This window comes from Nicotiana sylvestris, chromosome 7 (assembly GCF_000393655.2).
Source record: "Nicotiana sylvestris chromosome 7, ASM39365v2, whole genome shotgun sequence".
Lineage (NCBI taxonomy): Eukaryota > Viridiplantae > Streptophyta > Magnoliopsida > Solanales > Solanaceae > Nicotiana > Nicotiana sylvestris.
In genome coordinates this window covers 137,513,730-137,802,087 of record NC_091063.1, presented here as the reverse complement: position 1 = coordinate 137,802,087, position 288,358 = coordinate 137,513,730, and the positions used below count along the sequence as shown (strand labels likewise).

Here is a 288,358-nt window from a genome sequence, read left to right as displayed (position 1 = left end):
GTCAAGACGTCACAAGAGCAATGAGACTGGTTGGCCAAAGAAAATGAGTACCGACCCACCATAGTAGGCTGGAAAAGCAAGTCATGGACCTTCAGTTTGAGAATGGGTTGCAAGCCGCCACAGATGAAGGTGAGAAGAAGAAGTTAATTCAGGAAAATGAAGCCCTCAAAGTTCAAATTCAGAAAATGAGAATAGCTGCTAGAAACCCGGAAATAATCCAAGCGGATGAAAGGCTTATAAGTAGTCTGAAAATGAAAGCCCTTGAGTGTTAAGATGACCTGGAAAAGTTTGAGGCCAACCTAGCAAAAGTCCGGGCACGATGGGCAAAGAAGGCGGAAGAGCGAGCATAGTTTGTGCAACAAATGAAAAGAAAGTATGAAAGGACAATCGCCAACCTGAAGAGAAAAATGATTACCCTCGAGAATGAGGCAGCCAAGCAGGCCAAGGACTTTAAAGCTGACAGGTAACACTGTTATGATTTGATGGCTCAGATGGAGGAAGAAATACAATAACTGCAAAATCAACGTGTCCACGACACTCAGGTGTTGGAAGCCCGGAATCAGCAGGTCGGGCGTCTGCTTCATGAAAAGGGTAGAATCCGAGAGAGGATCAGAACCATCGTCGACTATATTGTTGTGAAATGCCAAGCATGTGAGGATATGAGTCACACCACCTTCTTTGCGGCAGTGATGACATTTGTCCGACAGATAATGAGTGACTTGGAAAGGCTTCAAAGGGATCTTGCATATAGGCCCGTGGTGAGACCGAATGATGTCCCACGGGCCCCAGGAGCATTTGAGGCATTAATGTATTCATGATTTTCATTGGAGTCTGTTAGTCTGTTTGCGAGTCTGTACTTTCTTTTATTGGAGTCTGTTAGTTGGTTTTCGAGTCTGTTGTTTTCACCTTTCTGTCAGAGTCTGTCGGTCTTGTTTTGAGTCAAGGTCTGTCAATTTCCCTTATCGAGTCTATTAGTTTTTAGGATGAGTCGTTGTAATCAAAACTGTTTTATTTTATGGAAAAATTTGAAAATCCCAAAATGTGTTTATCATTTACTTTTACACTTATCCCCCAGAACTACGCTCGATTTGATTCATGCGGGGTTATGATACGTAGACAATCTCCATAGGATTCGATCATAACCAAAAGAAAGAAAAAGAGTGATAAAAAATAGAGAGAGGAAAAATAAGAGAGAAAAGAAAAAGAAAAGAGAGAGAAAATAAGAAACTGTGGGAAAAGAGCAATGGCAAAACAAGAGAGAGAAGTATGAGAGAATAAAAACAAAGAAAGAGCAAAGGCGAGAATGAAAAGATTAAAAAAAATAGAAAAAGGGAAGTTGCAAATAGAAATAAGAAAAAGCCGGGATGACGCAGGCAACCGATCAAAGGCATAATAGAAACGGTTAACTGCTTAGGTGCATTTATTTCCCAAATGTGCGGTTGCCTATCTGTTAAACTCTGATCGCTCACAAGTTTGCTATTGTCGTAATAGGTAGGTGGTTAGTTTGTGTGGCATTCTGGAAACTCACCCATACAACACCCGTTCCAAAAATAAATTGACCATGGCCAATCAGGAACTTGAGGCAAGTATTGTCGATCCATCAAAAGAGGTGGAAGAATCGGAGGTTAATTTGAAAGATGAGTTGTATATGTGAGCACGTGATTTTTGCCTTACGAAAAACTACTCCAAAATAAATCAAAAGATAAAATAAATTTCTTTTACTGTGTAATTTTGTGAATTTACGTGGTGTTAAATACTTGTATTATGTTCATAAATGTTTACTTCGTCATAATGAAATGAAAATTAAAGTAAAATACATGTTGCATGCATATAGGATTTAATTATGCATTTGAAAGATAATTTAAATAAAATCACAAAATAATATGCATTCGTTCTATTTTTAAATGTGTTAATGTTTTATCTACGTGTTAATGGTTATTAAAAGATAATTAGTATTATTGTAATAATAATTTTGTTTTTATAATTTTTGATTAGGATTTTATTAATTAATAATAAAATAAAATTATAAGTTAGAATATGAAAATCGGACCTGGATTAAAATCCAGGCCCAAACGAAATGAATCCCACAGCCCAATCCAACATCCCCCTGTCCGGTCCAATTCGAACAAGCCTAAACGACGTCGCATGAGGTACCTCAAATCTGAGCCGTTGATTCATTGCAATCAAACGGTCCAGTTCAGCCCTTGCATAAATAAAACGACGACGTTTAGGGCAACTAGATCTGAACCGTTCATCCATTTTGATCCCACGGTCTTAAAAAACTCACTCAAACCCGATCCATTTCAACCCCGGGTTGACCCTTTCCCCAACTTAAATCAAACGATGTCGTTTTGATAAGTGGATTGATCCTGGCCCTTCATCTTACTTACTTGATCGGACGGACAATATCAATCCACCCCACCCCTATATAAGTCCCAAGCCCTTACCCCGGCCCCTAACTGAACACCCCCCTCCTACACTGTTCATCATCGTCCCCAAACCCCCACTCCTAACCCTAGCCGCCCTAGGATCCCACCACCTGAAACCCGGCGGCATCAACGCCGCCGGTCACCAAAATAACACTCTAGAACCCCCTGAACATCCTCTACACGAATCTGACCTTAGTTTCCTTCGAATCAGGCCCCAACTCTTCGAATCTTAAATCGAAGGTTGGCCTGAAAACCTGATCTTCTCCGATGGCTTCCAAAATAACACCACAACTTCCCCTAGATACCCTCATCACGGATCTGTTAGTTGCATGGTTCGAATCATACTGGAACTACTCGAATCTTCATTTGAAGATTCGAGTACAACCTGACCTTATCCCAACCTACTTCAAACTCACACCAGTTACCCCCCTGACCTCCCTCGTGCCTAGAACATCTTTGGTTTCCCTCGAATCTAACCAGAAATGAGTAAATCCCAAATCGAACTTTCAAGAACCCTAAAAATACCAGACTTTTGGATTCTGTCCAGATTGAATAAAGATTGAGGTTTAATCGACCTTAGTCGAAGTATTTTCAGTGGAAAATACTTCGACTAAGGTCTGTTTGATTTCAAACAAATCCGAAGCCAAGTTGAGTTCGAGTCTGATTAAAATTCAGAGGTACTTTTCTATTTCTGTTTGTGTATTCTGTATGTATTTTCGTTTGTTTAAAAACTTGTTAATTTTTCATATTTTGTTTTGATTAATTCTGTCATTTCTGTCTCCTACCTATCTACTTGATCCGAATGTGAATTGTTTCTGTTGGTTGTGACTAATTACAATGTGTGTAATCGACTCGATTAAGTTCGTCGATTAGTTATATTACGAATTTTCATTTCTGAAAATGCTGACTGAAACAGTCTGGCTTCTATTGTTTTAGACTGATTATGGACAAATGTTGTAAATAGTCAACTGATTAATACTCGTCAATTAAATCATGTTTGTTTGTGAATCAGTGAATTCAAATGTATGCTGTATATGTTGTTTTCTGAACATTAAGTTCAGGACATTGTCAATATATTGACAATGCTCCTGTTTGTTTGATCTTAGTTCAAAAGCTGAGTTCAGTTGAATTATTAGGCTGAATTCAGTATAATGTTGTTATGATGTTAGTTCTGAATTCAAGTTCACAAAGGTTGGGTAAATACAATTGTATTAAGAGGTTAATCATTAGGAATTGGTTGATAGCTGCTAGACAAGTTTTAATTCAGATAACTTGTTAAAATCTAAGACAGTAATACCAGTAGAAAACAGTAGGCCAGGGACATTTCTGGGATAGAACAATGAGGATAACATGATAGCATAATGGGCTGAAAGTGAAAAGTTAGTGGCTATTATTTAAAGTGATAATGGGAAACAAAGGGTAATGGGGCTGCTTAAAATCAGGTTAGGATCATATAAAGTATTCAAAAGTAGTTTTAATGGAATTTTTCTGATTTTTAAAAAAAAGAGAAAGGGTCCAGGCAGCACTAAAAGAAAGGGGCATACCTGTATAAATACAGGGACAAATTTAAAAGGAAGGGGTGAGTTTCAAAAAAAGGGAGTTTGGAGAGATTTTGAAAAACAAAATCTGAGTTTTCAGGGAGAGAGAAGACAGAATTTAAGAGTTCTTTTTTTCAGAGAGGGAATTGAGACTGATTTAGGGCAGAAAAGAAGAAAAAATCTGTTTTCAGAGAAAGATAGTTTAGAGAGACTTCATAACAGATTTTGAAAGAGAATTTAAGAAAAATACACCTAGAGTGAGATAAAAGAGAAAAACCCAGCAGAAAAATCAGATTCTTCTTGGAATCTGAAGAGGAAGAGGAAAGAGAAAAAACAGAAACAGATATAGAAACAGAAAAGAAAATCAGAAACATACTTTTCTTTGGATCTGTCCAGGTCTATTTGTTTGATATTACTTGGATTAAATCTGAAAGTTTTTTCCAAAAATCCTGTTACTCTGCATCTGGGCTCCTCGGATCCTATTCTTGTTCAGACTTGCTGTGTTATCGGTACATTCTACTGATTTTGTTATTGCTACTACTGCTGAAATTTACTCCTTCTACCTTCATTTTCAGGTACATGTCTTTTAAATTTTAAGTTGGAAAGAGATTCAACATGACTCATCAATGAAGCTTGAATTGAAATTCTGTTTTCCATTTGTCCAAGTTCATCAGTTTAAATTTCATTTTTTGTTTCATGTTAGTTAATTAGTAGTGAATTCAATTTGATAGCTATGAGCTAATTGTCTTACTTTGAAAGTTCGTATAAAGCTTTGTAATAATGTTAGCGCTTCATCTCATTAGTTTAATCATATTTGAACTGTCAAGGTAGGAAACATGACATAAAGATTGGCCATTAACTAGGCCTTGTGGCGTTGTTAGAATAGAGTGAAAATATCAAAACCATATTGCTAGTTTATTCTTATACTTGATTTAGTTATGGATGGAATGATATAAGTTGTACGTTCTTATGTGGTATGATAACAGGTATTTATAGAACCATTAGTGTATGGTGAGTTGAGTTGTTATAGCTCATTATGATGTTAAAATGCTATGAATGTTTCAAGACATACAAATACGTTGCATGTAAGGCAATGTTGTCAATCAATTTGTATAATAATTCTTTTCTTATCAACTTGATGCCTATTCACCCTCATAAATAAATTAACCAAACAATTAGGCCAATTAGATCAAAAGCAAGTATATGAGAATAAAATGAGGTGTACAAGCATAAATTGCAATACTTATATCAATGGTAAGTAGAAATAGAATTTGCACTAAATAAGAAATAAATAAAAATTGTTCAAAAATACTTCTTCCCTTTATAAATCATTTTTAGTTTCATATACAATTCATTATTGGGCATATAGATACATATGTTGTATTTGTGAAGAATAGTATTAATCATGTTCTTATTCTTTATTTTGAATTTGAATAGTCTTGGATGAACATGTTATATGTGGAAATTATAATCAACGGGCAACATTCAATAAATTGTGAATTCTTTTTCAAGAATTAAAGGGTATCTTAAATGAAGATTTCTCATAATATAATAAACAATTTGTGGAAAAATCCCTAATATCATTACAAATATTTTGCGCAATTAGGGATACGTTCGCGTACCCTGATTATATTTTTAAAAGCAAAAATTCGGATTATGCGTACGCGCAATTTCGAGCGAATATTTAATAAAAGGATTTTTCCAAAGGCGTTAAATCAATTTCATAAAAACCCGAGATGTACGGTTCACTATTTAAGAAAAACAAATATTCTTGATTCGACACAATTTCGAAAAAATGATTGTTTAATAAATATATTACCAAAAGTTATCGTGTACACGTACGCGTGACACAATTCCGCATTTTTAAATTTATAACACGAATATACGTACGCGTAATTCGATTCAAAGAAGGGTCCTCAATCACAATAAGTATAAGCGGTAGTAAAATCATGTAACATCAATATATTTAATAAAATCAAGATAATTAAGCCAATAATAAAAACAGTTAAGCGACCGTGCTAGAACCACGGAATTCGGAAATGCCTAACACCTTCTTCCGGATTAACAGAATTCCTTACTCAGGATTTCTGGTTCGCAGAATAATAAACAGAGTCATATTCTCCTCGATTCAGGGATTGAAATTGGTGACTTGGGACGCCTTAAAATTCCCAGGTGGCGACTCTTAAATAATTAAATAAATCCCGTTTCGACTGTCCTTTAATTGGAGAAAACTCCCCACGCGCCCCGCGGGCGCGGTAAAAAGGAGGTGCGACAGCTCTGGCGACTCTGCTGGGGATTTAAGTGTTATTGTAACCCAGAACCATTGGTTCAGGGTTTAAAGAATTCGAGCTTAAAATATCTGTGTTAATTGGCTTTATTTACTATATGATTTTCAACTGTTTATATGCTAATATGCTAAATGTTTTTTTTACCGCTTTAATATTATTTGAATTGTGAATATATACAACTGCTACGAAACCCCCTTCTTTCTGAGTCTTCTGAATTTATGGTGTACACGTGCGCGTGACCCACCTTTCTGTTAAAGTCATACCAAATAAGACGGAGTTGGGACAAGTAACTAGGCCGGGCAGACTTTCGTGCTCCCGGTACGTTGCCCCCGCTTCGGCTCAAACTGTCCGTTTGGGTAAGCCAGGTTTAGAACAATCAACCTAAGGTTTTACACTTAGAATAACTCAGCCATGTACCGGATCCCTAGTAGGAACGAATATTTGCATCATATGCATTTGGCCTTGGAGACTCAACACAGGGGTTGGGTCTGTCTAGGACAGGTGAACCCAAAATAAAAAGACCATCATGATGCATCCTACTTGGTACTTGTGCATTCATTTGCCTCGAACATGCTTGTTGACCAGCTTAAATAAAATCATGGTGAGAAGAAAGGAATAAAATAGGTTGTTTTAAAAAAAAAATTCGAAAAAAAATAGTTTTAAATTTTGAAATAAAGGTATTTAATAAATAATTTTTTTTTTCGAAAATGATTTTTTTTTAGTATAAATTTTCAAAATGAATTTTGACTTTATCAAAATTAAATTTCAGATACAAAATGAGCACCACACAAAGCCCCTCATCCACAAGTACGGAAGAATTTCTATGTCAGCTTCAAATGTGGTGGTATGATTTAGGCGAAGACGGTCAAAAATGGGTCGTCAAGCATTTGGGAAATCTCACGGACATTATGAAAGTTAAACCCCGTGATGATCTGATTGCGGCGTTAGTAACTTTCTGGGATCCTGTTCACAATGTTTTTCGTTTCTCTGACTTCGAGCTTACTCCTACATTAGAGGAGATAGCTGGCTATGTTGGTTTTGACGGAAGTTTAAGAAATCAAAGCTTGATATTCACAAAGGCTCCTTCGGTACATCGATTCTTCGGTCTTCTGAACATCAGCAGTCAAATCAGGAAAAGCAATGTCATCAATGGATGTTGTTCCTTCAACTTTTTGTATTCAAGGTTCGGAAAATCAGATGGGTTCGAAATTCATGAGAAAGGCCTTACTAATAAGCAAAACAAAGACACTTGGCAGATGCACCGTCGATTTGCTTTCATGGTGGCTTTTCTAGGAGTCATGGTCTTCCCAAATAAAGAGCGAACAATTGATATTCGCACCGCAAAAGTTGTGCAAATCCTCACCACTAAAGAAAATCACACCCTTGTCCCCATCATTCTATCAGATATTTATCGGGCTTTGACTTTATGCAAATCAGGAGCAAAAGTCTTCGAAGGATGCAAAATTTTATTGCAAATGTGGGTGATTGAACATCTCCAACAACAGCCCAAGATCATACAGTATGGGTCAAACAATGATAATTGCATCGAAAGCTATGAGGAAAGAACAAAAAATTATCAGGTTCCAGAAGGGATAGAAGCATGGGTATCTCATCTAAAGGCTTTAACAGCAAATCAAATTGAATGGACCCTAGGATGGCTCCCGATGAGGGAAGTAATACATATGTCAACCTCAAATAGTTATCTACTACTATTGGGATTAAGAAGCATTCAGCCATATGCACCACTAAGAGTCCTAAGGCAACTAGGGAGATATCAAATAGTTCCTGATGAAGAAGATTTGAGTATGCAAGTAATCGAATTACACCCAGAAGCCACTATTCCCGAAGCTCTACTTCAGCAGATGTGGAATGGGTGCCGATACTTGAAAAGTGATACTCAAGTCCTAGACGCTACAAAGGGTGAGATAAATCCTGGATATGCAAGGTGGTTCGAAAAACGGTCTCGCGTGGATGATGTACCAGAACCTGAGCTAAAAAGGCCAACAAAAAGACCCCATGTTCAAAACTTCAATGATAAAATCCAAGAGCGGTTGATCTGGGGAGAAAAAGAAAAAGGGTACAAAGCAACTATCCATGCCCTAAAAGAAAATCTAAGAAGCCTCAGTTTGGAGAAAGATTTGCAAGCACAAGAAGCCGAAGGCGAGAAAAAGAGTCTAGCTTGTGAGAATGAAAATCTTCATGCTCGATTCCAAAAAATGAAAAGAGTTTCTGAAACGCCAAAGAGGAGCTGGAAGGATCAAAAAACCATCGCCAATCTCTTTGAAAGAATGCAAGATTATGATTCCATTCTTGCGGAAAACGAAAGGGCATTGAGCAAAGCAAAAGAAAGGATCCAACAATTAAACGAAGAAGCCAGATCTAACAAGGAACGCCAAGATAGGCAATCCGAAAAAGACAAGGCACAATTCAAGAAGGAAAAAGACTATTGGATGCGATCAGAAGACCAGCTTCGTGCACAACTAGAAGAGGCAAGAAGATGCAACAGAGAACATCAACAAGCAGACCTCGACAGGGAAAGATCGCAAGCAAGATTAGAGCAGGCCAGACTCCGAGCTCTGTTAGAATCAGCTCTAGATCGTGAAAACCGTGTCAGAGATATAGCCACCACTCGTCAGCAGCAATTGCAAGACCAAGACCAACGTCTCCAAGGTTTCAGGGCACAAATCCACGACCTGGCAGTCTTCACATCTCAAAGTTATGTAAACTGCCAAGGAATGGATTATGAAAGATTTACTGAGCATGCGCCCACTTTTGCTCGTCATCTAGCAATGGAGTTGGAAAGGATGTATCGTACGCTGGGAGGCCATCCAGGTCAAGCCCCACATTGAGCAGATAATCCAATATTTGACAACAAAAGTGGAAAGTGGGGCACGTTGTGAGATGTTAAGAATTGTATCTTTTATTTTGATTTAAGTGTGTGTGTTTTCAAGCCATTTTCTTAAAAGTTTTCAAATGTAATTCCATCTTTGTGTAATGAATAAAAGTGATTGCCTTTGGTTCGAACTACGCAAAGTCTGATTCATGTGAGGCATGATACGTAGGCAATCTCTAAGATTCGACCACCACGATAAAAGATATATAATAAATAAAAGTGTATAACAATAAAAATTTCAAGAAAGCTGGGACGACACAAGCAGCCGAGCAAATGCATAATAGAAAGGGATTATTTGTCTAGGAGCATTGCATCTCAACGTGTGATTATATATGTGTTAAACTCTCAAAACTAACAAATTTGTTCATTTTCAGAATTCAACCAGTTAGTTTCTCTAAAGAGTATACTGGCATATTATCACTATCACACAAGATCAAAAGGACCAATACCCGAAAGTATGTCTATCCCAGATGTTGACACAGGTATGGAAATAGAGGAGATGGATGTCGGGAAAATGAAAGAAGAGATGTTTAAGCTCAAGCAGCAAATGGCTGAGATGTACCAAGCTTGGTCTACAGGACAGTTACCCCCATCTTACCCAAATAACCCTGCTCCATCAATGACTCAAACTCAGGATAATATCACCACTGAATTATCCCCAAACTTCCCCATTTACCAGCACTACCGAGGCACCACCTCTCAGACACCACAGTCTCCACCTCCGAAACCCGTTCCATATTTTCCTCCACCTATGACTCCTGTTTTCGTAGCACCTCCCCCTGCTACATTCCACAAATCTCCTAGTGAGCCTATATTCCAGGCCCAAGACAACCAATATTACCCCCGGAGCCCACCCTCAAAGCCTCCGAAATTCATTCAACCACTCCTCGTTTTGATCTCCCAACCGAAATTGACAAGCCAGCCAAAAATGCTGAGCAAGAAGAGATGTTCAGGAAGGTCAAGAGTCTAGAACAATCGTTCAGAGACATGCGAGGATTAGGTGGGCAAGTCAGTGTAGCCTACAAAGATTTGTGCTTGTTCCCAAACGTACAATTACCAGTTGGCTTCAAGATGCCCAAATTTGACTTATACAACGGGCACGGTGACCCAGTAGCCCACTTAAGGGGTTTCTGTAGCAAGATGCGAGGAGCTGGGGGAAAAGATGAATTATTAATGGCTTACTTCAGTCAAAGTCTAAGCGGATCAGCTTTGGAGTGGTATACACGCCAGGACCATGGGAGATGGTACACCTGGGATGACCTGGCACAGGCATTCGCATACCATTTCCAATACAATCTGGAAATCATCCCAGATAGATTATCTTTGACAAAATTTGAGAAGAAACATAATGAAAGTTTCAGAGAGTATGGTTTTCGGTGGAGAGAACAGGCAGCAAGAGTGGATCCTCCTATGAAGGAGAGTGAAATGGTAGACTACTTCCTCCAAGCCTTGGAACCAACTTACTATGCCCATTTGGTTTCAGCGGTAGGGAAATCATTCAACGAAGTAGTAAAGATGGGAGGTATGGTGGAATAAGGCCTCAAGACAAATAAAATCATGAGCTATTCAGCAATTAAGACAACTACTCAAGCTATTCAAGGTGGGGTAGGAGGAATCGGAAGAAAGAAGAGGGAGGAAGCAGCAGTAGTTGATTCAGGAATTTGGCCGGGACCCAGAGGTTCACCGCTTTACTATAATCAGCAACGACCTCGCCAATCAGCTTACCACCATGATTCATCCCAACACTACTATCACCCTTCAGAGCCTCATTTTTCCATTAACCATGCTCAAGCATACAATCAGCCACCTGTTCACACCAATTGGCGTGCTCCTGTCACACCAAATACTTACCCACGAGCCTATCCCGGACCAGGTTTCAGGCCTAGGCCAGCATTCAGGGGAGAAAGGGAACAGAAAAAGAAAACTTACACTCCATTGGGAGAGTCTTACACTAGTCTGTTCCACAGGCTGAGACAGCTAGACATGCTGAGACCAATACAATCCAAGCTACCCAATCCTCCTCCAAAGAATTTGGATTACACCATTAGCTGTGAATATTGCTCCGGTGCACCAGGCCATGATACGGAGAAATGTTGGCATTTGAAAAATGCAATACAAGAACTGATTGATACTAATAAAATCGAGGTTCAAAACCCCGAAGCCCCAAATATCAATAGAAATCCAATGCCAGCCCATCAAGAGGCTAATATGATAGAAATCATACAAGCTGATGGGGAGACAAAGAAGCCGTCACAAACTGTCATGATGATCAAATCTCATGAAACCAAGCCAGATAAGCAGTTAACAGAGGAGAAGCCGGTATCCAAGCAGAACAAAAATGGTAATGGACCATCTATGATAATCGAGGAGGAATCATCGAGAAAAGTTGCCGCAAAACAAGAAAAGCCGAAAGTGATAGTACCAGGGGTTGCTAACAAACCCATTATATTCGTGGAAGGGGCCCGTACAGATCGGGTTATTATTGCACCTGTAATTCAGCTGCCAGTCATCAACAACAAAGCCATCCCATGGAACTATGAACGGGTGACTGTAATGTACAAGGGCAAAGAAATCAAGGAAGAAGTGTGTGAGGTGCAAGGCTTGACACGTTCGGGAAGATGTTTTACTCCCGAAGAGTTGAGAAAAACTAAAAACAATCCAATGCCAACAAAGAGAGCTGTGACGGAAGAAGAGGCGGAGGAGTTTTTAAGAAAAATGAAACTCCATGATTATTCTGTTGTGGATCAATTAAAGAAGACCCCCGCTCAAATTTCATTGTTGTCATTACTGATCCATTCAGAGGAGCACCGTCTGGCTTTGATGAAAATCCTGAATGAGGCTCATGTTCCTGAAAAGATCTCTGTAAATCATTTGGGAAAAATAGCCAACAGAATCTTTGAGACAAACAGAATTACATTTGCTGATGATGAATTACCTGTGGAAGGTACCGAGCACAACAGAGCTCTTTACCTCACCGTGAAATGTGAAAACTCCGTAGTAACCCGGGTATTGGTTGACAATGGGTCCAGTGCAAACATATGCCCTCTCTCCACTTTAAACAAATTAAAAATTAAAGAGGAGAGGATCCAGAAGAATAGTATCTGCGTACGAGGATTTGACGGTGGAAGCAGAGATTCATTTGGCGACATAGTGTTGGAACTAACTATAGGGCCAGTTGAATTCACAATGGAATTCCAAGTGTTGGACATGACTGTTTCTTACAACTTGTTGTTGGGTCGACCATGGATCCATGCTGCTAAAGCAGTCCCGTCAACACTACATCAGGCTGTCAAGTTTGAATGGGATCATCAAGAAATAGTCGTGCAAGGAGAAGAAAGTTTAAATGCTCACAACAGTACCATTGTACCGGTCGAGGGAATAGAAATTGACCAAGGACCATGGGTATACCAAGTGTCCGACACGGTGTCAATAGAGAAATTTCCAGAAGGGAAATACCTTCCGAATCCAAAGATATCCTCTGCATCAGTCATGGTAGCTTATGAAATGTTAAAGAATGGCTTTATACCCGGCAAAGGTCTGGGCTTATCTCTGCAAGGAATTGTACAACCAGTATCTCTCCCCGAGAACTGGGGAACATTCGGTTTGGGGTTCATACCCACTGCCAATGACGTGATAAGGGCTAGGAAGCTGAAACACCAAGCATGGGTTCTTCAAAAACCAGTCCCACATCTGTCAAAGTCTTTTGTCAAGACCGGTGCTAAAAATCGCCCGATAACAACAATTCCTAAATCCCGGGTCAATCCTGAGAAGGAATTAATTGAAAGGTTCGAGAAATTGTTTAGTGATGTGAATATGTTGGAAAGCGGAGAAGGGTGTAGCAACGCAGAAGTTCAATTCGTTGGGCCAGAAACAAAGCTCAATAATTGGAAAGCCACTCCTCTCCCAATTCGAAAGGAGTCTTGGTAGTTTATTTTGATTTTCTTTCAGTTTGTTTGGGTTACTTCAGGGTTGTAATCCCAAAGCTTATCTTACAGTTTGTTTGAAGTGTGCAAACCTTGTTATCTTTCATCATCCAATAAAAAGCAGTTTCCTTTTTATTATCATTCCTAATAGCTTTCTTTTCTTTTTCTTCTTTCCTGTACAGTTCCTTTTACGCTGGCTCTAGTGATATGGCATGCATGAGGAATCCTCAGCCCAGTCTTAAAAATCAATCTGGTTCCGAAATATTAATTCAAGAAATATATTGTGATTATGAATCAGAATATGATGAAGATGAGGTTTTTGAAGAGATTAGTAAAGAGTTAATTCACTTTGAGGAAAAAATCAAACCTAACTTGAGTGATACCGAGGACATCAATATAGGGGACACGAGTAATATCCGAGAAACTAAAATAAGTGTCCATCTGGAACCAAAGATCCGAGAGGAGTTAATTAAAGCACTCATAGAATTCAAAGATGTTTTTGCATGGTCGTATGACGACATGCCGGGCCTGAGCACTGATTTAGTGGTTCACAAATTGCCCACCGATCCAACGGTGCCTCCTGTCAAGCAGAGGCTGAGAAAATTCAAGCCTGACATGAGTGTGAGAATTAAGGAAGAAATCACCAAACAATTGGAAGCAAAGGTCATTCGAGTCACTCGATATCCTGTTTGGTTGGCTAATATCGTTCCTGTACCAAAGAAAGACGGCAAAATTAGAGTATGCGTCGACTATCGCAATCTCAACAAAGCAAGTCCAAAGGATAATTTCCCATTACCCAATATCCATATTTTGATCGACAATTGTGCCAAGCATGATATAGGGTCTTTCGTGGATTGTTATGCCGGGTATCATCAAATTCTAATGGATGAAGAAGATGCAGAAAAGACGGCATTCATCACACCATGGGGAACTTATTGCTACCGGGTAATGCCATTCGGTTTAAAGAACGCCGGAGCAACCTATATGAGAGCAATGACCACAGTGTTTCATGATATGATACACAAGGAGATTGAGGTATACGTGGACGATGTGATCATAAAATCAAAGCATCAGGCCGACCACGTTGGGGATTTGAGGAAGTTCTTCTTAAGACTTCGCAGGTACAACCTCAAGCTTAACCCTGCCAAGTGCGCATTTGGAGTTCCGTCTGGAAAATTGTTGGGATTCATAGTCAGTCGACGAGGCATCGAGCTAGACCCATCAAAGATCAAAGCCATCCAAGAACTGCCACCTCCAAGAAACAAAACTGAAGTAATGAGTTTGTTGGGAAGGTTAAATTACATCAGCAGGTTTATTGCTCAGCTCACAACAACCTGTGAGCCCATTTTCAAATTGTTAAAAAAGGATGCTACGGTTAAATGGACCGATGAGTGTCAAGAAGCGTTCAATAAGATAAAAGGGTACTTGTCGAACCCACCCGTGTTGGTCCCGCCAGAGCCAGGAAGACCTTTGATTCTTTACTTGACGGTTTTGGAAAATTCATTTGGTTGTGTATTGGGGCAACATGACCTCACTGGCAGAAAAGAACAGGCCATCTACTACCTTAGCAAGAAGTTCACAGCTTATGAGGTTAAGTATACTCATCTGGAAAAGACATGTTGCGCCCTAACATGGGTAGCTCAAAAATTGAAACACTATTTGTCATCCTACACTACTTACCTCATTTCTCGGTTGGATCCATTGAAATACATTTTTCAAAAGCCTATGCCAACGGGAAGACTGGCAAAGTGGCAGATATTACTCACAGAATTCGACATCATCTATGTGACTCGAACTGCAATGAAGGCTCAAGCACTGGCCGATCATTTAGCCGAAAACCCGGTCGATGAGGAATATGAGCCGTTGAAAACTTATTTTCCTGATGAAGAAACAATGCATATCGACGAGGTGAAGCAAATTGAAAAGCCTGGCTGGAAACTTTTCTTTGATGGAGCCGCCAACATGAAAGGAGTCGGAATAGGAGCTGTAATCATTTCTGAAACAGGGCATCACTATCCTGTTACGGCTCAATTACGATTTTATTGCACCAATAATATGGCTGAATATGAAGCTTGCATTTTGGGGTTAAGGCTAGCCGCCGACATGGGTATCCGAGAAATCTTAGTCATGGGAGATTCAGATCTTTTGGTACATCAAATTCAAGGAGAATGGGAAACCCGAGACTTGAAGCTCATACCATACCGACAATGTCTACATGATCTTTGTCAGCGGTTTCAATCAGTGGAATTCCAACATATTCCAAGAATCCATAATGAGGTTGCTGATGCATTGGCTACCCTGGCATCAATGTTGCACCATCCGGACAAAGCTTATGTAGATCCAATACATATTCAAGTCCACAATCAGCACGCTTATTGCAATATAGTTGAAGAAGAATTTGATGGTGAACCATGGTTCCACGACATCAAGGAGTATATCAGGATGGGGATATATCCCGCACAAGCCACAGGAGATCAAAAGAGGACCATTAGGCGATTGGCAAATGGATTCTTCTTAAGCGGAGGAGTTTTGTATAAAAGAACACCAGATCTTGGATTATTAAGATGCATAGATGCCAGACAAGCTGCAGCTGTCATGTCTGAAGTATATTCAGGAGTCTGCGGACCCCACATGAGTGGATATGTATTGGCAAAGAAAATCCTCCGAGCCGGTTACTATTGGCTTACCATGGAGCGAGATTGTATCAGTTTTGTGCGCAAGTGTCATCAATGCCAAATACACGGAGATTTGATTCATTCTCCACCATCCGAGTTGCACACAATGTCGGCACCATGGCCCTTCGTTGCCTGGGGCATGGATGTGATTGGACCAATTGAGCCGGCAGCATCCAATGGGCACAGGTTCATTCTGGTAGCTATTGATTATTTTACCAAATGGGTTGAGGCCAAGACATTCAAATCAGTGACCAAGAAAGCTGTGGTCGATTTTGTCCACTCAAATATCATATGTCGATTCGGAATCCCGAAGGTGATCATCACAGATAACGGTGCTAATCTTAACAGCAACTTAATGAAGGAAGTATGTCAACAGTTTAAGATTACACATCGTAACTCTACCCCATATCGGCCCAAGGCGAATGGAGCAGTAGAAGCAGCCAACAAAAACATAAAGAAGATACTTCGGAAAATGGTAGAAGGTTCAAAACAATGGCATGAAAAATTACCATTTGCATTATTGGGATACCGCACTACTGTTCGCACTTCAGTAGGAGCAACTCCTTATTTGTTGGTATATGGCACTGAAGCAGTAATTCCTGCAGAAGTTGAGATTCCTTCCCTTCGGATCATCGCCGAAGCAAAGATTGATGATGATGAATGGGTCAAAACCCGTCTAGAACAGTTAAACTTGATTGATGAAAAACGATTGACCGCAGTATGCCATGGTCAATTATATCAAAGAAGAATAGAAAGAGCATACAACAAAAAGGTGCGTCCTCGAAAGTTTGAAGTAGGTCAGCATGTGTTGAAACGTATTTTTCCACATCAGGTTGAAGCAAAGGGCAAATTTGCCCCGAATTGGCAAGGACCATTCATTGTGACCAGAGTATTATCGAATGGTGCACTATGCTTAACAGACATTGAAGGCAAATGCATAGATATGGCGATCAATTCTGACGCGGTAAAGAGATATTATGCATAACTTTTTGAGTGTTTGTATTTAGCATTATTTCGAAGATTGGAATGACAAAGGCAATTTATTCTGCTATCCAAACACTATACCATTTGCTTCCCCTTTGAGCCATACTTGTTTCTTTCCTACCCTCTCTTGGAATCAATAAAAAAATCAAGTATGAAATAATTAAAAAAAAAAACATCACTATTATTTAGTGAACTACGTTTGACCTGATTCCTCAAAGAAGGATACGTAGGCGCCTCACGGCTCGGTCATAGGGTGCACAATATACATAATGTGCACAAAAAGTTATGTCAAGCAACCCCAATCAAAAACTGGGGCATAGAAACTGTATTGCAAATAAGAGAAAGATTCCAAGAGTTGTAATTTTTAACCCATAACAAAGCTATTTAACTTTTAATACCTTTTCCATTTCTAACCCCATACCAAAAAGACCTTTCGATCAATCTTAGAAAAATGCTGAGTCAAGCAAATGAAGATGGCTCATAACACTCGGGTACAAACAAGAAAAGAAAGTAAAAATGAGAGAGTCTTATAGGTGAAAACCCACACGGGCACCATAAGGCGACGGAAGTTGAGAGAAAAGTAAAATGAGAGAGTCTTATTGGTGAAAACCTTCGTGGGCACCATAAGGCGAAAAGGAAGTGAGAAGTGAACAAATGAGGAAAGTTTATCAGTGAAAACTCTTTAAGACGTTACAAGTCCAACAGGTCTGTGAAATGAAAAATGAAGTTGGGTTATGGAAATTTTGGCAAAAACAAAAATGAGACAATTGAAAGGAGATTGATTAAAAGACTGGGTTGATTAATCCGAAATGCATACCCTGATCATTGGTGCCAGTAACTCCAATCAGATAAGTTTTTATTCTTTCTCCAACAGTCATCCAAAATTGGATTTTTCTTTTCATTCTATAATTGTCGAAATCAACGTGTTTCGTCACTAATAATCTTACTTTTCTAAAAGCTTTGAGATAAGTTTTATTCCAAACAAATAAGAAGGAATGTCAAGGTATACTACCGAGATTCAAGGTTACAAAATACAGCCACGAAAGGTGGGAGATAAAAGATATGGGTGTAAGAAAGGTGAAATTAAAAAATGGATCAGCAAAGTCAGAAGGGACATATGATTACAGTTAAAAGGGTTTGAAGGAAAACATACAGAGGGGAATCCTATAGTCAAGGATCAATTACAAGGACAAAACAGTCTTTTCAACCATTCCAAGGCAACAAAGAGAAACGAAGAGAAGCATCACCATCAGCAAGAATACCCCAGTCAACCACCATGCTTTAAACTAACGAAGTTTTCTTTGATTTAAAACAGGGGCAAATACAATATTTGTGTTAGGAAATACCTGGATGAAGAAAAGAAGAAGTCAGGCGTCCACCTGGAGAATGAGGATGAAGAATTAAAGAAATCAGGCGTCCACCTGGAGAATGAGGATGAAGAATTAGAAGAAGTCAGACGTCCACCTGGATAATGAGGATGAGAAAAGAAGAAGTCAGACGTCCACCTGGAGAATGAGGATGAGAATTAAAGAAGTCAGGCGTCCACCTGGAGAATGAGGATGAAGAATTAAAGAAGTCAGGCGTCCACCTGGAGAATGAGGATGAGAATTGAAGAAGTCAGGCGTCCACCTGGAGAATGAGGACAAAGAAAAGAAGAAGTCAGGCGTCCACCTGGAGAATGAGGATGAGAATTAAAGAAGTCAGGCGTCCACCTGGAGAATGAGGATAAAGAATTAAAGAAGTCAGGCGTCCACCTGGAGAATGAGGATGAGAATTGAAGAAGTCAGGCGTCCACCTGGAGAATGAGGACAAAGAAAAGAAGAAGTCAGGCGTCCACCTGGAGAATGAGGATGGAGAAAAAGAAGTCAGGCGTCCACCTGAAGAATGAGGATGAAGAAAAGAAGAAATCAGGCGTCCACCTGGAGAATGAGGATGAAGAATTAAAGAAGTCAGGCGTCCACCTGGAGAATGAGGATGAAGAATTAAAGAAGTCAGACGTCCACCTGAAGAATGAGGATGAAGAAAAGAAGAAATCAGGCGTCCACCTGGAGAATGAGGATGAGAATTAAAGAAGTCAGGCGTCCACCTGGAGAATGAGGATGAAGAATTAAAGAAGTCAGGCGTCCACCTGGAGAATGAGGATGAGAATTGAAGAAGTCAGGCGTCCACCTGGAGAATGAGGACAAAGAAAAGAAGAAGTCAGGCATCCACCTGGAGAATGAGGATGAGAATTAAAGAAGTCAGGCGTCCACCTGGAGAATGAGGATGAAGAATTAAAGAAGTCAGGCGTCCACCTGGAGAATGAGGATGAGAATTGAAGAAGTCAGGCGTCCACCTGGAGAATGAGGATGAAGAATTAAAGAAGTCAGGCGTCCACCTGGAGAATGAGGATGAGAATTAAAGAAGTCAGGCGTCCACCTGGAGAATGAGGATGAGAATTAAAGAAGTCAGGCATCCACCTGGAGAATGAGGATGAAGAATTAAAGAAGTCAGGCGTCCACCTGGAGAATGAGGATGAGAATTGAAGAAGTCAGGCGTCCACCTGGAGAATGAGGACAAAGAAAAGAAGAAGTCAAGCGTCCACCTGGAGAATGGGGATGAAGAATTAAAGAAGTCAGGCGTCCACCTGGAGAATGAGGATGAGAATTGAAGAAGTCAGGCATCCACCTGGAGAATGAGGATGAGAATTAAAGAAGTCAGGCGTCCACCTGGAGAATGAGGATGAAGAATTAAAGAAGTCAGGCGTCCACCTGGAGAATGAGGATGAGAATTGAAGAAGTCAGGCGTCCACCTGGAGAATGAGGACAAAGAAAAGAAGAAGTCAGGCGTCCACCTGGAGAATGAGGATGAAGAAAAAGAAGTCAGGCGTCCACCTGAAGAATGAGGATAAAGAAAAGAAGAAATCAGGCGTCCACCTGGAGAATGAGGATGAAGAATTAAAGAAGTCAGGCGTCCACCTGGAGAATGAGGATGAAGAATTAAAGAAGTCAGGCGTCCACCTGAAGAATGAGGATGAAGAAAAGAAGAAATCAGGCGTCCACCTGGAGAATGAGGATGAAGAATTAAAGAAGTCAGGCGTCCACCTGGAGAATGAGGATGAAGAATTAAAGAAGTCAGGCGTCCACCTGGAGAATGAGGATGAGAATTAAAAGAAGTCAGGCGTCCACCTGGAGAATGAGGATGAGAAAAGAAGAAGTCAGGCGTCCACCTGGAGAATGAGGATGAGAATTGAAGAAGTCAGGCGTCCACCTGGATAATGAGGATGAGAAAAAAAGAAGTCAGGCGTCCACCTGGAGAATGAGGATGAGAAAAAGAAGTCAGGCGTCCACCTGGAGAATGAGGATGAAGAATTAAAGAAGTCAGGCGTCCACCTGGAGAATGAAGATGAAGAAATAAAAGAAGTCAGGCGTCCACCTGGAGAATGAGGATGAAGAAAGAAAAGAAGCAGTCAAGGCACCCACCTGAAGAACGAGGGAATGAAATTGAAGTGTTGAAATCAAAAGCCCGCTCATATGAAAAAGGAGCACACTTAGAATCAATAAAGCAGAGGAGTCCAACAGAATCCCCAGCAAGAAACAACAAGAGTTCCAAAAGAAAATACGGGACACAATGAAAAGGAATACGGAATAAGCCAAATGCCCAAGAGTCACCAAGATATTAAGACAACAAGAAACGCAAGGGCATGATCTAGATAAGATTTTTATAATTCCTGTACCATAATCTAGTTTAGTTTTTTGTATTACCTTTGAAGTAAGGTGTAATAAGGAGGTGAGCAAGCAGTAAAAACAGCACAAAGCAACAGTAACATCACAGTCCCACGGTAGTCCCCGCTACCCAAAATTCCCGAACTACATTGACCTGATTCCTTTATAACCAAGGATATGTAGGAAACCTTTGAAGCAGAGGTTTGGTCAAATCTTTCTAAAAAAAATGCTTCCCACGGAGTATTCGAACGGGCAAAAAATCGCTCATATCCGCTCACTTTATCTTTGCACGAAAACTCTTCGAGTTTCCGCACAAAGAGGGGCAGCTGTGAGCACGTGATTTTTGCCTTACGAAAAACTACTCCAAAATAAATCAAAAGATAAAATAAATTTCTTTTACTGTGTAATTTTGTGAATTTACGTGGTGTTAAATACTTGTATTATGTTCATAAATGTTTACTTCGTCATAATGAAATGAAAATTAAAGTAAAATACATGTTGCATGCATATAGGATTTAATTATGCATTTGAAAGATAATTTAAATAAAATCACAAAAAAATATGCATTCGTTCTATTTTTAAATGTGTTAATGTTTTATCTACGTGTTAATGGTTATTAAAAGATAATTAGTATTATTGTAATGATAATTTTGTTTTTATAATTTTTGATTAGGATTTTATTAATTAATAATAAAATAAAAATATAAGTTAGAATATGAAAATCGGACCTGGATTAAAATCCAGGCCCAAACGAAATGAATCCCACAGCCCAATCCAACATCCCCCTGTCCGGTCCAATTCGAACAAGCCTAAACGACGTCGCATGAGGTACCTCAAATCTGAGCCGTTGATTCATTGCAATCAAACGGTCCAGTTCAGCCCTTGCATAAATAAAACGACGACGTTTAGGGCAACTAGATCTGAACCGTTCATCCATTTTGATCCCACGGTCTTAAAAAACTCACTCAAACCCGATCCATTTCAACCCCGGGTTGACCCTTTCCCCAACTTAAATCAAACGATGTCGTTTTGATAAGTGGATTGATCCTGGCCCTTCATCTTACTTGATCGGACGGACAATATCAATCCACCCCACCCCTATATAAGTCTCAAGCCCTTACCCCAGCCCCTAACTGAACACCCCCCCTCCTACACTGTTCATCATCGTCCCCAAACCCCCACTCCTAACCCTAGCCGCCCTAGGATCCCACCACCTGAAACCCGGCGGCATCAACGCCGCCGGTCACCAAAATAACACTCTAGAACCCCCTGAACATCCTCTACACGAATCTGACCTTAGTTTCCTTCGAATCAGGCCCCAACTCTTCGAATCTTAAATCGAAGGTTGGCCTGAAAACTTGATCTTCTCCGATGGCTTCCAAAATAACACCACAACTTCCCCTAGATACCCTCATCACGGATCTGTTAGTTGCATGGTTCGAATCATACTGGAACTACTCGAATCTTCATTTGAAGATTCGAGTACAACCTGACCTTATCCCAACCTACTTCAAACTCACACCAGTTACCCCCCTGACCTCCCTCGTGCCTAGAACATCTTTGGTTTCCCTCGAATCTAACCAGAAATGAGTAAATCCCAAATCGAACTTTCAAGAACCCTAAAAATACCAGACTTTTGGATTCTGTCCAGATTGAATAAAGATTGAGGTTTAATCGACCTTAGTCGAAGTATTTTCAGTGGAAAATACTTCGACTAAGGTCTGTTTGATTTCAAACAAATCCGAAGCCAAGTTGAGTTCGAGTCTGATTAAAATTCAGAGGTACTTTTCTATTTCTGTTTGTGTATTCTGTATGTATTTTCGTTTGTTTTAATAACTTGTTAATTTTTCATATTTTGTTTTGATTAATTCTGTCATTTCTGTCTCCTACCTATCTACTTGATCCGAATGTGAATTGTTTCTGTTGGTTGTGACTAATTACAATGTGTGTAATCGACTCGATTAAGTTCGTCGATTAGTTATATTACGAATTTTCATTTCTGAAAATGCTGACTGAAACAGTCTGGCTTCTATTGTTTTAGACTGATTATGGACAAATGTTGTAAATAGTCAACTGATTAATACTCGTCAATTAAATCATGTTTGTTTGTGAATCAGTGAATTCAAATGTATGCTGTATATGTTGTTTTCTGAACATTAAGTTCAGGACATTGTCAATATATTGACAATGCTCCTGTTTGTTTGATCTTAGTTCAAAAGCTGAGTTCAGTTGAATTATTAGGCTGAATTCAGTATAATGTTGTTATGATGTTAGTTCTGAATTCAAGTTCACAAAGGTTGGGTAAATATAATTGTATTAAGAGGTTAATCATCAGGAATTGGTTGATAGCTGCTAGACAAGTTTTAATTCAGATAACTTGTTAAAATCTAAGACAGTAATACCAGTAGAAAACAGTAGGTCAGGGACATTTCTGGGATAGAACAATGAGGATAACATGATAGCATAATGGGCTGAAAGTGAAAAGTTAGTGGCTATTATTTAAAGTGATAATGCGAAACAAAGGGTAATGGGGCTGCTTAAAATCAGGTTAGGATCATATAAAGTATTCAAAAGTAGTTTTAATGGAATTTTTCTGATTTAAAAAAAAAAAGAGAAAGGGTCCAGGCAGCACTAAAAGAAAGGGGGCATACCTGTATAAATACAGGGACAAATTTAAAAGGAAGGGGTGAGTTTCAAAAAAAGGGAGTTTGGAGAGATTTTGAAAAAAAAAAATCTGAGTTTTCAGGGAGAGAGAAAACATAATTTAAGATTTCTTTTTTTCAGAGAGGGAATTGAGACTGATTTAGGGCAGAAAAGAAGAAAAAATCTGTTTTCAGAGAAAGATAGTTTAGAGAGACTTCATAACAGATTTTGAAAGAGAATTTAAGAAAAATACACCTAGAGTGATATAAAAGAGAAAAACCCAACAGAAAAATCAGATTCTTCTTGGAATCTGAAGAGGAAGAGGAAAAAGAAAAAACAGAAACAGATATAGAAACAGAAAAGAAAATCAGAAACATACTTTTCTTTGGATCTGTCCGGGTCTATTTGTTTGATATTACTTGGATTAAATCTGAAAGTTTTTCCCAAAAATCCTGTTACTCTACATCTGGGCTCCTTGGATCCTATTCTTGTTCAGACTTGCTGTGTTATCGGTACATTCTACTGATTTTGTTATTGCTACTACTGCTGAAATTTACTCCTTCTACCTTCATTTTCAGGTACATGTCTTTTAAATTTTAAGTTGGAAAGAGATTCAACATGACTCATCAATGAAGCTTGAATTGAAATTCTGTTTTCCATTTGTCCAAGTTCATCAGTTTAAATTTCATTTTTTGTTTCATGTTAGTTAATTAGTAGTGAATTCAATTTGATAGCTATGAGCTAATTGTCTTACTTTGAAAGTTCGTATAAAGCTTTGTAATAATGTTAGCGCTTCATCTCATTAGTTTAATCATATTTGAACTGTCAAGGTAGGAAACATGACATAAAGATTGGCCATTAACTAGGCCTTGTGGCGTTGTTAGAATAGAGTGAAAATATCAAAACCATATTGCTAGTTTATTCTTATACTTGATTTAGTTATGGATGGAATGATATAAGTTGTACGTTCTTATGTGGTATGATAACAGGTATTTATAGAACCATTAGTGTATGGTGAGTTGAGTTGTTATAGCTCATTATGATGTTAAAATGCTATGAATGTTTCAAGACATACAAATACGTTGCATGTAAGGCAATGTTGTCAATCAATTTGTATAATAATTCTTTTCTTATCAACTTGATGCCTATTCACCCTCATAAATAAATTAACCAAACAATTAGGCCAATTAGATCAAAAGCAAGTATATGAGAATAAAATGAGGTGTACAAATTGCAACACTTTTTTATCAACGACAATTAGAAATAGGACTTGCACTAAATAGAAATAATAAAAGTTCTTGAAAAAAAATATTCTTCCCTTTATAAATCATTTTTAGTTTCATATACAATTCATTATTGGGCATATAGATATATATGTTGTATTTGTGAAGAATAGTATTAATCATGTTCTTATTCTTTATTTTGAATTTGAATAGTCTTGGATGAACATGTTATATGTGGAAATTATAATCAACGGGCAACATTCAATAAATTGTGAATTCTTTTTCAAGAATTAAAGGGTATCTTAAATGAAGATTTCTCATAATATAATAAACAATTTGTGGAAAAATCCCTAATATCATTACAAATATTTTGCGCAATTAGGGATACGTTCGCGTACCCTGATTATATTTTTAAAAGCAAAAATTCGGATTATGCGTACGCGCAATTTCGAGCGAATATTTAATAAAAGGATTTTTCCAAAGGCGTTAAATCAATTTCATAAAAACCCGAGATGTACGGTTCACTATTTAAGAAAAACAAATATTCTTGATTCGACACAATTTCGAAAAAATGATTGTTTAATAAATATATTACCAAAAGTTATCGTGTACACGTACGCGTGACACAATTCCGCATTTTTAAATTTATAACACGAATATACGTACGCGTAATTCGATTCAAAGAAGGGTCCTCAATCACAATAAGTATAAGCGGTAGTAAAATCATGTAACATCAATATATTTAATAAAATCAAGATAATTAAGCCAATAATAAAAACAGTTAAGCGACCGTGCTAGAACCACGGAATTCGGAAATGCCTAACACCTTCTTCCGGATTAACAGAATTCCTTACTCAGGATTTCTGGTTCGCAGAATAATAAACAGAGTCATATTCTCCTCGATTCAGGGATTGAAATTGGTGACTTGGGACGCCTTAAAATTCCCAGGTGGCGACTCTTAAATAATTAAATAAATCCCGTTTCGACTGTCCTTTAATTGGAGAAAACTCCCCACGCGCCCCCGCGGGCGCGGTAAAAAGGAGGTGCGACAGTATAAACTGAAGTAGCAGATGGCTGAAATGTACCAAGCATGGGCAAAAGGGCACCCACCGCTAGTTTACCCCGCCAACTCTGCTTTTATCCCGCCATTGGCTCAGCCCCAGGAACCTCCCACTGTGAACTCATCTCCGGCCTTTCCTCTCTACCAACAATTCCACGGCACCACTTCCCATATATCACAAGCTCCACCACCCAAAAAAGTCCCGTACCCTCCTCCACCAGTCACTCCTATTTTTGTGGCACCCCCACCTGCTGCATTACACCGATCCTCCAGTGAGACTCTACTCCAGACTTACGACAACTAGTATTACCCCCGGAGCCCACTTTCAAGGTTCCTGAACCCTATTCCTACACTCCTCATTTTGACCTCCCTGCGGAAATCGAAAAACCATCTAAAAATCCTGAACAGGAGGAGATGATCAGGAAAGTTAAAAGCCTGGAACAGTCATTCAGAGACATGCGAGGATTGGGAGGTCAAGTAAGTGTGGCCTACAAAGACCTATGTCTGTTTCTAGATGTGCAATTGCTGGCAGGGTTTAAGATGCCCAAGTTTGATTTGTATGATGGGCACGGTGATCCAGTGGCGCATTTGAGAGGTTTTTGTAGCAAAATGAGGGAGCTGGCGGGAAAGACGAGTTGCTAATGGCGTATTTCAGTCAGATTTTGAGTGGACAGTGCTGGAATGGTATACTCGGTAGGGTCACGGAAGATGGTACACATGGAATGATCTAGCCCAGACATTTGCTTGTTACTTCCAGTACAATCTCGAAATTATTCCGGATCGTTTGTCTTTGACGAAACTTGAGAAAAAGAACAATGAAAGTTTCAGGGAGTATGGTTTTAGGTGGAGAGAGCAGGCAGCAAGGGTTGACCCTCTAATGAAAGAAAGTGAAATGGTGGATTATTTTCTGCAGGCCTTAGAACCTACTTATTACGGTCGTCTAGTATCAGCTATAGGGAAGTCCTTCAATGAAGTGGTAAAGTTGGGAGGTATGGTAGAAGAAGGGCTCAAGACAAACAAAATCATGAGCTATTCGGCTATTAAGGCAACCACCCAGGCCATTCAAAGCAGAACTGGGATGGTAATTGGAAAGAAGAAGAAAGAGTATGTAGCAACGATTGATTCAGGAGCTTGGTTCGGACCCAGGGGTTCACTCACCACTATCATTAGCCTCGGCCCTACCACTAAACCTACCCTCATACCCTATATAGCCCACCACAACATTACTACCCACCACCATACCTTCATTTTTCTGTCCTCCATGCCCAAACATACAACCAACCTTCGGCCCACGCACAATGGCATGCGCCAGTCCCACAAAATACATACTCGACCCCACAAAATGTCTATCCACCCCAAAGAGCCTACCGAAACCCTCCTAGATCAGGTTTCCGGCCCAACCAAGCATTTAAGAATGAGAGGTTGCAGAAGAAGAAAACCTTCACTCTATTGGGAGAATCCTATACCAGTTTGTTCCACAGGTTGCAAAAATTGGGTATGCTGAGTCCGATCGAGCCAAAACTGCCAAATCCTCCCCCGAGGAATCTTGATCACTCTGTGAGTTGCGAATATTGTTCTGGTGCTCCGGGGCACGATACAAAGAAATGCTAGCAATTGAAAATAGCTATTCAAGAGCTCATTGATACTAATCGAATTGAGGTCCAAGCTCCGGAGGCGCCCAATATCAACCAGAATCCGTTGTCGGCCCATCATGAGACAAATATGATCGAGATAGTGCATAGGGGAGGGGAGACTAAGAAGCCTTCACAGACCATCATGATGATTCGGTCCAGTGAAGTCAGGCCGGTTGAAATGCCAACAAGTGATAAATCAGTGATCAGGTTGAGCAGGGCAAACAATGAACCATCTGCGGTAGTCAAGAAAGGGTTTCAAATGGTGTTGCAGTGAAACAAGAAAAAGCAAAAGTGGTGGTGACAGGGGTAGCGAACAAGCCTGTCATAATTGTGGAGGGTGCTCGCATAGATCCTGTAATTATCAAACCTGTCACCCAATTACCAATATTCAATAGTAAGGCTGTCCCGTGGAATTATGAATGAGTGATAGTGACTTACAAGGGGAAAGAGGTTAAACAAGAAGTTTGTGATACCCATGGTTTGACTCGATCGGGGAGATGCTTTGCCCCCGAAGAGTTGAGAAAAGCTAAGATATCCAAAGATAACCCGGTGCTAGTGAAGAAAACTGTGACCGAGGAAGAAGCAGAAGAATTCTTGAGAAAGATGAAAGTGCTGGACTATTCCATTGTGGAGCAGTTGAGGAAGACACCGGCTCAGATTTCACTATTGTCATTATTGATCCATTCAGACGAGCACCGTCGGGCTTTGATGAAGATCCTGAATGAGGCTCACGTTCCTGACAAAATCTCAGTAAACCACTTAGAAAAAATAGCTAACAAGATATTTGAGGTAAACATAGTCATTTTTTTTGATGATGAGTTGCTCGTGGAGGGTACTGAGCACAATAGAGCCCTCTATCTTACGGTGAAATGCGAAGATTCCGTGGTTACTCGGGTACTGGTCGACAATGGTTCTAATGCGAACATTTGCCCTCTCTCCATGCTGAACAAGTTGAAGGTGGATGATGAAAGAATTCACAAGAATAGTATATGCGTTCGGGGATTCGACGGTGGAGGGAAAGATTCAGTCGGGGACATAGTGTTTGAGCTTACAATAGGGCCAGTTGAATTTACCATGGAGTTCCAGGTGCTCGATGTGGTTGTTTCTTACAATCTGCTGTTAGGTCGACCCTGGATTCATGCTACCAAAGCAGTCCCGTCTACTCTGCATTAAATGGTCAAGTTTGAATGGGATAAACAGGAAATTGTTGTGTACGGCGAAGATAATTTGTGTGTTCCTAGTGACGCCATTGTTCTGTTCATAGAGTTTGAAGACGACAAGGGGCCATGGGTTTATTAGGTTTTTGACACGGTATTGATAGAGAAAATTCCAAAAGGGAAGTGCGTTCCAACTCCTTGGGCAGTTGCTGCAACAGTCATGGTAGCCGTTGAAATGTTGAAAAATGGTTTTGTACCGGTCAAGGGTTTGGGTGCATCTCTGCAAGGTATCGTACAACTGGTGTCTCTTCCCAAAAACTTGGATACATTTGGTTAGGGGTTCAAGCCCACAATTGCGGACGTGGAAAGAGCCAAAAAGTCGAAACAGAGGGCCTGGGTCCTCCCAAAGCTTATCCCACGGCTCTCCCGATCATTTGTCAGACCTGGCACCAAGAAACGCCCTGTAACAACAGTTCCCAGTTCTGTGGTTGGTCCTGATAAAGAGTTGATTGAAAGGTTCGAGAAGTTATTTGATGATGTGAACATGGTGGAAGTTGGAGAGGGTTCTAGCAAGGCGGATGTGCAATTTGTTGGGCCCAGTGCAAATATTAACAATTGGGAAGCTACTCATCTCCCCACTAGGAAGGAGTTTTGGTAGTTTGCTTTGATTTTCTTTCAGTTTATCTGGATTATTCCAGGGTTGTAATTCAGATTCTATGTTCCGTCTATTTGGATGTATAAACCTTGTCATCTTCTAATTTTAATGAAATGTAATTTCCCTTTTTCTTCATTCCTGACAGTTTTATTTTTGTTTTCTTTTCTTCCTTATACAGTTCTTTTTATGCTGGTTTCAATAACATGACATGCATGAGGAATCTTCGGCCCAGTATTAAAAGCCAATCTAATTCTGAAATAGTAATTCAAGAAATAGAGTGTGATGATAAATCGGAATATGATGAGGATGATGCCTTTGAAGGGATTAGTAAAGAATTAAGCCATTTTGAAGAAAAACCCAAGCCTAACCTGAGTGATACAAAAGCAATCAATTTAGGGGACCCAGATAATATTAGAGAAACTAAGATAAGTGTCCATATTGAACCTCAACTCAGGAAGGAGATAATTAAAGCGTTACTTGAGTACAAGGATGTCTTTGCAGGGTCATATAACGACATGCCAGGTTTAAGCACTGACTTGGTGGTTCACAAATTGCCCATTGGCCCAGCATTCCCTCCTGTCAAGAAGAAGCTGAGGAAATTTAAAACAATTATGAGTGTGAAGATCAAAGAAGAGGTCACCAAGCAGTTCGATGCAAAAGTCATTCGGGTCACTCGGTATCCCACTTGGTTAGCCAATGTAGTAATTGTGCCAAAATAAGATGGCAAGACCAGTGTGTGTGTTGATTACCGTGATCTTAACAAGGCGAGTCCCGAGGACAACTTCCCACTGCCAAATATACACATTCTGATTGACAATTGTGCCAAACATGAGCTTAGGTCTTTTGTGGACTGCTATGCGAGCTATCATCAGATCTTAATGGATGAGGAAGATGCAGAAAAGATGACATTCATCACGCCATGGGGAACATACTGCTACAGGGTCATGTCTTTCGATTTGAAAAATGCTGGGGCAACTTACATGAGGGCAATGATAACCATATTCCACGACATGATACACAAGGAGATCGAGGTTTACGTGGATGATGTAATTATAAAGTCTATAAAGCAGTCTGATCATGTCAGAGATTTGAGAAAATTCTTCCAAAGGCTTCGCAGGTACAATCTTAAGCTCAATCCTACAAAATGTGCATTTGGTGTGCCATCTGGAAAATTGTTAGGATTCATAGTCAGCCGTCGAGGTATTGAATTGGACCCATCAAAGATCAAAGCTATCCAAGAGTTGCCACCCCGAGGAACAAAACTGATTACGACAACTTGTGTTCCTATCTTCAAACTGTTGAAGAAGGATGTTACGGTCAAATGGACAGATGAGTGTCAAGAAACATTTGATAAGATAAAGGGGTACTTGTCAAACCCACTTGTGTTGGTCCCACCAGAACCAGGGAGACCTTTGATTTTGTATTTGACGAGTTTGGACAATTCATTTGGTTGTGTGCTGGGTCAGCATGACATCACCGATAGGGAATAGCAGGCCATCTATTATCTTAGCAAGAAGTTCACATCTTACGAGGTTAAGTACACTCACCTAGAAAGGACATGTTGTGCCCTAACTTGGGTGGCACAAAAGTTGAAGCATTATTTGTCATCTTACACTACTTACCTCATCTCTCGTTTGGATCCATTAAAGTATATCTTTCAGAAGCCTATGCCCACAGGAAGGCTCGCAAAGTGGCAGATTTTGCTCCCAGAATTCGACATTGTCTATGTGACCCGGACTGCAATGAAAGCCCAGGCATTGGCCGACCATTTGGCCGAGAATCCAGTGGATGAAGAATATGAGCCATTGAAGACCTAATTCCCTGATGAAGAGGTGATGCACATTGATGAGTTAGAACCAGTTGGAGAGCCAGGTTGAAAACTTTTCTTTGATGGAGCTGCTAACATGAAAGGCTTTGGGATAAGGGCTATACTCATTTCTGAAACAGGGTATCACTACCCTGTTACGGCTCAGCTTCGTTTCTATTGCACTAACAACATGGCTGAGTACGAGGCATGTATTTTGGGTTTGAGGTTGGCTGCAGACATGGGTGTCCAAGAAGTCTTTGTCTTAGGGGACTTAGACCTTCTGGTGCACCAAATTCAAAGGGAATAGGAAACACGAGATTTGAAACTTATACCGTACCAGCAATGTTTGCATGATCTTTGTCAATGGTTTTGATCAGTATAGTTCAGGCATATTCCAAGGATCCATAATGAGGTTGCTGATGCTTTGGCTACCTTGGCATCAATGTTACATCAACCGGATAAGGCTTATGTTGACCCGTTGCATATTCAGGTCCATGATCAGCATGCTTACTATAATGTGGTGGAAGAAGAACTTGATGGTGAGCCTTGGTTTCATGATATCAAGGAATATATCAGGATGAGGGTGTATCTGGTACAAGCCACATGTGATCAAAAGAGAACAATTCATCGGTTGGCAAGCGGATTTTTCTTCAGTGGAGGGGTTTTGTACAAAAGGACCCCGGATCTTGGATTATTGAGATGCATAGATGCTAGACAGTCCACAACTATCATGACCAAGGTACATTCTGGAGTCTGTGGACCGCATATGAGTGAGTACGTGCTAGCAAATAAGATTCTCCGAGCAGGTTATTATTGGCTCACTATGGAGCGAGATTGTATTAATTTTGTGCGCAAGTGTCATCAGTGCTAAGTGCACGGAGATTTGATTCATTCTCCACCATCTGAATTGCACACAATGTCTTCACCATGACCTTTTGTTGTGTAGGGCATGGATGTTATTGGGCCAATTGAGCCATCAACATCAAATGGGCACATGTTCATTCTAGTGGCCATCGACTATTTCACCAAGTGGGTAGAGGCTAAAACATTCAAGTTTGTAACCAAGAAAGCGGTGGTTGATTTTGTGCACTCAAATATCATTTGTCAGTTTGGGATACCAAAGGTGATCATTACAGACAATGGGGCTAATCTCAATAGTCATCTGATGAAAGAGGTGTGTCAGCAGTTCAAGATTACACATCGTAATTCCACCCCTTACCGCCCCAAGGCAAACGGAGTAGTTGAAGTGGCCAACAAGAATATAAAGAAGATACTTCGGAAAATGGTAAGGTTCTAGACAGTGGCATAAAAAGCTGCCTTTTGCATTGTTGGGTTATCGTACTACTATTTGTACTTTAGTAGGGGCGACTCCTTATTTACTGGTGTACGACACCGAAGCAGTGATACCCGCAGAAGTGGAAATCCCATCCCTTCAAATTGTCGTGGAGGCAGAAATCGATGATGATGAGTGGGTCAAAACCCGCCTGGAACAATTGAGTTTGATCGATGAGAAGATATTGGCAGCTATGTGTCACAACCAATTGTATCAACAGAGAACGGCAAGAGCATATAATAAGAAGGTGCGTCCACGGAAGTTTGAAGTGGGTCAGCAAGTGTTGAGATGTATCCTTCCACATCAGGCTAAGGCCAAAGGCAAGTTCGCTCCAAACTGGCAGGGGTCGTTCATCGTAACTAGAGTGTTGTCAAATGATGCTTTGTATTTAACAGATATAGAAGGCAAGTGTGTAGAGATGGCCATCAATTCCGGTGCGGTCAAGAGATACTATGTATGATTTTCTTTGGTTAAGTTGTATTTGTTTGTACTTGGCATATTTTGAAGATTGGAATGACGAAGGCATTTTGTTCTGCTATCTAAACATTTTATCCTTTGTTATCCCCTTTGAGCCTTATTTATTTTCTTTCATATCCCTCTTTCGGAATCAGTAGCAGAGATCAAAAGCACAAGCGTGAAAGATAAGTAAAAGAAAAAAAGAAAAGAAAAAAAAAGAAGAAAAGGAAAAGAGAAAAAGAGAAAAAGACCAACAAAACAACAAAAAGAAAAAAGAAAGAAAAAAGAGAAAGAAAAGAAAGAGATAACAGAAAATCACAACAACAAAGCAATTTCTATGACATGAACTACGTTCGACTTGATTCCTTTTAAGGATACATAGGCAGCCTCACTGTTCGGTCCCATCAAAATAAAAATCCAAAAGTCCCCAAGCAAGAAACTGGGGCAGAAGTTGTGGTTGTTGTAAGAAATCTGATTCCGAAAGTTATAATTTTGAACCCATATGAATTGTTTTGAGCCTTTGATATCCTTTCTTTCTAACCCTATCCAGAAGCCCACATTACGGTCCAAAGAAAGATCTTCCGATCAGTCTTCGAGAAATGCCAAGTCAAGCAAGGAGAGGTAATTCATATCAGGGGCAACACTCTGGTCCAAGCAAAAAAATGTTGAAAATGACAGAGTCTTATTGGTGAAAACCCTCACGGGCACCATAAGGCGACGGGAGCTGAGAGAAATAAAAATGAGAGAGTCTTATTGGTGAAAGCCCTCACGGGCACCGTAAGGCGAAAGTGAGTTGAGAGATGAAAAAATGAGAGAGGCTTGTTGGTGAAAACCCTTTAGGGCACCGCAGGCCGAACAAGGTCAAGTTTTTGGCGAAGAAGTCAGGTTATGGAAACTTCGGGGCAACAAAGTATGGCAACTGAAAGTTGATTGGTTGGACAGATTGGGCCGATTAATCCGAAATGCATGTCATGATCATTGGTACCAGCTGTTCCACTCAGATAAGTCCCTTTCCTTTTTCCTTTTTAGCAAGTCATCCAGTTTTGGATTTTCTTTATCCTTAACTCTCAGTGCCATTGCATTTCAGTTCTTTTGGGTTTCATTTCTCTAAGATTTTTCAATGTCAGTCTTGGTCAAGCAAATAAGAAAGGATTTCAAAGCTCACTACCAACTTCAAAAATTACAAAGCAAAATGTGGCCAAAACATACCAAAGATAGCATGATGTAAAGTGGGATATAAAGTGCCAGCAAAAGTTCCATCGGCGGAATGATTTAGTAATTTCATGGGAGATGCAGAGGTTCAGTTAAAGGGGTCAGAGGCGTAAAATAACGGTTTGGGTATAGAACACTCGAGTCATCCGAGATCATGTGGGTTGAAATTCAGTCAGAAAGCCAAACGGTTTAGGGTCAGTTCGGGGAAGCCAGTCAAAACAAAACACGGCAGCGGAGAGACCTTCCGCAAGAATGCCATTAACTAACCACCACATTTTAAACTGACGAGATTTTTCTTGATTGAAACAGGAGCAAAAAATTTTGTTTGTTTCGAAGAAACCCTCCGTAGGGGAAGAGCAAGCACCAGACAGGTTGACCGTAAATTTTCAGGACCCTCCTGGAAAATGGGACCTAGTTTAGAAATCAGAACAATCATGAGTAGCAAAACCTAGCATAAATGTACCCCAGAGGAACATAAGTTTGTTTCAAAGTTTGCATGTTTAAGATAGGATTCAATTAGAAGTCTTCAGGACCCTCATGAATAATGGGATTTAACTTTAAGACTTCCATTAGACAACAAGATTTAGCGTAAGCTCTGTTGTAGGTTAGTGTAATTCAGCCATAAAAATTGTCACTCTTAAGATAATACTTGATTTTTGATTTTCAGGACCCTCATAGATAATGAGGTGTAGTTTTAAGACCCTCTTAGATAACAAGATTTAGCGAAAGTCACACCTTTAGAAGATATAACTTAGATTTAAAACCATCATTTTATTAAGAGTTATCTGGACCCTCCTGGATAACGGGATCTGCTTTCAAATTCTTAGTAATATTTGGTAATATGATTCAGTTTAACACTCACATATGTGCCCAGCTACCAAACTGGGGCAGAAAATTTTCGTTGTTTTGTCTATTTTTGTTGAAATCAGGTACCCACTTTGAGAGCACGGGAATACAATTCAAGTTCAGTAATCAGGCGCCCACCTAGAGAGCACGGGAATACAGTTAAAGTTTTGGCAATCAGGCACCCACCTGGAGAGCACGGGAATACAGTTCAAGTTCAGCAATTAAGCGCCCACCTGAAGAGCATGGGAATACAGTTCAAGTTTTAGCAATCAGGCGCCCACCTGGAGAGCACGGGAATACAGTTAAAGTTTTGGCAATCAGACACCCACATGGAGAGCATAGGAATATAGTTCAAGTTAAGCAGTCAGACGCCCACCTGGAGAGCACGGAAATACAATTCAAGTTCAGCCGTCAGGCGCCCACCTGGAGAGCACGAGAATACAATCCAAGTTCAACAATTAGGCGCCCACCTGGAGAGCACGGGAATACAATTCAAGTTCAGCAATTAGGCGCCCACCTAGAGAGCACGGGAATACAATTCAAGTTCAGCAGTCAGGCGCCCACCTGGAGAGCACGGGAATACAATTCAAGTTTAGCAGTCATGCACCCACTTGGAAAGCACGGGAATACATTTCAAGTTCAGCAATCAGGCGCCCACCTAGAGAGCACGGGAATACAGTTAAAGTTTTGGCAATTAGGCACCCACCTGGAGAGCACGAGAATACAATTCAAGTTTAGCAATCAGGCGCCTATCTGGAGAGCACGGGAATACAGTTCAAGTTTTGGCAATCAGGCGCCCCCTGGAGAGCATGGGAATATAGTTCAAGTTCAGCAGTCAGGCGCCCACCTAGAGTGCATGGGAATACAATCCAAGTTCAGCAATCAGGCGCTCACCTAGAGAGCACGGGAATACAATTCAAGTTCAGCAGTCAGGCACCCACTTGAAGAGCACGAGAATACAATTCAAGTTCAGCAATCAGGCGCCCACCTGGAGAGCACGAGAATAAATTTCATGTTCAGCAATCAGGCACCCACCTGGAGAGCACGAGAATACATTTCAAGTTCAGCAATCAGACGCCCACCTGGAGAGCACAGGAATACAATTCAAGTTCAGCAGTCAGGCGCCCACCTGGAGAGCACGGGAATATAATTCAAGTTCAGCAGTCAGGCATCCACCTAGAGAAAGGGAAAGATCTCAAAGTACAATTCGAGTTCAACAATCAAGCGTCCACCTGAAGAAAGGGAAAACATCTCAGATTAAATTCAAGTCGGCAACAAAGGAATTTTACCGGGAGAATACAAGTCAACAAGGCAACAAGAACCACAAGAGCAAGTTTGAAGATATAGATAGGATTTCTTGTAATTTATAGATCATAGTTTCGTCTAGCTTCTTTTGTTTTGTCATGGTGTAATAAGAGGTTCAGTAAACAGTAGCAGCAGCAGCAACAACAGTGAAATCATAGCTTCATGGTAGTCCCAGCTACCAAAACTTCCCGAACTATACTAACCTAATTCCTTTTTAACCAAGGATATGTAGGCAACCTCGGAAGTAGGGTGCGGTCAAATGTTTCAAAAATGCTTCCCACGGAGTATTCAAACGGGCAAAAATCGCTCGTATCCGCTCACTTTATCTTTGCACGAAAACTCTTCGTGTTTCCGAGACAAGAGGGGCAGCTGTGAGCACGTGATTTTTGCCCTATATGAATTACTCCCATAAATTCAAAACAAAATAATTTTTTCGATTGTTTGCAATTTTGTGGATTTTTGTAGAATTTTTTGTTATTTTTTGCATTTGTCTGTGCATGTTTGTTTATTTAATTAATGAAAAATACAAAATGTGTGGCATTTGCATTTAGGATTTAAGTTTATATTTTAAGATTAATTAACAATATAGTTGTTTTATAAAAATGGTAAAAATCACAAAATAGGTTATTTTGCACCTTTTATTTTTAATTTTGATTTTTGTGTAGTTTTTCTTTTAATTTATTTTTTTATTAATGGTGATAATTATTATTTAGGTTTAATTAGTATTTTTAATAGGTTAATTAGGTTTTAGGAATTAATTTAGGTTTTTAATTTAATTTTGAAAAAGGAAAAGAGAAGAAATAGAATTTTGAAGAAAAGAATTGAAAGGGAAGGAGATAAGTGGAGGAAACCCGTTTGGGCTGCTTCAGTTAATCTCCACAGGCCCAATCTCCCCCTCACCCATTGAATCCCAGCCAGTTCCGCCCCAAATACCCGGTCCAAGCCCCAACCTTTGAGACCCCTGAAACGACGTAGCATGGGGGAATACTACGTCGTTTAGAGTTCGTTAGCATTGAGTCAATCTTGGCCCTCTATTTCATCTCATGTGACGGCTATAGATACTTCCCCCATCTTGCATATAATTGTCCAAATGCCCAGATTAAACATATGTCCAAACAAGTCCCTCATCTCCCTCTTTCATCTTCCTTATCAGATATGAACCCTAACGCCGCCATACCCACGCGCCGCCGCCGCCGCCTCAAAACAGCCTCAAAACCAACCCTAGAATCCTCCTCACCCCCTCAGCCCAAATCCTAAACTGGTTGCCTTCGAATCATAGTCGAGCTCTTCAAATCTCATGTCGAAGACCGGAATGCCTCAAGCTCTAATTCCTTCAAACATCTTCAGAACGATCGCACATAACCACTCTCGCTATTTATTACTAAAGCCGTTATTAATCCCCGAAATAACACTTGCAAACCCCTTGAATCTCGAATAAGAAAACCCTAGTTTTGTAGTTCAAGACTCTCTAACTCCCGGAGTTCAAATACGAATCAAGATTCGTGTGAACCAAGTTTTATTTGGAAGCTTTGGCTAATTCGAATTTTGGCTCGATTTTGAGAGACTTAGCTGTTTTGGCCGGCTCCTGCTCTCTCACCTTTTGGGCCATTCGTTTAGATTCCAGTGTTTCCAAGCTTCGTTCCGGTTAGTTGTCATCCTTTCTTTTCTTTCTTTCTTTGATTTTCCTTTGTTTGTTTATTTGCTCCTGATGATTCGTCTCTTTCCTTTAGTTAGTAGTTGGTTTGTTGCATGATTCAGATTTAGGTCATTAGTAATTGTCAGCATAATTAGGATAATTAATATCTTTTTCAGTATTTTTAAATTTCATGCCTGCTTTTGCATCAATGGCCTTTCTTCTTTTGTTTTACTGTTAGTTCTCTTGTAATGCCGGAATGGCAGACTTCTGGGCATTATCCATTTGTTGCCAGTGGTCTGTTGAACCACAATATGAGCTTCAAAGGTTCAGGAAGCCCAAGGGCTGTTGGAACCTGCTGATGTAGTAGCCCAAAGGCCTTGGGTCAGGCATAACCCGTTTGGGTTTTGAAGTAATTAATATGCATTTGAATGGTAGTTTGGGGAAACGAAATAGGGGGAATCTTCCTAACCGCCTGGGAAATTTCCAGGAAGGTGGGACTAGGGGGCAAATTAACAAAACAGGTTTTTTACTAGGGGCCTGAATGGAGTTGATAGAAAATGGGGAAGGGTCAAATGATAAAATCTGAAACCTTACTGCTGCCCTAAACTCCCTTGTATAAAATGCCCATTAGCTGAATTTTGAAAGGGGGATCAGACTGGATAGAAATGGAAAACGGCTGGAAATACTGAAAATATCACTATTTCATGAATTTTCTTCTGCATTTCTTGGTTACAATTCAGTCTCTGAAGTAATTTCTAAATCTCATCACTAAACAGAATCCCGAAGAGCCTAGATTCTGCATTTTGGTTGAAAATTGATCGAAATTGAATTGGTTTTGCTGGAATTCTGGTCTTCCCCTTAGCTAAAACCTTTGAAAGTCACAAATTCTAAGATTCGAGCAAAAATGATCTGAGTTTTCTATTGGGGTTTCAAGTCCTATTTGGAAGCTGTGTGAATTTACTGTTCCATTGTTGAAGTTTAGAGTTAACTACTACTGCTGCTTCTTGCTACTCACTCATCCTCTAATTTTGCTTTTCTTGTGAATTCCAGGTACATTTTCTTAGTTCTTTCATGATGTAAGTTTCATATTGAAGATGAAAATAAGAGCTGAAAGCATGGCAGTAAATTTAGTTGTGCTTCACTTACATTTCTTCGTGTTGTTTTGTGCTTTTGGTCATATGAAGTGTCGTGTGTTCTAGTTAATTTTTATCTGAGTAATTGAATTCATATAGTTATATTTGACTTGAGACTATTGAAATGTTGTTTTGGGAGGACTCAATCAACTTAGATACGTCCTCAACTCGCTTTGGCTTTAGATGAGTCAAACGATAATGTACTGATACCAATCTCACATTTAAATTGCTCTTAAAGTCGCTAAGAGCAGAAATGATGTTGTTTAAGGTGCTGTTGAAGGGTATGTGATTGAATTTAACTTAGAATTGTTTTAAAAATTGGAATGCTTCGTCAATCGATTTGATTATGAACATTTAAAAGGAGAAGCATGACTATGGGGTTGTAACTAACGAGTGTTCTGATCTTTGCTAAAGGATTAATTACTTTATTATTTGTTAATTAAATTAAAGAATTTAATTAGTCAAATAATTTAGTTATTAGTTCATATGAAATATTATTATGTTCTTTGCTAGCACAGATAATATAATTAATATTGTGAACAAATTGAAGTTTTCTATTTAGAATAGAAAATTAAATTATATCTCTTGGTTGAAATATATATGTGATATATATAATATAAAATAATATTAATTTATATAAAAGTTATGTATATAATATTAGTTTATTCTTCAATTTGGAATTTGAATCGTAAAGTACACAAGGACGTGAAAGTTCAATGTTGAATTGGACGAACAAGCGTGAAAGTCCAATTGGACTTAGCATAAAATACCTTCAGCCACGTTACCCTTGGGAACGTGATTCAATTTCTTCCGTTAAGTTTATTTTTGAATTAAACTTTTTACCCTAAGTAAATCATTACCTCAACCAAATAGGAAAATGGTTTATAGATGATACTATATAAAGGGTGATGGAAGAAAATTTGCTAATTAATTCTTGAGAAGAAAACTACTTTGTGAAAGTGAGAGTGCAACACAAGCCAATAGAGAAAATACAATTACAGGAAAAATGTTTCTTGTTTTTCTAACATTGAGTTGAGATTTTTGAGAAAAATTTCAGCACAAGTTTTTCAATAAATTTGTTCGCGGGTTTCATTAATCAAAGAGTTGATAGCAAGGATTAGTCCCGGTGTAGATACGCATAGAGTCTTCGCACTATCGAAGAATTTGAAACGAGACTTTCTTCACCAGGTACGTCTTAGATCCGATCTATTGACATGTAAATAAATTTTAAACACGAAAAGATCTGCCTAGGATTGTTATTGTCTTTCGCTGCGTATTACGAACTCCTATATGCAATCCTTCACTTAACAATCTAACTTTTTATGAACGATTAAGTATATTTATTTATTACTATATAATTTGAACTTTTAATATATAAAAGTTAAATTCTTCTGTAGTTAATGCACTAGAAAGGTCACAACCTTGTGGTCACCGGTTCAAGGTTGCCCATATATCTTGATTTGCCAAAATATTTTTGATTTGACCATTTGGCAAGCTATTAAGATTTAGGCCAACCTCTTTCTTTAGTGAAGCATCAAGTATATGTATCTTTATCAGTTAATCAATAATTAACAATTAATCAATTATGAAAATGTAGATTATAGTCATGTATCGTAATTCTTCGTACAATTTTTTGAAGAAAAATGAATCTATCTATATCAGTTAACATATCTCATCACTAGTCAAATGATAAATCGACCACCAGATTTTGAGATATGACATAATTTTTCTCTCTTCCAATCTCGACGACCTTTCATTTTGAATCGTGCTAACTACAATGAAATCGTTTGAATTTTGCAGAACTTGAGATGAAATATTCGCATGTGGATTGATTTTGGATTATGTTATTTGAAAAAGGAAATGTAATTGACATCTACACGTTATGTATTTTCCTTGTGTAGAGGATCATAGTAGTACAACCATTACCTAACCATTGCGTAGTTAACTTAAGTTAGTTGGAACCATAGTTTAGTGAGTCAGTCAGTATAGTTAGTTAGGTAATTATTTGTATAAATGTTTCCTTTCGTTGACTTGTACAACACAACTGTCATTTCTAACAAAATTCATTTTCCTGCATCTCTGTCTTCATTCTGTTCTTCTCTATAATGGGCGTCGTGACTTTGTCTCAAGCTCACTGAATTGGATAAAATTTACATGGTATCAGAGCTTCTAGTGTCACGACCCAAACCGATAGGTCGCAACGGGCATCCGATACCTTACTCAACCCAGCACCTACGTAACGTATCTTTCGTATCATACTATCATAGGTAAATGAGCCAGAGAGGCTGTCGTGAGATAAGTATAATAAAACATGGAGAAATACTCGTCATTGGACGATCCAACATGTAATCCAAACTTATACATATGACGTACGGGCCCATAAGGCCAACATGACCCTTTATATACTCAAAACATAGGCCAACAAATCCATACAAGTATTCATATACATGATATCTGTCTAAAAGCCTCTAAGAATACGTAATATCATAAAGATGGGGACAGAGTCCCGCTATAACAAACAATACACGTCTAAATCATTGTGATGACCCGGCTAGTCGTCTCATGAGTTGCCGCTCCATTTTCCCTATTTCTGCATCGTTATGCTTTATTTATCCGTGTTATGTGGTATCGGGTTGGTCGGATCGAGTTCGGAAAGGATTTGGTAAGGTTTGAGAGGCTTAGTCTCTTTAGAGTGAGTTTAAGTTGGAAAAGTTAACCGGATGTTGACTTATGTGTTAAAGGGCTCGGATGTGAGTTCCGATGGTTCGGTTAGCTTCGGGAGGTGATTTGTGGCTTAGGAGTGCGATCAGAATGAATTTTGGAGGTCCGTAGTAGATTTAGGCTTGAATTGCCGAAGTTTATATTTTGGCAATTTTCGGTTGGCAGGCGAGATTTTGATATAGGGGTCGGAATGGAATTCGGAGAGTTGTAGTAGTCCCGTTGTGTCATTTGGGATGTGTGTGCAAAATTTCAGGTCATTCGGACGTGGTTTGGTTGGGTTTTTAATCGAAAGCGTAATTTGGAAGATTTTAGAAAGTTTGGCTTGAATCCGATGTGTTTTGGGTGATTTAATGTTGTTTGAGGTGTTTTGGTGATTGGAACAAGTTTGAATAAGGTATTAAAATATGTTTGTGCTTTTGATTGAGGTTCCGGGGGCCTCGAGGTGATTTCGGGTGGTTATCGGAGAAGTTGAGATGTTATTGCAGCTGCTGAAATTGCTGCTTCTGGTGTTTTCGCACCTGCGGTTTGGGGAGCGCAGGTGCGGCACCGCATGTGCGAGAGAGTGGCCGCAGAAGCGGATTATGGGGATTTGTTAGGGTCCGCAGAAGCGGCTAAGAGGACCGCATCTGCGGAGTCGCAGATGCGGACGAATGATCGTAGATGCGGATGTGGCCGGTTAAATGATTTCCGCAGAAGCGGAATAATGACCGCAAATGCGGTACCGCAGATGCGGAAAGGCCTGGGCAGAACATATAAGTCATTTCATTCGCGATTTTGAGTTATTTCACCATTTTTTACTTCGGCTTGGGAGCTTTTTGGGCGATTTGAGAGAGGGATTTCAAGAGAACTTCATTGAGGTAAGGAATTCGGACCTAAAACTCGTCCCTATGCTATTATTTCATGGATTAGAGCTAAAAATTATGGAAATCAAAGGTTAAAATTGGGGAAACTAGGGCTTGGAAACTTAGGCCTTTAATGGTGGATTTGAAGGACCATTTGGGGTCGGATTTGAGAACTTTTGATATGTATGAACTCGTGGGGAGATAAGGAACCTATTGATGTAAAATTATCGAATTTCGAGACGTGGGCCCAGAGGTCGGGTATTGGTAATTTCGGGATTTGTGCCCTTTATTGATTGTTTTTGCTGGGGCTTCGTTCCCTTAGCATAGTTTGACGTCCTCGTTCTGTTTTTGGATAGATTTGACGTGAATGGAGGCCGATTCGAGGGGCAAAGGTGTCGCGAGCTAGAGATTTAACCGGTTCGAGGTGAGTAATGATTATAAATGATGTTCTGAGGGTTTGAAACCCCGGATTGCACATCTTAGTGCTATACTGAGGTGAGGCACACGCTGGATGACGAGCGTGGGGTCGTGCACTGTTGGGGATCGTGACATAGTCCGTCCCAAATGACTATTTTACCGCGTATTTGACCGAAATCTATTTGCTATCATCTTGATTTCGGTTGAATGCCATATTTGGGCTTCGTGCTAACTATTTGAACCCTTCGGGGATTTATATTAATATTTCCTCACTATTTTTACTATATACTTGAACTCAGTCACGTTATTCTCTACTGTTTTTGTACTCAGCCATTGTTACTCAGTTTTAGTACTTAAATGATATTTTTAAATGATGTTTTGGGCTGAGAAACACTGATTTACTATAGCCTGAGTGGCTTGTGAGATTTTTGACTAAGTAAGGCTGAGGGCCTATGTTGTGAGGAAACATTTGATACTGATTATGAGGCCGAGGCCTTGAAATATGTACGCCACGAGGTGGCTTGATTGATATGAGGCTGAGGGCCGAGTGATGATGCCACGAGGTGGCTTGATATTGCGCTTGGACGGTAAGGGGCCCCTCCAGGAGTCTGTACACGCCCAGGGAGCGCGGGTACCCATTGTGATGTGAGATTGAGCCCGAGGGGCTGGTATTGTCCTATGTAATTGCCTGAGGGGCTAGTATTGTTCTGAGATGTTGCTCGAGGGGCGGATTTGTTAATACTGTGCCCGAGGGGAGAACCTTTATGTGTTTATTTTCATAATTGACTGTCAATTTCCTGCGTAATTGTTGAAAAAGGCTTTTCAAGAAGTAAATTTTGAGTTAAAGGATTTTACCTATCTTTCACTGGTTTACTGTTTAAAATGGTTTCGCTGCTTCATTATAGCATGCTTTCGTGCCTTACACGATTTCCTGCTTTTAGTTGTTATTTATGATTATTACTCACTGAGTTGGAGTACTTACTTTACTCCCTGCACCCTGTGTGCAGATTCAAGCGTATCTGGTCCCGCTCCCGAGTGCTAATCATTGCAGCTTAGGCGGATCTGAGGAGTTTCTAGGTAGCTATTGGCGTTCGCAGCCCGGAGCTCTTCCCTATCTTATTCCTTTTTGTTCTTAGTTTCTGTATTAAACTCTGTAGTTATATACATTTGGAGTATTCCATTTGGTTAGATGCTCATGACTAGTGATACCCCGGTATCGGGCTGTGTTGGGTTATTTTTCCACGAATTATGCTATTATCTGTTAATTTTAGATATCTTATCATACTTTAGATTTATTTCTTATGGTTTAACTGCTAATAATTAGATATGGGAAGTGTCGGCTGGCCTTGTCTTCACGAAAAGCGCCATCACGACCGGGTCTGAGTTTAGGGTCGTGACAAGTTTGTATCAGAGCCTAGTTTATATAGGTCTCACGAGTCATGAGCATGTTTGGTAGAGTCTCGCGAATCGGTACGGAGACGTCTATATTTATCCTCGAGAGGCTGCAGAATGATAAGTGCATTTTACCAAATGTTAACCACATAAATTCTCTCATAAAAACATATAAATTATCATGTTTCCTCCATATTCTTAACTTTATTTTGCAGGAATAATTATAGCAGAATTATTGTACGCAACATGAAAAAAGAAAAATAAATATTCAAGAAAAATATAACAAAGAAGTGTAAGATCGAGCTATGATTCATTACTGCCGTGACAATGCACCAAGTCTCGATTTGCCATGATGAAATCGATGAAATCTAAACTTAGAATTGCAGAATTCTCATCTCTGCAATTTCAAAATCTAGATTTGCCATTGAAATCTAGCACCAAATCGAGAATTCAAATTCTCATATCTGCAAATGCAAAATCTAGATTTGCCATGATGAAATCGACGAAATCTAAACTTAGAATGACGAATTCTCATATTTGCAAATGCAAAATCTAGATTTGCCATGGAAATCTAGCACCAAATCGAGAAGTCATCATGAAACTTTCTTATATAAGAGATATTGCCCGATCAGAGGAGAGGATGGCAGTAGAGAGAAACCTTAGAGCTAGAAGTCTAAATCCAAATTCTTAATAAGCTTCTCTACTTTATTTCTTTCACTAGTATCAAGTTATCTTTTCTTTTAAATCACAATAGTGGTTTAGTTGTTGTTTCTAAATAAATTTCAGTGTAGGAAATTACTCTAGTTCCTGCTTTTAATTAAATAGGGGGAATTATTCTTCTTGAATATTTCTTTCTATTTTCTTATTTAATGGACAAGAATATTTTCATTGTTAGTACTAGTTCCAGTATGGAGTAACTTTTCTTATGTTGGGAGAAAAACGGATCTTAATATTTCTATATAATAGTAGATATTATTCCTCAAATTCACATGCTTGAGCTAGAATTTATTTAACTTTTATCTGCTTTTACAGTTAGACATTATTTAATTTATTAACATCTATCTATCGTGTACTACATATTAACTGTTTATTAATTCTGTAATCGAGAGAGGCGGAAGAAATAATATAGTTAAATGTAGTATTGATAAATGTTAATATTTATTCAGTAACATCTATCTCTTTTATGTTATAATTAATTTTACACTTATTTGTAACCGAGAGAGGCGAATGGTGTAATAACCAGTTATAACAAGTAGGGTAACCGAAAGGGACTTGCTATCAAGAGCATGTTTTAATTCAATCATATATTTCTGGTTCTTTAGTATTACTATTTTGAAGATTAATTTGTATAACCGAGAGGAGTGCAATTAATTATTCAACTTAAGTAATAATATATATATTTGCAATCGTGAGAGGCATTTATACATTTTTGAGAAATAGAAATTGAAGAATAATAATTCTACTATTATATTTGTGAAAACAAAATATTTTCTAGTGCTCTATTCATGCATTTTTAGTTAGTTAATTTACAATTCAACTCTTTTTGATTTTCCCAAATAGTACTTAAAATAAGAAATATCTGGAGAATAGATAAACCAATCTCTGTGGGTTCGACATCTTTCTATACTATAATTTGACAGAGTACGAGTTTAATTTATACACACGCCAGACACTCGTCACAGAACCTTTAGGAAAAGCTTCATATTCTTGAAATTCTTATCGTGCATCCTTGATTCTGCTTGAAATGTAACTCTTTGAATTCCTTCCACGCGTTCGTATGCGCACATGAGCGCTCAGTATTAGATGTTGCATCGATGGCTTGTGATTCCCTGATCGAGGGGCGAGATGTGATTTTCTGTGCGTTGAGGTTGGGCCAGTCTAGAGGACTTGAGGCTGGATTTTTGCCTATAGCTCGAGCCTTGAACTGTTGATTTCATGAGCGCGTGCTTCTGGAGCTTTATGTTCTGTTGTGTCCCAATTAAGGGGAGTAATGGCTGGATAGCTACGTGATGAGTATGTATGACTGCGAGGTGTATTCATATGATTTGGAAACGACTAGAAGGGTGTGCTGGAGGATAGAAGAACTATTAGGTACTTTATTTTCATCTTGATTTGAGGTATAGCCCCGAGTTATGGGTGTGTGAAGAATCTTTCCATGTTTTCTAGTTGGGAGTGGAGTAAATTTCATGTTGCGGTCTGAGTTCAGACTCAGGAAGTTTAAATGACTGCGTAATGTTTACGACGGTGGAAGGTATACGGAAATGTTAGTTTGAGGCAAAGCAGGTGGGGTTATCTCCTGCGGATTGTTCTGAAGTTTGCATAATCCCTTGTGTCATTTATTGGAAGATCTCTGTTACCAGGGAAATAAATGTTTCACAATTTGAATTTGGGTTGCTTAAGAGAGTAGGCTTGACTACTACGAGAGTGAATGCGAGATTTGCATAAGAGTTAAAGTACCAGATGGTCTGTGTTTCAAGAACTTACGAAGGATCGAGTTTAATCTCACTATGGTACTATGGCAGCAATATAGTATATGTGTTATGAGTTATTGAGTGTATTTTGATCTATGGCTTCGAGCCAAGTGGGGGAGTCTTCTATGGATTAGTTGACTGCACAGCTATGCGCTATGTTAGTTCCAGTTTGAGGCATACGCGAGGTCGATTAGGTGGCGGTCAGGCCCGTTTCTATGCACTTCCAGCTAGACCTGATGCTATTACTTCAAATGCTGTTATTACAGGTATTGTTTCAATCTGCCACAGAGATGCCTCTGTATTATTTGATTCCGGTTCCACCTTTTCTTATGTGTCATCATACTTTGCTCGTTATTTGGGTACGCACCCTGAGTTTCTTGCTTTACCTGTTCATGTATCTACCCCGGTGGGCGATACTGTTGTGGTAGACCGTGTGTACCCGTCTGGAGACCCGAGTGGATCTTTTATTATTGTGTATGGTGGATTTCGATGTCATTTTGGGCATGGATTGGCTATCGCCATGTCGTGCTATTCTGGACTGTCATGCTAAGACAGTCACAGTGGCTTTACCGGGTGTGCCACAGATTGAGTGTCGAGGTGTGACTGATTATGTTCCCAGTAGAGTGATCTCATTCTTAAAAGCCCAACGTATGGTTGGGAAGGGTTGTCTTTCGTATCTAGCCTTTGTGAGGGATGTCGGTGTTGAGACTCCCATTATTGATTCTATTCCAGTTGTGAGGGATTTTCCCGATGTGTTTCCTGCAGACTTGTCGGGCATGCCACCAGACAGGGATACTGATTTTGGTATTGACCTAGTGCCGGGCACTCAACCCATTTCTATTCCGCCGTATCGTATGGCACCAGCGGAGTTGAAGGAATTAAAGGAGCAGCTTCAGGAACTCCTTAATAAGGGGTTTACTCGGCCTAGTGTGTCACTTGGGGTGCGCCGGTTCTATTTGTAAAGAAAAAGGATGGCACTATGAGGATGTACATTGATTATAGGCAATTGAACAAGGTAACAATTAAGAACAAGTATCCTTTGCCTCGCATTGATGATTTTATTCGACCAACTTCAGGGAGAAAGAGTGTTCTCCAAGATTGATCTTCGTTCAGGTTATCACTAGTTGAAGATTAGGGACTCAGATATTCTTAAGACAGCTTTCAGGACCCAATACAGTCATTATGAGTTCTTGGTGATGTCTTTTGGGCTGACTAATGCCCCAACAGAGTTCATGCATTTGATGAACAATGTGTTCCGGCCTTATCTTCACTCGTTTGTCATAGGCCTCATTGATGATATTCTAGTATATTCGCGTAGTCAGGAGGAGCACGCGGAGCATTTGAGAGTTGTGGTGCAGAGATTGAGAGAGGAGAAGCTTTATGCAAAAATCTCCAAGTGTGAGTTTTTGCTCAGTTCAATGGCTTTCTTGGGGCACGTGGTGTCCAGCGAGGGGATTCAGGTTGATCCGAAGAAGATAGAGGCAGTTCAGAGTTGGCCTAGACCGTCCTTAGCCACAGAGATTCGCAGCTTTCTTGGTTTGGCGGGTTATTATCGCCGTTTTGTTCGGGATTCTCATATATCGCATCGCCCTTGACCAAGTTGACTCAGAAGGGTGTTTCATTTGTATGGTCGGATGAGTGTGAGGAGAGCTTTCAAAAACTCAAGACAGCTTTGACCATAGCTTCAGTGTTAGTTTTGCCATCAACTTCAGGTTCATATACCGTGTATTGTGATGCTTCGAGAGTTGGTATTGGTTGTGTATTGATGTAGGAGGGTAGGGTTATTGCTTATGCTTCTCGTCAGTTGAAGCCCATAAGAAAAACTACCACGTTCATGATTTGGAGTTGGCTGCCATAGTTCAAGCATTGAAATTTTGGAGGCATTACTTGTATGGTGTGTTTTGTGAGGTGTTTACTGATCATCGTAGCCTCCAACACTTGTTCAAGCAAAAGGATCTCAATTTGAGGTGGCGGAGGTGGTTGGAGTTGCTTAAGGATTATGATATCACTATATTGTACCATCCGGGAAAGGCCAATATGGTGGCCGATGCTTTGAGCCGAAAGGCAGTGAGTATGGGGAGTTTGGCATATGTCCCAGTTGGGGAGAGACCTCTTGCAGTTGATGTTCAGTTCTTGGCCAATCAGTTCGTGAGGTTAGATATTTTGGAGCCCAGTAAGGTATTGGCTTGTGTGGTGTCTCGGTCTTCCTTATATGATCGCATCAGAGAGCGCCAGTATGATGATTCGCACTTGCTTGTCCTTAGGGACAGAGTTCAGCATGATGATGCTAGAGATGTGACCATTGGAGATGATGGGGTGTTGAGGATGTAGGGTCGGATTTGTGTGCCCAATGTGGATGGGATTCAGGAGTTGATTTTGGAGGAGACCCATAGCGTGCGGTATTCCATTCATCCGGCTGCTGCGAAGATGTATCAAGATCTGAAACAACATTATTGGTGGAGAAGAATGAAGAAAGACATTGTGGAATTTGTAGCTCGGTGTCTCAATTGTCACAGGTGAAATATGAGCATCAGAGACCGGGTGGCTTGCTTCAGCAGATGGATATTCTCGAGTGGAAGTGGGAGAGGATCACTATGGACTTTGTTGTTGGACTTCCACGGACTTTGAGAAAGTTTGATGCTATTTGGGTGATTGTGGATCGGCTGACCAAGTTCGCGAACTTCATTCCTGTGTGTACTACCTATTCTTCAGAGCGGTTAGCAGAGATCTATATCTGGGAGATTGTTCGTTTGCATGGTGTCCCAGTTTCCATCATTTCAGATAGGGGCACTCAGTTTACTTCATAGTTTTGGAGGTCTATGTAGCGAGAGTTGGGTACTCAAGTTGAGTTGAGCACAACGTTTCACCCTCAGACGGACGGGCAGTCCGAGCGCACTATTCAGATATTGGAGGACATGTTGCGTGCTTATGTCATTAATTTTGGAGGGTCATGGGATCAGTTTCTACCGCTTGCAGAGTTTGCTCATAACAACATCTACAAGTCGAGTATTCAGATGGCTCCATATGAGGCTTTGTATGGGAGGGTGTAGATCTCTAGTTGGTTGGTTCGAGCCCGGTGAGGCTAGACTATTGGGGACAGACTTGGTGCAGGATTCTTTAGAAAAGGTTAAGGTGATTCAGGAGAGGCTTCGTACAGCGCAATGAGGCAAAAGAGTTATGCTGATAGGAAGGTTCGGGATGTGTCCTACATGGTTGGTGAAAAGGTTCTGTTGAAAGTTTCGCCCATGAAGGGTGTTATGAGATTTGGGAAGAAAGGGGAATTGAGTCCTCAATTCATTGGGTCTTTTGAGGTGCTTCAGAGGATTGAGGAGGTGGCTTATGAGCTTGCTTTGCAACCCAGCTTGTCGAGTGTGCATCCAGTATTTCATGTTTCTATGCTCCGGAAGTATATTAGGGATCTGTCTCATGTTCTATATTTCAGCACAGTTTAGTTGGATGATGATCTGACCTGTGATGTAGAGCCAGTAGCTATTTTGGGTCATCAGGTTCGAAAGTTGAGGTCAAAAGATATAGCTTCAGTGAAAGTGCAGTGGAGAGGTCGGCCCGTGGAGGAGGCTACCTGGGAGACCGAGCGGGAGATGCGGAGCAGATATCCTCACCTGTTTAAGACCTCAGGTACGTTTCTTGATTCGCTCGCGGACGAACATTTGTTTAAGTTGGGGAGGATGTGATGACCCGGCCAGTCGTCTCATGAGTTACCGCTCCGTTTTCCCTATTTCTACTTTGTTATGCTTTATTTATCCGTGTTATGTGGTATCGGGTTGGTCGGATCGAGTTCGGAAGGATTTGGTAAGGTTTGAGACACTTAGTCTCTTTAGAGTGAGTTTAAGTTGGAAAAGTCAACCATATGTTGACTTATGTGTTAGAGGGTTTGGATGTGAGTTCCGATGGTTCGGTTAGCTTTAGGAGGTGATTTGTGGCTTAGGCGTGCGATCGGAATGAATGAGGTCCATAGTAGATTTAGGCTTGAATTGGCGAAGTTGATATTTTGGCGATTTCCGGTTAGTAGGCGAGATTTTGATATAGGGTCGAAATGGAATTTCGAGAGTTGCAGTAGTCCTATTGTATCATTTGGGATGTGTGTGCAAAATTTCAGGTCATTCGGACGTGGTTTGATTGGGTTTTTGATCGAAAGCGTAATTTGGAAGATTTTAGAAAGTTTGGCTTGAATCTGATGTGTTTTAGGTGATTTAATGTTGTTTGAGGTGTTTTGGTGATTGGACCATGTTTGAATAAGGTATTGGAATATGTTTGTGCTTTTGATTGAGATCCCGGGGGCCTCGGGGTGATTTTGTGTGGTTAACGGAGAAGTTGAGATGTTATTGCAGCTGCTGAAATTGCTGCTTCTGGTGTTTTCATACCTGCGGTTTGGGGACCGCAGGTGCGGCGCCGCATGTGCGAGAGAGTGGACGCAGAAGCGGATTATGGGGATTTGTCAGGGACCGCAGAAGCGGCTAAGAGGACCGTATCTGTGGAATCGCAGATGCAGACGGATGATCGCAGATGCGGATGTGGCCGGTTAAGTGATTTCCGCAGAAGCGGAATAATGACCGCAAATGCGGTACCGCAGATGCGGAAAGGCCTGGGTAGAACATTTAAGTCATTTTATTCGCGATTTTGCATTATTTGAGAGAGGGATTTCAAGAGAACTTCATTGAGGTAAGGAATTCGGACCTAAAACTCGTCCCTATGCTATTATTTCATGGATAAGAGCTAGAAATTATGGAAATCAAAGGTTAAATTTGGGGAAACTAGGGCTTGGAAACATAGGCCTTTAATTGTGGATTTGAAGGACCATTTGGGATCGGATTTGAGAAATTTTGATATGTATGAACTCGTGGGGAGGTAAGGAACCTATTGATATAAAATTATCGAATTCCGAGACATGGGCCCGGGGGTCGGGTTTTGGTAATTTTTGGATTTGTGCCCTTTATTGATTGTTTTCGCTGGGGCTTCATTCCTTTAGCATATTTTGACCCTCGTTCTTTTTTTGGATAGATTCGACGCGAGTGGAGGCCGATTCGAGGGGGAAAGACATCGCAAACTAGAGATTTAGCTGGTTCGAGGTGAGTAATGATTGTAAATGATGTTTGAGGGTTTGAAACCCCGGATTGCACATCATAGTGCTATATTTAGGTGAGGCACACACTGGATGATGAGCGTGGGGTCGTGCACTGTTGGGGATTGTGATTTAGTTTGTCCCGAATGACTATTTTACTGCGTATTTGACTGAAATCTATTTGTTATCATCATGATTTGGGTTGAATGCCATATTTGGGCTTCGTGCCAATTATTTAAACCCTTCGGGGATTTTTATTGATATCTCCTCACTGTTTTGACTATATACTTTAACTCAGTCACGTTATTCTCCACTATTTTCGTACTCAGCCATGTTTACTCAGTTTTAATACTTAAATGATATTTTAAAATGATGTTTTGGGCTGAGAAACACTGTTTTACCCTAGCCCGAGTGGCTTGTGAGATTTTTGACTGAGTAAGGCCGAGGGCCTATGTTGTGAGGAAATATTTGATACTGATTATGAGGCCGAGAGCCTAAGATATATACGCCACGAGGTGGATTAATTGATATGAGGCCGAGGGCCTAGTGATGATGCCACGAGGTGTGATGATAGGCTATAATAACGTATTTTAGTCGCTTATTACACTCTAATTTACTGTACTTTAATTGAGTTTGAGCTTTAATCGCTAGTGTCTTGCGCTAACTATGTGTTTTTTGCCTTGTAGGAGTGATTCCAAGCTATATTGATGTTATGGAATGAATACAAGTGATTTGGAGCTTTGAGGTCTGAGTAAAAGTCCAAGGAATTAAGCCGGAATCGTGTCAGTGGTCAACTTTGATAGTTAAGAACAAACGAAGACTCGAGTAGGCATATTGCACACTGTCTAGTACAATGCGCATAATGTTTTTCTCAAAACTTCATCTGGGCTCCACAATATATGGTTGGAAAGCTAACTCAAACGGCTACAACTTTCATGTTTTACATTTTTCTAAATTCCAAAGGAAACAGGGTGAAAAGTGCACGTCAATAGCGCGGCCGCGCTCGTCAGGCAGAATATTGGGCAATATACGCGGCCACTAGCGCGGCCGCGCTAGTCAAACCCGGGAAAAGTATCTTTTTTCACATTGGAGAAGGTATAATTGTTTGGGCCCAACCGTACTTGGTATATATACATGAAAAAACGGTATTTGAGGGAGGAGATCAATTTTTGACACAAATTCGACCTAAGGAGGCAGAGACACAATAGGAGCAAGGCGGAGAATTCTTCTACGAGATTTTCCTTCCTCTTCCTATTTTTCATTGTTGGTTATGACTTTTAGTATTGCAGTTTTACATACTATTATGAATAACTAATTTGTTATCTAGAGTTTTGATAGAACCTTTTGTAGGATAAATTCTTGTTATGTTTTTATATAATTGAGCCGTAACTTTTCTCTATTTGTTCAACTAGGTTTATATTGTGGTTGGTTGAACAACTCTCAATTAGATGTGCCTATTTAGTATGTATTACTCTAGAGAGAGTGCATATTTAGGTAGTTGTTGAACAACATCACTCCCGACGTATGTGAGGAATCAATAACCAAGGATTTAAAGGTGGGATTAGGGATAACGAAACCTTGGGTGCAATCTAAGTGCGCTGTAATTAAAGGCAGCTAGCGTAACTCAGGAGAGTATGTCTAGTAAATTGTAGTAATTACTCGGGAGAGAATTACAACACGCATAGCGCTCATGATCGGTAGAGAATACTTAGGCGAAATTATAGAAGACATAGCGGGAAGGATTCCGACAATTCGGAAAATCATAACTCTAGACCTCCATAATCTTGTCTCTAACTCTTAGCATCTGTAGTTGTTAATTTACTATTTTAATTTGTTAGTTAATTAGTTAAACACAAGAATATTAATATCTACAAATTTGGAACTGTTCAAGCTTGTCTTCTTGGTGATAGTGAACAACTGTAGCTAGGCTTTAGTTCTCTGTGGGATTCGACTCCGGACTTATAAACCGGATTATATTTGCAACGATCGCTTAGTCCTTTTTATAAGGCATAGTTGGGAATGATCAAATTTTGGCACCGTTGCCGGGGAACTAACTGTGTAGTTGTAGGTGTACATATTGCTAGGTTTCAGGTTTGAACTTTTATTTTATTATTTGAATTTTTTATTTTAGTTTTATTTGTTTATTTGAGAAACATGGCATCATGGAATTATGAGAATTTTGATGTTGGTAATTCTACTTTTAATCCTCCTTATGCATATTGTGAAGGAAACCACCCAGGGAAAAATTATCAAAATATTCCCAAGAGCGAGTTTTGTGCACCAACTCAATCTTATGTGTGGAATGTGTGTGATATATGTGGTGGTCAAGATGGTCACTTTCATGGTTGTGCTTATAGTTCTTATCTTTCCCCAACCCTTTACTTTGATGGTTCTTCTTTTTCTTGTGAAGTTAATAGGAACAAAGAACCCAGGTATGAGGACCTGAAAGAGATCGAGGATATGTTAAAGTGTCTTACGGAACAATATGATGAGATACAACTGCGGGTACAAAGGCAAGGGGCAATTATTCACAACTTAGAGGCTCAAGCGAATAAATTAATTGAACCTTGTAAAGCGCAACAAGTTGACATTGTGGATAGTAGCCAATATGAGCATGAATTGGCTGTAGAAATTGCCATTTTACTATAGGATTTAAAAAAATACGAGGATGAGCTAGAAGAGGAGGCTAGAGTAGAACACCAACGATCAATCGCACTAGATTTTGAGGATGTCGATGTTGTAGAAGAGATACTAGAGTCAACCAAGGATATTGAGGATACATATTTAGTTGACTCTATTGTCATTAGTGTTGAGAATGTAGACAGTCCCAATATTCATGTAGTTGAGCGCATTGGTCCTCACTCCAAGCATTTGTTCACATTGTGTTTAGATGATGATATGAAAATAGAGTCGTCCGAGCCATTTGAGGAGTCAAGGAATGAGGAAGAAAGTGCTTACATTCTGGAATTTTTCTTGCCAGAAAGTCGGGATTACACACCTTATCTAAAGACCAAGAAGTGCAGAATACTACATTATTTTATTGGGCCAGTCAGATTCGTTACACCACCCCAGGAGTATGATCATAGAGTAGAATCAAAACTTGGGGTCCAATTCATAAGTTCAAAGTGGAGGCAAAAAGTGATTCACGTCGCGCCGCGATGTTAAATCCAGCACTTGTTGGGAGGCAACCCAGCTTTATTGCTTTCTTTTATTTATTATTTTTTTAATTGCATTATTTTTGTAGTGTCAATTTTTTATTTTCTAAGAGAATGGAAAGCAAAGCTATTGGAAGGATGCAACAACAAACCAAATGGTTGGATCTAAGTGTGAGGTACCCGCACGAAGGACCAAGCTTGGGAGACGTTTGAGTACCCCATGAGCTGCTAGTGCTTCGGCCTTTGGCCTACCAGGGAGTTTCTTTTACCCTCTTGTATGTATGGGTGTGCATTGGGGACAATGCACAATTTTAAGTGTGGGGTCAGGAGATTGTCTGGGTGACTTTCTATGCTATTTTATTATGTTAGTTTAGTTGAATATTATTTTTAAATAGAAAAGATTAGACTTTTCCCGAAGATGGATCTATTAGACAATTTTCTTGAGGGATTTAAGTCTAATGAAAAAATAAAATAAAAAAGAGTTTCTTTTGTTAGGTAGTGTAGCAATTCCCCCTTGGTTTTTCTTTGTGCCGCGGTTCTTTTCCAAGGGTTTTATTTGAACCGGGTGTAGTTAGTTTTTTAGGAATATGAGCCATTGTATTGTGTTTTGAAATGAAGCAATATCTCTTGACTTTGTTATGCCTTTAGAATAGTGAGTACTTTGGTTGTGACGCTTAGGCTCAGTTTTTGACTCTTGTAGAAGTACCTTAAATTGTATGATCTTAACTTTGCTTAACTTCTTTGACTAGAGTGTCTATGAAACCAATCCTAAGTGAGTTATGTACCATGTGTGTCTAAGGATTTGTTATATTCTGTGCATTGCATTTGATGCCTAGAACTTGCCTTGTGTGTTTGCAAAGCGAAATAGTAGTTTTGTTTGGTCTTGGAAGTAATATAGGCGTTTCCTTGTTGAGCCAGATATGTATATTTTACCCACCTAATTGTTATGTATCGTAGTTAACCCCTTTGAGCCTGTAATCTTGTTTCTTTGGCAACCACATTACAAGCCTTACCCATTTGTTTGAATTAACCATCTATTGAACCATTGTAACCTCTCATGAGCACTTGAATTATTATGAACTGTGTAAAAGTTAAAGTGTGGGGTGGTTGGTTTGGCTTTTGAGTGGAACTAATAAAATAAGGAGAAAGGTGCACTGTTTTGAAAAAAGTAAGAGCCACTTGAATTGGAAAAAAAAAGAAAAAAAAGAAAAAAAGAAAAAAAAATAGTTGGATTGTTGTGGAAAAAATAATTCCTTGATAAGTTATGACTCTTGATGTAAGTGTGCTTAAAGAAGAATGGGATAATATACATTGATGTGAAGGTGGAGTTTTGGTTTGAAATAAGTATGGGTTTGAATGTTAAAGTATATGTATTAAAGTGCTTAGGGAGGTGTAGTCACTCTTATATCTAAATGTATCCTACCCGTCTCGTAGCCTACATTACAACCAAATAAAGTCCTAATTGATCCTAGATTGAATGAGCTCGATTAGTGGAGTAGTACACTACGGGAAAGCTTATGGTGCATCTTTTATGGCATATGAATGTTATTTCTAAGAGTGAGTGAATTCTTTCTATCTTGAGTTCCTAAGTGTTCTTAAATTTTATTGTGTGGAACTACTCTCTTTAGTCTTGTGAGGGCACTTGATTCATGAAGGAAAGGTAATGTCAGTGACCTCTATGTTAGAGTAAGTGGGTGAGTTGTGAATAATGCGTGGTACTTGTGAGTCAAATCTTGAGGTGAAGATATTACGCTTTTGTGCTTAGGCTATTTTAAATACTCTTGGTGTGATGAGTTAGGAGAATTGTTTAAAAAGGTTGTGTCTATAAAAAGTATAGTTTGATTGCTCGAGGACGAGCAATGATTTAAGTATGGGGTGTTAATGATAGGTTATAACTACGTATTTTAGTCGCTTATTACACTCTAATTTACTGCACGTTAATTGAGTTTGAGCTTTAATCGCTAGTGTCTTGCACTAACTGTGTGTTTTATACCTTGTAGGAGTGATTCTGAGCTATATAGATGTTATGGAATAAATTCAAGTGGATTGGAGCTTTGAAGTCTGAGTAAAAGTCCAAGGAATCAAGCCGGGATCGTGTCAGGGGTCAATTTTGATAGTTAAGAACAAACGAAGACTCGAGTAGGCATATTGCGCACTGTCTAGTACAATGCACATAACGTTTTGCTCAAAACTTCATTTGGGCTCCACAATATATGGTTGGAAAGCTAACTCAAACGGCTACAACTTTCATGTTTTACATTTTTCAAATTCCAAATAAAACAGGGTGAAAAGTTCACGTCAATAGCGGGGCCGCGCTCATCAGGCAGAATACTGGGCAATATGCGCGGTCACAAGCGCGGCCGCGCTAGTCAAACCCGGGAAAAGTATCCTTTTTCACATTAGAGAAGGCATAATTGTATGGGCCCAACCCTACTTGGTATATATACATGAAAAATGGTATTTTGAGGGAGGAGACCAATTTTTGACACAGATTCGACCTAAGGAGGCAGAGACACAATAGGAGCAAGGCGGAGAATTCTTCTACGAGTTTTTCCTTTATCTTCCTATTTTTCATTGTTGGATATGACTTTTAGTATTGGAGTTTTACATACTATTATGAATAGCTAATTTGTTATCTAGAGTTTTGATAGAACCTTTTGTAGGATAAATTCTTGTTATGTTTTTATATAATTGAGCCGTAGCTTTTCTCTATTTGTTCAACTACGTTTATATTGTGGTTGGTTGAAGAGCTCTCAATTAGTTGTGCCTATTTAGTATGTATTATTCGGGAGAGAGTGCATATTTAGGTAGTTATTGAATAACATCACTCCCGACGTATGTGTGGAATCAATAACCAAGGGTTTAAAGGTGAGATTAGGGATAACGAAACCTTGGGTGCGATCTAAGTGAGATGTAATTAAAGCCAGCTAGCGTAACTCGGGAGAGTATGTCTAGTAAATTGTAGTGATTACTCGGGAGAGAATTACAACACGCATAGCGCTCATGATCGGTAGAGAATACTTAGGCGAAATTATAGAAGACATAGCGGGAAGGATTCCGACGATTAGGAAAATCATAACTCTAGACCTCCATAATCTTGTCTCTAACTCTTAGCATCTGTAGTTGTTAATTTACTATTTTAATTTGTTAGTTAATTAGTTAAATACAAGAATATTAATATCTACAAATTTGGAACTGTTCAAGCTTGTCTTCTTGGTGATAGTGAACAACTGTAGCTAGGCCTTAGTTCTCTGTGGGATTCGACTCCAGACTTATAAACCGGATTATATTTGCAACGACCGCTTGGTCCTTTTTATAAGGCATAGTTGGGCGTGATCAAGGTGGCTTGATATTGTGCTTGGGCCGTAAGGGGCCCCTCTAGGAGTCTGTACACCCCCAGTGATCGTGAGTACCCATTGTGATGTGAGATTGAGCCCGAGGGGCCGGTATTGTCCTATGTGATTGCCCGAGGGGCTGGTATTGTTCTGAGATGTTGTCCGAGGAGCGGATTTGTTGATACTGTGCCCGAGGGGCGAACCTTTATGTGTTTATTTTCATAATTGACTATCAATTTCCTGTGTAATTGTTGAAAAAGGCTTTTCAAGTAGTAAATTTTGAGTTAAAGGATTTTACCTATCTTTCACTTGTTTACTGTTTAAAATGGTTTTATTGCTTCATTATAGCATGCTTTTGTGCCTTACGTGATTCCTTCTTTTAGTCATTATTTATGATTATTACTCACTGAGTTGGAGTACTCACTTTACTCCCTGCACCCTGTGTGCAGATTCAGGCGTATTTGGTCCCACTCTCGAGTGTTGATCATTCCGACTCAGGCAGATCCGAGGAGTCTCTAGGTAGTTATTGGCGTTCGCAGCCCGGAGCTCTTCCCAATCTTATTCCTTTCTGTTTTTGTTTCTGTATTAAACTCTGTAGTTATATACATTTGAAGTATTCCGTTTGGTTAGATGCTCATGACTAGTGACATCTCGGTATCGGGCTGTGTTGGGTTATTTTTCCGCGAATTATGCTATTATTTGTTAATTTTGGATATCTTATCATACATTAGATTTATTTCTTATGGTTTAACTGCTAATAATTGGATATGGGAAGTGTCGGCTGGTGTCACGACCCCGGTTCGCCCTTCGTGAACCATCGTGACGGCACCTAGTCTCTATGACTAGGTAAGCCAAAATTGCGGAAGATAACCAAAACATGCGGAAGTAAACAATTGAAAAATAGAAAGTGACGAGGGAGGTCAGGGCCCTACTGAGATTAAATAAATATAAAGATGGCAGGATAAGATAAGCAGTACAATTGAAAATCTACAGTAAGAATATACTTAGGATAATAAGAGTACAATAACGGAAACAGGGATGAAGCCAACCACAAGGAAGTACCACTCATAACAAGGATGACAACCGGGGATCTCTTGGTATCCTGAGGATCTCTTGGTAACCTCAATATATGCTAGGGATCTCTCAGTATCCCGAGGATCTCTTGGTATCCTCAATATATGCTAGAGATCTCCCGGTATCCTGAGGATCTCTTGGTATCCTCAATATATGCTAGGGATCTTTTGGTATCTCGAGGATCTCTTGGTATCCTCAATATATGCTAGGGATCTCCCGGTATCCCAAGGATCTCTTGGTATCCTTAATATACGTGTCAGGGATCTCTTGGTATCCCACACCTCAGTTCGGATCATAAGTACGTACAGGAGATCTCCCGGGATGCCCTCCCGTAGTCCCAAAGTAAAAACACACAGCAGTAACACAAGAATACCCAATTAAGCTAAATTTCGTACCAAGTAAACAATTAATTCTAGCCTAACATGCTTCACGTAATGCAATTAAGGTAGTTTAAGCAAATAGGAAATTAAGTTAACTAAACATGCTTTTCTAAACTAGCAATAGGCTAAATTCACAAGTAGAATAAAACAGGAAAAAGAACTCAATTGAAATACTTAAGGAAAAACCGGATTTTTCACTAATTAGCTCAAGTACGCAATCGTCACCTCACGTGCAATACATTTCAATTATCAAATATATCATATCCTAAGGGGAAGGTCCCCCACACAAGGTTAGACAAGCCACTTACCTCTAACCGGCTCAAAATCAACCTGAAACCCTGCTTTTGCCACGAGTACTCGACTCCAAATGGTCCAAATCTATTCAATTCGATTGCATAATGTAAATAACACTTCGAGTAACTAATTCTACAATTAAAGTCTAAGCTAATATGCGAAATTATGTAAAATAACCAAAATTCCCCTCGGGCCCACATCTCGGAATTGGGTGAAATTTATATTTTCGGAGACCTCGTATTCTCATGAGTCTATACATAACAAGAACACTAAAATCAGAGTCCAAATGACCCCTCAAATCCTCATTTAAAGGCCTCTTAAACTCAAGCCCTAATTAACCATTTTTTCCCAATTTCTCACCACTAATTAGGTCTTTAATCACATAAAAACGAGTTATCAAGTCAAGAATGTTACCTCCAAGCGATTCCCCTTTGTTTTCCACAAAAATCTCTCTCAAAAGCTTCAAACCCGGATGGAAATGGTGAAGGAATAGCTCAAATTCACGAAGGCAACTATTTATATGTTCTGCGCAGCGATTTTCGCATTTGCAACCCGTGGACCGCATCTGCGGTCCCGCTTCTATGGAAACTTCGTCGCATCTGCGACTTTCATTTAAATACCAGAAACCGCATCTGCGATTACATTTTCGCAGATGCGACACCGCTTCTGCGGTTTCCCTTCCGCATCTGCGAAACATGAAGGAAAGGCGAAAATCCGCATCTCCGGTCCATTAGCCTCTTCTGCGGTGCCGCTTCTGCGGTGCCGCATCTGCGGTCCCCAAAGTGCAAATGCAAAAATACCAGAAGTAGCAAAAATACAGCAACTGCAACATTTTCTAAATTTCTCGTTAACCATCCGAAATGACCTCGAGGCCCCCGGGACCTCAACCAAAGGCACCAACATCATCTAATACATTATTCAAACTTGTACCAATCCTTAAAACACCTAAAACAACATCGAAACCTCGAATTAACCAAGGATTTAAGCCTAAGAACTCCATATTTTCCTCAAAACACGCTTTCGATCAAAAAGTCTATCACAACGCGTCCGAATGACCTAAAATTTTGCATACACATCACATTCAACACTACGTAGCTACTCCAACCTCCGGAATTCCATTCCGACCCTCGGATCAAAATCTCACTATTAGACCGGAAACTTCAAAAATTCAACTTTCAGCATTTCAAGCCTAAATTAGCCACGGACCTCCAAAACACAATCCGAACACGCTCCTAACCCCGATATCACCCAACGGAGCTAATGGAAGCATCAGATTTCCATTCCGAGGCCGTCTTCACAATGTTCCGACTACAGTCTATTTTCCAACACTTAAGCTCTAATTTAGCGAATAATTGTCCCAAAACTCTCCGGAACTCTAAACCGAACATCCCGGCAAATCGAAATAGCATAAATTAACTTAGGGAAAGCAATTAATAGGGGATCGGGGCGTTAATTCTTAAGACGACCGGCCTGGTCGTCACATCCTGCTACACTTAAACATTTGTTCGTCCTCGAACGAGCATAGAGATATACCTAAAGTAGTGAAAAGATGCGGGTAATGGCTGCGCATATCCTGCTCAATCTCCCAGGTTGCCTCCTCGACCGACTGACCCCGCCACTAAACCTTTACTGATGCAATATTCTTTGACCTCAACTTTCTAACCTGCCTGTCCAATATCGCCACCGGCTCTTCAACATAGGATAGATCCTTGTCCAACTTGACTGAACTAAAATCCAACACGTGCGACGGATCACCGTGATACCTCCGGATTATCGAAATATGAAATACCGGATGAACTCCTGCCAAGCTGGGAGGTAAGGCAAGCTCATAAGCAACCTCCCCAACACGCCTCAAAATCTCAAAAGGGCCAATAAACCTCGCACTCAACTTCCCTTTCTTCCCAAATCTCATAATGCCCTTCATAGGCAAAATCCGAAGCAGAACCCGCTCTCCAACTATATAGGAAACATCACGAACCTTTCGGTCCGCGTAACTCTTCTATCTGGACTGGGCTGTACGGAGTCTATCCTAAATCACCTTAACCTTCTCTAAAGCATCCTGTACCAAGTCTGTGCCCAATAGTCTAGGCTCACCCAGCTCAAACCAACCCACCGAGGATCTACACCGTCTCCTATATAAAGCCTCATACGGTGCCATCTGAATGCTAGACTGTTAGCTGTTGTTATAAGCAAACTTCGCCAATGGCAAGAACTGATCCAAAGACCCTCTAAACTCAATCACACACGCATAGAGCATATCCTCAAGAATTTGAATAGTGCACTCGGACTATCCATCCGTCTGAGGGTGAAATGTTGTACTCAACTCTACCCGAGTACCTAACTCATGTTGAACGACCCTCCAGAACCGTGATGTGAGCTGAGTACCTCTATCTGAAATGATGGAAACCAGAATACCATGCAGACAAATAATCTCCCGAATATAGATCTCCGCCAACCGCTCCAAGGAATAAGTAGTACGCACAGGAATAAAGTGAGCGGACTTGGTCAGCCGATCCACAATCACCCAAATAGCATCGAACTTTCTCAAAGTCCGTGGGAGCCCAACTACAAAGTTCATGGTGATCCTCTCCCACTTCCACTCCGGAATCTCTATCTGCTGAAGCAATCCACCCTATCTCTGGTGCTCATATTTCACCTGCTGACAGTTGAGGCACCGAGCTACAAATCCAACTATTTCCTTCTTCATCCGCCTCCACCAATAGTGTTGTCTCAATTCCTGATACATCTTTGCGGCACCTGGATGGATGGAATACCGCGAACTATGGGCCTCCTCTAGAATCAACTCTCGAAGCCTATCAACATTGGGTACACAAATCCGACCCTATATCCTCAATACCCCATCATCACTAATAGTCACATCTCTGGCATCACCGTGCTAAACCTTGTCCTTGAGGACAAGCAAATGAGGGTCATCGTACTGCCGCTCCCTGATACGATCAAATAAGGAAGACCGAGAAACCATGCAAGCTAGAACCCGACTAGGCTCCGAAAGATCCAATCTCACAAACTGGCTGGCTAAGGCATGAACATCCATCGCCATAGGCCTCTCGGATGCTGGTAAATAAGCCAAACTCCCCAAACTCTCTGCCCAGCGACTCAAGGCATCAGCCACTACATTGGCCTTGCCCGGGTGATATAAAATAGTGATATCATAGTCCTTCAACAACTCTAACCACCTCCTCTGGCGCAAATTTAGATCCTTTTGCTTGAATAAATGCTGCAAGCTCCGATGGTCAGTATAAATCTCACAGAGAACACCATATAAGTAATGACGTCGAATCTTCAAGGTGTGAACAATGGCAGCTAACTCAAGGTCGTGAACATGGTAGTTCTTCTCATGTATCTTCAATTGTCTGGACGCGTAGGCAATCACCCTACCGTCCTGTATCAACACTGCTCCAAGGACAATCCTCGAGGCATCACAATAGACCGTATAAGACCCCGAACCTATAGGCAATATCAAAACTGGGGTTGTGGTCAAAGCTATCTTGAGCTTCTGGAAGCTCACCTCACACTCCTCCGTCCACTGAAATGGAGCACTCTTGGGTCAACCTGGTCATAGGGGCTGCAATCGATGAAAACCCCTCCACAAAACGACGGTAGTAGCCCGCCAAACCAAGGAAACTGCGAATCTCTATAGCTAAGGATGGTCTAAGCCAACTCTGCACGACCTCTATCTTCTTCGGATCCACCTGAATACCCTCACTCGATACCACGTGGCCTAGGAATGCCACCGAATCCAACCAAAACTCACATTTCGAGAATTTAGCATATAACTTCTTCTCTCTCAGGGTCTGAAGCAAATTCCTCAGGTGCTGCTCATAATCTTCCCAACTCCGGGAATACACTAGAATATCATCAATAAAGACAATGACGAACGAGTCAAGATATGGTCGGAATACACTGTGCATCAAATGCATAAAAGCTACTAGGGCATTTGTCAGCCCAAATAACATAACAAGGAGCTCGTAATGACCATACTAAGTCCTGAAAGTAGTCTACGGGATATCTGGCTCCCGAATCTTCAACTAATGGTAACCTGAGCACAAGTCAATCTTAGAAAACACTCGCGCCCTGAAGGTGGTCAAACAGATCATTAATACGAGGCAAAGGATAATGATTCTTCACTGTAACCTTGTTCAACTGGTGATAATCAATACACATACGCATAGAACCATCATTTTTCTTCACAAACAAGATAGAAGCACCCCAAGGTGATACACTAGGCCGAATAAAACCCTTATCAAGCAATTCCTGTAACTGATCCTTCAACTCCTTCAACTTAGGAGGAGCCATACGATACGGAGGAATAGAAATGGGCTGAGTGCCCGGTAATAGATCAATGCCAATATTAATATCTCTATCAGGCAACATGCATGGAAGATCAGCTGGAAACACATCGGGAAAATCCCGTACCACTGGGACTAAATCAACTAAAGGGGTATCAATACTGACATCTCTCACATAAGCTAAATACGCGTCACACCCCTTCACAACCATACGCTGAGTTTTAAGAAAAGAAATAACTCTACTAGGAGTATGATCTAAAGTACCCTCCACTCAATACGTGGTATACCTGGCATAGCCAGTGTCATGGTTTTGGCGTGACAATCAAGAATAACATAATGGGGTGACAACCAGTCCATGCCCAAGATAATATCGAAGTCAACCATACTGAGTAACAATAAATTGGTTATGTTCTCAAAACCACTAAAAGCAACCAAACATGACCGATAAACGCGGTCCATAACAAGAGAATCTCCCAAAGGAGTAGAAACATAAACATGGGAACTCAAAGAATCCTGAGATACACCCAAATGCGAAGCACAATAAGAAGACACATAAGAGTAAGTAGAGCCTAGATCGAATACAACCGATGCATCTCTGTGGAAAACCAATATATTACCTATGATGACAGAATCGGAGGCAACAACCTCGGTACGGGCATAATATCTGGCTTGGCCTCCTCCTCGAGGGTGACCTCTACCACCCCAACCAACGCTTCTAGCTGGCTGAGCAGGTGGGGTAGCAACTGGAGCTGTAATCATAGCCTGAGAACTTTGTGGGGCACGCTGCGGCTGAGAAGTCTATGGAGGTGCACTCTTCCCAAGTCTAGGGCAGTCCCTCACCACGTGGCGTGTGTTACCACATTTAAAACAAGCTCTGGGAGGACGTGGTGGATGCGTCTGGCTAGGGCTAGGTCTGCTGGACTGACCTCTGAAAGCACCCCGTGCAGGAGGCGCGCTAGAAACTGGAGGTGCATAATAAGACTCCTGACTATTGGCTGCTGGAAGAGCTGAATGAATAGGGCGATTCGTATAACCCCTACCATGACAACCTGCATCTGGGGTACGGGCACCAGAATAATGGCCCAACTCTCGATACCTCTTAGCCTCCCTCTCCTCTCTCTCCCTAGCATGCATACCCTCAATCCTCCTAGCAATGCTCACCACCTGCTGATAAGAAATATCCATCTCCAACTCACGAGCCATGCTAGATCTGATGCTGGGAATAAGGCCCTCAATAAACCGGCAAACCCTCTCGCGAACAGTAGAAACCAAGGCTGGTGCATGCCTAGCCAAACTGGTGTAACTGACAGCATATTCTGAAATAGTCATAGCACCCTGGCGCAAATGCTCAAACTCTGTACGCCATGCATCCCTGAGGCTCTGAGGAATATACTCCCTCATGAACAGATCTGAAAACTGAGCCCAAGTCAGTGAAGCAGCCTCATTTGGACTGTCTAACTCATAGGTGCGCTACCACTCATAGGCGGCTCCTCGAAGCTGGAAGGTAGTAAAAGAAACCCCGCTAGATCCTGAGATACCCATGGTACGGAGAATGCGGTAAAACTCATCAAGAAGTCCCAGAACATCTTCCAATGCTAGACCACTAAATATAGGGGGCTTGTACTTCTTGAACCTCTCAAGCCTCAACTGCTCATCCTCAAAAGCCGTTGCCCTGTCCTCGGGCTGAACTGGCACTACAGGCGGCACAGGAATAATCTTAAGGACCTTCTCAATATGCACTCGCTGCTCGGGAGTGCGGGCGGCGGGAGTCTATTCTCCTCCCCTGGCCTGAGACGTAGCTGCAGCAAGGGGAAGCAACCCTGCCTGAGCCAAGGTGGTGTACATGCTCATGAACTGTGCCAAAGTCTCCTAAAGAGCTGGAGTAGTAGTAGCAGTAGGCGTGTCAGGTGCCTGGACTGCGGCTGGATCCGCTGGTGGTACCTTAGCAGTAGCTCGCACAGGTGCCCTGGCTGCACCATATGCGCGTCCTCGGCCTTTACCACGGCCCCGGCCTTTACCACGGCCCCGGCCTCTGACGGTTGCAGTAGGGGGCGCGAGTGCCTGATCATCTCGGGTAGCACATGTCCTCACCATCTGTGAGAGAATGGAAGATAGAAGTTTAGAATTGTGATGTCAAAATACCGCATGACAAGGAAATCAAATGAAGTGGAAATTCCTAACGGTTACATAGCCTCTCGTAGATAAGTACAGACGTCTCTGTACCGATTAGTGAGACTCTAATGAATCGGCTTATGATCCATGACTCCTATGAACTTAGAGCTCTGATACCAACTTGTCACGACCTCGGTTCGCCCTCCGTGAACCATCGTGACGGCACCTAGTCTCTACGACTAGGTAAGCCTAAATTGCGGAAGATAACCAAAACTTATGGAAGTAAACAATTTAAAAACAGAAATAAGGCAATAACAGTGTTTAAATATGCCGCTCGGCATACACCATATATAAATCTCAAAACCAATATCCAAATCCATGAACCGAAAACCCACAAATCACAAACTAAGAAAAGAAAATAATAGCTCTAACTCCAGAATTTGTCTAATAAGAACAGAAAGTACAGAAGGGATAAATACTAAAAGGCAGGAATAGAAAAGGACTCCTCGGTCTGTGGACGCGGCAGATGTACCTCGAAGTCTCTAAGTAGTCGGCTCCCTCAAGGATGGTAGGCTTGAGTAGAAGTACCTAGATCTGCACATGAAAAAAATGCTCAGAAGAGGCATGAGTACCACAACGGTACTCAGTAAGTGCCAAGCCTAACCTCAGTTGGGTAGTGACGAGGGAGCTCAGGGCCTTACTGAGATTAAATAAATATAAAGATGACAAGATAAGATAAGCAGTACAATTGAAAATCTACAGTAAGAATATACACAAGATAATAAGAGTACAATAACGGAAACAGGGATGAAGCAAACCACAAGGAAGTACCACTCATAACAAGGATGATAACTGGGGATCTCTTGGTATCCTTAATATATGCTAGGGATCTCTTGGTATCCCCGAGGATCTCTTGGTATCCTCAATATATGCTAGGGATCTTTCGGTATCCTGAGGATCTCTTGGTATGCTCAATATATGCTAGGAATCTCTTGGTATCCTCAATATACGTGCCAGGGATCTCTTGGTATCCCGCACCTCAGTTTGGATCATAAATACATACAGGGGATCTCCGGGATGCCATCCCGTAGTCCCAAAGTAAAAACACATAGCAGCAACACAAAAATACCCAATTAACCTAAATTTCGTACCAAAGTAAACAGTTAATTCTAGCCTAACATGCTTCACGCAATGCAATTAAGGCAGTTTAAGCAAATAGACAATTAAGTCAACTAAACATGCTTTTCTAAACTAGCAACATGCTAAATTCACAAGTAGAATAAAACAGGAAAAAGAACTCAATTGAAATACTTAAGGAAAAACCGTATTTTTCAACAATTAGCTCAAGTACGCGCTCGTCACCTCACGTACATGGCATTTCAATTATTAAATATATCATATCCTAAGGGGAGGTTAGACAAGCCACTTACCTCGAACCGACTCAAAATCAATCCGAAACCACGATTTTGCCACGAGTACTCGACTCCAAATGGCCCAAATTTATTCAATTCAATTGCATAATGTAAATAACACTTCGAGTAACTGATTCTACAATTAAAGTCTAAACTAATATGCGAAATTATGTGAAATGACCAAAATGCCCCTCGGGCCCACGTCTCGGAATCGGGTGAAATTTATATTTTTGGAAACTTTGTACTCTCACGAGTCTATACATAATAAGAACACTGAAATCGGAGTCTAAATGACCTCTCAAATTCTCATTTAAAGGCCTCTTAAACTCAAGCCCTAATTACCCATTTTTTCCCAATTTCTCACCACTAATTAGGTCTTTAATCACATAAAAACGAGTTATGAAGTTAAGAATGTTACCTCCAAGCGATTTCCCTTTGTTTTCCTCAAGAAAATCTCTCAAAAGCTTCAAACTCGGATTGAAATGGTGAAGGAATAACTCAAATTCGCGAAGGCAACTATTTATATGTTCTGCCCAGCGATATTCGCATTTGCGACCTTGGGACCGCATCTACGGTCCCGCTTCTTCGGAAACTTCGTTGCATCTGCGACTTTCATTTAAATACTAGAAACTGCATCTGCAATTACATTTTTGCATATGCGACACCGCTTCTGCGGTGTCCCTTCCGCATCTGCGGAACCTGAAGGAAAGACCAAAATCCGCTTCTGCAGTCCATTAGCCGCTTCTACGGTGCCGCATCTGCGGTCCCCAAACCACAGATGCAAAAATACAAGAAGCAACAAAAATACAGCAGCTGCAACATTTTCTAAATTTCTCGTTAACCATCCGAAATCACCTCGAGGCCCCCGGGACCTCAACCAAAAGCACAAACATTTCCTAATACCTTATTCAAACTTGTACCAATCCTTAAAACACCTAAAACAACATCAAAACCTCGAATTAACCAAGGATTTAAGCCTAAGAACTCTAAATTTTCCTCAAAATACACTTTCGATCAAAAAGTCTTTCACAACGTGTCCGAATGCCCTGAAATTTTGCACACACGTCACATTCAACACTATGGAGCTACTCCAACCTCCGGAATTCCATTCCGACTCTCATATCAAAATCTCACAATCGGATCGGAAACTTCAAAAATTCAACTTTCAGCATTTCAAGCCTAAATTAGCTACGGACCTCCAAAACATAATCTGAACAAGCTCCTAACCCCCAAAATCACCCAACGGAGCTAACAGAACCATCAGATTTCCATTCCGATGTCGTTTTCACACTGTTCCGACTACGGTCAACTTTCCAACACTTAAGCTCTCATTTAAGGACTAAGTGTCCCAAAACTCTCCGAAACTCAAAACCGAACATCCCGATAAATCGATATAGTAGAAATAAACTTAGGGAAAGCAATTAATAGGGGATCGGGCCGTTAATTCTTAAGATGGCCGGCCAGGTCATCACCGTTGGCCTTGTCTTCACGAGAGGTGCCATCACGACCGGGTTCGGGTTTAGGGTCGTGACAATCATTCTAACCAAACAAGTAACTTCGAAGCAAATGGATCACACCAACATCTTCCACGGAGTTGATAGCCTACATGGAAGGCTCTCGACATGTCTATCGGGACCTGCGGGCATGAAAGCATCCCCAGGCAAAAGAGACGTTAGTACGAATATTGTGTCGAGTATGTAAGGCACATAATTAAGTACATTACAGATATGGAAGAAATATAGAGTAAATAACTCAACTTGTAAGTCTGGATAACTCTGTAAATCATGAAATAATTATAATGTCATGCATATGCGTATGAATGTCATATCGTGCATAGGGCATCCCATCATATCATCTTGGCCACTGTGGGCAAATCATCAACATATACCAGCTAATCAGGTGGTGGTGCATATATAACGCCGTAACCTTTTCCCATATCCCATAGACATATATATGCGTATATAACGCCATCTAGTCATGGGTCAATGTAAATGAATACAATGCATGAGAAGTAAAGCCAATAACATCTTTCAGAGTGTCATAAGACCATTATACCTTTGATTAATATCATGAAATAAACTTTATCAACTTACATATTTTCTAAGACCCATGAATAGATGATAGAATAATGTGACACATGGGGAATCAAGAACATAAAAATCTCTAGTATTTCTATGAATAGAGTCATTTATGGAAATCGTGCATTTGCTCATTTTGTTTGTGTTGTATAGATCATGCCAAAAGAAAGAAGGGATAGTCTTAACATACCTGAGCCAATTTTCTTGACAATCTCTCTACCACACGTCAATTGCGGCAACACGTAACGACAGATCGGAGTAGGAGAAAATTCGTATAATATTCTTGAGAAATATTGCACCGCGATTTCTTAGAATTGCAATTCTCGTTATTGAAGCGTTATAAGGGTTCATAGGACTTTCCCTTTGAGAATTCGTCCTTATGAAGTTTATATTTCCCTTAATGAATTAGGAGAATTTCCCTTTATGAATTCATCCATTAGCAAGTCCATATTTCCCTTAATGAATTAGATTTTAGCATAGGGATATAAGGTGATTACTAAGCTAAAGAGTTCTCAAGTTTTGGACACCTAAACTCATACTTATAGCCTGTTTGGCCAAGCTTCTTTTTGGCCAAAAGTGCTTTTTTTTTTGCCAAAAGCACTTTTGGCCAAAAATTGAGGTGTTTGGCCAGCCAAAAGCACTTTCGGCCAAAAATTGAGGTGTTTGGCCAAGCTTTTGGAAGGAAAAAAAATTGCTTTTTAGGAGAAGCAAAAGCAGTTTTGGAGAAGCAGAAAAAGTAGCTTCTCTCCAAAAATACTTTTTTGAGAAGCACATTTGAGAAAAATATACTTAGAAGCAGTTTTTAAAGCTTGGCCAAATACTAATTGCTGCTCAAAAGTGCTTTTCAAACTAATTAGCCAAACACAAACCGCTTCTCACCAAAAGTACTTTTGAGAAAAGCACTTTTAAAAAAAATCACTTCTCAAAATAAGTTGATTTTTGCAGCTTGGCCAAACGGGCTATTACTTAGTCAACATTAGGCTTGATTAGGATTGCATACATGCTGCCACGTTGGGGGGGGGGGTCTCCTTAATCTTATCAAAATATCATAATTAATTATTAATTAACTAAGTAATATCCCAATACCCAATAATTAACAAATTACCCACATAATTAAGAATTATTTTCACTTACTCAAAATACTACTTACTTTTCACGTACCTTATACACCTTATTATCATGGTCATGTGGTACCTTGTATGACACTAGTCCATAAATACCACGTATTTTATCCCAACATGTCAAACTTGGACGAAAATTCATTTTCTTTGACTTGTTTCCCCTCTCACCTTCATGAATTTACTCATCACTTATTTGAAATAACATAATGCTTATAATATAAAAATAATCTCATTCCAGAACTTACGTCGATTAACTTACGACGAAACTTTAATATACGAAAATGCGGGATGTAACATCTAGTAGCTGCACTGAGAGATCTATCACGAGATTTACAGTGAGGATCGAGGAATTTCAGTTTATTTTTAATTGTAGAAGATTAATTGTAAACCCTAAATTTCTGTTCAAATGGCAATTGATGAATCACCTAGCAGCACTTTGAGCGGAACAACTACTTGATTGATTTCCATGGCTCAAACTCTCGATTATATACATCCACTCTATTTGCATCCTTCAGATGCATTTGGATCTCTCTCTGTAGGAATTCAACTGATTGGGATGGAAAATTACACGTGTGGAGTTGTGCAATGAAATTTGCACTTTTAGGTAGAAATAAACTAGGTTTTGTGGATAGATCTGTTGCGAAAAAGGAGTTTGAAGGTGAATTACAAAAACTGTAGGAACGGTGCAATGCAATTGTGGTTTCGTGGTTAATTAGCAAGTGGAACACTATCGTTCTGATGCTTTTCTGGTTTGGAAGGATCTCAAGGAGAGATTCGATAAGGTAAACACTTCTCGAGCATATCATTTACATAAAGCGATTGCTACTATAATACAAGGAAATTCATTTGTGTCTATGTATTATTCTAAATTGAAAGACCTTTGGGATGAACATGATTCTATAGTCCCTCCTCCTTGTTATGAGAGTGAACAATCTAGGAACACATTGTGTATTTGGAGCGCCAGAAGTTATCTCAATTCTTAATGAGATTGAATGATGGATACAATCAAGCTAGATCACATATTTTGATGATGAATCCTAAACATAGTGTGAATCAAGCTTATGCAATGGTAATACAAGACGAAAGTCAGAAATTACTAGTTGGAGGACATAACAGACATAATTGAACCAACTACTCTCGATGGTAGTAAAGGTACAGGGCAGCAATATCCAAAGAAGTACAATTCACAATGTGAATTCTGTAATATGAAAGGGCATACCAAAGCTGAATGTTTCAAGTTGATGAAGTGTGACTACTGCCAAAAGAAGGGACACCTCAAGGAGAATTGTTACAAACTCAATGGTTTCCCACCATATTCCAAGCCAAAGAAACAAGCTAACAATGGAACTGGGAATCAGTATGGTACTGATGTTGATGGCCAGTAGCAGGTGGACACTCCACAGTTTGCACCTACACCACTCGTATTCACCTAGGATCAATACAATTAAATCTTGTGCATGCTAAACAAGTCCCAACATTACTGAACCAATTGCTCATATGGTAGGGGCAGGTAATGCAGTTGTCAATCAGACAACACTAGTTTTAAATGGATCATATGCAAAGGTGCCACTAATCATATGATTGGTGATGAAAGTTTATTACAATCTAGTGTACCAGCTGATGATGCAAGAAAAGTGCAATTGCATACAGGAGATTTTGTACAAATTTCATCGATTTAAAACTGTCAACTGATTGGAGGTGACATTATCTAGAATGTCTTATGTGTGTCGGCATTCAAGTTTAATCTTTTGTCTGGGTCTAAGGTGACAAAGGAACTGAATTGTTGTGCTATATTCTTTCCTGATTTCTGCTTATTTCAGGATCTCTCTGATGGGAAGGTGAGGGAGACTAGTAAGGAGAAAGATGGACTATATGCGATGTATTCACAAAGGAGCAGAAGTAATACAAGCATCAGAAAATCTTTAGTTGTTCAACAGAAAATAAGTGCAGATGTTTGGCACAAGAGATGGGACATGTCCCCATATCAGTATTAAGAAAAGTTTATACTTTTAGTAATGATAGTTTTACTATAAGTCATTGTGATGGGTGTCCATTATCAAAACAAACTAGGATTTCTTTCCCAATAAGTCATGGCAGAGCTAAGGATGTTTTTCAGTTGATCCACATGGATGTATGAGGTCCCTATAAATCTGTTACCTACAATGGAATGCAATATTTTCTTATTCTTGTAGATGATCATAGTAGATGGACTTGGGTTTCTTAATGAGAATCAAGTCTGATGTTGTTATATTGCTACAAAATTTCATTACAATGACACTCAATCAGTTTGATAAGAGGATTAAAGTTTTGAGGTCAGATAATGGTTCAGAATTTTTTAATTACAACTGTGGCACCCTTTTCTCATCACATGGTATTATCCATCAGAGTTCCTGTCCTTACACTCCCTAGCATAATGGAGTGGTTAAGAGGAGGTATAGACACATATTAGAAATTGCACAAGCCATTCAGTTTCATGGGGGTTTGCCTTCTAAATTCTAGGGTATATGTGTAGAAGTAGCAGCTTACATCATCAATAGGATGCCCTCTATTGTATTGCACAACAAGTATCCTTATGAGATGCTTTATCACAGAAGAGGATTATTGGTTGTATATCTATGCTAAGCCACCAGACTCCCTAAGCAAGACAAGTTTGGTGCTAGGGCAATTAAAGCTGTGATCTTCATCAGAAGGGGTACATGTTGTATGATCCGGAGAATGGTACTTTTTTTTATTAGCAGGGATGTGATCTTCTTTGAATCCATTTTTCCCTTTCAGTCTTCACAAACTTCTCCATTACCAATTTCTCCTATTTTATGCCTTCAATTTGATGACTCAGCACCCTGTTTAGTGAGTTGAAGTTTGGTGAGTCGGTTAGTATAGTTAGTTAGGTAATTAGTTGTATAAATGTTTCCTTTCACTGACTTGTACATAACATTTGTCATTTCTAACATAATTCATTTTCCTACATCTCTTGTCTTCATTCTCTTCTTCTTTGCTAGATCTTCTTCTTCTTCTACAATGGGTGTCGTGACTTTGTCTCAAGCTCACTGAATTGGACAAAGTTTACACTTTGTTATGTAGAAAGTCCGATTACAAGGTGGATACTCTATATAAATTTAAAAAAGATATTACCATTTAAGATCACTTAAAGCAAGTTAAGAGAAAAGTGAAAAACAGATTCATTTAGTTTATTCTGTCTGCTTTTTTTAATGAATGTATATGTGGTAAAGTGATGGAATGATAAGTGTTCTTTCTTCTTTAATTAGAAGTTTTGAGTTCGAGCTCTGAGTATGGAGCATCTTTGTTAGCGAGCATTTTATTATATATATATAATTTTTTGATGCAAATCCAAATTTAATCAGAGTCTCATTGCTGATATCGATCACCGAGGACTGGAAACGAAAAGAAAGCATATGTACAGCTAGAAGCAGACAACGTATATGCAACAAGACCAGCATATATATACAAATTGTTTTACCAAAAAATGAAACTTTTATTGTTCCACTATATATCTTGTAAAATAAATTATCAGAAGTTTGCATTTGTAAAAGCGCACCAATGAATGAAAAGGATACACTTGGGATATATGTTTTCTAATAAATAAGAGAACATAAAAGCTAAATTAATGTACGAGTCACGTCACCTCAAATATAATCAAGCAAGTGGAATGTTCCCAACAACTTCGTCTTTCTTTATACCTTGATGCCTTAATCCAACACAAGTAATATAATGTCATGCACAAAAGATATACTTTTTCTACTTGAATTGTTTAACTAGTTCTAGAATTTTTTAAAACTTTCTTGGACGTATTACTTACTGAATCCAAGAATCACCTTTGAAAGAGATACCATTTCAACGAAAAAAACGGTTACATTTTATAAAAAAAAATGAGTAAATGAATGAATGGAACAAGATGGAAGGCAAAAAGAAAAATATTTTTTCCCTAGATTAACAAGTGTATGGCTAAAGTAAAAGCATATACACGGATGGTTAACACTTTAATGATCAAAAAGACCTTTCTGATGTCACTAGTCAATATTGATGTTCCCATTAACGAAGAATCCTTAATTATTAATATAATAAAACATGCTACTATTTAAATTAGTACAAATGTATGTAAAGTTTATGCATAAATCAATTATTCAAAGTTACAATTTTTTTCTATTTTCTTTCAAATAGAGATGAGTTCGTGAATGGAGAAAAGAGGACAAGAATCCTTTGGAAGTAGAATTTTGAATATGTACAACTTACGAGTTACGACTATCAGGTTACACCTCAAACTTTATTCTGTTAATAATAAAAAATTGCTGAATTCAAATTAAATACATAATGAATAATAATTCAAGCAATTTATAAAAATAATTAAAAGATCCTATTTTTTTGCTAATAGTACAAGCGTCTTCTTGCCTATAAGTCTTCCAAAATATTGTTTTCTTCTTTTATTCAATTTATACAAAATATGGAGACTAATTATTACTAGTAGTAGTTAAAATAAACAACGACAAAAGAAAAGTAGAGGCACTAGTCCTTTCGTTAGCATATACAGTATTTAGATTGGATTTGTTGTGGGCTGCATCTTTTCCCTTTCTTTTTGTACTAAGAAACGCGTTATGCTGTCCCATCACACGTGTGGACGCCCACAATCGTATATCCACGTGGCGAGCATGCACGGCTTGAAAAGAATTGGCACAACGTTGTTATTTGTTCACACTTTTGACAAATTGGATCCATATCCTGACTATACCCAATAGAGTTATTTCGAAGTTTATAAGTTAATCTATTGTCGTTTTAGTGATTGAGTTCTTAAATAAGTTTTATATATATTAAATAATTTTCTAATACTAAAACAAAATTTAAGTAAAAATTATTAAATTTGCTCGGACTCGTATTTAATACTCTAGCTTTGACCCTGATACCCAAGCCGAGCAAATTGCAATAAAACACAAGAAGAAAAGATATTTTTTTCATGTACTCCAGATTTGTAAGATTTGTGAAGAAGCGGGGCCAAAATTGACATAAGTCTATCCTATCCAAAACGAAAGGACTAAACTATTGATTGGTTGATAGCTTCACAACTTTAATTTGTTAGTATGTTGGTTACGCTTCATACATCATCGTTGTGGATGGATTAATGATTATGCCAAATTTTCTATTCACAATAAGATTAAATAATATAATTCTAATGGCAGGGTACGTCTACCGTCAATTGATAGGTCGGAGGATGAAGTGTAAAATATTGTTCCTTTAAATAAGGTGAGGGGTTAAAAAATGTACAACTATCTAAAGTTCATTCGATTTGATCGATACATCTATTTTGTATCTGTTATTTTGTGCTTTAAGGGAAAAACAAAAGCAAGAAACGAATAAAAATCTTATTGACGGTTGTCGCTTTCTTCGGACGTGAAAGACCAAGATCTTTTAATGGAAGAGAATAATAAGAATATGGACAATTGATAGAATTGCTTTGTAGTTTTTTTGGACGGGAATACAAAATATAGAAAGGGAATCTATATCTATACTATATTAAAAGTACCAAGGCGCTTAGCGAAATATCGTTCACCTTTTTTACCCTTTAAAAATTACTTTCACATTTGACAAAATAGTCATTTAATAATTTCTCAAATATTTAAGATTTCGAAGTCAATTAAAATTTAATTTATCAAATGTTTTCCATATTTGAGCTATGAGGATTTAAATTCAAATATTTAGGACTTCCAAGTTAATTAACATTCTACTATTCAAAATAAGGTAAACATTCTAACGTTAGTTAGTACAAACTTTTTTTCTTTCTCTTTTTATGTTCCTCTCTCAATTTATTTCTACAACTATATGCATTTAATTCTCCTTCTACTATTTCTAAAGAAGAAAAATATGGACAAAGTCAAATATTATTTATTGGAAAACAATAAGAGTTTTTGCATTCTAGAAGATGATTTAATATTATAATTATTTTTAAGATATAGCTTTTGAAAACAAACGTTGCCAAAGATGATTCAAAATGTCACGTTTTAATTCTACCTATGCGAAAGTGATTAGTAAAACTAAAATAAATTTTATGTTAGTATCTCGATTGAGATAATTTTGAGGACGTCTATCAGACATAATTTCTTACTTTATAGTTAGCTATATAAGATCAATAATCATCTTTTTTAGGAACTTACACTTTTTTCTTCAAGTATTAATTTATAATTCATAATTTCATATAATATTTTTTGATCTTTTGAAATTGTTTACCTAGAATAATACACGCGCAACGCGTGTACTAAAAAAACTAGTTTATATAAGGGTACAATTCATAACTGCTTGCCCTATTTAATTCCTTCCCGTTACTAGTATTTATTACGTGGGTGATTTGTAACGGTTGAAACAATAATAGCCAATCGTGCATAATCAGGGATTCAGCTGATTACTATTCATATTCGTGGCTATTAATGATCTTTCCATATCTTTGGCTTTCAATGTCCTTAATTATCAGCCCCGTACATATTTTCTCTTTTCCCGCTAACAGACACGATATCTTCGTAGACGATCCCGTGAGTATTACTCAAATCTTCTCTGCATATTATTCTTTTTTATTGCTTCGACTCTCATGCCACATGTCAATATAATATTGGTTCACGTGGTAACTTTATTTTGCACCAATACAAGATTATTCCCCGTAAGCTAAAATTAGATTATGAAAGCATCTTAGAAGGCGGAATGCACGTCAGTTTCATACGATAATATCGAGTAACATTACGTTACTAAGGGATCATTTGGTACAATGGTGGGATATTCCATGGGGTGAGATATTTAATGGGATTATTTATCTCACCTTTTATGTGGGATAACTAATCTTATCATTTTAGTATAAAAATTCTCCCAAAATTAATTAATATCACAAACCAAATATGGAGTAAGAGTTAATCCCAAATTTTATCCCGAAATTATTATTCTTATTTCATGTGCGAAACGATCCCTAACTCTATTTATTGGTTTATGGAGATATTGATTCCTTCATCCAAATAAGTTGCTTCATGAATAGTAAAAGAATGACTTAGGAAAATTGTGAAACTAACCAACCTTAGCCAGTAGTAATTTTTCGCCTACTTTATTTTGTTTTAGTTCATGGGGTGTTATCTCACATGCTATAGCCAAAGACAAAGTCGAAGTGGTAGAAATAGTGGCCACTGGCCGCTTTTTGGCCATAAAATTGGAAAATGATCATTTTTACCTATAGAATTTGAAAAATCAAGTGATTACTTTTCAATTGCAGCAGTTGAAAAATAAGTGCTATTTGTATATTATGCCCCTCTACAATTTATAATTTAATAAAATATTATTTTTAAATTTTTTATATGTAAAAGACAAATCATCTCCCATGTGTAAACAAAAAGGCTAGGTCATAAAATAAAAAATAAATTTGTAAAGAGCCACAAAATTAATTGACCTGAAAAATAACTATTTGTGAATATTACCCGTGGATGTGGGGAAGGGACTTTGGACTTGAGTGGGCCGAAACCAATGGTTTCTGTTGGGCTCACTATATTTTTCTCATGCACCCACTTTTCTCGTTTCATTCTCTATTTTGATTTGTTAACCGCGTCAATTTTAGCCGTAGTTTACTCCGTCAAAAAGATTTTTTTGTTATAAAACAATAAAAGAAGAAGAGTAATGTAGAAAAAAGTAGAGAGAATTTTTTTATTGATTTGGGATGAATTATAATGAAATAGAACTCCTCTATTTATAGGGGAATGACTTAGCCACAAAATAACAAACCCTAAATTTTTTCTAAAATATAGACATTCACCTTAAATACTATTCTATATATAACACTCCCCTTTGAATATTTATTTAACAGATAATGTACCTCATTAAAACATTAATTAAAATAAAATCCAGTGAAAAAAAAATTCTAGTGAAAGAAAAAAAGTACACATATTTAACAATACGCCTTTTGGTTGCCTCGTTAAAAACCTTGCAAGGAAAACCCTGTAGGAAAAAACTTTGTAAGAGAAAAAGAGTACAACATGTATTAACTCCCCTGATGAGAGCACCAATTCGCATCCTTGAGCCTCCGCATTCTAATCTTGTACACTAGCTTCTTGAAGGTTGACATCGGTAGAGATATGGTGAATAAATGAGCTATATTATCACTTGAATGAATATGTTGCACCTTGAAATCATCATTCTTGTATATATGTAATATCTTCTATAATGTCGTGGAATAGCCTGTTCAATATCTCCATAGAGGTATTCTCGCTATCATATTATCATGCTTATAGTTATAGCAAGATACATATGTGCACAAATTACACTTAAGATGTGGTACTTCGGGGCCAAGAATTGTATATGCTTTAAGCGATTTAAATCCTTCAAGGATTGTTATAAGTCAAGTCATATAAGCCATATAAATGGACTTTAGATTTACATCAAGTTTTCATGTCATGCTAGATATATAAGATAGATAAATGTGATTGCACACACCATTGACTTTATACTTTCAAGTATTTGAACTGCACGTCCAAAACTACATGTCTTTCGTATGGAACCAATTCTACTTGAATTGTTTCTCTTCCATTTGGCTAATATTTTTATGTCTGTATTCGACAGACTTAAGATCTTCATCTATACTTAGCTCTATCATAGATGTCGTCGACAAACATTTTATATCGGTTCCAATATTTTTTCATAAAGACATAACATAGAGATCTCTCTATTCATATTTTCAGGTATCTGAACCTCTCCTGAGATTTTATGAAGTATTATGTCATGTGATCTTCTAGATCACTTGCCTCCTTATCATATATGATCATTTTGATCATTTTTTGATCTTCTTTATCAAGAGTTTTGTTTGAAATCGATTTGTCTATACGCTTTAAGAGTACCATAGACTTTGTCCTTTTAGGACTTATTCTAATAGGAGTATTTGGAGTGAGAATATAGTTACTTTCTTTGGGTCAGCAAATGCGCCTGGCATGCTTTGCAATATATTGCAAATGGATTATCTTTTTATGAATTTCAAGTTCATATTTTCTTATTCGAGGATCTAGATTTACAAATTATAATTCATTCCACGTAACATTTTCTCAACTATTTATCTGTCTCCCTCTCATGTTAGAAAAACAAACTTGCTATTTTCAACTTTGAAAATCCATCTTTGTGCCTTATGGTGTTAATCGAAATATACACCACACATCAATAATAATAATAAGATGGAATTATTTGGTTCCTAACCATGAACCACTTGTAAGTGGAGAATGTAATATACGTTCGTATATAACCTATATCAAACTAATATAGATAACTTTGTTCTCATAAGCAATTAATTTAACTATTAAGTGGAGGTACTCAATAAATTATTTTGCTAAACCAGTTGTTATGTAAACCAACTTATCAAGATAAAATATCTTAAATAGAAAATCTGAAAAGTATGCTCTAAATTAAATTATTGAGCAAGTTACCTCGCAAACACCAGGTTGTGAGTTAATAAAAATCGCACATGTAACCATCTCATAGATGCATCTTATGTGATATACATGGCAGGTGAATGAGTATATATTCACCTTTGATATATCCAATATTAATGGGATTCCCAATTTTAATTGGTCTATTAATTAATGAGAACAACATAAGAGAATTCGTACATAATTTTCTAGTTCTTTAATATTTGCCCATGTGAATTCTCTTTTATTTTTGCACATCATACTTAAAATTAACATGGCTAAACTAATTATGCCAACTGAACAAATTATCAATATTGATAAAGTTCAAGTTTATATCATGACGTGATTATCAATATATTCCAAGTTTGTTATGATATGAGTTTTCATATCAATAAACTTCTACTTTATTGTGACATTCTTTTATTTCTGTAGTACAAACTGAAGAATAAAGTGGGTAATTTTTTACATACATATTACCCCGTTACAAGTTGTAGTAATTAAATCTTTCCTTTATTTATAGTCTCAATATAGCCAACCGCTTTCGCGAATACTTTTGATACAAAATAAGTTTCTTTGAGACTTACTACAACACAATACCTTATTGATAATCAATTTTATATCTCCAAAATAGTATAATTGCTCTTCTAGAGTTCTCAATTAATTTTGTACTGCCACATATTCATCAACATACATATGGTGAATATCTCTTTCAAAAAGAAAGTCATACCATTATGGTCATGATCAGAATTCTATACAAGATCAGTTCATTGCATTATTATTGCCCGTTAATAATCACATCGCCAAAATATTTTGGCGTACAGTAAGTATGTGACCAATGACCATTCATACCATAATAATGAAATTATTTTCTTATTTCCTCTCAAACCTCCTTCAAGAGGTGAGTGTGATATATTCACTAACACTAGCATGTTCATATTCTTCCAAGAATGAATATGTATTCATAAATCACATGTTGTCACATTCACATCATGAATGTACCATAATCATCTATATGTTCTTTACAAAATCTCATGTCAAATCGATGACAGATATTACTTTCACAAAGTGAAGGATTATTTTGAGAATCCTTATTGTTCTCATTACCACAATGATGACGATTATAATTTCGTCTACTGCCACGTCCACATCCATTAATACATTCATAGTAATAGTTTTATCTTTTTTTCAGATTTATCACATATTGCTATCACATTCTCTTAAAGGAATGAGAATGAAGCAAGTTCGATGGGGCGAGTTTCCACTTCTTTGCCCACAATCATACATGAATTTGATCATGGCAAGACATAAAAATTTTACCACTTTGGATGGTTATAATTTCTTACAAGCTCCGTTAGAGTTAAAATCAAAATTTATTGTCTTTCCTTGTATTTTAAAATCAATTATAGAATGTCAAGAATTTAAAAGAGAAAAATAAAGTAAAATATTTACTTTAAATCCAAAATTTAATCATCAAGGAAGTTCATGGAACAATTGACAATCATTATGCTCAATCCCAAAGCTTCTACTCAATTGGTTAGAGTCTCATGCTGATAACGTGTTATAAAACAAAAATTGAAGAAGAAAAAGAGTATTGGAGAGAAAAGTAAAGAGAGATAGAGAGAGAGAGAGAGAGAGAGAATTCTTATTGATTTAGGATGAATTATAATATAATAGAACCAGTCATGACCCAAATCAACCATTTTGATGACGCCTATCATGGAACTAGGCCAGCCTCTACTTAACAACTCAACACAACAGAATAGCTTTGAAAATAAAGATGGAAGCAATTAGCATTAAATAAACCTTTTTAAAAACAGATAAATCCCAAAATACAATACAATCAACCCAAAATCGGGGTGTTACTAAGTACATGAGCGTCTAAATCAGGAAACTGCCCATTACAGTGTCTAGAGAAATAAACTGAAAATACAAGTATTGATAAAAAAGGAGGATCAAGGCCTGCAAATGCTGTGCAACTACCTTGATAGTCTCCGAACTCCGAAGCCTCAATCAGCAACTACCGCCGTGACCAGAAATGCCTGGATTTGCACACGAGGTGTACGGAGTAACGTGAGTACATCCAACTCAGTAAGTAACAAGTCCAAACTGTGGACTGAAGGTAGTGACGAACTCAACCGATACAAATATAATAGAAATAATTGTGTAGAAACGTAGGTATGCTTTCAAATTATATAGGCAACTCAAAACAGTAAAGTAAAACAGATCCGAACAGTATAAAGAATATAACTCTACTATCTCTACATACCAATGCACATGCTGTATGTGATGCACCATGGTGTCAGCCTCATGTGTTCACACTCTCAAATGCTCAACCACTCGATACTATATATGGCCCATACGGCCCAGGGAAGATCCATCCCGGAACATATACATCACTGACTAAGTCACCTAGTACCGAGGAAGGCCAATCCAGCCTTGTGGAGAAGATCCATCTCCAGGTATCAAGTACTTCGGACAAGATCCATTTCTAGGGAAGATCTATCCCTCAATAATATCAACCGCGCTCACTGAGGTGTGTGTATAGACTCCGAAGGGGCTCCTACAACCCAAGCGCTATCACAAATCAATATAACTGTTGTGGCGTGCATCCTGATCCCATAACTGTCACTCATAATCAGGCTCTTGGCCTCACTCAGTCATCAATCTCTCTAGTCTCATTCACGGGCTCACAATGTCATGAAAACTAGCCCGAAACAATAATATGATGTATTAACTAATAACAACTGACATTGAGATATGATATGAAATGCATGTACATGACCGAGTACGAAATATCAATGAAATCAGTGAGATAACAACAACAAACGACCACTATAGGTCCCAACAGTACCGGCATAAAACCTAAACATGATATCTAGCTTGATTAACAACTCAATTACTTAATCACATGGTGAAAACACGGATATCAACAAGATAAAGTCATTATACAGTGCCTGGAATCAACTAGGTCACAATACTCATGGTGCACGCATGCATACCCGTCACTTGGCATGTGTGTCACCTCAATACCAATCACATAACACATAATTTGGGGTTTCGAACCCCCGAAACCAAGTTTGAAAGTGTTACTTACCTTAAACAGAATAAATCTCTACTCTGAAATGCCTTTGCCTCTCAAATCAGTCTCTAAACGTCCCGAATCTAGATATAAGTAGTACAATACAATCAATATAGGCTAAAAGGATCAATTCCACAAGAAAAGTACTAAATTACAGCCAAAAATCCGAAATTGGCCTAAACCCGGCCCTCGGGCCCACATTTCGAAATCCGTCAAAAGTCATAAAACCCGAAATCCCATTTAGTCACGAGTCTAACCTTATCAAATTTACTCGAATCCGATAATAAAATCCCATTCAAAACCTCAAAATCGTAACTCTAGAGTTCTTCCTCTTTTTCCCCAATTTCTCACCCCAAATCACAAATAAAATTGTGGAATTAAAGACATAATCATGGAATTTGACCAAAATTAGATAGGAATCACTTAACCCAAACACACACGCAAGAATCTCTCAAAATATTGCCTTCTACCGAGCTCCCAATTCAATTTTGTGATATGAACTCAAAACCCTCATTTTTGAATCTTTTATTTTTCCTAGGTATGCCTCCTTCACGAATACGGAAACACCCTCGCATTCGCGAAGCACAAATTGCCTTTGACCAAAATTCCTTCTACGGGAACACGATTAACCACTCGCGAAGGCAAACTTTTAATAACCCCTCTCATCGCGAACGCGACTGCACCTCCGCGAATGCGTAGACCAAATGAATGGGGTCTCCAGTTGCCTCTTCTCTTCTTTGCGAAGGCGTCCTTTTCTTTATGAATATGAAGAGAAAATCCTCCTCATCCTCTAGGTATATTTCACGAACGCGAGACCTACCTCGCGAACGCATAAGAGGAAACAAGCAACAGCAAAAAACCAACAGTTATCAGCTATCACTCAAAGACAAAAAATGATCCGTTAACCACCCAAAAATCACCCGAGGCCCTCGGGACCTCAACCAAACATACCGACAAGTCCGAAAACATCATAAAAACTTAGTCGAATCCTCAAACCACCCCAAACAACATCAAAACACAAATTACTCACAGATTTAAGCCTAATAACCTTTGAAATTTCCAAATTCTACAAACAACATCAAAATATATCAAATCACGTCCGATTGACCTTAAATTTTTCACACAAGTCATAAATGAAACCAAACACCTAGTACAACTTCCAAAAATACAATCCGACTCTGATATTAAAAAGTCCACTACCGATCAATGTTTCCAAAACTCCAACTTTCGTCATTTCAAGCCTAATTCTACCACAGACCTCCGAAACATAATCCGGAAGCGCTCCTAAGTCCAAAATCACCTAACAGAGCTAACAGAACCATCAAAATTTAAATCCAAGATCTTTTACACATAAGACAACATCCAGTCAACTTTTCCAACTTAAGCTTTCAAATAAGAGACTAAGTGTCTCTATTAGACTATTTGCTGTTAACACTGGTTTTAGACACCAGTTTTAGAAAGGTGACATTGCCTTATAGGCATGATATATAATAGTGGCATAGTTAAACAAATGAAAATAGTTTAGGGAACCTGGCCTTGATAAGGGGATAAACCATATTAAGCGAGTGACAGTATCCTTTAGGCATGATCTCTAGTAATTGACATCGAACCTGATTTTATAATACCTTATCCCTATGAGCATGTTATATAGGAGGATCAATATGATAATGATAACCGTAGCTAATTGGTTAATTAAGGTCCTATATACATGATTTCTAGGCAAAAATCGATAGAACATAAGCCAGTAAGATCCTACATACAGGGTATCTAATGAATATGTTGTAGTTAAATGAATTGAAAGAAAGTTCAATGGCATTTATTTTCTATAGGTATGTTGTCTAGTAACACATAGTAGTAAACATAGAAATAAATGAAGCAGTTGAACTCATGCTTTAATGGTAGACGAGTGGTGTGTGTGTGAGAGAGTCTCCTAATGATATGATTTATAACAGTGTACATAGGAATTAAAAGGCATATATAGCAGGTTGGATAACAAGTAAATCATATGAATCCTACAAGCATGCTTGCTACCCTTTCATGCAATATTAAGTATACTCGTTTCCCCCATTTTTACTAATACCCCAATTGTTTATTACAAAGTTATTACATACCCAATGATAAATGTGATTACAAAATATTATACAAATAACGATAGTAGGCCCACAATAGGCCCAAAAGGAAATACCTAGCATTACATGGGCCTTCAATAACTCTTATATAGCATACCCAGATTCCCAACAAGGAACTATATTCATTAGCACAACCCAGAATCCATAGAAGAACTCAAACCAAACCAAATAGCCATAGATTGACCATATTACCCAAACATTGAATTACTTAAACCAACCAATTTACATATTTACCGGATAGTAGGAAGAAAGAATTGAGTGTCAGAGATAGCTCAGGTCTCTGTAGTAAAGACAGTAGCTAAGAGACTCCAAATCCTAGTATGTCAGAGTTCACAAGTGTCTCAAATGGACCTTGAGCAGTGTTTACACTAGGGAGGTCAATGGTGAGAGTCTTGGTGGCCTTGGCTTTCAGCCGACCAAGAATGATAGGTTCAGAATAGCACAGGTAACAAATGAGAGGGAGTGGATAATGGTTAAGGGACAAAAGTTGAGGAAATACACTTATAGCTTAGAAAGCAGACATAGCAAAGTTAAAAACACAAAATGTGTTAGTTTAAAAAGGTCAACAAGACTTATAGGCAGATGACTATTATAGGTTCAACACTTAGCAAGGAGTAACACATTGGTAGAAAGCACATTGAGAGTTAGAGGAGACTCAAGTTCCTTGAGATTACAAGATCACCCAGATTATCATACTAAGGTGCATATTATCTAACAAGTCTAAGTAGGGCATAACTTAAAAGGTTCAAAGCTTAAAGGTCCAAATTATGCTAAGGGTTCATCATAACACCAGAAAAACAGATTTACCAATCCGTTACTAGGACAAACAGTTTTAAACATTGTAAAGAAACACAAACTAAGGTAGCCACCCTAAAGGTCTTAAACAATTACTAGGGATATAGAATTAAACAAACAAAGACATATTGAATGACACAATAGCAGGGAAGCAAGTCATAGTTAATAGTGAAGGTTATAACACACTACAGATGTGAGGCATTCATTAAAGGGATTTAGAACAAAGTAGTAAAGCAAGCTTATGTCAAATAACAAATGTAGGCATCCAGGTATCAACACAGTAGACTAATATGAACTTAAGAGGGTCTAAATCATTCAGGTGAAGCATATTCAAATAACATATCTCAGAACTAGCAGCTTTAGGTAAAATTAAATACTAAAGAGGTTCAAAACAAGTGCAAAACTAACAAGGTTACATACAGAAGTAGCCTAGAACACATTAGCTAAACGAACTTAAGAGGGTCCCAAATTATTTAAATTAGTCATAGGCACGTTTCAGAACTGGAAGCATTAGGTGAACTCAAGTGCTAGGAAAGTTCAGTTTACAAAACATGTTCAAATGCTAACATATTAAATCATGAAGTTCATAGGCATGAATATGCAGGGCGTAAAGAATGAAATGGTAAATCCAAGAGACCTATCGTTTAAACAAACAACAAGAAAGAACAGATTCTGAATATCAACAATGAGCAAGAACCCCATAATCTTAATGCGTCAAAGTTCCCAAGGGCTTCGAAGGAACCCCGGGAAGTGCTTGCACCAAGAAAAGGTTGATAAATTGAATCCCGGTAGCCTTGACTTTCAGCTGACCAAGAACCAAAGTACAGAACAAGAGAATGAGAGAATAACAGAATAATAGCTTTAATTTTAGTGAAATCTCACGATTAGGTCTGTCTCAAAACGGAATGGGGAGAGGTTTATATAGTAGTTAAATACTAACGCATAAAGTAAGGAAATGCGGTAGATTAAACACAAAATAAGGAAAATATGGCATGCAAAATCAATTAGAATCAATTTTAGGGCAAATCCAAGAAACCCTAATTTAGACGAGGAACAAAAAAATGGCAAAAAATCTCACTGAATCGAAGCCATGGGGTCTGATAGTTAGTGTATCAGGTCAGAAACATGAATATGATAAAAACCGAAATCAAAAGAACACTATCCGTAAATAATCAAGTAACTAGTACTTGTAGCATTCAAAAGATAGTAAGTAACTCCGCGTACGCAAGAAAGGAAAGGAATCATGGATGATTTCCATGTAATGTCGGATTCGGGCTAGGATTTGAGTGAGGATGGCTAGGTTTTAGGTTAGAGAGATTAGAGCGTGTGCAGATACAAAGGCGGCGGGTTGGTAGAAAATGGGCTAGGGTTTTGGGTAAGGGGTAATATAAAGAACAGGTAGGTTAATTATGGGTCGTTGATCATTTGAGGTCAATGGCCAAAATCACAAGAGGAACGGGGTGAGTTATTTGAAATAGGTTATGTCTGGGTTATAATTAAAGGGGTCGATACTAAGGGTCTAAAGGTGGGATTAGGGATAACAAAACCTTGGGTGCGATCTAAGTGAGTTGTAACTAAGGCCAGCTAGCGTAATTCGAGAGAATATGTCTAGTATATTGTTGTAATTACTCGAGAGAGAGAGTTACGATAGTCAGAGTACTCATGATCGATAGAGAAGACTTAGGCAAATTTATAACAAACATAGCGGAAAGGATTCCGACAAGAGGGGAAATCAAAACCTTAGACCATTCCCATTCTTGCTTACAAACCGTTTATAGCTAGTTTTTAATTACTGCATTTTTATTACATAATAGTTAGTTAATAAACACCCAATTTGTTACTCAAATATCTCTGAAGATTGAATACGTGAATTTTTGTGAGTCCAATAACTGTGATTGATAGGTTAATTCCATGTGGAATTCTACTCCGGACTTGTTAACCGAAATATATTTGCAGCGACCGATTTGTCCTTTTTATAAGGCATAGTTGGGTATGATCAAATTTTGGCATTGTTGCCGGGGAATTAATGGTGTTATTGATTACAGTTAAAAAGAAGTGCAAAAATTCTAAGTGTAGTCAATTGTCTTCAATTTAAACTGACCATTGAAATTCTAACGTTTGAAGTCGTGGTTGTTACAGGTGCATGCCTAGAAACTCCTCAAGAACTGGTGAATTGTTTGAAGCATTATCAGATCCTGAAAAATTGTTTAAGGTATTGAATCGTGCAAACAGCAAAGGCAAATGACAACAAAACTCCACAGAACAAGTTGAACCAGACATGGAAGACGATAATCCAAACAATAAAGACAACGTGAATGACCCAAACGATCAGCGCATGGTACCTCCTGTGCCAAAAGTATCACTATATGATTGGGCACAACCCACCACTGACAACTTAGCAATTGCCATTGTAGTCCCTCAGATACAAGTAGATTCATTCCAGATCACAAATAACATGCTACATTTGTTGCAGAACAAGGGACTGTTCTCTGGGTCATACGTTGAAGATCCTCAGCAGCATCTAAAGAATTTCCTATCAATCTTTGCCACGTAGAGGCAACATAACGTGACACCAAAAGCAATACGTCTGTTGTTGTTTCCATTCTTAGTGACAGGAGCAGCTCATACTTGGCTTAATTGACTATCCATAAACTCCATCACTACTTGGGAGGAATTAGTCAAGCAATTTGTGAACAAATTTCACCCACCCAACAAGACTGCGCAGCAAATTTATGAGATATTGAGCTTCAGACAGAAACCGACAGAGACGTTACAAGAAACGTGGGAGAGATTCAAGGGTCTGCTGGTTACTTGTCCATATCATGGTATTCTGAGCAGATGTTAGGGCAGAGGTTTTACATGGGTTTGGTAGATAGCTTGAAAGCCAATGTTGATGCTTCAGCAGGTAGAGCATGTTTGAGCAAAACTTTCAAAGAAAGCAAGATCATACTTGACAAGATGGCACAAAACTTAGGATGGACGGCAAGAAATGCTCCAATCACTCTTGTGGTTCACTTAGTGGCTTTAGACCCGACTAACTCCATAGCTGGAAATATGGCCACTCTAGTGACACAAATGAGCATCCTCAGCTAAAAGGTTGATGAATCAGTCCAGAAACAGCAGGTACACATAGTTGATGGCACTAATGGGGGTTTAGGTACATCATGCAATAATCAACCATATGTTTGCTCGTGGAGTGCTAAAGTTGATAACCAATAATATCAGGAGAACATGAATTATGTAGACAACTAGGGGGGACCGAGATCAGGTGGTCAGAATTGGGGTCAGTAGGATCAATAATATAGACCAACTCAGTAATAGTACAAGAACAATAATAACCATAGGGCTATGCGACCATTGGGTCAAATAGTTCCTTACCAAAGGCAGCAAGGTTACAACCAGCAAAATCAGCATCAGGCTTATCAACAACCTCCTCAATAACAGACTGTGAGACATGAAGATGGGTTTGCTAAACTTGAGGGAATGATGCAACAAGTGATTGGTTCCACTGGAAAACTGACTGACAGAGTAGAATCACATGAGTCAGCGATAAATAATATTGAGATCCAATTAGGACAGATTTCCATGGCCCTAAATAATCGACCTCATGGTATGTTACCTGCAGACACCCAAATCAACCCAAAAGAGCAGGGCTTAAAGCAGTTGATGGCAGTGAGTCTCCGAAATGGTAGAGACTTAGATCTAGAGCAAGAAATTGCTCGTGAAAGCAGACCAACAGAGACACTGGTGCTAGTACCCGTTGAGCTAGATAATTTAGCAAGGTTAACTGAGGTGACGGTACAATAGGCGCAAGAGAACACCAATGAAGAAGAAGAAGTTGTGAAATAAACAGAGGTTACACCGGAGCCGACAATGGAAGTAGTACCTGAATAAGAGAAAAATTAGATCACAGGAAAAAAATGACCTCTAACACCATTCCCACAGAGATTCGCCAAGTATTAGAAAGATGAGCAGTACAAGAAATTCTTGGGGATGTTGAAGCAAATTCAGGTAAACATTCCATTGATTGATGCTTTAAAGGAGATGCCTGGTTATGCGAAGATGATGAAGGACTTGATGTCCCGCAAGTTCGACTTTTAAGACTTGGCCACGGTTACATTGACTCAGACTTGCAATGTTGTTGTAACAAGACCCATAGCTGAGAAGCTATCTGAACCTGGGAGTTTTACAATCCCTTGCACAATAGGCAACTTTGCATTTGCTAAGACACTGTGTGATCTGGGAGCAAGCATAAACCTTATGCCTCTGACTATCTATAAAAGGCTAGGTATTGGAAGAGCTAGACCCACACCTATGTTACTACAGTTGGCTAATCGAACAGTAAAGAGGCCCTCTGGGATTCTAGATGATGTATTGGTACAGGTTGGGAAGTTTGTGTTCCCAGCAGATTTTGTCATCTTTGACTGTCGGGTTGACGAGGAAATTCTCATAATTTTGGGAAGACCATTCTTGGCCACTAGGAGAGCCTTAATTGATTGTGAAACTGGAGAGCTAAAAATGAGATTAAATGATGAAGAGATAACATTCAACGAGCAGAAATCTATGCGGAGACCAAGTGAATTTGCTAATTGCTCTCTAATAGATGCGGTGGATGTAGTCTTGGAGGAGGAAGATGAGGCATTGAACATTAAAGATCCTCTAGCATCTTGTCTCATGAAATTAGGTGAAGCTAATGGTGAAAACTTGGCAGAGTGGGTACTGGCTCTTGAAGGCCAAGGTTTTTGGAGAAGGGAGCTTGAATTTGAGCCCTTGCACTTAGAAGAAAGAAAAACTCCTCCAGCTAAGCCATCGATAGAAGAGCCACCAAAGTTGGAACTGAAGCCACTGCCATCCCATCTTAGGTATGCATTCTTATGACCTGACTCAACTTTACCTGTTATTATCTCAGCTAGTTTGTTAGATGTGCAGGCAGAACAACTTTTGTTGGTACTGACTGAGTCCAAGACTGCAATTGGGTGGACCCCTTCAGATATTAAGGGGATCAACTGGCCTTCTGTATGCATAAGATTCTACTGTAAGATGGGCACAAACCTTCCAAAGAACATTAAAGAAGGTTGAACCCCAACATGAAAGAAGTGGTGAAAAAGGAAGTGATTAAGTGGTTAGATGCGAGAATTATATTCACCACCTCTGACAACAACTAAGTTAGCCCAGTGCAATGTGTACCAAAAAAGGAGGTATGGCGTAGTGAAAAATGAGAAGAACGAGTTGGTCTCTATACGAACAGTCACATGTTGACGAATTTGTATAGATTACAGGAAATTGAACTTGGCTACTAGGAAGGACCATTTCCCACTGCCATTCATTGATCAAATGCTAGATTGATTGACAGGGAGGTCTCACTTCTACTTTCTGGATGGGTACTCAGGGTACAATTAGATTTCTATTGCCCCGGAGGATAGAGAGAAAACGTCGTTCACCTGCCCTTATGGAATCTATGCTTTTCGGCGAATGCTATTTGGCCTATTCAACGAACCCGCCATATTCCAAAGGTGCATGATGGCCATCTTCACAAATATGGTAGAGGAGATAATGGAGGTTTTCATGGATGACTTCTTAGTGGTGGGGAACTCATTCGATGATTGCCTTGTGAATTTGAGAAGAGTTTTGAAAAGGTGTATCGAGACTAATCTGGTACTCAACTAGGAAAAGTGCCATTTCATGGTACAAAAAGGTATAGTCTTGGGGCACCTAGTGTCAAGTAAAGGTATTGAGGTGGATCGTGCAAAGGTTAATGTGATAGAAAAGCTTCCACCTCCCACCTCCGTCAAAGCAATCAGAAGTTTTCTTGGGCACGCTGGTTTCTATAGGAGATTTATAAAGGATTTTTCCAAAATTGCTAACCCTTTGTGTAAATTGCTTGAGAAAGGATCACCCTTTTGTGTTTTCTGATGACTGCAGGGTAGCTGTTGAGGAATTAATGAAGAGATTGGTAACAACACCTATCATAGTTGCGCTCGACTGGGAGCAACCATTTGAGCTGATGTGTGATACGAGCGACTATGCTGTGGGAGCAGTTCTTGGGCAGCGAAAAGATAAAATCATGCATCCAATATACTACGCAAGTAGAGTGCTGAGTGGAGCCTAACTAAATTACACTGTGACCGAGAAGGAGATGCTAGCAGTGGTGTTCGCATTTGACAAATTCAAGTCATACCTGACAGGCTCGAAGGTAATTGTTTACACTGACCATGCTGCTCTCAGGTACTTAACCGAGAAGAAGGAGTCAAAACAGCGCCTGATTCAATGGGTGTTGTTGCTACAAGAATTTGATTTGGAGATCTGTGACCGAAAGGGAACAGAGAACCAAGTAGCTGATCATTAATCTAGGCTGGAAGGAGCTGAAAAGAATGTTGAGGTAGAAGAAATTCTGGAAACTTTTCCAGATGATCAATTGCTAGCCATGAGTCTCGAGGAAGTGCCATGGTATGTAGATATTGCAAACTATCTGACGAGCGGTATTGTTACTTATGACCTTTCCTCTGTTCAAAAGAAAATGTTCTTTCGTGATTGTCGCATGTATTATTGGGATGAGCCTTATATGTTTAGGATTTGTGTTGATAACATGATCCGGATATGTATCCCCGAGATAGACCAGTAATCTATTTTGTAGGCATGTCACGCGTCACCATATGGTGGGCACTTCGGGGGAGTAAGGACAACTGCGAAAGTCTTGGAGTCGGGCTTCTACCGGCCAACATTGTTCAAAGATGCACATCTATGGATAAAGGGCTTTGATGAATGCCAACGATCCGGGAACATTTCCCGCAGACATGAGATGCCTATGAACCCAATTCAGGAGGTAGAAGTGTTTGATGTGTGGGGGATCGATTTCATGGGCCTTTTGTCAACTCATGTGGTAATAAGTACATACTTGTCGCTGTGGACTACGTGTCCAAATGGGTGGAAGCTACAACACTTCCTACAAATGATGCAAAGGGGGTAATTGGGTTTTTGAGAAAGACCATATTCACTCGATTTGGCACTCCAAGGGCAATAATCAATGACGGAGGCACTCACTTTTGTAATCGAGCCTTTGCGAAGTTGTTAGAGAAGTATGATGTACGCCACAAGGTAGCCACCCCATACCATGCACAAACAAGCGGGCAAATGGAAGTCTCGAACAGAGAAATAAAGAGTGTGTTGACTAAGACTATGAATGCTACTAGAACAGATTGGGAAAGAAAGTTAGATGATGCACTTTGGGCTTATCGTAGCACTTTCAAAACTCCAATTAGCATGTTGCCATTCAAGTTGGTGTTTTGGAAGGCGAGTCATTTACCGGTAGAGTTGGAGCATAGAGCTTGGTAGGCATTGAGACAGTTGAATCTTGATAGTGAAGCTGCAGGAACAAGTAGAGTAACCGAGTTGCATGAGCTTGATTAGTTCAGATATCACAATTTTGAGAGCACAAGATTATACAAGGAGAGAATGAAGATGATACATGATAAAAATATTATTGAGCAGAATTTTAAACCCGAAGATACGGTATTGCTATACAACTCAAGACTAAGGTTATTTCCAGGAAAATTGAAATCACGATGGTCAGGGCTTTTCGTGGTTGAAATTCACCCCACGGGTGCTGTAGAGATTGCTATGAGTAATGACTTTCGCACGTTCAGAGTCAATGGGCATAGATTAAAACATTTTGTGGGCATGGATAAAGCAAAGGTAGTGTCAGTGACCCAATTGATCGAGCCTCCGATGTTGGGCGTACTTTAAATACGCTTATCTGCATCGTGTCGCGACGTTAAATTAGGCGCTTCCTGGGAGGCAACCCATTGTTTATTGTAAATTGTCGTGCCGCGATGTTAAATCAAGAGCTTATTGGGAGGAAACCCATCAATATTTTCACTTTGATCGATCTACTACGGTGTAGGAACAAAAGCATGTGCAGCGGAAGTACTCGGGGTGAAGAAAGTATCCCAGAGATAGGAAAAAATGCAAAAAAGCAAAAAAAAAATCTTGGACGCCTAATCCACGGCCGCGGACATGGTGCCGTTCAAGTTTAAATTTTTTTTCTTTCCCCTTCCCCCCCCTTTTAATTAGTTTTTTTATTAGAACACCCCTCATCCGCATCCCCTATTCTTTTCTCCCTCCTCTCTACTCACCCACTCTTCAAGCTCTGGTCCGCACAAAATTCTCAATTAAGTACATGCTTCTACTCTCTTATTTTAGTTTCTTTTGTTTTTTTTTTTCCGATTTTTTTCATTCTTTTTTTCTTCTATTGTAGGTGTATGAAAGTAGAAATATGGGTACTCTTATCTTTGTTGTATTTGTTGGTATATTTTTTGGTATGTGAGGACATTAGGTTGGTTGGTTTGGGATAACATTGTTGAGTTGTGCAGCGTGGGAGTTTAATTGGGTCTTTGGGTACATTGGGGGCATATGTAAAGGAGGTGTTTGTTGAATTGCCATAATGAACTTTCTAGTATAAATTGTGACCAAGGGTGCGAGTGAAGTGTGAGTAACCACCCTTGGTTCACCTATTCTGCTGATTCTTGATAATGGTGGTTGTTGTGTAGGTACAATGAGATCTTCAAAGAAAAGATGCGCTATCGGTGGTTCGTCCCGGGCACGGACATCCGCCAGTTCAGGGCAGTTTGATAGCATCAGGTTTGTCTCCAGAGCTGCCTAAGACCATTTCGGTTGGAAGGATACTAGAAAGTTGGTACCAGAAAGGGGAGTTGACAAGAGTTCCCTCCAGACTGAGTGCCCCAATATGTATAGGGAGCTGATTAGGCGTAGGCTAGACATCTTCTTCGCAGAGCCGGAGGACGGTAACTTGTTGCTTGTTAGGGAATTCTATGCGAACTGTTCTGAACATGAGGGTCACATTTGCATTGTCTGACAAAAGAGGGTGAATGACTCGATTGAATCCATCAGAAGATTGTATCGCTTGCCTGCATTTACTGAGGAGGTCGATTACTATGATTCTTACAAGCGAGAATTCACAAATTGGCAATTGTTTTTCCAAGCTATATGTAAACCAGATAAGGAGGTAGTGTGGGTTGTACAGGGATCGAAGTTGCACTCCGCCTCACTCACCTTTGAAGGAAAATGTTGGTTGTACATCATCAATAGTCAACTGCTGCCTCCCATAACACCACTGAGGTCAATAGACAACGAGCTGCTTTGATTTGGTGCTTCGTGAATGGCCACGATTTTGATGTGGCCAAGGTTATTCACTTTGAGATGTTCATCCATTCAACACCGAGGAGGTATGGGTTCTTCTTCCCATCTCTGGTCACTAGATTATGTGGGGCTGTAGGGGTATCAGAGAACCCCAATGTGGACAGCAAGGTGAAGAAAGAAACAATGTTCCGGGCTTCCAAAGTGACCCTTGGGAAAGAGATGATGGCACCCAGTTTAACTTATAGTGATGATCCTGAGGCATCAGAGGTGAGGGGTGAAGCGTAGGAGGAAGTTGAGCCTTCTTCAACCCCATATGAATAGGTTGGGCTATCATCATCCCCACGGGAACAAGTAGCAGCAGTTGGAAGTTCATCTGTAGGCAGATGGAGTACGCGGCTGACAGCCTTGGAGCAGGACATGGCAGGGTTGCGCATTTCCGTCACGGATTTGGGGACGAGAATTGATGCCTTGGCCACCCAAAATGCAAAATCATAAAAGAAAATCATGGGCTGGCTACATGTGCTGGGGAGGGCGTGTCACCTCGACCCCGACACTATGTCAGAACAAGACTGATCTTCTAGGGAAGTTCCTTACCTCACATTACTTTATTTTGTATGAGATGGGGACATGCCATCTCTTTAAGTGTGGGGTGGGGGCTACTTCGTTTGCATGTTGTGTATATATAGGAATGTAGCTTGATTCTGCTTGACTTTAGTCTTTGGATAGTTTGTCTAAATGTGTGAAAAATTCAAATTTTTGACTTGTCACGACGATGGATATCACTCAAAGGGTTTCTTGAGGGTCTAAGTCAATCAAAAAAAAAATGAGAAGAAAAGATTTTTTTTGTAGGTAGTGTATCAATTCCCCCTTGGATTTTCTTTGGACCACGATTCGTTTCCAAGGGTTTTGGTTTGAACCGGGTGCAGTTAGTTTTTAAATTTTAGTTAGGTACTTGTGGGCTATGGGCTGATATGGAAAGAGTATCTCTTAACGTCGTTATGCCTTGAATACAATAGGTACTTTAGTGTGACACTTAGGCTCAATTGTTGATTCTTGTTAAAGTGCCTTAAATTGCATGCTCTTAATTTGGCTTCAGTACCCTGACTAGAGTGTTTCGATGATCCAATCTGGAGTGAGTCATGTGCCATGTGTGTGTGAGGATTGTTGTATTCTGTGCACTGCATTTGATGCCTAGAACTTACCCCGTATGATTACAAAGCGAAATAGTAGTTTTCTTCAGTCTTGGAAGTGATATAGGCGTTTCTTTGTTGAGCCATATATATATATATATATATATATATATATTACCCGCCTAATTGTTATGTATCGTAGTTAACCCCTTTGAGCCTGTAATCCTATTTCTTTGGCAACCACATTATAAGCCTTACCCATTTGTTTGAATTAATAATCTAATTGAACCTTTTAACATCTCATGAGCACTTGAATTATTATAAACTTTGTAAAAATTAAAGTGTGGGGTGGTTGGTTTGGCTTTTGAGTGGAACTAGTGAAATAAGGAGAAAGGTGCACCGGGTTGAATAAGTAAGAGCCACTTGAATTGGAAAAGAAAAAAATAGTTGTAGTGCTGTGAAAAAATAATTTATATATATATATATATATATGCCTTGATAAGTGGTGACTCTTGATGGAAATGTGCTTAAAGAAGTATGGGGCAATACACATTGATGAAAAGGTGGAGTTTGGTTTGACATAAGTAGGGTCGTAAATGTTAAAATGTATGTATTAAAGTGCTTAGGGAGGTGTAGTCACTCTTATACCTAAATGTATCCTACCCGTCCCGCAGCCTACATTACAACCAAATAAGTCCTACTTGATCCTAGACTGAATGAGCTCAATTAGTGGAGTAGTACACTACGGGAAAGCCTATGGTGAATTTTTTGTGGCATATGAATGTTCTTTCTAAGAGTTCAGTGAATTCTTTCTATTTTGAGTTCCTAATTGTTCTTAATTGTTATTGTGTGTGGAACCACTCTCGTTTGTTATGAGAGTGCACTTGATTCATGAAGGAAATATGGGTCTTAACCTCTGCGTTAAAGTAAGTGAGTAAGTTAGAAATATTGCGTGGCATGGGAGAGTCAACTCTTGAGGAGAAGATGTTACACTACTGGGCTCAATTCTTGTGAAATGTTCTTGGTGTGACGAGTTAGGGAAGTCACTCAGTGAAGTTAGGCCTCTGTAAAATGTGGTTTGATTGCTCGAGGACGAGCAAAGGTTTAAGTATAGGGTGTTGATAGTAGACGATAATCATGCAATTTAGATAATATTTACACTCTAATTTGGCCGCACTTTATCAATGTTGAATAAAAAAGATAAAAAAAATGCTCTAATTAAGAGTTTTATGCTTTGCAGGAGCCATTCCGAGCTAGGAGGAAGCTAAAAGAGTATTTTGGAATCAATATGGAGCATGGAAGGCCAATTAGAGGATAACACGGCCGAAAAGGAGAAAAAAGAGCAAGGACCAGCTCTGCGGTCAGGTCCGTGGCCGCGGACAGAAGTTTTGTCAAATCCGCGGTCTATCCGCGGTCCAATCCGCGGCCGCGGAATGGCTGATGGGAGCCAAAAATTCAGAGTTAATTGTGTAATTTCCAGGACGACTCTCCTTGACCTATAAGAAGCCCAACTCGCCCAAAAAGAGGATATTGAGGTTTTTGAAGGGATTTTGAAGGCAAGAAGCAAGGTGGAAGATTCAGCATAGAGTTTTTACCTTTCTTCCTCTTGTTTTTATCATTGATGATGAATTCTATTGTTATGATTATGGAAACGATTATGCATAGCTAAACTCCTAATCTAGAGTTTTGATGGAACCTCTTGGAGGATGAATTTCTTGTTATGTTAATATAGATTTGCCATAGTATTTTCTCTGTTTGTTCAACTATATTGTGATTGCTGCTGATTGAACAACCCTCAATCGACTGTGCCCATTTAGAATGTATTACTCGGGAGAGAGTGCATATTTAAGTAGTTATTTAATAACATCACTCCTAATATATATGAGGGATCAATACGAAGGGTTTAAAAGTGGGATTAGGGATAACGAAACCTTGGGTGCGATCTAAGTGAGCTGTAACTAAGGCCAGCTAGCGTAATTCGGGAGAATATGTCTAGTATATTGTTGTAATTACTCGAGAGAGAATTACGACATTCAGAGTGCTCACGATCGATAGGGAAGACTTAGGCAAATTTATAACAAACATAGCGAAAAGGATTCCGACAAGAGGGGAAATCAGAACATTAGACCATTCCCATTCTTACTTACAAACCGTTTATAACTAGTTCTTAATTACTACATTTTTATTACGTAATAGTTAGTTAATAAACACCCAATTTGTTACTCAAATATCTCTGAAGATTGAATACGTGAATTTCTGTGAGTCCAATAGCTGTGATTGATAGGTTAATTCCCTGTGGGATTCGACTCTGGACTTGTTAACCAGAATATATTTGCAGCGACCGCTTTTTCCTTTTTATAAGGTATAGTTGGGCGTAATCACTGACTTCTACGGTCGAACAATAATTGTATGGTCCGCATTTACTTTAGTCCTGAGATGTTAACTCTCTGAACTTCTGCTTTTGCTTAGCTTCTGCGGCCACACATTACATTGAGACTCTGATGGATTTCTTTCACATTCTGTGTTCGCAGATGGAAATCTGCGGTCCGCACTTGGGCCTTTGTGCCTAATCTTTGTCCTTGAGTTCAGATCACTCCTTTTTATATTGGATTTCATCTTTGTGGATTATTTCCTAATACTCCTGTAATTAAGCATATTTCATCAGTTTTCGAGATTACAATTAAACACTTTTGGACTAAAACAAAAGCAAAAAGTCGCTAATAAGTAGTCAGAATCGCCACTTATCACTTACCTCGTTTTCAAGTCCACTTTCTGGTCTACAAATCACTCTAAAAGCCTCACGTTGGTGCCGAACAATCCGAAACTAGCCAAAGGTTGTACAAACTAATCAATAATTGCTCAAAAGTTCATAATTTAACTATTAGAGTAGTTTCCCAATCCAATTTCGAAGGTTCCTAAAATTCACCCCCAAGCCCATGTGCCCGGATTCTGAATATTTTTGTAAATAATTGTTATCCATAACCTCCCGAACATAAATATATAATTTCTACTTAATTTTACAATTATTTTCGTGGTCTAATCCCATTTTTATCAAAACCTAGATTTTTCAACAAACTCCTAAACTTTCCATGTTTTACATGTTAAAATCTACCCATATTTATGTATTTAACTTACATTGTATAGAAATCACTTACCTTTAATAGCTAGGTGAAAATCCCTCTCCAAGAAGCTCTAAAATCGGCTAAGAAATGTGAAAATTGAACAAAATGGCCAAAGTTCTATTTTTATTAAAGTCATTGCCCAGTTGACCCTTCTTCGCGATTGCAGAAGACGCCTCGTGATTGCGAAGGCAAAGCTCCCAGGCCCAGGAAAGTCTTCTTCGCCATCGCGAGAAGACTCTTGCTAACACGATGCATTCAACCGCTGTCTCATCGCGAATGCGGGCCTCCACTTGCGAATGTGAAGGGCAACTTAGTTGCCCAAACCCAGGCCTTCTATGCGAACGCGACGAGGGAACCGCGAAAGCGAAGGCCATTAGTTCCAAGCCTCCGCAAATGCGAGAGGACCTCTGCGTTTGCGAAAAAGGAAACCAGAACCAGCATATCAGTAGTTTTGGACTTAGCTCTAAGCGGTCCGAAATGCACCTGAGCCACCCGGGATCCCGTCCAACCGCACCAACAAGTCCATAAACATAATAAGGACCTGCTCGAATCCTCAAAACATGTAAAACAACGAAACTAAGAACACACCCCAAAACCAAATTGAATCAGCTTATGAACTTCAAACTTCTCAACTAGCTTCGAATGTGCCGAATCATACTTAGACTACTCGAAATGACACTAAATTTTGCGTACAAGTCATAAATAACCATACAGAACTATTCCTAGGCTCGGAATCACAAACAGACCGTGATAACGCCAAAGTCTACTCCAAACTAAATTTATTGAACTAGAAAACCTTCAGTGAACCAACTTCCAACATTAAATGCCGAAACGCTCCTGGATCACCCGAGACTCGATCCAAACACAAGCCCAACTCTAAAATCATCATAGAACCTATTGGAACCATGAAATTCCACTTCCGAGGTCTTTTACTCAAAGTATTGAGTGAAGTCAAACTTGGCCATCTTAGGCCACTATTAAGGAACTAACTGTTCCGATTTCAACCCAAACCCTTTGAAACCCAAACCAACCATCCCTGTAAGTCATAAAATAGTAAAAACACATATATGGAGTCTTAATTAGGGTAATAGAGTTCTAGAAAGTAAAATGACCGGTTGGATCATTATATTCTCCACCTCTTAAATAAATGTTCATCCTCAAACGGGTGTAGAATCATATTCGGAGTGCTGAATAAGTGTGGATATATGCTCCTCATGTCCTCCTCGGTCTCCCAAGTTGCTTCCTCCAATGGTTGACCTCTCCACTAAACCTTTACCGTAGAAATCTTCTTGGTCCTCAACTGGCGAACCTGTTTGTCAACAATAGCAACTGGTTTCTCCTCAAAACCCAAGCTCTCTAGTTGAACCGTGTTGTAATCTAACACATGCGGCCCATCAACATGGTACTTACGGAGGATAGACACATGGAAGACCAGATGAACTCCCGATAGACTGGGAGGCAAAGAAGCTCATAAACAACCTCCCCAACTCAGCTTGCCCTTTTTCCCGAACCTCATGATACCCTTCATCGGCGAGACTTTCAAGAGAACTTTATCGCCCACCATGGGCCAATAAATCACACATCTTCTGATCCGCGTAACTCTTATGTCTGGATGGTGCAGTCGCTCCTGAATCAACTTAACCTTCTCCAAGGAATACTTCAGTAAATCAGTGCCATATAATATAGCCTCGCCGGGCTCAAACCATCCGATGGGCGAACGATATCGCCGACCATATAAATCCTTAAATGTAGCCACGTCAATGCTGGGCTGATAACTATTGTTATAAGCAAACTCGGCCAAAGGAAAGAATCGATCCCACTACCCTCCGAAGTCAATCACACATGCTTTGAGCATATCCTCCAGAATCTGAACTGTCCGCTCTGACTACCCGTCGACCTGCGCATAAAAGGTTGTGCTGAGCTCTACCTGGGTGCCCAACTCGCTCTATAATGCTCTCCAGAAATGCGAAGTAAATTGAGGGTCTCTATCTGGAATGATGAAAACAAGCACACCATGCAAACAGACAATCTCCTGAATGTAAATCTGGGCCAATCTCTTTGAACAGTACATAGTCATAACCGAAATAAAGTGTATTGACTTGGTCAGCCTGTCGATAATCACCCAAACGGAATCAAACTTCTTCAACGGCTGTGGCAACCTAACTACAAAGTCCATAGTGATCCTCTCCCATTTCCACTATGGTATAACCATTTGCTGGAGTAGGCCACCTAGTCTACGATGCTCATACATAACCTGCTGGTAATTTAAACACCTTACTACATAGTCCACTATGTCCTTCTTACTCTGCCACCACCACTAATGATCCCTCAGGTTGCGATACATCTTCGTAGCACCTGGATAAATAGAATAATGAGAGTTGTGTGCCTCCTCTAGAATCTTCTCCCTCAAGCCATCAACATTTGGGACACATACGCGACCCTGAAGTCACATAACACCATTCTTATCGATAGTAATCTCCTTAGAACCACCCCATAATACCGTTCTCTAGACTACTCAGAATGACACCAAATTTTGCGTACAAGTCATAAATCATCATACTGAACTATTCCCAGGTTCAAAATTCCAAACAGACCTCGATAACACCAAAGTCTACTCCAAACCAAATTTAAAGAACTATAAAACCTTCAATGAACCAACTTCACACATTAAGCGCTGAAACGCTCCCGGATCACCTGAAACTCTATCCAAACACACACCCAAGTTCAAAATCATCATACAAACCTATTGGAACCATCAAATTCTGGTTCCGAGGTAATTTACTCAAAATGTTGACTCAAGTCAAACTTGGCCATCTTAGGCCATCATTAAGGATCTAAGTGTTCCGAATTCAACTCGAACACTTACAAACCCAAACCGTCCATCGCCGTAAGTCATAAAACAGTAAAAGCACATACAAGGAGTCTTAATTAGGGGAACAAAGATCTAGAAAGCAAAACGACCAGTCAGGTCATTACAAGATGCATCTATGGTTCGCGCTGGTCGACCTTTGGCAATGTACACCCTATTCTGGATCGGGGCATACGAACTCGGCATAAATTGTACGTGAATTGCTCGAAGTCCGATTATACATGATATTTCTTCTTGATCTGAGACTAGAAAATTACTTATTGGTTCTTATGTGTTAAATATTTGGCCTATGATAGTTGGAGACTTTAAATTAATATTATGTTTAAGAATTATAAATTTCTGTTTTTTATCTCACTATTATTGTTGTAATTCATGCCTACTTATAATTTCTATATTTTATTTATTGACCCTTAGCAAGTGTCGTTGTCGACTTCTCGTCACTACTTCTTCGAGGTTAGACTAGATACTTACTGGATACATATTGTTTATGTACTCACGCTACACTTCTGCACTAATCGTGCAGTATCTGAGGCAAGTGCATCTGGTGGTCAGCCAGATGCGTACCCCCGCTATCCGGAGACTTAATGGTGAGCTGCTCCCTATGCTCCATTCTGCAGCACCTAGAGTCTTTTCCTTGTTGTATTTATTTTTTTGTCTATCTTACTCCAGACAGTAGTATAGAAGGTTTTGTATTTTCTACTAGTTTGCTCGTGCACTTGTGACACCAAATTTTGGGAAATTCTAGTAGATACTTCATGATTTTTGATTATTAAATTCACTATTTCACTTTTTCGTTTATTTCATGTTTTACATTATTACGGTCACCTACTAATCGTTTCCTTATTAAATAAATAAAATCAATGACTTATAAAAAATAAATAATTAAATTGATAGTTCACAATTGGCTTGCCTAGCGGTGACTATGAGCGTCATCACGGGCTATAGTGGAAATTGGGCCGTGACACTTAATAAGATCATGCTTATTGCATCAAATAAAAAGATTCGCCTTACAAAAAATATGAGAATCAAAATAAATACTCCCTCTGTTCCAGTTTATGTGAACCTATTTCCTTTTTGGTCCGTTCCAAAAAGAATGAACCCTTTCTAAATTTGGTAACAATTTAGCTTAAAGTTACAACTCTACCCTTAATGAGAAGCTTTTATAACCACACAAATACTCTAGGCCCCATTTGGACTTGTTTAGGACCATAAATTCCAAAAGTCTTCATTTTTTTCTTAAACTATGTGCCCAGTCAAACATGTTCACATAAATTAGAACGGAGGGAGTATAATATTTGTGATTATCTCTTCTTGTTGGAAACGAAGTAAAGCATACAGTAAGAGATGACTCGATTAATTGGTTACCGAGTTCTATGATGATAGTAGTGATGAAGATTGGGTAATCAAAAAATCTTTTCCAGCATTGAATGAAAATGCAAGTTGTGCAAAATATGTGACATGAAAAGCTAGCTCAGCTGCTGGCACGAATGATAACATTGACCAGCTAAAAGAAACGTTGATGGCCCAATTTCATTGTACAAGCAAATATATCTTACCTCATATAACAAATGTAACGTAATTACAAACATATTACGTGCTAATATTTTTTTTGCGACGAATGAGAGTGAAAGGGAATAACGTGCAACACACGCTTATAGAAACTAGTCTATATCTATATTTATATTTATTTAAAAGTACGAATGCCCTTACCGATATATCGTTTGACTTTTTACCCTCTAAAATAAATTTTATATTGAATAAAATAGTCATTTAACTATTTTCCTAATATTTAGGAGTTTTAAACCAACTAAATTTTAATTATTAAATCTACGTAAACTATGTAGGAAATCTAATAGATAAGATCATTTAATCTCACGAAACTAAAAACTAGCTTTCCAAATGCCCTAAGCATAATCGCCCAAGAAAGTTTATTGTTGCACGAAAAAGTCAAATATTTATAATTTGGAATCCTTAACAACATAACAAGGTTGGTGCAAAAAAAAAAAAAAAAAAAAAAAAAGGAGCGTATGAGTTTTGCATGTCCGAGAGCCCTTCTAGCTCAGGTTCTTCCAGGAGTCCACAAAAGTATTTTTGTGTTATTATATCGTCAAATCTTAATTCCTCCTAAGCTTGATATTTCAGATAGCAGTTTTCTCAATTTCTTTTCTTTTTTTAATCATTCTTTTGATTCGTAAGTATCTAGGCGTAGTTAATCGTAGAGTTTTCTTTCAAAGGTAGGTGCAATTCTCCCTTTTTATATTTTTGTATAGATAGTTATTTATTTGATAAATATGTTCAATATTTATAATTCTTTAGGATGGGAGTGTTGTTAGAGATAGGCTATATTACTATGTAAACTAATTATATTCATTTGCGTCCGATCAAAAAATGTATATTCATTAGGTTGGAACGTATCGTTTGTTTTTTTACTCTTTAAATATAGAGTTTATATTGGACAAAATTATATTCAATTAAATTTCTAATATATAGGATTTTAGAATTGGTTACATTCCTAAGTTGTAAGAATATTAACAACAAAAGGAGTAATAGAATTATTTTTCCAAGTTTAGTTCATGTGGAAGTTAGTAAAAATATCAACTATGATTCGCAGACATATATACTAAGCAAACTTTGTCAACGATAAGGAGTGCAAATTTTATACTTGAAGCTTGAAGTTATCCCTTTCTTGAACACCCGAATTATTTGCTAAATCTTTATATTGGACTTTAAAACCAATTTATATTTTATTATCTAATATAATTCTCTTATTTCAACTATATAACATTATTGTAATTCCTTTCATGGTATTATATATGAAATATAGTTGCCTATTTTAGAAGATAATTTATTTGAGTTTTTTATACATTTTTGTTGATTGACGCAAGGTACACGTACAATGCACGTACACAAAGACTAGTTATATTAAAAGCATGAAGCACTTTAGTAAGATGCCGTTCGCCTTTTCTTACCTTTTAAAATAAAGTTCACAATAGAACAAATAGTTAATTAAATATTTTTGTAATATTAAGACTTTAAAATAACTAAATTCTTATTACTAAAATCTTTTCTTATTTGAATTGTATAAAAAATTCCTAAAATTTAGGTATTTTAAATTAAGTAAGATCCCTTTGCTAAAGAAATTAAGATCTTAAATTGATAGCCACTTACTCGAAGGTTCATAAGGAAACATTTCATATGAAAACAATTTATATACTTTAAGATTTGTGTCAACTGGAAAATGATTTTACTTATGTGATGAATGTGGGAAAAGTAATATTTTTGGTTTATTCAAACTCTTAATGTTAGCCCATACCAAATTTTAAATATTTAATTCTAACTAGATTTCTATTTAATAAGAATTATTTTTTTCAAATGGTTAAAAAACCGAATGGATGGAAAACATCCATGCAAGATATGTTCCCAAAAAATGTAAATCTCAAATAATTAACAAGGACTATATACTAGAAATAACATTGAAAATTTGAATATTAGGACCCACAATTAGTTTTTTTTTTTTTTAATCGAGTAACCCACTTATATTTAACTTAATATATCATTATTCAAAAAAAGTAAAAGATTTTCATAAATTATCTTTTTTCAATCACTGATAGTTTCTGAGTTATAACTGATTTCTTCTCAACATTTTGAATACAAATAATAAATAATTTAAAATTATGAAAGAAAAACATATAATACAAAACAATATTTCTTGTCTATTTTAACTATTGTAATATAAAATGAGTAATTTCATATACAAAAATATAAAATATTAGTAAAAAGTGGATCACCTTTGTTATTATTCGATAACCCAAGTTTACCCATAAAACTGTATAATTAAATTTATAACGTGATTTATAGACACGTGAATTAATTTGATCCAAGAATATAAAATAACAAAGAGCAGAAATAAATTAATTAAAAAAACTTGAAGAAAATACAAGTCTGACTCTGAAGTGAGCTTCTCTAGAAGCAAGAACAAGAACAGAGTATAGAACATAAAGAATGTTAATAGAGTAAGAGCAAGTTTAGCCTTTTTGTGTACAGATATTTTGTGTCTACAATGAGTACTTATTCTTTTATTTATAGCTAAATTTATGGAGACAAGATCCCCAAATCAAGATCCTCAAATATGAATATAGACCCCTTTTGATGGCTGCATAATGATAGAGTATAAATGCAAAGATTCTTTGTAACGGCCGCTCCTTGAATGCTGCCTTCTTCGACCTATATCTTCCTTTCAAACTTTTATCCCCGGTTCCAGCGTCTTTGGAACTCACACAACACCAGTCACATATTCATAATTGGTGCCAACTATTTACTGACTCATATCCTACATGTATTTAGTGCCACGTGTCAACTCGACGAGTATCCACCTGTCATATATAAATCTTACCCTATACAGATTGTCCTCCTGCTTCCCGGTGACTAAACTTTATATTATCGGAAAGTAGATAAGACTCCTTTTCTTGGCGGAAAAGTTTCTGAATGATTTCCTAACACTTGAAAGGACGCATGTCTCCTTGCTTTTAATGAGCCGAACACGTGTTATCCTATGATTCGACAAATACTTTCGCCAGTTACATAGGTAATGATGTCCTTGCATTATACCGCCTATAAACTTCTCCCCTTCTTATCATTTTTAACTTTCACTTTTATAAGCCCTTCTTCTTTAAATTTCCTTATAGCTTTTCTGAAACTCTCCCTTTCTCAGTAAAAATTTTATATTCGCATTTTTCATCACCATGTCTTCTATTATCTCTCCCTCCGGTTACTCAGACACTTACCTCGGTGGTGGCCTATCTAAGAAGAATAAATCCAAGGAATCCGATGTCGACCCTGTTTCTATTACTACAATCATCCCTTCTCAACTAAATTGAGAGACGGACCTCTATGTTCAACAGGAACCACCTAACCCTGAAAATGGCAGACAGACCTGTCAGTTTCTTCCATTTGTCCTGCTAGTATACCCGCTGTGAAAGAAGATTGTGGCTGGAGTAACAATGAAGTTTTATCCCCTAATTAAGTGGAAGCGGTCACTTTCAGTAAACTAGGGTTCATGTACATTTACACATACTCTTTCACATTAAGGATGAGCCAGAAAATTGATCTCATCATCTTAGAATTTTGCCAAAACTACGGAGGTTGTTTAGCTTAGGTGGATCTATCTTTTTTTTTTTGGCAAAAATTTGCTTTTATTTCATCAAAAGCTGACATTGCATACCTAGAGTAATGCCGGCCATTCATCTCTAATTTCTATTACAAAGTATAACTATACTATGTATGTAATACTAACAAAATTCTATACTAATGCAATTTATTTACAAAGTCTAATCCTGGCCTCCATTTGATTTTCTCCTTCCTTGTATGTGTATATGCATTGCAATTTCCTTACAGACTTCGTCAATATTATATCCCCCATTGTTGAATCTCATCGAATTTCTTTCACGCCATATGCAGTACACAACCATTGTAAAGGCTGCCGTGATCATTTCTGCCTTACACTCTTTCTTCTTTGCCATGCTACTAATCCATATCAGCTTATGGTACCAGTCCCCTATCAGTCTTGTATGCTCCAGCCATTTCAATATCCTTTCCCACAGTTTTTTGGTACTATGACAATCAAAATAGAGGTGATCAAATGTTTCCTTAGCTTTTCCACAGAAAATACAATCCACTTGCACTTGAATACCAAATTTAGCAAGCCTATCCATAGTTGCTATCCTTTGGTTAATAGCCGACAATAGAAGAAACTTGAATCTAGGGTGCATCTGTGAGTGCATGTGGATACTCTTCATTTCAACTTTAATGAATTGAGGTTGCATCTGGACATACACCTTGTGTATCTAGAATTTATCTTGCTTCACAAGGCTCTCCAGAATGGTTGTAATACTATGTTGATCTGTCCTCATCTTCATAACTTCATCTTTTGCCTCTATAATCTTCCTCACCACCCATGCTGCTGCTTTGGGTGTGTGTATATCTTCAATATATCTGTTCTTTATGTAGTAGGTATGATCCCATCTAATCCACAAGGCATCTTTCTTCATATCCAGAGCCCACAAATGTTTTAACACTGCTGCTTTGTTCCATATCTTTATATTTATCATGTTCAAACCACCTGTTGCTTTAGGTTGGCATATTCTGTCTCATGCAATCAATGCTTTCCTGGAGAACTCATTTGAACCAGTCCACAGGAAAGTCCTGCATATAGTCTCTATCATCTTCATGATCTTCTTTGGAATTAAGGAAATTTGAGCCCAATATGTTTGTACACCAAATAGTACTGATTTGATAAGCTGAACTCTTCCTGAATATGAGAGCATCCTTGTTGACCAGCATCTGACTCTCTCTGTGATCTTCTCAACTAAAGGCAGACATTGATGAATATTCAGCTTCCTCGCAAATAGTGTAACTCCCAAATATTTAAAAGGCATACTACCCTTTGCATATCCAGTAAGATTGATCAGTTCTTATTTGATATGCTGTGGTACACCAGCAATATAGATTGAGCTCTTTTATGTACTTGCTTGCAATCCTGATGCATTTGAGAACTTATTGAAAGTGTCCTGCAATGCATTAACTGATTGTTTGTCACCCCTGCAAAACATTAACAAATCGCCAGCAAAACAAATGTGTGTCACTCCCAGCTTTTTGCATTTTGGATGGAATTTGAATTCCTTCTACATAGTTAATGTACTCATCTCCCTCTGTAAATACTCCATAGCAATCACAAATAGATAAGGAGACATTGGATCTCCTTGTCTAATACCTCTCTTAGTAGGGAAAGGTCTAGTGAGTCCTCCATTAAGTGCTAAAGAGTAAACTGTTGTCACATACTCCATGATCCATCCAATAAATTTCCGTGGAAATCCAAGATCTGTGAGCATATATCTTAAGAATTCCCAATCCAGTGAATCATATGCCTTATTTAAATCAACCTTGAGAATACATCTTGGTGATAAGCCTTTCCTGTTATAACCATTAAACAACTCATGGCTAAACAGAACATTATCCACAATGCTCCTCCCTTCTATGAATGCAGACTATGCTTTCCCAATTATACACTCAATTACCTTCTTAATCCTTTTAGCCAGTATTTTTATAATAACTTTGTAGACTATAGTGCAACAAGCAATAGGTCTATAGTCTTTCATAGTTGTGGGGGCTGGTCCTTTGGGAATCAATGTTATAGCTGTGCAATTCCATGCTTGCTTCATCTTACTTGTCTAGAAAAAGAACACCACATCTTCATAGACCTCTTGTCTCACTTCATTCTAGTGCATTTTAAAAAATTCTACTGGAAAACCATCAACTTCGGGGGCTTTGTCATTTGGCATGTCTTTCAGTGCTTCATCAACTTCTTCATAAGTGACTTCCTGAATTAACTCTTGTTGCTGCTGCATTGATAAGCATACACCTGCTTTGATAATTTTAGTATTAAGACATGGTTTGATCCCAGTATCAGTACCCATGAGCTGCTTAAAAAAGTGATAAATTCTCTTTCTACTTCTTTAGGTTCTGTAACTCTAACTCCCCCTGCATTATATACAAAAGTTATTGAATTCCTGCTTCTTCTCATCTTCAGCTTGCATAGAAATATTTGGAGTTTGAATCTCCATAATCTATCCAGTTAACTCTTGACTTCTGCCTCAAAATTCTTTCTTCTATTGTACTCCACTTCTTTAGTTCCTGTAGTATAAGTTTTTCCTTCTCTATCATTTCTTGGTTTAAAGGACTGATTTTCAGATTACTTTGCACATACTCTAGGTGTTGTCTGATTTGATTCAATCTTTTCTCATAACTTGCCATCTCCTTATTCAATCCCTTAGTTACATTCTTCAGTTGCTGTAGTTTCTGCCATATACTATCCATAGGGTCACTTCCCATCTTATGCCTCTATATGTCATCTACTATAGGTTTAAACTCCTTGTGCTCCAATGTTACCACATACATATTGAATGGTTTAGGATATATATTCTTTCTTCTCTATATTTGGATCATTATAGGAGAGTGATCTGATACCCCAGGTTCCAGACAAACAGCTTCCACATGTCCATATTCTTTGATCCATTCAAAGTTGCCAAAGGCCCAATCAATTCTACTGTATACTCTATCATCTGCATGCTGTTTATTGCACCAAGTATAGAAACAACCTTTTGTCTTCAAAGGGGTCAATTGTATGGAATCAATACAATCCTTGAAATCTTTCATCTCATTCATAGTAACTGGTTGTCCCAACCTATCCTCAGTGTTTAGGACATTATTGAAGTCACTACTTATGAGCCATGGGAGTTGAATTTGATTTCCCATCATTTGCAATTGACACCATAAATTTGTTCTCTCCTGTAGCTTGTTTCTAGCATACACAACTGCCAGCATAATCTGGTAACCAGTCACTGTATCACTCACTACACAATGAATGCATTGTTCATGAACCTGAACTACATTGACTGATAGATTTGTCTTCCACACCAACCAGATTCTACCATTCTCAGCTTTAGCATAATTGCAGCAATAACCCCAGTCTCTTGCTACTCTATACAATATTGTTTTTGACTTCTTTTCTTTTACTCTAGTTTCAAGACATCCTAATACATCTACCTTATTCTTTTGCAAATAGATTTTTAATTTTTTTTGCTTATAGGGCTTATTTAGCCCCCTTATGTTCCATGTACTAATGATCATGGCGGGTGTTGTATAGGATCAGGAACCAGAACCCCTCCCTGTATAGTTGTTTGTCCCAATTCACCTAGCACTTTGAATCTATTTGCATTGCTTACTTTTGCACTTCTGCCCTGCTTATCTGGTGAGGTGTTCTGTTCTTCATTGTCTAATTCATTTTGTATCATCTTTCCTCTTTGAACTGCACAACCTTCATGTGTCTCCTTGTCATCTTCTATAGGAGGCTGCAATTCATTCATTCCTTCATTCTTCTCTTTCTTTTCCTGTTGTTCTTTTGGTTTCCATTCCTGTATGATTCTTCTTCTTCTGCCTCTATTTCTTATCTTAGGTACTTGGAATTCTTCATTCTCCTCCTTATTACTTAACTTCTAGAATTCAAAGACACCATGCCCAAAATGTAAACATTCAGTACAAAACTTTGGCTTCCATTCATATACAATTTCCTGTTGTTTTACACTCGTAGGAGTTATAATTTCAATAGTATCCACCAATGATTTTGTTATATCAACTTTCACTAGGACTCTTGCATAAGAGATTTTCCTTAGTTCAACTATGTATTTGTCTATATACATTGGCATCCCTACAACACTTGCCACTTTACTCAGTGCATCTACAGTCCAATACCCAACTGATAAGCTAGGAAGTTGAATCCAAAGTAGAATAGTAGTGATACACTTAGGGTCAAAATGAAAATCTCTCTCCTAATTTTATAGTATCAGTGGCTTATTGTGATAAGTGTATGGTCCTGCTTGAATAACTGCTTCCTTATCCTTCACATTTGTAAATCGAAAGACATAATAGCCATTATGATGATATAGCATTTGAGGTTTATCAACAAAATCCCAAACTGTTTCTATATAGCTTACCATAGATTTTTCATACGGTGCATCCCCCAATACATACCCAATTAAAGCATTATCCCAGTATTCCTTTAGCTCGTTTACATCTTCTTCCTCTATTTGAATTATCACCTTACCTTCTCTATTGGGTCATCACCTGTGTTTTTATCCATTCTGTACTTCCGAGGCCTTAAAAATCTCATTTAAAATCACCTCGATTTGCGTGCACATTCCGGGCGTATAGCCGGAAAGCTTAAATATGAAATTTTGTGAAAAATGCTAAGTTTTGATGTTAAAATGAATAAGTTTGACTTTGGTCAATATTTTGGGTAAACGGACCCGGATCCGTGATTTGATAGTCCCGGAGGGTCCATAGGAAAATATAGGACGTGGGCATATGTCCAGAATCAAATTCCGAGGTCCCAAGCCAGAGAAATGAATTTTTAAGTAAAATTATTTTCTGAAAATGTTTAAGGAAATTGAAAATGAAATCTGATTAGAAAGCAATGGTATCGGGCCAGTATTTTGGTTCCGGGGCCCGGTACAGGTCTTATATATGTTTTAAATTCTTCCTGTAAAATTTGGTTGAAATTGGACGTTGTTTGACGTGTTTCGGACTCAAATTTCTAAATTGGAAACATGATGAAGTTTGAGGAAAATTCTTGATTTTGAGGTTTGATTCATTGATTTTGAGGTTATTTAGGCGATTTGATCGCACAGATAAGTTCATATGATGTTGTTGAGTTAGTGTCTGTGTTTGGTTAGGAGCCCCGAGGGCTCGGGAGCGTTTCGGAATGGTTTTTGTCTTTAGAAGTGTTACAGATTTTATGCTATTGTGCCCAGGGATTTTGTTCTTCGCGTTCGCGTGGTTTCACTCGTAAACGCATAAGGCAAAAATCCCAGGTGCCCAGTTTCTTCTTCGCGAACGCGGAGGTTGATACGCGAACGCGAAGCTTAGGGGGGAGACCCTTCGCAAACGCGTAGGGTTCAGGGGGAGGGGCCACCAGTTTGTTCTACGCGAACGCAGCCACTGGCCCGCGAACGCAAGGGCTCGAGGTGCTAAAGCATCACGAGCCCAGTGTCGGGAACGCGAAGGTCTTCAGACCTGACTCATCGCGAACCCGTTAAGCTTATCGCGAACGCGAATAACGATTTTGCCCAGTTATTTTAAAGTCCCAAAACAGAATCCATTATGGGATTTCACCAAAATTTCACAAACTCTTTCTTCTCCAAAGTTGTAGGACGACTTTTGAAGCATCATTTCACCATAAACTCTTGGGTTAGTAATTTTTAACTTATTTCCTTCCATTTTCATTAACATCTATTGAATTTCTAGGCCTAAAACATGTAATTAAAGGTAGAAATTAGGGAATTGGGTAGAGTTAGAGCTTTTTAATTAATTGTGATTTAGACCTCGTTTTAGGGTCGAATTCTGGAAATAATTATATATTCGGGCTCGTGGATGAATGGGTTATCGGATTTTGGTTCGAACCTAGTGTTTTGACCAAGCCGCCTAGGGTCGATTTTTGGGATTTTGGGGAGAATACTTGGGAAGCTATATCTAGGCATTGGATTAATTTTTTTTAGCATTTATTAATGTTATGAAGTCATTTGTATATAGATACAATCGATTTGGAGCCGAATTCGAGAGGAAAAGCGGTAATTGAGGATTGAATTAGTCGTGGAAGTTTGAGGTAAGTGTTTGGTCTAACCTTAGCTTGAGGGATTATGAGTTGAGTCCTATTTGCTATGTGATAATTATTGAGTACGACGTATAGGCATGGTGACGAGTATCTATACGTTGGTGTCTAGCATGACCGTGAGTCTTTATGTTGTGAATATCCTGATTTTGTTGTGTCTTTCATGCCTTAGTGATGATTTCTTTATGTTGTGAAAAGGTTGTGAAAGAAATTATGACCTTTGAACTTCGAGGAGCATTGGCTCGAGTTATATTACAAAGTGTGAAAGTATATGAGATGATTGAACCCTTTGGAGCATTGGCTCAAATGGTAAAGTGAGTTATGAAGTAAAAGTGAAATAAAGAGAAAGAGTTATTAAATTGTTCCCTTGCCGGGATGCTAAGATTATTGATATTGTTCCCTTGCTGGTATTTAACTGTTTAATTGTGTTCCCTTTCCGGGATTTCTATTATTATTTGTTTACTCCCTTGCCCCTTTGTTTGTGATTGTTTTTTGGGTGAGGAAGAGTGTTAAAGCACGAAGGGTGATGCCGTGCATTGTTTGCTATGATGAGGAAAGAGTGTAAAGCACGAAGGGTGATGCCGTGCCGTACGATGTATCATTCCGTACCGGTTATCATTGACTATATGGTGAGGAAAGAGAGTAAAAGCACGACGGGTGATGTCGTGCACACTTTTGTTATAAAATATTGTTTGGTGAGGACGAGAGTAAAAGCACGAAGGGTGATGCCGTGCACGTTGTTATTATATGATTGATTTGGTGAGAACGAGAGTAAGAGCACGAAGGGTGATGCCGTGCAAATTGTTGATTTCTAATTCTTGATGATATTCTAGTTATGTTGTTACTTTCCTTACCTGATGCTTTCTATTCGGAACCGTTATTTCCCCCACAGCATGTTTCCCCTTCCCACATTTACTGGTTATTTCTGCATTTTCCTTTCTGCTGTATATATTTAAATTGCACAGGTTTATTTGGTATTCTGGTCCTAGCCTCGTCACTACTTCACCGAGGTTAGGCTAGACACTTACCAACACATGGGGTCGGTTGTGCTGATACTATACTCTGCACTGTGTGTAGATCACGGAGCAGCTTACGGACAGTAGTTGGAGGGCTTCCTTCAGTCCACCTGGAGACCCAAGGTAGACCTATAGGCGTTCGCGGGCCCTAGCGTCTCCCTCTATCTCTATTCCCCGTTTTATTTTCTTTCGTTTAGAAACAGTATATTGTATTTTCTTTAGGTCTTGTTTGTAGTGACTCTTAGACAGTCTGTGACACTATGGCACCAGGTTTTAGGTATTGAATTTTTGAAAGTTATAAGAGACGTAGTCTTGAGTTATAAAAATTGTTGACTTTCGCTTATTTATTTAATTCCGTTGTTTTCATGTTATTGCTGGTAATTGAAAAAAAAGTAATTTTTTAATGAAAAAGGTAGTGAAGGGTTGGCTTGCCTAGCTCTCATTAGTAGGTTCTATCACGACTCCCGAGGGTGGGAAATTCGGGTCGTGACAAGTTGGTATCAGAGCTCTAGGTTACATAGGTCTCACAGTTCACAAACAAGCTTAGTAGAGTTTGAGGGATCAGTACGGAGACGTCCGTATTTATCCCCTAGAGGCTACAGAGTTAGGAAAAATTTCACATTTGTTCTTTCTTGTCCTGCAGATTTGTTTCTCAATGCTAATTGGATTTCTACTCTATTCTTTCGCAGATGGCGAGAACACGCGCTTCCTCATCTACCGCTCAGCAGCCCGAGCCCCCAGCAGCAGTTTTCAATAGGGGCAGAGGGCGAGGCCGAGGCCGTGCTAGGGGCTGAGATAGGGGCAGAGCTCAACCCCGAGCAGCAGCACGAGTGGAAGAGCCTTAGATTGATTTTGAGGAGGAGGTTCCGGCCCCAGCAGTTCCGGTGGGCCCAGCTCAGGTCCTAGAGGAGTTCATTGCCACCCCAGTTCTTCAGGACGCTCTGGTCCAATTGGTGGGCCTCATGGAGAGTGTGACCTGAGCAGGTTTGCTTCCTGTAGCACCAGCCACTTCTCAGGCTAGAGGAGGGGCTCAGACTCCTGCTACTCACACTACCGAGCAGGTGGCTCCCCAAATTCAGATTCCAGCGGTTCAGCCAGCTGGAGCAGTTCAGCCGGGTATAGTAGCTCAGACTGGCGATAGAGTAGCTATGTCCGCCGATGCTTTGTGGAGGCTGGATAGGTACACCAAGCTCTTCACATCTACATTCAGCGATGCATCTACTGAGGATCCCTAGGATTATCTGGATAGTTGTCACGAGGTTCTTTGGAACATGGGGATCGTTGATACCAATAGAGTTGATTTTGCTACCTTTCGTCTGTCGGGATCCGCAAAGACTTGGTGGAGGGATTATTGCTTAGCCAGGCCAGCCAAGTTGCCATCTTTGACATGGGAGTAGTTTATAGTGTTGTTTATGGAGAAGTTTCTCCCCGTTTCTCAGAGAGAGGCCTATCAGAGACAGTTTGAGCGCCTCCAGCAGGGTTCCATGACGGTCACCCTGTATGAGACCAGGTTCATCTATCTAGCTCGCCATGCTCTTGTCATACTTCCCACCGAGAGAGAGAGGGTGAGGAGATTTATTGATGGTCTTATTCAACCTATTCGTCTTCAGATGGCCAAGGAGGCCGGGAGTGAGATCACCTTTCAGGAGGCGGCCAATGTGGCCCACAGAGTTGAGATGATTCTGTCATAGGGAGGTGGCAATGGGTCGGATAAGAGGCCCCGTCATTCATGCAGATTCTGTGGTACCTCATCTAGACGTAGAGATTCATATGGTAGAGGCCATCCTCCTAGGCCCTTTCAGTCAGCTCTCTAGGTCTCACATGGTACTTCAAGTGGTCGTGTCTCTCAGACGCATTATTCAGATCAGTAGCCTTACAGTGCACCACCAGCTCTCATTAGTGCACCGCCTATTTAGAGTTTTCGATGTGGTCATTCAGGTCGACAGGGCCAGCAGTCTCAGCAGCCGAGGGATTGCTACACTTGTCATGATCCGGGTCACATTGCCAAGTTTTGCCCTCGAGCATCGGGTTTCTCTCAGCATCAGGGTTCTCATGCTATGGTACAGGAACCAGGTGTTCTACAGCCTACTTTGCCAGTTAGAGGTGGGGGTAGAGGTGATAGAGGTGGAGGTAGAGGTCCTATAGGTGGAGCTCAGGCCGCCAGAGGTGGAGGCCAACTAGCAGCAGGCCGTCCTAAAGAGGTAGTTTAGGGTGGTGGGGCCCAGCCCCGATGTTACGCCCTTCCCGCTAGGCCCAAGGCTGATGCTTCAGATGCAGTTATTACAGGTACCATTCTGGTTTGTGATAGAGATGGTTCAGTGCTATTTGATCCAGGGTCTACGTATTCGTATGTGTCATCTTATTTTGCACCGTACCTGGTCATGCCTAGTGATTCATTGAGTATTCCTGTTTATGTGTCTACACTGGTGGGTGATTCTATTGTGGTCAATCGAGTCCATTATTCTTTTATTGTGGTGATTGGGGGTTTTGAGACTCGCATGGATTTGTTACTTCTAGACATGGTCGATTTCGATGTTATATTGGGGATGGACTGGTTATCACCTTACCACGCTATTTTGGACTGTCATGCCAAGACTGTAACCTTAGCCTTATCAAATATGCCCCGTTTAGAGCGGAGAGGGACTCCTGGTCATTCTACCCCCAGTGTTATTTCATATATGAAGCTCGGCGTATGGTCGAGAAGGGGTATTTGGCCTATTTGGCATATGTTCGTGATTCTAGTGCTGAGGTCCCTTCTATTGATTCTATGACCGTTGTTCATGAGTTTCCTGATGGTTTCCCTTCAGACCTGCCAGGTATGCCACCTGACAGGGATATTGACTTTTGCATTGATTTGCCCCCAGGCACCCAGGCCATTTCTATCCCGCCATACCGTATGGCCCCGCCTGAGTTGAAAGAGTTGAAGGAGCAGTTGTAGGACATTCTTGAGAAGGGTTTCATTAGACCCAGTATTTCGCCTTGGGGTGCGCCGGTGTTGTTCGTTAAGAAAAAGGATGGTTCAATGAGAATGTGCATTGATTACCGGCAGTTGAACAAGGTTACAATCAAGAATAAGTATACACTGCCGATGATTGATGATTTGTTCGATTAGCTTCAGGGTGCCAAGGTATTTTCAAAGATTGACTTGAGATCTGGCTACCATCAGTTGAGGATTAGGGCATCCGATGTCCCTAAGACAACATTCTGCACTCGGTACGAGCATTATGAGTTCTTGGTTATGTTATTCGGGTTGACAAATGCCCCGACAACTTTTATGGATTTGATGAACCGAGTGTTCAGGCCTTATTTGGACTCGTTCGTGATAGTCTTCATTGATGATATTCTGATATATTCTCGCAGCCAGGAAGAGCACGAACAACATCTCAGAGTGGTTCTTCAGACTCTGAAGGATAGTCAGCTATATGCGAAGTTCTTGAAGTGTGAGTTCTGGTTGAGTTCAGTTGCATTCCTGGGTCATGTCGTATCAGTAGAGGGTATTCAAGTTGACCTGAAGACAATTGAGGTAGTCAAGAACTGGCCTAGACCAGCATCAACTACAGAGATTCGGAGTTTCTTGGGATTGGCAGGCTACTATCGTCGGTTCGTGGAGAGGTTCTCATCTATCGCAGCCCCGATGACCAGGTTGACCCAGAAGGGTGCCTAGTTCAGATGTTCGGACGAGTGTGAGGCGAGCTTTCAGAGGCTCAAGACAGCTCTGACTATGGCATCGGTGTTAGTTTTGCCCACAAGTTCAGGGCCTTATACCGTTTATTGTGATGCATCTCGCATTGGGCTTGGTGCATCGTTGATGTAGGATAGCAAGGTCATTGCCTATGCTTTGCAGCAGTTGAAGATTCATGAGAAGAACTATCCGGTGCATGATTTAGAATTGGCAACCATTGTTCACGCATTGAAGATTTGGAGGCATTATCTGTTTGGTGTGGCATGTGAGGTGTTCACTGATCACAAGAGTCTTCAGTATTTATTCAAGCAAAAGGAGTTGGATTTGAGGCAGAGGAGGTGGTTGGAGTTGTTGAAGGATTATGATATCACTATCTTATATCACCCGGGAAAGGCCAATGTGGTGGCCGATGCTTTGAGTAGAAAATCAGCCAGTATGGGCAGTCTTGCTTATATTCCAGTCGGTGAGAGGCTGCTTGCTCTGGATGTTCAGGCTTTGGCCAATCGATTTGTGAGGTTGGATATTTCTGAGTCTAGTCGAGTATTAGCTTGCATAGTTGCTCGTTCATCGTTATTGGAGCGTATCCGTGATCGACAGTTTGATGATCCCCATTTGTGTGTCCTTAGAGATACGGTGCAGCGTGGAAGTGACAAGTAGGTTACCTTAGATGCTGATGAACTTTTAAGATTGCAGGGTTGAGTTTGTGTGCCTAATGTGGATGGGCTTCGGGAGTTGATTTTAGAGGAGGCCCATAGTTCCTGGTACTCTATCCATCCAGGTGCCGCAAAGATGTATTAGGATTTACGACAACATTATTGGTGGCGTAGAATGAAGAAGGATATTGTTGCACATGTGGCTCGGTGTTTGAATTGTCAACAGGTTAAGTATGAGCATTAGAGGCCTGGTGGATTGTTTTAGAGGATTGAGCTTCCCGAGTGGAAGTGGGAGTGGATCACTATGGATTTCGTTACTGGACTTCCGCTAACTCGGAAGAAGTTCGACGCAGTTTGGGTCATTGTTGATAGGCTGACCAAGTCAGCGCATTTCATTTCTGTGGTAGTCTCCTATTCATCCGAGAGGTTAGCTAAGATCTATATCTGGCAGATTGTTCGCCTTCATGGTGTGCCAGTATCTATCATTTCAGACCGAGGTACGCAGTTTACTTCGCGTTTTTGGAGAGCAGTTCAGCGAGAGTTGGGCACCCAGGTTGAGTTGAGTACAATATTTCATCCTCAGACGGACGGGCAGTCCGAGCGGACTATTCATATATTGGAGGATATGCTCCGAGCTTGTGTTACTTTGGAGGTTCGTGGGATCAATTCTTGCCTTTAGCAGAGTTTGCCTACAACAACAGCTACCAGTCGAGTATCTAGATGGCTCCTTATGAGGCTTTATATGGCAGGCGGTGTCAATTTCCAGTTGGATGGTTTGAGCCGGGAGAGGCTCGGTTGTTGGGTACAAATCTGGTTCAGGAGGCCTTGGACAAAGTCAGGATCATTCAGGATAGACTTCGTACAACACAGTCTAGGCAAAAGAGCTATGCAGATTGTAAGGTTTGGGATGTGGCTTTTATGGTTGGTGAGCGGGTATTGCTCGGAGTGTCACCTATGAAGGGCGTGATGAGATTTGGGAAGAAGGGCAAGATTAGCCCTTGGTTCATTGGTCCGTTTGAGATTCTTGATCGAGTGAGAGAGGTGGCTTATAGACTTGCATTGCCGCCGAGCTTATCAGCCGTGCATCCAGTGTTCCATGTGTCCATGCTTCGGAAGTATCACGGCGATCCATCCCACGTGTTAGATTTTAGCACTCTCCAGTTGGACAAGGACTTGTCCTATGAAGAGGAGCCGGTAGCTATTCTAGACCGGCAGGTTCGTCAGTTGACATCCAAGAGTTTCCCTTACGCTCGTGTTCAGTGGAGAGGTCAGCCTCCTGAGGCATCGACCTGGGAGTCCGAGTCCGATATGCGGAGCCGTTACCCTCATCTATTCCCCGACTCAGGTACTTCTTTCTTCTATCCGTTCGAAGATGAATGATTATTTTAGAGGTGGAGAATGTGATGACCCAAAGGGGTCATCACGTGTTTTCTTATCCATTCTGTGCATCTAAGGCCTTGAAAACCTCATTTAGAGTTGCCTTGATTTGCGTGCTTAATCCGGGCGCGTAGCCGGAAAGCTTAAATATGAAATTTTGTCAAAAATGCTAAGTTTTGATGTTAAAATGAATAAGTTTGACTTTGGTCAACATTTTGGGCAAACGGACCCTGACCCATGATTTGACAATCCCGGAGGGTCTGTAGGAAATATGGGGCGTGGGCATGTGTCCGGAATCGAATTCCGAGGTCCCAAGCCTGAGAAATGAATTTTTAAGTAAAATTGTTTTCTGAAAATGTTTAAGGAAATTGGAAATGAAATCTTATTAAAAAGCAATAGTATATGGCCCGTATTTTGGTTCCGGTGCCCGGTACAGGTCTTATATATGTTTTAAGTTCTTCTTGTAAAATTTGGTTGAAATCGAACGTCGTTTGACGTGTTTCGGACTTAAATTTCTAAATTGGAAACTTGATGAAGTTTGAGGAAAAATTCTTGATTTTAAGGTTTGATTCATTGATTTTGAGGTAATTTAGGCGATTTGATCGCACGGATAAGTTCATATGATGTTGTTGAGTTAGTGCCTATGTTTGGTTAGGAGCCCCGAGGGATCGGGAGCGTTTCAGAATGGTTTTTGGCTTTAGAAGTGTTGCAGATTTTCTGCTGTTGTGCCCAGGGATTTTGTTCTTCGCGTTCGCGTGGTTTCACTCGTGAACGCATAAGGCAAAGATCCCAGGTGCCCAGTTTCTTGTTCGTGAATGCGGAGGTTAAGACGCGAACGCAAAGCTTAGGGGGGATACCCTTCACGAACGCGTCCTTCCACTCGCGAACGCGTAGGGTTCAGGGGGAGGGGCCACCAGTTTATTCTACTCGAACTCGGCCACTGGCCCGCGAATGCAAGGGCTCGAGGTGCTAAAGCATTGCGAGCCCAGTGTCGGGAACGCGAGGGTCTTCAGACCTGACTCATCGCGAACGCAAAGAAGGATTTTGCCCAGTTATTTTAAAGTCCCAAAATAGAACCCATTACGGGATTTAACAAAAATTTCACAAACTCTTTCACACCATAAACTCTTGGATTAGTAATATTTAACTTATTTCCTTCAATTTTCATCAACATCTATTGAATTTCTAGGCCTAAAACATGTAATTAAAGGTAGAAATTAGGGAATTGGGTAGAGTTAGGGCTTTTTAATTAATTGTGATTTAGACCTCATTTTGCGGTCGAATTCTGGAAATAATTATATATTCGAGCTCGTGGATGAATGGGTTATCGGATTTTGGTTCGAACCTAGTGTTTTGACCAAGCGGGTCCGGGATCGATTTTTGGGATTTTGGGAAGAATACCTGGGAAGCTATAATTAGGCATTGGATTCAAATTGTTTAGAATTTGTTGATGTTATGAAGTCATTTGTGTATATATACAATCGATTTGGAGCCGAATTCGAGAGGAAAAGCGGTAATTGAGGATTGAATTAGCCGTAAAAGTTTGAGGTAAGTGTTTGGTCTAAGCTTAGCTTGAGGGATTAGGAGTTGAGTCCTATTTGCTATGTGATAATTGTTGAGTACGGCGTATAGGCATGGTGACGAGTATCTATACATTGGTGTCTAGCATGACCGTGAGTCTTTATGTTGTGAATATCCTGATTTTGTTGTGTTTTTCATGCCTTAGTGATGATTTCTTTATGTTGTGAAAAGCTTGTGAAAGAAATCATGACCTTTGAACTTCTAGGAGCATTGACTCGAGTTATATTACAAAGTGTGAAAGTATATGAGATGATTGAACCCTTTGGAGCATTGGCTCAAATGGTAAAGTGAGTTATGAAGTAAAAGTGAAAGAAAGAGAAAGAGTTATTAAATTGTTCCCTTGCTGGGATGTTTTTGCTTTATTGATTATCTCCCTTGCCGGGATGCTAAGATTATTGATATTGTTCCCTTGCTTGTATTTAACTGTTTAATTGTGTTCCCTTTCCGGGATTTCTATTATTATTATTTGTTTACTCCCTTGCCCCTTTGTTTGTGATTGTTTTTTGGGTGAGGAAGAGTGTTAAAGCACGAAGGGTGATGTCGTGCATTGTTTGATATGATGAGGAAAGAGTGTAAAGCACGAAGGGTGATTCCATGTCGTATGATGTACCATTCCGTACCGGTTATCATTGACTATATGGTGAGGAAAGAGAGTAAAAGCACGACGGGTGATGTCGTGCACACTTTTGTTATAAAATATTATTTGGTGAGGACGAGAGTAAAAGCACGAAGGGTGATGCCGTGCACGTTGTTATTACATGATTGATTTGGTGAGAACGAGAGTAAGAGCACGAAGGGTGATGCCATGCAAATTGTTGATTTCTGATTTTTGATGATATTTTAGTTATGTTGTTACTTTCCTTACCTGATGCTTTCTATTCGGAACCGTTATTTCCCCCACAACATGTTTCCCCTTCCCACATTTACTGGTTATTTCTGCATTTTATCTGAACTATGTAATACATCAGTTTGCCTCAACCTTTTAAGTTTTAATCAGACCCTAAATAGTGCATGCAAGTCATGCTAAATTATGTGCGTTCTTTAGTTTAAAGGAGGTCTGTTTGAGCCCTTTTATTTGTTTATATGCTTTCCCAAACTTGCTATATGTGTTTTGTTTTTCGCCTTAGTATTTTACCTTTTGAAACCACAAATAAGCCCAATACCTACTCCCTTTAGGAATAGTAGTCCCAAGTGCCTCCGGGGTTGATAGGATTGGGGCGAGTAATAGCATGCAATGAATAAACGAGACTATTTCGCGCTTTAATACCTTAATTGGGTGGGAAAGGGTAGATATGGATATGATGACCACGCGATAACATCACGTGTAGCCCCTCACTGAGGAGTAATTATCGAATGTTGTGTGGGGTGATCCATATTATTAATAAACCTAGGACCCCCCCCCCCTCTTTCCCTTTGTTTTCTTTATTTCTTTTAAATCTTTTTAAACCATTTCTTTTAAGGAAATAAACTCTTTTTAGTTCCTTTTTCTTATTTTTGTTTATTTGTAACCATTACGTGAAAATCCCCTCTTATTTTAAGCCTTTATTTGCCTATGTGTTATTTGCACTTAAGTCACAACAATAGTTTGGCGGGGAACCACACTAGTGGATCCTGAGGGGTGCCCAACACCTTCCCCTTGGATAATTTAAAGCCCTTACCCAATCTATGGTTACTCAAAACAAACCCCCTTTAGTGTCCTAATGCACTTTAATCATTAGGTGGCGACTCTTCAATTCAAAACCCAATTCCCGAAAGGTAACAAGTGTCCTCCCAAATGTCATAAACCCGATTTCGCGAGAAAAAGGGGGCGCGACACTTCTCCTCTAAAATGACTTTCAATTTTTGACTGATTTCAAACCTCTTTGTGTAAGTCGGATTGATTCTTTCTTTGTTTTACTAATTTCCCTATTTCTTTGTTTGATTTGAAAACTTTCCTCAGCCTTTCTGACTTGGTTTATTCATGAACCAGTAATTTTGAATCTCTGACTCCTTGATTTACTATGTACTGATTGATTATTAACTTATTTATTTAACCGTGTATTTCAAAGATCCTTCCCTTAATTTAACTCCTATGTATTTACCCTTAATTGTCTACTTTGCACAAGATGCTTATTTGCTCTCTTTCCTTAAATGACTTTTGTTCATTACCGTTTAAGTTTGAACTCCTTAATTAAAGGAAGTTCTTCTACTGATTCATTTTAATTGGTACATAGTTATTTTCTTGCCTTATTCTCTGCCTGTTTTCAAACTATAAATACCATGCTCTTTCATTGACACAAACACACGAACATTCTTAGTTTTTTGAACTTACACTCACATTTAAAAAGCACTCTCTCTCTCTCTCTTGTTACTTGTACTGTGGCATGTTTTCTTTCAAGTACTGCTATTGCTGTATTTTGCTCCTTTGAAACTGGTATGTCCTGATTAAGGTTTTCAGCAACCACAACAATGTGTTTATTTAATACCTTCACTTGCATGTCTGCCTATTGCTTATGTTTAGTTTAGAATTTACTTTAGCATGATGTAATTTCCTTCCTATTATGAATCCCAAACCCCTTACCTAACGTGTTTGATGCTAATTGTTTGTTTGAGGCATGATAATATTAAGCATTATTGTCTATGACTCAAACTTGATTCCCCTGGAATCATAACCTCCATGTCACTATCATATGTTGTGTATTCTTGTTGATTTGTAAGCATAACAACACTTTCTATTGTTGTGCATGCCCAAAATTAGATAAATGTCTAAGCACATGGACTCTTTGCAACTTCCCTATTCCCTTGAACCCCTTTTGTGTACTTGTTTGTAGCTGTTTCCCTCTCCTTCACCCCTTTAGAACTTTGTTCCTCACTTGCACTCTCTCTTAGACTTTAAGTTCTGCCCCTTCTCCTCTTGTGAGCCTTGTCTTGGGACCCCTTGAGCTCCCTCTGAACTTAGACACTTGAGGGTTGGCCCTTCCACACTGCACTTATCCCCATTCTGATAATGCAATTTGGGTGTGAGCATTGCCCGGAGTCCTATTGAGGCTCTTAGGGAACTTTGACACACTCAGATTGGAGAAAGGCTTTGGATCAATGGTCTTTGAGTTGGGTCTATCATGCAACTCAGAGAGGAAGTCAGAATTAGGCTTCCTCTAGTTGTACCTTATTTTACTTTTCCTGATGTAATTTTATTTATTCTGGTTTGTAATAATTTGTAATAAATATTTGGGGTTGGTTATTGAAAAAGGGTGGGTAACTATGTATGCAAAGGGTAGAAATCAAGACTATAGTACCACTATATTACTGCATATTCAACCTTATATAGAAACCATGTCTATAGGATTCTGCATATTCAAACTTCACTTAGAAATCATGTCTACAGGATTCTGTATATTTAACTTCGTTTAAAAATCATGGCTATAGGATTTTGCATATTCAAACCTCATTTAGAAATCATGTCTATAGGATTCTGCATATTTAACTTCACTTAGAAATCATGTCTATAGGATTTTGCATATTGAAACTTCACTTGGAAATCATGTCTATAAGGCTTCTGCATTTCGACGCTACGTCTACAAGGTCTTAAAATCAGTAACGTCAAGAAAGCATGCCTATAGGAGTTTCTAATAAAAAATCTGATTCGCCTCACTCATTGTTAGATATAAAACCAGTAGTAATGGCTGCTATCATTTGCAGAACTTGTAATCAATTCGTTTAAATTTTTCCTATCTCTTTCAATAATCTGAGTCTCTTACTTACCAAGTTTAACAAGTATGCATTCAAACAGTTCATTTCGAGCCTTACTATTTCATTGCTTTCTGAATCCAATAGATACCATGCTTATATGATCCTTGTCCAACACATAGGCAAGCCCTAGGATAATAAATATAAACTAAATCTACTTCTGTTAATAATTACGACCAGCAGACAGGCTTGATTCAGACTTCTTATCTGAGTTATGTGATAAGCTGACACTGTCTCAACAACTTCCTCCCACTCGTCTTTAATACCTTTTAAATCAGACATAAATAGTATGTGTTCCTTCTAATTACGTGCTTTTCTGTTTAAGGAGGTATATCTGAACCTCTGCTTGTTATATGCTTTCCCTAATTTGCAATACGTGTTTTGTATGTCGCCTTAGAGTTTTTTCCTTTGAAACTATAAATAAGCCTTGTCACACCTCTTTTTTCCTACACCCTAAGGTATATAAGGGAGTTTTTCCAATTAAAGTGACATTAATCGAAATGGGATTATTTAATTATTTCAGAGTCGCCACCTAGGATAATTTATGGTGTCCCAAGTCACCGGTTAAAATCCCGGATCGAGGAAGTTGACTCTTATTTAATGGTCTACGAATACAGAAATCCGGGTAAGGAATTCTGTTAACCCGAAAGAAGGTGCTAGGCATTCCCGAGTTCCGTGGTTCTAGCACGGTCGCTTAGTGATTTATACTTGGCTAAAATTGCCTAATTACTTATTTTAAAACCTATGTGCATTTACCTTTTACCGCTTTTAATCACTTGATTTGTTTGTAATTAAAGAATTGAGTTACGCGTACGTATACTCTTTTCTTTTGGCGCGTCAAAAATCATGTCACGCAAACGTGTCCACAATTAATAACGCTTGGTTTATTTATATTAACAAAGTTTTGGTTGAAGTTGCGCGAACGCATCCCTCAAGTTACTTTTTGGAAATAAAATCGCAATTATGTTACGGGAACGTATACATAATCACAATACTAGTCTAAATCGAGCCTAAAGCAAACTACGATGTTCTTGAATTATTATTATTCCTAAATTAGATAACCACATGGACAAATCAACCAACGATATTCATGACTAATCAACCATCTATTGTGTTAATCTTCTTTTTCTTATTTTGAATGACAAACAGCAGTAGTAGTGGTATCGATTAGGTAAGTAATTAAGTATGACTATTTTCCTTTTCTTTTTCTTGAGATCATACAAATATACATCCCCACATATGAATTACTACAACATAATGAATAAGTACGGATCAACATAGTGCAGATCCTTTTGTACCAAAGTCTCAATATGAAATTAATTAACAAAGAGGCTACTAAAACAAAATATATGAGTTGAATTGTTGGGATTAAATTAAAATCTTATTCTAACACATTCTTTCATTTAGTGATCTTTCAAAATGGTCCTAACCTGAAAATGGATCATACAGACCCATAATTGGTACTAAAAGCAAAAAGCAAAAAGTAAAAAAGTAAAAAGCAAAACGCAAAAAAAAAAAAAGCAAAAAACAAAAAATACTACTAATATTTTAGCCGCTTTTAATATTTTCGAAAAAAATCAAAGTTATTTAAAACACATCGTAAACCACGCTACATAAAATGCACTCGTGGTTCACGACACATTTTATATAACATTGTAAGAAATTAGAACCGGGCCACATGAAATGTACTCCCGAATTTTAGTAGCCATGATAATTATATAATTAACGTGCCTAAAACAAACTAAAAACGTTATTTACTCTATATTACTTATATACACATATCAAGAACAACAGTAAATTAAAGAGTGATTAAATCACAAAACAAGACTGCAAAATATACTTTTTATTCTCGAGCCAACTTTGTACTACAGCTCTGTAAAAATTGCCCCTTGTAAAATGAATTATACACTTCCTTCAAAGATGATTTATTTACCACAATGGACAAAGAATTAAAACTAGAAAAAGATAATTCACTAACAATAGTACTTACTATTACTCAACCAAAAAGAAGAACTCATTTCCTAACTTAATACAAATAGTTAAATCCATTCAACGAGGAAGTCTTATAGTGTAAAAATTATTGACTAGTGCTAAAACTGTACGAAAATGAATGGCAGTCATGAGATAGTCCCTATTATGTTTGTTCAACCTAGCTAGGAGTATTTCGTCCACTCCTAAAAGCTACTATACACACAAAATAAAAGATGAAACACCCATACCAAACGAATTACATGAACAAAACCAATACAGAGAAGCAAAATATAATCAAAATCTTTCACCAAACAAGTAAAATGAATATGAGATAAAATAAACATAAGGAAGAGAACCTGTAGTATTGCAAAGCAAAGTACTTATTTGATATGATGATAACAATCCTCCACTAACCTATACAGCAAATCATTAGAACTATAACCAAACATCGTCGATCTCATCGACGGAACCTCAGACGACGGCTTGGATTTTCAAAGACCTTGGGGCTGTTTCGTGGCGTTAAAGGGTGGTTTAGGAGCTAACTTCAGGTTGAAGCAGCAATGGACGAGATATAGGAGACGACGATAGTGCGGACGAAGCTGGTGAGAGATCTGGCGGGTATGCAGCTGAAGCAGTGACGTTTCACATGGGTTTTTCGACTGTGATTACACGCTGGAATTTCATTGTATTTTAGTTGGGTTTTGGCTAGGACTTTGGGGTGTTTTATGGGGTGTTTTTCAGGTGGAAAAGATGAGCTCTCATGGCTCTTTCATGGTGGATGTTAAGCTCTAGATGTAAAATTTTTAGGAGGAAGAAGACTCTCTTTTCGTTGGCTGCCTCTGTATATCTAGTGTATATCGAGAGTATCTCTAGTGTATATAGAATGTATACTGACCGTATATCGGTTGTATACCCTCTGTTTCCGTTAAGAAGAAGCCATCCCTTTTTTTTCGTCTCTATATTTTGAACTTCTCCTCTCGTTTCTTCTTACTTGAATTATTATTTTTCTTTTTTCCCTCTCCCCTTTTACTAAGTCTTTGTTGTCCCTTTATAGAGAAGAAAATTGGTAATTTTTGTTCCTCCCATTTGGAGTGGAGAACGTGGGTTTTGAGTGGAGGAAAATGGGAATTGGCTTAGTAGAATTATGAGTGGAATAGAGTGGGGACATGGGATTGTGAGTGGAGAACAAAGTGGTGGACAAGAAGTGGGGAACAAAGGGGATGGATGTGAGGAAATAAAAGAGAGTGGGGGGGACCAGCGTAGGGGACAAGGTAAAGTGGGAAAGATGGGTGAGAAGTGAGGTATTGGAGAGATAAGTGGGAAAAAATTCAAATACGGTCAAAATTAGGTGTTCACAGCTGCCCCTCTTTGCTCGGTAACACGAAGAGTTTTCGGGCAAAGATAAAGTGAACCATGTGCCTAATTTTTGACCATATCATTATTCAAAAGTGGAATAAAATAAAAAAGAAAAGGTGCAACCGAGTCCTGGTTTTGGACAGCCTACATATCTCGAATTATAAGGGAATCAGGTCGCGTGTAGTTCAGAAGTGGATGAAGTGATGGAGTGATGAGTTCGAGAGCCGATTGAGGTGTCATCGAGATTCCGGTCACGGTTCTTGTTATTACATCAAAATCAAATGAAAAAGACTATCTAAGCCTTTCAACTACGAGTTACAAGATTCTTATCTATAAGTCTTCTGAAGCTTGATCTTGAGTCTTGAGTGGTTCTTCATGCAGACTTTAGATTTGAAACTTGGCGCTCGTTAGCTGCAGGTGCTAGCTCGGTCTTCTTCAGCTTTTCAGATCAAACTGGGCATGCAGTACTTGTGACCTCAGCCATGTCTTGAGCATCACACATCTTTCATCAACTTCTGTATTTGGATTAACTTCTTGCCTTTCTCTCTTTTTTCTTTACTGTGACTAACTTCTGTTGATTGCCTTGGACTGTTGACTCACGTTCTTGCCATGAGCTTCTTTTGTTGCTGACTTCAATTGCAATCTGAGATGCTTTCCCTTTTCAGGTGGATGCCTGATTAACAAAACTTGGATTGTATTCCCTTGCTTTACAGGCGGGCTTCTGACTGCTAAACATGAATATATTCCCATGCTCTCCAGGCCGGCTCCTGACTGCTAAACTTGAAATGTATTCTCATGCTCTCCAGGCGAGCTCTTGACTTCAAAATAGACAAAACAAAGAAAATTTTCTGCCCCAATTTGGGTATCTGGGCACATGTGTAAGTGTAAAACAAACCGCATTACCAAATATCAATAAGCATTTGAAAGCTAAAACTTGAATTGTACTCCCTTGTTCTCCAGGTGGGCTCCTGACTTCAAAATAGACAAACCAAGAATTTTAAAGCTAAAACTTAAAAATTGTACTCCCTTGTTCTCCAGGCGGGCTCCTAACTACTGCGCTTGAATGTGTTCCCATGCTCTCCAGGCGGGCTCCTGATTGCTAAACTTGAATGTATTCCCATGCTCTCTAGGCGGGCTCCCGACTTCAAAATAGACAAACCAAGAATTTGAAAGCTAAAACTTAAATTGTACTCCCTTGTTCTCCAAGCGGGCTCCTAACTGCTGTGCTTGAATGTGTTCCCGTGCTCTCCAGGTGGGCACCTGATTGCTGAACTTGAATGTATTCCCTTGCTCTCCAGGTGGGCGCCTGATTGCTAAATTTGAATGTATTTCCTTTCTCTCCAGGGGGGTGCCTGATTGCTGAACTTGAATGTATTCCTTTGCTCTCCAGGTGGGCGCCTGATTTCAACAAAATAGACAAAAACAAAGAAAAATTTCTGCCCCAATTTAGTAGCTGGGCATTTATGTGAGTGTAAACTGAATCATGTTACCAAATATCAATAAGAACTTGAAAGCTGAAACTTGAAATGTACTCCCCTGCTCTCTAGGTGGGCGTCTGATTGCTGAAACTTGAATTGTATTCCCTTGCTCTCTAGGTGGGGCCTGATTGCTGAAACTTGAATTGTATTCCCTTGCTCTCCAGGTGGGCGCCTGATTGCTGAAACTTTAATTGTATTCCCTTGCTCTCCAGGCGGGCTCCTAACTTCAAATAGACAAAACAAAAAATTTGAAAGCTAAAACTTAAATTGTAATCCCTTGTTCTCCAGGCGGGCTCCTGACTGCTACGCTTAAAAGTATTCCCTGCTCTCCAGGCGGGCTCCTGACTGCCGACTTGAAATGTATTCCCTTCTCTCCAGGCGGCTCCTGACTGCCGACTTGAAATGTATTCCCTGCTCTCCAGGCGGTCTCCTGACTGCAACATAGACAAAATAAGGAAAACAAATTTGCCCCAGTTTGGTGGCTGGGCACAGATGTAATTGTAAAACTAAATCATATTACCAAGTATTTATAAGGATTTGAAAGCTATGTCCCATTATTCAAGGGAGTCTTGACAACTCTGAACTAAACGTCAATTTAAAATCTAAGTTATATCTTCTAAAGGTGTGACTTCTGCTAAATCTTGTTATGTAAGAGGGTCTTCAAACTACTTCTCATTATCCAGGAGGGTCCTGAAAATAAAATGTCAATTTTTTATCTTAAGGGTGACAACTTTCATAGCTGAATTATACTGCCCTACAGCAGAGTTTACGCTAAATTGTTGTTATCTAATCGAAATCTTAAAGATAAGTTCCATTATACAGGAGGGTCCTGGAAACTCCTAATTGAATCCTATCTCGGACATGCAAACTTCTAAGCTAACTTATATTCTTTTGGGATACATTTATGCTAGATTATGCTATTTCTGAACATTTAAACTAGGTCCCATTTTCTAGGACGGTCCTGAAAATAAAAAATCAAACCTGTTTGGTGACTGCCTTTCTCCACGGAGGGTTTCTTCGAAACAACTGAAATTTTTTGCCCCTGTTTTAATCAAAGAAAAATTTTGTCAGTTGGAGGGCTTCCTTCAGTCCACCCGGAGACCCAAGGTAGACCTATAGGCATTCGCGGGCTCTGGAGTCTCCCTCTATCTCTATTCCCTGTTTCATTTTCTTTCATTCAGAAATAATATATTGTATTTTCTTTAGGCCTTATTTGTAGTGACTCTTAGACAGTCTGTGACACTGTGACACCAGGTTTTGGATATTGAGCTTTTGAAAGTTGTAAGAGATGTAGTCTTGAGTTATAAAAATTGTTGACTTTCGCTTATTTATTTAATTCTGTTATTTTCATGTTATCGTTGGTAATTGAAAAAAAAAGTAATTTGTTAATGAAAAAGGTAGTTAAGGGTTGGCTTGCCTAGCTCTCATTAGTAGGTACCATCACGACTCCCGAGGGTGGAAAATCTGGGTCGTGACATCTATGGCTAGATGGTACATATTCCAGCCTCATCCCCATTTGAGAATTCCTGTTCTGGCTTCTAATCTCCTTTACATCACTGTTTTATCCTTTTCCATTTCCACAGTTCCCAGATCTGGATCTGAAATTTTCTTTGAAGACCCAGCATATGAGAATTGGAGATGCTTTGGATTCGTTGGTAGCTGTTCTTTGTTTTCTGAGTTGCAATCGATGTGTTCACATAGTTACTATTCCATTGGTTTCTGTTCATCTCTTCCTTTTCAGTTAGCTCGCGTTCCTCACAAATTGGTTGAAAACCAGCTGGTAGGAAGCTTCCAAAGGTTAACGGAGTAAGGGTTTGCATCATAGAGTTCACCGGCGTAGTCACGCCGGCCACCGGCGCTGCTTGCTTGTGTCTCCTAGCCATCAATGGTGAACATTAGCCTGCCTTGGCTTATCGTGTGCCGAGAGAATTAGAGACTCTTTGCGTCTCCTAAATACATGGAACATAAGGGGGCTAAATACCCTTAGGTGGATCTATCAATATAGAGAATGGTAGCTTACACCCCAAAGAGTTTTCGTGGAGGCATGATCAAACTTAGCAAACACAATCACCATGCCATCATCACGAGCATTGATGATGATAATGACTATGGTTGGATGGAGAGGTTTGTCATTGATACCGAAGATACTCTACAGGCATCCAACCTCCTATCCCTCAATCTTGGAACTTCACTCGTAAGATTTTTGAATATCCCTCTTTCAATGCGTTAAAGAAAATTCCCTCTTTTGCTAACTTTCCCTTCTCTTATTTCAGCTGCCTATTGGTTTTGTCCAGTGGTTAAGAACCTAACCTAATGGGTACAAATTCTTTTAGACATTTCCACATCGTACTATCGTAGGTGGAAGGACATTCCCACAGATTAAACTGGAAGATAAAGAACCATGGTAAGTAAAACTTCCCTTTTTCCTTTTTGATCTTTAACTTTATGCAATATAAACTTTTTTGATTTCATTTCATAACACGTAGGCTTTCCGAAGAAGTCTTCTGCTTGCCATACTGTCGAGGTTTTCCATGACCCAAGGGTGGACCATCACCAAATTCATGAAGCCTTTGATCGGAAGAGGGCTCGTGATGAGATCTTGCTTTCGGTGAAGGCCCTTCGTCCTCGAGTCCTTATACCAAAGAGAAAAAGCAAAAAAGAAGACTTACCTCCAAGGGTGAGACTCAGGAGAAGCCTCCAATAAAAGAAACACAGTAGGACCGCCCCTAGTGGTCCTTGATGAAGAGGAAACTAAGGACGATGATGAAGTAGTTTCTCTTCATAGAAGAAGAAAATGAAGAACCTCCCCAACTCAAATGGATGTTCAATCAGAAGACATTCGAGGACTTTTTACAGAGTCAGAAATGGTTGAACACACGGAGTCCCATTTTCGGGCTCTAGTTGTTGCTTCCAATTAGAGAAGTTTCTCTTCTGATATTCCTCTACCTCATACATTAGTACCGGCTGCCGCACCACCAGTTCCTACCTCACCATCGACTCCAATTGAACAAATGGAAGATGTTTGTTCCCCTTGATCACCCGATCATGGGAATATTGAAAACACTTTCCCGGCACACATCTAAAACCCTAATGGTAAATGCAGTGTCACCTTTTTGATTTCGAATAAGATTCGAAGAAAAATAGAGGCTTTTATCTGTAGAATACCAGATTAATAATAGAATGCACTTTGCATATCATGTGTTATCTTACCCTTATCTTTTCCTCTTGCTAATCATTATCTTCAATAACTCTAATCTTTAACTTTTTGGGCTAACCTCCTTGCCTCCAAAGGCTTGCAGAAGATGATCCAAGCCAAAGAAAAAATTTCTGCCCAGCGAGATTAAATTGCTGGTGAATGGGACCAACTCGCTGAGCGCCAATCGACTTTAGAGGCAAGAGTTGGTATAATGGGCAAACTTAAATCCTGGCTGGAGCAAACTGAGTAGGAAAAGATAGTTCATAGACAAGAGGCCAATCAGTTGCATGTAGAGGTTGCTGAGTTGAAGGTCAAGTAGGCTGAGCTGTAGGATGCTGTGACTATGGCAGCGGAATGGGAGTCTACTTCCATGGAACAAATCAACAACCTGAAAGTGAACTTGCATCCCAAAACCGAGGAAGCTGCCGCAGCCGAGGAAAAGAGTGCAATAATGTAGAAAAGTCTCAAAAGGGTCGTGGATCAAAACTACAAACATGCAAGGACAAATACTGACCTTTGTCGAACCTATGACATCTTTAGGGTTGAAAATGACCGGTTGTAGTCCAAAATCAAAAATCTCCAAACCAAATTTCAGGATCAAGAAAATTCTTTCCTCCTTGAGAAAAATTATGCAATATAGCACATGACGAGGAAGACTTTAGAGGATTCCAAAGAAGGCATTTCAAATATAGACGACTGCAATGTTGACGCTCTTAAATTGGAGACAACTGCCTTCGAACATTCCTGCCCCGCCCGTTACTTCAAGCTCCTCGAGCACTTGTTCTGAGTCCTCAGAAACTAAGGATGAAGCTGAGGATAAGGACAAGGGTGACGATGCTGAACCAGACGCTGAGCAGCCTTCACCTTCAAAAGATGCAGCAGAGACTTTTCATCCTTCAGACTTTACTGATAAAATAAATTAATGTAAATATTTTTTTGTAATTATTCCGAAACATCTATTGAGTCCAACATTTAGAGAAATAAAAGACTTCTTTTTACTTAAATTTTTTGCAAAAGACATCTTTCCAGTGATAAAGTTCGGGACTTTCTTATAGCCGATAACTTTAATACAAGACATTTATACTTTCGGTTTTTACTCTTACTGTGAGGGTTTCATAAGTGAGGGCCCTTATATTTATGGTGCCTTGAAAAGGACATCTCTTATTCATTCTGGAACTAACATTTGAAGTTTAAGTAACTTTCAAATGAAAAAGACCATATTGTATCATTTGGATAAGGAATAAGATTGTGACGACCCAATAGGTCATTTTGAGTTCTAACCCTTATTTCCATATTTTGAGACCTTGATTAGCTCTATTAGTATTTCTCGATTTGCGCACACAATCTGTGTCTTTTTCCAAAAAACTTTTATGCAAAACATTTGAAGAAAACATGATTTTAGCTTTAAAAATGATCCGAGTTGACTACGGTTAACATTTTATGTAAACAACCCAGGATCGGTATCTTGATGATCCCAGTGAGTCCGTATCATGATTTTGGACTTAGGCATATGCCCAGATTAAATTCAAAAGTCCATAACTTGATTTGACTTAATTTGTTGAAACTAGTAACTTGAAGGTTTAAAGATTTCCTAGGTTTGACCGTAGGTAGATTTTATGGATAACGGGTCCAATTACTATTTAAAACTTGTCTACAAAATTTGTTGCAAAATAGAGTTGGTTTGATTAGATTCAGATGCTCGGTTGTGAATTTAGAAATTCTTGAGTTTCTTTGAAAATTCCATGCATTTTGATGCCCGATTCGTAGTTCTAGGTGTTATTTTGGTTTGTTGATCGCATGAGTGACTTTGTGTGTGCATGTTTGGTTTGGATCTCGAGGGTCTCGGGTGAGTTTTGGATACGCTAAAGACCATTTGAACTTAAGAAAAATTGTTGATTCAGCTATCTACTAATGTCTGCTGCATTGTGTTTCACGATCGCGAAAGGGAATCTGGACAAGGGCGGATTCCTTCTATGTGAACATGAGGGTGCGATCGTGAACATGAAGCAATGGGGGGATTAACCTTCATGAACGCAACCTCACCCACGTGAATGTGATGGGTTAATGAGTTTGGGGGCAGGCTGTGCTATACTCTTTGTGAACGTGAGCCTAGGCTTGCGAACACGAAGGTCAGGTGGGTGAGGCCATCGTAAACACGAATTCAATTTGAGCTGTTGTACTTCGCGATCACATCACTCTCACAAATGCAAAGAACACTTGGCACCCAGTGATTTAAAGTTTCAAAAATCGGATTTCTTCTAATTTTTCACCATTTTCAAATTTGAGCTCGGCCTAGAGGCGATTTTGAAGAGAATTTTCATCCCAGCTTCATTGGTTATTAGATTTTTAACTTGTTTTTTTACATTTCCATAAACACCCATGATTTTTAACCTTTAATCTATGCTTTTCATGGCGGAAATTAGGGATTTAGGTAGAAATTGGGAATGTTGAGAAATTGAGATTTAGACCTCAAATTGAGGTCGGATTTCAAAACTAATCACAAAACCGGGCTCGTGGATGAACAGGTAATTGAGTGTTTGTTTGAATCTCGAATTTTGACAAGGCGAGCCTGGAGTTGACTTTTATTGACATTTTCCAAAATCATTAAAGATTAAATTTTTTCAGTCGTGGTAGTTTCTGAAGCATATTTTGAATTATTTGAACTATATTTGCCAAGATTTGATTTATTTGGAGGATAAATGTGGAGGAAAATCCGCGGTTGAGCATTGATTTGGTTGCGGAGTGAGGTAAGTTGTAATGACACGGTCGGTTGTTTCATGAGTTACCGCTCTGTTTCCTCTATTTCTGCTTCTTATTGTCTTGTTCAACTGTATTATGTGATATGGGGTTGGTTGGTCTGGGTTCGGAGAGGTTTTGGAAAGGAATGAGACACTTAGTCTCTTTTGAGTAAGCTTAGGTTGGAAAAGTCAACCGGATGTTGACTTATGTGAAAAAGGGCTCGGATGTGAATTCCTATGGTTCGGATAGTTTCAGGAGGTGATTTGGGACCTAGGAGAGTGATCAAAATGTATTTTGGAGGTCTGGAGTAGATTTAGGCTTGAATTAATGAAATTGGAATTTTGGCATTTTCCGTTTGATAGGGGAAATTTTGATATAGGGGTCGGAATGGAATTTCGGAAGTTGCAATAGGTCCGTTGTGTCATATGTGATGTGTGTGTAAAATTTCAGGTCATTCAAATGAGGTTTGATAGACTTTTTGATCAAAAGCAAAATTTGAATGTTTTTGGAAACCTTAGGCTTGAATCCGATATTATTTTGTTGATTTGATGTTGTTTTAGGTGTTTCGAAATTTGGTATAAGTTTGGATGGTGGTATATGACTTGTTTGTACTTTTGGTTGAGGTCTCGGAGGCCTCGAGGTGATTTCGAATGGTTGACAGGAAGGTTGGAGTTGGAAATTTGTAGATGAAGCTGCTGAATTACTGTCTTAACCACACCTACGGATTGGCGACCACAAAAGCGGTACAATGGACGCAGATGCGAAATTGGGCGAGATGGTCTGGAGGCGCAAGTGCAGAGGTTTCAGTGCACCTTCGAGACCGCAAGTGCGGAAGGATATGAGCAGGTGCGATTCTAGGGGGTTTAAGTGAAAACCGTAGGAGCGGTTTGGTTGACCGCAGAAGTGGCTCCACAGGTGCGGAAAAAGGACCGCAGGTGCGAAAACCCTAGGATAGAAAGTATATAAACCCTCCAGTTGTTCTTCACCATTTTCATTCGGGTTTGAGCTTGAAGGAGAAATTTGAAGAGGGATTTCATGGAGGTAAGGTTCTTGGACCCTAAACTTGTTTCTATGATGTTTTTTGACTGATTAAGCTTGAAATCTATGGAAATTAGTAGCAAAATTTGGGTGTTTGGGGCTTGAAATTTGGAGACCTTAATCTAGGGATTTGAGGGGTCATTTGTGGTCGGATTTTGGTATTCTTGATATGTATGAACTCATAAGAGTATAAGCATTCTAGTTTTGTGAATTTTATCGGAATCCGAGACGTGGGCCCGGGGGTCGGGTTTGGCCAATTTTGGGATTTTTTATGTAAATTGGTTATCTTCGAGTGGGCTTTGTTCCCTTAGCATATTTTGATGGTATAAATCTATTTTTGGTTAGATTTGGAGCATTCAGAGGCTGAGTCGAGAGGCAAGAGCATCGCAGGCTAGAGTTTGGACCGGATAGAGGTAAGTAATGATTGTAAATGCTGTACTGAGGGTGTGAAACCCCGGATTTCTCATCGTTGTGTTACTTTGAGGTGACACACACGCTAGGTGACGAGCATGGGGTCATGCGCCGTTGGGGATTGTGACTTAGTCTGTTCTGTGTGACTGTTAAGTCGCGTATTTGATTGAAAACTATTTGATAGCATTGTGTTTTGGAAAATATTATAATGTTTTGGGCTGAATGCCATATCCGAGCCTCGTTCCAACTATTTTGGACCCTTAGGGGATTTTTACTACTATTCCTCACTATTTTGACTTCATATTTGTACTCAGTCATGTTGTATTCTACTGTTTTCATAACTCAGCCATATTTACTTCGTTTTGATATTTTAAAAGATATTTTGGGCTGAGCATCATGTTTTAATATTTTCCGAGTGATTTGAGAGATTTCATACTGAGTGAGGCCGAGGGCTTGTGTTGTGAGGATATTATAGGATCGGGCTGCGCGTCACAGCAGTGTTGTACTAATTCATGATTATGAGGCCAAGGGTCTAATTTGTTACACCATGAGGTGGCTTGTTATGAGGTCGAGGGCCTGTTTGATTATGCCTCGAGATGGCTGTTGATACCCAATTTTTTCCTATATATTTTTAAAAATTTATAAATACTTTTAAAATAGCATATATATGCCTATATAAGCATGCACAAGATTTTTATAATTTTTTCATAATTTTAAGGGTTTAAATTGATTTATTTTCTCCCCTTTTACTCATAAAATCCCTAATAATTATTCCCCAAATTATTGTTATGATGATGTATTTGTTTAATTTCTATACTTATACCAAAATATGGGTAAAATAATTTTTATGCGTTTTTATAATCGCATTTGGTATTTTTAAGCTAAATTGCATATAATTACAATGTTAGCCCATTTAGTGTATAATTACATTTTATGTGCGTAAAATTGGTCCCTATATTTTTAAAATAATAATTACATATTTTAAATCATTTTGGTATAGAAAATTATTTTCAAAAAATTATTTATTATTTATTCTAAATTAAGTAGTGAAAAATGGCTATTTAAATTATAGCCAGATTTGGCTTTCAATTGTAGCCCAAATTGAACTTACTCCCCTGCCCAATTTCATACCCAATTAACCCGACCTAGACCCTATATACACCTACCCAAACCCGGAACCCATCTACCCAAAAAAAAACCTGACCGTTGATCTCCCAAATGAACGGTCCATACGACCCCTTTCCTTTTTTAATTCCTAAGACCACCCTAACCCTAACCATTCTTCACAGCCCACCGCCTTTGAATCCTCTGGTCTCCTCTCTTCTCTCAACCTAACCCTAATTCCTCTTCAACCGCCGCCTCCTTCTCCGCTCCTCTCCGTTGACCACCTTTCAACACCAAGCCTCCAATAGTTCCTCCATTGCCTTGCTCATCATCTTTGAGGCCTTCAAGGGTTCTAGGCCACACCGACTTGCATCTAGGGTTACTGTTTTGGCTGTTCATGGCTTCTCCGGTGTGATTTTGTGTAAAATCACGCTACATTTGTTACGATCTTTGAAGTTTATAGCAGGTTCTTCTGTTTCTATTTGGGTTTCCTTTGAAACCCTAACTTTCATTTGTATATCGTAGATCTGTGCTATTTTAACGATTCGAATCTGTTTCTTTCTATGTTTTACACTATTCTCAAACCTCTTTTGCAAAAATCATCGATTGCGAGTTGTTTTACTTTTTTTAAAAGTTAGGGTTTTCCGAACTTTTTCTACACGTTGTTTAAATCGATTCTTCGTGTTTAAACCTCTTTCCTTTGCACATCTCGACTAATTCTGTGTTTTTTCTCCCTTTTTAACTCGTCTATGTTGAAAACCCTAGTTTTTTGTCTTAACCTTGGATTCTTAGTCTGTATTTGATGATTTGTTCATCTAATCTATATGCTTGCTTGTTTCTCATGAATCCCTGAGTCTTGTGTGATTTTTACCCTACTACGCCCATTAGGGTTTCTAATTTCTGCTTCTTTCGCCTATATTGTGTTTATTCTGTTAACTCTTCTAATCAGTGCTACGTTCTATACGAATCCCTGATTTTGTGTGATTTTTACACTACTGTGCTATTAGGGTTTCCGATTTTATCTCTTCTTGCCTATTGTGTGTTTATTCTATTTGTTCATAGAAAATTATGGTAATTTCCCCTAAATCTGCGCTATTATCCATCGAAATCATTGATTCCCTATGATTGACATCGTTCTAATCTCTTGTGATATTCTATACTGATTTTCAACCTCTCAGTCATTTTCTTACCTTATTTCATGGTCGATTATGCTGTCAACTGACTCTTATGTTATTTCCTTAATTGGAATATTATGTACCTGACCTTATTTGCATGTTCTATACTTGCACTATGCTAAAATTATTTGTTTATATGTTATATTCCATGTCTTATGTGATCTCTTTCCTTATATGTCTTTACCGTTTGAAATGAACTCCCTTAATTAAGGGAGTACTTCTACTAATTTTATACTAATTGATACCTAGTTTCATAAATACTACTTGACTTTGATTCTTATCTTATTATTCTGCCTAGTTTCAGACTATATATATGCTCTCTCATTAATACACAAAGACACGAACACTTGGGTTCAAAAACTCTTTCTCAAACTTAAACATTTCTGCTCTCTCTCTTGTGCTACTTGCTATTGCTCTAAGTTAGCCGGTTGCATGCCAAGGCTAACCATTTGTGTTCTCTTGTTCTTTCACTCTGCTTACTATCCTCTTCACTGGTATGTCCTAGTTTCAATTCAAAGTTCCAACAACAATATGATTCTCTTATTGTTTCAGTTCCTCTTATTTCTGGTTTGCTTCTATTTGTGATTCTGTTGTGAAACGTGTAGCTGAGGGTTACATTGTTAGCATGTTATCGTGTCTTCCCCTCCCCTTGAGATCAGTATATTTCCCCTTCTGTTTATTTATGAGCATGTCTACACTAATCATCTCTTACTTGTTATATGTTTACCACCATATATCTCCCAAATCCCTACCCCCTTGCATGTGGATCTTGTTCTTTATGTCTGATTCTGTGGCTGGGTCTAGCTAGCCACTTCTGGGCATGACTATGCTAATTCCTAGGTCTTTGCTTAATTATGTGTCATATGTATTCCCAAACTCCCTTGACCCCTGTGTGTGACTACTGAGTTTACTTTGTTTTGTGAATTGTCTATGTGCAAACCTATTCTAAGGTGTTTGGACTTTTGTTCATCTCTTCAACCCTTTTCTTTAAATAGTCTCTATTGCTTTACTAAACTACTTTCAAACAGGCCCTCTTTTATACAGTTTTTTTTACTAAAATCACTTTCACTTTACTCTTAGTCAATAAGTTTTGCCCCCTCCAGTATGTGTACTGCCTTGGGATCCTCTTGAGAACCCTCTGAACTCTGACATACTGAGGTTGACCCTTCAACACTACACTTGTTCATTTCTTGGTTACTAAGTCTAGGTGTAAGTGTTGCCAGGATACTTGAGATCCTTAGGGAACTTTGTTGCATCTAGACTCTGATTTGTCTTTGGAACTGAGGCATATGAGGCCATTGGAGACTTTGGGAAATCTAGACTGATTGAAGGTTCCCTATAGAATAGCTTCTTGATTTTCTATTTTTACTTATGTAATTCATTCATTGGCCTGTAATAATTTGTAAACAGATATTGGAGTATTTAGTGAAAAAGGTGGGTAGATACATGTTTTATGGGGTAATTCCGGTAGAAATCATGCTCATAGGACTTTGCTTTTAAATCTGTTTGCTCTACTAAGTAGAAATCATGATCCTAGGACTTCATGTTTAAATCTGATTATTTTCCAATCGAAATCATGCTCTTAGGACTTTCTGCTTAAATTTGAGTGCCTCATCAAGTAGAAACCATGTCTATAAGGTTTTACATTATGTCATGTTTAGAAACCATTGTGAGCACGTGATTTTTGCCCTATATATGAATTATGCCCAAAAATCAAATAAAAAAGATTTTCCTCATAATTTTGGGAATTTTGTTTCAATTGGTTGCATTTCCATTTGTGCATTTTTTTAATTTATATGAAAATACAAAAATACAATTGGCATTTGCATTTAGGATTTAACTTCATATTTTAAGATTAATTAGGGGTTTTAGAACAAAATATATGGAAAATAAAAAAAGAGTCCATTTTTGCATTTTTAATTGTTTAATCGCGAATTCGTCCTGGAGTCGTTTTTAAAATAATTTTAGGAATTAATTAGTTTAATTTTGAAATATGTTGGGAATTCATTTTAATTTTTGCCTTTTTATAAAATCAGAAAATATATATATATATATATATAGGTATATATATGAAACACAAAGTGGAAAACAAAATACAAAATGGATAAAAGAAATAAGAGTTTAAAAGGGGTGGCCCTTCAAAAGACCAATCTGGGCCATTTTGATCCAATTCCCTTAGCCCAATACCCATTTCTACCGACCAAACGACCCAGGCCCAATCCCTTACCCGGTCCTCCTCCCAGTCAATGAAACGACGTCGTTTCCCCAGCCCTCAATCACGATTGTTGGATCTCATCAATCCAACGATCCAGATCTAACTAGGATGTTTTGTATATAAATGTCCGAAACGCCTCCCCTACCCCATTTGTATCGTCTCCCTCACCCTCACAAACCCTAATCCACGCCACCCCCAAATCCCTCGCCGGCGGTGAACGTCAACTACACCAACAGTCACTCAATTAACACCATCAACTCCCCTCTTCCACCTCTTTCCAGTCCTGTATTTGCTTTTCCTCAAATCCGGCCAGAACTCGTCAAATATCGATTTTAAGTTTTCCGGCCAGTTCACAAATTTGTCCAAACCCGTCCAAAATCATACCACACAATCCCCAGACTTTCCTCAACCGAAATCCATGACTATTTTTCTTCGAATCCTGGTGAAGTAGCTCGGACTTCAAATCTGAAAATTTTCGGTCAAAACCCTAATACAAAATCTTGTGATTTTGGACCGTACTATCCTTAACCATGTGTTTATTGTGAAAACACATGGTTAGGGATGTTACGAGTCAAAAATCTAGAAAGATTCGGATGATAGCAATCGACCGGAATTTCTCGTGCTTCAGTGAGCTTTCTTGTTTCTTTTTTACTTGCATAGTTACAGTTGGTTATAAGTTTTGATTTCATAAAGGTGTTCTGTTAATTTTACGATTTTGTTTTTGTGTGTATTAGTATAGTTTAAATCTTCTTTGTTCCTTGCTCCTTGATCAGTAAAACATCTTCGCATTTGTAATTTAGATTGAGGCATGTGTCGTTTATTAGTTAATCACAATTTTAATTGTAGAATCGGCATAATTAATTAGTTTGGATTCAGTACCATTTTTTTCCCATTAATATTGACTGATCCTGTTTTTTAAGTTGTTTGGGTTTGGGTGATTGAACAATTGGGATTGGTTAGTTCAATTGGTTAATTTCTGACTTCTAATTAATTGGTCCTAGTTAGTTTTGAATTAATTCAGGGGATTGGTTATAGCTGTTGAGAATATAGGTAGAATCAGTAACTTGGAGAAGCTTTCAGGGGTAGTTTAGGCATGGAAAAGGGAAGTTTCTTTGGGAATAGTAATTTCAAAATAGGGATAAGGGTAGTATAAGTATTTTAGGGGTAAAAGAGCATCATAGGGCCTTCTAGAAGGGTATTTTAGTGTAGATTTCAGCCAACTTAGGATATTAGCTTGGGAAACAAGTCAAGAAATGAGGGACTAAACTGAAAATAGGGGAGAGACTAAAAAGAAAACCAAAAATCTGATTAACCCTCTGGGATCATCTATAAAAGGGCATGAAGTGCCTTGAGGAAGGAGGGAGAATTTTCAGCCTAAAAATTCCACTAAACATATTCTTCAGTCTCCAGATCTGAAATTCTATTAGCTGAATTACAACACTTTTCCTGGTTTAATTTCGAGTGGTTTCTAAATTCAAACAAGTCAAATTTGGAATCATTTATCTAGGATTTTTAATGGTTGGTATTCCTGAGTATGTTTTGGGTTGATTCATTGAGTTTGCTCTGCATTTCAACTCATTTCTTCTGAATTGATGGAACCTGGATGGACTGTAATACTCCTTCACTGACTGTGACTGGGTTATTACCCTAGTTTCTGAGTTGCTGCTGAGTTGTTACTGTTGCTAACTTCCCCTTCTCTATTTACATTCCAATTTCCAGGTACACTTTCAAAATCACCTTGATGTAATCACAATTTGGGATGAAATGCAATCACCTTGGTCAATCTCTGCTCGTTGGATGTATATAGCTGTAATCAGTTGACTGATAAGTGATTATACATATCTGATTCGTTTGGATTGAACTGTAATAGGGAGTGTTAATTCAAACCATTTCCAGACTGTTCAGACTGTTGCATTCCATGTTTATGTAGTTGTAGCTTTCAGTTTGTTTAAGTTTAGCAGTTTGTTAAAGTTAAATTTGCAAAGTTACAACTGACTTTGAGTTCAATACGCGTGATCGGTTTCAATTTTGGTTTTAATATGAATTCCATATTAAATAGCTTCGTACTGTGCCAGTTTTCATTTGGGCCTAGGCGTATTAACAGGCAGCCCGGGTCTATCTTGGTCAGGTAGTGATTTGAATTGGGCCTAGGTGCATTAATAGCCTGAAGCAATTAGTTAAACCAAAGGGTGCCCCAAGGGCTCGATCCCTGGGCTTTACAGATGCCTATCATTGGGTTTAAAATTTTGGCGTGCGTTAGGCCCAATGCTTGGAGCTATAGGAGTTTGAGCTCGCAGCATGCGCAATTACATGATTTGGGCCTTATGGGCTCAAGACCCATTTTCTCTGCACTTTTTCCTGGATATTTGAACTCGGATTTGACAAAGTATTGGCCTTAATTAATCAGGATTCTTAGAGACAAATTAAGTAGATAATAGTAGAATTATTTAAATGATTAGGTTTGGAAAGGTTGTTTAGTAAATTCCACCGCCTTCCCCAAAAATAATAATACGTTAGAATCTTTAGGCACAATTTAATTAAATCACTTTCTTAAATTCGGGTGCGCATTGATGCGGCCCAAATCCCAATCTCAACGAAGTTGAAGTGTGTTGACAACCACGGGCGCATTGATTGCGGTGTGGTTCGAAACACATTTTCACGACGTTGCAATTCTTTTAAAAAATAATTATAAAAGGCACATAAGCTAGCATGTATTAAGATCAAATGAAATTAAATACAACAGTTAAGCGACCGTGCTAGAACCATGGAGCTTGGGAATGCCTAACCCCTTCTACCGGGTTAACAGAATTCCTTACTCGGATTTCTGGTTCGCAAACTGTAATAGAGTCATATTTTTCCTCGGTTCGGGGTTCAACCGGTGACTTGGGACACCATTAATCTCCCAAGTGGCGACTCTGAATAATTAATAACTAAATCCCGTTCCGATTGTCCTTTAAATGGAAAAACCCCTTGACGCCCTTTGCGGGGTGTAGGTGAAAAGGAGGTGTGATAGCTCTGGCGACTCTGCTGGGGAACCGAACCCAGAATCTCTGGTTCAGGGTTCAGAATTCGAGCTTAGATAAATTATTGTATTTGATTGTATCTTATTTTCCTATATGTTTTGTGCTGAATGTGCTAAATGTTACCGCTTCGATATTATCTGAACTGTATATAAACTGTGCCGACACCCTTATCTCTTCACCTCCGGGGATGTGCTTACTGGTTGAGACTCCCTATTCTGTTAGTGTCATACCTTGAAATAAGAAAGAGGCCGGACAAGTTACAAAGCCGAATGGACTATTGGTTCCCGGTAAGTTGCCCCCTCCTCGACTTGAGTTGTCCGCTCGGGTACACAGTCTAGAACACCGACTCAGGTTTTGAACATAGAATAACATGACTTCATGCCGGATCCCTAGTAAGAACGATTATTTACATCATGTTGCATTTGACTTAGGGGACTCAACACAGGGGTTGGGTCCGTCTAGGACTAGCAACCTGAAATGAAAAGACCATCCTGATGCCTCCTATTTGCGCTGTGCATTTATTTGTTCCAAACCCGCATGTTGACCGGTTTTTGAATCTCGGGAACATTGGAAAATTGAAAAAAAAAGAAGAGGAGAAAAAGTGATAAATAAAAGTTAGGGAGTTAATTGATTATTTTTGAAAAACCCAATGCCCAAAACACTGTCGAAACGCTGCCGAAATTTTGAGAAAATAAAAAAGAAAAATGCTTTTTTTAATAGTTTGTTTTACTAAAGGCAAAAGAAAAATAGAAAAAAAGTCTTTTATTGTTAAAAAATTGTTTGTTGAAAAGAAAAGAAAAAGAGTCTTTATTTTAGTCTAGGAAAAATAGGTTGTTTATGGAAAATGAAAAAAAAAAGAGTCGTTGTTTCGTCTTGATTTCAAAAAAAAAGAAAAAAATAGAAAAGGGAAAATAGTTTGTCTTGCCATGAAAAATGAAAAAAAGGGTCTCGTTTTAAAATATAGTTAGTTAATTCGCCCGAACTACGCCGGTTTGATTCTCACAGGGTATGGGATACGTAGGCAACCCTCATCGGGTCCAACCGTTCTTTTGCAAAAACAGCCAAAAATGTCAAAATTTTTATTTTTCGTCGTAAATAAGTCAAGTAGGGCCGTCTTGTCATAAATAGTCGAATGTCCCCAAAAGGGACGCTGGAAGGCTGACTTTGCAAAACAGCCATCTTGGTCAAATTTTTGATTTTTGACTGGTTGACTTTCGCAGCCTTAAAATCTTTGTTCCCGAAGTGCTGAAAGGCCGCGTTTGAGAATCGAGTTCTTCATTTTTAAAATTTGAAAATATATAGGTAATTCTGAGTCAAAAATACAGATAGTTCTTTTTGAGTCGAATAAAAGTTTTTCTTTTGCTTAATCGCCTTAATAAATGTGCAGGATGAGCACGATGCTGAATGAACCCTTTTCAATAATGACCAAAATCCCTTTCGAGTTGCGATTATGGTGGAATGATTTAGGCAAAGAAGGGCAAGATGAAGTGAAAAAGCATTTGAAAGATCTCCCAGATTTATTAGACATTCAGCCTCGGGGGGATATTATCAGGGCATTGGTCGTGCATTGGGATTCGGCACATAACGTATTTCATTTCTCGGACTTTGAGCTCACCCCGACATTGGAAGAAATAGCAGGATACATCGGAAGTGATCGAGCTCCATTATGGTTCAAATACTTAATTGCTCCCAGGGCCATTACCGTACACCGGTTTTTGGATTCTTTGAAAATACCCCGAACAGTTCATCATCCAGATTTTGCAAAGGGTTTCTGCAGTTTCCGCTTCATATATGATAGATATGGCCACGTGGGCGGATTCAATAATCCAGACTTTAAGCTATGCAGTAGAAATAACCGACAAAAATGGGAGGAACACAGACGGGTGGCTTTTATGATAGCCTTTTGGGCCTCATAGTATTCCCAAGGAAAGATGGTGATATTGATTTGAAAGTAGTGGGGGTCGTCAGTACCTTGCAAACCATGGGGAAAAGCACTTTAGCACCTATGATCGTGGCTGACATCTTCCGGGCTCTCACTGCTTGCAAAGCTGGGGGCAAATTTTTTGAGGGATGTAATTTATTGTTACAGATGTGGATGACTGATCATTTGTGCCCCCGCTCTCAGCTCTTGAGTTATGGTTCGCTTGAGAAAACTTGTATAGGAGAATTTTACACAAGAATCAAAGGTGCTAGTCTACCTGAAGGAGTCACGGCTTGGACATCATTATTTCAGACCCTCACTGCCAGCCAGATACAGTGGGTGCTCGGATGGTTGCCTATCGAAGAAGTCATATATATGCCAGCAGCCAGGCCACATTTTCTGTTGATGAGACTCAAAAACATCTAGCCCTATGCGCCATATCGAGTTCTGAGGCAACTCAGGAGGTATCAAGTAGTACCTAGAGATGAAGATCTGAGTACCCAATTGGTCGAAATAAGTCCCGACGGTCGGTTCCTCGAAGAAGAAGTTCGCCAAATCTGGAGTGAGTGTCAATATTTGATGGCGAACACTTGTGTGTCAGATAGGGCTAAAGGGGAAGTTGCCCCGGGGTATCATGATTGGTTTAGAGGTAACGTGGCATGCGGGAGACCGGCTAAAAGACCTTATCTCGAAGATTTCGCCGAGTCGTCCCAAGAGCAGTGGGACTGGTTAGCAAAGGAAGAAGGCTATTGAGTTGAGATTGGTAAACTGAAGCAGCAAGTTGAGAGTCTGAAATTCGAGAACAGTGTACAGGTTGCTGCGGATCAAGGTGAGAAGAACAGACTGGCTCGAGAAAACGAAGCGCTTAGGGCCCAAATACGGCAATTGAGGATAACCGTCGATAAGCATCCAAGGAGCCGATCAGATGAGCAATTGATAAAAAAGCTGGAAAATGAAGTCAGGCAATGGCGGGATGAATTAGAAAAATCTGAGAATGTCATGGTAGAGCTTAAAGCGCAGTGGGCTACAAGAACAGAGGAGCGTCGCCAGTACTTGAATCAGTTGAAAAGAGACCATGAGAAAATTGTCGCCGATTTAAAGAGAAAAGTGGTTGCCCTTGAGGGTAAAGCGGTTAGGCAGGCTAGAGATTTTGGAATTGAAAGTGGACATTGTTACGACTTGTTGACCCAAATGGAGGTAGAAGTGCAGCAGTTGCAAGATCAACACCTATAGGATTCTCGAGCTTTAAAAACGTGCAGCGATCAGATAAGACACTTGCTTATAGAAAAGAAGCAAACAAAAGACAGAATTAGAGCCATTGCTCATGCCATTTTCAGGAGATGCCGGGTTTGTGAAGACATGACCTATACTACTTTTGTCTTAGCAGTAATGATCTATGTGAAGTGAACCATGAATGAATTAGAGCATATTGAAAGGGATTTGGATCCTAGGCCCGCGGCGAGGCCGAACAACGCCCCGCGGACACCTAAGTTTGAAGCACTAGAGTATGCATAGTCCGTGTCTGTAATTTTCTACCTTTTGAGTCCGTCTTTGTCTGTCCGTTGTCTTTTCAGGTCAAGTATGTTTGCAGTCTTAGAGTTTGTGTTTGCTTTTAATTTGCGTTTGTTAGTTTCATTCCGAAAAGTGTTTAGTTTGTAATAGTTTATTTTAGTAATGAAAATTGAAAATTTCAAAAAATAATTCTGATTTCCACCCTTTATTTTTGCATTTATTTTTACGAACTACGCTCGGTCTGATTCGTGCGGGGTCTCGATACGTAGGCAATCTCCATAGGATTCAACCGTAATCATAAAAACAAAACGTAAGAAAGAGAGAGATAAATGGAAGGGAGCAAAAAGAGAGAAAGAAAGAAGAGAGTGGAAAAACAAAAGAGAAAGAGAAAGCGAGAAATGAGCGGAAACACAAAAGAGAAAGAAATAGAAAAGGAAAAGAGCACAAAAGAGGGATAAGGGGAGAAATGTGAAAAAAAAGGGAACGAAGTGCCGGGATGACGCATGCAATCAAGCAAACGCATAATAGAAATGATTAACTGTATAGGTGCATTCATGTCAATGTGCGGTTGTCAAATCTGTTAAGACTTAATCGCTAACAAAGTGGTTGTCTAAATGTGTGAGTTCAGGCAGGTGGTTAGTTGATTGGCAATTCTGGCAACTCACCCGTACAACACCCGGTCGAAAGATAAAGTAAACATGATAGGACAGGACTCGAAAATCAGCATAGTAGACCCTTCAAATGAAGTTGAGGTAACATATGTGGGAGCTATGAAAGAAGAGATGAGGAAACTAAAAGCGCAAATGTCCGAAATGCATCGGGCATGGTCTCAGGGACATCCGACACCACTATACCCCGCTAATCCATCTTACATACCACCTTTGGCTCAGGCTCAAGAGCCCACCACTCCCCACGCATCTTCAGCCTTCCCCTATCATGCCCAGGGCTATGGTACCACTTCATACGCTCCCCCAGCTCCACCCCCCAAACAGAACCCTCCCCCACCCATGGTTATAGTATTTGTGGCACCTCCCCCATCCCCATTACATAGATCGTCCAGTGAGCCACTATTCCAATATCACGACACCCAATATTACCCTCCCGAACCCACTTTCAAAGTGCCTGAGTCATATACCTATTCTCCCCATTTTGAAATCCAGGGAGAAGTTGAGAAACCGGTTAAGAATGCAGAACAAGAGGAAGTGATTCGTAAAGTCAAAAGTCTGGAGCAATCCTTTAGGAACATGCATGGTTTAGGCAACCAAGTCAGCGTTGTGTACAAAGATTTGTGCCCTTTCCCTGATGTTCAGTTGCCTTTGGGGTTTAAAATGCTGAAATTTGACTTGTATGAAGGGCACGGTGGCCCAGTAGCCCATCTGCGTGGCTTTTGTAGCAAGATGAGAGGTGTTGGGGGAAGGATGAACTGTTGATAGCCTATTTCGGTCAAAGCTTGAGCGGGTCCGCGCTAGAATGGTACACGAGATAGGACCCCGGCCGATGGTATACATGGGATGATTTGGCACAAGCATTCATTGGCCATTTTCAGTATAACCTTGAGATAGTCCCCGATCATCTGTCATTGTTGAAGCTGGAAAAGAAGCCCGGGGAAAGTTTTAGAGAGTTTGGTTTCCGCTGGAGGGAACAAGCAACAAGGGTTGATCCTCCGATGAGGGAGAGTGAGATGGTAGACTACTTCTTGCAATCATTGGAGCCTACCTATTTTGGTCATCTAGTGACATCTGTCGAAAAGTCGTTTAATGAAGTGGTAAAGATAGGAGCCATTATTGAAGAAGGATTGAAGTCTAACAAGATCTTGAGCTACTCGGCATTGAAAGCAACCACCCAAGCCATCCAAAGCGGTACTAGTGGTGCGCTTGGAAAGAAGAAGAAGGAAGAAGTTGCTACGGTTGAAACTAGTGCTTGGTCCAGGCCCAATAACCTTCCACCTTACTACTACCAACCCAGACCCCACCACCCAAATTACTAATACACCCCATATGACCCACCACAACCCTACAATCCACCACCAGAACCACACTTTTCTATCCACCACGCCCAGACATACACTCAGCCTCCGGCGCACTCGCAATGGCGTGCACTGACTCCCCAAAACATACATCCACCCCCACAAAACACCTATCCACCCCCCAGGGCAAACATACCAGGAACCGGCTTCTACCCAAACCAAGCTTTTAGAAGTGAGAAGGCCCCAAACAGAAAAACATTTACTCCGCTGGGAGAATCTTACACCACTCTCTTCCATAGATTGAAACAGTTGGGAATGTTGACCCCAATTGAGTCCAAAGCACCAAACCCCCTTCCCAGAAACCTGGACCATTCTGTTAGCTGTGAATATTGCTCAGGGATGCTGGGGCACGATACTGAAAAATGTTTGAAATTGAAAAATGCGGTACAAGAACTCATTGATAATCGCCGTATTGAAGTACAGGCTCCAGAGGCCCCAAACATCAATCAAAACCCATTACCAGCGCATTATGAAGCCAATATGATCGAACTGATACATAAGGGGACAGAGTCTAAAAAACCCTCGTAGACGGTCACGGTGATCCGTTCCACGGAAGCCAAGGTCAAAGAAAAGACAGTTAGTGCGAGGCCAGCGGTTCAGCTAAAAGCGATAAAAGATAAGCCAGTGTTGGTAATGGGAAAAGGACCATTTGTTGCTGCAAAAAAGCCAGAGCCAGTTAAGTTAGTGGTACCGGGGTCATCATCTGCATCCGTGCTTGTTATGAAAGGGGCCTACATAGAACCAGTTGTCATAAAGCCGATAGTCCAATTACCCGTAGTTGATAGCAAAGCCGTACCGTGGAAATATGACAAGGTAGTGGTGACATACAAAGGAAAGGAAATTGAGGAAGAGAGTTGTGAAACACAAGGACTAACTCGGTCGGGACGTTGTTTTGCTCCCGAAGAGTTGAGAAAGGCTAGGGGCGCTAAAGACAATCCAGTGCTAGTCAAAAAGGCTGTGACGGAAGAAGAGGCAAAAGAATTTCTGAAAAAGATGAAAGTGCAAGATTATTCCATTGTTGAACAATTGAGAAAAACACCAGCCCAGATCTCGTTGTTGTCATTATTGATCCATTCTGACGAGCATTGTCGAGCTTTGATGAAGATATTGAATGAAGCTCATGTGCCTGACAAAATTTCAGTGAACCATCTGGAGACAATTGCCAACAAGATATTTGAGGTAAACAGGGTAGCATTTTCTGATGATGAATTGCCTGTGGAAGGCACAGAACACAATAAAGCTCTCTACTTGATGGTCAAGTGTGAAGGTTCAATGGTTACTCGGGCACTGATCGATAACGGGTCAAGTGCTAATATTTGTACGTTGTCCACATTGAACAAGTTGAAGATTGATGATGATAGAATCCGCAAAAATAGCATTTGTGTTTGAGGGTTCGACGGAGGGGGAACAAACACAGTAGGGGATATTGTACTCGAATTGACTATTGGCCCAGTCGAGTTCACTATGTAATTTCAGGTGTTGGATGCTGAAGTGTCCTACAATCTTTTGTTGGGTCGACCATGGATCCACGCGGCCAAAGTAGTGCCTTCCACACTGTACCAAATGATCAAGTTCGAGTGGGACAGACAAGAAATTGTGTTATATGGGGAAGATCCCACATGCGCCATGAATGATGCCATTGTTCCCTTTATAGAAACTGAAGATGATAAGGGACCATGGGTTTATCAGGTCTTTGACACGGTCCCGGTGAGTAGAGTGCCCGAGGGTAAAATCATTCCATGTCCCAGGGTGGCAGCTGCGACCGTTATGGTAGTATCAGAAATGCTGAGTAATGGGTTCGTGCTAGGAAAAGGTCTGGGGGCTGAACTTCAGGGCATTGTTCAACCTGTTTCTCTACCCAAAAATCTGGACACCTTCGGATTGGGGTTCAAACCAACAACGGTAGATGTTAGAAGGGCTCGTAAATTGAAAAAGAAAGCTTGGGTTCTTCCCAAACCGATTCAACGTTTGTCCAGGTCTTTCGTCAGGCTGGGTGTCAAAAAGCAGTCATTGGCAAAGGTGTCGGGTCCACTGATTGGTGCAGAGGGGAACTTGGATAAGGTGTTCGAGAGGGTATTTGTTGAGGTGATCATGGTTGAAGCCGGGGAAGGGTCAGGCAGAGCAGATATACAGTACATCGGACCACATGCTAACATCAACAATTGGGAAGCTACTCCTCTTCCAATTCGAAGGGAGTCGTGGTAGTGGGTTTTGTTTTCCTTTTGTCACCTAGATTATTCCAGGGTTTGTAATTTAGTTTCTATGTTCCGTCCATTTGGATGAGTTAAAACCCTGTTATCTTTACATTCAATGAAATGCAATTTTCTTCGTTCCTAATTTTGTTTCCATTTTTCCTTTTCTTTTGTACAGTTCTTTTTATGCTGATATCAATAATATGACATGCATGAAGAATCTTCGGCCCAATTTTAAAAGCCAATCTAGCTCAGAAATAATAATACAAGAAATCGAGTGTGATGATGGGGTGGATTGTAGCAACGATGAGGCTTATGAGGAAATTAGTAAAGAATTAAGTCACTTTGAAGAAAAACCCAAACCTAACCTAAATGACACAGAAGCAGTTAATTTAGGGGACCAAGACAATGCGCCGGAAACTAAAGTAAGTGTTCATCTGGAGCCACAACTCAAGGAGGAGATAATTAGAGTATTGTATGAGTACAAAGATGTTTTTGCATGATCGTATGATGATATGCCAGGTCTAAGCACCGATTTGGTGGTTCACAAATTGCCCACTGATCCGGCATTCCCTCCTGTCAAGCAGAAGTTGAGAAAGTTCAAAACAGACATAAGTGTGAAGATCAAAGAGGAAATTACCAAGCAATTTGACGCAAAGGTCATTCAGGTTACACGGTATCCCATTTGGCTAGCTAATGTTGTGCCTGTGCCAAAGAAAGATGTTAAGACCAGGGTGTGTGTCGATTATCGGGATCTTAACAAGGCAAGTCCAAAAGACAATTTCCCACTGCCCAACATCCATATACTGATTGACAATTGCACCAAACATGATATTGGTTCTTTTGTGGATTGTTACGTGGGTTATCATCAAGTTCTAATGGACGAGGAAGATGCAGAAAAGACGGCATTCATCATGCCGTGGGGAACGTATTATTATCGGGTCATGTCATTCGGTTTGAAAAATGCTGGGGCAACTTATATGAGGGCCATGACAACAATATTCCATGATATGATACACAAAGAAATCGAGGTGTACGTGAATGATGTGATCGTGAAGTCTAGACAGCAGTCCGACCATATCAGAGATTTGAGAAAGTTCTTTCAAAGGCTTCGCAGGTACAATCTTAAGCTCAATCCTGCAAAGTGTGCTTTCGGGGTGCCATCTGGGAAGTTGTTGGGGTTTATAGTCAGCCGACGGGGTATTGAATTAGACCCATCGAAGATCAAAGCTATTCAGGAATTGCCACCTCCAAGAAACAAAACTGAGGTGATGAGTTTGCTGGGAAGATTGAACTATATCAGCAGGTTCATGGCTCAGCTCACGACAACTTGTGAGCCAATTTTTAAATTGTTGAAGAAAGATGCCGCGGTCAAATGGACTGATGAATGTCAGGAGGCTTTTGATAAGATAAAGGGGTATTTGTCGAGCCCACCGGTGTTGGTCCCCCCAGAACCAGGGATGCCTTTGATTCTATATCTGACGGTTTTGGATAATTCATTCGGCTGTGTACTGGGGCAGCATGATGTTACGGGTAGAAAGGAGCAGGCTATCTACTATCTCAGCAAGAAGTTCACATCTTACGAGGTTAAGTATACTCATCTGGAGAGGACATGTTGCGCCCTAACTTGGGTGGCACAGAAGTTGAAACATTATTTGTCATCCTACACTACTTACCTAATATCTCGCTTGGACCCGTTGAAGTATATTTTTTAGAAGCCCATGCCCACAGGGAGGCTTGCAAAGTGGCAGATCCTGCTTATAGAGTTCGACATTATCTATGTGACACGGACTACGATGAAAGCACAGGCACTAGCCGATCATTTGGCTGAGAACCTCGTCGATGAAGATTATGAACCTTTGAAAACTTATTTCCCTGATGAAGAGATGATGCACATTGATGAATTGGAACAAGCCGAGAAGCCGGGATGGAAACTTTTCTTTGATGGGGCTGCAAATATGAAAGGCGTGGGAATAGGAGCGGTACTTATTTCCGAAATAGGTCAACATTACCCTGTTACAGCTCGGCTTCGTTTCTACTATACGAACAACATGGAAGAATATGAGGCGTGTATATTGGGATTGAGATTAGCTGTAGATATGGGTGTACGGGAAGTCTTGGTCATGGGTGACTCGGACCTACTGGTATACCAAATTCAAGGAGAATGGGAAACAAGGGATTTGAAGCTTATACCGTATCGTCAGTGTGTGCATGAGCTTTGTCAACGGTTTCAGGCTATAGAATTCAGGCACATTCCAAGGATTCATAATGAGGTTGCCGACGCTTTGGCTACTTTGGCGTCAATGTTGCATCATCCAGACAAGGCTTATGTTGATCCGTTGCAGATTCAGGTCCGTGATCAACATGCTTATTGTAATATGATAGAAGAGGAAATCGACGGCGAGCCGTGGTTCCATGATATCAAAGAGTATATCAGGATGGGAGTGTATCCGGTACAGGCCACCGGTGATCAGAAAAGAATGATTCGGCGATTGGCAAGCGGGTTTTTCTTTAGTGGAGGAGTGTTGTACAAAAGAACTCCAGATCTCGGATTGTTAAGATGCATGGACACGAGACAGGCTACATCTATCATGACTGAGGTACATTCCGGAGTTTGTGGACCGCATATGAGTGGGTACGTTCTAGCAAAAAAAATTCTCCGAGCAGGTTATTATTGGCTCACTATGGAGCAGAATTGTATCAGTTTTGTGCGTAAATGTCATCAGTGCCAAGTGCATGGAGATTCGATTCACTCTCCACCATCAGAACTACATACGATGTCCGTACCATGGCCTTTTGTTGCGTGGGGCATGGATGTTATTGGGCCAATTGATCCAGCAGCTTCAAATGGGCACAGGTTTATTCTTGTAGCTATAGACTATTTTACCAAATGGGTGGAAGCTAAGATGTTCAAGTCTGTGACTAAGAAAGCTGTGGTCGATTTCGTGCACTCAAATATCATCTGTCGGTTTGGGATTCCGAAGGTAATCATCATGGATAATGGGGCTAATCTTAATAGACTTTTGATGAAAGAGACATGCGAGCAGTTTAAGATTACCCATAAGCATTCTACTCCATACCATCCCAAGGCAAAAGGTGCGGTTAAAGCAGCCAATAAGAATATAAAGAAAATACTCCGGAAGATGGTTGAAGGGTCTAGACAGTGACATGAGAAATTACCTTTTGCATTGTTAGGATACCGCACCACCGTTCGTACCTCGGTGGGGGCGACTCCTTATTCATTGGTGTATGGCACTGAGGCAGTAATACCTGTAGAGGTGGAAATCCCGTCTCTGCGGATCGTTGCGGAGGCTGAGATCGATGATGATGAATGGGTGAAAAACCGCCTTGAGTAGTTGAGTTTGATTGACGAGAAAAGATTGGCATCAATGTGTCATGGTCAACTGTACCAACGAAGAATGGCAAGAGCATACAACAAGAAAGTGCGTCCAAGGAAATTCGAAGTCAGACAGTTAGTACTGAGGCGGATTTTGCCTTATTGGGCTGAGGCAAAAGGAAAATTTGCCCCAAACTGGCAGGGACCATTTGTAGTAACCAGATTGTTGTCTAACGGGGCATTGTATTTGATAGATGTAGAAGGAAAATGTATAGAAATGGCCATCAATTCCGATGCAGTCAAGAGATATTATGTATGATTTCTTTATTTCTGAATATATCTGTTTGTATTTGGCATATCTTAAAGATTGAAATGACGAAGGCGTTTTGTCCTGCTATCCAAACACTTTTATCCCTTGTCACCCCCTTTGAGCCTTACTTATTTTTCATACCCCTCTTTCGGAATCAATAACACTATCAAGGAACACAGGTGCCAAACATAAAAGAAAGAAAAGAAAAGCAAAGGGAAAAGAAAAGAAAGAAAAAAAGAGAAGAAAAAGAAGAAAAAAAAAAGAAAAAAAAAGAAGAAAAATGAAAAGAGAAGGAAAAGAAAAAGAGAAGGAAAAGAAGAAGAAAAGAAAGAAAAGGAAAAAATAACAACAAAGGTAACTATGATACAGTGAACTACGTTTGACTTGATTCCGAAAGGGTATGTATGCAGCCTCTCTGAGGTTCAGTCATACCCAAAATAAAAATCCAAAAGTCCCCAAGCAAGAAACTGGGGCAGCAGTTGTGATTGTTGTGAGAAGTCGGATTCCGAAAGTTGTAATTTGAACCCATTTGAATTGTTTTGAGCCTTTTATACCTTTCTTTCTAACCCTATCCAAAAGCCTACATTACGGTCCAAAGAAAGACCTTCTGATCAGTTTTTGAGAAATGCCAATTAGAGCAGGTAGAAGTAACTCATGGTAGGGGCAACACTCTGGTTCAAGCAAGAAAAACAAAGTAAAAAATGAGAGAGTCTTATTGGTGAAAACCTTCACGGGCACCATAAGGCGACGGGAGCTGAGAGAAAATAAAATGAGAGAGTCTTAGTGGTGAAAACCTTCACGGGCACCTCAAGGAGAAAGTGAGTTGAGAAATGGCAAACTGAGAAAGGTCTGTTGATGGAAATTGTTTCGTGGTACCACAGGAAAACAAGGTTAAGGTTTGGGTAAATCAAACAAGTGATGGAAGTTCTGGGCAATGAAGTATGGCAACTGAGAGTTGGTTAGTTGGATTGGTTGGGCCGATTAGTCCAAAATGCATGTCATGACCACTGGTGCCAGCTGTTCCGGTCAGATAAGTTTCTTTTCTTTACTTCATTTTTAGTAGTCATCCGGTTTTGGGATTCTTCTTATCCTTAACCCGTAAAACCATTGCATTTCATTCTTTTTTGGGGGTTTTGTTTGTCTAAATGTTCCAATGTCAGGGGGAAAGGATCTCAAAGCCCACTACCAGCTTCCGAAAATGGTGAAGCATAACGTGATCAGAGCATGTCAACAACAATGTGATGTAAAATGAAATCGGGGAAGTCGCCGGAAGTTTCATCGGCAGAATATTTGGGAAATGTTGTGGGAAATGTGAAGGTTCAGGCAAAAAGGGTCAGAAAGGTGAGACAACAGTATGGGTACAAAAGCATTCAGGGGGTTAGAAATTGGGGAATGTGGAAGTCGGTTGGAAAGTCAGGCAGTTCAGAGGAAGTTAGTCAACACAAAGCAAGGCAAGGGAAGGACGATGCAACAAGAGTGCCATCAGCTAACCACCATTTTTAAACTAACGGAATTTTCTTTGATCAAAACAGGGGCAGAAAATTGTTTGGCGGAAGGGATCTCCGTGAGGGAAGAGCAGGTATTAACCCAGTTTAATCACAAGTATGGCATGGTTAAAATACAAGAAAATGAAGAGTAGCATAGGGAGACGTAAGTTGTTCCAGGTCTGCATTTTAGAGTAGTGGTAAAGTGTTGAAGTGGGGAACCTGCCCCTATAACAGAGGAATACGTTTCAGTCTGTAAATTTCAAAGCATGCATGTTTTAGTTTTCAACCCTTATTATTATATGATAACGAGCCCTAGTTTTCCCAAACTGGGGCAGGAAGTTTTCTTGGTTCGTCTATTTTTGAAATCAGGAGCCCGCCTGGAGAACAGAGGCATACAATTTCAAAATTCAGAAGTCAGGAGCCCGCCTGAAGAACAGAGGTGATACAATTCAATTTTAGTTTTCAATCAATCTCTTTTTCCATGTTGAAATCAGGAGCCTGCCTGGAGAACAGAGGCATACATTTCCAATTTTGAAGTCAGGAGCCCGCCTGGAGAACAGAGGCACACAATTTCAAGTTTCAGAAAATCAGGAGCCCACCTGGAGAACAGAGGCATACAATTTCAAATTCAGAAGTCAGGAGCCCGCCTGAAGAACCGAGGTGATACAATTCAGTTTAGTTTTCAATCAATCTCTTTGTCCATGTTGAAATCAGGAGTCCGCCTGGAGAACAGAGGCATACATTTCCAATTTTGAAGTCAGGAGCCCGCCTGGAGAACAAAGGCATACAATTTCAAGTTTCAGAAAATCAGGAGCCCGCCTGGAGAACAGAGGCATACAATTTCAAAATTCAGAAGTCAGGAGCCCGCCGGAAGAACAGAGGTGATACAATTCAGTTTAGTTTTCAATCAATCTCTTTGTCCATGTTGAAGTCAGGAACCCGCCTGGAGAACAGAGGTACAAAATTCAAATCTCAGAAATCAGGAGTCCGCCTGGAGAATGGAGACATACAAATCAAGTTTTAGCAGTCAGGAGCCCGCCTGGAGAACAGAGGGTGATACAATGCAAATGAGTCCGCCTAGAGAATAGAGATATTCAAGTTCAAAATCCAGCAATCAGGAGCCCGCCTGGATAACAGAGGAATACATTCAAGTTCAAGTTTATTCAAGTCCGACAATTTGGGGAGTAGCAACAACATCTCGGTTAGCAAGTCGAAGAAACAACAATGGATTTCACCAAGAAAACACAAGACAACAAGGCAATAAGGAAGTACAAGAGCAAGTTTGAAGACTGTAGACAGGACTTTTTGTAATTCATAGTTCATAGCGTAGTCTAGCTTCTTTTATTTTGCCAACGGTGTAATAAATAAGGTCAGCGAGCAGTAGCAGCAGCAGCAGTCGCGGTGAAATCACAGCTCCCGGTAGTCCCAGCTACCGGACACTTCTGAACTATACTGACCTGATTCCTTTTTAGCCCATGATATGTAGGTAGCCTCTGAAGCAGGGTGCGGTCAAAACTCTTTCAAAGTGCTTCATAACGGAATATTTGAACGGGCAAAAATCGCTCGTATTTGCTTACTTATCTTTGCCCGAAAACCTTTCATGTTTCCTAGCAACGAGGGGCAGCTGTGAGCACGTGATTTTTGCCCTATATATGAATTATGCCCAAAAGTCAAATAAAAAAGATTTTCCTCATAATTTTGGGAATTTTGTTTCAATTGGTTGCATTTCCATTTGTGCATTTTTTTAATTTATATGAAAATACAAAAATACAATTGGCATTTGCTTTAGTATTTAACTTCATATTTTAAGATTAATTAGGGGTTTTAGAACAAAATATATGGAAAATAACAAAAATAGTCCATTTTGCATTTTTAATTGTTTAATCGCGAATTCGTCCTAAAGTCGTTTTTAAAATAATTTTAGGAATTAATTAGTTTAATTTTGAAATATGTTGGGAATTCATTTTAATTTTTGCCTTTTTATAAAATCAAAAAAAATATATATATATAGGTATATATATGAAACACAAAGTGGAAAACAAAATACAAAATGGATAAAAGAAATAAGAGTTTAAAAGGGGTGGCCCTTCAAAAGACCAATCTGGGCCATTTTGATCCAATTCCCTTAGCCCAATACCCATTTCCAGCGACCAAACGACCCAGGGCCAATCCCTTACCCGGTCCTCCTCCCAGTCAATGAAACGACGTCGTTTCCCCAGCCCTCAATCACAACCGTTGGATCTCATCAATCCAACGGTCCGGATCTAACTAGGATGTTTTGTATATAAATGTCCGAAACACCCCCTACCCCATTTGTATCATCTCCCTCACCCTCACAAACCCTAATCCACGCCGCCCCCAAATCCCTCGCCGGCGGTGAACGTCAACTACACCAACGGTCACCCAATTAACACCATCAACTCCCCTCTTCCACCTCTTTCCAGTCCTGTATTTGCTTTTCCTCGAATCCGGCCAGAACTCATCGAATATCGATTTTAATTTTTCCGGCCAGTTCGCAAGTTTGTCCAAACCCGTCCAAAATCATACCACACAATCTCCAGACTTCCCTCAACCCAAATCCATGACTATATTCCTTCGAATCCTGGTGAAGTAGCTCGGACTTCAAATCTGAAAATTTTCGGTCAAAACCCTAACACAAAATCTTGTGATTTTGGACCGTATTATCCTTAACCATGTGTTTATTGTGAAAACACATGGTTAGGGATGTTACGAGTCAAAAATCTGGAAAGATTCGGATGATAGCAATCAGCCGGAATTTCTCGTGCTTCAGTGAGCTTTCTTGTTTCTTTTTTACTTGCATAGTTACAGTTAGTTATAAGTTTTGATTTCATTAAGGTGTTCTGTTAATTTTACGATTTTATTTTTGTGTGTATTAGTATAGTTTAAATCTTCTTTGTTCCTTGCTCCTTGATCAGTAAAGCATCTTCGCATTTGTAATTTAGATTGAGGCATGTGTCGTTTATTAGTTAATCACAATTTTAATTGTAGACTCGGCATAATTAATTAGTTTGGATTCAGTACCATTTTTTTCCCATTAATATTGACTGATCCTGTTTTTTAAGTTGTTTGGGTTTGGGTGATTGAACAATTGGGATTGGTTAGTTCAATTGGTTAATTTCTGACTTCTAATTAATCAGTCCTAGTTAGTTTTGAATTAATTCAGGGGATTGGTTATAGCTGTTGAGAATATAGGTAGAATCAGTAACTTGGAGAAGCTTTCAGGGGTAGTTTAGGCATGGAAAATGGCAGTTTCTTTGGGAATAGTTCAAAATAGGGTTAAGGGTAGTATAGGTATTTTAGGGGTAAAAGAGCATCCTAGGGCCTTCTAGAAGGGTATTTTAGTGTAGATTTCGGCCAACTTAGGATATTAGCTTGGGAAACAAGTCAAGAAATGAGGGACTAAACTGAAAATAGGGGAGGGACTAAAAGGAAAACCAAAAATCCGATTAACCCTATAGGATCATCTATAAAAGGGCATGAAGTGCCTTGAGGAAGGAGGGAGAATTTTCATCCTAAAAATTCCACTAAACATATTCTTCAGTCTCCAGATCTGAAATTCTATTAGCTGAATTACAACACTTTTCCTGGTTTAATTTCGAGTGGTTTCTAAATTCAAACAAGTCAAATTTGGAATCATTTATCTAGGATTTTTAATGGTTGGTATTCCTGAGTGTGTTTTGGGTTGATTCATTGAGTTTGCTCTGCATTTCAACTCATTTCTTCTGAATTGATGGAACCTGGGTGGACTCTAATACTCTTTCACTGACTGTGACTGGGTTATTACCCTAGTTTCTGAGCTGCTGCTGAGTTGTTACTGCTGCTAACTTCCCCTTCTCTGTTTACATTCCAATTTCCAGGTACACTTTCAAAATCACCTTGATGTAATCACAATTTGGGATGAAATGCAATCACCTTGGTCAATCTGTGCTCGTTGGATGTATATAGCTGTAATCAGTTGACTGATAAGTAATTATACATATCTGATTCATTTGGATTGAACTGTAATAGGGAGTGTTAATTCAAACCATTTCCAGAGTGTTCAGACTGTTGCATTCCATGTTTATGTAGCTGTAGCTTTCAGTTCGTTTAAGTTTAGCAGTTTGTTAAAGTTAAATTTGCAAATTAGAACTGACTTTGAGTTCAATACGCGTGATCGGTTTCAATTTTGGTTTTAATCTGAATTGCATATTCAATAGCTTCGTATTGTGCCAGTTTTCATTTGGGCCTGGGCGTATTAATAGGCAGCCCGGGTCTGTCTTGGTCAGGTAGTGATTTGAATTAGGCCTAGGTGCATTAAAAGCCTGAAGCAATTAGTTAAACCAAAGGGTGCCCCAAGGGCTCGATCCCTGGGCTTTATAGATGCCTATCATTGGGTTTAAAATTTTGGCCTGCGTTAGGCCCAATGCTTGGAGCTGTAGGAGTTTGAGCTCACAGCATGCGCAATTACATGATTTGGGCCTTATGGGCTCAAGACCCATTTTCTCTGCACTTTTTCCTGGATATTTGAACTCGAATTTGACAAAGTATTGGCCTTAATTAATCAGGATTCTTAGAGACAAATTAAGTAGATAACAGTAGAATTATTTAAATGATTAGGTTTGGAAAGGTTGTTTAGTAAATTCCACCGCCTTCCCCAAAAATAATAATACGTTAGAATCTTTAGGCACGATTTAATTAAATCACTTTCTTAAATTCGGGTGCGCATTGATGCGACCCAAATCCCAATCTCAACGAAGTTGAAGTGTGTTGACAACCACGGGCGCATTGATTGCGGCGTGGTTCAAAATGCATTTTCACGACGTTGCAATTCTTTTAAAAATAATTATAAAAGGCACATAAGCTATCATGTATTAAGATCAGATGAAATTAAATACAATAGTTAAGCGACCGTGCTAGAACCACGGAACTTGGGAATGCCTAACCTCTTCTCCCGGGTTAACAGAATTCCTTACTCAGATTTCTGGTTCGCAGATTGTAACAAAGTCATATTTTTCCTCGGTTCGGGGTTCAACCGGTGACTTGGGACACCATTAATCTCCCAAGTGGCGACTCTAAATAATTAATAACTAAATCCCGTTCCGATTGTTCTTTAAATGGAAAAACTCCTTGACACCCTTTGCGGGTGTAGGTGAAAAGGAGGTGTGACAACCATGCTTATAGATTCCAAACAATCATGCCAAGCCTATAAGACCTGATCCAAATTCAGTTACAACAAGTATTTATGTATGTTTCCATACCTGCAAACCGTTAAAACCAGTATTACGCCTAGATATCATGCCCATAGGGTGCCCTACTCGCAATTCTGCCTGTTAATCTAATTTAGTCTAATAAATCGACTTGATCAAGCCTAGTTCATTTTCTGAATTGGTTTTATTAAGTATTAAGTATTTCCTGAAACAAGTTCCTTCAAACTGCCTCAATCTCACTAGATATCATGCCTATAGGTATTAAAGGAGTCCATTTCAAAACCTACTTTATTTATGCATTAATACAGACATCGGTACTTCGCGTATAGGCAAGCCTTTAGGGTGTTTTCAAAAACTACATCTCTGAATTGGTTTTATTGCTTAATGTTTTCTGATCCTAACAAGCTTTAAAAAGAGTCCATAGACAACTGCTAGGGTATAACTTCTGAGTCTAAAAAAAAGAGGTTGTTTGTCTTCTGCAAATTCACTTAGATATCCTGCTTTAGGACATTGTCTAATAAAAGACCTTAACTGTGCTTGGGTCATGCTGCTTATGTGTTTGTTTGAGGAGGAAACTCTGAGCCTCTTAATTGCTCCCTTTGTATGTTGAAAGTCCTAAGTGTTTTTGATTGTCACCTTAGAATTTTTGCCTTTTAAAACCTTAGGGGTACGTCTAGAACCACCTATAGGTAGAGGTCTTAACTCCCTCCATGACCATTAAGAAGGGACGGGTAGCAACACGCAATAGAAATCATTGACCAAACACTCGCTTTGCATGACCAATATGGGGATGGGAAGGGTAGATATGGGATATGATAACTACGCGCTAATGTCATGTGTAGCCCCTCGTTAAGGAGTGTTTACCGGACATTGTGTGGGGTAAACCTATAGGATAACCAAGCTAGGACCCCTCTTTACCAAATCCCTTCTTTATTTAAACCTTTGTTTTGCAACTTGTCCAAACCTTTATCTTACTACTTAAGTTGTTCTAACGTGCTTTACTTACAACTTATTTGATTCAACTATTTACTTGTAATGGACTAATTTGTGAATATAAGTTCGGCCGGGACCCACAGTTGTCGACCAAGAGGGGTGCCTAACACCTTCCCCTCGAGGTTACTTTGAGCCCTTACCCTAATCTCGGGTAATGCAAACCAATCCAAGAGTTAATCGCTCTAGGTGCCCTAACGCACCATAATCCGTAAGGTGGTGACTCTTCAAATACCCAATTCCCAAAAGGAAATGAGTCATTACAACCCATGAATGTCGAAATCCGGACTTCTCCCCGTAAAAAAAAGGAGGAAAAAGGGGGCGCGACAACATGGCGACTCTGCTGGGGATATTTTTAGGCTCTTCCCATAATGAACTTGCCTTTTACAGATTAGTCTAAGCATGCTTATCCCGTACCCTGCTCCCTTATTTGAATTTAACTGTCTAGTTTTTTCAAGCATTTATGATTTCTTTATTGCTCGGAAACTGACTTGTCTCTTTGTTTCTTTTTCCTGTAACCATCTTTCAATTATTTAAATACTGTATTTATTTTTTCCTACGTGAAAATACTTGACTACATGTTATTAATTGCTGCATAAATCATGCTCCACATCATATTTCACTCGTGCATATCAAATCCTATAGCAACGCTTTAATGAGTGGTTGTGCTCTTCCTATTTACTACCCTTAAATTCGGAAAGGCTTATTTGCGGTAAAACCAGTCGATCAGCAGTGCAGTCGACGGTTCCGTTCCTTCCCCCTTAAGTTGTCCGCTTGAGGGTATCAATCTAAAACCCTATAGAAACCTTACTCTGTTTAAATTGTGCATGAATCATGGTCAAACATAGTCGGATTAGTTATGTTGTCCACATAATGATCCCTTAAGATAAGCCTTAACTAGAGTCCATCGGGTTTTCATAATCCCAATGGACGCAACCATATTTTGCGCATTAATTTGGAGAACTAAATGTCGATATACTGATCATAAATGTTTAAATAGTCGAGTCTAGTGGGGGTAAGATCTAACCCTTTTGTTTTGCAGAAAATGAGGCACGAGGTCCCCAGATTCGGTATGGTTAGCAACATCCCACCATTACTACTAGATTGGTGGGAGGGCTTTCCTCAAGGGACAAGAAGCATGTAAAAAAGTACCTGGGTAACTTGCCTTCCTTGCTAGATATTGAGCCAAACAACAAATTGATCGAGGTTGGCACCTTATTCTGGGATAGTGAAAGAGCTATGTTCCATTTCGGTGACATAGAGAAGACACCGCTTCTATAGGAAATATGAGGACTTGCAGGTTTGACTTGGGACAACCTTGGGCTTTTGGTGCCAGAAAACCGTACGGGTAGGGGATTTTTGAAGATGATAGGGCTGAAAAAGAATGTCGACCTAGTGTGCTTGAAGGACTCCTACATACCTTTCGAATATCTGTACGAGAGGTATGGCCATAGCAAGTCTTTCTACACTTACCATGATAAGATCGCCCTCACTTCACTGGGTCACATCCACCGCAGAGTGTTCGTGTTCATTGTGTGCTTTCTATGTCTAATAGTGTTCCCAATAAAAAAGGGAAGAATCCACACTAGGTTGGCCATTGTCGCCAAGACTCTGATGGAAGGGATTAATGGACAGACATATACCATAGTCTCCATGATCATATCTGACATTTACAAGGCCTTAGAGCGCTGTCAAAGAGGGGTCAAGCATTTCGAGGGTTGTAATTTATTGCTGCAGTTATGGTTGTTGGAGCATCTCCAAAAGGGTCGCTATCGTCAAGAATTTCCACAAAGGTCTTGGAACGACCACATTGCCTTCCATCACCCTAAGCAGATGACCTACATTCCAGACAGATTTGCTCAGCCGAAAAGTGCTAGCAAATGGGTAGAGTTCTTTGACAATCTGATCAAGGGACAGGTGCAGTGGATGGTTGAATGGTTCCCAACAGACGAGTTTATTATCAGGTCCAGGAATGCTCCGCACTTGGTATTGATCGGGTTGAGAGGGATATATCCATATGTCTCTATGCGAGTTATGAGGGTAGCAGGCAGTAAATAGGTTGTACCAAAGGTTGTTAAGATGAGTCATTTCAGGGCGGATTTCCAAGACGACAACATCCCTTACAAATGCCAAGCTCAGCACATGTGGCACTGCAAAATCATTGTGGAGAAAAGCACTGTTGAGCCAGACAGATATCACGCGGGGTGCAAGCCTCTCTATCCGGTATGTCTGAAGGACAATATGAAAGGAATGGTGACAACGGGGACTGGTCGAGGGAATAGAATCAAAGATAAGGAAGCTGAAGCCCAAGTCAAATACAATAGGCTGCATAAGAGGGTCCACGAATCTGAGAATGAGCATCGGGAAATACATGAGAAGAACGTGAGGTTGATCGAGGAGTGGGAAGATATGGCAATCACTTCCAACAGGAAACTGGAATATCTGGAGTGAGGAATAGTGGAACTGGAGGGCAAAGTCATAAAGAGGATTAAAAACTGCCAGAATGTTGAGGGAGTTGAGGGAGGACATCTGGCCAGAGCCTAATTGCTGTTGGGACTACGCGAGCTGGGAGATCTGTATGATGGAGTCCGGAAGATAGAATCTTGGGAAGGTCCTTCTAGGACCAAATAGATTAGATTTACTTCCTTTTCCTAAAATGTAATAAGGCTAAGTGCCAGTAGCGACTTGTTTATTATTATGTTAGTGTCGTTTTGGATTCATCTAATTTTATATTATGAAATGAAGCATTTATTTTCATTTGAAGTTCTCCAAATTTATTTGTCGCTAGGCCTACCTCGGGCACAACGAGGCTCCCAAATTAGGATACGAGTTTACATTTTGCAATATGTGTTTAAATACTGCAAACATTTCAGAATCCTCACTAACTTGTTACCTTTTTATTTTTTTTGCTTATTTTTATTATTATTCCCATCCTCTTAGGTTGGTTCGCTCATACTAGCCTCATCAGCATATCATACCAGATCTAGAGGCCCTCCACCTCCTCCTCCTCCAAGCAACACAAAAGGCAGAGGAAAATCAAAGATGGACAACTTAAGTGGAATTCAAAAGGAAAATGTTGAGGAACACAGAGATTTCCAACGGTTGCAGTACTCCGGCCCCGAATGACCTGGTTCTGAGACTGGAACAAAAGATATTATAAATACAAGGAGAACTCAAGCAGGTCCACAATTTGGCAAACTTGTCACACCCTCAATGTCCCTGATATCCACCAACAGGACACAAAGAATCCAACACCTCCTCAGAACACGCAAAACCCACATCCACAAAATCCTATCACACCAAATCAATACGCAACTCCACCCCAAAATATCAATCCATTGCCACTACCAACTCCACCACAACATCATCATCAACCAATTCCGTACCCACCAACCACTACTTACCACACTCCCCAAAATACACCACCACTCATTCTCGATCCACAAAACTTCACCAATGACCATCACTATACCCAAGTTCCTGGCACCCATCAGAGCAACCCCATATACGTGGAAACTATACCACATTCTACCCAATCAATCTTCTGTGCATTGGAACCCTCCGAAAAGGACCTACTCTTTAAGAACATGGTCGAAGAACTCAAGAAGTTAACAAGCCGAGTTCAAGGCATTGAAGGTGATAGAGGAATAGAAGGTCTGAACTATGAAGATCTGTGCATACAGCCCGATGTGGAATTGCCAGAGGGGTACAAATCTCCCAAGTTCAAAATATTCGATGGTACAGGTGATCCCAGGGTTCACCTAAGGACCTATTGTGACAAGCTTGTCGGGGTTGGAAAAGATGAAAAGATTCAGATGAAGCTCTTTATGAGAAGCCTTACTGGGGATGCTTTGTCTTGGTATATCAGCCAGAATCCTAAGAAATGGTCCAATTGGGTAAGCATGGCATCGTATTTCATGGACTATTCAGGTTCAACACAGAGAATGCATCAGATGTCTTCTACATTCAGAATCTAAAAAGAAACCGACGGAGACTTTCCTCAAATATGCTACTCGTTGGAGGTCGGAAGCCGCCAAGGTCAGGCCCGCTTTGGATGAAGAACATATGAATAAATTCTTCGTCAGGGCACAAGATCCACAATATTATGAGAGGTTGATGGTCATCAAAAATCACAAATTCTTTGATATCATCAAACTCGGGGAAAGGATCGAGGAAGGAATCAAAAGCGGGATGGTAACGAACTTTGAGGCACTGTAAGACACAAATAAGGCACTACAATCAGGTGGCATATCAAAGAAGAGAGATGTTAGGGCAGTAATGGTGGCCTAGGGCCCAAAATCTCTACTCACATATCAAACACATCCACCGACCTATCAAACACCTCCACCCACATACCAAACATCACCACCTACATATCAACCTTCATCTCCCAGATATTCCCAACCAGCCACTGTCTATCACACCTATAATTCCCAACCATCCCACTTCCAATCACCACCAACTCGCCATAATTATCCAAGACCAAGACCTAATTTCGACTGTAAGACACCCAGACAATACACCGCCATTGCTGAGCCTATCGACCAACTGTATGAAAGGTTGTAAGCCGCATGTTACGTCACTCCTATTCCTACTGTGGCACTAGAAAATCCATCCCAATAGGTCAATCCGAACAAAACCTGTGCATACCACTCCGGTATTAAAGGGCACACCACTGCTGACTGCCGAATATTGAAGGATAAGATCCAGACGCTAATTGATAATAAGGTCATACCGATGAAGTAAGCCGCACCTAATGTCCGTAATAATCCCCTCCCTGATCATAGAGGTAATGATGTGCATGTTATAGAAACAAATGAAGAATGGGATCCTGAGGGGTCAGTCGGGCTTATCCGAGAAGGCGATGACTTTAAGGTTGCAGTTACACTTATTCCTATCGTGGTTCAGACTCAGGCACCTATTGATATTGAGGTAACTGCATTAATTCCATTCGAGGTAGAAGTAGCTCCGCCCGCAGCCACCTCCGCTCCATTTGAAGTAAAAGTGGTCACACCTTTTACTGTGACGGTGTCAACCACACCCTCATTCAACTCAAAAGCAATACCCTGGGATTATGTTGTTGAGGCTCGGTGAAAAGGGAAGACTAACATAGAGGAATCTGACGCCATACAAGGAATGACTAGAACTATAAGTGTCTATACACCTGAATACCTAGGAGGTTCAAGTAAGGATGCCACTACTAGGCATCCTGTCATTGAGACCAGGACAGATGACCTATGAAGGAAAGTACAGGCAAAAGGGTATTCTGTTGTTGACCTTCTGAACAAAGTCCTTACTCATATATCTATCCTGTCACTATTACAGAATTCAGAGGCACACAAGAATGCTCTAATGAAAGTATTGAGCGAGGCTTATGTACCCAATAATATCACTTGTGGAGAAATGACTAACATGGTCGGTCAATTATTGGAGAGCCACAAGATTATCTTTCACGAAGATGAGCTACCACCCGAAGGTTTAAATCATAATCGAGCATTGCATATCACAGTACAATTTGAAGACAAGTTCATTGCCAAGGTCCTGGTTGATGGAGGTTTGAGTCTAAATATTTGTCCACTGGATACCCTGAAAAGGTTGGACAAAGGTTTCCATGAAATACGGATTGGAAGCATGAATGTAAAGGTTTTCTATGGGTCCCAGAGGGCCACGATCGGGGAAATCAACATTTGCTTGCAGATGGGACCAACTTGGTTCGATATTGAATTCCAAGTTCTTGGCATACTAGCCTCATATAATCTTTTGTTGGTCCTCCCATGGATCCATGCTGCTGGAGCCGTGCCCTCCACACTACATCAAGCTATAAAATTCGAATGGAACTGTCAGGAGGTAATCATTCATGGAGATGGGAGTAACCCCATCTACACTAGTCAAACCATCCCGACCATTGGACATAGAAGGAGGCTAGGAGGGGAAAACTATCATCACATTGAACGGGTCAATACCATCGAGAAGGATAAGTGGTGGAGTAACAAAATAGAAAGCATACTAGCATGGTCCGGATATGAACCCGGCAAAGGGTTGGGAAAGAACCTCCAGGGTATCACCAAGCCGATACGACTAAAAAATCATGGTACCACCTTTGGGCTCGGATACCAGTATACATGGTAAGAGTACAATGATTGGTTGCCTCCATGGTGTGGACGGTATTACCCTCTTGAGCAACCGGTACCACATTTGGAACAGGCTTTCCATTAGGCTGACACAATATAGGGAACTGCAGAAGAAGTACTAGTTGGGTTGAAGGATTTGTTCTTGGAAGACAATGACATGGATTGTTGTGCCATAATTGAGGAGGCGGAGAAGAAGGCCTCACCATTCAGACTGTGGCAAAGGGAGCTGTTCTCAGAAACTGGACCGCCACACCATCCCGAGCCCGCCGAGTCCTGGGTAGTTTGGCAGAATTTACTTCTATAGCCGTTCTAGGCACTTAATATTTCTAGTAATTTTGTTTAAAGATTTACTTATTTCAAATTAATTTCTCAATTCGTTGAGCCAAACTCTGTCTGAACAATTTTCTCAGTTTTAATCAAACGCATTTATCCTTTATCATTATTCATTAATATTTTTATACCTTTCCCTTCTACAGTGTTATTATTACTTTTCCTGATGAACCAGTGACTGTGACATGTAATGAGGCAACGCAACATGATAATAGTGACTTAGAGGAAGAAGATGAGAAACCCGAGGAAATTGTCAGAGAAGTTGTGAATTTTGAGAACAAGCCTAAGTCCAACTTGGACGAAAAAGAAGCAGTAAATTTGGGAGACGACGAGACCATCAAAGAGACCCGTATCAACATTCACTTGTCTCCAACTGAGAAGGAAGAATACATCCATTTTCTAAAGGAATATGAGGACATCTTCGCATGGTCGTATGATGATATGACCGGTTTGAGCACATCTATAGTGGCTCACAAGTTGCCTACTAATCCCATGTGTCCGCCAGTCAAGCAGAAACTCAGAAAGTCAAACCAGACATGAGCCTAAAAATCAAGGAGGAAGTTACCAAGCAGATCAAAGCCAAAGTTCTCAGGGTGGTTGAATATCCAACCTAGTTAGCTAACATTGTGCCAGTTCCAAAGAAGGACGGAAAGGTCAGAGTATGTGTTGATTATCAGGATTTAAACAAAGCAAGTCCCAAGGACGATTTTCCATTGCCGAATATACACATCTTGATTGATAACTACGCCAAGCATGAACTTCAATCCTTCGTAGATTGCTTCGCGGGTTATCACCAGATCTGGGTGGATGAAGAAGATGTAGAGAAGACAACTTTCATTACACCATGAGGTGTATATTGTTATAAGATGATGCCATTCGGTTTGAAGGACGTTGGGGCCACTTACATGAGGCATGACAACCATCTTTCATGATATGATACACAGGGAAATAGAGGTATATGTGGACGATGTCATTATCAAATCGAAAAGGGCCGCAGATCACATAGCAGACTTGAGGAAGTTCTTCGACAGGCACAAGAGGTACAATTTGAAGTTGAACCATGCAAAGTGTGTGTTCGGGGTTCCCGCAGGAAAGTTATTGGGAATCATTGTCAGTCTACAAGGGATCGAGCTAGATCCAACTAAAGTCAAAGCTATTCAGGAGTTACACCACCTAAAAGCAAAAAGGACGTGATGAGCTTCCTGGGACAACTCAACTACATCAGCCAATTTATAGCACAGTCCACAGTAATATGTGAACCCATCTTCAAGATGTTGAGGAAGGATACCGAGACAAGTTGGACCGAGGATTTTCAGAAAGCTTTTGACAAGATCAAGGAATACCTATCTACACTGCCAGTTCTGGTCCCACCAGAACTAGGACGACCTTTGCTCCTTTATCTATCCATGTTATATGGAGCCTTCAGATGTGTTTTAGGACAACATGATGAGACAAGAAGAAAGGAGAAAGCCATATATTACCTGAGTAAGAAATTCACACCTTATGAAGTACAATATTCTCTGCTTGAACGCACTTGTTGTGCTTTGACCTGTACAGCCCAGAAATTGAGGCATTATTTCTGTGCCTACACTACATACCTCATATCCAGGATGGATCCTCTAAAGTACATATTTTAAAAGCCCATGCCTACTGGGAAGTTGACTAAATGGCAGATACTACTGAGTGAGTTCGACATCGTCTATGTAGCTCAAAAGGCAGTCAAGGGACAAGCATTAGCAGATCACCTCAATGAAAATTCGGTGGGAGGAGAATACGAACCCTTGAAAACATATTTTCCTAATGAAGAAGTATCATTCATAGGAGAGACATTACTGAAGCATATGATGGTTGGAGGATGTTCTTTGATGGAGTCGCAAATTTCAAAGGAGTAGGCATTGGAGCAGTTTTGGTATCAGAAATAGGTCAGCATTGTCCCGTATCTACTAAACTCAGATTTCCCTGAACCAACAACGTGGCAGAGTGCAAAGCCTATATACTAGGGCTCAACATGGCAATCGACATGAACGTTCAAGAGTTGTTGGTGATCAGTGACTCAGATTTGCTTGTGCACCAGGTACAAGGAGAGTGGGCCACCAAGAATTCCAAGATATTGCCATATTTGCACCATGTGCAGGAATTGAGAAAGAGGTTCACAAAGACAGAATTCCGACATGTGCCCAAAATTCAGAATGAGTTTGCCGACGCATTAGACACTTTGTCATCAATGATACAACATCCAGATAAGAACTATATTGATCCCATTCCGGTGAGGATCCATAATCATCCGGCATATTGTGCTCATGTCGAGGAAGAAGTAGATGGAAAACCTTAGTTCCATGATATCAAGGAGTACTTATCAAAAGGAGAATACCCGGAGCATACAAATCACATTCAGAAACGCACACTCCGGAGATTGTCAAATTACTTCTTCCACAGCGGAGGAAACTTGTATAGAAGAACTCCAAATTTGGGTTTACTAAGGTGTGTCGATGCAAAGGAAGCTCTAAGCTACTTGAGGATGTGCATGCTGGGACATGTGATCCGCACATGAATGGTTTTGTTCTGGCTAAGAAGATACTCGGAGCCAGTTATTTCTGGATGACCATGGAGACGGATTGAATTTAGTATGTTCGCAAATGCTTTCAATTCCAAGTGCATGCCGACATGATAAAAGTGCCGCCAAACGAGATCAATGCAAGAAGCACACCTTGGCCATTCGCCGCCTGGGGAATGGATGTTATCGACACGATTGAGCCCACTGCTTCGAACGGACACCGGTTTTTTCTAGTAGCCATTCATTACTTCATAAAATGGGTAAAAACTGCATCTTACAAAGCTATAACCAAGAAAGTCATCACAGATTTTGTCAAGGATTGTATTGTCTGCTGATTCGGAGTTCCTGAGTCCATTATTACTGACAATGCCGCCAACCTCAACAGTGATCGAATGAAACCTATATGTGAAACTTTCAAAATCAAGCACAAGATTCCACCGCCTATAGACCTCAGATGAATGGAGCTGTAGAAGCCTCCAACAAATACATTAAGAAGATACTAAGGAAAATGGTAGAGAGTCACAAATAGTGGCATGCGAAGTTACCCTTTGCTCTGTTAGGGTACCGCACCACAGTTCACACATCAACCGGGGCAACCCCCTACATGCTAGTTTGTGGTACCGAGGTTGTCATCCCAGTCGAGGTGGAGATTCCTTCTTTAAGAGTCATACAGGAAGCTGAACTCAATGATGTGGAATGGATAAAAAGCCGCTACGAACAATTGACACTTATCGATGTAAAGAGAATGAATGCAGTATGTCACGTCCAACCTTAACAGAGCAAAATGTCTAGAGCTTTCAACAAAAGAGTCAAACCGAGATAGTTCGCACCAGGGCAGCTGGTATTGAAGAAAATCTTCCCGCATCAAGATGAAGCCAAAAGAAAATTCTATCCTAATTGGCAAGGTATGTACATGGTTCACAGGGTCCTAACAAGATCAGCACTTATACTTGCAGAAATGGATGGAGAGATCTGGCCAAAACTAATCAATTCAGACGCAGTCAAGAGATACTATGCCTTGATTATTTCACATTTCTTTTCTGATGTAATTGAACTACGCTTGACCTGATTCCTGTTTAAGAGGGGATACATAGGTAGCCTTATGGGTTCGGTCATATCATAGTAAAATTTTCATTTTCGCCAAAATCAGAAACTGGGGCAGAATTTTGAGGAGGGTCCTCAAAATTCCGGAGCAAGTCCAGCCAACGCCGATGCGCATCAGGAAGTCAGTAATCAGTCAAGAACTGGGGAGGAATTTTGATAAGGATTCTCAAAATTCCAAAGAAGATCCAGCAGGGTCTGCCATCTGTAAACAGTTAAAAATCATCTACTAAATTGGGGCAGAATTTTAAGGAGAACCCTCAAAATTCCAACATAAGAGAGCTACAATGCCTTTGAAATGTGTCACAGTCGCTAGTTCATCAAAAGTTACTTGATATATCAAAATTCTTCCAAAATGATTCTATTTTATCAATGATTGCATATTTCGAAAATTCTATTTCCATAACAGCCAGGTGCCACCCAGGGGAACTCGAAAGGCTTTCAGAACGGAGCAAAGCAAAGCCAGCCGACAGGAGCACAAACCAACCTCCCCTCATAAAACTTACAATTTTTCTTTGAATGCAGGCACATTTGTCGTAACGGTAGCATTCGCGAAACATGTGTAGACAAAGACAATTCACTATCCAGCAACCCGTTAGACATCTAATACATCTCCAGCTAAGAAATACACTACTCTTATCTATTACTCGCACTTTGCATAGGACTAATCCCTGTCCCCCGTACTTGCATGAGGCTTATCTTTGCCTCCATATTTGCATGAGTCTAATCTCTGACTCCACGCTTGCATGAGTCTATTCCTTGACTCCATACTTGCACGAGTCTAGTCCTTGACTCCATAATTGCATGCGTCTAATCTCTGACTCCACGCTTGCATGAGTCTAATCCTTGACTTCATACTTGCATGAGTCTTGTCCTTGACTCCATATTTGCATGAGTCTAATCTCTGACTCCATGTTTGCATGAGTCTAATCCTTGACTCCGTACTTGCATGAGTCTAGTCCTTGACTCCATATTTGCATGAGTCTAATCTCTGCTCCATGTTTGCATGAGTCTCATCCTTGACTCCATACTTGCATGAGTCTAATCCTTGACTCCATATTTGCATAAGGCTAAGCACTGTCTTCTCTTTGCATGAGACTAAGCTCTGTCTCCAATCTTGTATGAGTCTAGTCCCTTGCTTCCCATTTGCATGAGTCTAATCTCTGACTCCACGATCCCTGACGCCATATTTGCATGAGTCTAATCTCTGACTCCATATTCGCATGAGGCTAATCCTTGCCTCCATATTTGCATGAGTCTAGTCCTTGACTCCATATTTGCATGAGTCTAATATGTGCTCCATGTTTGCATGAGTCTAATCCTTGACTCCATAATTGCATGAGTCTAATCCTTGACTCCATATTTGCATAAGGCTAAGCACTGCCTTCTCTTTTCATGAGGTTAAGCTCTACCTCCAAATTTGCATAAGGCTAAGCACTGTCTTCTCTTTGCATGAGACTAAGCTCTGTATCCAATCTTGCATGAGTCTAATCCCTTGCTTCCCATTTGCATGAGTCTAATCTCTGACTCCACAATCCTTGACTCCATATTTGCATGAGTTTAATCTCTGACTCCATATTTGCATGAGGCTAATCCTTGCCTCCCCATTTGCATAAGACTAATCCTTGCCTCCCCACTTGCACGGAACCGCTCACCGTAGCCGCTTCCGCATCTCGTGTCCGTTCTTGCAATAATTTCTTCGGCATACTCCGCGGGAGAATCCAGAACTACACCTAGCCTGATTCCTATAAAACCAGGGATATGTAGGCAACTCGAAAACCGGAGTTCGGCCTCTGTCTTTCAAAACATCCTATCTGGTCAAAATTGTTCATTATTTCTTTACCCGAAACCTCATTCATCATTCCCGGGTAAAGAGGAGTAGCTGCTGATACCCAATTTTTTCCTATATATTTTCAAACATGCGTAAATACCTTAAAAATAGCACACACACACACACACACACATACACATATATATATAAGCATGCACAAGGTTTTTATAATTTTTCCATAATTTTAAGGGTTTAAATTGATTTATTTTCTCCCTTTTTACTCATAAAATCCCTAATAATTATTCCCCAAATTATTGTTATGATGATTTATTCATTTAATTTCTATATTTATACCAAAATATGGGTAATATAATTTTTATGCATTTTTATAATCGCATTTGGTATATTTTTAAGCTAAATTGCATATAATTGCATTGTTAGCCGATTTAGTGTATAATTACATCTTATGTGCGTAAAATTGGTCTCTATATTTTTTAAATGATAATTACATATTTTAAATCATTTTGGTATAGAAAATTATTTTCAGAAAATTATTTGTTATTTATTATAAATTAAGTAGGGAAAAATGGCTATTTAAATTATAGCCAGATTTGGCTTTCAATTGTAGCCCAAATTGAACCTACTCCCTAGCACAATTTCATACCCAATTAACCCGACCCAGACCCTATATACACCTACCCAAACCCGGAACCTATCTACCTAGTCAAATCCTGACCGTTGATCTCCCAGATCAACGGTCCTTATGACCCCTTTCCTTTTTTAATTCCTAAGACCACCCCAACCCTAACCATTCTTCACAGCTCACCGCCTTTGAATCGTCTGCTCTCCTCTATTCTCTCAACCTAACCCTATTCCCTCTTCAACCGCCGACTCCTTCTCCGGTCCTCTCCGGTGACCACTTTTCAACCCCAAGCCTCCATTGGTTCCTCCATCGCCTTGCTCATCATCTCTGAGATCTTCAAGTGCCCTGGGCCACGCCAACTTGCATCTAGAGTTACTTTTTTGGCTTTTCATGGCTTCTCCGGTATGATTTTGAGCAAAATCATGCTACATTTGTTACGATCTTTGAAGTTTATAGCAGGTTCTTCCGTTTCTATTTGGGTTTCCTTTGAAACCCTAAATTTCATTTGTATCTCTTAGATCAGTGCTATTTTTAACGATTCGAGTCTATTTCATTCTATGTTTTACACTATTCTCAAACCTCTTTTGCAAAAATCATCGATTGCGAGTTGTTTTACTTTCTTTTAAAAGTTAGGGTTTTCGAAACTTTTTCTACACTTTGTTTAAATCGATTCTTTGTGTTTAAACCTCTTTCCTTTGCACATCTCAACTGATTCTGTGTTTTTTCTCCTTTTTGAACTCGTCTATGTTGAAAACCCCAGTTCTTGGTCTTAACCCCGGGTTCTTAGTTTGTATTTGACGATTTGTTCGTCTAATCTATTTGCTTGCTTGTTTCTTATGAATCCCTGAGTCTTGTCTGATTTTTACCGTACTATGCCTACTAGGGTTTCTAATTTCTGCTTCTTCCACCTATACTGTATTTATTCTGTTAACTCCTCTAATCAGTGCTACGTTCTATATGAATCCCTGATTTTGTGTGATTTTTACCCTACTGTGCTATTAGGGCTTCTGATTTTACCTCTTTTTGCCTATTGTGTGTTTAGTCTGTTTGTTCATAGAAAATTATGGTAATTTCCCCTAAATCAGTGCTATTGTCCATCGAAATCCTTGATTCCTTATGATTGATATGCTTCTAATCTTCTGTGATATTCTATACTGATTTTCAACCTCTCAATCATTTTTCTTGCCTTATTTCATGGTCGATTATGCTGTCAACTAACTCTTATGTTATTTCCTAAATTGGAATATTATGTACCTGGCCTTATTTGCATGTTCTATACTTGCACTATGCAGAAATTATTTCCTTATGTGTTATATTCCATGTCTTATGTGATCTCTTTTCTTATCCGTCTTTACCGTTTGAAATTAACTCCCTTAATTAAGGGAGTACTTCTACTAATTTTATACTAATTGATACCTAGTTCCATAACTACTGCTTGACTTTGATTCTTACCTTATTTTTCTGCCTAGTTTCAGACAATATATAGGCTCTCTCATTAACACACACAGACACAAACACTTGGGTTCAAAAATTATCTCTCAAACTTAAAAATTTCTGCTCTATCTCTCTCTTCTGCTACTTGCTACTGCTCTAAGTTAGCCGGTTGCAAGCCAAGGCTAACCATTTGTGTTCTTTTGTTCTTTCACTCTTCTTACTATCCTCTACACTGGAATGTCCTAGTTTCAAATCAAAGTTCCAACAACAATATGATTCTCTTATTGTTTCAGTTCCTCTTGTTTCTGGTTTGCTTCTATTTGTGGTTCTGTTGTGAAACGTGTAGCTGAGGGTTACATTGCTAGCATGTTATCATGTCTTCCCCTCCCATTGAGATTAGTATATTTCCCCTTTTGTTTGTTTATGAGCATGTATACACTAATCATCTCTTACTTGTTATATGTTTACCACCATGGATCTCCCAAATCCCTACTCCCTTGCATGTGGATCTTGTTTTTTATGTCTAATTCTGTAGCTATGTCTAGCTAGCTACTTCTGGGAATGGCTATGCTAATTCCTAAGTCTTTGCTTAATTATGTGTCCTATGTATTCCCAAAATTCCTTGACCCCTATGTGTGACTACTGAGTTCACTTGGTTCTCTGAATTGTCTATGTGCAAACCTGTCCTAAGGTGTTTGGACTTCTTTTCATATCTTCAACCCTTTTCTTTAAAGTGTCTCTATTACTTTACTAAACTACTTTCAAACAGGCCCCCGTTTATACAGTTTTTTACTAAAATCAGTTTTACTCTACTCTTAGTCAATAAGTTCTGCCCCCTCCAGTATGTGTACTGCCTTAGGATCCTCATGAGAAACCTCTGAACTCTAACATACTGAGGATGGCCCTTCCACACTGCACTTGTTCAATTCTTGGTTACTAAGTCTAGGTGTAAGCATTGCCCGGGATCCTTGAGATCCTTAGGGAACCTTGATGCACCTATACTCTAATTTGTCTATGGAACTGAGGCATATGAGACCATTGGAGGCTTTGGGAAATCTGGGATTGATTGAAGGCACCCTATAGAATAGCTTCTTGATTTTCTGTTTTTACTTATATAATTCATTCATTGGCCTGTAATAATTTGTAAATAAATATTGGGGTATCTAGTGAAAAGGGTGGGTAGATACATGTTTTATTGGGTAATTCGGGTAGAAATCATGCTCATAGGACTTTGATTTTAAATCTGTTTGCTCTACTAAGTGTCACACCTCCTTTTTTCTACATCCTAGAAGGGTATAAGGGAATTTTTCCAATTAAAGGACAATCGAAACGGGATTTATTTATTAAAAGATTCAGAGTCGCCACTTGAAATAATTTATGGTTTCCCAAGTCACTGGTTCAATTCCCGAATCGAGGAAAAGATTGACTTTGTGTTACAGTATGTGAACCAGAAATTCGGGTAGGGAATTTTGTTAACCCCGGAGAAGGTGTCAGGCATCTCCGAGTTCCGTGGTTCTAGCACGGTCGCTCAACTGTTATTATTGGCCTATTATCTGATTTTAGAACATTTTGAACCTATGTGCATTTTAACTTTATAACCGCTTTTATTCATTTTAAGGAAGATTTCAACGTCATCCAAAACACATCTTTTGACCGCGCCACATGAAATGCACCTGCAGTTTGAGACATATTCTATTTGACGTTGTTAAGATTTGGATTTGGGTCACTTGAAATGCACACCCAAGTTTAGGAAGGTAATTTAAAATTACGCGCCTAAAGCAGCTGCGCATTTTCAACTTTGCGAGGGCCATGGAAAATTTGCTAAATGGCACACCTTGGGTTCTAAAGATAAAAATATTAATTAAATGAGGGCCATGCATTTTTAGATTTTATTGGGAATGGCACGCCTCGAGTCATTTCTAACCAAAAGGAATCAACTTATGAGGGCCGTAAACTATATTCTATTTAATGGCGCACCTCGAAAATACTTTAAGATTCTGATTAATTAAGCACTAAAGAAATGGATATTTGTTTAAGTTAGGTGAATGGGCCTTGGTCAATACGTACTAGTAACCAGAAAACGGGGTAGAAGGGGGCGAAAAAGGATCCAAGTCCTATTCGCAAGTATTTGGGCCCAAGGTGAGCCTAATTGCAGTGCCCTGGAGCTACCACAAACGGGACTCGACATCGAACCTTCACAGCGTACAAGTAGTGATTGAATCAACAAAAGATCGAAGTAACTCCAAATAGCCAGTCACAGAACCACCACATACACAACAATTTTAAATCCTCCTTTAATTGACCAATGTATAATCACATGAAGCTGTAGCAATTCCATGATTGTGAAAACAATTAGGGGTCCAATTCTTGAGAAACTATACAGCATATGATTCTAAATTTTCAAAGCCCTAAATTAACTTGAAATGATGATATTTAAACCTTAGTTAAACCTCACGTTGACAAAACTTGTAGAATTCGAAACCATGATCTTAAAACAACCAAATCTGCTCAATTGACATGCGAACAACAGTAGACAACCAGTGAATCATTTCAACATAACTAAGATAAATTGAATTTCCCCTAACACTGACAGTCACCAAACCAGTAAATTAGAATCCAATTCTCCCTTAAATTCCAGAAAATCATACTGAAGCTTCCAACATAATCATTTAAACTCATTCAGGAGCAAATGTAAATATAGAACATACTTGCAAAATACTTCGAACCATACTGATCTCGAATAAGAATCATACATGCATGTCCAGTTACTCAAACATACAACTACTGAACATACACAGTATTAAATGTGAAGGTGATAGCTTAGATAACATCTAAAACTAAATATCTACTACAGAATATTAAAGCAGTAGGAGAAACAGGGGAAACTAAGTTCAAATGCAGCCTGTATTCAATCAGTATTCCACCCGATTCACATGTTCAACAATCACTCGTTATTCATGGGCTAAGGAAGTACCTGGGAAGCAAAAGAAATAAGAGATTGAGAGATCAGCAGCAAGCAGTAGCAGTCAGCCCAGAACCAACAATACCAATGAAACAGTAAGTCTTCCACAATCAACCAAAACCAGTTTTTCAATGGAACAGTAAAGGAAGTCCAAAATCAACTCTAAACCTAAAGCTCAAGCCATTTTTTTTAACCAGAAATGTAACTAGGGCAAATTTTTAAGTATTCTGCAGAATTTTGATGGTTTTTTTGAACAATGAAATGCAGGGACTTCAAAACCTAAAAGTATTCAGCCGTTTCAGCTTTTTTCCAAAACTCTCCCCATGTTAATGAAGTAAGAGTGCCTTTATTGGCAAGTTGTTAGGGCATCAGAAATAAGCTAAATTTTGCACATAAAACCTTTCAGAATTTTCATTTTTGCTCAAGTGCCCTTAGCTCAAAAAACAGATTTTCACATTAGTCCAAAGGCCAGCTTCTGGGAAGCTTCCTAAATCAGTTGTAATAGATTCCCTAAAAATGACCCAAAGCCCAAACAACCACTGATCCAAACTAGCTTCTGTGATTTTACCAAGAGCAGGAGAAAAAAACATTTACATGATTTGAAAACTAAAATTTAACTACATGCCTGATTAATAGCACAAATAGGCAGGGAACAAAACTAATTAAACTAAACTAATGAGACTATCACCAAAAGGGAAGATCAGAGATTTAACTTTGACATTAATAAAACTCAACAGGCCAAGAAAATTGGAGAACAAGTTTTTTTTACGATTTGAAAAAGAGATAGAGGGAACAATCGAACATAAAACAATTCAAACTCAAAAAATGGCCAAGTTTTCAACCAAAGAAACAGGAGAAGAAAAGAGGAAGGACAAAAGGTGAAATAAAAACCAAAAATGGACACAGAGATGAATAGAAACTCACCGATTAAACTCGAAATTACACTTGATATCCTGATTCACACAAAACTGATGCTACTCACTTGTTCTCTGTCAAGAACAGACGAACAACATCAGTTTTGTAGTGCATCAGCCTCCTAATCGTGGAAAATAAAGGCCTGGGTCGATGCACGCCACTTGATTCAATTGGAAATTGATCTTTAAACTTTAGGGCTCGAGCTTAGATTTAAGATTCGATGAGATTGAGGGGGATTCGAGGGGAGCTATGTTGATATTTGGAAAGAGGAAGGTGAAGGGGTTCGATGATATTACTTCGGGGGTGGTTGGAGGTGGCGCCGCCACCGGGGAGTGGAGAATTTAGGGGCAGCTGCAGGGTTTTGCTCGATTCTCTGAAGATAGGGTGAGAGAGATGAGACGAAAGTGGGGGGGGGGTGAAGGCGTTTGGACAGTTTTATATTAAGGGAACCTCAGTTCCTGACCGTCTGATCATACGGTATCAACGAATCAAATTTCAAGCTTGGGAAACGGGGTCGTTTTGGTTGAGGGGATGGGTTGGACCGGTTCGGATAGGTATGGGCTAGATCTAATCGGGTCTTGGGAGGGGAAATTCACTTGGGCTTGGGGGTTTTCATTAAAACAGGCCCAAAACTCTATCTCTTCCATTCCTTTTTCTTTTTTCCAAACTAATTCCTTTTATTTCAAGCTCTATCTCTCTCTCTTTTTAATTAGGTTTTCTAAGATAAAAACTCAAGTAAAACCCAAACAAAATCCTAAATAAAATCACATTAAATTAATTAACACTAATTAAAACCAAATTGAAGGAAAAATTACCAAAATTCAAAATGCAAATTAAACTATTTTTGTGATTTTTCCCATTTATATAAAACACTATTACTAATTAATTCCAAAAAATGCAAAGTTAAGTCCTAAATGCAAATGCAACATATTTTTGTATTTTTCATCAATTAAATAAAATAAACATGCACAGACGAATGCAAACAATTGACAGAAAATGCCACAAAAATCCACAAAATTTGCAAACAACGGAAAAACTATTTTGTTTTGAATTTCTGGGAATGATTCATATAGGGAAAAAATCACGTGGTCACAGCTGCCCCTCTTTTCTCGGAAACACTAATAGTTTTTGTACAAAGATAAAGTGAGCAGATACGAGCGATTTTTGCCTGTTTGAATACTTCGTGGGAAGAATTTTTTGAAAGATTTTACCGCACCCTGCTTCCGAGGTTGCCTTCATATCCTTGGCTATAAAGGAATTAGGTCAGTGTAGTTCGAAAGTTTCGGTAGCTGGGACTACTATGAAGCTGTGATTTCACTATTGCTGCTACTGCTGCTGCTACTTGCTGAACCTCTTATTACACCATGACAAAATAAAAAGAAGCTTGACTAAACTATGATCTATGAAATACCAAAGACCTATCTATATCTTCAAACTTGATCTTGTGATTCTTGTTGCCTTGTTGACTTGTATTCTACCGGTGAAGTCCTTTTGTTGCCGACTTGAATTGTAATTTGAGATGCTTTTCCTTTTCTTCAGGTGGATGCATGATTGCCAAAACGTGAACTGTATTCCCGTGCTCTCCAGGTGGGCGCCTGACTGCTGAACTTGAACTGTATTCTCGTGCTCTCCAGGTGGGCGCCTGATTGCTGAACTTAAATTGTATTCCCGTGCTCTCCAGGTGGGCGCCTGATTGTTGAACTTGAACTATATTCCCGTGCTCTCCAGGTGGACGCCTGATTGCTGAACTTGAATTGTATTCCCGTGCTCTCCAGGTGGTCTCCTGATTGCTGAACTTGAAGTGTATTCCCGTGCTCTCCAGGTGGTCTCCTGATTGCTGAAATTGAATTGTATTCACGTGCTCTCCAAGTGGGTGCCTGACTACTGAACTTGAACTGTATTCCTGTTCTCTCCAGGTTGGCGCCTGACTGCTGAACTTGAACTGTATTCCCGTGCTCTCCCTATGGACGCCTGACTACTGAACTTGCATTGTATTCCCAGCTCTCCAAGTGGGCGCCTGACTGCTAAACTTGAATTGTATTCCCGTGCTCTCCAGGTGGGCACCTGATTGCTGAGCTTGAATTGTATTCCCGTGCTCTCCAGGTGGGCGCCTGATTGCTAAACTTGAATTGTGTTCTCGTGCTCCTTAGGTGGGCGCCTGACTGCTGAATTTGAACTACTTCTCCCTGTTCTCCAAGTGGGTGCCTGATTTCAACAAAAATAGACAAAACAAAGAAAATTGTTTGCCCCAGTTGGTAGCTGGGCACATATGTGAGTGTTAAACTGAATCATGTTACCAAATATTACTAAGAATTTGAAAGCTAGGTCCCATTATCCAGGGGGTTCCTGACAACTCTTAATTAAACGACAATTTTAAATCTTAAGTTATATCTCCTAAAGGTATGACTTCACTAAATCTTGTTATCTAAGAGGACCTTAAACTACACCCCATTATCCAGGAGGATCCAGACAACTCTTAATTAAACGATAATTTTAAATCTAAGTTATATCTTCTGAAGGTAAGAAAGTATTAAAGCTACATCCCATTATCCAGGAGGGTCCTGAAAATCAAAACTCAAGTTTTATCTTAAGAGTGACTACTTTACAGCTAAATTATATTACCCTACACCAGAACTTACGCTAAATTTTGTTATCCAATGGAAATTTTAAAGCTAGGTCTCATTATTCAGGAGGGTCCTGACAGCTCTTAATTGAATATTATCTCAAACATGCAAACTTTGAAGCCAACTTATATTCCTTAGGGTTACATTTATGCTAGATTATGTTACTCATGATTGTTTTGAATTTTAAACTAGGTCCCATTTTCCAGGAGGGTCCCGAAATCAAAATCAAACCTGTCTGGTGCTTGCTTTTCCCTTAAGGATGGTTTCCCCGAACAATCGAAAACTTTCTGCCCCTGTTTCAATCAAAGAAAAATCTTGTCAGTTTAAAATGTGGTGGTTAGTTTGTGGCATTCTTGCTGAAAGTGGCCTCCCCGCTGTTGTGCTTTGTTTTGACTGACTTCCCCTAAACTGGCCAAGAACCACTTGACTTCCCGACTGACTTTCAAACCCCCATGACCTTGGATGACCCGAATGTTCTATACCCAAACCGTTGTGTTACATCTCTGACCCATCTGTTTGAACCTCTGCATTTCCCACGAAATTACTAAACCGTTTCACCGATGGAACTTCCACTGACCCTTTATAACCCATGTCACACCGTACTATTTCTGGAAATGCCTTGACCGCCCTATGCCTTGTGCAACTTCGGAAGTTGGAAGTAAGCTTTGAAATCCCTTCTTATTTGCTTAAACAAAACTGATATTGGAACATCTTAGGGAAATAAACCCAAAAGAAATGAAATGCAATGACTTTGAGAGTGAAGGGTAAGAAAAATCCAAAACTGGAAGACTATCTAAAAGGGAAAAAGAAAAGAGACTTATCTGAGTGGAGCAGCTGGCACCAATGATCATGACATGTATTTCATATTAGTCGGCCCAGTCTGTCTAACCAACCAACTTTCAGTTGTCATACTTTGTATTCCGAGACCTTCGAAACCTAATTTCTTTGCCAAAACCTTGACCTTGTTCGGCCTGCGGTGCCCTGAAGGGTTTTTACCAACAAGCCTCTCTCATTCGTTCATCTCTCAACTCACTTTCGCCTTATGGTTCCTGTTAGAGTTTTCACCAATAAGACTCTCTCATTTTTGATTTCTCTCAGCTCCCGTCGCCTTATGGTGCCCGTGAGGATTTTCACCAATAAGACTCTCTCATTTTTTCATTTTCCTGCTTGGACCAGAGTGTTGCCCCTGATATGAATCACTTCTACTTACTCGACTTGGCATTTCTCGAAGACTGATCAAAAGATCTTTCTTTGGACCATAATGCGGGCTTTTGGATAGGGTTAGAAAGAAAGAGTATCAAGGCTCAAAACAATTCAAATAGGTTCCAAATTACAACTTTCGGAATCAGATTTCTTACTGCAACCACAACTTCTGCCTTAGTTTCTTGCTTGGGAACTTTTGGATTTTTATTTTGATGGGATCGAACCGTGAGGCTGCCTACGTATCCTTTAAAGGAATCAGGTCGAATGTAGTTCATGTCATAGAAATTACTTTGTTGTTGTGATTCTTCTTTTTTGTTCTTCCTCTCTCTCTTCTTTCTTTTCTTTCTTCCTTTTTCCCTTTTTGTTGTTTTGTTGTTTTGTTGTTGTTTTTTTTCTTTTTCTTTTCTTTATCTTTTTCTTTTTTTTCTTTTTCTTTCCTTTCTTTTTCACTCTTTTTCTTTTCTGTTTTTCCTTTACTTATCTTTCGCACTTGTGCTTCTGATCTTTGCTACTGATTCCGAAAGAGGGATATGAAAAGAAATAAATAAGGCTCAAAGGGGTAACAAAGGATAAAATGTTTAGATAACAGAACAAAATGCCTTCGTCATTCCAATCTTTAAAATATGCCAAGTACAAACAAATACAATTTAGCCCAAAGAAAACCATACATAATATCTCTTGACCGCATCGGAATTGATGGCCATTTCTACACACTTGTCTTCTATATCTGTTAAATACAAAGCACCATTTGACAACACTCTAGTTACGATGAACGGCCCCTGCCAGTTTGGAGCGAACTTACCTTTGGCTTCAGCCTGATATGGAAGGATACGTCTCAACACTTGCTGACCCACTTCAAACTTTCGTGGACACAACTTCTTATTATATGCTCTTGCCATTCTCTGTTGATACAATTGGACATGATACACAGCTTCCAATCTTTTCTCATCAATCAAACTCAATTGTTCCAGGCGCGTTTTGACCCACTCATCATCATCGATTTCAGCCTCCACGACAATTCGAACGGATGGGATTTCCACTTCTACGGGTATCACTACTTCGGTGCCATACGCCAGCAAATAAGGAATCACCCCTACTGAAGTATGAACAGTAGTGCGGTAACCCAATAATGCAAAAGGTAGCTTTTCATGCCACTGTCTAGAACCCTCCACCATTTTTCAAAGTATTTTCTTTACATTCTTGTTGGCCGCTTCAACTGCTCTGTTTTCCTTGGGGCGGTAAGGGGTGGAATTGCGATATGTAATCTTGAACTGCTGACATACCTCTTTTATCAGATGACTATTGAGATTAGCCCCATTGTCTATAATGATCACCTTTGGTATCCCAAACCAACAAATGATATTTGAGTGCACAAAATCAACCATCGCTTTCTTGGTTACAGACTTGAACGTTTTAGCCTCCACCCACTTGGTGAAAAAGTCGATGGCCACTAGAATGAACCTGTGCCCATTTGATGCCGCCGGCTTAATTGGCCCAATGACATCCATGCCCCACGCGACAAAAGGCCACGGTGCAGACATTGTGTGCAATTCCGATGGTGGAGAATGGATCAAATCTCCATGCACTTGGCACTGATGACATTTGGCACAAAACTGATACAATCTCGCTCCATAGTGAGCCAATAATAACCTTATTGGAGAATCTTCTTTGCCAGCACGTACCCACTCATGTGTGGTCCACAAACTCCAGAATGTACTTCGGTCATGATAGCTGTTGCCTGTCCAGCATCTATGCATCTCAGCAATCCAAGATCTGGAGTTCTTTTGTACAAAACCCCTCCACTAAAGAATAAACCGCTTGCCAACTGCCTAATTGTTCTCTTTTGATCACTTATGACTTGTACTGGATACACCCCCATCCTATTATATTCCTTGATATCATGAAACCAAGGCTCACCATCAAACTCTTTTGCTATCACATTACAGTAAGCATGCTGATCATGGACCTAAATATGCAACGGGTCAACATAAGCCTTATCTGAATGATGTAACATTGACACCAAGGTAGCCAAAGCATTAGCAACCTCGTTGTGGATCCTTGGAATATGCTTGAACTCTACTGATCGAAACCATTGACAAAGATCATGCAAATATTGCCGGTATGGTATGAGTTTTAAATCCTGCGTTTCCCATTCCCCTTGGATTTGGTGTACCAGAAGGTCCGAGTCTCCCAAGACCAAGACTTCCTGGACACCCATGTCTGCAGCCAACCTCAAACCCAAAATGCACGCCTCATACTCAGCCATGTTGTTAGTACAGTAGAAACGAAGTTGAGCCGTAACATGGTAGTGATGCCCTGTTTTAGAAATAAGTACAACCCCTATCCCGACGCCTTTCATGTTAGCAGCTCCATCAAAGAAAAGTTTCCAACCTGGCTCTCCAAATGGTTCCAACTCATCAATTTGCACTACCTCTTCATCAAGTAAGTAAGTCTTCAAAGGCTCATACTCTTCATCCACTGGGTTCTCAGCCAAATGATCGGCCAATGCCTGGGCTTTCATCGCATTCCTAGTCACATAGACGATGTCTTATTTTGTGAGCAAGATCTGCCACTTTGCGAGCCTCCATGTAGGCATAGGCTTCTACAAGATATACTTTAATGGATCCAAACGAGAGATGAGGTAAGTAGTGTAAGATGACAAATAGTGCTTCAACTTCTGTACTACCCAAGTTAGGGCACAACATGTCCTCTCCAGGTAAGTGTACTTAACCTCATAAGATGTGAACTTCTTGCTGAGATAATAGATGGCCTGCTCCTTCCTGCCGGTGATGTCATGCTGACCCAGCACACAACCAAACGAGTTGTCCAAAACTGTTAAATACAGAATCAAAAGTCTCCCTGGTTTAGGTGGCACCAACACAGGTGGGTTCGACAAGTACCCCTTTATCGTATCAAATGCTTCTTGACACTCGTCTGTCCACTTGACCGCAACATCCTTCTTTAACAGTTTGAAGATAGGCTCAGAAGTTGTCGTAAGCTAAGCAATAAACCTGCTGATGTAATTCAATCTCCCTAATAAACTCATCACCTCAGTTTTGTTCCTTAGGGGTGGAAATTCTTGGATAGATTTAATCTTTGACGGGTCCAATTCAATACCTCGATGGCTGACTATGAATCCTAACAATTTTCCAGATGGCACACCAAATACGCATTTTGCAGGATTGAGCTTAAGATTGTGCCTGCGAAGCCTTTGGAAGAATTTTCTCAAATCTCTAACATAATCAAACTGCTTTCTAGACTTTATGATCACATCATCCATATAGATCTCGATCTCTCTGTGTATCATGTCATGGAATATAGTCGTCATTGCCTCATGTAAGTTTCCCCAGCATTTTTCAAACCGAAAGACATGACCCTGTAGTAGTATGTTCCCTATTGTGTGATGAATGCCGTCTTCTCCTCATCTTCCTCATCCATTAAGATCTGATGATAGCCCGCATAGCAGTCCACAAAAGACCCAAGCTCATGTTTGGCGCAATTGTCAATCAGAATGTGGATATTTTGTAGTGGGAAGTTGTCCTTGGGACTCGCCTTGTTGAGATCACGGTAATCGACACACACCCTGGTCTTGCCATCCTTCTTTGGCACAGGTACTACATTTTCTAACCAAGTGGGATACCGAGTGACCTGAATGACTTTTGTATCGAACTGCTTTGTGACCTTTTCTTTAATCTTTACACTCATGTTTGTTTTAAATTTCCTCAGCTTCTGCTTGACAGGAGGGAATGCTGGATCAGTGGGCAATTTGTGAACCACCAAATCAGTGCTTAGACACGGTATGTCATCATATGACCATGCAAAAATATCTTTGTACTCAAACAATGCTTTAATTGTCTCCTCCCTGAGTTGAGGTTCAAGATGGACACTTATCTTAGTTTCTTTGATATTATCTGGGTCTCCTAAATTGATTGCTTCTGTATCACTCGGGTTAGGCTTGGGTATTTCTTCAAAATGGCTTAATTCTTTACTAATCTATTCAAAGGCCTCATCCTCATCATATTCCGATTCATCATCACACTCTATTTCTTGAATTACTATTTCAGAATTAGATTGGCTTTTAAGACTGGGCCGGAGATTCCTCATGCATGTCATGCCATTGAAACAAGCATAAAAAGAACTATACATGGAAGAAAAGAAAACAAAAATAAAACTATCAGGAATGAAGAAAAAGGGAAATTGCATTTCATTGAAATTAAAAGATAACAAGGTTTATACATCTAAATGGACGGAACATAGAATCTGAATTACAACCCTAGAATTATCCAGATAAACTGAAAGAAAATCAAAGCAAACTACAAAAACTCATTCCCGGTAGGGAGAGGAGTAGCCTCCCAATTGTTAATCTTTGCACTGGACCCATTAAATTGTACATCCGCCTTGCTAGAACCCTCTCCAGCTTCCACCATGTTCACATCATCGAATAACTTCTCGAACCTTTCAATCAACTCTCTATCAGGACCAACCACAGAACTGGGAACTGTTGTTACTGGGCATTTCTTGGTGTCGGGCCTGACAAATGATCTGGAGAGCCATGGGATGGGCTTAAGGAGGACCCAGGCTCTCTGTTTTAACTTTCTGGCTCTTTTCACGTCCACAACTATGGGCTTGAACCCCAAACCAAATGTATCCATGTTTTTGGGGATAGACGCCGGTTGTACGATACCTTGCAGAGATGCACCCAAACCCTTGCTCGGTACAAAACCATTTTTCAAAATTTCAACGGCTATTATGACTGATGCAGCAGCTACCCTCGGAGTTGGAACGCACTTCCCTTCTAGAATTTTCTCTACCGATACCATGTCAAAAACCTGATAAACCCATGGCCCCTTGTCATCTTCAAACTCTATGAACGGAACAATGGCATCACTGGGAACACACAAATTATCTTTGCCATGCACAACAATTTCCTATCTATCTCATTCAAACTTAACCATTTGATGCAAAATAGACGGGACTGCTTTGGCAGCATGAATCCAGGGTCGACCCAACAACAGATTGTAAGAATAGCCACATCGAGCACCTGGAACTCCACGGTAAATTCAACTGTCCCTCTTGTAAGCTCAAGCACTATGTCCCCAACTAAATCTTTCCCTCCACCGTCGGATCCCCCAACACATATACTGTTCTTGTGAATTCTTTCATCATCCACCTTCAACTTGTTCAGAGTGGAGAGAGGGAAAATGTTCGCACTGGAACCATTGTCGACCAGTACCCGGGTAACCACAGAATCTTCGCATTTCACCATAAGATAGAGGGATCTATTGTGCTTAGTACCCTCCATGGGGAACTCATCATCAGAAAAAGTGACTATGTTTACCTCAAATATGTTGTTAACTATCTTTTCCAAGTGGTTTACTGAGATTTTGTCAGGAACGTGGGCCTCATTCAAGATCTTCATCAAAACCCGACGGTGCTCGTCTGAATGGATCAATAATGACAATAGCAAAATCTGAGCCGGTGCCTTCCTTAATTGCTCCACAATGGAATAGTCCTGCACTTTCATCTTTCTCAAAAATTCCTCTGCTTCTTCCTCGGTCATAACTTTCTTTACTAGCACTAGGTTATCTTTGGAGATCTTAGCTTTTCTCAACTCTTTGGGGGCAAAGCATCTCCCCAATCGAGTCAAACCATGGGTCTCACAAACTTCTTCTTTAAATTCTTTCCCCTTGTAAGTACTCGTTCATAATTCCACGAGATTGCCTTGCTGTTGACTATCGGTAATTACGTTACCAGCTTGATAATGACAGGATCTGTGCGGGCACCCTCCATAATTACAACAAGCTTGTTTGCCACTCCTGGCACAACCATTTTTGCTCTTTCTTGTTTTATTGCCACATCACTTGGGGTCCCCTTCTTGATTACTGTAGATGGTTCACTGTTTGCCCCACTCAACCTGATAACTGATTTCTCACTTGTTGGCTCTTCAACCGGCCTGACTTCACTGGACGAAATCATCATGACGGTCTGTGAAGGCTTCTTAGGATCCCCTATGCACTATCTCAATCATATTTATCTCATGATGGGCCGACAATGGATTTTGGTTGATATTGGACGCCTCCAGAGCTTGGACCTCAACCCGATTAGTATGAATGAGCTCTTTAATAACTGTTTTCAATTTACAGCATTTCTCTATGTCGTGCCCTGGAGCACTGGAACAATATTTGCAACTCACAGAGTGATCAAGATTCCTCGGAGGAGGATTTTGTAGTTTTGGCTCGATCGGACTCAGCATACCCAATTGTCACAACCTGTGGAACAAACTGGTATAGTATTCTCCCAATGTAGTGAAGGTTTTCTTCTTCTGCAACCTCTCGTTCTTAAATGCTTGGTTGGGCCGGAAACTTGATCCAAGAGGGTTTCGGTGGGCTCTGGGGGTGGATAGGCATTTTGTGGAGATGGGTATGTATTTGTGGGACTGGCGCACGCCATTGTGCGTGGGCCGGAGGTTGGTTGTATGTTTGGGCATGGTGGACAGAAAAATGAGGGTCTGGTGGTGAGTAGTAATGTTAGGGTGGATTATATGGGGTATGGGGGTAGGTTTGGTAGTGAGGTCGAGGCTGGTTATAGTAATGTGATGGGCCCCTGAGTCCGAACCAAGCTTCTGAATTGATTGTTGCTACATCCTCTTTCTTCTTCTTTCCAATTACCCCCCCCTCCCCCGTTCCGCTTTGAATAGCCTGGGTGGTTGCCTTAATAGCCGAATAGCTCATGATTTTGTTTGTCTTGAGCCCTTCTTCTACCATACCGCCTATCTTTACTACTTCATTGAAGGACTTGCCTATAGTTGATACCAGATGACCGTAATAAGTAGGTTCTAAGGCCTGCAGAAAATAATCCACCATTTCACATTCTTTCATTAAAGGGTCAACCCTTGTTGCCTGCTCTCTCCACCTAAAACCATACTCCCTGAAACATTCACTGTGATTTTTCTCAAGTTTCGTCAAAGATAGATGATCCGGAATAATTTTGAGATTGTACTGGAAGTGACAAGCAAATGCATGGGCTAGATCATCCCATGTGTACCATCTTCCGTGATCCTGCCGAGTATACCATTCCAACGCTGATTCACTCAGACTCTAACTGAAATACATCATTAGCAGCTCGTCTTTCCCTCCAGCTCCCCTTATTTTGCTACAAAAACCTCTCAAATGTGCCACTGGATCACTGTGCCCATCATACAAATCAAACTTGGGCATCTTAAACCCTGCCGGCAATTGCACATCTGGAAACAGACATAGGTCTTTGTATGCCACACTTACTTTACCTCCCAACCCTCGCATGTCTCTGAATGACTGTTCCAGGCTTTTAACTTTCCTGAACATCTCCTCCTGTCGGGATTTTTAGATGGTTTTTTGGTTTTCGCAAGGAGGTCAAAATGAGGAGTGTAGGAATAGGGTTCGAGAACCTTGAAAGTGGGATCCGAGGGGTTATACTGGTTTTTGTGAGTCTGGAACAGAGGCTCACTGGAGGATCGGTGTAATGTAGTAGGTGGGGGTGCCACAAAAACAAGATTGACTGGTGGAGGAGGGTACGAGACTTGTTTGGGTAGTGGAGCTTGTGATGTGTCACACCTCCTTTTTTACTACACACCGCAAAGGGTATAAATACAAGGGAGTTTTTCTAATTAAAGGACAATCGAAACGGGATCGTTTATTAGAATTCAGAGTCGCCACTTGGGATAATTTATGGTGTCCCAAGTCACCGGTTGAATCCCAAATCGAGTAAAATATGACTCTGTTTAACAGTCCGCTAACTAGAAATTCGAGTAAGGAATTTTGTTAACCCGGGAGAAGGTATTAGGCATTCCCGAGTTCCGTGGTTCGAGCACGGTCGCTCAACTGTTATAATCGGCTTAATTATCTGATATTAATCAATTATGAACCTATGTGCAAATTTTAAACCCTTAGCCGCTTTTAATTAATTTTTAAAGAAGATTGAACGTCGTTTAAAACATGTCTTTGGATCGTGCCACATGAAATGCACCCGCAATCCTAAACATATTTTATTCAATGTTTTGGTATTTGATATGGGTCACATGAAATGCACACCCGAGTTTAGGAAGGTAATATTATCAAACTAACGTTCCTAGAACAATTTTGCGTTTGCAATTTGCGAGGGCCATGGAATCTAGCAAAACGGCACACCTCGAATTATAAGGATTGAGCCAAACTTAAAATAAAATGAGGGTCGTGCAATCGAGGCTTTGTTCGGCATGGCATACCAAGAATTATTCTAATTAACGGGTTTTGTTGCTAACTCGTGAGGGCCATGAGCTAGTCGTTCATCTATCATGGCTCTCCTCAGTTAAATTATGGTCTTGATCTATTTAAGTGCAAAATAAATTTTCCCCTCCCAAGTGGCATTCCAAGACCTCTACAGTTGGAATTGGGCTAAGTTGGGCTAACAAGAACTGGGCCCAAAACCGAGCTCTGTAGTATGACAAACATATTGTGTTCCTCCAAATCGAATTAACGTGAAAGTTAGATGAGGCAAGGCAGCGAAATTAACGCATGAAGAGCGAACCAATCATAAAGTGAAATCCATGTTACATCCGATCACAAACACATACTATCTTAACAGGGAATGACGGATAACTAGCTCAATCAAATGCCCCCATATCAAACATTGGTTTATCATGACACGGAATCAATCTAAAAAAACAATCATTTTACTTGAAAGCTGGTTTAATCTAAACGAGATGGTAGAAGGAAATCTGTGAAGTGTCCTACTGAACAAACATGAATCTTAAACTTTAAACTTGCAGTAGTCGTGTTTACCAAAACAGCATTTGCACGAATTAATACATATACAAGCCAACATCTATATTCTAGCCATTCAAAACACTAAAACCTGTTGCATTTCAGCAAACTATAACCCAGAATACAAAGCAGACATGAAGCTGCACAATTAAATCCATGATTCACCTGTCATACTGAACAACACCTAAAAACCTATTCATACACCTTCCAAACATGCTCTTTAATATTGAAATTGAACCTTTAGTTCCAAACACAAATCCAATTTTATACTATACCAGTGACACCTCAATTAACAACCAATAGCATAGATATACTACATGGTATTAGACAGTAAATATCAGAGAAAAACTAGATCAAACACAACTTGTATTCCATGGAATTCCCACTCTATTTACATGATCAACATTCAGTCAGTGCTTCTGGGCTATGGATATACCTGGAAATAAAAGAGGGATAGCGGAAATGCAAAGTCAGCAGTCAGCAGTAACAGAAATTCACCCAGATTCAACAAGACCAGCAACGAAATCAGTCCAGAAAAGAGGAACCAATTTCCCAACTCAAAGCAAGGCTTTCATTACCCAAGTTCAAACCATTTTGAACCTCAAATAGGATCAGGTATTCTTCAGCAGTAAAAGAAACAAACTTCAAAAGTTCTAATCAGAATTTCAATGCAACAGTAATTTTCAGTTGTTTTGTTTTTTTTAAGATTTTTTTATCTCTTTTCAGTCTCTTAGGTCTGCCTTGAAAGGCAAGCAAAGCTGCCTTTATAGGCAAGGCACTAAGGCAGCAACGAATGGGTTCAGTTTTGCACTTGGACCCTTTTTGAATTTTCATTTTTGCTCTCATGTCCTCAGTTTTAGAATCAACATTTCATATAAGTCTCAGTCCCACCTTCTAGGAAGCTTCCTAGGCAGTTATTTGAGAGATTCCCTCAACCAATTACCTAAACTACCCCGCCAAATGCCCCTTAATCACACTCAACAACTCACAGGTCAAGCTAACCCAAAAGCCTGATTTGATACGGGTTAAAAAAACCCAGGTTCAATTCCTTCTTGGGCTTCTGATTCCTCAGAGTCCAATTGAAATCAAATGATGATTCCAATTTTGAAAAACTGACCCAAGATTTCTCTAAACAAAGAAGCCTGGAACCATTTGTTTAAAAGCAGCCGAAACCAAAAGCAAAATGAATGAACTAACCAATCTAATTTCATACCAGCAATTTAACTAAATCATGAGCCTAATTTCATTAACTAGGTGATCAAACTTATGATGAAAGACTTATACGAACAAAACAAGGTGGTCTAAAGACATCAGATAATCAGGCTTTCACAATGAAAAGAAAATAAGAGAAAAAGAGAACAGGAGATGGAACCAATTTGATCTTCAGAAAACCCAAACAAACTTCGCCCAAACCAAATCACAGCTCGAAACCTAATGGAAACACTGCTTAACAAAATTAACGCTGATTGTTTGTGTCCAGACTTCGTAACTCGAAGAACAACCCTTCTGACCATGCATGCACCAAGTCCGATAGAAAGAGCTTTTGAACTTTCAAGGCTCGAACCCAGATCTAATATTCGAGCATCTCCGGTGAGATTCGAGGGAGACAGAGTGAGGATACGGCATAAGGTGGTCGTAGAGGCTATGTGGTGTTAATATGGGGCCGTTTGGGAAAAGTCAAGTTCTGGTCTGATTTTTTCATCGAAGATTCGAGAAACAGGGCTTGGATTTGAGAAAAACAGTTTAGGGTTTTGGAATGGGGAGGTGGAGAGGAGTTAGGGGTGTCAATTTGGTAGGGTTTGGACGTCGGCCGCCACCGTGGGCGATTTCCGGCGGGCGGCAGGCGGTGGTTTAAAGCGGAGCTAACGGAGGGTTTCGGATATGGCGAGAGACGAAGAGAGGGGGGGGGGTCTGAAAGGTTCGGACATTTAAGTATCAAATGATCCCAGCTTCAGGACCGTCCGAACAAGAAACCTCGACGGTCCTGATCTGTTGCCCACGAAACGACGTCGTTTTGTTTGGGGGGGGGCAACCAGACCGAGTTAGGGTGGCTTGGGCCGGGTATTGGGTGATTTTCATTTGGGCTGGGACAATTAAATTGGTTTGAGCCCAGATTTGGATTTCCTTTCACTTCTTTCTTTTTCTTTTTCAATTTCAAAATTCTTTTCTTTTCCAAAATTAAAATAAAACCTAAATTAATTAATAATAATTTTTAAACTAAATTAACCTATCCAATTAGATTAATCACTCATCATGGTATTTACAATAATTAATTAAATCCTAAATTTAAAGAAAAATTATACAATTCAAAATTAAAAGTAAAAATGCAAAATGAATTATTTTTGTGAGTTTCATTTTTTATAAACAAACTAATTTACTAATTAATCTAAAAATATAAAATTAAATCCTAAATGCAGATGCAACATATTTTTGTATTTTTCATGAATTAAATAAAATAAACGTGCACAGACAAATGCAAATAATTAACAGAAAATGCCACGAAATCCAACAAAATTGCAAACACTGAAAGAAATTATTTTGTTTTGAATATGTTGGAGTAATACATATAGAGCAAAAATCATGTGCTCATAGCTGCCCCTCTTTGCCCGGAAACACGAAGAGTTTTCGTGCAAAGACAAGTGAGCGTATACGAGCGATTTTTGCCCATTTGAATACTCCGTGGGAGGCATTTTTGAAAGATTTGACCGCACTCTGCTTCCGAGGTTGCCTACATATCCTTGTCAAAAAAGGAATCAGGTCGGTGTAGTTTGGGAATGTCTGGTAGCTGTGACTACAATGGAGCTGTAATTTCACTGTTGTTGTTGCTGCTGCTGCTCACTGAACCCCTCATTACACCATGTCAAAAATAATAGAAGTTAGACTAGACTATGATCTATGCTTTACAAAATCCTATCTAGATCTTCAAACTTGATCTTGTGTTTCTTGTTGCCTTGTATTCTCTCGGTAAAATTCCTTCGTTGCCGCCTTGAATTGTAAACTGAGATGTTTCCCTTTCTCAAGGTGGATGCCTGACTGCTGAACTCGATATGTAATCCCATGCTATCCAGGCGGGCTCCTGACATCGAAAAATAAATATATTCCCATGCTATCCAGGCGGGCTCCTGACTTCAAAACGTGAGTGTATTCCCATGCTATCCAGGCGGGCTCCTGACGGCTAAACTCGAAATTATTTCCCTGTTTTCCAGGCAGGCTCCTGACTGCTAGCTTGAAATGCATTCCCTGCTTTCCAGGCGGGCTCCTGACTTCAACATTTGAAAGTATTCCCTACTCTCCAAGTAGGCTCCTAACTTCAACAGAGAATTCGACAGCTAAAATTTAGATTGTACTCCCTTGTTCTCCAGGCGGACTCCTGATTGCTTTGCTTGAAAGTATTCCCTATTCTCCAGGCGGGCTCTTGACTGCTAAACTTGAAAGTATTCCCTGCTTTCCAGGCGGGCTCCTGACTGCTGGCTTGAAATGTATTACATGCTTTCCAGGCAGGCTCCTGACTTCAACTTTTGAAAGTATTCCCTACTCTCCAAGTGGGCTCCTGACTTCGACTTGAAATGTATTCCCTGCTTTCCAGGCGGGCTCCTGACTTCAAAATAGATAAAACAAAGAAAATATTTCTGCCCCAGTTTGGTGGCTGGTCACAGATGTAAATGTTAAACTGAATCCTATTACCCAATATTACTAAGGATTTGAAAGCTAAGTCCCATTATACAGGGGGGTCCTGACAACTCTTAACTAAACGACAATTTTAAATCTAAATATGTCTTCTACAGGTGTGACTTCTGCTAAACCTTGCTATCTAAGAGAATCTTTAAACTGCTCCCCATTATCCAGGAGGGTCCTGAAAATCCAAAGTCAAGTTTTATCATAAGAGTAACAACTTTCATAGATGAATTATACTACCCTACAACAGAACTTACGCTAAATATTATTTTCTAATCGGAATCTTAAAGCTAAGTCCCATTATTAAGGAGGGTCCTGGAAACTCCTAATTGAATCCTATCTCAAACATGCAAACTTCTAAGCCAACTTATATTCCTTTGGGATGCATTTATGCAAGATTATGCTATTTCTGAACATTTAAACTAGGTCTCATTTTCCAGGAGGGTCCTGAAAGTTTACGGTCAAACCTGTTTTGATGCTTGCTCTTTCCCCTAAAGAGAGTTTCTCCGAAGCAAATGAATTTTCTACCCCTGTTTCAATCAAAGAAAAATTTGTCAGTTTAAAGTGGTGGTTAGCTGATGGCATTTTTGGAGAAGATCTTTCCACTGTATTGTTTTGTTCTGAATGGCTTTCCCGAACTAGCCCTGAACCGCTTTGACTTTCCGACTGACTTTCAAATCCCATGACCTTTGACGAACCGAGTGTTCTATACCCGTGTTGTTGTTTCACACCTATGACCCCTTTATCTGAACCTTTGCATCTCCCATGACATTGCTAAATCATTCCACCGATGAAACTTCCGGTGATTCCTTGTACCCCACCTTACATCATGCTGTCTTTAGTATGCTCTGACCACATTGTGATTTGCAATTTTGGGAGTTGGTAGTGAGCTTTGAAACTCCTTTCCACTTACTTGGGACAAGACTGACATTAAAACCTCTTAGACAAATAAACCCAAAAGAAAATGAAATGCAATGACTTTGCAGGTTAGGGATAAGAAGAATCCAAAACCAGATAACTGCTACAAAGGTAAAAAGAAAAAGAAAAAGAAACTTATCTGAGTGGAACAGCTGGTACCAATGATCATGACATGCATTTCGGATTAATTGGCCCAATCTGTCCAACCAATCAACTTTCAGTTGTCGTACATTGTCGCCTCAGAATTCCATGACCGGATTACTTTACCCAAACCTTGACCTTATTCATCCTGCGGTTCCTTGAAATAGTTTTTCACCAACAGGCCTTTCTCACTTGTTGACGTTTCAACTCACTTTCGCCTCAAGGTGACCGTGAGGGTTTTCACCAATAAGACTCTCTCATTTTATTTCTCTCAACTCCCGTCGCCTTATGGTGCATGTGAAGGTTTTCACCAATAAGACTCTCTCATTTTTATTTTTCCTGCTTGAACCAGAGCGTTGCCCCTGACATGAATTACCTTTACATGCTCGACTTGGCATTTCTCAAAGATTGATCGGAAGGTCTTTCTTTGGACCGTAACGTGGGCTTTTGGACAGGGTTGGAAAGAAAAGATATGAAAGGCTCAAAACAATTCAAATGGGTTAGAAATACAACTTTCGAAATCAGGTTTCTTACAACAACCACAACTTCTGCCCCAGTTTCTTGCTTGGGGGCTTTTGGATTTTGTTTGATGAGACTGAACCGTGAGGCTGCCTATGTATCCTTAAAAGGAATTAGGTCGAACATAGTTCAGGACATAGGAATTACTTTATTGTTGTGATTTTCTCTTTTCTCCTTCTTTTCTTTCTCTTTTGTTCTTCTCTTTTCCTTTTTATTGTTTTTCTTCTTCTTTTCTCTTTTCCTCTTTCTTCTCTTCTTTTTTTTCTTTTTTTTTCATTCTTTTCTTTCTCTTTCCTTTCTTTCTCTTTTTCTTTTCTTCCTTTTGTTATCTTTCGTGCTTGTGTTTCTGATATTCACTACTGATTCCGAAAGAGGGGTAAGAAAGAAAATAAATAAGGCTCAAAAGGGTGAGGAGGGATCAAGTGTTTAGATAGCAGAACAAAACGCCTTCGTCACTTCAATCTTCAAAATATGTCAAATACAAACAAGTACAATCAAACAAAGAAATCATACATAGTATCTCTTGACTGCATCGGAATTGATAGCCATTTTCACACATTTCCCTTCTACATCTGTCAAATATAACGCGCCATTGGACAACACTCTAGTTACGACAAATGGTCCCTGCCAGTTTGGGGCGAACTTTCCTTTTGCTTCAGCCTGATGAGGCAAGATACGTCTCAACACTAACTGACCCACTTCGAACTTCCGTGGACGTACCTTCTTGTTATATGCTCTCGCCATTCTCTGTTGGTACAATTGGTCGTGATATACTTCTACCAATCTCTTTTCATCAATCAGACTAAATTGTTCCAAGTGGGTTTTGACCCATTCAACGTCATCAATTTCTGCCTCAGCGATAATCCGAAGGGATGGGATTTCAATTTCTACGAGTATTACTGCCTCCGTGACATACACCAACAAATAAGGAGTGGCCCCTACTGAAGTGCGAACAGTAGTGCGATGACCCAACAATGCGAAAGGTAACTTCTCATGCCATTGTCTAGAACCTTCCACCATTTTTTGAAGTATCTTCTTTATATTCTTGTTGGCTGCCTTGACTGCTCCATTCGCCTTAGGGCGGTATAGGGTGGAATTACGATGTATAATCTTAAACTGTTGACATGTCTCTGTCATCAGATGACTGTTGAGATTAGCGCCATTGTACGAGATGATTACCTTCGGAATCCTAAACCGACAGATGATATTTGAATGCACAAAATCGACCACCTCTTTCTTGGTCACAGATTTGAAAGTTTTCGCTTCAACTCACTTGGTAAAGTAATCAATGGCTACCAGAATAAACCTGTGTCCGTTTGATGCTGCTTGCTCGATTGGCCCAATGACGTCCATGCCCCAAGGAACAAAGGGCCATGGTGCTGACATTGTATGTAATTCAGATGGTGGGGAATGAATCAGATCTCCGTGCACCTAGCACTGATGACATTTGCGCACAAAACTGATGCAATCTCGCTCCATAGTGAGCCAGTAATAACCTACTCAGATAATCTTCTTTGCCGGAACGTACCCACTCATATGCGGTCCACAAAGTCCGGAGTGTACCTCAGTCATGATAACTGTGGCCTGTCTGGCATCTATGCATCTGAGCAAACCCAGGTCTGGAGTTCTTTTATACAATACCCTTCCACTGAAGAAAAATCCACTTGTCAATCGTCAAATTATTCTTTTCTGATCACCTGTGGCCTGTACCGGATATACCCCCGTCTTGATGTATTCTTTGATATCATGGAACCATGGCTCCCCATCAAGTTCTTCTTCCACCATATTACAGTAAGCATGCTGATCGGGGACCTGAATTTGCAAAGGGTCCACATAAGCCCTATCCGGATGATGTAACATTGACGCCAGAGTAGCCAAAGCATCGGCGACTTCATTATGGATCCTTGGGATATTCCTGAATTCTATTGACTGAAACCGTTGACAAAGATCATGCAAACATTGTCTGTGTGGTATGAGTTTCAAATCCCGTGTTTCCTACTCTCCCTGAATTTTGTGCACCAGGAGATCCGAGTCACCCAAGACCAAGACTTCCTGGACACCCATATCCACAGCTAACCTCAAACCTAGAATGCATGCCTCGTACTCAGCCATGTTGTTGGTATAGTAAAACGAAGTTGAGCCATAACAGGGTATTGCTGCCCTGTTTCAGAAATAAGTACTGCTCCTATCCCCACGTCCTTCATGTTTGCAGCCCCATCAAAGAAAAGTTTCCATCCAGGCTTCTCGACTTGTTCTAACTCATCAATGTGCATCACCTCTTCATCAGGGAAATAAGTTTTCAAAGGTTCATAATCTTCATCAACCGGGTTCTCGGCCAAATGGTCCGCCAAGGCCTGCGCTTTCATTGCAGTTCGAGTCACGTAGACAATGTCAAACTATATGAGCAGGATCTGCCACTTTACAAGCCTTCCTGTGGGCATAGGCTTCTGAAAGATATACTTCAATGGATCCAAGCGAGATATGAGGTAGGTAGTATAAGATGGCAAATAATGTTTCAGCTTCTGTGCTACCCAGGTTAGGGCACAACATGTCCTCTCAAGCTGAGTGTACTTAACCTCGTACGATGTGAACTTCTTGCTGAGGTAATAGATGGCATACTCCTTCCTGCCAGTGATGTCATGTTGACCCAATACACAGCCGAATGAATTGTCCAAAACCGTCAAATATAGGATGAAAGGTCGCCCTGGTTCTGGCGGGACCAATACAGGTGGATTTGACAAATACCCCTTTATCTTATCAAACGCCTCCTGACATTCATCTGTCCACTTGACTGCGGCGTCTTTATTTAACAGTTTGAAGATTGGCTCACAGGTTGTTGTGAGCTGAGCGATGAACCTGCTAATATAATTCAATCTCCCCAACAAACTCATCACCTCAGTCTTGTTCCTCGGAGGTGGTAATTCCTGGATGGCCTTGACTTTCGATAGATCCAGTTCAATGCCCCAGCAGCTGACTACGAACCCTAACAACTTTCCAGACGGCACCTCGAAAGCGCACTTTGCAGGATTAAGATTGAGATTATACCTGCAAAGCCTTCGGAAGAACTTCTTCAGATCCCTGACATGGTCAGACTGCTTTCTAGACTTCACGATCACATCATCCACGTACACCTCGATTTTCTGGTGTATCATATCATGGAATATTGTTGTCATTGCCCTTATGTAGGTTTCCCTAGTATTCTTTAAGACAAATGGCATGACCCGATAGCAATACGTTCCCCACGGCATGATGAATGTCATCTTTTCTGCATCTTCCTCGTCCATTAAGATCTGATGATAACCCGCGTAACAATCCACAAAAGAACCAATCTCATGTTTGGCACAATTATCGATCAATATATGGATGTTCGGCAATGGGAAATTGTCCTTTGGACTTTCCTTGTTGAGATCCCGATAGTCAACACACACCCTGGTCTTGCCATCCTTCTTTGGTACAGGCACAACATTGGCTAACCAGGTGGGATACCGGGTGACCCGAATGACTTTGGCATCGAACTGCTTGGTGACCTCCTCCTTGATCTTTACACTCATATCCGTTTTGAACTTTCTCAGCTTCTGTTTGACAGAAGGGAATACCGGGTCAGTGGGCAACTTGTGAACCACTAAATTAGTGCTTAGACCCGGCATGTTGTCATAGGACCATGCAAAAACATCTTTGTATTCGAACAGTGCTTTAATTATCTCCTCCCTGAGTTGAGGTTCCAGATGGACACTTATTTTAGTTTCAAGGACATTATCTTGGTCCCCTAGGTTAACTGCTTCTGTATCGTTCAAATTAGGTTTGGGCTTTTCCTCAAAATGACTTAGTTCCTTACTAATTTCTTCATAGGCCTCATCATCATCAAATTCCAACTCGTCATCACACTTAATTTCTTGTATTATTATTTCAGAGTTAGATTGGCTTTTAAAACTGGGCTGAAGATTCCTCATGCATGTCATGTCATTGATATAAGCATAAAAAGAACTGTACAAAAGAAGAAAACAAAAATAAAATTAGAAGAAATGAAGGGAAAGGAACAATTGCATTTCATTGAATATAAAGATAACAGGTTTTTAACACATCCAACTGGACGGAACATAATATCTGAATTACAGACCCTGGAATAATCCAGACACTAAAAGAAAATCAAAACCCACTACCAAGAATCCCTCCGGGTAGGAAGAGGAGTAGCTTCCTAGTTGTTGACTTTTGCACGTGGTCCCACAAATTGCATATCTGCCCTGCTGGTCCCTTCCCTAGCCTGAACCATGTTAACCTCGGCGAATAACCTTTCGAACCCCTTCTCCAAGTCTCCATCGGCACCAATCAATGATCCAGGAACTTTTAACAACAGTTGTTTTCTGATACTCGGCCTGACGAATGATCTGGACAGACGCGGGATTGACTTTGGCAATGCCCATGCTTTCTGTTTCATTTTTTTAGCTCTTCTCACGTCTGCAACGGTAGGCTTGAACCCCAGACCAAAAGTATCCAGATTCTTTGGAAGAGAAACTAGCTTCACAATACCTTGCAGAGATGCACCCAAACCCTTGCCTGGTACGAAACCATTTTTCAACATTTCAACAGCTACCATGACTGATGCCGCAGTCATCTTTGGAGTTGGAATGCACTTTCCTTCCAGAATTTTCTCTACCAAAACTGTGTCGACAACCTGATAAACCCATGGTCCCTTGTCATCGTCAACCTCTGTGAACAGAACAATGTCACCATTGGGCACACACAAATTATCTTTGCCGTGTACAACAATTTCCTGTCGATCCCATTCAAACTTGACCATTTGATGCAGAGTAGACGGGACTGCTTTGGCAGCATGGATCCAGGGTCATCCCAACAGCAGATTGTACGAAACAGCCACATCGAGCACTTGGAATTCCATAGTAAATTCAATTGGCCCTATTGTGAGCTCAAGCACTATGTCCCCGACTGAATCTTTACCCCCACCGTCGAATCCCCGAACGCAAATACTGTTCTTGTGAGTTCTTTTATCCTCCACTTGTAGCTTGTTCAATGTGGAGAGAGGACAAATGTTCACGCTGGACCCATTGTCAACCAGTACCCGAGTAACCACAGAATCTTCGCATTTCACCGTCAGATAGAGGGCTTTCTTATGTTCGGTACCCTCCATGGGCAACTCATCATCAGAAAAAATGACTCGGTTTACCTCAAATATCTTGTTAACTATCTTTTCCAAGTGGTTTACTGACATTTTGTCAGGAACGTGGGCTTCGTTCAAGATCTTCATCAAGGCATGACAGTGTTCGTCTGAATGGATCAATAATGACAAGAGCGAGATCTGAGCTGGCGTCTTCCTTAACTGCTCCACAATGGAATAGTCTTTCACTTTCATCTTTCTCAGAAATTCTTCTGCTTCTTCCTCAGTCACCGCTTTCTTCACTAATACTGGATTATCTTTTGAGGTCTTACCTTTTCTCAACTCTTCGGGGTAAAGCATCTCCCCGATCGAGTCAAACCATGGGTCTCACACACTTCTTCTCTAACCTCTTTCCCCTTGTAAGTCACTGTCACTCGTTCATAATTCCATGGAACTGCCTTGCTGTTAACTATTGGTAATTGAGTTACCGGTTTGATAACGACATGATCTGTGGGGACGCCTTTCACAATTACCACAGGTTTATTTGTCACCCCTGGCACAACCACTTTTTCTTTTTCATCTTTTCCTGCAATGTCACTTGGGGACCCCTTCTTGACCTCCACAGATGGTTCATTATTTTCCCTATTCAACTTGATCACAGACTTCTCACTGGTTGACTTTTCAAATGACCTGGCTTCACTAGCCCGAATCATCATGACGGTTTGCGAAGGCTTCTTAGGCTCCCCTCCCCTATGCACTATCTCAATCATATTTGTTTCATGATGGGATGGCAAGGGATTCTGGTTGATATTGGGAGCCTCCGGAGCTTGGACCTCAATTCGATTGGTGTCAATGAGTTCTTGAATGGCTGTTTTCAATTTCCAACATTTCTCTATGTCATTTCCTGGGGCCCCTGAACAATACTCACAACTCACCGAGCGGTCAAGATTTTTGGGACGAGGATTTAGCCTCGATCGGATTCAACATACCCAACTATCTTAGTCTGTGGAACATATTGGCATATGATTCTCCCAGTGGAGTAAAAGTCTTTTGCTTCTGCAACCTCTCATTCTTAAAGGCTAGGTTGGGTCGAAAACCCGTTCTAGGAGGATTTCTGTAGGCTTTTGGGGGTGGATGTTTATTTTGTGGATCTTGGTATGGGTTTTGTGGAGCTGGCGCATGCCATTGCGATTGAGCGAGCGACTGGGTATAGGTTTGTGCGTGATGGACAGAAAAATGGGGATCTGGCGGTGGGTAATAGTGTTGTGGTAGGTTATATGGAGTGTGGGGGTAAGTTTGGGGATAGGGTCGAGGCTGGTTGTAGTAACGGGGAAGGTTCCTGGATCCAACCCAAGCTCCTGACTCAATTGTCCCAACATCCTCCTTCTTCTTCTTTCCGAGCACACCCCCAGTACCATTTTGAATGGCCTGAGTGGTCACTTTGATTGCTGAATAACTCATGATCTTGTTGGACTTGAGTCCCTATTCAACCATGCCTCCCATTTTCACGAATTCATTAAAGGACTTTCCTACTGCTGACACCAAGTGACCGAAGTAAGTGGGTTCCAAAGCCTGCAGGAAATAATCAACCATCTCGCTTTCTTTCATCGGAGGGTCCACCCTCGCTGCTTTCTCTCTCCAATGGAATCCATATTCCCTGAAGCTCTCACCGAGATTTTTCTCAAGCTTTGTCAACGACAGACGGTCTGGGATAATTTCGAGGTTGTACTGAAAATGGCAGGCAAATGCCTAGGCCAAATCGTCCCATATGTACCACCTGTTGTGATCTTGTCTGGTGTATTCTAAGGTCGATCCACTTAAACTTTGGCTGAAATATGTCATTAGCAATTCATCTCTTCCACCTGCTCCTCTCATTTTGCTACAAAATCCTCTTAAGTGCTCTACTAGGTCATCATGCCCATCGTACAGATCAAACTTGGGCATTTTGAACCCTGCTAGCAACTGAAAATCTGGGAACATACATAAATCCTTATAGGCTACACTCACTTGACCTCCCAACCCCCTCATATCTCGGAACGATTGCTCTAAGCTTTTGACCTTTCTAATCATCTTTTCATGCTCGGGATTTTTGGGCGGTTTCTCGGTCTCTGCTGGGATATCAAGATGAGGGGTGTAAGGATATGGTTCTGGAACTTTGAAGGTGGGTTCAGGGGGATAGTACTGGTTATCGTGAGTTTGGAACAGGGGTTCACTGGAAGATCGGTGTAATGTAGCGGGTGGAGGTGCCACAAAACAGGTGTAATTGGTGGGGGAGGGTATGAGACTTGTTTGGGTGGTGGAGCTTGAGATGTATGGGAAGTGGCGCCATGGCATTGTTGGTAGAAGGGAAAGGCTGGAGATAAGTTCACAATGGGAGGCTCCGGAGGTTGGGATGATGGTGGGATATAAGCAGGGTTGGCGTGATAAACTGGTGGTGGATGCCCCTTCGCCCAGGCTTGGTACATTTCAGCCATCTGTTGCTTCAGCTTATACGTTTCTTCCCTCATCGCATTAACGTCCATTTCTTCCACCTCTTTCGATGGGTCGACAATACTTGTTTCTGGTTCCTTGTTGGCCATATTCAGCCTATCTTTCGATCGGGTGGTGTATGAGTGAGTTTCCAGAATGCCGATTAACTAACCACCTGCCTGGACTTAATACATCAAACAACAACCTTGTTAACGATTAGGCTTTAACAGATTGGTAACCGCACATTGGGCATGAATGCACCTAAACAGTTAACCATCTCTATTATGTATTTGATCGGTTGCATGCGTCATTCCGGCCTTTTCTTACTTTCGATTGCAAACCTCCCCTTTTTCTTTCTTTTTCTTTTCCTTCCTTTCGTTCTCTCTTTGTTTTTATTCTCTCTTGATTTTTATTTTCTATCTTTTTTTCTTTTTTTCTGCTTTCTTTCTCTCTTTTATTTGGTTACGGTCGGATCCTATGGAGATTGCCTACGTATCATGACCTCGTATGAATCAGACCAAGCGTAGTTCTTGGGGATAAGTGCGAAATAAAACATTTTTGGGATTTTCATTTTTCACAAAAAAAAACAAATGCTTCCATTACAAAACTCAAAACTAGCAAATTCCAAAAGACTAACAGATTTCGATGAAAAGATGAAATACAAACTCCAAAAATAGACATCATATTCCAACAGAAGAAAATACAAACTCGAAAATAATTTGACGGACTCTAGCAGAAAGAAAAACTAAACATGACTAACAGACGCTTAACAAAAGGGAAATGCAGACTCAAGCGAAAAAAATCATGAATACATCAATGCTCCTGGTGCCCGCGGGACATCATTCGATCTCACCGCAGGCCTATATGCAAGCTCCCTTTGAAGTCAATCCAAGTCTTCATTATCGATTTAACAAATGTCATTACTGTTGCAAAGAAGGTAGTGTGGGTCATATCCTCACAAATCTAGCACTTTATAATGATGTAGTCGGCAATGCTTCTAATTCTCTCTCTTATGGCGCCCTTTTCTTGTAACAAACGCCCAATCTGCTGGGCCCTGGCTTCCAAAGTTTGCTCAGCTGCATGATTTTGCTCCTGAAGTTGTTGCAAATCTATTTCTAATTGCGCCAATGCTGTATAACAATGTTCCCTTTCAACTTTGAAGTCTTTTGCCTGTTTGATCATTTGGTTTTCTATGGTGATGACCCTTTTCTTTAACCCTGCGACCTCATCGTCGTACCTTTCTCTCAATTGCTTAACCAGGCGTACTCGTTCATCTGCGTTTTTAGCCAATTGCTTTCGAGCCTTGGCTAGTTCACTTTCTGCTTTGTTCAAATCAAAACTATAGTCATTTACATTCTGCCTCAGGTTAGCTATAAGTTTTTCATCTCTATCGCTTCGGGTTAGATTTCTGCCGCTACTTTCATTTTCTGAATTTGAGCTCAAAGGGCCTCATTTTCTTTGGATAGCTTTTTCTTTTCTCCTTCGTCCGCCGCGACTTGCGGGCTATTCTTGAATTGAAGTTCTCTGACTTGCTTTTCCAATTTTCTTATGGTAGCCCTATACTCGTTTTCTTTGGTCAGCCAGTCCTATCAGGTTCATATTAACTCGGGATATTTTACCATACCAAGCAGTGTAACTAGGATCCACCTCGCCTCTGGATAGGTCTCGTACTTGAGTATTAGGCCATTAAGAATCTGTACTGATGCCAAATCCGACGCACTTTCTCTTCTGGGAAGGCAGCTTTTGGATCTAACTCAATGACTTGCTGGCTCAAATCTTCATCGTGTGGGATGGTCTGGTATTGGCCCAACTAATAAGTCTAGATGCTCCAAAGACCCATCAACAGCAAGAAACATACCTCAGCCGACATATAGATTACTTCGTTGACCGTGAGCCACCCGAATGTCCATTCGATCTTATTTGCGGTCAACGATCTCAAATGAGCATGCCATGCTTCCGTACCATCCGGAAGCTCATAACCCTCTATTCGCTTTTCATGTTTTTCAATGCACTCAAGGCCAGTCATACCGCAATTCAAGTAGCCGGGACGGTGGCAAAGGTGTTCCTCCATCCATATTTGTAACAACATATTGCACCCTTCAAAGGATTTTTCTCCTTCTAGATAAAGAGTGAGAGCTCGGTAAATTTCTGCCAAGATCAGCGGCACTATATTCCCATTTGCCTTTTTTATCATAAAGTCGGTTATCCCTACTAGCCCCATCTCTATGTTCCCGTCTTTCCTCGGGCAAACCAAGATACCCAGGAATGCCAGTATGAAAGCTAATCCTCTCCGAGCTTCCCACTTGTCTTGATTTCCAGCATGAGTAAGACCGGTATCTGGCGTTTCGAAGCCACGGGGATTCCCGTAACGTCGATAAAGAAAGTAGAAGGTACAAAATCCTTTGGCCATATTTTTGTCTCGGGTGTCCCGACTGATGCTTAACAAGTCCAAAAATTGTGGGGGGTCACTGTTCTTGGTGCTACCGGGTATTGACTTCTGAGATTCTCTTCAAAACCAGCATAACCTGCTATCTCTTCTAGCTAGAAGTTAACTAGAAATACGCAAAATGGAACACATTATGTGCTGGGTCCCAAAACGGTATCAAGGCCTCAATCACGTCTTTTCTGGGCTTGACCTTCAACAGCCCCATAAGACCGCCCAACATTTTTGTCACAACTTTCCTGCTGTCGCCCCCCAAATCATGCCACCACATATGTAGTTCCAAAAGGATCTCTTCACGGACTGAGAAAGGTTCATTTTGATTTGTGTTCATTCTGCACATTTATTAAGGTGATTTTAATTAAAAGAAAGCCATGACTCGTTTTGACTTAAGGGAAATGACCATTTTCAAAATTTTCACAAAACATCCGGCCTTGCCAACACGGCCTCTCAGCACTTCGAAAACGAATATTTTAAGGCCGTGTCAGCTAACCAGCCAAAACCTTTAAAAGCGACAAAAGTGGCTATTCTTGCAAAACAGCCTTCAGGCGCCCTTTTAGGGACATTCGGCTATTTCTGACAAGAACGGCATCACCCTAATTATTAAAGTGAAATTTTGTTCTTTTGGCTACTTTCGCAAAAAGGAAGTTGGACCCGATGGGGGTTGTCTACGTATCTCACACCCTGTGAGAATCAAACTGGCGTAGTTCGGGCGAATAAAACAAACTATTTTTTTATTTGAAAACAAGACTTTTTTTTTCATTTCATTGGCAAATAAAACTATTTTTGAAAACACGAACTTTTGTTTTTCCTCTTTTTTCTTTTCTTTTTTGTTTATTTTCTCAAAATAATTCGGCAGAGTTTCTACACTGTTTGGACACTGGGTTTTTTTTTTCCAGAAGAGGCGATTAACTCTCTTTAACCCTCATACTGCTATTTCTCTTTCCTCAACTTTTCCCAATATTTATAAGCCGGTCAGCATACAAGTCCGAAGCAAATAAATGCACAAGTAGCAAGTAGGATGCATCAGGATGGTCTTTTTGTTTCGGGTGCACCTGTCCTAGACAGATCCAACCCCTGTGTTGAGCCTCCAAAGACAAAATGCACATGATGCAAACAAACGTTCCTACTAGGGATCCGGCGTGAGGTCTTGTTATACTAGGTTCAAAACCTGAGTTTATTGTTCTAGACCTGGCTTACCCGAGCGGACAGCTCGAGCCGGGGGGGCAGCATACCGAGAATACAGAAGCTTCACCGACTTTGCAACTTGTCCGAACCTCGTTCTAAATTTGGAATATGACTCTAACAGAAAAGAAGTCACACAAAGTGCACACTTCTTCATGATTTAGAAGACTCAGAGAAAAGAGGGATTTCAAAACAGTTTATATACAATTCACGGAATATCAAAGCGGTAATAGTAATCAATTAACACATTAGGCCCAAATCATGTAACAAAATCAGATAATGGATAAAGTTAACCATAACAATTATTCTAAGCTCGAATTCTTGAACCTTGAACTAGAGATTCTAGGTTCGATCCCCAGTAGAGTCGCCAGAGCTGTCACACCTCCTTTTTTACTACACCCCGCAAAGGGTATAAATACAAGGGAGTTTTTCCAATTAAAGGACAATCGAAACGGGATCGTTTATTCGAAATCAGAGTTGCCACTTGGGATAATTTATGGTGTCCCAAGTCACCGGTTGAATCCCAAATTGAGGAAAATATGACTCAGTTTAACAGTCTGCGAACCAAAAATCCGAGTAACGAATTTTGTTAACCCGGAAGAAGGTATTAGGCATTCCCGAGTTCCGTGGTTCTAGCACGGTCGCTCACCTGTTATAATCGGCTTAATTATCTGATTTTAATCAATTATAAATCTATGTGCAGATTTTAAACCCTTAACCGCTTTTAATTAATTTTTAAAGAAGATTGAACGTCGTTTAAAACATATCTTTGGATCGCGCCACATGAAATGCACCCATAATACTAAACATATTTTATTCAACGTTTTGGGATTTGATTTGGGTCACATGAAATGCACACCCGAATTTAGGAAGGTAATATTATTAAACTAACGTGCCTAGAACAATTTTGCGTTTGCAATTTGCGAGGGACATGGAATTTAGCTAAACGACACGCCTCGAATTATAAGGATTGAGCCAAACCTAAAATAAAATGAGGGTCGTGCAATCGAGGCTTTGTTCGGCAAGGCATACCAAGAATTATTCTAATTAACGGGTTTTGATGCTAACTCATAAGGGCCATGAGCTAGTCGTTCATCTATCATGGCTCTCCTCAGTTAAATTATGGTCATGATCTATTTAAGTGAAAAATAAATTTTCCCCTCCCAAGTGGCATTGCAAGACCTCTACATTTGGAATTGGGCTAAGTTGGGCTAACAAGAACTGGGCCCAAAACCGAGCTCTGTAGTATGACAAACATATTGTGTTCCTCCAAATCGAATTAACGTGAAAGTTAGAAGAGGCAAGGCAGTGAAATTAATGCATGAAGAGCGAACCAATCATGAAGTGAAATCCATGTTACATCCGATCACAAACACATACTATCTTAACAGGGAATGACGGATAACTAGATCAATCAAATGTCCCCCCATATCAAACATTGGTTTATCATGACACGGAATCAATCTAAAAAAACAATCATTTTACTTGAAAGCTGGTTTAATCTAAACGAGATGGTAGAAGGAAATATGTGAAGTGTCCTACTGAACAAACATGAATCTTAAACTTTAAACTTGCAGTAGTCGTGTTTACCAAAACAGCATTTGCACGAATTAATACATATACAAGCCAGCATCTATATTCTAGCCATTCAAAACACTAAAACCTGCTGCATTTCAGCAAACTATAACCCAGAATACAAAGCAGACATGAATCTGCACAATTAAATCCATAATTCACCTGTCATACTGAACAACACCTACAAAACCTATTCATACACCTTCCAAACATGCTCTTTAATATTGAAATTGAACCTTTAGTTCCAAACACAAATCCAATTTTATACTATACCAATGACAGCTAAATTAACAACCAATAGCACAGATATACTACATGGTATTAGATAGTAAAAATCAGAGAAAAACTAGATCAAACACAACTTGTATTCCATGGAATTCCCACTCTATTTACATGATCAGCATTCAGTCAGTGCTTCTGGGCTATGGATATACCTGGAAATAAAAGAGGGATAGCGGAAATGCAAAGTCAACAGTCAGCAGTAATAGAAATTCGCCCAGATTCAACAAAACCGGCAACGAAATCAGTCCAGAAGAGAGGAACCAATTCCCCAACTCAAAGCAAGGCTTTCATTACCCAAGTTCAAACCATTTTGAACCTCAAATAGGATTAGGTATTCTTCAGTAGTAAAAGAAACAAACTTCAAAAGTTCTAATCAGATTTTCAATGCAACAGTAATTTTCAGTTGTTTTGGTTTTTTTTTCAGAATTTTTTTTATCTCTTTTCAGTCTCTTAGGTATGCCTTGAAAGGCAAGCAAAGCTGCCTTTATAGGCAAGGCACCAGGGCAGCAAAGAATGGGTTCAGTTTTGCACTTGGACCCTTTTTGAATTTTCATTTTTGCTCTCATGTCCATAGTTTTAGAATCAGCATTTCATATAAGTCTCAGTCCCAGCTTCTATGAAGCATCCTAGGCAGTTATTTGAGAGATTCCCTCAACCAATTACCTAAACAACCCCCCCCCCCCAAATACCCCTTAATCACACTCAACAACTCACAGGTCAAGCTGACCCAAAAGCCTGATTTGATACGGGTTAAAAAAACCAGGTTCAATTCCTTCTTGGGCTTCTGATTCCTCAGAGTCCTATTGAAATCAAATGATGATTCCAATTTTGAAAAACTGAACCAAGCTTTCTCTAAACAAAGAAGCCTGAAACCATTTGTTTAAAAGCAGCCGAAACCAAAAGCAAAATGAATGAACTAACCAATCTAATTTCATACCAGCAATTTAACTAAATCATGGGCCTAATTTCATTAACTAGGTGATCAAACGTATGATGAAAGACTTAGACGAACAAAACAAGGTGGACTAAAGACATCAGATAATCAGGCTTTCACAATGAAAACAAAATAAGAGAAAAAGAGAACAGAAGATGGAACCAATTTGATCTTCAGGAAACCCAAACAAACTTTGCCCAAACCAAAAGAGAAAGGATGAGGAGGAAGATGAAACGGTGAAAGAAAATACAAGAGGGGAGGAGGAACTTACCAAATCACAGCTCGAAATCTAATGGAAACACTGGCCTAACAAAATTAACGCTGATTGTTTGCGTCCAGACTTCGTAACTCGAACAACAGCCCTTCTGACCATGCATGCACCAAGTCCGATAGAAAAGAGCTTTTGAACTTTCAAGGCTCGAAACCAGATCTAAGATTCGAGCATCTCTGGTGAGATTCGAGGGAAACGGAGTGAGGATACGACATGAGGTGGTCGTAGCGGCTATGTGGTGTTAATTTGGGGCCGTTTGGGAAAAGTCAAGTTCTGGTCTGATTTTTTGATCGAAGATTCGAGAAATAGGGCTTGGATTTGAGAAGAACTGTTTAGGGTTTTGGTATGGGGAGGTGGAGAGGAGTTAGGGGTGTCAATTTGGTAGGGTTTGGATGCCGGCCGCCGCCATGGGCGATTTCCAGCGGGCAGCAGGCGACGGTTTAAGGCGGAGCTAACGGAGGGTTTCGTATATGGCGAGAGACGAAGAGAGGGGGGGTCTGAAAGGTTCAGACATTTAAGTATCAAATGATCCCAGCTTCAGGACCGTCCGGTCAAGAAACCTTGACGGTCTTAATCTGTTGCCCACGAAACAACGTCATTTGGTTTGGGGGGGGAAACCGGACCGAGTTAGGGTGGTTTGGGCCGGGTATTGGGTGATTTTCATTTGGGCTGGGACAATTAAATTGGTTTGAGCCCAGATTTGGATTTCCTTTCACTTCTTTCTTTTTCTTTTTCAATTTCAAAATTCTTTTCTTTTCCAAAATTAAAATAAAACCTAAATTAATTAATAATAATTTTTAAACTAAATTAACCTACCCAATTAGATTAATCACTCATCACGGTATTTATAATAATTAATTAAATCCTAAATTTAAAGCAAAATTATACAATTCAAAATTAAAAGTAAAAATGCAAAATGAATTATTTTTGTGAGTTTCATTTTTTATAAACGAACTAATTTGCTAATTAATCTAAAAATATAAAATTAAATCCTAAATGCAGATACAACATATTTTTGTATTTTTCATGAATTAAATAAAATAAACGTGCACAGACAAATGCAAATAATTAACAGAAAATGTCACGAAATCCAACAAAATTGCAAATACTAAAAGAAATTATTTTGTTTTGAATTTGTTGGAGTAATACATATAGAGCAAAAATCACGTGCTCACATGATGTATGGGAAGTGGTGCCGTGGCATTGTTGGTAGAGGGGAAAGGCCGAAGATGAGTTCACAGTGGGAGGTTCCTGGGGCTGAGCCAATGGCGGGATAAAAGCAGGGTTGGCAGGGTAAATTGGCGGTGGATGCCCTTTTGCCCACGCTTGGTACATTTCAGCCATCTGCTGCTTCAGCTTATACAAATCATCTTTCAGATTGACCTCCGATTCTTCCATCTCTTTTGACGGATCGACAATACTTGCCTCAAGTTCTTGGTATGCCATGTTCAACTTATTTTTGGACCGGGTGTTTTAGGAGTGAGTTTCCAGAATGCCACACAAACTAACCACCTACCTGTTACTTGACGACAACAACAAACTTGTTAATGATCAGGGTTTAATAGATAGGCAACCACAGATTTGGGGAATGAATCCACCTAACTAGTTAACCGTTTCTATTATGCATTTGATTGGTTGCTTGCGTCATCCCGGCTTTTCCTTGTTTCCATTTGCAACTTCTCTTCTTTCTCTTTGTGTTTTTTCACTCTTGCCTTTCCTTGCTTGATCTCTCTTTGTTTTTTTATCACTTTTTTTCTTTCTTTTGGTTATGATCGAATCTTATGGAGATTGCCTACGTATCATGACCCCCACATGAATCAGACCAAGCGTAGTTCTTAGAGATAAGTGCAGAAAACAAAACATTTTTGGGATTTCAAAATTTTCCATAAAATAAAACAATTTTAATTACAACCACTCATTCTACCAAATTATAAAATTAACAGACTCGAAAAGGGAAATTAATAGACTCTGACTCAAATCAAGACCAACAGACTCTGACAGAAAGGTGAAAACAACAGACTCGAAAACCAACTAACAGACTCCAATAAAAGAAAATACAGACTCACAAATAGACTAACAGACTCCAATGAAAATAATGAATACATTAATGCCTCAAATGCTCCTAGGGCCCGCAGGACATCATTCGGTCTCGCCTCGGGCCTATATGCAAGATCCCTTTGAAGCCTCTCCAAGTCACTCATTATCTGCCGGAAAAATGTCATCACTGCCGCGAAGAAGGTGGTGCGAGTCATATCCTCACATGCTTGGCATTTCACAACAATGTAGTCAGCAATGGTTCTGATCCTCTCTCGGATTCTACCCTTTTCCTGAAGCAAACGCCCGACCTGCTGATTCTGGGCTTCTAACACCTGAGTGTTATGGAAATGTTGATTTTGCAACTGTTGCATTTCTTCCTCCATCCGAGCCATCAAATCATAACAGTGTTCCCTATCAGCTTTAAAATCCTTGGCCTTCTTGGCTGCCTCATTCTCGAGGGTAGTCATTTTTCTCTTCAGGCTGGTGATTGTCCCTTCATACTTGCTTTTAATTTGTCGCACAAACTATGCCCGTCCTTTTGCATTTTCCACCAATTGAGCCCGGACTTTTGCCAGACTGGCCTCAGACTTTTCTAGGTCATATTGACACTCAAGGGCTTTCTTTTTCAGACTACTTATAAGCCTTTCATCTGCTAGGCTTCTTTTGGGGTTTCTAGCAACTATTTCATCTTCCGGATTTGAGCTTTTAGGGCTTCATTTTCCTGAGTTAGCTTTTTCTTCTCTCCCTCATCTGCGGCGGCTTGCAAACCATTTTCAAACTGAAGGTCCATGACTTGCCTTTCCATCTTGCTTATGGTAGCCCTGTACTCGTTTTCTTTGGTCAACCAGTCCTATTGAACCTGTGCTCCGTCGGTGAACTGTTAGACATGGGGTCTCTTTGTGAGCCTCTCGGGCTCATGATGAACTCGGGATCTTTTACCATACCAAGCAGTGTAACTAGGCTCCACCTCGGCTCTGGATAGATCTCGTACTTGAGTTCTAAGCTCTAAAAATCTACACTGATGCCAAATCTGACGCACTTTTTCTTCTGGAAAAGTGTCTTTCGGTTACAACTCAATAACCTGCCGACTCAAATCCTCATCGTCTGATGGTCTAGTATCGGCCTAACTGACGTAGAACTTGGTGCGGAGCATAAGGCTGGATACTCCGAAGACCCATCAATAGTAGAAAACATACCTCAGCCGACATATAAATTACTTCACTGTCCGAGAGCCACCCGAATGTCCATTCGATCTTATCTGCAGTCAAAGATCTCAAATGAGCATGCCATGCTTCCTTACCATCCGGGAACTCATAACCCTCTACGCGCTTTTCATGTTTTTCAATGCACTCGAGGCCAGTCATACCACAATTCAAGTATTCGGGATGGTGGCAAAGGTGTTTCTCCATCCATAATTGTAACAACATATTGCACCCTTCAAAGAACTTTCCCCCTTCTTGAAAAAGGGTCAGGGCTCGGTAAATTTTTGCCAAAATCATCGGCACTATGGTCCCATTTGCCTTTTTCATCATAAATTCGGCTATCCCCACGAGTCCCAACTCTATGTTCCTGTCTTTTCTTGGGAAAATCGAAATACCCAGGAATGCCATTATAAAAGCTAATCCTCTCCGAGCTTCCCACTTGTCTTGGTTTCCCGCATGAGTAAGATCGGTATCTAGCGTCTCGAAGCCACGGGGATTCCCGTAACGTCGGTACAAAAAGTAGAAGGTACAGAATCCTTTGGCCAAATTTCCGTCTCGGATGTCCCGACTGATCCTTAACAAGTCCAAAATTTTTTGAGGGGTTACTGTTCTCGGTGCTACCGGGTATTGATTTCTAAGATTCCCCTCAAAACCGGCGTAGCCTGCTATCTCTTCTAGTGTTGGAGTTAACTCGAAATCAGCAAAGTGGAATACATTATGCGCTGGGTCCCAAAATGGTATCAAGGCCTCAATTATGTCCTTTATCGGCTTAACCTTCAAGAGCCCGACAAGACCACCCAACGCTTTTGTCACAACCTTTCTGCTATTGTCCCCCAAATCATGCCACCACATATGTAACTCCAACGGGATCTCTTCACGGACTGAGAAAGATTCATTTTGAATTGTGCTCATCCTGCACATTTATTAAGGTAATTTTAGTTAAAAGAAAACTATGACTCATTTTGACTCAAGAAAAATGACCTTATTTTTTTCACAAAAATATTCGGCTTTGCCAATATGGCCTTTCAGCATTCCGAAAACGAAGATTTTAAGGCTGTGTTCGCTAAACGGCAAAAACCTTGAAAAATTACCAAAGGTGGCTATTCTTGCAAAAACGGCCTTTCGGCGCCCTTTTGGGGACATTCGGCTATTTTAGACAAGAATGGCATCACCTTACTTATTTGCAATAAAATTAAAAATTTTGTTCTTTTTGGGATATTTTTGCAAAAAGGAAGTTGGACCCGACGGGGGTTGCCTACATATCTCACACCCTGTGAGAATCAAACTGGCGTAGTTTGGGCAAATAAAATAAAACCAACTATTTTTCAAAACAAAACCTTTTCTTCTTTTTTTTCATTTTTCTCAAAAACATTCGGCAGAGTTTCTGTACCATTTGGACATTGGATTTTCCAAAACGGGTGATTTAACTCACTTAACCCTTACATTGCTATTTTATTTTTTCCAACTTTCTCCCATTATTCAAAAGCAGGCCAACATGCAAATCCAAATCAAATAAATGCACAAGTAGCAAGTAAGATGCATCATGATGGTCTTTTCATTTTTGGTACGCCTGTCCTAGACAGACCCAACCCCTATGTTGAGTCTCCAAATTCAAATGCACGTGATGCAAGCAAACGTTCCTACTAGGGATCCGGCATGAGGTCTTGTTATACTAGATTTAAAACCTGGGTTTATTGTTCTAGACCTGGCTTACCCGAGCGGACAACTCGAGCCGAGGGGCAGCGTACCGGAAATACAGAAGCTTCACCGACTTTGCAACTTGTCCGAAAATCGTTCTAAAATTTGGGATATGACGCTAACAGAAGAGAAGTCACACTAATTGCACACTCCTCTATGATTTAGAAGACTCAGAGAGAAGAAGGGTTTCGTAGTAGTTTATATACAGTTCACAGAATATCAAAGCGGTAAAAGCAACACTTAGCACATTAGGCCCAAACAAGTAACAAAATTAGATAATTAATGAAGCCAACTATAACAATTTATCTAAGCTCGAATTCTGAACCATGAACCAGAGATTCTGGGTTCGTTCCCTAGTAGAGTCGCTAGAACTATCACACCTCCTTTTTCATATACCCTAGAAGGGTATAAGGGAGTTTTTCTAATTAAAGGACAATCGAAATGGGATTTATTTATTAAAAGATTCTGAGTCGCCACTTGAGATAATTTATGGTGTCCCAAGTCACCGGTTCAAATCCCGAATCGAGGAAAAGATTGACTATGTTTTACAGTCTGCGAACCAGAAATCCGGGTAAGGAATTCTGTTAACCCGGGAGAAGGTGTTAGGCATCCCCAAGTTCCGTAGTTCTAGCACGGTCGCTCAACTATTATTATTGGCCTATTATCTAATTTTAGAACATTTTGAACCTATGTGCATTTTAACTTTATAACCGCTTTTATTCATTTTAAGGAAGATTTCAACGTCAGCCAAAACATATCTTTTGACCGCACCACATGAAATGCACCCGCAATCTGAGACATATTCTATTTGACGTTGTTAAGATTTGGATTTGGGTCACATGAAATGCACACCCGAGTTTAGGAAGGTAATTTAAAATTACGTGCCTAAAGCAGCTCCGCGTTTTCAACTTTGCGCGGGCCATAGAAAATTCGCTAAATGGAACGCCTCGGGTTCTAAGGATAAAAATATTAATTAAATGAGGGCCATGCATTTTTAGATTTTATTGAGCACGGCACGCCTCGATTTATTTCTAACCAAAAGGAATCAAATTATGAGGGCCGTAAACTATATTCTATTTAATGGCGCACCTCGAAAATACTTTAAGATTCTGATTAATTAAGCACTAAAGAAATGAAGATTTGTTCAAGTTAGGTGAATGGGCCTTGGTCAATACGTACTAGTAACCACAAAACAGGGCAGAAGGGGGCGAAAAAGGATCCAAGTCCTATTCGCAAGTATTTGGGCCCAAGGTGAGCCTAATTTCAGAGCCCTAGAGCTACCACAAACGGGACTCGACATCGAACCTTCACAGCATACAAGTAGTGATTGAATCAGCAAAAGATCGAAGTAACTCCAAATAGCCAGTCACAGAACCACCATGAAAATCATACTGAAGCTTTTAACATAATCATTGGACATGCTAAACTCATTCAGGAGCAAATGTAAATACATAACATACTTGCAAAATACTTCGAACCATACTGATCTCAAATAAGAATCATACCTGCATGTCCAATTACTCATACATACAACTACTGAAAATACACAATATTAAATGTGAAGGTGATAGCTTAGATAACATCTAAAACTACATATCTACTATAGAATATTAAAGCAGCAGGAGAAACAAGGGAAACTAAGTTCAAATGCAGCCTGTATTCAATCAGTATTCCACCCGATTCACATGTTCAACAATAACTCGTTATTCATGGGCTAAGGAAGTACCTGGGAAGCAAAAGAAATAAGAGATTGAGAGATCAGCAGCAACCAGTAGCAGTCAGCCCAGAACCAACAATACCAATGAAACAGTAAGTCTTCCACAATCAACCAAAACCACCTTTTCAATGGAACAGTAAAGGAAGTCCAAAATCAACTCTAAACCAAAAGCTCAAGCCATTTTTTAACCAGAAATGTAACTAGGGCAAATTTTTTAAGTATTCTGCAGAATTTTGATGGTTTTTTTTTAAACTATGAAATGCAGGGACTTCAGAACCTAAAAGTATTCAGTCGTTTCAGCTTTTTTCCAAAAATCTCCCCCTTATTAATGAAGTAAGAGTGCCTTTATAGGCAAGCTGTTAGGGCATCAGAAATAAGCTAAATTTTGCACATAAAACCTTTCAGAATTTTCATTTTTGCTCAAGTGCCCTTAGCTCAAAAATCATATTTTCACATTAGTCCTAAGGCCAGCTTTTAGGAAGCTTCCTAAATCAGTTATAATAGATTCCCTAACCTAAATTCCCTAGACTACCCTTAAAACCCCTGTCAATTACCCTACCTTACCTCATGGGTCAAGTCGACCCAGTAAATTAAACCCAACTGAATGGGCTTCTCTTGCAGATAGGTCAGAAATGACCCAAAGCCCAAACAACCACTGATCCAAACTAGCTTCTGTGATTTTACCAAGAGCAGGAGAAAACAAACATTTACATAATTTGAAAACTAAAATTTAACTACATGTCTGATTAATAACACAAATAGGCAGGGAACAAAACTAATTAAACTAAACTAATGAGACTATCACCAAAATGGAAGATCAGAGATTTAACTGTGACATTAATAAAACTCAACAGGCCAAGAAAATCGGAGAACAAGTTTTTTTTTTAAGATTTGAAAAAGAGATATAGGGAACAATCGAACAGAAAACAATTCAAACTCGAAAAACTGGTCAAGTTTTCAACCAAAGAAATAGGAGAAGAAAAGAGAAAGGACAAAAGGTGAACTAAAACCAAAAATGGACACAGAGATGAATAGAAACTCACCGATTAAGCTCGAAATTACACTTGATATCCTGATTAACATGAAACTGATGCTACTCACTTGTTCTAAGTCAAGAACAGACGAACAACATCAGTTTTGTAGTGCATCAGCTTCCTAATCGTGGAAAACAAAGGCTGGGGTCGATGCACGCCACCGGATTCAATTGGAAATTAATCTTTGAACTTTAGGACTCGAGCTTAGATTTAAGATTCGACGAGACTGAAGGGGATTCGAGGGGAGCTATGTTGATATTTGGAAAGAGGAAGGTGAGGGGGTTCGATGGTGTTACTTTGGGGGTGGTTGAAGGTGGCGCCGCCACCGAGGAGTGGAGAATTTAGGGGTGGCGGTAGGGTTTTGATCGATTCTCTGAAGATAGGGTGAGAGAGATGAGACGAAAAGGGGGGGGGGTGAAGGCGTTTGGACAGTTTTATATTAAGGGAACCTCAGTTCCTGGCCGTCTGATCATACGGTATCAACGGCTCAAATTTCAAGCTTGGGAAACGGGGTCGTTTTGGTTGGGAGGATGGGTTAGACCGGTTCGGATGGGTATGGGCTGGGTCTAACCGGGTCTTGGGAGGGGAAATTCACTTGGGCTTGGGGTTTTTAATTAAAACAGGCCCAAAACTCTATCTCTTCAATTCATTTTTCTTTTTTCCAAATTAATTCCTTTTATTTCAAGCTCTCTCTCTTTCTTTTTTAATTAATTTGTCTAAGATAAAAACTCAAGTAAAACCCAAACAAAATCTTAAATCAAATCACATTAAATTAATTAACTCTAATTAAAACCAAATCGAAGGAAAAATTACCAAAATTCAAAATCAAAATTAAAAATGAAAATTAAAATATTTTTGTGATTTTTTCCATTTTTATAAAACACTAATTACTAATTAATTCAAAAAAATACAAAGTTATGTCTTAAATGCAAATGCAACATATTTTTGTATTTTTCATCAATTAAATAAAATGCAAACAATTGACAGAAAATGCCACAAAAATCCACAAAATTTGCAAACAATGGAAAAATTATTTTGTTTTGAATTTATGGGAGTGATTCATATAGGGCAAAAATCACGTGCCCACACTAAGTAAAAATCATGCTCCTAGGACTTCATGTTTAAATCTAATTGTTTTCCAATAGAAATCATGCTCTTAGCACTTCCTGCATAAATTCGAGTGTCTCATCAAGTAGAAATCATATCTATAAGGTTTTACATTATGTCATGTTTAGAAACCATGCTTATAGGTTCCAAACAATAATGTCTTAAAATCAGTTTAATAATAGATGCCATGCCTATAGGACCTGATCCAAATTTAGTTACAACGAGTATTTACGTATGTTTCCATACCCGCAAACCAATAAAATTAGTATTACGCCTAGATATCATGCCCATAGGGAGCCCTACTCGTAATTCTGTCTGTTAATCTAATTTAGTCTAATAAATCGACTTGATCAAGCCTAGTTCATTTTCTGAATTGGTTTTATTAAGTAGTAAGTATTTCTTGAAACAAGTTCCTTCAAACTGCCTCAATCTCACTAGATATCATGCCTATAGGTATTAAAGGAGTCCATTTCAAAACCTGCTTTGTTTCTGCATCAATACAGACATCAGTGCTCCACGTATAGGCAAGACCTTAGGGCGTTTTGAAAAACTGCATCTCTGAAACTATCTTTATTGCTTAATGTTTTGTGATCCTAACAGGTTTTAAAAAGAGTCCATAGGCAACTGCTAGGGTATAACTTCTGAGTCTAAAAAAAGAGGTTGTTTGTCTTCTGCATATTCACCTAGATATCCTGCTTTAGGACATTGTCTAATAAAAGACTTTAACAGTGCTCGGGTCGTGCTGCTTATGTGTTTGTTTGAGGAGGAAACTCTAAGCCTCTTAATTTCTCCCTTTGTATGTTCAAAGTCCTAAGTGTTTTTGATTGTCGCCTTAGAATTTTCGCCTTTTAAAACCTTAGGGGTACGTCTAGAACCACCTATAGATAGATGTCCTAACTCCCTCCAGGACCATTAAGAAGGGACGGGTAGAAGCACGCAATAGAAATCCTTGACCAAACACTCGCTTTGCATGACCAATAATGGGATGGGAAGGGTATATATGGGATATGATGACTACGCGCTAATGTCATGTGTAGCCCCTCATTGAGGAGTGTTTACCGGACATTATGTGGGGTGATCGTATAGGATAACCAACCTAGGACCCCTCTTTACCAAATCCCTTCTTCATTTAAACCTTTGTTTTACAACTTGTCCAAACCTTTATCTTACTACTTGAGTTGTTCTAACCTGCTTTACTTACAACTTATTTGATTCAACTATTTACTTGTAATGGATTAATTTGTGAATATAAGTTTGGTCGGGACCCACAGTTGCGGACCAAGAGGGGTGCCTAACACCTTTCCCTCGAGGTTACTTCGAGCCCTTACCCTAATCTCTGGTAATGCAAACCAATCCAAGAGTTAATCGCTCTAGGTGCCCTAACGCACCATAATCTGTTAGGTGGCGACTCTTCAAATACCCAATTCCCAAAAGGAAATGAGTCATTACACCCAGTGAATGTCGAAACCCAAACTTCTCCCCAGAAAAAAAGGAGGAAAAAGGGGGCGCGACAACGGCTTGTTATAGCACTTGGGTTGTAGGAGCCCCTCCGGAGTCTGCACACCCCCAGTAAGAGCGGGTACCCAGTGTGAGATGTGATATTGCCCGAGGGGCTATGTTTGTTTCATGTTATTGTCCGAGGGGTTGATACGAGTAATTGTGAGGTAGCCCGAGGGGCTGGTTCTACTGATATTGTGCCCGAGGGGCGGTTGTGGTATATATATTTTGCCCGAGGGGCTGTTTACATTTCTACCCTTATTCTCACTATTTTCATCACTCGTTTGAACTACTGATAGAATTTTTAAAAGGTTTTCTTACTGAACTGAGATGTTTTCACGTGTTTTACTGCTTTATTGCATTGTTCTGGATTTATACTATTTTGTTGTGGCATTATGTTGTGTTTTACGTATTTTCTTACTTCTCAGCTGCCTTTACTTTTATTACTTACTGAGTTGGCATACTCACATTACTCCCTGCACCCTATGTGTAGATCCAGGAGTTTCGTTTCACGTTAGCGAGTGCTGATTTGTCTTCCAGCAGGCTTTTGGAGTTGACTAGGTAGTTGTTTGGCATTCGCAGCCCAGTGTTTATCCTTCCTATCTTTATTCCGCTTGTGTTAGCTTTGTTTCAGACTATGTTGTCTTTTCATAATTCTAGACGAGTTGTAGATGCTCATGACTGGTGACACCCGGATTTTGGGCTGTGTTTTGTTCTGCACTGTTCTATTCTACCTTACATTTGGTATTTTATCTTATTAATGTCTTTAAATGACTTATTATAATTGTTTGGCTAGTTTTGGGGTTTGTTTCGGCTGGCCTAGTTTCACGATAGATGCCATCACGACCGCGTCTATTTTAGGGTCGTGACAAGTTGGTATTAGAGCCTAGGTTACATAGGTCTCACGAGTCATGAGTAGGTTTAGTAGAGTCTCGTGGATCGGTACGGAGATGTCTGTATTTATCCTCGGGAGGCTGCAGAACCTTTAGGAAAAACTTCATATTCTTGAATTCTTATCGTGCGAATCTGTTGATTCGAGTACTAAACTTCTGTTATTTTATTCCCTCACAGATGGTGAGGACACGTGCTACCGGTCAGGATGGACGACCACCAGTACCACCAGCTGGGGCCACCAGAGGCCGAGGACGCGGTCGAGGCTGTGGCAGGGGTGTAGACCGCACAGCAGCTAGGGTAGCACCTGCAGATCCACCAGCCGCCCCAGTTCACGTTCAGGTCCCAGTTGTGGATGCTCCAGTAGCACTAGCTCAAGCACCGGCTGTGCCTATTGTGATTCTAGGCCTTTAAGAGGCCGTGGCACAGATTCTATCAGTGTGCACTGGCCTAGCTCAAGCGGTCTCAGTTACTATAGCTGCAACTACTTCTCAGCTGGGGGAGGTACTGTCGCGTCCCCTTTTTCTCGCAAAATCGGGTTTATGACATTTGGGAGGATAACTCATTCCCTTTTGGGAATTAGTTTTTTTTTATTTGAAGAGTCGCCACCTAATGATTAAGTGTATTAGGACACTAGGAAGAATTTGTTTAGAAAAGTTAGGGTTTGGGTAAGGGCTAGAAATTATCTTGAGGGGAAGGTGTTACGCACCTCTCAAGATCCACTAGTGTGGTTCCCCGCTATTCTACAATTGTGACTTAAGTACAAACAATAAATAAGCAATTAAGGGTTTCAAATATGAGTGGTTGTCACATTATGATTGCAAATAAGTTAAAGTTTGAAGAGACAAGGAAGTTGAAATTTGAGAAAAAGGAGTTTGAAAATTTGTAAGTAATAAAATAAACAAGTAAAGGGAAGGGGGGTAATAGGTTTATATATAATATGGATCACATCAATGCAATACCCGGTAATCACTCCTCAGAAGAGGGGTTACACGTGGTATTAGCGCACCGGTCATCATATCCATATCTACTGTTTCCCACCGCATTGAGGTATTTAAACATATAATGGTTTCGTTACTTATTACATGCTAGTACCCGCCCCAATCCTATCGGTCTCAGAGGCATTTGGGACTACTAGTCCTAAAGGGAAGGGAATTATGGGCTTTGTATGGTTTAAAAGGATAAAATTCTAAAGCGACAAACAAAAATACATAAGGCAGGTATGGGAAACACATAGCAATTTAAGAGGCTCAGATGGGCCTCCTCACTTAAAGACAGATTGTTTAGCATGTCTTGCAGATACTGGTTATGATCTGAATTAAACTTAAATGTTAAGGAGGCAGACTGGTCTATTACACATGTCAGATAAGAAACCGGAATCAGACCTTCCTGCTGGTTGGAATTAACAGAGTCTGATTCAATTAGCTAATTTTACCTTATAGCCTACCTAAGTGAAACCTACAGGCATGATATCTAATAATGCAGAAGTGTACTGATTTTTATAAGAAGAAGGCCTGTTGATTATAGAAAACATAAGTTCTGCAGACATTGAGTAACGTTACTACTGATTTTAGACTTGTAAACGATTCAGATCAGTTGGTTACTCCTATAGACATGCTTTCTAAGAGTTATTGATTTTAACTTTTACGAAAATGCAGAAATCCTATAGGCATGGGGTTTAAAACGCTGATTTTTATTATTTAAACCTATAAATGTGTTTTCCTAGTGATAGATGTATATGCAAAATTCAAGAAACTCTATAGACATGTTCTCTATGTATGAAATGCAGAAGCTATAGACATAGTATCTATGTATGAAATGCAGGGGCTATAGACATGATATCTACGTATGAAATGCAGAACCTATAGACAAGATTTCTATATGAAATGCAGAACCTGTAGGCATGGTTTCTATATGAAAAATGCAAAAGTGCAGGACTTGTAAACATGATTTCTATATGAAAAATGCAGAAGTGAAAATAGGAGATGATTACAGCAGTAAATACCTATGAACATGATATCTACCCTTATGCATACATGAGTGACCCTCCCCTTTTCATTAACACCCCATAAGTTATTACAAATTATTACAGCCCAGAATGAATAAAGAAAAGTAAAATAAAATTACATCAGAAAGCTAAAAATCTCAACCAAGGAGAGCCTGATTCAGACTTCTATCTGAAGCATGAAGTAAACCAACTCCAAAGATCAAATTCCAAAGACTTTCTCATATTCGGGATGTGTCAGAGTTCCCTAAGAGTCTCAAGTGGACTCCGAGCAGTGCTTACACCCAAATATATTGCAGAATTGGATTATAGTGCAGTGTGGAAGGGCCAGCCCTCAAATGTCCAAGTTCAGAGGGAGCTCAAGGTCCCAAAGCAAGGCTCATAAGAGGGGGCCAAAACTTAGAATCTAAGGGAGAGTGCAAGTGCATATAGGGGATTTTGGGGAAAGCCAAGACAGGTTGGTGTTCATACCCAACAATTAGAATTGCTGGCATACCCCAACCAGCCTGTTAGACACATTGTTTAGGAGTTAGGATCCATTAAAGGATCAAGTCCAGATATGAGCAACAATTTGGATGTTGTCATGCTTTGAACTTTAACTCAAACACATAGAAGGGAATAAGGGTATGGGGAATTCATACAGTAATATATGCAAAGAGACAGCATATTCAATACAGAACATAAACAACAAAGTAGACAAGATTGTTGAAACTGTAAAGCAAACACATAGGGATAAAGCTGAAAGTTAAATTAGAACATACCAGTTTCAGGGAAATAAGAAGAGAAGAGCAGTAGTAAAGCCAAATTGCAAACACACAGCCAGAAGATTTCAGAAGAGAGTAGAGTGTTGAATTGAGAATGTAGGAGTATTTAAATTGAAAGTGTTCAATAAGTGTTGTCAGAGTATTGAACTCAAGGCCTTAAAGAGTATTGAATTGGAAGTGTGTAAAAGTGCAGAAGGGTCGTGCCCTTTATAGTGCAGGAAGCAAGTAAGAAAAGGTAAGAAAATAGTTTTGAAATCAATCACATAAGGTCTCCCTTCAATTAAGGGATTCTGATTTCAAATGGTCAAGATAATTAAGGAAAGAGTTTGATCAAAATCTTTTCCAAAGTAGCACAATAAGGGTAAGTACACAGAAGTTATTTAAGGAAAAAGTCTAGTGGTACATGGTTTGTGCAAAAAAGGAAAGGCGATCACTCAATAGCTAGTAAAATCAAAATTGCAGGCTTTGTTCGAATGAACCAAGTCAGGAAAAATGAGGAAAGGGTTTTACTTAAGGAAAATCAGTAACAATCAATCAAACCTTATCAAGAGGAATTCTGAATCAATCAAAAGTTGGCAAAACCTTTTGAAGGCAAAATTCCTCATATATAAAGCATACAGACATATCGAACAAGAAAGAACTATCATGAGAAAAAGCCTAGTATAGAAGAGTTCCGGGTCATAACAAAGAGGCTCAAATCCAGTACATAGACTCAGAATGAGTTTCAGAGTGTCCAGGGTCCTAAATAGAACCCTAGTCCAAAACACAAGATCAAACTCGCCATAAACCCCCAAATCCTAGGGTTTTCAACTCGAGTCAGATACAGAGAAGAGAAGACAAATATATGAAACAGGCTTAGAGGTCTCTTTCAGGGATTTATGTGAAAACAAACAGATAAAATAGCAGGTTCAAGGCAAATAGAATGAAGAACTGATTTGAAGCATAAAGAACACGTTTTAAGAAAGCTTGGAACTTAAAAAAGTTTCAGAAAAGAAACGAGATAGTATAGCACTTAAGAGAATAGTAGAGGAAACATGTTTAACAAAGAACTCAAATAAAATCCATAAGACGACAACTAAAGACCTAAAAGCTTAGTATAAAATACAGTAAAGGAACATAGGGGTAAACGAACACATAAGATAAACATGAGAAAGCATGATATAGAAACCAGTAGAAGAAAGAACGGAGCACAATAGAAGGACATGCAAAATAAGGCAAACATAAGAACACAGGAGAAGGAAATGAGAGGTAGAAAAGAGAACATAAAAACATTGCATATACAGATTCACACAAAGAGAAGAAGAGTAGTCAGAAAACATTTTAAAACCTTTTCAGAGACCCTAAATCGAAGAGAAGTAATTTTTGAAAGAAAATTAGGGAAAACGTTTAAGAACTCAAGTAGAGCACAAACATAGCATGGATATAAGAAAACATCCAGAGAAAACCTCGAATAGCTTAGGGTTTCAAAGAAACCCGAGAAATGAGAAAGGCTTGGAAGAAGGTTCGATCTTGAGTCGGAGAGGTCAGAAATAGGCTTCTGATGCTTGAATACGCCGGAACCAGGCCGGAGAGGCCATAGAACCTTGGATCTGTAGAGATATGAAAGGACACCATTGAGGCCAGACCTCGAAACTTCGAACACCCAGGGTTTAATGGTGGAGGAGGGTGAGTACATGCCATCCATGGCCTGAGAAGCCATGGGTTCTGGTGAGATTGCGGTTGAAGGGGGTGAGGGAGGCTAGGGTTTCAGGAACCTTCGAGAGAGTTTGAGAGAGGGAAAGTATTCAAAGGCGGCTGAGAGATGGAAATGAGGGGATTACGGTAGGGTTAGTGAATTAAAAAAGGTAAGGGGTAATCGTGGTCGTTGATCTAGATGATCGATGGCCTGGATTGAAAGAAAGGGTCAGGCAGGTTAATTGGTTGGGTTGGGGGTCGAGTTAGATTAGAATTGGTCCAGTCCAATTGGGTTTCAAAATTGGGTCAATTAGGGGGGGTCAATTTGGCTATGATTGAAATAAAAATGGGCCGGGTTTTAAATAGTCAGTTTTCCCTTTTTATTTTATAAAAAAATAGTAAAATGATTTTAAAAGTAACTTAAGAGTACTAGATCAGTTAATAATATATAAATATTGATTTAAAAATGTTGGAACCAATTTTATAATTATAAAAATTCCATTAAATCTTAAAGTAGGCTAGAATTGCAATTATACGCAATTTAGCTTTAAAAATACCAAATAAATTTGTAAAAATATATAAAAATTACCTTAACTATATTTCGGTATAAATATAGGAAATAAAACAAATTATCCACCAAAATGATAATTTTGTGAATAATTATTGGTTTTTATACTGCTGAAATAAGCAATAAATTAATTTAAAAAATCTTTAAAAATTGAGAAAAATACTAAAACACTTGGGCATGCTTATGTATGCGTACATATGTTATTTTTAAAGTATTTCGTATATGAAAAATACATAGGAAAAAAATTGGGTATCAACAGGTACTCAGACTCCCACCGCTCGCACACCTGAGCAGGTCGTAAAGGGACTTCAGACACCGGGGGCACCTCCAGCCCAGCCAGTTATAGCTTCTTAGGACTATGTAGCTCCTGTTATTCCAGAGGACGAGCAGCGCAGATTGGAGAGATTTGGTAGACTTCAGCCTCCGACTTTTAGTGGTACAGAGGGCGAGGATGCCCAGGGTATTCTGGACAAGTGTCAGAGGATTCTTCATACAACGGGTATTCTGGAGACTAGAGGGGGTAGAATTTACTACTTTTCAGTTTTATGGAGCTACCTTCACTTGGTGGGAGGCTTATATGAGGCGTAGGCATGTTGGTGCAGCGCCCCTTACCTGGCAACAGTTCTTCGTTCTTTTTTTGGAGAAGTATGTGCCACAGTCTCACAGAGAGAAGTTGTGTAGACAGTTCGTGCAATTGCGTCAGGGAGATATGACTGTGACGTAGTATGATATGAGGTTCTCTAAGTTAGCTCATCATGCTGTTTGGTTGTTTCCTACGGATAGAGAGAGGATTAGGAGGTTCGTTGATGGCCTCATATATCAGCTTCGGATTCTCATGATCAGGGAGAGGGTGTCTAGTGCTACTTTTAAGGAGGTTGTTGATAACGTTCACGAGGTTGAGTCAGTTTGTCACCAGGAGCGAGATGAGAGGGAGGCCAAGAGGCCTCAGCGATCTGGTAGTTTCGGTTGTGCCCCTTTGAGAGGTCAGTTTCAGCACGGCAGAAGTCGTCCACTCAGGCATGCTTAGTCAGCCCGCCTAGGTTATTGTGGGGCATCACCGGGTCATGGATCTCATAGTTCTCATCAGGTCCATTCATCACTCATTGCCCTTCTAGCGCCGAGTTCGTCTTGTGCTCCATCAGTTCAGGGCTCTTTTATGTCAGGTGCATCTGCTAGTCGTCCCGGTGCTAGGGGTTCCCTTCAGTCCCATCTCCAACACCAGGGTGTTGTTATGAGTGTGGAGAGTTGGGTCACCTGTGGAGGCAGTGCACTCATTGTCTTGGGGGTTCATCTCGGTAGAGGAGTCAGCCATTGGCTACAGCGCCAATTACTTCACCACTACCCATCTAGTCAGCTAAGGGTGGAGGATAGTCAGCTAGGGGTCGCCCTAGAGGGGGAGGTCGATCAGGTGGTGGTCAGGCCCATTTCTATGCATGCCCAGCTAGACCCAATACTATTGCTTTAAATGTTGTGATTACAGGTATATTCTCAGTTTGCCATAGAGATTCCTCTGTGTTGTTTGATCCCGATTCCACTTTTTTATATGTGTCATCATATTTTGCTCGTTATTTGGATACGCCCTGTGAGTCTCTTTTTTCATCTGTTCGTGTATCTACGTCGGTGGGTGATACTATTGTTGTGGACCGTGTGTGCCGGTCGTGTGTGGTGACTATTAGGGGTCTGGAGACTCGAGTGGACCTGTTATTGCTTTGTATGGTGGACTTCAATGTGATATTAGGCATGGATTGGCTATCTCTCTGTCGTACTATTTTGGACTGTCATGCTAAGATAGTGACGTTGGATATGTCGGGTGTGCCACGGATTAAATGCCAAGGTTCGACTAATTTTTTCCCCAGTGGGGTGATTTCGTTCTTGAAGGCCCATCGGATGGTTGGGAAAGGTTTTCTTTCATACTTAGCCTTTGTGTGGGATGTTAGTGCAGAGACTCCTAGTATTGATTATGTTCATGTAGTGAGGTATTTTCTCGATATGTTTCCTGCAGACCTGTCGGGCATGCCACCGGACAGGGATATTGATTTTTGTATTGATCTGGTGCCGAGCACTTTGGCACCATATCATATGGCACCAAATCTGTTCCACCATATCATATGGCACCAACAGAGTTGAAGGAGTTAAAGGAGCAGCTTCAGGAGCTCCTTGATAAGGGGTTTATTCGGCCTAATGTGTCGCCTTGGGGTGCGCCTGTTCTATTTATGAAAAACAAGAATAGTATGATGAGGATATGCATTGATTACAGGCAGTTGAACAAAGTAACAATCAAGAACAAGTATCCTTTACCTTGTATCGATGATTTGTTTGATCAGCTTTAGGGAGCGAGAGTGTTCTCCAAGATTAATCTTTATTCAGGGTATCACCAGCTAAAGATCAGCGACTCGGATATTCTTAAGACAACTTTCAGGACCCGATATAGTCATTATAAATTCCTGGTGATATCTTTTGGGCTGACCAATGCCCTAGTAGCATTCATGCATTTGATGAACAACGTGTTTCGGCCTTATCTTGACTCGTTTGTCATAGTTTTCATTGATGATATTATGGTGTATTCGTGTAGTCAGGAGGAGCACGCGGAGCATTTGAGAGTTGTGCTGCAGATTGAAGGAGGAGAAGCTTTATGCAAAGTTCTCCAAATGTGAGTTTTGGCTCAGTTTAGTGGCTTTCTTGGGGCACGTGGTATCCAATGAGGGTATTCAAGTTGATCCGAAGAAGATAGAGGTGGTTTAGAGTTGGCCCAGACCATCCTCAGCCACAAAGATTCGCAACTTTCTTGGTTTGGTGGGTTATTAATGTAGATTCGTTTAGGTATTTTCATCTATATGATCACCCTAGACCAAGTTTACTCAAAAGGGTGCTCCATTTAGGTGGTCGGATGAGAGTGAGGAGAGCTTTCAGAAGCTCGAGACTGCCTTGACTACAGCTCCAGTGTTAGTTCTGCCATCAACTTCAGGTTCATATATAGTGTATTGTGATGCTTCGAGAGTTGGTATTGGGTGTGTGTTGATGGAGGAGGGTAGAGTTATTGCTTATGCTTCTCGTCAGTTGAAGCCCCATGAGAAGAACTACCCTGTTCATGATCTAGAGTTGGCTTCCATTGTTCACGCGTTGAAGATTTTAAGGCATTATCTGTATGGTGTGTCTTGTGAGGTGTTTACTGATCATCGTAGCCTCCAACACTTGTTCAAATAGAAGGATCTCAATTTGAGGTAGCAGAGCTAGTTGGAGCTGCTAAAGGACTATGATATTACTATCTTGTATCATCTGGGGAAGGCCAATGTAGTGGCTGATGCGTTGAGTAGGAAGGTGGTGAGTATGGGGAGTTTGGCATATATTCATGTTGGGGAGAAACCTCTTGTAGTCGATATTCAGGCCTTGGCCAATAGGTTCGTGAAGTTGGATATTTCGGAGCCTAGTTGGGTATTAGCTTGTGTAGTTTCTCGGTCTTCCTTATTTAATCGCATCAGAGAGCACTTGTATGATGATCCTCATTTGCTTGTCCTTAAGGATAGAGTTCAGCACGATGATGCCAGAGATGTGACTATTGGTGATGATGGGGTGTTGAGGATGTAGGGCCGGATATGTGTGCCCAATATGGATGGGCTTCGGGAGTTGATTCTAGAGGAGGCCCATAGCTCGCGGTATTCCATCCATTCGGGTGCTGCGAAGATGTATCAGGATCTGAGACAGCATTATCGGTAGAGGAGAATGAAGAAGGACATTTTGGGATTTGTAGCTCAGTTTCTCAATTGTCACCAGGTGAAATACGAGCATCAGAGACCAGGTGGCTTGCTTCAGCAGATGGATATTCTAGAGTGTAAGTGGGAGTGGATCACCATGAACTTTATAGTTGGGCTCCCACGGACTTTGAAGAAGTTCGATGCTGTTTGGGTAATTGTGGATCGGTTGACCAAGTCCGCGCACTTCATTCCTGTGTGTACTACCTATTCTTCAGAGCGGTTGGCAGAGATCTATATCGGTGAGATTGTTCATTTGCATGGTGTCCCAGTTTACATCATTTTAGGTAGAGGTACTCAGTTTACTTCACAGTTTTGGAGGGTCGTGCATAGAGAGTTGGGTACTCAAGTCGAGTTGAGCACAACGTTTCACCTTTAGATGGATAGGAAGTCCGAGCGTACTATTTAGATATTGGAGGACATGTTGTGCGCTTGTTTCATTGATTTTGGAGGGTCATGGGATCAGTTTCTACAGCTTGCGAAGTTTGCTTATAACAAAAATTATCAGTCGAGTATTCAGATCGCTCCATATGAGGCTTTATATGGGAGACGGTGTAGATCTCCAGTTGGTTGGTTTGAGCCCGGCGAGGCTAGACTTTTGGGTACAGACTTGGTGCAGGATGCTTTAGACAAGGTGAAGGTGAATCAGGAGAGGCTTCGTACAGCACAGTCGAGACAAAAGAGTTGTGCTGGCAGGAAGGTTCGTGATGTGTCCTACATGGTTGGTGAAAAGGTTCTATTGAAGGTTTCACCCATGAAGGGTTTTATGAGATTTGGGAGGAAGGGTAAATTGAGTTCTCGGTTCATTGGGCCTTTTGAGGTACTTCGAAGGTTTGGGGAGGTGGCTTATGAGCTTGATTTGCCACCTAGCTTATCGAGTGTGCATCCGTTGTTTCATGTTTCTATGCTCTGGAAGTATATTGGTGATGCGTCTCATGTTTTGGATTTTAGCACGGTTTAGTTAGATGGGGATTTGACTTATGATGTGGAGCCAGTAGCTATTTTGGAGCGGCAGGTCCGAAAGTTGAGATCAAAAGATATAACTTTAGTAAAAGTGCAGTGGAGAGGTCAGCCCATGGAGGAGGCTACCTGGGAGACCGAGCGGGAGATGCGGAGCTGATATCCTCACCTATTTGAGATTTCAGGTATGTTTCTTAACTCGTTCGAGGACGAACGTTTGTTTAAGAGGGGGAGGATGTAATGACCCGGCCAGTCCATTCATGGGTTACCGCTCCATTTCCCCCATTTATACTTTTTATTGTCTTGTTTAGCTGTATTATGTGATATTGGGTTGGTTGGTCTAGGTTCGCAGAGGTTTTGGAAAGGAATGAGACACTTAGTCTCTTTTGAGTAAGCTTAGGTTGGAAAAGTCAACAGAATATTGACTTATGTGAAAAAGGGATCGGATGTGAATTTCGATGGCTCGTATAGCTTCAAGAGGTGATTTGGGACTTAGGAGCGTGATTAGAATGTGTTTTGGAGGTCCGGAGTAGATTTAGGCTTGAATTGACGAAATTGGAATTTTGGCGTTTTCCGGTTGATAAAGGAGATTTTGATACAAGGGTCAGAATGGAATTCCGGAAGTTGTAGTGGATCTGTTGTGTCATAGGTGATGTGTGTGCAAAATTTCAGGTCATTTGGACGAGGTTTGATAGACTTTTTGATCAAAAGCGGAATTTGGAAGTTTTTGGAAACCTTAGGCTTGAATCCGATATTATTTTGTTGATTTGATGTTGTTTTAGTTGTTTCGAAGGTTGGTATAAATTTGGATGGTGGTATATGACTTGTTCATACTTTTGGTTGAGGTCCCGGGGGCCTCGAGGTGATTTCGGATGGTTGACGGGAAGGTTGGAATTGGAAATTTGTAGTTGAAGATGCTGAATTACTGTCTTAACCGCACCTACGGATTGGGGACCGCAGGTGCGGGACTGCAGAAGCGGTACAGTGGACGCAAATGTAGAATTAGGCAAGATGGTCTGGAGGCGCAGGTGCGGAGGTTTCAGCGCACCTGCGAGACTGCAGGTGCGGAAGGATATCCGCAGGTGCGGTTCCAGGGGGTTTAAGTGAAAACCGCAGGAGCAGTTTGGTTGACCGCAGAAGCAGCTCCGCAGGTGCGGAAAATGGACCACAGGTGCGAATACCCTAGGATAGAAAGTATATAAACCCTCCTTCACAATTTTTGAGTTGTTCTTCACCATTTTCATTCTGGTTTGAGCTTGAGGGAGCAATTTGAAGAGGGATTTCAATGGGATTTCGTGGAGGGGTTTCTTGGACCCTAAACTTGTTTCTATGATGGTTTTTGACTGATTAAGCTTGAAATCTATGGAAATTAGTAGCAAAAACTGGGGGTTTAGGGCTTGGAAATTGGAGACCTTAATACAGGAATTTGAGGGGTCATTTGTGGTCGGATTTTGGTATTCTTGAAATGTATGAACTCGTGAGAGTGTAGGATTCTAGTTTTGTGAATTTTATCGGAATCCGAGACGTGAACCCAGGGGTCGGGTTTGGCCAACTTCGGGATTTTTGATGTAAATTGGTTATCTTCGAGTGGGCTTTGTTCCCTTAGCATATTTTGATGGTATAAATCTATTTTGGGTTAGATTTGGAGCATCCGGAGGCTGAGTCGAGAGGCAAGGGCATCGCGGGCTAGAGTTTGGACCGGATAGAGGTAAGTAATGATTGTAAATGCTATCCTGAGGTATGAAACCCCAAATTTCACATCGTTGTGCTATTTTGAGGTGACACACATGCTAGGTACCGCGCGTGGGGTCGTGCACCGTTGGAGATTGTGACTTAGTCCGTCCCGTATGACTGTTAAGTCGCGTATTTGATTGAAAACTATTTGATATCATTGTGTTTTGGAAAATATTTTCATGTTTTGTGTTGAATGCCATATTTGGGCTTCTTGCCAACTGTTTTGGACCCTTAGGGGATTTTTACTACTATTCCTTACTGTTTTGACTTCCTATTTGTACCCAGTCATGTTGTATTCTACTGTTTTCATAACTCAGTCATATTTACTCCGTTTTGATATTTTTAATGATATTTTGGGTTGAGCATCATGTTTTACTGTTGCCCGAGTGGTTTGAGAGATTTCTGTCTGAGTGAGGCCGAGGGCCTGTGTTGTGAGGACATTATGGGATCGGGCTATACGCTGCAGCAGTGTTGTACTAATTCATGATTATGAGGTTGAGGTCCTGATTCATTACGCCACAAGGTGGCTCGTTATGAGGCCGAGGGCCAGTTTGATTATGCCACAAGATGGCTTGTTATAGCGCTTGGGCTGTAGGATCCCCTCCGGAGTCTGTACACCCCCAGTGAGCGCGGGTACCTAGTGCTAGATGTGATATTGCTCGAGGGGCTGTTGTTGTTTCATGTTATTACCGGAGGGGCTGATACGATGATTGTGAGGTAGCCCGAGGGGCTGATTCTGCTGATATTGTGCCTGAGGGGCGGTTATGGTATATATATTTTGCCTGAGGGGCTATTTACGTTTCTACCCTTATTCTCACTATTTTCATCACTCGTTTGAACTACTGATAAAAGTTTTAAAAAGGTTTTCTTACTGAACTGAGATGTTTTCATGTGTTTTACTGCTTTATTGCATTGTTCTGGATTTATACTGTTTTGTTGTAGCATTATGTTGTGGTTTACGTGTTTTCTTACTACTCAGCTGCCTTTACTTTTATTACTTACTGAGTTGGCGTACTCACATTACTCCCTGCACCCTGTGTGCAGATCCAGGAGATTCGGGTCACGCTAGCGAGTGCTGATTTATCTTCCAGTAGGCTTTTGGAGTTGACTAGGTAGCTGTTTGGCGTTCGCAACCTAGTGCTTCTCCTTCCTATCTTTATTCCACTTGTATTAGCTTTGTTTTAGACTATGTTGTCTTTTCATATTTCTAGACGAGTTGTAGATGCTCATGACTAGTGACACCCCAATTTTGGGCTGTGTTTTGTTTCCGCACTATTCTATTCTACCTTACATTTTTAGATTTTAGCTTATTAATGTCTTTAAATGACTTATTATATTTGTTTGGCTGGTTTTGGGGTTTGTGTCGGCTGGCCTAGTTTCACGATAGGCGCCATCACGACCGGGTCCGTTTTAGAGTCGTGACATAAGTGTTGTGGTTAAACTTGACTTTAGGGATTAGAACATGTTAGTCTATTTGGTACGTGTTTTATGTGTGGGGACAACGTATATGTGAGGTGACGAGTATCTATGCATTATCATTGGGGTAAAACATGTGGGTGAAATTTTTTTCTTTGTATTAAATTATTTCATTAATTATGTCATAGGTGCTTAGGTAAGATTATTATTTCTTTTAATTTTTTATTTCATATTTATTATTTATTTTAAAGATGTTGTATATTTGAAGGTTGAGTGATATCGTGCCACTATAATTGAAGTTAAATTGTTTCCCCCCTTGATTTTTGTTATTCCGATTTATATTGTTACTTGGTGAGGAAGTAAGAAAAGCACGAAGGGTGTTGTCGTGCCTTATATTGCATTCATTATATTATATTGGGAGATTTGAGAGTAAAATCACGAGGGGTGATGTCGTGCATGTGAGTAAAAGCATGAAGTGTAACGACCCAACTGGTCATTTTGCTTTCTAAATCCCCGATCCCCTAACCAATACTCCCCATTTGTGCTTTTACTAATTTATGACTTAAAGGGATGGTTTGTTTAGGTTTGGAAGATTTTGGGTTGAAATCGGAATACTTAGTTCCTAAATAGTGGCCTAAGGTGGTGAAGTTTGACTTGGGTAAACATTTTTAGTAAACGACCTCAGAACCGGGATTTGATGGTTCTAATAGGATTGTATGATAATTTTTGACTTGGGCGTGTCTTCGGATCGAGTTTCAGGTGATTTGGGAGTGTTTCAACGCTTAATTTTGAAAGTTGGTTTATTGAAGGTTTTCTAGTTCTTTAAATTTGATTTGGAGTAGACTTTGGTGTTATCGTGGCCCGTTTGGAATTCCGAGCCTAGGAATAGGTCCATATGGTGATTTATGACTTGTGCATAAAATTTGGCATCATTCCGAGTTGTCTAAGTATATTTCGACGCGTTTGGAGTTGGTTGAAATGAGTTTGAAGCTTAGAAGTTGATTAATGAGGTTTGAGGTGCGATTCTTGATTCCGATGTTGTTTTATGTGTTCAGAGGCTTTGAGTAGGTCTGCAATGTTTTCATGGACTTAGCGGTGCATTTGGACATGGTCCCGGGTGGCTCGGGTGTGTTTCGGACCACCCGGATCATTTTTGAACTTGGTTGGAAACTGCTAGTGTGCTACTTGTTATGGAGAGCTACATATGCACGAGGTGGTAAGAGTCCGTATGTAACTATATTCATGATATGTCTAGGTAGACTTAGATTTACAACATGCCTTTAATTGTGCTATTTTATGCCTATCCTATGCATTAATTGCCTTGATTATGATTGAGATTGAGGATTTTAATTAAAGATACTGACTTAGCCTCTTACTTTGGAAAAATTAGGAAATATTTGATAAACTATAGATCCGTGACTTCTCGTCATGCATGTGATTCCGTGAGCGAGGTAAATATAACAACCCGACTGGTTGTTTTGAGCATTTGTACTTTGCTCGGTAGTTTACGGGCATGAGTAGCTCCATATGATGTATTATGACTTGTGTGAATCTTCGGTATTGGTTTTCAGGTTGTTCGGAATCGATTTGGAAGAATGAACTTCATGATTGAAGCTTTAAGTTGGAAGAGTTGACCAAGTTGGACTTTTTAGCATTTGACCTCGGATTGGAGTTTTGATGGTTTCATTAGGTACGGATGGTAATTTTGGACTCAGGCGTATGCCGAGATTTGCAATAGAATATTTATAGAAAGATCCAACACTAATTGGCGAAAATTGGAATTTGAAGCTTTGGAAAAGTTCATTAAGTTTGATTTGGGGTGTGATTCATTGTTTTGATGTTGTTATGCATGATTTGAGGCCTCGAGTAGGTTCGTGTTATTTTGTGGGACTTGTTGGTATATTCGGACGGGGTCCCGAGGGGCTCGGGTGAGTTTCGAATAGGTTTGGATTGTGTTGCGCTCGTTTTTTATGTTTCGACGTTGTTTCTCCAAGCATAAATTGTACTACATTAGAAAATGAGCTCATATTTCTGTTTTTATCATAGCATTAGATCAGTATCGTAATTACTGAGCCATAGCAATAAGAATCATCGAATTTGGGCATCGTATGAGGAGTTTATGGTCATTTTACTATAAATTGGGTTGCTAGATTTTTCAGATTAATAACGAAATTGCCAGTGATTTCGTATTTAAAAATCTGCATTATTTTCAAATATTGAAACTAACATATCTCCTTTAATATAAGATCAAATGGAGTGATTCAAGAGCCTAACATGACTAAAATTTTACAAGGAAACCACTGGAGGTATCAAAAATGAGTTTTGAGATCTTTTGACATAAGAAACGAGGCAGAACAGTGCTAAAATGAGGGTTTTGTTCATTTAACATATTTTGAGTTAGGGAGCTCGGAATTGGCCAATTTTTGAGGAAATTTTCACCATATAAATTAAGGTAAGTGTTCTACTCGGTGTTGGTTTTAGCTTTGGTTGATGAATTTTTAAAGAGGAAATTTGGGAGTTTTGGCCTAAAGTTTCATAAAATGAAATTTTTAGTTTTGAGCATTGATTCGGAGTCGGATTTGAGTGAAACTAGTATGGTTGAACTCATAATTGAATGAGTAAACGTATTTTGTGATTATTGTCGGGTTCCAAGGTGTAGGCCCGGGTTGGGTTTTTTGGCCGATTTTGGGCTTTTGATTAAAGATTCGACCTTTTTCGATTGGGATTGGTTCCTTTAGCATTGTTTGATGTATTTGAGTTAGTTTTGGTTAGTTTCGAGCCGTTCAGAGGTCGGAACGCGCAAGATGGCATTCTTAGAGCATTGCTTGGCTTGCTCGATACTAGAATTTGCTTGTTAGAGGTAAGTAACTCTTCTAAACTTAGTGTTGAGGGTATGAAACACCAAATTACGTGTTATGTGATTGATGTTGAGGTGACGCACTTGCTAGGTGACAGGCGTGTGAGCATGCACCCTGTGAATTGTTACTCTGTTATTTTCGTGGCACTGTCTAGTGGGCCTATTTTGTTGATATTTGTGTTTTCACCATGTGATTAAGTAACTGAGCTCTCAATCATACTAGATATCATGTGTTAGACTTATTGTTGATATTGTTAGGACCCATAGAGGTCCTTTCTTACTGTCATCTCATTAATTTCATTGATATTTCGTACTCAGTCATATCCATACATTCATATCATATTCTAGTCTCAGTTGTTGTTTATTGATACATCATATAATTGTTGTCGGGCTAGTTTCGTGAAATATCGAGCCCGTGAGTGAGACTATAGAGATTTATGACTGAGTGAGGATGAGAGCCTAATTATGAGTGACAGTTATGGAATCGGGCTGCATGTCGCAGCATGTTATATTGATTTATGCCTGGATCTGGCTTATGATAGCGCTTGGGTTGTAGGAGCCTCTCCAGAGTCTGTACACACCCCCAGTGAGCGCGGTTGATTATATTGAGGGATGGATCTTTCCTGGACATGGATCTTGTCCGAAGCATTTATATACCTGGAGATGGATATTCTCCATGGTGTAGACATGTGATTTTTGACCCTCCCCGATATTTTTCATATTTTAGCATGTAAATATTTAATTTAGGCCTAATATAGCTATTTCAACTCATTTTTATTCTTTTACTTTATTTTATTACAAGAAAACGAAAATTACAAAAAAAAATAGTTTCATTAATGTTTTGTAGTCATTTTTAATCTTGAAAAATACCAAAAAATAGTTTCGTTTTAACAGTCAGTCTTATTTTAATAGTTATTTTACTTAAGTAGGATTAATTAATAAATGACAATGCATTTTTAATCTCGTTCGCATGGAAAGAATAAAGCTTGGGCTCGAGCAACCCATTTTTAGGCCTAATTTTGGACCTAACCCATAATTTTCAAGCCCATAATTCCTATGCTCATATCCCTAACCTAATCTCTACCCCTATATAATAGTAGCTAATCCCTAAAAAGACATAGACCCCTAATATACTCAGCAGCGCCGCAATAACAGACCCCCCTGAACGATCGTCTTCTTCACACCCCTCCTCCCATCATTTTGAGCTTCTTCTTCATAGAAGAAAAGCCAAATTCCATGGATTCTTCCTAACCCAAAAAAGACAAGCACCCCTATAACACAAGCCAGTAAACGTTATACCCATCAAGACCCTTCATCTTCCTCAAGTTAACAAAAACCTAGAGACCTAGCTTCAACTTCAGCTCCCTTCACCCATCTTTGTTTCTGCTTTTCTCGTCCATAACAGCTCGTCGGAAAATGCCGTAAACAACTTCAAATACCATTCAAAAGCACAGCATGCTGCTGCTCATCTTCTTCCTTCAAAACTGACCTCCAATCTCCGTTGCAACAAGCTGTAGAACCAGCTCTAAGAACATGAAAACAGGAGTTCAAACTGCAGCTCAACGCCGTGAAAATAGCGGCGTGTGTGTGCGAATTTTCTGATTCTCGCCGGACTTTGAGATCCGACTATTTTTTTAAAACTTTCCGGTGAGTTCCGAGTTTGTCCGGATGAGGTTTTGTCCAAGGTTCAGTTATTTGAGCTCGATCGGTTTCGAGGTCGCCAACGCGGTTCTTTGGTTTGATTCAAATGTTGCTGTGTTTTGCGCAAAAAGTCCGTTTGGAGCACTTTGTTAATAAAGTCAGGAAGTTTTCACATTATTAAAGGTCCATTATTTCTACCTTTCTTTACTATTTTTAGTTGAATATTGTTTGTTGTTTGTCTCTATTAAACCATTTGATTGCTTCATGTGGTTAAAGATTTTGAAAGAATATTATATTGTTTGTTCCCTATTTCGTTCATGAGATTTATATGGTCAGTGAGTTTAGGCGTTTAAGATAAAAGATTAAAATAGAATTAAGTGCAAATTTTGTGAAATGGACATCATGAAGAATTAGGCTTGGGCTTGTATTATGTTTAATTCTTTTACATCCTTTATTTCTCTTTCTTTCTTGTTATTAATTATTTGAGTTCATAATTGTCTCGAATGCATAGTTGTTTGTCTGTTTATGTTGGTCATATGATATGAAGGGATATAAGGGGTTTCGAGTAATTGGATTATTATTGGGTCTAAATAATGGTGATTGAGAGATATGGGTCGTGTTATATCCAAAGTCCATTAAATAAAAAAAGGCGTGGAAATAACAATTTTGTGAGGAAGTGAGGTGAGTCACGAATTAATTCAAAGACTCGTCGCAAAAGAGAAAGGAAAGAGTGAAAAATAGATAAAACAAATGTCTCAATTGCAAGAGGAAAATAATTAACAATATCTCTAGTATACTCTATGCGCGTATTAACCAATAAACCATCGTGATTGTGGGTACTGTTCCCGCGGCATGGTTACGATATGCGAATCTCAATTCGGGGGTGCATTTCATGTAATCCTATTATAACAACTTCGAATAATGAAATCCTTTGAAATTAGAAATCGAGGCGTGCCATTTAGCGAATTTCCATGGCCCTCGCGAAGTTGCAAGTGCGTAGTTGCTTTAGGCGCGCTATTTAAATTAATTTCCTTAAACTCGGGTGTGCATTTCATGTGAACCAACTCCAATTCTCAACAACGTTAAATAAAATGTGTTATGGATCGCGGGTGCATTTCATGTGGCGTGGTTCAAGGCGTGTTTTAAATAACGTTGAATCTTCCTAAAAGAAAATTAAAAGTGGTTTAATAAGTTAAAATGTACCATAGGCTAAAACATATATTAAATTCAGATAACAAGCCAATTATAATAGTTTAAGCAACCGTGCTAGAACCACGGAACTCGGAAATGCCTAACACCTTCTCCCAGGTTAACAGAATTTCTTACCCGGATTTTTGGTGCGTGGACTATTAAACAGAGTCAATCTTTTCCTCAATTCGGGATTTGAACTGGTGACTTGGGACACCATAAAATTATCTTAAGTGGCGACTCTGAATTTAATAAATAAATAATCCCGTTTCGATTGTCACTTAAATTGGAAAAACTCCCTATATGCCCCTTTCGGGGTGTAGAAAAAAGGAGGTGTGACAGCTCTGGCGACTCTGCTGGGAATCGAACCCAGAATCTCTGGTTCAGGGTTCAAGAATTCGAGCTTAGAATAATTGTTATTGTTGGCTTTATCCATTATCTGAATTTGTTACATGATTTAGGCCTAATGTGCTAATTGATTGATTTACCGCTTTGATATTCCGTGAACTATATATAAACTGTTGTGAAATCCCTCTTCTCTCTGAGTCTTCTAAATCATGAAGAAGTGTGCACTTCATGTGACTTCTTTTCTGTTAGCGTCATATCCTAAATTTAGAACGAGGTTCGGACAAGTTGCAAAACCGGTGAAGCTTCTGTATTTCCGGTACGCTGCCCCCCTCCTCGGCTCGAGCTGTCCGCTCGGGTAAGCCAGGTCTAGAACAATAAACCCAGGTTTTGAACCTAGTACAAGACGACCTCATGTCGGATCCCTAGTAGGAATGTTTGCTTGCATCATGTGCATTTAACTTTGGAGACTCAACACAGAGGTTGAGTCTGTCTAGGACAGGTGTACCCAAAATAACAGGCCATCTTGATGCATCCTATGTGCTACATGTTGCATTTCTTCAAGGGTAAAAGTGTCATTTGGCGGACTAATGATAGTTGAGGGCAAATGAAAAAATTAAAAAAAAAAGAAAAAGAAAAAGAAAAAGAGAGGGTGAAGTGTGAATAGTGGGGCCCAATTATGTTTTTTGTCACATTTTTTGTTAAGGGAAAAGAGCTTGAAAATTCAAAAAAAAAAAAAGATTTTGCGCTTTCTCATTGTTTTTCGAATATCAAAAAAAAAGAAGAGGGATTAGGAAAATCCAAGAAAAAAATGTTGCATGTTTCATCATTTTCAAGGAAAGGACAAAAAAAATATATTTTCTCTAAATTAGTTGTTTTTGTTTTAATTCTCGCCCGTATCTGATCTGCCCGAACTACGCATACCTGATTCTCGTCTTTCGGGGCATGATACGTAGGCAACCCATATAGGGTTCGGTCTTTCTATTAAATCTTAAGTTCTTGGCTTTGCGGGTCCTAGCCAAATTTTGCACTTCTAGCCACCTTTTGGCCAAATAAGTCATTTTGCAAAAATAGCCTAAATTATGTCTTGCGTGTGTCTAGTAGGGAATGCTATTGTCTCACATAGTGTTGGTTTATGTTTTCTTATACAGGTGAGGATTTACTTACCAGAGTTTGAGCATGACAGATACCCTAGGATCACTGCATTCAGGAGTTGCTCGAGGAGCCATTTTATATTTTTGAGTCTATTGTTCATGTTTTACTTTCTAGTCTTGTATAGTAGTATTCAGTCATTTAGTTAATTGTCTTGAGTCTATCATAGTCTAGTTAAGTTTGTCAGTATTTTGTTATTATTTCCCTTTTTGTATTTGAAAATGTATTATGAATCAAAATCCAAAAAATATATTTTGCGTCTTTATATTTCCGTTGTAATTTTCTCTAGAAATACTACTCCTAGAAATTGAAAATAAAAATCAATTGAGGTGGCTTTTCCTTTAGGAAATTAATACCTAGAACTTAAAATAATTGTTTTTATATTTCCCTTAGTATATTAAGACTAAAAATCCAAAAAAGAAGAGAATTTTCTATTAGTACCTCTTTAAAAGGTTTTCTTTAAGGTATTTATTCCAAAAATCCAAAAAAAGATTTTCTTTTGAGGTTCTTCTTTGGGGAATTAATGAAAAATGAAAAAAAAAATCTTTTTTATTTTACAAGAACTTTAGGACATCGTACATAGAAGAAATAATATGCCTTATCTTCTATTTATTTTTAAAATTTCTCCTTTAGGTAATTAAAAATTGAAATCCAAAAACAATTTTTATCTTTTTCATTTCTCGTTACGAAGTTTTTCTTCAGGGATATCAAATGAAAATTCAGAAAAAAGGGAGTCAAAAAAATATATCTTTCTTTTCTACGATTTTTCCTCAATAGAGCATTTGTTTCCAAAAAAAAAAAGAAAAAGAAAAAATCCGTTAAACTTGAGTTTAGAATAGGTTATAGAACATTAAGTCTAGAAAATTCAAAAAAAGGGGGGGGGGGTTGCTTCTTTTATTTCTCTTTTCTCATCAGATTAGTCATTAAGATAAAAAAAAGAAAAAAAGAAAATGAGAAAGTTAGTTTGTTTACTTTATTCCCTATCTTCCCGAAATACGCAAAGATCTGATTCATGCGGCGTCATGATACGTAGGCAACCTACATAGGGTTCGATCGAATCATTTTTTTTATTAAAAACAAAACGAATAAAAAGAAAAGAAAAAAAGAGGTGAAATTGTGGGATGTGAGATATGAGAGAAAGAAAGGGTGATGATTAAAAAAAAAAAGAAATGAAGGAAAATGGCCAAGCCAGCAAGTGCTAGAAAAGCAAAGAAAAGGGAGGTTGAAATGAACATATTGGGATGATGTCAACTGACCTTTGTACCCTCGAAGTCATTTTAGAACCGATAACTGTGGCTAGGTGCATTGCACATAAAGTGAGATTATCTTATGTTAAATGCTCTAACGCTAACGTGATGGCTTCATTTTGTTATATTCATAGCAGAAGGGTGGTTGGTTTGTGGTTTTAAAGTGGTAACTCTTCTCTACAACATAAAGTCAAAGGCAATGGCAGACAACAACAGAACTGAGTTGGTTGATACCGGTGCTCGAAAACAGCTGGTTGAACAGGACAATGGGTTGGCTGAAGAGGTAAAGATGTTAAACCAACACATGGCTGACATGTATCAGGCTTGGATAACTGGGAAGGCGCCACCCCCGCCACCACCTAGCTTCCTAGATGTTGCCCTTACCCAAACTCCGGACACAATGCTAGATGATCCTCCATACTCTCCAGATCCACCCGCTTATCTCCAAGCTTATGATGCCCAATATTACCCCTAAGAGGTTGCCCACAAGGTTCCCTACTCATACAAATGGGACCCAAGGGATGAGCCTCATGTTGAAAATGAAAGGTTCATAGGAAGAAAAGGGAAAGATGGGGCACCCAAGAGGCTGAAAGGCATAGAACAGTCCTTAAAGAACAAGCAAGGAACGAGAGACCAAGAAAGCATGGTTTACAAGGAATTGTCTGTGTCCCCTAACGTTTGCTTGCCTGCGGGGTTTAAAGTGCCAAATTTAACTTGTATGATAGGTGTGGGGATCTGGTAACCCACCTGAAGGTTTATTGCTGTAATATGAGAGGTGTTGGAGAGAAAGATGACTTGATGATGGCGTATTTCAGTGAGAGCCTGACTGGGGCAGCTTTGGACTGGCATGCTCGTCAAGATGTTGGTAAGTGACCTATATTGGGTAACATGGCTCAAGATTTTGTTCAATACTTTCAATACAAATCAGGCGTTACCCCAAACCGCTCCTCCATATTTAGGATGGGAAAGAAGCCGGAGGAAAGCTTTAGAGAGTTTGGGCTCAGATGGAGGGAGCAAGCTGCTCGAGTCAATACCCCGATTGGTGAAGAAGAAATGGTTGAGCTTTTCCTACAAGCCTAGGGGCCCACCTACTTTAGACATTTGATCTCGGCCCTGGGGAAGCCTTTCAATGATGTGTTAAGAATGGGGGAGCTAATAGAAAAGGGAATCAAGTCAGGCAAAATCATGAGTTGTTCGAAAAACATTCAGAACATCCCAGTAAGCTTGGGTGGAAGAAAGAGAAATAGAGAAGATGATCCAATGGGTTTTCCCGATCAATACTTCCAGCCTCGACATCGTCCCCGTGGATATACTTATGCACCAGATGATCCTTCCCAATGCCACTTCTCTCCACAGAACTCCCAAAGTCGTACATCACTCTCCCAGTACCCAGCTCTACAAAATGCCTATCTACCTCCATGAGCCTACCGAAAACCCCCTGGATCAAGTTTCCGGCCCAATTAAGCCTTTAAGAACGGAAGGTTATGGAAGAAGAAGACCTTCACTCCATTGGGAAAGTCATATGCCAGTTTGTTCCAGAGGCTAAGGATATTGGACATGTTGAAGCCGACCCAGATAAAAATGCCAGACCCTCTTCCAAAGAAGTTTGATTTTTCTCGAAGGTGCGCATATTGCTCGGATGCCAAGGGGCATGACATAGAGAAGTGTTGGAATCTGAAGAATGCAATTCAGAAGCTTATTGATGTAGGCGACGTTGTCGTGCAAAATCCAGATACAACAGACACTAGCCAAAGTATGTCACCCGTGCATAATGAGACGCATATGGTGGGTATGATTTATTTTGAAAAGGAATGTGAGAATTCTTCTGGGATCCTTGGAGGTCCACATGCTACGAAGCTTTTATCTCTATGAGAGGTTGATCCTAAGAATGAGCAGGCAAAGGGAACCCAAAGACCATCGGTTCAGAACAACGTGATGGAGGCTAGTGAAGATCCTAGCATTGTTGATGCAGATGTCAGTGGCTAATATGTTGAGTTTGATGATTGGAAAGACGCTCTTTTCTTGGTTTGCCAGGGAGGAGTTTTGGTGGTTTATTTTGTAGTCATTTCTGCTGTCCAGGTTATTTCAGGGTTGTAATCCGGATATTGTCTTGTGACTCAAACCCTTCTATCCTTTTATTTTTCTTGGTTTGTTTAGTCATAATAGCCCGTTTAGTGTTGTCTAGGTTTGTTCTAGGTTTGTAACCCCAGTTTGGTTTGTTTGTTTTGTTGTCCAAACCCTTTCACCATCTGTCTAATGCAATTTTCTATTTTCTCTGATTTCTAGTCATTTTCGTTTAGTTCTCTTTTCTTTTTATAGTTCTTTTCCTGTTGACTCTAGTGACATGACATGCACGCGTAACTCTCAGCCTGGTTTTAAAAGTCAGTTTAATCACGAAGCAATGAAACAACGTTGAAGATGTAAGGACATTTGAGGGAAATAAGTAAAGGCATTTTGAGATCACTTCAAGCCCGAATTGTGTGAAACTGGGGCAGGTAGAACATAAAAACACACTATTGAAATGCATCAGGTGAAGATAATGGCAAGTTTGCCCCAAATTTGTAGGGGGTCGTTCGTGGTAATGAGAATGATGGTGTTGTCTAATGGAGCTTGGTAACTAACAGATGTAGAAGGCAAATGCATGGATATGATTATCAAGTCTAGTGAAATCAAAAGATATTACAAAGGTTTTCCTTGGTTTGTTTAATTGTGTAGTTTGCACTTGGCATGTTTTGGAGATTGGAATGATGAAGGCATTTTGTTCTGCTATCTAAACACTTTATCCTTCGTTACCCGTTTGAGCCATATCTATTTTAATTCATACCCCTCTTTCAGAATCAGTAGCAAAGATCAAAAACGCAAGCGTGAAAGATGAGTAAAGGAAAAAGAGAAAAGAATAAGAATGAAAAGAGAGAGAAGAAAAAGAAGAAGAAAGAGAAAAGGAAAAAAGAAAAGAAAAGAAAGAAAAAAAGAAAAAAAGAAGAAAAAGAAGGAAAGAAGAGAAACGAAAAAGAAAAGAAAAATCACAACAAACAAAGTAATAACATGAACTACGTTCAACCTGATTCCTTTTAAGGATATGTAGGCAGCCTCACGGTTCGGTCCCATCGAAATAAAATACAAAAGTCCCCAAGCAAGAAACTGGGGCAAAAGTTGTGGTTGTTGTAAGAAATCTGATTCCAAAAGTTGTAATTTTGAACCCAGTTGAATTGTTTTGAGACTTTTTACCCTTTCTTTCTAACCCTGTCCAAAAGCCCACGTTACGGTCCAAAGAAAGACCTTCTGATCAGTCTTCGAAAAATGCCGAGTCAAGCAGGTAGAGGGGAATGATATCAAGGGCAACACTCGGGTCCAAGAAGGAAAAATTGAAAATGAGAGAATCTTATTGGTGAAAACCCCCACAGGCACCGTAAGGCGACGAGAGCTGAGAGAAATAAAAAATGATAGAGTCTTATTGGTGAAAACTTTCACGGGCACCGTAAGGCGATGAAAGCATAGAGAAATAAAAAATGAGAGAGTCTTATTGGTGAAAACCTTCACGGGCACCTTGAGGCGACTGTAAGTTGAGAAAAAGAACAAAACGAGAGAGGCTTGATGCTGAAAACCCCTCGGGCGCTACATGTCGAATAAGGATTGTAAATCAGATTGGATAATCGGAGCATGGTAGCCCAGTTTCACGGTTTGGGGTATAATAGGAGTTGAACATCAGACCTTCTTGACAGAATAGGCCACAGGTGCATGTCACGGTCATTAGAGTTGGTGTCCACATCTGATAGGTTTCTACTTTGTAGTTTTCTTGTTAGGAATCATCTCTTTTCATTGTCCTTTACTCCGTGCCTTTTTGTCTTGTTTACTTCCTCTTCCTGAGTCTGTACGGTTATAACAAGTGAGAAATGACTTCAAAATGTGCCACCAGCTGTCCAAATTACACAAAACGGGGTCTGGCTAACACATCAAATATCATAAGTCAGAAAAGAACAACAAGCGCTTTGAGCCGGTAATAATCAACATGCTTTGGGATACTTGTAAAATACAAAGGTTTGGTACATATCAATTCAGGAATAATGAAACAAGATGGAGGGTGTTAGGTAAACGAATCAAAGGTATTTTCGGTGAAACACAAAGGTTGTATATATTAATTCATGAACAATGCAACAGATGGAGGGTGTAGGGTGAACGGATCAAAGGTATTTTCTGTGATAAGATTAACGAAGAAAGTGGTTAACCAGTGACAAGCAAGGTATTCCAAGCAGAAATTAAAGTTATCATGGCAAGTGAAGGAGCAACAGACCTCAAGGCCAATGCCGGTGGGTTAAGTCAGGAAAGAACAACATGCACATTGAGTGGACGATAATTGATGTGCTTTGGGATTCATGTGAGACACAAAGGTTGGTAAATGTCAGTTCATGAGTAATGCAACAGATAGAGGGTATTGGGTCTAAATGGAGAAGAGGTATTTTCTGTGATACGGATGGCAGAGAAAGTGATTAGTCAAGGAACAAACAAGGTCTTCGGGTGGAAATCAGTTATCATGAGAAGTGAAGGAGCAACCGCCCTCAAAGTCAAGGCCACAAACCAACCACCATATTTTAAACTAACAAGATTTTTCTTTGATTTGAAACAGGGGCAGAAAATTTCATTTGTTCCGGAGAAATCCTCCCCTGGGGAAAGGCAAGCACCAGACAGGTTTGACTTGTGATTTTCAGGACTCGCCTGGATAATGGGATATAATTTGAAATTCTCAGGACCCTCCTGGAAAATGGGACTTAGTTTAAAATTCAAAACAACCGTGAGTAGCATAATCTGGCATAAATATACCCCAAAGGAATATAAGTTGGCTTAAAAGTTTGCATGTTTGAGATAGAATCCAATTAGGAGTTTTCAGGACCCTCCTGGATAATGGGATTTATTCCAAAAAAAATTCAGTATCCTCCTGGATAATGGAATTTAATTTAAAATTTTCAGGACCCTCATGGATAATGGGATTTAGTTTTAGGAGTTTTCAGGACCCTCCTGGATAATGGGATTTAATTTAAAATTTTCAGGATCCTCCTGGATAATGGGATTTAGTTTTAAAAGTTCTCAGGACCCTCCTGGATAATGGGATTTAGTTTTAAGTTTTCAGGACCCTCCTGGATAATGGGATTTAGTTTTTAAATTCTCAGGACCCTCCTGGATAATGGGATTTATTCCAAAAAAACTTTCAGGACCCTCCTGGATAATGAGATTTAATTTAAAATTTTCAGGACCCTCATGGATAATGGGATTTAATTTTAGGAGTTTTCAGGACCCTCCTGGATTAAGGGATTTAATTTAAAATTTTCAGGACCCTCATGGATAATGGGATTTAGTTTTAAAAGTTCTCAGGACCCTCCTAGATAATGGGATAGTTTTAAGTTTTCAGGACCCTCTTGGATATTGAGATTTAGTTTTAAAAGTTCTCTGGACCCTCTTGCATTGGATTTAGTTTAGTTTTCAGGACCCTCTTGTGTAATGGGATCTAGTTTTTAAGTTTTCAGGACCCTCTTGGATAATGAGATTTAGTTTTTAAATTCTCAGGACCCTCCTGGATAATGGGATTTAATTTAAAATTCTCAGGACCCTCCTGGATAATGGGATTTAGCTTTTAAGTTTTCAGGACCCTCCTGGATAATGGGATTTAATTTGAAAATTTCTCAGGACCTTCCTGGATAATGGGATTTAGTTTTAAGTTCTCAGGACCCTCCTGGATAATGTGATTTAGTTTCAAGTTTTCAGGACCCTCCTGGATAATGGGATTTAGTTTTTACATTCTCAGGACCCTCCTGGATAATGGGATTTAGTTTTAAAAGTTCTCAGGACCCTCCTGGATAATGAGATTTAGTTTTTAAGTTTTCAGGACCCTCCTGGATAATGGAATTTAGTTTTTAAATTCTCAGGACCCTCCTGGGTAATGGGATTTAGTTTTTAAATTTTCAGGACCCTCATGAATAATGGGATTTAGTTTTTAAGTTTTCAGGACCCTCCTCGATAATGAGATTTAATTTAAAATTTTCAGGACCCTCCTGGATAATGGGATTTAATTTTAAAAGTTTTCAGGACTCTCCTGGATAATGGGATTTAGTTTTAAGTTCTCAGGACCTTCCTGGATAATGGGATTTAGTTTTATGTTTTCAGGACCCTCCTGGATAATGGGATTTAGTTTTTAAATTCTCAGGACCCTCCTGGATAATGGGATTTAGTTTTAAAAGTTCTCAGGACCCTCCTGGATAATGGGATTTAGTTTTTAAGTTTTCAGGACCCTCCTGGATAATGGGATTTAACCTTAAAAATTTTCAAGACCCTCCTGGACAATGGGACTTAGTTAAAATTCAAAACATTCATGAGTAACAAGATCTAGCATAGGCTCTACCTTGAGGAAATATAAGTTTGGCTTTGAAGTTTTCATGCTTAGGATAAGATTCAATTTGAAATTTTCAGGACCCTCTTGAATAATGGGACTTAGTTTAATACCTCCCTTAGATACTAAGATTTAGCATAAGTTTCACCGTTATGAAGTTGAATTTAGCTTTGAAATTTTCACCCTTAAGATGAGATTTGATTTTAAATTTCAGGACCCTCCTGGATAATGGGATTTAGTTTTAAGGCCTTCATAGATAATAAGATTTAGCGGAAGTCTTACCTTTAGGAAATATAACTTAGCTTTAAAACTGTTATATAACTAGGAGTTTTCAGGATCCTCCTGGATAATGGGATCTAGCTTTTAAAATTCTTTGAGATTTTCTGGTAACATGATTCAATTAACACTCACAGATGCGCCCAGCACCAAACTGGGGCAAACATTTTCAAATTCAGCAATCAGGCGCCCACCTAGAGAACAAGGGAATACATTTCAAATGCAGCAATCAGGCGCCCACCTAGAGAATAAGGGAATATATTTCAAGTTCAGCAATCAGGCGCCCACCTGGAGAACAAGGGAATACATTTCCAATTCAGCAATCAGGCGTCCACCTGAAGAACAAGGGAATACATTTTCGGTTTAGTAGTTAGGCTCCCACCTGGAGAATAAGGGAATACATTTTAAGTTCACCAATCAGGCGCCCACCTGGAGAACAAGGGAACACACTCAAGTTTTGGTAATCAGGCGCCCACCTAAAGAACAAGGGAATACATTTTCAAGTTCAGTAATCAGGAACCCACCTGGAGAACAAGGGAGTACAATTCAAGTCTTAGCTTTCAAATTCTTATTGATATGTGGAAACATGATTTAGTTTACAATCACATATGTGCTCAGCCACCAAACTGGGGCAGAAAATTTTCTTTGATTTCATCTATTTTTGTTGAAATCAGGCACTCACCCGAAGAACAAGGGAATACATTTCAAGTTCAGCAATCAGGTGCCCACCTGAAGAATAAGGGAATACATTTCAAGTTTTGGTAATCAGGCGCCCACCTGGAGAACACGGGAATACATTTCAAGTTCAGCAATCAGGTGCCCACCTAGAGAACAAGGGAATACATTTCAAGTTCAGCAATCAGGGGCCCACCTGGAGAACAAGGGAGTACATTTCAAGTTCAGCAATCAGGCGCCCACCTGGAGAACAAGGGAATACATTTCAAGTTCAGCAATCAGGTGCCCACCTGGAGAACAAGGGAGTATAGTTCAAGTTTCAAGTTCTTACTAATATTTGGTAACATGATTCAATTAACACTCACATATGTGCCTAACTACCAAACTGGGGCAGAAGTTTTTCTTTGTTTTTGTCTATTTTGTTGAAATCAGGAACCCACCTGGAGAACAAGGGAATACATTTCAAGTTCAGCAATCAGGCACCCACCTGGAGAACAAGGGAATACATTTCAAGTTCAGCAATCAGGAGCCCACCTAGAGAACAAAGGAATACATTTCAAGTTCAGCAATCAGGCATCCACCTGGAAAACAAGGGAATACATTCAAGTTCAGCAATCAGGCGCCCACCTAGAGAACAAGGGAATACATTTTCAAGTTCAGCAATCAGGCGCCCACCTAGAAAACAAGGAAATACATTTCAAGTTTCAGTAATCAGGTGCCCACCTGGAGAACAAGGGAAGACAGTTCAAGTGTCAAGGGAAAGTAGTTCCGAAGGAAGACAATTCAAGATTTTGCAATCAGGCACCCACCTGGAAAACAAGGGAATTCACTTTAGAATGCAATTCAAGTCAGCAACAAAAAAAGCTCGCGGCAGGAATGCGAGTCAACAGTCCGAAATGATCAATAGAAGTTAGCCACAATCCAGAATAATAAAAAAAAAAAGAGAAAGGCAATAAGTGAATCCAAATGTAGAAGTTGATGAAGGATGTGAGCTGCTCAAGACATGACCGAGGTCACAAGCACTGCATGCCTGGTCTTGATCCAAAAAGCTGAAGAAGGATGAACTAGCACCTGCAACTAGCAAGCATCAAAGTTCAAATCTAAAGTCTGCATGAAGAACCACTCAAGACTCAAGATCAAGCTTCAGAAGACTTATAGATAGGAATCTTGTAACTCGTAGTTGATAGGCTTAGCTAGTTGACTGGAACGGTACCTCGATTGACTCTCCACCTCGTCATACTCAATCATCTCACTCACTTCTGAACTACACGTGGCCTGATTCCTTTATATCCAAGAATATGTAGGCAGCTCAGATACCAGGGCTCGGTCACATTCCCCTTTTCTCTTAGTTTTAGTCTCTCCAAATAAGGGTCGGGTAAAAAAAAACATGTCTAGTCGTTCTTTGTCTGAAAACTCTTTGTGTTTCCAGTCAAAGAGGGGCAGCTGTAGACATGTGATTTTTGACCCTCCCCGAGCTTTTTCATATTTTAGCATGTAAATATTTAATTTAGGCCTAATATAGCTATTTCAACTCATTTTTACTCTTTTACTTTATTTTATTATAAGAAAACAAAAATTACAAAAAACAATAGTTTCATTAATGTTTTGTAGTCATTTTTAATCTTGAAAAATACCAAAAAATAGTTTTGTTTTAACGGTCAGTCTTATTTTAATAGTTATTTTACTTAATTAGTATTAATTAATAAATGACATCGCATTTTTAATCTCGTTCACGTGGAAAGAATAAAGCTTGGGCTCGAGCAACCCATTTTTAGGCCTAATTTTGGACCTAACCCATAATTCCAAAGCCCATAATTCCTATGCCCATACCCCTAACCTAATCTCTACCCCTATATAATAGTACCTAATCCCTAAAAAGACATGGACCCCTAATATACTCAGCAGTGCCGCAATAACAGACCCCCCGAACGATCGTCTTATTTACACCCCTCCTCCCATCGTTTTGAGCTTCTTCTTCAGAGAAGAAAAGCCAAATTCCATGGCGTCTTCCTAACCCAAAAAACGACCAGCACCCTAGAACACAAGCCAGTAGGCGTTACACCCATCAAGACCCTTCATCTTCCTCAAGTTAACAAAAATCTAGAGACCTAGCTTCAGCTTCAGCTCCCTTCACCCATCGTTGTTTCTGCTTTTCTCGTCCATAACATCTCATCGGAAAATGCCGCAAACAACTTCAAATACCAGTCAAAAGCACAACATGCTGCTGCTTGTCTTCTTCCTTCAAAACTGACCTCCAATCTCCGTTGCAACAAGCTGTAGAACCAGCTCTAAGAACATGAAAACAGGAGTTCAAACTGCAGCTCGGTGCCATGAAAATAGCGGCGTGTGTGCGAATTTTCTGATTCTCGCTGGACTTTCAGATCCGGCTATTTTTTTAAAACTTTCCAGCGAGTTCCGAGTTTGTCCAGATGAGGTTTTGTCCAAGGTTCAGTTACTTGAGCTCGATCGGTTTCGAGGTCGCCAACGCGGTTCATTGGCTTGATTCAAATGTTGTTGTGTTTTGCGCAAAAAGTCCGTTTGGAGCACTTTGTTAATAAAGTCAGGAAGTTTTCACATTATTAAAGGTCCATTATTTCTACCTTTCTTTACTATTTTTAGTTGAATATTGTTTGCTATTTGTCTCTGTTAAACCATTTGATTGCTTTATGTGGTTAAAGATTTTGAAAGAATATTATATTGTTTGTTCCCTATTTTGTTCATGAGATTTATATGGTCAGTGAGTTTAGTCGATTAAGATAAAATATTAAAATTGAATTAAGTGTAAATTTTGTGAAATGGACATCATGAAGAATTAGGCTTGGGCTAGTATTATGTTTAATTCTTTTACATCCTTTCTTTCTCTTTCTTTCTTGTTGTTAATTATTTGAGTTTATAATTGTCTCGAATGCATAGTTGTTTGTTTGTTTATGTTGGTCATATGATATGAAGGGATATAAGGGGTTTCGAGTAATTGGATTATTATTGGGTCTAAATAATAGTGATTGAGAGATATGGGCCGCGTTATATCCAAAGTCCGTTAAATAATAAAAGGCATGGAAATAACAATTGTGTGAATGAGTGAGGCGAGTCGCGAATTAATTCAAAGACTCGTCGCAAAAGAGAAAGGAAAGAGTAAAAAATAGATAAAACAAATGTCTCAATTGCAAGAGACAAATAATTAACAATATCTCTAGTATACTCTATGCGCGTATTAACCAATAAACCATCATGATTGTGGGTACTGTTCCCACAGCATGGTTACGATATATAAATCTCAATTTGGGGGTGCATTTCATGTAACTCTATTATAACAACTTCGAATAATGTAATCCTTGGAAATTAGAAATCGAGGCGTGCCATTTAGCGAATTTTCATGGCCCTCGCGAAGTTGCAAGTGCGTAGTTGCTTTAGGCGCGCTATTTAAATTAATTTCCTTAAACTCGGGTGTGCATTTCATGTGACCCAACTCCAATTCTCAATAACGTTAAATAAAATATGTCGTGGATCGCGGGTGCATTTCATGTGGCGTGGTTCAAGACATGTTTTAAATAACGTTGAATCTTCCTAAAAAATAATTAAAAGCGGTTTAATAAGTTAAAATGTACCATAGGCTAAAACATGTATTAAAATCAAATAATAAGCCAATTTTAATAGTTTAAGCGACTGTGCTAGAACCACGGAACTCGGAAATGCCTAACACTTTCTCCCGGGTTAACAAAATTTCTTACCCGGATTTCTGGTGTGCGGACTATTAAACAGAGTCAATCTTTTCCTCGATTCGGGATTTGAACCGGTGACTTGGGATACCCTAAAATTATCTCTAGTGGCGACTCTGAATTTAATAAATAAATAATCTCGTTTCGATTGTCACTTAAATTGGAAAAATTCTCTATATGCCCCTTTCGGGGTGTAGGAAAAAGGAGGTGTGACACATGGGGACGGATTGGCCTTCCTCGGTACTGAGTGACTGATGATCAGTGATGTATATATTTCGGGATGGATCTTCCTGGGCCGTATGGGCCATATACAGTATCGAGTGGTTAAGTATTGATGAGAGGAAAGTGTGAGACAATGAGATTGAGTACTCTAAGAGTGGGACTACATGATTCATCTCTGGGATACACGACATTAGCATGCACACATGACATACATGCATAGAGATGCATTTTTCCTCGTGTTGTACGGTATCATGTCGTTCTTGAATTTTTTACACACACTGATATGTGCGCATAGCGAGGTATTTAACACATGTTATCTGGAAAGAAAAATGAAACATCTTATTTATTGTGAAAAAGGATTTTTGGAAAAATTTAGAGTTTTCAAACTATCTCTTATTTTATGACGATTTCGATAAAGGATTTGAGTTTTCACTGATATTCTTGAAAAGCGGAACTATTTTTCGGAAAAACTATGAAAAAGTTGAGCATCTTATCTCTGAGTTACTTCCTTATTTATATGTTTTACGTTGTTATGAATTATTGTTGGCTATTGGTGTTGGACCCGATCATGTCCAGCTCGTCACTACTTTCAACCTAAGGTTAGGTTTATTACTTATTGAGTATTTGAGGTCGGTTGTACTCATACTACACTTCTGCACCTTGCGTGCAGATGTTAACTGATGATGATGCTGCGATCGACGGGAGCTAGGATTGAAGATGTAATTGTGTTTCTGTTGTAGCTGTCTCTTGTTCATGGTAGCCTTAGATTCATAGAACTCTGTTTATGTACTTTTCAAACAGAAGGTGTATTTACTTCCTATCAACTTTGTAAACTCTATTCTTAAAAGCTCATGATTTGTACTACCAGTCCTTGGAAATGTATAAAATTCAGTTAACTTCTCTATTTAATTGTTTGACTTACTTCATTGGAATTGGATAGTTATTAGTTGGCTTAACAAGCGGGTTGGGTTAGGTGCCATCACTACTAGTGGATTTTGGGTCGTGACAGTAAATTTCTCTACTCTTATTGAATCGGGTCGTTCACCTCAGCACTGAAAAAATTACTCTTATAGGATCGGGTCGTTCTCCTCGGTAGTATGGTGACACTATTCTTATGGGATCGGGTCGTTCACCTCGGTAGAATGGTTACACTATTCTTATGGGATCAAGTCGCTCTCCTAGGCAGTACTGAGCACCACTATTCCTATGGGATCAAGCCGATCGCCTCGGCAACTTTGTGCTTAATAATTGAGACTGGATTTGGCTTGCTAACAGTTGAGTTAGCGCCTTCAAGGTCTTTATGACATGTTTAGTGATTTGATATAAACTAATGTGTGGAATTACTGTAGTTACTTTTATTTGCTTTATTGCTACTTGTTGTACACTCACCATATCTACTTTATGTATTTCTATTATTATTTAACCTCTAATAAGTGTCAAGTCGACCCCACGTCTCTACTTCTTCGAGGTTAGACTATGTACTTACTGGTTACGCGTTATTTTCTGCACTCGCGTTATACTTCTGCACTGAATGTGCAGGTACTGAGACAGGTACTACCAGTGGTCATGCGGGTGTAGCTGATCTCCTACGGAGACTTATTGGTGAGCTGTTTGTCTTGCTACAATATGCAACACCGAATTCTTCCTCTGTCTTGTTTATTATTTCTGTCTATTGCCTTTTAGACAACAGTTGTATTAGTTTTGTATATTCTCTAGATTGCTCATGCACTTGTGGCACCGAGTTTTGGAAACTTTTAGTATTTATGTAATGTTGTGCTTATCATTATTGTTATTATAGTAGATGTATTTATCACACTGATATTTTATTGAGAAAAGAGTATTTACAGTCACATGAGATCTTACTTATTTTAAATGCTAAAAAGGGTAATTAAATTGTAGGCTCACTCATGGGCTTGTCTAACGGCAGTGTAAGGTGCCATCGCGACCTATCATGGATTTTGGGTCGTGATAGCTTGGAATCAGAGCATTAGGTTCACATAGGTCTCACGAGTTGTGAGCAGTCCTAGTAAAGTCTTGTTGATCAGTGCGGAGACGTCCGTACTTAACTTCATGCCAATAACATAATTCACCCGGCATAGTCATAGGCGTAATCCAAAATATCATACAACAACAATAAGCAAGTATACATGTATATAATGGATGAAATACGATTCTCCTATTCCTGGACTGGTGTAAATAACATGCTAAAGTGTCGGCATGTGCAAAGTGTGCTATCGTAGCTCAATTCGGCAATTACATCAATGAAAAACATTTATCAAGTTCGTTCAGGAATTAAACCTCCAAGTAGACTCATCATGGCTCAATTAGATCACATAAAATATTACCACATGATAGATGTTGATACCCAATTTTCCCCTCATATATTGTTAAAATGCATATATACTTTCAAAATAGTGCATGAGCATCAACCATCATTTTCCCATAATTTTCTGTAATTTTAAAAGGATTTTAATTAATTTGTTCTAGCATTTTATTATCTAACTAATTACTAATTGCATTACAAACGATTTTATGACAATTCTATTGCTTAATTTTATCATTTATATTTATACTAAGCTTTGATTATTTTATGAATATCCATATGTACATGTTAGGGTTATAATTACAATAACTTTGCAATAATGGCCCATGTGTGCATAATTACCTTATTTCATAAGAAATTAACCTTTCATATTTTTATAATACTAAGTAATTATTTTTAATCATTTTTATGCACAAATAATATTTTTATCATTTATAAATTATTTTATTAAATCAATTGGGTATTTAACGAATAACCTTTTTAATTTTTTATTTAAATTCGGACTCAAACCAAATTAGTACCCCTAACCCAATTAAAACCCTAGGTCAATTCATCTACCCTCAGCCCATACCATAATCTAACCTAAACCCTGACCCAATTTTATAACCCGCTCTAGCCCGGAATCAATCCTGGCCGTTGATCTCAAAAGATCAACGAGCCAGGGCCCCCTTTCCTTTTTTAATTACCCTAACACACAAAACTCTACCTCACTCTCTCATTTGCACTGCCTTTGAATCCTCTCCTACTCTCTTCTCTCTCAGACACCCTCAAACCCTAGAGCGTCGTCACTCAAAAGTTCCTCCAAACCCCTTCGATTCTTGACCAGATATGGGGTCATCTGGTGATTTATTGCCTTATCTAGCCTCCTACCTCTACTGGTTGTCCGATTTCTTCATATTTTGAAGGGATCTCAAGGAGATCCAACTTAGAGTTGACCTAGACTCATCACTTTCTCGATGAGCCTGCTTCGTATTCATCGCTATGGTTGTGAGTATTGTTATCTTTCTGCTTATGGTTCGAAACTCTGATTTTGGACTAGATTTTTCATCACCTCGTTCCATTTTTCAAGAACCCTAATCACCTTCTACTTGAATCTGTTCAGATCCTTGTAGATCTGAAATGATTTTGAGATTATCTGGTAATTTCTTTAAAAAATCTTTTGTTTCCCTTATTATTAATCGATTTTTTATGTTTCTCTAAAACTATGGTTTCACTTCTTCTTGTTTCTGCAAAACTTTTCTAAAGTTTCTAAGTGTTTGAATCTAATTATCTTTACTAGTTTGACTAATTTTTGTGTATATGCTTTAAACTCTGCTTATTGCAATAATTACTTCAATTGTTTCCCGTTATTATCTATCTCTATCAATCAAAATAGATTGATTGATTTTATTTGGGGTTTGAATTATATTTTCCTGTTAAAATCAGTACTTCCCCGTGATTTTACCTATTTTCTTTATTTATGACTTTTAATTGGTACTACTTGCCTTATTTAGATTAATTAGTCTAATTTATGGTCAATAATTGATTTATTTACCTTGTTTGAATCCCAATCCGGGCTAGTAACTGATTCTCCTTATTTTAAGGTGACTTTTCCGGATTCTGTTTGTATCAATTATCTTGGGTTTAGCCCCAATTCACTGATTAATTATATTGCTTACCTTAATTATGAACTATAATTATCTTGCCTTATTTGTTTTACCTTGTTAAGTGCTATATAAACCCCATTCAGATTTTCTTTTAGAACACGAACACATACATAGAGAAACACAGAAACACATACAAATCCTTGCTCTTATTCATACACACTCTCCATTGCAAATCTTCTTGTTACTTGTGTTTGTTGCACTGTTCAGCCGGCTGAAAGCCAAGGCTAGACCTTTGGATCCTATTTGCTTCACTTTCTTGTTGCTATCTCTCAACTGGTATGTCCCCACTTCTTCTATCATTCAACATGCTATATAATTAGACATATATGTTTCATGCTTGTTGATCTTAATCAGCATGTCCACTTATATGTAATGTGACCTATGTGATTCATGTTTACTGCCTTTGAACAACATGTCTATCTCTGTTGTCATGTCCTTCTCAATGTGCTATGTAGTCAATCTGTTGTAGGTATCAACATACCTCTGTTTGCCCTTACGTTTCTGTTAACTAGCATGCTTAAACTCGTGTGAATCTATATTGACCAATAAGTTAGTATGGTTACTCCACTTTAGCATGTTCCTGATGATCCAAGACACTTGTCTACTTGTTTCTCAACTAGCATACTTTCTGTCCTGTTTTAAGTGTTTCACCTTAACAAACTCCTGATTAATTCATGATTTCTATGCTCTCAACTTTTGCTACCTTTCTGTATGATTGTCTTATCAGTAACTTGATCCCAGCATGATGTTCTCTGATTAATATATGCCTATATGTTCACCTAGTAATAACTAATGGATTAAGGCCATGTGAAACCTTGTTCAAATTAATTGTCACTCTGTTCTGTCTGTTGTTTGATTGCTGGAGCTCATAGCTAAACTCCTTCTGCTAAATGTGTGCTGCTTATGGTTCTTGTAATCTGGTAATCTGTTTCTATGCACTTCTAAAATCCAAATCATTTTGCTAAAAAAAACTATCTCCTATTTTCAGATATTATGTTCAACTCATACTCTTAGTTAACTAGGGTCCTGCCACCCCCAATGAGAGATGCTTAGGGTCCATGAGACTCCTCTAAACTTTGACACATTAGGCTAGTTTCTAATCTGTTATGGACTGTGTGTTGAACATCTTATTCTGGTGTGAGCACTGTCCGGGGTCCCTGAGGCCCTTGGGAACTTTGACACACCAGGAACCAGTTTTACGTGTTATGGATAGGCTACCACTACTCAGAGGTGCTATGTTGAAGGCTTGGTTCCGGGTTGATATTGGGCTTATGAAGGCTCCCTATAGTGTAATGGTTCTTTCATTGTGTAATTTGTTACATTAGAATTTAATAACAATCTTTGTAAAAACAGATATTGGGGTATTAGTGAAAGTTGAGAGGGATTCTCATATATCTTTGTTAGGAGAGGGTAGAGATAATGCCTATAGGACTATTGTGATCATTTATATGCATTAGAAATCATGCCTATAGGATTGTTGTGATTATTTATATGCATTAGAAACCATGCCTATAGGCCTTGTCTCTATATCTGTCCTGAGTTTCCACTTTGCATCTTAGAAATCCTGTTATAAGACGTTTATCAATTATGCAAAAAAAAATCATGTTCATGCATATCCTAAAGTCTCAATGTGCAATAGAAACCATGCATATAGGATTTTTTTGGGAACTATCAACTAGTATAACATTCTACTCACTTAGATATCTTGTCCATAGGAAATTATGATTTAAAATCAGTTTCAACACTTAGATATTATGTTCATAGAGAGAAACATGTAAAATCAGTTCTGTAATGCTTGTGATCATTTTCAGCACGTAGACAACATGCCTATAGGGTCTAAATAGATAAAATTTGCATGTTTAAATTAGTCACTGGTTTATAATACGTTTAGATATCATACCTATAGGATCCTGCCGGTTATCACCTACGCAAGCCTGTAGGATAATTAAAACCCTGAAGTTGCCAAAAAATGTGTTTGTTTGACTGCTTATAAACTGCCCAGATTCAGGAAGTAATAAAATCAGTAGGCAAACTGATTAGGTATTTACTGCCCCGCCTTAATGAAACTGCTGCATATTTTGTGCTCATCTAGATATCCTGTTATAGGACTTTAAATCGTTTAAAACTGTTTGTTTGAGGCGTGCAATTGTTTGCTTATTTGTGGAGGTAAATGTGAGTCCCTTTAACTGCTCCTTATGTGATAGTCCTATATATTTTGTTTGACGCCTAGTTTTTTCCTTTTAAAAACCATAGGTATGTCTAGAACCACCTTAAATAGAGGTCCTAAACACCTCCAGGGCCACAGGTAAGGGACGGGTAATGCATGCATAAGGCACGTACTGGATGTTATTAGAACGCTTAGGTAACAGTAATTAAGGGGAGGGTAATCAGGTAGTAAAGAATATGATGACCTGTGCGCTAATGCTACGCGTAACACCTCTATTTGAGGAAAATTTACCGAGTATTGCACAAAAGTGATCCTATAGGCTAAAAAACCTAGGACCCCTTTACTCCCCGTTTTTAAAGTAATGAATGTTTCTTTATCTGCTTATAAGATTAATTCGCTTAAATTGAGTCTGGCCGGGACCCACCGTTATGGACCTCGAGGGGTGCCTAACACATTCCACTTAAGGTAATTTCGAGTCCTTACCCAATATCTGGTAAAGTAAACTAGTACAAGAGTTATTTGTTCTAGGTGCCCTAACGCACCTTAATCCGTTAGGTGGCAACTCTTCAAATCTCATACCCAATTCCCAAAAGGAAAGGAGTTGTCCCAAAGTGTCAAAACCCGGAATTCGCGAGGAAAAAGAGGACGCGGCAATAGATATCAAACTTGAAGCTTAACAATCATTTCTGGGCTTATAGGATCCCGAGCACAACCCAAACATGAATATACAATCCCGGTGCCCACACATAGGATCATCCCCACACATGTGCACACCCAAAAGCACATGGCTTTCACAACAATTTAGGCAACTGGTGCCTCAACCGAGTTTAAATACGATACTTACCTCAAGAAACTCAAATTACTCTGCTAGCAAGCCCTTGCCTTGCAAATCGGCCTCTGAACGTCTCGAATCTAGCAATTAACAATTAGATAAAATTAACATGAGCTAAAGGAATCAATTCCATAAGAAAATACTAAGCTCTTAATAAAAGTCAAAAAGTCAACTCAGAAGTCGGCCCTCGGCCCAACATCCCGGAATCTAATAAAAGTCACAAAATCTGGAAGCCCATTTAACCACGAGTCTAACCATACAAAAATTATCAAAATCCAATACCAAATCGACACCCAACTCCCCAATTCAACTCCTTAAATACGTAGCCTCCAACTCCCAAAATTACACCTCAAAACCACGCAATCTAGGTGGAAAAATCAATGGGGAAACATAATTATTGAATAAATTTAACCACAAGTGACTTACCTCAAGAATCCCTTCGAAATCCCTCTCAAAGGTTGACGAAGCCCAATTTTGAAATGTCCAAAATGAAGAAAAGCTCGAAAACCTTCGAACACAATCATTGCCCAGTGCTTTTGCACCTGCATCGAAGATTCCGCTTTTGCAAGACCGCACCTGCAGTAAAACCTCCGCATCTACGGAGTCCACCTAAGCTCCTAGACTCCGCACGTGTGAACCACAATCTGCATCTGCGGAAGTGCTTCTACGCCCACACGTCTGCTTCTACGGAAACCCTAACCACTTTAACCTCCCTTACTCTTTGCTTCTACGACCATTTTCCTGCATGAGCGACTCTGCTTATGTGACCTCCTCATCGCAACTACAACCACTATCCATCCCCTTTAGTCCCACTTCTGCGCTCCCCTTCTCGCTTTTGTGAGCTTGACCCTGCGATCACCACTTTGCAGGTGGGATTACACGAGAATTGGAGAACTTCAACAGCCTCTCAACTTCCAAACTTGATCTGCTAACCATCTGAACTCCACCGGAGGCCCCCGAAACCTCAACCAATTATACCAACATGTCCGAAAACACGATATGAATTTAATCGAGACTTCAAATCACATCAAACAATGCTAAAACCATGAATCACGCATCGATTCAAGCCTAATGAACTTTTAAACTTCTAAATTCTACATTCGATGCCGAAAACTATTAAATCACGTCCGATTGACCCCAAAATTTGCACACAAGTCAGAAATGACCCCAATCCGAGCCGGTAGCCATAATGTCCTCTCTCAATCAAACTTCTAAATTTCCAACTTCCACCATTTCAAGCCTAATTCCACTACAGGCCTCCAAATCACAATTCGGACACACTCCTAAGTCCAAAGTCAGCCAATGATTCTAACAAAACCATCAAAACTCCATTCCGAAGTCATTTACACGTAATTCAACATCCAGTCAACCTTTTCAACTTAAGCTTCCAACTTCAAGACTAAGTGTCTCAATTCATTCTGAAACCTCTCCGGACCCGAACCAGCTACCCCGACAAGTCACATAGCAGCTATAAAGCACAAAATGAGTAGTAAATAAGGGAGAAGGAGGTATAGGACTACAAATCTCAAAACAACTGGCCGGGTAATTACATTTTCCCTCTCCTAAACAAATATTCGTCCTGGAACGGGTCTAGAAACGTACCTAGAGTCTGAAATAGGCATGGATATCTACTCTATGTCTCTCACTCAATCTCTCAAGTAGACTCCTCAACTGGCTGGCCTCTCCACTTCACCTTCACTGAAGCTATATCCTTTTACCTCATCAAGTGGGTCCCTCTTGTCATAAGAAGGACTTTAGGCAAAACATCTAAAAAGCTCTTGAAAACATGTGGAAGGGGTGAAATATACATGGTATAGCATGTGAAAGTATGAGAGAGCATATGGCGGCATATGAAAGTAGGGTGTTGCATGTGATGAAGCATGTGAAAGCATGTGGAAGTGGGACGCAAGATGGACACCGACTCCACATCATAAGTCAAATCACCAACCAACTGAACTGTGTTGAAATCCAAAACATTAGACAGATCGCCGACATGCTTCCAGAGCATAGAATCATGAAATACTGGATGCACACTCGACAGACTAGGTGGCAAGGTAAGCTTATAAGCCACCTCTCCAATCTTCTAAAGACCTCAGACGGCCCAATATTGTAACAACCCGACCGTTCGTTTTGAGCTCTAGCACATCATTCAGTGGTTTGAGGCCTTGAGTAGCTACAACTTAGGTATCACAACTTGTACGTGTGGTCGGAATTGGATTTCACAAAGTTCAGAGTTGATTCAGAGGGAAAATTCTAATTTCGGAAACTTTAAGTTGGAGGAATTGACCAAGGTTTGACTTTTAACTAAACAACCTCGTAATCAAGATTTGAAGGTTCCAATAGGTTCTTATGATGATTTTGGACTTGAGCGTATGTCCGAATCGGGTTTTGGATGACCCGGGAGTGTTTCGACGCCTATTGTTGAAAGTTGGCATTTTGGAAGAATTTTATATATGTGGGTTGAAGTGTATTTTAACTTTATCAATGTTCGTTTGAGATTTAGAGCCTAGGAATAGCTGTGTATGGTGATTCTAGTCTTAGGACTACATCCGGATGTGGATTTGGAGGTCCGTAGGTCATTTCAGGATTATCTGGCGAAAGTTGAAATTTGAAGGTTTTTTTTGGGAAGTTTGACGGGGAGTGGACTTTTTGATATCAGGCTCAGATTCTGATTTCATAATTGGAGTAGGTTTGTAATACCAAATGTGACTTGTGTGCAAAATTTGAGGTCAATCAGACGTGATATGATAGGTTTCGATATTGAATGTAGAAGTTAGAAGTTCAGTAGTTTATTCGGCTTGAGTAGATGCGTAATTCATAGTTTTGATGTTATTTTGTATGATTTTAGGCCTCGAGCAGGTCCATGTTATGTTATGGAGCATGTCAGTGTGATTATACGGGGTCCCGGGGGCCTCAAGTGTGTTTCGGATGTGTTTGAGTTATATCGCGCTCTTATTTGATGTTTCAACGCCGTTTCTTTGGATACAAAGGGTACTATATTGAGAAAATAACATTGAAAAATTAGATTCATATCGTAATTACGGAGTCATAGCAATAAGAATCATCGAATTCTGATGTCGTATGAGAGAGTTATGCTCATTTTCGTGTCGGAAAAAGATTGCTAGTTTCTGGTGCCAAATTTGTTCTTCGCGGACGCGAGGGAGGTCCCATAAATGTGAAGAAGAAAATTTGGGTTTACTAGTCAACGCAAAGAATTTCTCTTTGCGAACGAAGGATTTCTTGCGAACGCAAAGAAGAATAATTGTCTGGACAGTGTTTTAAACCGAGAATTTTAGTATTTTGGGCATATCTTGAGTTCTAGAGCGTTCCGTTTGAGGTGATTTTTTTGGTGTTGTTCTCGTATCAACAAGGGATTTCGGAGCTATGAGCATTAGTTTGAGGTTTTAGAGAGGCTTTGGAGTCAGTTATGGAACTTCGGAGCGAGGTAAGTGTCACACCTCCTTTTTAATACCCCGGAAGGGGATATAATGGAGTTTTTTCCAATTTAAGTGACAACCGAAACAAGATTATTTTTTAAGTTCAGAGTAGCCAATTGGGATAATTTATGGTGTCCCAATTCACTGGTTTAGAATCCCGAATCGAGGAAGTTTTGACTCTATTTTACAGTCCGCGAAACATAGAAATCCGGGTAAGGAATTTTGTTAACCTGGGAGAAGGTGTTAGGCATTCTCAGGTTCCGTGGTTTTAGCACGGTCGCTTAACTATTTATATTGGCCTAATTATCTGATTAATTACACATTTTAAACATACATGCATTTTTAACTTTTTAGCCACTTTTAATGTTTCAGGAAAATTCAAGGTTATTAAAACATACCATAAGCCACGCTACATGAAATGCACCCGCGGTTCACGACTCGTTCTATTTAACCTTATTGGAAATTGGAGTCGGGTCACTTGAAATGTACGCCCGAATTTTAGTAATTACAAATCACAACTACGTCACGGGAACCGTACCCGTAGTCATGATAAATGTTTAGTTAACGCGCCTAAAACAAACTGGGAGATTCATTTTTAGTAACCAAATTATAATATTTGTGAGTGACATGAGTGGTTTAAATGTTGATGTCACACCTCAATCCATTCTTGCTTTAAGAAAATTGTATTTAACTAAAGCCATCTAATGATGCTTGGATTTCACCTCAATTAAATTCAATCTAAAGTTACTCAAAACAAACCTACATGGGGTATTATATTTAAATTATTAGCTTTTTGGGGCATGGTTCCAGGCTAGCAATAAGCCCAGAAATGCCCGGAGGTCCCAAAAGGGAAATTGGGCTCAATATGAGGCCCAGAATTGAAACAGCATCGGCGAGAGGCATTTGGTGAGAAGTGGGCCAACTACACAACCTAGTTGTATGACTTATCGTAGTTACTTGAATCAAATTACATGAACGTCTTGACATCGAGCCATGCCTTAAGTGAAAACATATAAGAAAAACGAAATAATCAAACTAAGGCTGCAGTGCCTTAGCTTGAGACTGGGCTGCCTCGACTTGGGACCATGTCGGGCCTCATTCGAAGCTCAAAGGGTCTCTTACCCTATTACAGCCCAAATGCTTGCAAATTTTAACTAGATTGAAAGGCATATTCTGAGGCTAAATCACATTACTAAACTAATGAGGCACACATTATAACATCCTACACATAATCTATTTCATTATCAAAACATAATAGAATTCCTAACTTTAACCAAACGTCAACATGATTTCAAAGACATATGGCTTACTAACATGAATTCATTCTTGTCTAATTCTAACATCTATATATGAGTATTTACAGAATTAATAGCAAGCAAGCTAAAAATGTTCAGTCACCTAAACTCATATGGTAACCTCACAAACCATAGTTTAATACAGTCCCAAAATTACAACTAGAACCTATACAAACTTAACTCTGAACATTTGAACTTTGAAACTTACTAAAGAATAGAATGCTAATGCTAATACTTAATCACAACTAGAAAACAATAATTACTAAAACAATTGACATAGTAGATACTAAACGAAATAAAACTGGATCTGAAAAGTCCATTCCCATTTAAACACTGTTAGCACTTAAACTTGTCATTTCAGGGGTTGTGAAAATACCTGGATACAGCCAAAAAACAACAAAAAAACTTCACCAAAAGATAGTGAGATCAGCAGAGCTTTAGCAGCAATACAACCAGTTTAATCCATGTTTAGAACCCAAAAAAAACTTGCAAAGTATTGAAGCTCTTTTTAAAACTCAGAAAAATGAAAATCAGCTACCCAATATAACAGTATTCGAGCCCTTTTATTGGTGTTTTTCAGTTCTGAAAGTTCTATCAGTGTGTGTATTTTCAATGAAAGAAATAGTGCTCTTATAAGCCTCCAAGGGGCCATGTGCTGGATAACCAACAAGGAAATATTCCCTTCCAGCCTGAAAATGGCATCTTTTTTAACCACCTGGGACAACTGGCTGTCCCCTATTGGTTCAGCATTTTGTTGCAAACCAAATGAGGCCTTGCCCCCTATTCTAGAGCCTTCCAAATAGAAAATATCTGGAAATCCTTGTTCTTATTTCCCAACTTAAACTCCTAAGTTTTCAGTTGTTCAATTACCCCCCCCTCCCCCCCCCCTCCCCCCAAAGTTATAATGATTATAGACTAATGCAAACAAAACAAAAAATCTGAATCAAAACAAGGAAGATCAAAATGGAGCAAAAATTCTAATTCACTTGAGCTTTCAACTAAACCTAACTTTTTACTCAGATATTGGAATCCAAATGAAACAAGGATATAACCCGTATTTACTTAACACTAATCACAAACAAATACAATTAACCTAACTAATTCATGCAAGCTAATACATAAAACAATTATGCAAACTGAATCCGTTAACTAGCTTAGCCCAAATCATTTTGAACTTTCTAACCCTAACTAATTAGCCTATGAGATTCAAACGAGATTAAACTAACCAATTACTAAAAGAAAGAACATAGATGAATGGCTTTGAATTGACACGGACAAACAGATGAGTTACATTGATCATAGAATGAGAACATCAAAGAGAAAGAAGAAGAAAAGGACAGGAAAAAAAGAAGAAATAAAGTTGAAGCAAGAGAGAAAATTACCTATGTTAGCATCTGGATCCACAAGACACCTGACCAATTTTCTTCAAAGAGCGAAATGAACCATTAACTAACATTAATGGACTGTCCTTGACAAAGATAGTCGATTAATGTAAGTTTGGGGTTCACTCGACCACCTACTGACCAAGAACAGAAGGAAGGGAAATTTAGGGTTTTTTCCGGAACCCTAGATTCAAAATTCGACAGAGTTAGGGTTGATTTGGGAGGAGCCAAGGGGATATTTGGGAAGAGGAGGGGTGAGGGGTTGCATGATGTGAGTTTGGGGTTATTTGGGGTGAGTTAGAGTTTTGGGGATTCTGAGTTTAGATTCAAGATTCGAAAGGTTCGAGGGGGATTTGGGGAAAAAACTAAGAGATTTGGAAAGAGGAAGGCGAGGAGATTATATGGTGTAATTTTGGTGGTGTTTGGAGGTGGTCCGCCGCCGTGAGGCGATTTCCGGCCGGCGGACCATGGCAGAGACGGTGGAGTAAAATAGGGTGGCTAGGGTTCCAGTCTCTAAGATTTGAGAGAGGAGAGTAAAATGAGTTTGAGGGAACCGAGTTTCGGACATATTTATGTAGAATACGAGACCAATTCTCATCCGTTAGATTCATGATGATCAACGACTGGGATCTAAAGGGGGTTAATACGGGGTCGTTTTGGATGGAGAGGGATTTGGACCGGGTAGAGCTGGGTTTTTGGCTTGGAGTGGACTAGTTTTGGAACGGGTTTTGGGGCAAAAGGGTTTGGGCTTCAACAATTTTAGCCCAACAACCCCTTTATTCTCTAAGTCCTTTTCTTTTCAACCTTTTCTTTTATTTACTTTTCTTTTCTTTTTCTTTAATGAAAATCCTATATTAACTCTTAAATTGATTAAATTGTAAAATTAAATTAATTACTAATTACACAAATTATAACAATTACTTGATCCTAAATTCAAAGAGAAAAATCAATAATCTAAAAGTTAAAAGGGTAAAATGTAAAACGAGCCATTTTTGTGATTTTTATTTTTAATGTGCAATTAATTAATTAATTAATCCTAAAATGTGAACAAACAATCTAAATGCATTGCATGGTATTTATTTTTTGGTATTTTTCCATGATTTTAATAAAATAAAGATCCACAGAAACGCAAACAATTAACACAAATTCCTACAAAAATCCTGTAAAATTGAAAATAATTGGAAAAAAAATATTTTTTTAATTTGTAGGAGTATTTAATATATGGAAAAAATCACATGCTCACAGCTGCCCCTCTTTGCTCGGAAACACGAAAGTTTTCGGGCAAAGATAAAGTGAGTGGATACGAGCGATTTTTGCCCGTTTGAATACTCTGTGGGAAGTATTTTTGAAAGATCTGACCGAAGCTTGCTTCCGAAGTTGCCTACATATCCTTGGCTATAAAGGAATCAGGTCTGTATAGTTCGGAAAGTTTTGGTAGCTGGGACTACCGGGAAGTTGTGATTTCACTGTTGCTGCTATCGCTACTGCTTGCTGAACTCCTTATTACACCAGGACAAAATAAAAAGAAGCTAAACTATGATCTATAAATTACAAGAATCCTATCTACCATCTACAAACTTGTTCTTGCTTCTTTTACAGTTCTGTGGTGCATCTTGAACTGTTGACCTGCACTCTCGAGACGAATTTCTGTTGTTGCTAATGCGAATTGAATTTTGAAATGAGTTTCCTTGTTTTCCGGGTGGGTGCCTGATTATCGAAACTTGAACTGCATTCCTGTGTTCTCCAGGTGGGCGCCTAATTGACAAAACTAGAATCGTATTCCTTTGTTCTCCAGGTGGGCGCCTGATTGCCAAAACTTGAGCTGTATTCCCTTGTTCTCTAGGTGAGCGCCTGATTCCCAAAACAAGAATTGTATTCCCTTGTTCTCTGAGTGGGCGCCTGATTGCCAAAACTTGAACTGTATTCCCTTGTTCTCCGGGTGGGCGCCTGATTAACAAAACTTGAACTTCATTCCCTTGTTCTCCAGGTGGGCGCCTGATTGCCAAAGACATGAACTATATTCCCCTGTTCTCCTGGTGGGCGCCTGATTACCAAAACTTGAACTTTTTTCCCTTGTTCTCTAGGTGGGCGCCTGATTTCCAAAACGTGAATTGTATTCCCTTGTTCTCCAGGTGGGTACCTGATTTCCAAAACTTGAACTGTATTCCCTTGTTCTCTAGGTGATTGCCTGATTACCAAAACTTGAATTGTATTCTCTTGTTCTCCAGGTGGCGGCTGATTGCCAAAAACTTGAATTGTATTCCCTTGTTCTCCAGGTGGGCGCCTGACTGCCAAAACTTAAATCGTATTCCCTTGTTTTCCAGGTGGGCGCCTGATTACCAAAACTTGAATTGTATTCCCTTGTTCTCCAGGTGGGCGCCTGATTACAAAAACTTAAGTTGTATTCCCTTGTTCTCCAGGTGGGCGCCTGATTACCGAAAACTTACACTGTATTCCCTTGTTCTTCAGGGGGGGTTCCTGACTGCCAAAATCTAAATTGTATTCCCTTGTTTTCCATGTGGGCGCCTGATTGCTGAAAACTTGAACTGTATTCCCTTGGTCTCCAGGTGGGAGCTCGAATTTGAGCGAGATTTTGAGGAATTTTCAGAGATATCGATTGGATAATGATTCTTAACTTTTGCTTGAAACCCATTAATCCAAACATGAATTCATCGTTTAATTTCGGATTGGAGATGAAAATTGGGGAAAAGCTGGAAGAAAGTTCTTAGACCTAGAATTCGACTTTTGATTGGGAATTTTACCTTAGATTTGGATAATTTTGGTATGCATGAACTCGGGAGAGTGTGAGGATTCTGAAAATATAAATTTTACCCAATTCCGAGACGTGGGCCCGAGGGACATTTTGGTCATTTTAACTAATTTCGCGTATTAGCTTAGAATTTCTTTGTAGAATCAGTTACTTGAAGTGTTATTTATATTATACAATTGAATTGAATAGATTTGGGTCATTTGGAGTCGAGTTCTCGTGGCAAGAGCATGTTTCAGATTGATTATTGAGCCGATTCGAGGTATGTGGCTTGTCTAACCTTGTGTGGGGGACCTTCCCCTTAGGATTGGTATATTTAGTAATTGAAATGCCTTGTACTAGAGGTGACGAATGCGTACTTGTGCTAATTGTTGGAAATCCGGTTTTCATTAAGTAATCACTAGTATGTTTCCTTTCCTGTTTTTATTACTTGCACTATTAAGCCTGTTGTTAGTTTAGGAAAGCATGTCTAAGTGACTTAATTGCTTTATTTTCTCAACTTGCCTTACCTGAATTCTGTGCAGCATGCTAGGCTAGAATCACGTATTGCCTTAATATGAAATTTTGTCATTTCTGTGTATTTTCCTGTTGCTGCTGTGTAGTTATTTTGGGACTACGGATGTGGGATTTCAGTAGATCTGCCAGCACAGTTATATGGAACTACGGGAATGCACCCGGTAGATTCCTCCAGTACTGGGTATTTACATTTGGGACTACGGAACGGGATTCCGGTAGATTCCCGCGCACTATGAGTTGGACTATGGGATGGGATCCTGAGAGATCCATTGGATATGTACATATGGGACTGCAGGACGGTATCTTGGGAGATCCCCGATTGTTATTTTGGTGCTAAGTCGCATTTCTTTCCGTGTTTTGCCTTGTCTCTGTAATAGTTATTGTTGCCCTTTTTATATCCTATGTTACTTTTACCGCTGTATTTATTTACACTGTTCTGTTCTACACTATCAAACTTTATATTTTATTTGACCTCAGTAGGGCGCTGACCTTCCTCGTCACTACTCGACTAAGGTTAGGCTTGGCACTTATTGAGTACCGCTGTGGTGTACTCATGCCCCTTTCTGCACATGTTTTTCATGTGTAGATCCAGGTACTGCGACTTAGCCCTATCACCTGCGAGGTGACTGCTCTAGAGACTTCGAGGTACATCTGCCGCATCCGTAGACCGAGGAGTCCCTTTCTATTCTAGCTTTTAAATATTTGCCCTTATGTATTTCTTTTCCTTGTTAGATATTCTGGAGTTAGACACTGTTAGACATTCAAAGGCTTGTGGTTCCGTGAGTTTCCAAGATTTTGGGATAGTGTATTAGATTCTGAGAAGTTGTGTTGTATATGCCAAGCGGCATTTTAAATATTGTTTCATTTGATTATTTTTGGCTTTTGATTATTTCTTCCACAAATTTCATTTATTTTCCGCATTTGTTAGGCTTACCTAGTCGTAGAGACTAGGTGCTGTCGAGATGGTTCATGGAGGGCGAACTAGGGTCGTGACAGTATGTCACATGTATAAGTTTTTATATCATGTTGGGTCGCCCTATGTCTAGCGGTCCCTTATGTTTTCTTCTGGTTATCTCATGATGGCCCTTTTGGACCATTTACCCATGATGGTGTGATAAGAAAGATACGTTACGTTGGTACTCAGTTGAGTAATGTACCGGGTGCCTGTCGCGGCCCTCCGACTTGGATCGTGACAAAAGTGGTATCAGAGCAGTTCTTTCCTAGGGAGTCTACAAGTTGTGTCTATGAAAGTCTAGTTTATGGGTGTGTTGTGCACCACACTTATAAGCAGGAGGCTACAGGGCATGTAGGATTGTCACTCTTTCTTCTTATTATAGATCGTGTGGTAGAGCTCAGTTGTAAGAATTCAAACTCCGAAATTTGACTTTAGTCGTAATACAATGATACCTATATCCATAAACACAGTTGGTAAGAGATTGAATATAGCTCTGGAAGAGCTGAGACACCTTGTGAGACAGTTGGTAACATTTTCGAAGGATATTGCGAATGTGGTAATTGTTCTCCTTATGAGACACCCCGATGGTGCAATCTAGAATAGTAGATTTAGATATGAATACTAGAATATCTGGAAAAACTTAGAACATTGGCAATGGAATCCTAGAAGGGATAAATATTTACCTTTGTATGGCTCCTGTCCCTAGTAAAGAGAGAATGTTAGGCGACCCGAAGAGCTAGTGGAGCTAAAAGCGAAAGAATGTTTTGTTGATGTTTTCAGAATAAGGTGATAAACAGAAATATTAGCAGGTGTCACACCTCCCTTTTCTACCCCGAAAGGGGGTATTGGGGGAGTTTTTCCAATTTAAGTGACAAAATTGAAACAAGATTACTTTATTCAGATTCAGAGTCACCACTTGAGATAATTTATGGTGTCCCAAGACACCGGTATAAAATCCCGAATCGAGGAAGTTTGGGTATGTTTTACAGTCCGCGAAATACAAAAATACGGGTAAGGAATTTTGTTAACTCGAGAGAAGATGTTAGGCATTCCCAGATTCCGTAGTTTTAGCACGGTCTCTCAACTATTATTAATTGACCTAATTACCTTACTAATAACATATTTTATACCTATTATGCATTTTAACCTTTTAAACCGCTTTTAATTATCTATGGAATTATTTCTGGAACAAGTTACGATTGTCGTACACTTGTTTATTTTTGTACATGTTGTGAATCGTGTCACGAAAACCGTACCCACAATCTACAACACGTGTATTTTATTAAGATTCGAAGTTGTGGTCGGGTCACATGTAATGTGCACCCGAATTTGGGAATTACGTATCGTAACCATGTCACAGGAACTGTACCCATTGTCACAATGATTCATTATTAATTACGCTAAAAAGCAAGCTACGAGGTTTATGAATTATTTTCTAAACTACTTTGAGATTACGCGTGAAAGTCCTGCGATTATGGAGCACTTTTGCTAAAAGAGATTTCATGCTCATATCCTTTTAGCTTCTCCTTTTATTAGACCGAGCACGATACCTAAAGCATGTAGACAAATCAAATATAATGGGCATCGGTCTCTGCCCCACTCCCACGGCCCCAACAATCAGTCAAACAATTTTAACAAAAATCAAATGAGCAAACAGTAACAATCAAGAGCAAGAAATAAAGAGTTAATTAATTAGACTACAAAGAAAGAAAGACACAGAAATTTGATCCAAGCCTGACAAGAGCCAATCTTCAAACTAAAACTTAAAAATATGTGTATTAACCTTAAACCCCTTTCGATCAAATTTTAGTTATGTCTTATTTCCACAAACTAATCACACCACTCAATTGTAAATGTTAAACCAAATCTATTAGTTCCAATAAATATCCAAACGTAAAGCGCACCAGAGAGGAAAAGCAGGCAATTTGTGAGTTACAATAAGCCAAACAAGACCATATTCGACAAAATTCTAAATAACACCAATGAATAGAACAGCTCATATGGTCAAAACATCACATAAGATACCAGCTAGGAATCCAATAGCATCACCCAAATCCATCCGAACAAATTAAACTAAACAAGAGCAATAAAATGACATTCAAAAATAGAGCATTGATAGCTTAACAAAATAATAAAATCATGATGTTAAGCAAACAAGAAGTAGAAGGACATGTGAGATCGACCTCAATGAATCTGAAGCTTAATTCTACGGCAACTTTGAAACACGAGCACCGGAACCTCGGACAGGATTTTCGCCAAAAAATCTCACTAAACACTAACTTGATGGGTTGAAAATGGCATACAATAGAGATTCACCGATAATGAAAGATGATGCAAGGGATAGAAACCAATTGCTTAAAGTTTCCGATAGGCTCGACCACTGATTACGGGGACAATAGTATTACAGTGGGTTTCAATGGATTTTGTGCAGGAGATAGATAGAAATAGGGATGACGGGCTAGTGGATCTCTATGTTTGAATTCGAGAGGAAGATGTCTCGATTGCATGTGGAGACACTGCTTGGTGGTGAGAGGGTGGGGTCGCGATGACGGTTGGTGGCTGACATTTGGTGGTGTGAAGTGAAGAAGCAGCAGCCGCTGCTGAAAATCGAAAGAAGAAGAAGGTCCAGCCTTTTTCTCTTCTAGTGTGTGTGACTTCGGAGATAGGGATGCAGGCGGAGTTGCTTCTCTGTTGAAGACGTTCAGGGGGGGGGGGCTTTCTTTGGTTTTTTGCGGCTGATCTTCTGAAGGTTAGAGATGACAAACTTTTGTGTTTTGGAGGGTCTCTAGGTTAGGGAAAATCCAAAAATGGCTAAAGCTTAGAGAGGAAAATAGGTTTAGGATTGTTTTTGAAGTCTTTCTAGGGGTTTAGGGGTTTTGGTCTTGGGTCACTACGGGCTAGATCCGAATTGGGCCAAATTTTGGCCAAATTTACCTTTAAAAGTGGCCATTTAACTCTACTACACTAAAAAATATTAATTCCTAAAATAACAACTATAAAATTGTGAAACCATTCCTAATTAAAATAAATTACTAGAATAAAACTAAATACTAAAAGTGAAATTATTTTTGTAGTTTTCATTCTTGTGATAAAATAAAGTAAAAGGGTCAAAACTAGTTAAAATAGCTATATTAGACCTAAACTAACTATTTAAACGCTAAAATGTATACAATTTCGGGGAGGATCAAAAATCGTATGTCTACAACTGCCCCTAATTGATTGAAAATACAAAGTATTTTCAGACAAAGAATGACGAGACAAGTTTTTTAACCCGACCATTATTTTGAGACACCAAAAACTAAAAGAAAGGAGAATGTGAGCGAGCTCTGGTATCTGAGCTGCCTACATATCCTCGACTATAAAGGAATCATGCCATGTGTTGTTCAGAAGTAGGAACAGTGATGAAGTGTAGCGAGGTGGAGAGCCGATTGAGGTGTCGTTCCGTCGAGGTTCCGATCCGCGGTCCTATTATTACATCAAAATCAAAAATGAAAAAGACTAACTAAGCTTGTCAACTATGAGTTACAAGATTCCTATCTATAAGTCTTCTAAAGTTTGATCTTGAGTCTTGAATGGTTCTTCATGAAGACTTTAGATTTGAATCTTGACGCTTGCTAGCTGCAGGTGCTAGTTCGTTCTTTTTCAGCTTTTTTGGATCAAGACCGGACATGTAATGCTCGTGACTTTAACTATGTCTTGAGTAGTTCACATCTTTCTCTGCTTCTGCATTTTGGATTCACTTCCCATTTTTCTTTTTTTTTCTTTTTATTCTAGATCAAGACTACTTCTGTTGGTCATCTCGGACTAACGACTTGCATTCTTGTCGCGGGCTTCTACTACTTCTAACTTGAATTGAATTCTGAAATAATTTTCCCCATTCTCCAGGCGGGTGCCTGCTGCTGACTGGAAACTTGAAATGACTTTCATCATTCTTCAGGTGGGCGCCTGCCACTGACATGAAACTTAATAGGACTCTAAATTGAATTCTGAAATGACTTCCCTCATTCTCCAGGAGGGGCGCCTGCTAATGACTTAAAACTAGAAATGAATTCCTTTGTTCTCCAGGTGGGTGCCTGCAAATGACTTAAACTGAATTCCCTTGTTCTCCAGGTGGGCACATAATGCTGACTTAAAATTTAAAATAAATTCCCTTGTTCTCCAGCTAAGCGCCTACAACTTAAACTTGAAATGAATTTCCTTGTTCTCCAGGTGGGCGCCTGATGCTGACTTAAAATTTGAAATAAATTCTCTTGTTCTCTAGGTGGACGCCTACAGCTTAAACTTGAAATGAATTCCCTTGTTCTCCAGGTGGGCTCCTGATGCTGACTTAAAATTTGAAATAAATTCCCTTGTTCTCCAGGTGGGCGCCTGCAACTTAAACTTGAAATGAATTCCCTTGTTATCCAGGTGGGTTCCTGATGCTGACTTAAAATTTTGAAATAAATTCCCTTGTTCTCCAGGTGGGCACCTGCAACTTAAACTTGAAATGAATTTCCTTGTTCTCCAGGTAGGCGCCTGATGCTGACTTAAAATTTGAAATAAATTTCCTTGTTCTCCAGGTGGGCGTCTGATGCTGACTTAAAATTTGAAATAAATTCCCTTGTTCTCTAGGTGGACGCCTGCAACTTAAACTTGAAATAAATTCCCTTGTTCTTCAGGTGGGCGCCTGATGCTGACTTAAAATTTGAAATAAATTCCCTTGTTCTGCAGGTGGGCACCTGCAACTTAAACTCGAATGAATTCCCTTGTTCTCCAGGTGGGCGCCTGATGCTGACTTAAAATTGAAATAAATTCCCTTGTTCTCCAGGTGGGCACCTGCAACTTAATTTGAAATGAATTCCCTTGTACTCCAGGTAGGCGCTTAATGCTGACTTAAAATTTGAAATAAATTTCCTTGTTCTCCAGGCGGGCACCTGCAACATAAACTTGAAATGAATTCTCTTTTTCTCCAGGTGGGTGCCTGATGCCGACTTAAAATTTGAAATAAATTCCCTTGTTCCAGGTGGCCGCCTGCAACTTAAACTTGAAATGAATTCCCTTGTTCTCCAGGTGGGCGCCTGATGCTGGCATAAAATTTGAAATAAATTCCATTGTTCTCTAGGTGGGTGCCTGCAACTTAAAAACTTGAAATGAATTCCTTTGTTCTCCAGGTGGGCGCAGGTGGGCGCCTGCAACTTAAACTTGAAATGAATTCCCCTGTTCTCCAGGTGGGTGCATGATGCTGACTTAAATTTTTAAATAAATTTCCTTGTTCTCCAGGTGGGTGCCTGATGCTTAAACTTGAAATGAATTCCCATGTTCTCCACGTGGGTGCCTGCCATTTCAACAAAACAGACAAAATAAAGGAAACTTTTCTGCCCCAGTTTGGTACCAGGAACATCTGTGAGTGTTAATCAAATCATGTTATCTAAAAGAGCACTAAGAATTTAAAAGCTAAATTTCATTATCCAGGAGGGCCCTAAAAACTAAAATTATATCTCATCTTAAGAGTGAAAACTTGAAAGCTAAATTTTATTTCCTAAAGGTAAAACTTATGCTAAATCTCATTATCTATGAGGGTCTTAAAAACTTAAAACTAAAGCTCATTATCCAGGAGGGTCCTGACAACTTAAAACTACATCCCATTATTCAGGAGGGTCCTGAAAACTTGAAATTAAATCTCATTATCCAGGAGGGTTCTAAAAACTTGAACTTAAATCCCATTATCCAGGAGGACCCTGATAACTTGAACTTAAATCCCATTATCTAGGAGGGCCCTGAACTTAAGGAAAGCTAAAAACTTTTCTGACTAGGGAGAATGCCTAGGAGGTACGGTTCTTCTCGACTAGGGAAAATGTGTAGGAGGTAAAAACCTTCTTAACTAGGGGAATGCCTAGCAAGTAAAACCTCCTCAAGCAGCCTTTTTGCTGACAAAATGTGGGCACAACACTTGAAAAATTCAAGCTTCCAAGCTTTGATTTGGTCATAGTCTTTGTCGCTATTTCAAACAAAGAAACCTTGTGAGTTCAAACATGGTAGTTGGTTTGTGGCCTTGACTTTGAGGGCGATTACTCCTTCACTTCCCATGATAACTTTGATTTCAACTCGAAAGACCTTGCTCGTTTATTGACTAACCACTTTCTCTGTCACCCTTATCACAAAAAATACCTTTGATCCGTTCAAAACCAACACCCTCTATTTGTCGCATTGCTCATGAATTGACATATACCGAATCTTTTTATTTCACATGAATCCCAAAGCATGTCAATTTCCACCCACTCAGTGCGCATACTGTTCTTTCCTAACTTATGCCGCTTTGATGTGTTAGCCAGATTCTATTTTGTGCAATTGGAAGGTTGGTAGCAAATTTTCAATTCATTTCTCACTTGTTCTAACCAAACAGACTCAAGAAGAGGGAGTAAACAAAACAAAGAGAACAGAGTCAGGGACAACGGAAAGAGACGATACCTAACAAGAAAATTACAAAGTAGAAACTTATGAGATGTGGATACCAACTCTAATAACCATGACATGCACCTTTGGATTAAGTGGCCTAATCTGTCAAGTAAGTCTAATATTCAACTCTTTTTGTACCTCTGAATCGTGAAACTGGGCTTCAATGCTCTGATTATCCTATCTGATCCACGGTCCTTATTCGACTCGTAGTGCCCGAAGGGTTTTCACCATCAAGCCTCTCTCATTTTGTTCTTTCTCTCAACTTACCGTCGCCTTATGGTGCCTGTAAAGGTTTTCACCGATAAGACTCTCTCATTTTTTCTTTTCTTCTTTATTCCTCTGATTCTGCAGATGACAAGGCATTAACCACGCTAGAAATATCATATGCTCCTGGCATGTCCGACTCGGCACTCTTAAAAATTATTTGTGAGGTCTTTTGAACTGTAATGTGTCTTTTGGACAGTGTTAGAAAGAAAGAATATCATAAACGCTCAAAATTACTAAGACAACGGGGTTAATTTATTTACAACTTTTGGAATCCATTCTAAAACTTTGCCGCAATTCTAAAACAAAAGAATTTGATTTTGTTTTTTTGAAGATGGAATTTCTAAGAAAGACTGTCCCACTTTTAACTTCATGGGATTATGAAATATTTTATTTGGAGCGACTGAAGCTTAAGGCTGCCTACGTATCTTGTGGTGACAAGAATCAGGTCGAACGTAGTTCAAAGGGATGTTTTCTTTTTGTTGCTATTCTTCTTTTTTCTTTTTCTCTTTTTTGTTTTTCCTTTTCTTCTTTTTCTATTTTCTATTTTGTGTTTTTTTATTTTTGACTTTTCTTTTAGAATGAACTTTCTAAAAAAAAACCTATGAGGACATGAACTTTCTTTTTATTTTGACTCTAAATTGATTCCAAAATAGGGGAGGTCAATAAAATTAGCATAGGCTCAAAAGGGGTACCGAACGATATAAAGTGTTTGGGTAGCTGAAAGAGGCCTCCCAATCCCTGAAAATGTCAAGTACAACATATGCAACTTGAGAATAAAAAATGAAGAGCATGCACAATATTTCTTTTGCAGCTTCGGCATTGATATCATTGATATACCTTCCACTTTTTTTTAGTGCCTTGTCAAGTATAGAACCTTCGTTGGGTGATTCCCTCTTCATAATGGATATCCTCCGTCAATTCGGAGAAAACTTTCTTGACTTTATCTTATAACTTGAGATGCACTGGAACTCAAAGTTGCTCGCTTCAAATTGTCTGGGATACACTCTCTTTTAACAAATTCTTGTTATTCTATTAACTTCCCAAATTATTTGCTCCAGTTTCACACAGTTCGGGCTTTAAATAATCTCAAAATGTCCAAATCTGTATTTATTTCCCTGAAATGTCCCTATCATCTTCAAAATTATTTCATTCCTTCATGATTAAACTAACTTTTAAGACCAGGCCAAGAATTATGCATGCATGTCATGTCACTAGAGCCAGCATGAAAAGAACTATAAAAGGAAAAGAGAACTAAACAAAAAAAATGACTAGAAATAACATAAATTAGAAAATTGCATTAGACAGACGGTGAAAGGGTTTGAACAACAAAACAAGAAAAATAAACTAGGTTACAACCTTAGAACACAACTAGATAACACTAAATGAGTTACTACGACTAAAGGAACTAGGAGAAATAAAAGGATAGAATGGTTTGAATCACAAGACAATGTCCGTATTACAACCATGAAATATCCCGGACAAAAGAAATGACAACAAAATGAACTACCAAGACTCATCCCCGGCTAGCCAAGAAAGAAGCGTCTTTCCAATTACCAAGCTCGGCATCTTAGCCACTAAGTTTCACATCAATATTATCAAGGCCATTACCAACTTCAATATCATTAACTTTAGTCACCAAGTTCCCAAGGGGATTCGCATACCCTCTGTCACTGTCCTTGATCATAATTATCCATTCTTGAATCATTCTTTCTATTTTCATTTTCAAAGCACGACAATCTACGATGCTATGCCCTTGGACATTAGAGTGGTACATACACCGTACAGTAGGATCAAAACCTTTTGCATATGGGTCCGGAGTATAGCCAAGGAGCGGTTCAATCAGGCCAGAATGTGTTAACTTCTAAAATAGGCTTGTGTAGGATTCTCCAATTGGCGTGACACTATTTCTTTACCTTTGTTCCATCCATGCTTATGTTTTTAAGGGTTATAGGGTACCTAAAAATGCTTTGAAGGCACATGAGAATTTTGGGATACTGGTGCTCGCCCTAGGGAGTGACCTAGTGGTTGGAAAGATGGTCGGATGTTGTTCGAAGGATAATAATAGGGTGGATTATGTGGAGCTTGGGGATGTTTATGGGGTCGGTATTGAGGTAGGAATGCCCACTGGATCTTGTCATTGGCGGGGCTCAGCAATATCTTTTCTATCAATCAGAGGACTAACCCGAGCAACTTATTCGTTCCATCGGAACCAAAATCCCTAAAACTTTCTTTGGGTTTCTTTTCTATCCAAGATAGGGAGGAGCAGTCTCGGATAATGTCTTCATTGTGTTGATAGTGCCGAACAAAATCTTGAGCCATGTCACCCCATGTATGTCACTTACTGACATCTTGACGAGTATGCCATTCCAAGGCTGCCCCAGTCAGGCTCTCACTGAAATGCGCCATCAGCAGCTCATCTCTCCTGCCAACACCTCACATTTCATTACAATAACCCCTCAGATGGGCTACTCTATTTCCATGCCCCTCATACAAGTTAAACTTTTGTATTTTAAATCCTGCGAGCAAGTGAATGTCAGGGAACATACATAGATCCTTGAAGGCAGTACTCTTCTGACCTGCCAACCCTTGCATGTTTCTTAAAGACTGCTCTAAGATTTTCACCTTTATGGATATCTCCTCTTGCTCCACTGTCTTAGCAGGCTTTTCAGTTTCTCCGAGAGGCTCAAAATGAGGAGCGTGAGAGTATGGATCCGAGACATTGAAAGTTGGTTCTGGAGTACAGTGGTGGACATCGAGGACTTTAAACACAGTCTCGCTAGAGGATCGAGAAAAGGTAGATGGTGGATGAGCTACAAAAACTTGAGTGGTCAAAAGAGCGGGATATGAGGTGGTTTTGGCGGGAGGAGTGTGAAAAGGTTGTGGGGAAATATCAGCAGTAGTGGGAATCTGGATTTGTGACAGTGGCGGAATGGTGACAAGGCTTTCAGGGTAGTTAGTGGGAAATAATGGTGGAGGACGCCCACTAATCCAGGCTTGGTATATTTCAGTCATCTGTCCTTTCAACATTAAGACCTCTTCTTTCAACTCAGATTCTAACTCAATAATTTCCTTAGACGGATCAATAACACCCGCGTACAAGTCTTTGCTAGCCATGACTACCTTGCTTTTTGACCTTGTATTGTATGGATGAGTTACTTAAGAACCACAAACCAACCACCCTTCTGCTTAATGAAGATAACAAAAGGAACAAAATGGGGTCATCTTGTTAGCATTAGGGCATTTAGCTAAACATATCACATTGCATGCAATGCACTGGCAACAATTAATGGTTCTAGAATGACTTCGAGGATCACAAGGTCACTTGGCATCATCCCAACTTTGTTCATTTCAATCTTCTTTTTTCTTTCTTTTCTAGCACTTCTTGTCTTGCTCTGTCACGACCCGGATTTTTCACCCTCGGGAGTCGTGATGGCGCCAACTAGTAAAAGCTAGGCAAGCCAATTATTTCTATTATTTAATCTTTTTCATTTTTAATCCCTTAACAGTTGTGAGTTAACATTCATAAACAATGAAAATAATAAAGCGGAAGAACTAAATGTAACAATTTAAAATAATACCGATACAAATCCATAAACAAAAGCTATCAAGAACTGGTGTCACAATCTCACATACTGTCTAGGAATACTACAAATAGGGGTCTGAAAGATAAATACAAAGTTGTTTCTGAAATACATAAAAGAAACATTATGCAAAGATAGAAGGAGATGCCAAGGCCTGCGGACGCCTGCAGGACTACCTCGGGTCGCCTGATGGATTGAAGGCAGCAACTTCACTATGGTCCAAATGTTGCAGCACCAGGATCTACACACAGTACAGAGTGTAGTATCAGCACAACCGACCTCATGTGCTCGCAAGTGCCTAGCCTAACCTCGGTGAAGTAGTGACGAGGCTAGGACAAGACTACCAAATAAACCTATGCAGTTATATCATATACAGACAAATCTTAGTAAAGACGTGAAAAGAACACGAAAATTGAACTGTAAACAAGAATAAGGAAATCAAAGACAAGTGCACGACATCACCCTTTGTGCTTTTACTCTCGTCCTCACCATAAGAATCAATATAATCGGTACGGCATCACCCTTCGTGCATTAACACTCTCAAAATCATGCACGACATCACCCTTCATGCTTTTACACTCTTCCTCACCCAAGCAACAAACACAAAGCAATTTGGGAAAGGGAATCAATAATATCACAATAAGATCTAGGCAAGGGAACAATAGCATAACGACAATATCCCGGCAAGGGAAATAATATCATGAGTAATAACATCCCGGCAAGGGAGATAATATCAAAAGTAATAACATCCCGACAAGGGAGACAATATCATAAACCTTTTCTCTTTTCCACAATTACTTCACAACTCAATTCTCAACTTGAGCCAACACTCTACAATGTTTAATTACCAATAAAACTTCCACAAGCCTTGTTCAACAATAGAATTCATCATATAAAGCATGAACAATACGAAACAGAGTCACATTAATCATAGTATAAGACTCACAGGCATGCTTGACACTGACGTATAGATACTCGTCACCACACTTATACGTCGTACTCAACAATTAACACTTAGCAAATAAGACACAACTTCTAATCCCTCAAGCTAAGGTTAGACCAAACACTTACCTCAATGTTACGAACACAATTCAAGCCTCAACTACCTATTTACCTCTTGTTTCCACCACCAATTCGCTTATATCTAGCCACAATTTACTTAACGATATCAATAAATGCTAAATGAATCAATTCTAATGCATGAAAATAGGTTTTCTAAAGATTTCCCCAAAAGGTCAAAAACGACCCCGAGCCCACATGGTCAAAACACGAGGTTCGAACCAAAATCCGATTACCCATTCACCCACGAACTAAAATATATAATTTGTTTTGAAATCAGACCTCAAATAGAGGTCCAAATCGCTAAAATTTGAAAATCTTAAGTTCTACCCAAAACACCCAATTTCCCCCGTGAAAACCCTTGATTTTGAGTTGAAATCATGTAAAACTATGTTATGGATTGAAGAAAATGAGTTATAAATGACTTACAATTGATTTGGGGAAGAACTATTCTTTAGAAAATCGCCCAAGAGAGTTTAGGATTTGAGAGAGTTTGAAAAATGAAAAAAAAATGTGTCTACGTACTAATTCACTGGTCGCAGATGTCGTAATTGCGACTAGGGTTCGCAATTGTGAACCCCTTCAGGACCTATTGGATTTGCATTTGCGAGAAATCAGTCGTATTTGCGACATCGCATTTGCGATAGAAGTGTCGCATTTGCGACCAAGGCCTGCCCAGGCTAGGTTCGCATTTGTGACACCTGGGTCGCAATTCCCATGCCTGAGGACTTTGCAATTGCAAAGCCTAATCTCGCAATTGCGAGATCAGAGGCCTATTCAGAGGCCTGCGCAAAATATCAGATACCAGCAACTTTTTCCTAAGTCCAATTTCATTCTATGGCCTATCCAATACTCACCCGAGCCCTCGGGGCTCCAAACCAAACATGCACGCAAGTCCAAAAATATCATACAGACATGCTCGCGCAATCAAATCATCAAAATAACATCAACAACTATGAATTAAATCTCAAATTTATGAAATCATTCAAGAAGATCAAAAATACTATTTTCTCAACTATAGGTCCGTTTTATACCAAACCAACTCCGATCTTTACCAAATTTTACAGATTCATCTTAATTATTATTTCAAACAGGTATCGGGTTCCGCAACTAAGATAAGGCCCGATACCATCAAGAAAATGCATCAATTCACTTCTAAAAACCTTTATATTTTTCAGAAAATAATTTTCTTTCAAAAATTTAATTCTCGGGCTTGGGACCTCGGAATTCGATTGTGGGCAAATACCAAGTCCCAAATTTTACTACGGACCCTACGAGACCGTCGGATCACGGGTCCGGGTCCGTTTACCAAGAACATTGACAAAAGTCAACTTTATTTAATTTTAAAAGTCAATTTCCTTATTTTACTTAGTTTTCACATAAAAGCTTTCCGGAAACGCACCAGGACTGTGCACGCAAATCGAGGTGAGACAAAAAAGAGGTTTTTAAGGCCTCGAAACATAGAATTTACTTTCAAAACGAGTATTTTCCTTCATCTCTTTTTCTTCTAATTATCACTCTTTTCCTTCCTCTCATTTCTCACATCCCATAATTTCACCTCTCTTTTTTTCTTTTATTTTTTCCCTTTTTATTTTAAC

At 39.6% G+C, this 288,358-nt stretch overlaps 1 protein-coding gene and 1 non-coding gene across 2 annotated transcripts; both read right to left on the bottom strand.

Annotated features, from left to right (window-relative positions):
- Nucleotides 1–88,882: 88,882 nt before the first annotated feature.
- LOC138874230 (small nucleolar RNA R71) lies at nt 88,883–88,985 on the bottom strand. Its single transcript, XR_011401274.1, has one exon. It is a non-coding gene; the product is annotated as a small nucleolar RNA R71 (small nucleolar RNA).
- Nucleotides 88,986–107,760: 18,775 nt separating this feature from the next.
- On the bottom strand, nt 107,761–108,144 carry LOC104213075 (uncharacterized). Its single transcript, XM_009762489.1, has one exon. The coding sequence runs from the start codon at nt 108,142–108,144 to the stop codon at nt 107,761–107,763; it is 384 nt and encodes a 127-aa protein (XP_009760791.1).
- Nucleotides 108,145–288,358: the final 180,214 nt, after the last annotated feature.

Excerpts from the sequence above, each read along its gene's own strand:
- LOC104213075 (XM_009762489.1), bottom strand. The coding sequence starts at position 108,144 with ATGGATAGGCTTGCTAAATTTGGTATTCAAGTGCAAGTGGATTGTATT.